The 238231-nt window shown below is 36.4% G+C and overlaps 15 protein-coding genes and 2 long non-coding RNA genes across 24 annotated transcripts in view; 8 read left to right on the plus strand and 9 right to left on the minus strand.

Moving 5' to 3' along the window:
• LOC117781521 (regulation of nuclear pre-mRNA domain-containing protein 2) overlaps positions 1-2572 on the minus strand; it is a 5609-nt gene extending 3037 nt beyond the window's left edge. Inside the window, exons 1-5 of the mRNA XM_034618290.1 lie at positions 2048-2572; positions 1861-1987; positions 813-1269; positions 568-732; positions 1-509 (exon numbers count right to left, since the gene is read on the minus strand). The exon at positions 1-509 is cut by the window's left edge and continues 316 nt beyond it. Of these exons, the coding sequence (XP_034474181.1) occupies positions 1-509; positions 568-732; positions 813-1269; positions 1861-1987; positions 2048-2210 (1421 nt within the window). The 5' untranslated portion in view covers positions 2211-2572. The remainder of the gene's footprint in view (positions 510-567; positions 733-812; positions 1270-1860; positions 1988-2047) is intronic.
• A 23630-nt stretch (positions 2573-26202) lies between these two features.
• On the plus strand, positions 26203-75908 carry LOC117782094 (dual 3',5'-cyclic-AMP and -GMP phosphodiesterase 11). 4 transcript variants are annotated; one of them, XM_034619042.1, is made up of 17 exons: positions 26203-26232; positions 34829-34917; positions 60889-61381; positions 62718-62864; positions 62932-63346; positions 64083-64222; positions 65388-65538; positions 67010-67165; positions 67449-67970; positions 68516-68692; positions 72331-72417; positions 72486-72653; positions 72717-72826; positions 72895-73083; positions 73146-73362; positions 73431-73514; positions 73602-74663. In XM_034619042.1, exons 2-17 carry the CDS (start codon positions 34857-34859, stop codon positions 74661-74663), a joined length of 4179 nt encoding a protein of 1392 aa, XP_034474933.1. In that variant the 5' UTR covers positions 26203-26232; positions 34829-34856. The 4 variants fall into 4 exon arrangements, with proteins under 4 accessions (XP_034474933.1, XP_034474934.1, XP_034474937.1 ...); XM_034619044.1 differs by lacking the exons at positions 26203-26232; positions 34829-34917 and adding an exon at positions 57498-57645 and having other exon boundaries at positions 73602-73829; positions 73901-74054; XM_034619043.1 differs by lacking the exons at positions 26203-26232; positions 34829-34917 and adding an exon at positions 39264-39288 and having other exon boundaries at positions 73602-75908.
• LOC117782095 (nuclear RNA export factor 1-like) lies at positions 69920-71997 on the plus strand. The gene has a single exon (XM_034619047.1). The coding sequence runs from the start codon at positions 70083-70085 to the stop codon at positions 71904-71906; it is 1824 nt and encodes a 607-aa protein (XP_034474938.1). The 5' UTR covers positions 69920-70082; the 3' UTR covers positions 71907-71997.
• Positions 75909-76078: 170 nt separating the features above from the next.
• On the minus strand, positions 76079-95419 carry LOC117780579. The gene is made up of 9 exons (XM_034617160.1): positions 94729-95419; positions 81698-82263; positions 80359-81094; positions 80023-80298; positions 79429-79646; positions 77824-79365; positions 77358-77766; positions 77145-77298; positions 76079-76748 (listed from the first exon to the last, which is right to left on the minus strand). The coding sequence occupies exons 1-9, from the start codon at positions 94764-94766 to the stop codon at positions 76509-76511; spliced, it is 4179 nt and encodes a 1392-aa protein (XP_034473051.1). The 5' UTR covers positions 94767-95419; the 3' UTR covers positions 76079-76508.
• On the minus strand, positions 86115-100457 carry LOC117780580 (glycoprotein-N-acetylgalactosamine 3-beta-galactosyltransferase 1-like). 2 transcript variants are annotated; one of them, XM_034617161.1, is made up of 2 exons: positions 100327-100457; positions 86115-87804 (listed from the first exon to the last, which is right to left on the minus strand). In XM_034617161.1, the coding sequence occupies exon 2, from the start codon at positions 87635-87637 to the stop codon at positions 86492-86494; it is 1146 nt and encodes a 381-aa protein (XP_034473052.1). In that variant the 5' UTR covers positions 87638-87804; positions 100327-100457; the 3' UTR covers positions 86115-86491. The 2 variants fall into 2 exon arrangements, with proteins under 2 accessions (XP_034473052.1, XP_034473053.1); XM_034617162.1 differs by lacking the exon at positions 100327-100457 and adding an exon at positions 99171-99400.
• An 802-nt stretch (positions 100458-101259) lies between these two features.
• On the minus strand, positions 101260-105422 carry LOC117779661 (UDP-glucuronosyltransferase 2B18). The gene is made up of 4 exons (XM_034615927.1): positions 105264-105422; positions 102801-103053; positions 102294-102740; positions 101260-102236 (listed from the first exon to the last, which is right to left on the minus strand). The coding sequence occupies exons 2-4, from the start codon at positions 103051-103053 to the stop codon at positions 101347-101349; spliced, it is 1590 nt and encodes a 529-aa protein (XP_034471818.1). The 5' UTR covers positions 105264-105422; the 3' UTR covers positions 101260-101346.
• Positions 105423-112625: 7203 nt separating this feature from the next.
• LOC117779664 lies at positions 112626-116292 on the plus strand. Its single transcript, XR_004617027.1, has 2 exons — positions 112626-112817; positions 115790-116292. It is a non-coding gene; the product is annotated as an uncharacterized LOC117779664 (long non-coding RNA).
• A 117-nt stretch (positions 116293-116409) lies between these two features.
• Positions 116410-131224, plus strand: LOC117779663 (chondroitin sulfate proteoglycan 4). The gene is given in 12 exon segments (XM_034615929.1): positions 116410-116488; positions 121496-121692; positions 121789-122019; positions 122084-122265; positions 123053-123641; positions 123698-124726; positions 125427-126835; positions 126899-127052; positions 127142-127805; positions 128026-128313; positions 128316-128928; positions 129159-131224. Coding segments are annotated over 12 exon segments (7170 nt in total). The 3' UTR covers positions 130894-131224.
• Positions 131225-131482: 258 nt separating this feature from the next.
• LOC117779662 (protein grindelwald) lies at positions 131483-133672 on the minus strand. The gene is made up of 3 exons (XM_034615928.1): positions 132843-133672; positions 131940-132233; positions 131483-131880 (listed from the first exon to the last, which is right to left on the minus strand). Exons 1-3 carry the CDS (start codon positions 133093-133095, stop codon positions 131696-131698), a joined length of 732 nt encoding a protein of 243 aa, XP_034471819.1. The 5' UTR covers positions 133096-133672; the 3' UTR covers positions 131483-131695.
• Positions 133673-135127: 1455 nt separating this feature from the next.
• Positions 135128-147718, plus strand: LOC117781143 (mediator of RNA polymerase II transcription subunit 15). 3 transcript variants are annotated; one of them, XM_034617876.1, is made up of 10 exons: positions 135128-135828; positions 144041-144103; positions 144174-144312; positions 144375-144489; positions 144968-145375; positions 145712-145918; positions 146433-146552; positions 146613-147094; positions 147154-147262; positions 147329-147718. In XM_034617876.1, exons 1-10 carry the CDS (start codon positions 135753-135755, stop codon positions 147458-147460), a joined length of 1851 nt encoding a protein of 616 aa, XP_034473767.1. In that variant the 5' UTR covers positions 135128-135752; the 3' UTR covers positions 147461-147718. The 3 variants fall into 3 exon arrangements, with proteins under 3 accessions (XP_034473767.1, XP_034473764.1, XP_034473766.1); XM_034617873.1 differs by having other exon boundaries at positions 144968-145918; XM_034617875.1 differs by having other exon boundaries at positions 144968-145918; positions 147154-147254.
• Positions 147719-149801: 2083 nt separating this feature from the next.
• Positions 149802-166036, minus strand: LOC117781528. Its single transcript, XM_034618296.1, has 3 exons — positions 165208-166036; positions 150162-150214; positions 149802-150099 (listed from the first exon to the last, which is right to left on the minus strand). Exons 1-3 carry the CDS (start codon positions 165374-165376, stop codon positions 149968-149970), a joined length of 354 nt encoding a protein of 117 aa, XP_034474187.1. The 5' UTR covers positions 165377-166036; the 3' UTR covers positions 149802-149967.
• Positions 166037-169813: 3777 nt separating this feature from the next.
• On the plus strand, positions 169814-174870 carry LOC117780096 (leucine-rich PPR motif-containing protein, mitochondrial). The gene is given in 6 exon segments (XM_034616498.1): positions 169814-170043; positions 170450-170978; positions 171039-172356; positions 172465-173868; positions 173871-174152; positions 174214-174870. Coding segments are annotated over 6 exon segments (4209 nt in total). The 5' UTR covers positions 169814-169903; the 3' UTR covers positions 174750-174870.
• LOC117780097 lies at positions 174849-175731 on the minus strand. The gene is made up of 2 exons (XR_004617061.1): positions 175619-175731; positions 174849-175553 (listed from the first exon to the last, which is right to left on the minus strand). It is a non-coding gene; the product is annotated as an uncharacterized LOC117780097 (long non-coding RNA).
• Positions 175732-176409: 678 nt separating this feature from the next.
• LOC117779474 (pre-mRNA-splicing factor CWC22 homolog) lies at positions 176410-181836 on the plus strand. Of its 2 annotated transcripts, none has more exons than XM_034615679.1 (3): positions 176410-177111; positions 177870-179187; positions 179786-181836. In XM_034615679.1, the coding sequence occupies exons 1-3, from the start codon at positions 176527-176529 to the stop codon at positions 181687-181689; spliced, it is 3807 nt and encodes a 1268-aa protein (XP_034471570.1). In that variant the 5' UTR covers positions 176410-176526; the 3' UTR covers positions 181690-181836. The 2 variants fall into 2 exon arrangements, with proteins under 2 accessions (XP_034471570.1, XP_034471569.1); XM_034615678.1 differs by having other exon boundaries at positions 176411-177111; positions 177867-179187.
• A 297-nt stretch (positions 181837-182133) lies between these two features.
• Positions 182134-184566, minus strand: LOC117779475 (spermatogenesis-associated protein 5-like protein 1). The gene has a single exon (XM_034615682.1). The coding sequence runs from the start codon at positions 184522-184524 to the stop codon at positions 182338-182340; it is 2187 nt and encodes a 728-aa protein (XP_034471573.1). The 5' UTR covers positions 184525-184566; the 3' UTR covers positions 182134-182337.
• A 452-nt stretch (positions 184567-185018) lies between these two features.
• Positions 185019-185720, plus strand: LOC117780747 (40S ribosomal protein S26). The gene is made up of 2 exons (XM_034617390.1): positions 185019-185146; positions 185219-185720. The coding sequence occupies exon 2, from the start codon at positions 185227-185229 to the stop codon at positions 185572-185574; it is 348 nt and encodes a 115-aa protein (XP_034473281.1). The 5' UTR covers positions 185019-185146; positions 185219-185226; the 3' UTR covers positions 185575-185720.
• A 1451-nt stretch (positions 185721-187171) lies between these two features.
• On the minus strand, positions 187172-188454 carry LOC117779975 (probable pyruvate dehydrogenase E1 component subunit alpha, mitochondrial). Its single transcript, XM_034616333.1, has 2 exons — positions 188436-188454; positions 187172-187964 (listed from the first exon to the last, which is right to left on the minus strand). Exons 1-2 carry the CDS (start codon positions 188452-188454, stop codon positions 187207-187209), a joined length of 777 nt encoding a protein of 258 aa, XP_034472224.1. The 3' UTR covers positions 187172-187206.
• Between the last annotated feature and the right edge of the window lie 49777 nt (positions 188455-238231).

Consider the following 238231-nt stretch of genomic DNA (forward strand, 5'->3'; position numbering starts at 1 on the left):
CTCATGTCCCAGGTGCTGTTGAAATCATCGACACTGTTTGTCGATGCCAATGGTGGTGGCATTGGTGGTGGTGGTGCCATCGAATTGCTGTTCAAAGGCGCGGGTGTATACTGACTCTCCGTCTGGCCATAACCATGATGTGGTGGCGGCGGCGGTGAATATTCCTGCGATGAATCACCAAAAATAGGCGGCGCTGGCGGTGGAAGCAAATTGCCATAACTTGTCTGCACCTGAGCAGGATTGTATTCATCACTGGCATTGTTGCCACCAAGTCCAGGAATGCCACTCGTGCTACTGCCATTAGCACTGCTGCGGCCATAAGGTTCCGGCTTGTAATAATTGGCGCTGGGCGTATAGCTCTCATCATCCGAACGTGAACCAATCACTTCAATAGCGCTGCCACGATCCTTGCCAACAGACTCGCGTTTAAAGTCATTAATGTCAAACGGCAGCTGTCCGGCATCCAGGTAACTGGCAAAACCATTCAGACCGCCACCGCTGAATAAGTTCTGTGGAAAAGAATATATAAATAAGATTGATCAGTCTTTAATTATAGCATAATCTTACCGATCCCAGCGGTGAATTGGTTTCATCCGGCAGCTGTAGGTCCGCATCGCGTTCCGGCGACGGCGCATTGATATCCGGTGAGGGTATAGGACTGGACAGAGTGGGTATTACCTCATCCAGCTTGCGTTTGACTATTTTAATGCGTGTGCCGAAGCTTTTATAGGCCTACGGAGAATTATAAGATTTAATAATACTCACTTGGAACAAGTTATCTGAAGTTATAGTCAGTTTTCATGGGTACTTACACTTGCAACTACTTTGACTTCGCGTCCCTGATGTTCGTAAAACTTTTTGGCCGCCTCAATAGTTTCCATCACCGCCTTCCGGCACTTGATCTCATTCTGCAGATTCTTGTTGTATGCATTGATGAAGGCCACGCAACGTTCCAGCTCCTTTTCAATGTCGCCCGAATGACTTTTATCCTTTAACTGCTGCTTGATGGCCTCTATTTCAAAATTTGGTGGCTTTGGTAGCTTTTTCATGCTTTTGTCCGTCGTCTCGGCCAATTCAACGCATTCCCTGACCTGTGCGATGAGCGTTGTATTCTGATACTCATTGCCAGGATCTGTGTTTGCTGGGGCTTTCTTTGGCGGCGCTATATTGAGCAGACCGCTCAGATCACTGAGAAATTCCTCATTGTAGATTTCACGTTGTTCCCAGATTTGAAAAATACGCAAGATTTTACCTTTGACACGTTCATCGCTGTGTGAAGAAAGTGAAATTAGTTAAGGCTTAGTATAGAATAAAAAGAACTCCCAAACGAGGTAAAGGTTGAGTGATTCTAATATTCAATTTTGTGACGAATGATATTATGTTTAACATATATTTTATTCTAAAATAAAAAAACAAAATAGTATGGCCGAAATTAGAGCGCTAACAGAATCAAATACTTTCAATTATACCGAAACCAAAAAACCGAATCGTGCGATTAGTAACCGATTTATGTGTAATATTTACATTCAGTTAAATAAATAATTAATTTTATGTATACCTAAACGTGTAATAATCGATTTTGAAACAAATATTTATTTTACATTTGAATATCAATCTTATTAGATTGATCTTTTTTGTAATCAAAGAATTTTTGTTTTTTTTACAACTAATTTTTTTTGTTTCTCGAAATCTTACCGGTTTTTCGAAACCGTGATATACAAAAAATCGGTAAACCCTAACTGAAACGGATATTCTTTTTTGTTTGATACCCTGGTTTATATATTAAGAACTGACTGTTTGCTTCGACGCTAGTGGAACTGGGATTTACAGAGTATATGGCTGTCGTTCTCTGCTACTTACCGCACCATTGTGGTCGCTCTCTGCAGCGCTGTCGCCCAGCACTCGACAAACTCGTAGCGTTTGCGTTTGCTGTACTGTATAACATCATTGGCCAGGTAAAAGAGAACCAAGCGATGATCCACGCGGACTGCAAAGAGATTTGGTTTTCAGCTGATCAGGTTTAAATGGGGAAACTGATAGAACGCACCTCGTTTGAAGACATTTAGCCAGCATTGTATGATCTTCTTGTGATTCAGGCGATGCTGCAGGCACCAGTTGGACATTTCCTGTATACACTCCTGCGTGTCCTTAAGCGCTTCCAGGCGCGTCTCGAACAGCTCCTCATCGAAGGCTTCACTTGTTTTGGACATTTTTCAAATGTGTCTCGCACTGCTCAGCACATTACAGCGGCAATTTTAATGTTTACAGTGTTGTTATTTTCCCAATAGATAGTTTTGTTTTTTTTTCGCCCAGTTTTTTCTACGACGGCGGCGGCGACTTTTTCTTCTTCACACACAAACACGCGCACTTTTTTCACCCACTATTAAACTGTACTATTTCGCAATTTATTTATGTGCATGTTGTTCCTATTCCTGCAGCTAAGTGGTGTTTTTGTTTTGTACATTTATTACACTAAAAATTGCACGCGGTTTTGCAAAAATTGTTGTTTTTCTCGCGAGTTGTATTTTTTTATAATAACGCACGAAAGAGTCACCGTTTCGTTCTGAAAAGATCAAATGAACGGCTCATTGAATTAAAAGAGTGAACTTATTCATGAGCTACGTCGGTAATTTTACAGAACAAAAATTACCGATAGTTTAAAAGTCTGGCAGACTTCCAATTCTATAAAAGTGCGAGCAACCTGGCAGCTCCAGGAGACGCGCGCAATATTTAAGATTTTAACGAACTATTTTTTTAAACAGCAAAGATGTAAATTTATTTATTCTGTTTAGTTGTGTATTCAGCTGCTTCTTATTTTAGTGCTTATATTAAATTAAACTTAGGGATTTTGCTATATTTGTTTTGTTGTTTAAATTGACCGCCTAGCTGAATAGTTGGCAGCTCTGTACAGGATATATATTTGGTTTTAATACAAGCATTTGGCATTACTACCAGAACATCTGGTAATTATTAAATACTGAATAAATTAGAACGCGTAATTGGTCGCGTGCGTCCACACTGATAAATGTAAATACAAGGGGAGAGAAGTTTCAAATTTAATTCTAAAAAATGTGTTAAGAATCGAAAAAATTCTAAGAAAACTCCTGCAAAAATTTAAAAAATTCTATCATCAATATTAGCAAAAATTCAAAATAAAATTAAAATTTGTTAGTTGCAACTGCTTTTGCAGTTTTAATAAAATGCTACATGCTGCCAGATCGGTAAATTCTGCAGGGTGTCAGCCTTTGGACCGGGTGGCAGTCTTCCTTACCAGTGCTGGCAAGTTTTGGAGGAGGAACAATAGCTGTTTCTGTTAAATTCTGTTAAATTTTTTATTGTGGGACTTTTGCACAGTTTCAAAAAAAATTTTAAAGGAAAAACTGCTGAAAATTTATTTAAATTTGTTTTTGTTGCACTGTTTTACCAAAAATGTTAATAGCGAAACTTATTTAAATTGCCACATTTCGAGATAACAGCAATTTTGAAATTTTTCTAGCAAACGAACTCTGAAAATAGCTAGAAAATAGCTAAGTTGGCAACAGTGCCTTGGAGCTCAGTGCATTGGAGCAGGTGGCGTCGCCATGGCGTCAGTTTCATTTCATAAACAGCTGCAGCATACTCGACTCGCGTTCTGCTCTCCGAACTTATCGCGCGTAAAATTGTCTCGCGTACATATTTAATATTATTGTCATTGCCGGCAGTGTTGGTGATAACGAGTAACGCATTGATAACGTTGCGCGTGGGTGTCTGTTGCTGCACTTGTCTTTCTCCCCATTGATTGATGTTGTTTCTCTTTTTCTCACACTCGTACGTGAGCTTGTTCTCCTTTGCCGGCATATGGCGTCTGTTTGCCTGTTGTTGTTGTTGTTCTCTGATTGTTTTGGTCTTTTCATTTGTGCCGTAGGCCAACTGAGTGAGAGTTTATTTTTTGGGATTAGTGCGAGAGCCGTTTGAATTAAAGCAGAATTCGAATACATAATTATGATTAAGTGGCTTAAAATGCGTATTATTAGATATTTTGCGTGTCTCTTTAATTTTTCTCACTCTCTTCCACTCTCTCTTTCTCTCTTGTCTTGCATTTGGAGCGTCGCGTCCTTCAGCCCATTAGGTGCTTGTAATTATTCTGATTACTTGGCACAGACCAGCCAAACAAAAAAAAAGACAAAACTCCCATGGTGCGCCACTGACCCAGTGCCAGGCAAGTTGTGCCAACTTGATGGGACAGACGTCCACCAAATGGCACAACGGGAAATGCGCCGCAGCTCGGAAAAATAATTACGCTTCAATTTGCTGTTTTCCCTTTAGGATTTTCTTTGATTGACCTGAACATTAAAAAATAGATCAATGTCCAAGTGATTTGTGCTTGAAGAGAAAGGCGCGAAAAAGAATTAACGTTTGATTTAAAAAAAACGACAGCTATTTAAATAGGTAAGTCTTTAAGCATTGAATGATAATTGATAGATAACTAACTAATTAAATTATTGTTATAGTTTTAAAATAAGAATAAAAAAATAATTCAATTTCTTATATAAAATAAAAAACTATAAATTTCCTTACTCTATTTATTATTAATAACTTTATGTATCACTTAATTACATAAACATGTAAAATATATGTAATATGTACAACATTTATTATATCCGTTACTTAAAAAATAAGTAAAAAGGTATATTATGTTCTTTGGAATGTATGTAACAGGGAGAAGGAGACATCTCCGACATTATAAAGTATATATATTCTTGATAAGAATTAGCCGAGTCGATATAGCCATATGTGTCTGTCCGTCTGTCTGTCTGTAGAGCAACCAAATTTGGCACACACATTACTATATACCCCACGCAGATCAAGTTTGTTTCAAATTTAAGCCACGCCCCCCTCCACCCCCGCAAATCGCGAAAAACCACCACACCCACAGTTTTTAAGATAATACAGTTTTTATGGTAAATAGCGTTATCTATTAATATTATCTTTAATCTCACTTGCTGACACTTGTCACAAATATAATCGCAATTTTTTCCCAAAAACAAGACAACACAATGAAATCTTATTGACACAATAATTCTGCGTGCTTCACCTCAAATTAAGTTGCCCGTGTGGGAGGCAGACGGAGAAAGAGAGAAAAAGATAGGTTATTTAAGGGTGTGGTTTATTTCATAATGGTAGACAATTAGACGACGCTATTCTAATGCATTTTGCTTTCAAATAATGCGCTGAAAAGTGTGCTAACTTTTTTTTATTGGCCAAACGACAAATCAAAGCCTGAATCACCAATTAAAGTGACATATACAAATTTTAAAGCAGGAAACAGAACAGAAAGGAATAATTATTTTCCAAATAATCCGATGTAAAGGAATGCAATGGAAGGAAAATAATAAACGGGTATAATTTTAATTGTAAATCTAATGAAAGTAACGGTCAAAATTATGTGGAAATGTGATTCGACCAAGTTTCTAAATACCATTTCCAGGAAGCGTAATTCCCAAGGATTCTGGGAATTTGCGACGCAGTGAAAAGAGAGTCGTATTTAGGACTGTAAAATGGGAATGAAAGTGGAAAAGGGAAAAGGGAAATGGAGGGGGAGCACCACAGAGAGCGCCCTGTCACTGATTGATTGAATTTAAAAAATTTGAGCATCCGACATTTTATCAAAATATTTAAATGTAACAAAATTTGCTAGCAAATAACTGATTTTATACCGATGCTGACACTTGCCAAAAATATAATCGTTAGCCATTTTCAGCTGCGCAATTTTTTCCCAAAAACAAGACAACACAATGAAATCTTATTGACACAATAATTCAAAATTTAGTTGCCCGTGTGGGAGGCAGACGGAGAAAGAGAGACAAAGATAGAGTATTTGAGGGTGTGGTTTATTTCATAAAGGTAGAAAATTAGACGACGCTATTCTAATGCATTTTGCATGCAAATAATGCGCTGAAAAGTGTGCTAACGTTTTTTTATTGTCCAAGAGGCAAATCAAAGCCTGAATCACTAATTAAAGTGACATATACAAGTTGTATAGCAGGAAACAGAACAGAAAGGAATAATAATTTTCCATATAATCCGATGTAAAAGAATGCAATAGAAAGAAAATAATTAACCGGTATGATTTTAAATGTAAATCTAATGAAAGTAACGGTCAAAATTATGTGGAAATGTGATTCGACCAAGTTTCTAAATACCATTTCCAGGAAGCGTAATTCCCAAGGATTCTGGGAATTTGCGACGCAGTGAAAAGAGAGTCGTATTTAGGACAGTGAAATGGGAATGAAAATGGAAAAGGAGGGGGAGCACCATAGAGAGCGCCCTGTCACTGCAAATGGATGGCTAATTGACAAATGTGCGTGGATGAGCAAAAGCAACTGGAAATCAGGTTACAAGAGAGAAATGCGAATATAGCCTGACGTGAGTCGTCACCAGAGATAACTGAATTACATCTTAATTAGACTTTATTATGTTGAGTTTTAGTTAAAGGTGTGGGCGTTAAGGATATGCAGGGGATGCGTGTGGGATGACTTCAAGCAATTGCCATAAATTCGAAAATCTGTGCGTGTTTAACTATAGCAATTGATGTAATAGCTAGCGAGTGTTAGCTTCCAACTTGATGTGAACTAAATTATAAGTTTTTTAATTCAAAATTATGTCAACAAAATATCAAAATATTTTGAATTTTACATTTTTGAAATCGATTAATAAATAATCAAAAAACAGAAGTAAATCGAATAATTAATATGTATTAATATTTGTAGTTAAAATTTAATTTCAATTATCAGGTAAAATATTATTTTTTATTTACATAGGTAAGTTTTTATTTATAAAAGCTTAAATGAATTTTAATTAAAACAAGAGATCATTAATTCTAGTTAAACTTCAACTTTAAGTATTGTATTGAATATTATAAAAAATTTAACTAAAGATTTTCATTAAAATTTTAAACATTTGTATTTTAATTGTAACAAATGCAATTCACATGTTAGAAGTCATGGAATTTTCTCTAGTTTAAAACACCAGGGACTTTATTTTGTATTTTAATTGGAATAAATGCATTTTAATTCTATCCGAAATTCATGCCAATAAATCCTATAAAATGTAATTTGAAAAATTTAAAATTATTGTAACTATAAGACATGATTCTAAATTCTAGTTAATAGTTAAGGAAGTCAATATATAATATTTGTCGAGGCATTTCCTCTAGTTCAAAATATCAGCATTATCCTGCCAATAATTTGTATAGCTCTTTATACAATAACAGCAGTTTTCCACGAAGATCCAGCTACATGCTAATCACACATTGAGCTTAGTTCTTTGCAGAACAGTTCAGAATATACATCACCGGTGCCCACGTGAAAGAGATAAACGGGTAAATGTCAAAGTCAGTTCAGTTTGTATTAGTTTTTGTTGTTGTTTTCTGCTTTGCACGTTGTCCTCTGGTTACGAGCGTCCCGCAGGCGCTTTGTGCGGGCTAATGAAAAATTGAATGCAGCTGTCTGTCAGAAGCAGTTTATAGAGTCACGGAAATCGTGAATCAAGATCTCCGGGGCACTTTTCATTTGCATATAAGACATAACTTGACAAAAGGATATGTCAATACGTCAACACACACACACACACTGAAAGCTTGCACTTAATAAGTCAACATGGCGGTGCCTTTTTACGATATACTCGTAAATTATCATATAGCATATACTAATGCACTGAGCACCCTACGCGTGAGTTATTAATTCCATTAAGCTGGCCCTCCTCTGCTCTGGCTTAAACTTTAGCCCATAATTCATTATGCAAGTCATTGTTGTTGCCTCGTTTGCATTATTCGCTAATTGAGCACTCGTCGCTAATGATTGCCACAGACTGTGGCCACAATTGAAATGTCGATTGGCAAAAGACGCTTAAAAGGGCATTTGCTGAAAAATATCTGCGGCAAATCCCGATGAAAAAGCTTATACTTATCTCAGTTAGCTCTTACTTTTATCAACTCTCTGGTGGCGTCTTTGCTTTCCTATCTTTTTGGTAGCTAATAAACGTTTTGTGTAGCTGTGTCCCATGCTGCGTATACGCAACTTGCAGCCAAATGTCTGCTACGTGATTTTCAGTTTACACTCGCTACACGTTTGGGCGTCGAATGCTTTTCGTTTTAATGCTCACTTTTTGCCAACATTTGTTGCTGTCGTTGTCATCGTTGTTTGCTTTAGTCTTTTCTGTTGTTTTTGCCACCATTTGTTCATTGTTGTTGCATCTGTGTGTGGCTTAAGCGTGTGAAGGGTATATTAACTAATGGGTTGGTATTCACATACAAATTCTCACGATAATTTTCAATCAGTTTGTAATATAAATTAGTGTCATCACTGAAAACTATTTGTTTCTATTTTCAGCTAAGAATGTATTTAGAATGAACGTATTCCTGTTTGTTAAGATTTTATTCTATTTATATTTATTTGATTTTATTTGTAATATTTAAAAAAAGTCTTTAAAGTATTTTATTTATGTATTTCTTAAGTTTCTTTGGTCTGCGAAAATGATTAAAAAAAATTAGGAAAGCATTGAGAATTCTTTGAATTTTAATTTATAACGCTTAAGGTTTTCTCTATTTTTTTATATTTTATTATAACATTAGTATAAATTTTGACAACATTTCAAATTTTTTTTTGGTTTTTTTTCTCAATTGTAAATTGTTAATAATAAAGTAAGTTATATTTTGTCTCACTTTATAAAACTTAACTACAGAGTATGTTTTGAGCTATTCTTCTTATGACTTTTGTATTTTTGTTGACATTGGAGTGCGTAGACTGAGTTTCTCTACTTCACTGTTTTCCGCTCCACCTCTCTCTCATTCCTGCATTCCGATTCAGAGGACACACGTCAGCACTTTGAGCACGTTTTATTTTAATGGCACTTTTGTGGCGCATTTCCTTTGGCGCTGACAGAAGGACTTGGCATCAGCTTAGAATGTGACTCCTATTCAGTACACACTTTGTTTGGAATACATGGGAGCCATAGAGCTGTCTTTTACATTACATTAGGTATTGCCAAAGTTAATTTTGAATTCACTTGTCGTTTTCGTGCAATTTTCATCTTTCATCTTTTTTGACTGTCACCTAAAGGAAAACAGTTTACTGTGGTGTTGGCGGAGCGTTCGCTGAACTGTAATGCATGTTTTCAAAAATTTAAATATACAATTTATCAGTAAAATTTTTTATTTTAAATAAATAATAAATAATGGAATAAAAAAATTATTTTATAATTTATTTTCTAAAACAGATTTTTAAATTTGTTTTATTTGAAAATGAGTTGTTTTCAAAAGCAGAGTGTTTGTTAATTTCTTCAATTGTTTCGTCAAGCTTCTGTTTTTGTTGGTTTAAAATATAATTAAATTGTAAACTTAAGTGTAATAAAATGAAATTAATATATTACATAATTATAATTCTGTGAAAATGTATTTAAATTTAATTTTTAATATAATTTTCAGTTTAGTTCTTTTCGTTTGGCTTATAAACATTTTTCCGAGCTTTTCCGTAATACTTTTCCGTCATTGCACAATTCCTCTTCAGCAGAATGTGACATCGTTTTCTACACATGAAATATGCGCAAACTGTTTTTATTTGCATGCAAATTCAAATCCATAGCGAATGCAACGACAAGTTGCCAGGCACAGACAGGAACAGTTACAGCCTGTGAGTATCCTGCATGCCCTGTCACACTCTGGAATGCAATTGAAAAAATTCCTTGCATATTTCACTGCTGTTGTCACTTTAGGTTTTTGTACGCCACAAACGTGTTCGATATGTAGAAGTGCATTATCTGTAGGTGCATTAATCAAGCTGTCATGTACTCTCTTCATATTTCATATTTGAATGTAACAAAATTCCAAACGCTTTCAATGAAAACAATGCCATGTTTGGGGGTCAACTATTGAACTGTTCCGAGCTGCATTAAGGTGCTGCAGTCAGTTGACCAATGCCCCAAGCTGTGGCAAGGACAATTGCAAGGTCTCTGGACACCGAACCTGATCCTTTTGTTCGTATCAATTTCAATTGCAATTGCTGCTACTACAATCTGCAATTTCAGGCGACATTTTGTTGACTTCGTTTTGAACAGCAATTGGCAGCTCACTTAACTATTCTCCTTCTCTTTCACTTACTATCTCTCTCTTCATGTCTGTTTTTGCTCAACCTTGTGCTACATTTATTTGCTGAGTTCCACCAAAATCACTTCAACCATTTAGATTCGCTAATCTTTTTTCGATTCTCGCTTGTTTATCGCGTTTATTTGTTTTGCTCTGTCGATAAACGCTCCATTAAACACATAAAAATGCTTAAGCGGAACGAGCTGACTTGAAGATACTCTGTGTTTATCTCTAAGATACACTTACATACTCAATAAAATTAATATGTATACTTTAAAGAGTATGAAAATGGGTGTAGGGTATTATTAGGGGGCGGGCTTGTGTGTGTTGGAGTGTTAGTGATTATATGTGTGCTTGTGTATTATCGCATTCACTTCCTGTGTTACTGCAGGGTGTGGGCTGCAAAAGGTGTAGTCTGAGTTATAATTAATCATTGCGAGAGACACGGAAAAAAACAACGACAGCTACAAAAAAGCAGTTGACGAGCTCAAGAAGTTACTGCTCATTTTGACGCATAATTTAACTTTATTTCTAAATGTGTTGCATACATTATGGAGCACTGTGGCATGGCTTTTACATTAGTGACATTCCCATTGAACCATTTATCTTTACGCTTCGGCCTCATTCTTACATTTCATGGCCAACAGAGCGTAGACTTTTATGTGTAAGAAAACAAAATGAGAGATATTTCTCAAGGAAGACCTTACAAATTGTTAGGTATTTTAGTTGCTTATACTCTGTAAAGTTTGGCATGTTTTTATTTGAAAATAAATTAAATTGCAATTAGATAAAATGTTGCATGCAGCTAACGCCTGTAGCATGTTAGCTACTCGTACTTTTTTGTTTGTGTCATGAGACAACTTTTTCACATTATCCCTGCGGCTTTTTGGCAACACACCAACTTGGGGGATGTAATTAGCCACAGCGTCAGCTTTCAAAATGCTAATGCTAATTGGCTTTTAATGCCACACGAGTGAAAGTTTTGTGGCAACAATTAAGTCCAACCAAGATCATTACACGCACGAGTACGCAAGCACAAATCGAATAAAAAAGACTAAGAAAAAGTTGAGGGTCCCTTAAGATTACTTGTAAATTTTGTAAGCAATCCTTTTAAGCTGTCACTTTTATTGTGAATAATTTTGCGTTACAATCAAAATTGCGCACACGCGCCGCGGGCTGACAACAATGAAACTCAGTGGACAAGAGGGAAGAGAGACAACCAGGCAAGTGGCATCTGAAATCGACAAGAAAAATGCTTGAGACAATTGCTTTTGCATTTATCCTGAATCTCGGGACCGAACCCTTTAATCCGCAAATGCCATTCACGAGATTTGCATGCGATATACGCACAATACATCCACACATACTCCCACACACACACAGCTACACACTCATACCCACTGTCATGTGCCCAAAAGAAAGCCAAAAGACAAAGTTTACTATACAGTACATGGTATTGCTATATAGGGTATATTCAATTTGGTATGAGCTATGCAACGGATTCATGAGATAAAATGTGTATTCATTAGATATATACTTTATTAAACATGCAGTTCTCCTATAGAATCAGAAACCTTAACTAATATGAATGATAATTAAGAAAACTGAATATCTTCTCTTATTATGTTAGAGATTGAAAAATTGAAATAGATGATAAATGAACATGAAAAACATACAAAATATATTTAATTCTATTTGTTCCCATTCTTGGGCACACATTCTTAATTTAAAGTTAAATACTTTTAAGACTCTAACTTATGAGTAAAATGAAAAGAGAAGATATTTCATCTTTGTTAACCAAAATTAATTCAATTTCGATTTAATATTATTATTTAAAACATTATTAATTAGTTTTTATATTCAATTATGATAATAAAAAATTAAAATTTAATTTGAATTACCATTTAAAAACTTTATATATTTTTGTTGATATGAATCAACAAATTATTTTTTTAATAATATCTACGTTCCCTAGCACAAGCATAGAAAAGGGTACATTAAATTTGTTGTGCTCTCAAGATATAGTTTATCAGTTGTTTCTTTCGAATATTTGCTGCCAGTAGCAGTTTTCAATTTCATTGATGCGTGTTTGTCCTTGCATGAGTAAGTGTGTGTGTGGAAAATCCTACCACAATGTTGTCACTAAGTCTGCCCATGCCGCTGCCCGTGGCCCATATTGAAATTGTTTTGCCTTTTGCCAAGTGTACACATACAAATATACATCTCTCCGAAGTAGATGAGTTTGTGTGTTAAATTGTCCTCATACTGTGTGTGTGTGTATTTATTTGTGTTTCATTTTGTGGCTGACATTTGCTTCCCTCTTTCTACTTCTCTCTATATCTTTAAGACCCCGTGCTTATTTTTCCTATTTTTCTCTGCTTTGCTTCATCTTTCCATCATTCTATTTGCCTCTCTTCAATTTTTCCTTCCTGCTTACAATTCAATTTATTTGGTTCTGGCCCTCAGTCAACTGTTGTATTTTAACGCGTTTTGAGTAAATTTAGCATTACAAATTTTTGCTCTGCTTAAAATGACGTGCGAAATTTGCCACCGCCTTCTTTTTTTGCTTGGAAGTGCTAAAAATGAACATCCACTGCTTTTTGGGTAGTTTCTGTATACCCTATAGACTTAAAATGGGTGCGAGGGACATCATTAAAGTTATGTAAAGTTTGAGAATAGCTTAAAAAGGGACGGGCTAAAAATTATTTATTGGATAGTTATATCAGACTGCCTTGTTGATGGTTTATTGCTAAGATAATAATAGTTCTGAGATGCATATATAAAGTTTTTTCTCAGTTTTACTAATACACTAAAGAGGAGTTTAGTTAATTCTTGTTATATTCTTTTTTGATTGTTTTAATATTTAACGCCATTATTTTTGTTTCATATTTCACAACGATTTTTTTTTCAATTCACTGAATTACATTAAAATTTAGCTCAATATGTTTGAGTAAACCAATATTTTTTTTTTGAAATTTTACGCTGCAATCTTTGCATTTATAATGATTTATTAATTTTATTTGGTATTTTCTTCTCGTTTTTTTGTGTGGCGCTGATGTTAGCACTTTAAAACTGCAGGCTCATTTGGTCATTTGAATCACAAAAAACAAAAAAAAAAAGAAACAATTAGAAATGAGGGAAAATGAAGTGAGTTTTTTTGCTCGTTTTTGTCAAATGTTTTTATGGTTAAGTGTATTTCCGGGAGCGGTAAAAAAATGTTAAAAAGAGTGGATTGAGGTTAATTAATTAGTTGTAAGTAAAAATAACTTTTTTAAGGAAACTAATACAAAAACAAATGGATTATTAAAAAAATCTTAAGTGGCGTGCCAATTGTTGCTTATAATTTCCAATGGTGAATGCGAAAATTTGCTTAAGTAATTTTAAAGCTATGGCCAAATTTTAAGAGTGCTACATGTTTCACTCTCTAGATTTTATATTAATTTAACATATGTTTTCAGTTATTTTCTGCTATTGTCTGTTTTGTGGCTCAATTTCCTATGACTATATAGTGCCATTTGTTGTTGTGCTTAGTTCCTGTGATTTATGCGCAGTTCATGACTTTATCAGCGTTGCATTTACATAAAAATGTTTATTCTATGCTGTTGTTGTCGGGCCTGTGACTGGCGATATGCTCTCAATATGCTTGCGATTAAGGTGCTTGGACATGGAAAAAATAGGCATTTTCATGGCCCAATGATGCCAAAATAATTCGGCCATGATATACCCCGAAATGTAGCACCCAAACCTCAACTCTGATGATGAAGATGATGATGATGATAATGATGATTTGTTGCGCCGAGAGAAGCTGAAGCTGGCTTTAATTTATGGGGCAGCGTGACAGGCTCGTTAACATTTGGAGGCTCGTATTTATGACCCTCTCAAGCGTTGTCAATATATTTCAGCAGGTGTAATAGAGGGCTCTAAGTGATTTTCCACGTCACAAAAAATAAAAATAAAATAAAGAAAAATGAGAAAGGTAACAAGAGCTGTAATTAGGCAGTTTTGAGTGTACAATAATAATTGTTAGCTGTCTCGTAACTTTTTTAACTCAAAATGTTATGAAACTGACCAAGTCGCAATCGATAAACCGCATCCATAAAATATACAATTCAATTTAAACATGAAAGGTTTTTCTTTAGCTTTTTTGCGTACTTCTTGCCCAGTATCAAATTTTCTAGACGCTTCGAGGAAAGCACAAAGCGTCAATTTGCCCGAATAAATTGAGTGAAAACGAGGCAAGAGCGAAGAGCAATGCAACAGGATAGGTTAGAATGAGGCTGGGAATGAAACGGAAATCCCTTTGGGCAAATTTATGATAGCCTTCGGCCTGTGGTCGCCTTTAACCAGTCTGACATTTTGTTTATTGGACTTTCAGCAACGACCGCCCGCTTCACCAATCAATTAATTTAAGCGCTTTTGTTATGCCTTCAACAAGGGAAATTAGAATGGGGTTAGAGGGGACCAAAGGTTATACAACTGCTGCAGTTAGGTAGTAGGGCATTGGGCCAAAGTGTGACCGAATCATTGGAGAATTGGGACCATGTTTTATTTGCCAAAGTGAACTCGAGCTAAAGGCTCTTTCTCTCTTGTCATTTGCATGCATCGTAAAAGTTTCGTGTTTTCAATTTACGATATTGGAAATGAACAATTATTGTAATTGAAATTGTCATAATATGACATCATTTTACACTTTATTTATTAACTCGATTAATTAATTAGTGGTGTTGTGCAATTGCCAAGCTTGGCATAAATATTTCATCCTCATATATAATTTATCAAACAAAATACAGGAAACTTGATATACCTAGATTAACTTAAATTAAGTCTGAGAATATAAAATTTAATGTTAGGTTAGGTCAAATACATAAGTAACTCTAGAGATTTTAATTCATAAAATTGTAGTAATAATTTTACCATCAATAATCATGTAAATGTTGATTTGATATGAAAATAGAGTCCAAATAATGATAAAATTGACATTCCGCAAGAAAATCGGTTCAGATTTGAAAAAGTGCAGGTTTTAAAAGTTATTCAGTTTGAAGTTTTGGAGCAAGGGGAACATATGGAAAAATGGACAATGATGGAAAAATATTGAACTTTCAAATTTTTATGCTGAATTAAATTAGAGATGAGCTATCGATTTTCAAAAAAATCAATTAATCATCTCGATTGATTGTCAAAAATATATTCGAGTTTAAGTAGTTAAAAATCACCGACGCGGTAATTTAGGTTTTGATTTTTCGATGTAATCAAGAAAATCAGTGAAATAATTACTTTACATTAATAAAGTAGATCCCATTAATTAGGCATAACATTTGATAGCGAAAGCGACAACCCCAACATCTTGTTCTAGACAATTTTGTCACGCACTAAAAACTTTATAAACCACTTAAAATTACCAACTCACAATGTCGTCATAATGATCATGGTGCGAAAAGAGAGACAGAGGGACAGAAAGTTGGCAAACAAGTTGGCAAAACAATTTTGATGACTCATTGATTTGATTTTCCATTTAACGGCCAATGAACTTGATGAGTTATTTATCATTGTTGTTTGTTATTGTGATTGTTGTTGTCAACTTGTTGTATGTTTATAGTCTTGCAGCAATTGGGTCTCATTAGATACACATCGATTTTGATGAAGGATTTGAACTAATCGCACATTTATTTAAATTGCCACAGAATACAAAGGACAACAGCATCTTGATCCTGACTGAGTGACTGTCCTCCATATGTTGCCCCATTAATGCTGCATGCAACACTCTCTTTTTCTGACTTTGTGATTTATGATTGTGGCTTCGCTTGGGAAATACTCGTATCTTGGAAGGGCTATCCAATGTCCGCCTGTCATTTGTCGATGTCTCTTGTTTTCCGTACACTGAATGAACCATGACCAAGTCCAAAGTCCAAACTGAAGTCTACATCCGCTTTTGGCTTTGGCTTTCTCGTCGATAGCCGTAAAAGTTTTCTGATGTCCTTGCTGTTGTCAGGCTGTGAACTTCCGAACAAATGCAATAACTTTTAATGGGAATTTATGCTTTTTATTTTATTTTATCAACTTGTTTTTATGAATTATTGATGTTCTTTGAACGTTTTTTTTTCTTTCATTTAAACAATAAGGCAGAGAAAATTTATCAACATATTCCATATTGTCATAAAAATTATAAATATTAATCAAAATAATTGCTATAATAATAAATTAACAAACTTTTACAATAGTTAAAATAAAAAGTTATTTTTTTTATAAGGTTAAATTGTTAATATAAACTAGTAAAACTATCATTACTTTCATTCATTTTTGAGAGTAAACAATATCGAAATATAAATAATAAAGTAACAAAAATTAAGCATAAAAAGTGTTGTATGTTATAAATTAACTAATAACTTTTGTATCATAAAGTTGCAGTAAAAACATAACTTTGAGTTTTGAATTTTTCATTAAAAAAGACAAATTCATTGTTTTCTTCCTTTTTGTGATATTTTAGTTGCACCGCAAATTTGTAAACGCATTTGCTTTAATCAAATTGTGAACTATATGAAAGTTCCGTTAGTGGCTTTTAGTGTTGGACATATTTTCGCTGTGGCCATAATACTTTTTACTTGCTTTTAAAATTGAATTAAATTGGCAAGCGTTGTGGTCAAATTCGTTGCTGTTTGCGGTTTGTTATTAGGGGAGCAAAGTCTGAAAGGCATTGAATTGAATTAGGTCCACACTAATTGGCTTGGCTAATTTGCAGCACAACAAATAACCACAATGGAACAAACCCGAGGGAACAATAACTAGAACAACAATAATAGACCGCAGCTTTGCACATTGAAATAAAGTTTGCTAATAGCACATTAAGCGTGTTCAGGCGCAAGTGAGCTGCACAGATAGCGATAGCGACAGCGATAGAGAAAGAGAGGGAGAGTAAGATAATATGGGTAATAGAATTCAAACCCAACCAATATGCTTTTATGGCAATAATACTTGCTCTGCGGCTGAAAGCCAAACAATGAAGGTCATGAGAGAATTCAATTTTCATAAAGTTGCTTTAATGTTCCGACTCAAGTGGTAACCAATGCCACTCTAAACAAGGTTAATGGATATAAACATTTTGATACATAATTTGGCTGCTTTTACTTTTCTTTCATTTTAGTCCTCATTTAATAAAATTAACTAAACATTTAGTTGTAAGCTGCAGCTTTATAAAACTGATTGTTTCACAGGCTCTTAACAAGGCCAACAAGTTTCTATAGCATACTTATGCGAGCTATGTAAGCATAATTTAATTGTCTACCAATCGAAATATAACAACAAAATCAACAGTTATTACTTGCTCTTGTGTTGAAGCATAATGAAGTTTTGGCTCAAAGCTGTTGTTAAAGGTTTCAGTCGCTTAATTAGCCACACGTCGATGTGAGACTTGCCAGGATTTCAACTTGGTCTAATTGAAATTATGTGTGTGCTTTCGTGCGTGTGTGCGAGTGTTGGTAACTAGCTGATAGCATTAATATTGTGCCACATGCACAGACAGGCCCGTTTAGAGTGTAGCATCTCCCTTCCCTATCTCTCTTCCTCTCTCTTTCTCTCTTTTTCTCTGTCCCTCTTCATCCTCTTCTGCGAAAGAGCTCTGCTAACCATTCAGTTGGAATATTCATGTGCGTCGGTCAGCGGCTTTATTGAATTTGCTGACGGAGGAGGCTGTTGCAGCTGTTGTGTTTTCTCTATAAGTATGTTTGTATGTTCATATATGCTAGCCAGCGTTTATTGTATTATGAGTGTGTGCGTAAGTGTGCGTGTGAGTGTGAGTGGGCACAAAAAGTTTTAGTAGCTGAAACAAAAAGCAGCTTAAAGTATTTTACTATTCTTGTTTTTTTTTTTACTACTTTGGCTTCTTCTTCTTCGGCCACTGACTGGCCACAGCTAAGTGCATAGACTAAGAGTTTAGCTTTCAAATAACCAAACTATGTACATGCCCTGTAACGTTTTTAAAAGTATAAAAAAAGCAACTTATGGAAGAACTTCAAGGAGATCTTATGTAAAAGAAAATTTAAAAATCATTAATCTCAAAAAGCTTTTATTTAATAAAATTATAAAGAAAAGAGAATTTCTTATAAGTATAAGAAAATCTAAAGATTTATAAAAAGTTTGCTAGTTCTGAAGACCAAAACCAAGTAACTAGTTGCATATACCCTACTCTTCTCCGTTAATATAAGCTTTGCACAATAGTTTCGCATTCACATTAATTTATGTGCATTTGGGCAGCAAAACACTGAAGGCAGCTGCTGGACCAAAGCCTTTCCAACTTTTAATGACAGCTAAAACATGGAACAAAATATATAAAATGCGAAAACTTTTGCCCGCACACAAATTAAAATGGAGTTTAAGTTTCGAAGCTTGTGAAATTTTAATTTCAAGTGCATTAAGCAAAGTGGCAGCAACAGAAGCTGTGCGGTGAATGCCACAGAATTAATTATGCTAATTACAAATTGCGAAAGTGCTTTTTCATTTTTATTAGCCGCACTTTTAAGATGCATATTAATTAATTGGCTGGAAGACTGGCACAAACCATGAGTGCAACAAGTAGCAAGAACGAGTGTCAGTTCATTGCCACCGTACCTTTTTTTCTTTTTCTTTTCTTTTCCTTTTTTTTATTGTTTGTGCTCTTGTCTACGCGGCGGGCTATTTAGGGCACTGTCCTTAGGCAGGTTGCTGCTACAGCTATTTGTTTGAGCCACCAAAATAATTGGCAATTGAGCAGCTTACAGCAACAATAACACATTGGTTTTTAAAATGGAATCTTAGACAACGAAAACTCTCTAAAAGGTGTTGAATTTTTATGCACATTCTTCTTTTTCACTTTCACCTTCTTTGGCATCATGTCCATTTTTATGGCCATCACCGGTGTTGCCACAGGTGGTTTTTGTTGCACGTTCCGTCTAGGTCTCATGAACAGGTCAATTTATAGTCACGTACGCAGCGCCCACGACTGAGACATAGAGTTGAATGACACATTGTGTGTCTAAAGCTCTGGACAGAACGACTTTTAGAGTAGTTTTGCATATGGTCTTTGGACATTAAAATGTCTCATAAATTGCATGTGTGCTTTTGTGCATAGAATTTGCTTAAGTAATGCTTTAAAAAGTAACTCAAATTTTAGTAAAATAAATGAAACCATTTTTTAATAAAGTTTACGTATTAAAAAAGCTCTCAGATATTTACGTGATTCGTTGGCTTGGGGTTTGTGTCTTGGCTAAACTTCAAAGCTTTTGCTTAACGTAAATATTTTGACGCAAGCTTCATTGAGTGAGTTTGCTGTTCACGTTGCGTATGAGTAATTTTGCGGGAATGTAATGTAAGTAAATTACAATTTACGAGTATAGATAACCAAATTGACTAAGCGATAAAACCCGTATATAAATTTGATAAATTTGTCATCTGTAAATATGCATGTAAATATTTATAAAAATGTGACTTTGAACTTGATGAATCTACACTTGATGCACATAGTCGAGTGTTGACTCAGATACAGTTAAAAAACAATTAAAGAAAAAGTTTTCGTAAACAATTTAATTTGTGAAATTATTAAGAAAATAAAAAAAAGATAGTATGTACTACAATATGTAGTTTTTCAAGAAACTCACAGTATTTATTAAACTAATTACTTACAACATTTTTCTCATTCCTTTAGAATTTTTTTAACCATCTATATTCAATATTCTAAAACATATGTATTCTTATATTTATATATTAACAAAAAACATACATAGTCAATTTCACTAATTTTAAACACATTTTTCTGACTTAATTTGGTAATCTGGTAATCATTTAAAACAACTTAAATTAAACTCATACGCTATCTTCTAATACAACTTAGTCTAAAGGCTAGGTGATGCTACCAAGGTAATCTGTTGTATTGAAATTAGACAAGCCTTCTTTACAACTTAATGAATAAATAAGTTTATAATATTTATAGTAAAGATTCCGAAAAGACTCACATAATTTATTCAGCTTAAATTTTTTTTCATTCCTTCATTTTCAATTGACAAGCCTCCTTTGCATTTAGAAATCAACAATTTGTCGTTAAGTTATTTTAATGAACAATTTTGTAGAGTTGTCAACATTTTTGTTACCTTTTACGCTAAATACTCGAACCTCGTACACATTCAGCGAATGCATTTGACATTAAACTTCCGTCATTTATTGCTCAATTAAATTGCAGCTTCGATTTTGCAGCTTACATTTGCAATTTGCATTTGCAATTTACATCTGTCGAGAGGCCGGGTTCAATCTGTTTAGTTAGTCAGAGGCAATCGGCCGTCGAGCGATCCGGTCATTCGCTGCAAATATCATATAGTATAGAGTATTTATCATAGTAAAGAATATATTGTAAAGAGTAGCACTTAGTCGCACTTGTAACGCCAGAGCTCTTATGTTTTATGCGGTTCTCAAGTGCAACTCACGACCCTGACGTCAAGTTGTCGCCTCGATGCGGTTCCCGTTGTCGTTGCTTATTTCTCTATACCTGCACTTGTCGCCTATCTATTGGGTATATCTGGGGTATAGTGATTTGAAAGATAAAACCCTTCTAAATTGCGTTTATTTGAAATGTATAAATAAATAAATGGATAAATAAATCTTACAAAGACAAGACAGCTTGTTTACACTATCAATCTTGAAAAACATCTATATCCTGTCCATAATCATAATGTAATTGTCTTTAGTTATACATAATTCAATGAAATTTATAGGCTAGATTATTTGTTTTAACAAAGTTTTTTTCTTGCTATTTAAGTGGTTGAACCGTGAGTCTCTTAATTATTTTTTTTGGTATGATAGATTTAAGTACATCTTAATCATTATCTTGCATGAAAGATTTGCACCAATTGGCAACTTGGTATATTTCAGAGTTGTATTTTTGGTAACTATAGCTTCAATTCTAGATTAGTATTTTGCTTTAGTCAATTCTTCAGTAGAAAAGAATTTGGTAGGGATATTTTAGAGTCGAACTTTTAGTAATTTCTACTTTATTTTAGCTCTTTAATTTGTTGCTTTTCTTTCCCTTTGCTCTTATATCCTCTGCTCTGCAGTACTTTGCCTATTCTCATATACTTTACTATATTGTTTCTCGTGTTTTTGTCGTGTCTCGCCCGGTGTGCATTCGATTAACACCTTGTTTCAGTTGCCTGTTTTGTATTTTTATCTTCCCTTTATTTTTGTATTTGTTTTTAGTTCGTTGTTGTCTGCTTCCATCCAGCTGATGATTTGCGTTGTTGTTCGCATCGCATTCTTTACAATTTTGCATTACAAATGTCCCGTTGCTATTGCTTTTGTTCTTACAAACATTGTTTTTGTTGCTTCTCTGATTATCTTGGCTTTAATTTGCTTGCCTGTTCTTTTGCTTTTGTTATTTTTTCTGTTTCAGTTAAAGTTTGTGTTGTCATTGTGACTTGGCCAATTGTTGGAGCTGTTGATATAACACTTAGATAGAAGGCGCTATTACAATGCATTTGTTTGGACCGCCAAAAAAACGTGACCGTTGTTAACTGTAATTTGTTTTTTATTTTACGGAAAGTACAGAACCCTAATTAGGTTAAAATGTAAATGTACTTCAGTTTTAGCACTACAGATTTGCAAATTAAGTATATGCGGTAAATAAACAATTTACTTCTAAATTGCATGCTTGCTTTTGGCTCATCTCTCTCATCTAAGCATTTAATTTCCAAACTCTTCTTTGTGTGATATTTTTAAACGATTAACAAGGACTTAACTACACCTTTAGATAAGCTTTCTTCCATGTGTGATATCCTTATTAGGGATTCCATAATCAATTAAAATTTTATTTATTGTGATATCTTTAAATGCCGAAATTAATCAGTTTTAAAATTGATGTGAATTATTAAAGAGTAAAAGACATTTGAGATGTATTAATTTAAGTAATTTATTTTTGACTTCTTTAATTTTGTTTAGCTTTAACGATAAAAATAAATTTAACAGCTCGAAATTTGAATGTATGTGTTTGTAGTCATTAGTTTCTGATTTTTTAAATTTTAAGTAAGCTTGTAAGCCCTACAAGATAAAAAAAATTTAAAAGATCAATCAATGAATTTGTAGATTCTATTTAAAAAACTTATAAAAAAAATTCAATAACTCGATAAGTCGAACTTTTTCCTTGGATAATGGTGATTCGAGCTAGGGAAGTTCGACTGTAATTCATATATTTTTATATGAATTTATCATTCCTTAAATTGTATTAAGTTACAACTACTAAATTGCAAATGCAACTCAAACTGCATCGACAGAATCAATTTAATTTGTTCTAGAGGGATTCCACAAAAAAACTGTTGCTTCCTCATTCTAGTTGTATGTGCAAAAAAAAAAAAAACGGGCAAACAAACTACTACCAATAACCTAATTGAATCAAATATGAGCGCCAATAAAGAGCACTAGATTTTCCCACACACAAACACACAACCACTCAAAACACACACACATCCACACACACAATTGAAGCTAACAATTGGCGCACGTTGCCTTTCAATGTGTGCTTTATTTTTAATGGACAAATATCATAATGATTATTACGATGATGATGATGAGAATGGATGGGAGTGAGATGCTGCCGATGAAATGGGAAAATGTTAACATGACGGCAACAGCTGCCGCTGCAATTGCAAAACAATTTGTAATGCAATTTTTTATTTAGAGAAATGCATTGAATGGCGGCACGAGCACAATTTAAGGGCGATAACTATACATAAGCAGATATTTGTATGTATAAACGTATTTGAAAATATAAACGTATTTGCTTAACTTACTTTTATAGAAACAGTACCGAAATTCTAGCCAAAAAACTTTCCCCTTCACAAGACAATTGCCATAATGCGCATTGTCTGTCTCAAGAATAAAAAGATCTGTTCTTTTGTTTTGTCTGGCTTCGTGTCTGGCCGCGAATATATATATATTTATGTATATATATATATTTGTTAGTATGTCGTCAGTATCTGCCATTATGTAGAACGGTCAATAGTCTGTGTGTTTTTGCGGCGCATGTGTTGCCTCAGCAACATGCCCCATCCACAACACAGCCTGGCAACGTATTTCGCGTGTCTGAATTATGCTCAACTGAACTAAGGTTGTATTTAAAATACTGTACAATTTGTTGACTGTTAAAGAAATATTAAAATTTTACATTAAAGAAATTCCAATTAAAAAAAGCTTTAATGGTTATTTTAACTTACCTAAAAATAATTTAATATTATATATAATACAATTTGTTTAAAAAGTATAATACAATAAAAAATTTTATTATATAATATTTTATTATATATATATTTTTTTGATAAATAATTGATAATTAATAATAATATTAGATATATAAAAAATAATATAAAACAAATTTTATATTAACAGCTAGCATTAGAATGCTATATTTTGCCGACAGCTATTTACAATTTGTATTTAAATTCATTAATATATTACTTCGATTTAAAAGCGCATTATAATAAATTAAAAACTCAACGATCTTTGTGTTTTTAAACATATATATAGTCTGTTTGATATTGTATACTCCATTTGTAATAATATAAGTTTAATGAAGTTTTAAGACAACTGCTTGTCAGGGCATCAAAATTTCGTTTTGATTTCAACTCGTTTTTTATATATCTCACTTTAAAGAATACAAATGAAAAGAAAGTTTAGGTTCTATTAAGTGTCAGTCTTTTAGTGTTAGACTTGGCATTATTGGCAGGCAATTGACAATTGTGTATGACTAATGCCCGAGATGCTTTGCCCCTGCCCGGCGACTGTGTGAAACTGTTAATTGTTTGAATCAATCGGATCGTCGAGACGAACCAGCCATAAGCAGAGACCATAGATACTACTAGATACAAAAGTTATACAAATACAACTACGATGGGTACTTCTTGCGGTAATACCTTGTATCTGCATCTGTATCTATAGCTGCTTGAATGGATGCCACGAGTGCCCTCAAAATATTGCCCCATTGCCAAACAACTTACAAAACTGTGCAATTGCATTTGTTTATTTTCCGATGGTTCACGGCATTTAACAACTGCAGTTTTTTCTTTTGTCGTTCTGTACAAATCTTTCGACATTGCCCACTGCCATTTTCATTTGCAATCTTTTCGTTTTATGGCCCAAAAAAGTATTGCAAGCAAAGCAAAAGAAAACTTAGTATAACTAAAAACTAAAACAAGCTGAACGCTGAATGCACTCACCATATCCGATCTGAATCACTGATCAAAGCAGAGAAATTACAATATTCAAGGAACTATTCAAATATTTCGATCAATCAATTTTATTGAGAAATTGTGTTTTCCTTGTTTTTCAGAAATTTCATTAAATTTCTCTATACCTAAGAAATTAAATAGAACATTTCATTTCCAAAAGCTTACACTTTCTGGAAGTGTGCAACTTGTTGCAGTAAAACAGTTATTTTTGAAATTTGCAGTGTTTCAGTCAGGGAAATGAAGGCGCAACTTGTCGGCCAGAATTTAAGTTGTAAAGTAATTAATAGGAGCTGTAAATGGAGGCGTGACAACTGCAACAAAGGCAACACTCGGCCAGATTAGCTTTATTTAGCACCTTTTGTCAAGTGTGAAGGCAAACAATAGCAATAACAACAAGATGCAACATATTTACAAGTAGCCCCAATGCGGCCTTTGGGTGTTGAGAAATTGAAAATCGTCAATGTTTGAAATTCGCTGCCCTCAATATGGACTTTGAACTCGTTAGCTGCCAAAAAGACAGCAAACAAATCCACCAAAGGGGACAGAGCGAGTAGGAGGCGGAGGGGTGTTGGGGAGAGTGGGGACCACAAAGAAAGAACACACATGGCATTACAAGATTTGAGCAAAGCTGGAAGCACACACTCAAAAACACACACACACACAGGCATTTACTCTCTCAAACTTAGTCTGTCTGTTTCGCTTGCTTGGCCTGTCTGACTGGGACTCTCACTGGGAATAGAGCGTCGACAGCTACAGCGACAGTGACAGCGACGACGACGGCGGCAGCAATGATCGTTTGGAGCTATACATACCGTACGTTGGCTGATCAGTTTACGCTCAGAGCTCGTCGCGTACAGTTCGTTTCCGCTCGCCCGCTTAGCCGAAAGTTAAACGAAAGCAAACGTCGCCCTCGCGCTGGAACATGATAATGATTGTTATAACTTGATAATGATGATGATGATCTGATCCGGCGGCTGAACGTGTCTCGTGTTAACTGCGGCAAAGTCAGCAAAACCCAACAACAAAGATATTAAAATTGTGAAACGAACTTTTTTGTGTACTGGGCAGACCAAAAGGTAATCCCAAAGAAAATGAAATAAAGTAAAAAAGCAAAGTTCAAAGAAGAAGCAGCAATAGCAACAGAATTTACCAATTGTAAAGCTTTGTTGTTTATCTGCCTACATGTGTTTGTGTTTAGTGTGTGTATGTGTATATTTTAGTGTTTATACTTAAATATTTCCTGTATATTGATTATTGTAGAAATGTTGTTCAAGTGATTCGCCGCTAAAACAAAACAAAAGTGCCAATCAGAAGAGGAAGAAGCAAAAGCTAAAGATCATGCTTATACTTGATGAATGCTTTGAAAATTTCCACTAAAATAAAGTGTGCTTTAAAAGAAGGAAAAATAAAAAAAAAGAGAACTTGGCAGCAGCAGCGTGATTAATATTAATAATTTCCTAAGGCATGCGAAAAGAGCAACAAAAAGAAAAGAAAATGTTTTTTTTTGTTGCCGTCTCTGTTTCATGCACGCTATAATTTATTATACAGCGACAGTTTTTTATACCCAAAAAATAAAAAAAAAATTAAAAAACAAAAAGTAATAAGAAGGCAAACGCACAAAACAAAGCGAAAGTCGCGACGAATTGAGTGGAGCAAAACACCAAAAATACTCGTATTAATCCAAGTCACTTGGTACTCGTTTTTGTATTTGTGTGCTTAAATGTAATTTCGATAAGCTAAAACAAAAATAAAAGATAAAATAAAATTTAAATATTGCAACTAATTAAATTCCATGTGTTAATGTTTTGATTGTGCAGTTAACTAAATAAACTTATATTTAATCAAAAATTACTCAAAACTTATAATCAACAAATTGTTGTAAGTACATTTGTCTAAATTTATTAATTCCTTTATATTTTTATGCAGTTGCTGGCATTCCTTAAAAATCAATAATAAGCTGAGCACTATAGTCAGATATTCTCTGCTTATTTCTATGTGTTTGTTTCTTTTATAATTTTGGGTAAGAAATTTGGGCATAAGAAATATCTCTATAATCAAAATTTCTGTTAAATTTCAAAATTTAATAAGTCAACTTCTTACAAATTCCTTGTTCTGTTGTTAAAATATCCCATTTTGGAAAAATCTTTGTTTTCACTGTATCTTCTAAAAATCATTGACATTTAATAGAGTTATTTCATTATTTCTTAATAAACAAATAATAATCGGACATGGAAAAATCTGAATCTGGTTTAATTGCTTTTACTTAACTTGTTCTACTTTATTTAAATTTTTTTTTCTATTTTGTTCCATTTTGTAATTTTTCTTAACTTTATTTTTATATATTTTATTCTTGCTAGTGAAATTCTTTCTTGCTTTCTTTACATTTGATCGCTTTACTTTGCTCCAATTTCTTTGTGTATTCGAGTGGTCACTTGAGACTGTCAAAAGTTTATTTAATTCTTCTTTTTGTTTTGTGTTTTGCCGGTTGTTTTTTTATTTTTAAGCAAGCATGCAAAGCTTGTTAGTCGTATAACGGAGCATGTATGTAGGTAGCTGAGAAATTTACCAGGTCTACTCAGTTGAATATGGGCTACATGTTATATGGTCATGAGATAAGACACTTCAGGCAGCACTTGAAGTTTATGGCTAGACCCCCCACCGCTCCACTGCACCCCCGCACCATTAAACTCGCACCACATTCGCTACGTGTCTCAGATAAATTGTAATATCCACTTTTATGGCCTGCTCTTTTTTTTTTATTTAAATTTTTTGACGCGCTGTTGGCGCATCAGCTGGGATTACAGTTAGTTAATTAACAGCATTGGCTCAGCAAGAAAAAAATGTAATATATATAAATTCCCAAAAAAAAACTTTATGTTTATGACAGCAGTTAAAATGCAGTGCAAACTGCAACAGTTGTTGCCATAAGTATGCACCCAAAAGTAAAGTCGGAGACAGCAAACAAAACGTGCATTGACTTCCCTATGTACGTTTAGTCTATGTATATATGTATACTAGACGCGAGACTATCTGGCGTTTATAGAATAAACGCACTTCCTGCTCGATATCAATCACCCAAAGGTTTCTAGTTGACATTTTGCTTTTCAACACTCGATCAAATTCAGGTGCAAGCTGAAAACGTGACTCGCATTCTGATTGTTAAATTAGCGTCGCCTTTTTGTTATTATCGTCATAATCAACAATGATTAAATTCTGTTGTCTTTACCTTTTTTGTTCATAGCATTTTTTTAATTATTATTATTATTGTCGCAGTGTGAAAGAGTTTCATCTAATTAGCTCAGATTTGGGGTGTTTTTTTTATGGGCCGAGTGCGAAAAGACAACATCTTAACTACCTGTCAGTCAGTCATTCTGTCTTTTGTCTGTCTGTCGGTCTTTATGTATGTTTCCATTTTTTGCCAGGTGGCATTCAAATAAACAAAAGACAGAGTTAAGCAAGAGTTTTTTCTTTTTATTTTTGAAATTTATTTTAATCGAGCTGTAGATGTAAAAATGTAAGGGAAACTTTTTCCTTTCTTGCATATATTTGTGAATATTTAAAAATTAAATTTAAAAAACTAAAAAAAATTATTGTAAGCAATAATGTAAGCTGAATTTGAAGCTTTCAACTTCTTAAGCTATTCAAAATAATCATATTATTAATTCAAATTGCAAAGTTTTCAGAACAAGTTTCTATTGCTCGCAATGGAATATTTAACTTTATAGAACTAAACCATGTCAAGGTTTGTGAAATTAATTTTACCGAATTTTGTGCATTTAGCTAGTTCATGGCCTTAATTAATTAACATGGATTTAATAGTAATTATATATATGACTTGACAGTATTAACTGACGATTTCGAGATATCATCAGATACAGATACATTAAATCATTCAACCTAGGAAAGGTGTGAATTACGCACAATTTCTTATTTGAATTTTGTACTTCCTGCACTCACTTAATGACTTATCGGGACATCTTTCGTTTAGTAAATTGCAGAAATTACCGGTACTAAATTTTTAAAACAAACTCAGACGTCAGTTAAGAGATGTTTAGACGTCAGACAAGGTCTGAGTCTGCGTCAAATGCTGCACGTCATCGATATATGAGTACATTAACATTTGCATGTCACTGTTAATCAAGCGTTTCCGATTGATTTGATCCAGAGATGTCGCTAAGTGGGTCCAACGTATTGGTCAACTGATCAGACAGCCGTTACACGTAATGGCCATGAATCATACGTGGTCGTTAACAGCAACGGTTGGTCCAATAGTTGACAACCTGTGACTGGCGGGGAGTCTTGGGAAACCACTTGAAAAAATGAGTGCAGGTTATCCCCAAATAATTGACACACTTAATCAGCACGTTTATGTTAATTCGTAATACGCGTGGCTTTTAAAATACTTGTGATCCAAACTCAACGCTTCCATTATAACAGTCATCCTCCTCTTTCTTTCTCTCTCCAGTGATATCAAGGGGTAGGCAAAAACACACACACACTCTTCGTTTATCAGTGACAGCAAATCTGCGCAAATAACAAATATGTACCAAGCTTATACATTGTACTATAATATATAAAGTATATAGTATCTGTACATGTCGAGTCATATATCTTATCTAGAGTGACATGCATGTCACTATTTAAACGTCGCACTAACCCACAAGGCAAAATGTCTGACTCCAAGAGTTTGCCTGTGACTTGTTTCAAGTTTAGTTTGTCCCCCATTCGCATTCATTGTGTCGCCCGATTCCCAAATACAAGATAATATATTTCACTTGGCATTCAGCGTATGACACCGTCAAACTCGATGGAGAAAATCACTCAAACCCCATATATAATTATAAATATATGCATACTTATTTTTGGGTGTACATGCATACTATAGCATACACAACTCTAAGCTTAATGTGCCAAATGAATCTCTAAAATAAACATTCACTGTTAATTCAAAATTTAGTTTGATAACTGACGGGCAAATGCTCTAAGATTTATGTTGATGATAACCAAATTAAATAATTTTGTCAAACCAATTTTTTAATTTTTTCTTATCTGTCCCTTTTCCAATTTTTAAATCAAAGCTTTTTATTTTTAGTTGTAATAATGAGTTTCTTTTTGTGAGAAATTGTCTAAAAATAAATAAATTTGTCTGGCTAGACTTTGACTTATCATAAATTTACTAATGCTAATTTATAAATTATACGTTCCACCATTCAAATATTTATTTTCATATTATACATTTCCTTCAAGTTTTTTTTTGTTTTTATTTCCAAGTAACATGGTTTTTTCTCTCAAAAACTTACTTCTTTCTTTAAAATATTTTTATTTCCAAACCACAAACATTCGGATCAAAAACACTTTAAATATTTTGTAGGGTATACTTATAATATTAAAATGCCGGTCGTGGGATTCGCATATTTTGGCTGATTGATTTGTTGCCAATCAGACTGTCGCTTCGTGGTGTTGCCGCCTTTGCCAATTCGCTTCTCTCTTCACTTCTCACCTCGTGTTGTCTCTTCTCTCTGCTCCGTTTCACTTCGGTCTTTTCGCCCACAACTTTAAGTCTCACCTAGATTTTTTTTGGATGTCAGTCTCAGTATTGTGTGTTTATTTGCCTGATTTTAGAGTGTCGATTTGTGTACGCCTCGATGTTTACTCATTGTCAGCTGCTGATGCTTGATTTTTGTGCGTTGGCCTATTGCAACAAATAATATTGTTGAAGATCTCGTGGTCTTTACGTATTGCGTGCTTAGCTATTGTTATTATTATTATTGTTGTGATTATTATTTCAATGATTACGCATTTTTATGGTGGTTTTTTTTTGGTGTTGGTCAACTTGGCCTGATACGCATTGCCTCCATTATAAATTATTAATTTCAAGTTGTTGTTGTGAAATTAAACTCGCAATAATGAGATATGGCTATTTCATACGTTGTGGCATTTCATCATAATTGGTCAAAACGTTGGCAAAACTTTTGGGGTTTGTTTTGTTAATATCAAATTGTTTGAAGGACAAACGTTTGTTGTATTGTAATTAAGCTAATTTGGAAAAAGAAAAGTTTGTAAAAAATTATAGCTGTAATGTCAGTCTTTGACATTTAAAAACAAGGGGGCTCCGCCCCCTGCTCGCTTCGCTCGCCTACCCCCGGCTCGCTTCGCTCGCGGTGAGGTGCGGCTACAGTCGAGCACGCTCGACAGTAGGATACCCTGAGCCCATGTACTCTTTTATAAAGTTGATTGTTGCCCATTTTCAATGGGCAGGTATCAAAATTACACACGAAACTATGAACAACTTTCGGTTTTCTGAAGTCACTGTGCTTATCACTGCAGACTACGTTATTAATGCCTCACTGAACTAATACATCACTCGATTACGATTACGACTTGCGATTTAATTTATCAATTTCTAATTAATTTTAAATAAGTTTAATATAATAAACTTTTTAATATAATAAATTAAATTAAAATCATCAATCGATCGTGTGTCAAGAGTACACAAACTACAACTTTGCTCAGCCTGCAATCTGGCAGCACCCATTTTCCTCTCTCACTCTCCACTTACAAATTCAAGCCTGCAAAGGCTGCTGCAGTGCGCGAAATTTGAAATAAAAGGCAATGTCTAATTTTATGAGATTCTTAAAGCGGAAAATGCTAAGTTTTTTTTACAACGATAATAAGCAGATACTTATTATATATGTGTAAGGAATCGAAAATATTAATAATTAAAATTATTATTTTGCAGCTTTCAGTGCTCGGCAAAGATGCAAGAGTAGTGCTGCAAAATGATCGCTATTTCTCTCATGCAATTTCATACATACATAGCTATCAGCTTCTGCTGATTTTGCCATGCAAAAATACATATTTATATATTAACACAATTATATTTTAATCAAATTGTATATTTGTATATACATAAATTATACATTAACATTTTCATTACATGATATCGATAATTTTTGCTTATCGCTTAATTCTTATTTGGTACCAAAAAAAAATGGGTACTTATTCGTTCTGTCTTTGTGCGCCTTGCATACAAACGTGAACATGCTGTCTCGCTCGCACGTTTGATTTGCCATCAAATGTAATTATTCAACTAAATCTAAATTCCGAAATAACTTCTTTATTTATGGGTCAATCCTTTGAAATTTTCAGGGTCGTTTAATACGCATACTTCTCAACTGATTGTTCAGTTAGGAGTGCTATGTCAAAAATTGCGCCTGTAAATCGTTATTTTTCAATTTGTGGGCGAAGGGGGCGTGGCATCAAAAATTGGAAACAAACTTGACCTGCGTATGGTATTCACAAACCTGCATTCCAAATTTGAAGTCTCTAGCACTTACAGTCTCTGAGATCGACGCGTTCAAACAGACGGACAGACAGACGGACAGACGGACAGACAGACGGACAGGGCTAGATCGACTCGGCTGTTGATCCTGATCAAGAATATATATACTTTTAGGGGTCTGCCACCCCTCCTTCTGCCTGTTACATACATTCTGCCAAACACATTATACCCTTTTTTGCCCATTTTCAATGGGCTCAGGGTATAATAATTAAATTTTTTAGAGTTTTTGATGAATTTTTAAAGTACAATACAACTGGAACTTAAAAATGCTTATACTTTACTTTTCTATCTACGTTGAAAGTTTCATTAATATCGGATACTAAAGTCATATAATGCAGTATTAGCGCCATCCAGCGGTCGTTGTATGTATGGTGTTTGTTTTTGTGAGTAAAGTTTTTAATAGGTTTATTTCAGAATATTCCAGAGTTTTCCAACATTATTCTTTGTTCTTTCCCCTGCTTATTTTGAACGAAAGTTTGGCACTAATTAAAGGAACACAGCAATTTTAGCAATTTTAACAGTTACAAAAGCGTTATTATTCATTTAGCTATTTGCAATTATCTAATGTTTGTGACTTGCGGTTTTTCTCCCTGTCTCTTTTCCTATTTCCTCCTCTGTCTTACCTTATACGATTTGTATATTTATTTGTTGTGGTTGTTTTCTCATCTGCCAATTGCAATTGATTTGTTATTGTCTTGGCGCTTTGTGCAACAAATAATTGTGGCGAGCACAAACAATGTGCGCAGTTGCAATAATGATAATAATAATAATAATAATCATAGGCTCCCACAGAAGTCAATCGGTTGACTTTCATATAACTAGCTTTAAGCTTACCGCATGTCTATGATAATCTCACCGTCAATTTGATGGACATATCGGCAATTGGGCGCCATATAAATTAATTCTGTATTTGAAAGCTAATCAAAATAAAAGAAAAAGCGCCAACAATGTGGGGCAATAACAAGGGGCAACAACAATACTAATTGCTGTCCAAATGCGACGCATGTCGCCGCTATTTGCAAAGTTTTTATTAACATTTATTTATTTGCTTGTTTTGTTTTGCAATTTTTTTTTTTTTTTGCATTGAACGTTATCAAGAAATTGCAATCAAAACGTGCAGCCAAAAGGGCAACTTACAGTTTCAGGTTTGTAGTTGTCTGTATATTTTGCTATTTTGTCGTTTTTGTTCTATTGGTTTGCTTTATTTGCTTCTAATTATTTTCTTTTAATTAAGTTTAATTGAATTCGACTGAGCGCATTTGTTGTAACTGTTTCTTATTGCTAAGACTTGCAATACCCTGTGGTAGTTGTAAAAGCTGACTAATACACAATTCAAAGGATATCTATTTAAACAGCATACGTAAGGATACCGTTTTTAAATTTTCTGTAATTACTTTAAAATGTGTTTGGCTTAAGTTCTGAAATTTTCATATTGATTGGGTAAAGAACAAGCAAGGTATGAAATAATAAAGTTGGTAAAAGTAACAGAAATTTGCACTGCTGGTAATATTATTACCAAAAATACACTGCTACACATGTTTTTATGCCATTTGGATAGGAATCGTTAGTGAATATTTGTATAAAAGGGTATTTCTAAGTCTTTCCTTCATTTTACAGCAATATTACTGCCTTTTTTTTTCAATTTTACAAAGCACCTCCGGCAGCAACAGCAACAAGATGAGAATCAAAGCACAATCAAAACGCGCCAATGTCGCTATAAAGTGGGGAACCTAAAACTCAAACTCGGGCCGCACAGTTCATTGACATCAGTCGCCCATTTGAGGAGCAACGTTTGAATCGGCACGGTAGTGGAGCATTGATTGAAATGCGCGCAACAATTGTCAGATAAAAAGTCAAGGTCGTTGGCGCTAGCTAGCTGATAACACAGAAGAAAAAGAGGAAGCAGCCGAGACGTGTGTGTGTTGATAACAGCAGCTAAGAATCGCAATAACGAATTCAGTTACTAATTCTCGCACTCACATTCTTTATGACAATTGCTCAACAGCCAAGATGTCGTTTTTTAGTTTTATAATAAACGTACTCAAATGCCAATTTATTTGATATTCATATACAAAATTCATTCATTCGTTAAAGCTACGCCGAAAAAATAATATTGTTAACAATTTATTGCGTTTCTTTATGAAGAATGAACGAAAGTTCACGTTTCTTAGAGATATTGCGCTAAAGATACTTTTATTTGTACACACCTGGATAGTTTTATTGACAACATATTAGATTAGGAGCTTCTTTCCGGGTTTCTATAGTTGATAAAAAACAATGTGTTTAGAAGTTCCTATGTATGAACCCAATTTTATTTTCCTTTATCGTGTGAGTCATTTTCCGCTACCATTAATAAAAATCCGCAAGATTAAGAATAATATTTTTGCTAGCTTAATTTTCAGTTTATTTTAGCAAATAAGTTAATTGATCGATGTGCTACCAACGAAAATGCAAACAAATATTTTTTGTTTCCTTGTCTCAATATTTTTAATACTTTCCCTTCTCTTTTTGATAAATTCTACAGTTCATATGATTTATTATTATATTTTGTTGTAATGCCCAAAATATTACAAAATGTCTGGTTAGAAGATTAATCTATATGTTTCCGCAAATAAATAGTTTTCAGATTTTAACTTTTGTTTTTCAAAACTGCTTAACAATTATAACTATGCGTTAATTTTCTTCACTCTTTCTGGCTTTATTAAAGTCAAAGAAACTCCTCCCTCTGCGCACCCGAAAATTTATGCTATAGATGAACTTTGTGTAGCTCTCCGCCTGGCCTAATGATGTTTTGTGTTTCGCTATTGAGTTCATTAATCAGCGCTGTCATTCATGACTTTGTTTTGGGGTTTTTTCTTCATTTTGGTGGCGGATGTGTTTTTTTGCCATTTTGCGGATACACTTACAAAAGATTGGTTCAATGCTATCGCTAAGTTTTGGATTTGCCCTGGAATTGCCCGCATTTCATGCACAATACTTTTTTTCGTCTTTCTATTTCTTAAGCTGGAAACTTAATCAATCAGCAAATTAAATTTTATTAAGAAACTTTTTTTTTAATGAATTATGACATCACTGAAGTAAAACACATGTCTAATGATTTGTCTACTTCTTCTACTTTTGCTTTAATTACAGAAATCTGGAATTAAGAAAACATATTGAAATGGCCACATCACCCAATCAAGCCGCACCGCCTGTTCTATGGCGCGCACGTCGCAAAATTGGTAAGTTTCTTTTTTAGTACAATCACACTTACAAAATGGTCAGAAATGAGCTATAATTTTTTTAAGTCTGTAATAATTTTGTTAATGAAAGTGATCTTATTAATTTTTATAAAAAAAAAAACGATTCAATTTGTATTTATATTTTGAGAGCTTAACTCTCTTTCTCGAAAATTTAATTACAATCGTTTTATAATTATAGATGATATTGAAGATGATAGAAATATATATTTTAAGTGGAGAGAATTGCAAGGTAAGGCGCACTTCTTAATTGTTAATGATATTGCAAGCAGTGCGTTGGCAAATTTGAGTATTAAAAGTTTAGCTAAAATTTGTCACATTTGAAACAATGCATTTTGCATTTTCATTAAGTATTAAATGCTCACTTCAAAGGATCATTCGCACTATCTCTTCTTCCCTTTTTTCGATGTCAGAGTTCAGTGGCATGTGAGCGCTTTATGCTTTGATTCAAAGCATGTTTAAGCGTTCATTATCCTGGCATTGTTTCAGTTCATCTCAGTTCTCAGTTCTCTGAATGTCGCTTAAATGAATGACAGTTGAGTTTTTCTTTTTTTTTCGCATTGGTGCCTGTTGCGCATATTCCTTGTTTTTATTGGGTTTGTTGTAATTGTCATTAGTGTTGGCAAATAAAATATTAATGAGCAGTCTCACACAAAGAGAGATAGGGAGCTGTTGGTTAAGGTTCGTACCACCATCAAAGTGCTTGTAACAAAAGCATCAAGGAGCGTAAAGTGAAGATAAAGTTGTCAACCTTTTGTTGACTTTTTGCCATTATTAACACCTGCTACGGATATAAATAAGTTCTTAGTCATTTTGCTTTTAAGTGGAAGTAAAATTCACTCAAGTTTATTGCCACTTTATGTGAGTTCAAACATCTTAAAGGGTTTTTAACTCTGCCAATTCTGAATATCCATTAACACAAGACTTGAAACTGCTTCAAAAGAATTTATATTGCAGTTCAGAATCTTCTCTTGGAAGTGTATAACATATAATGTTGAAGTTGTGTATATAAACTGAATTATGGCTTAATAATATATTTACTATTAAATTTAATTTGAAATCTTTACACTATGAGTTGGAAAAGGTTAATTGTAATGAAAAAATGTGGTAATCAGATCGCACACAAAAATAGATAGTTAATCATTTAAATCAATAGTAAATATTATAAATTAATAGCTATATAAAAAGATAATCTATAAATACAATCTGATTTTGTGTTTAGCAACTTACAAACTTGGGGGAGTTTTCATTTAGTTCTCTTTGAATGACTGATGACCTTTGACTGGCAAGAAGAAGCAAAAGAAACTTTACAATTACCGCCAGCTGACCAAATAAGTTGCAACAATGTTGGCACACTCAAAGTTTCGCTTACTTAAGACGCTTGACTGATTTCAATTTCCATTGCTCAACTTTTTTTGGGCCTAATTTGTTAGAGATTAGCGTGGAAATTTTCATAGGGCCAACTGAAAATTTACCAAATTGGAAAATTGTTTTTTCAATCGATAACAATTCGTGGTGCCAAAATAATAAAGCGAAAAGTGGCCACAAAGCGTCTGTAAACAAGTTGAATGATTTATTGACCCAAACTAAGTGTGTATGTATACATTTGAATGGGTAACAGGATGGAGGGGAGGGTGATAGGCAGGAGGGAGCACTCAAAACTTGTGCAGTGCAAAAAACAATCACATAAAGTTTTAATTAATTTCAAACAAGCTAACAAACAAACAAACCAAAGAGAGTCAACTGAATAGATTGAGAACTTTGCACAATTTATTTTCGGTAGTGTCGCGGTACAGTAAAGCGCGGCTAAGACAGCTTCGTTATTTCAAGTGGCATGCTCCGTTACACGCTTTGTCAACACAGCCACACACACACACACACACAGACACTTGTCGGCGAAAGTCGCAGGAAGTCAGCGACGCTGTCACGCTTGCTGCGGTCGCTTGTCATTTCCGTTTCCGACTCAACAAACACACAGACTCACACACAGAGACAAACACACACCTTCCGCTTTGTGGTGTGCTGCCGGTTACTTGGCATTGAGCCAAAAAAAGCAACTTACTTTCCACTCCACTCAACTCGTATATCGTAAGCTTGCAAAGCTTATTTTGCGTTTGCAAACACAAACTCAAAGCCATAAAGCTTTTTATCGAAAAGCTTCATCAGCTGTCGCGGCAAACCAATTTGAGTATTTTTGTTGTTGTTTTTGCATTTGCCTATGTTTTGACTCAAACTCAAAGCCGGTTCTTCTTGTCGCTTGCATATAAATTTCTTGGCGTTGGCGTTTTTTGTTTTTTTCCATGCCAAAAAAAAAATCAAATTTATGTTTGTTGTCGGAGCTTACTAACGGTGCATTCAGTTGCTTTGTTGGGTTTGAGTCATGCTTGAGAAACAGCAACAAAAACAACGACAACGACACCAACAACCAGAAAGTAACACAGCTGTTCTGCTTTTGCCTCTTGTTGTGTTTGATTAGCTGTTTTACTTTATTTCTTCCCCGTTTGATAACGATTTCTGGTATTTTTTAGTGCTTTCTTGAACAGCTTGTAATTGAAATTAAGATAAGTTGGCGGAATTATAAGGTGAAAAGACTGTGAAATGAGTAAAAAATTGTGTTTGTATTTCTATTTAATAATATCCGGGATTTACTTAGAATATTTATGAAAGTTTAATGTGTCATTACAGAAACTCCTTATAAATTATTATGATTAATTAAACTAATATCATTTCGCAAATTTATCAAAACAGAATTTGATATTGTATAAATTTTTTAGCAGTTTAGTAACTATATCAGTTTTAAATGAAAACAGTTAATACTTTTTTTTCAGAAGAGTCACGATAGTTTCAAAGAATATTTCTAAAAGTAGAATGTGTCATTGCAGAAAATCATTTTTTAATTATTGTGATTATTTAGGAGATATTTTCATATTGCAACTTGTTGCTCATTCTCAACTAAATTTTACAAGCACTCCAAAAAGCTTTTAACAGCTTCTCTGTCATTGCAAGCATGCAAAATATAAATGTGGCCAGACTTATTAGCCTCTCTATCTGTAGTCAGAGAGCGGCAATCAATTGCGGCCATGGTCACATTAACAGAAACAGTAATATCAACAGCAACAACAACACCAACATCACTTGCCCATTTCCCAGGTCACACATACACAAACAGAAACTTACAGATACTGAAATATTTTTGCGGCTGATAAGAAATCTGGCAACACCAAAACGAAACTTACGCTATCAACACAAGAGAATGATAGTGCGAATGAGAATGCAGTTGGAAAGGCGAGCAAAAAATTAAATAAATCTACAAAAGGCAACAAACTACATACATATATGTACATGTAGGTATCTACTACTGTTAGCACACTAACAAATAAAGCAAGCGATTAAGAATGAGAGAAAGAGCAAGCGATTGGCACGTCAAAGAGTGAGAGAGCAGCGACTGAGCGAGCGTCAGCTGAAGTTCATTAATCGCCGCTCGACAAATGTAAATAATACGCAAAGCCAAAACGCAGCCACACATAAGCGAAAAGTAAAAAAAAAAAGCTCAATGTTCTTTTGCCTTGCCGCACAGCGCATATTTGAGTGTTTTGCTTTGTTTATTTTAGGCGAATTCGCCGCGAGTTGTCGGCGTCGTCGTCGTCGTCATCATCGCGTCGTCGTCGTCTCTGCTGCGCCAGCCAGATATTTTTGAGCGCAACTCGTTTTTAGTATCTCTCAGATATTCGACGTGTTTGGTTGTCGCGACAGCAAAAGCGGCCCGAAAAATTGTTTGAAAATATATTTTAAAAAAAGAAAGGAAAAAAGCAACTGTTGAAAACGCAACAAAAAGAAATATTTTTTCGGGCAGAGTTTTGTAAGTGCGAGTGTTCGATTGTGTATGTGCGGCAAAGGAATGCTTTAAACAAAATAACAACAACAATATCAACTGCAAGATGTGCGCGTCGTTTTCATTATTTTTATCGGCGTTTTCGTTTCATTCTGTGCTTGTTGCGAATTAAAAGAAAATAAAAAAAGAATCAAAAACGTTCGCGATCAACGGTCGCGTGCTTATTCGTATTCTACTTCTTCATCCTCATTCTTCGTGTGAGTGTGTCTGGCTGTGTGTATCTGTGTGAAGAGGTGTTAAAATCTATCTAACGAGAGAGATATAAATTTCTGTGGATAATCAAATAATAGGCGCAAAATTATGCACAACGCCTTGCGAAAAGAGAAAGAATACAAATTTTCGGCAAACCGCTAAAAATAAATGTAAATAGCACAGCTAAAAAAAAATTAATCAATTACATTAAGAAGTGAATGAGTGAAAAAAAATATAGGAAAATGAGTGCCAACTATAAAACTGCAATTGTGAGTTGAAGTTGGAGTGCAACAGTTCATACACACACAAACATTGTAAGCTTTTGCTGAAGCACTTTATGAATTTTGTTCCACTCAAGCAAGTTGAAAGCTCGACTCTTTTACGCTATTCTTACTTCTTTTGCTCTATACACAGCTGATCAGCAGCTGCCGAGTTGCTTAGCCGTTGCTCCCTTCACTCCTTATCCTCGACGAATGCAGCGTTGCCAGCTAGTTTTTATTCTCTTCTGCCCGGCTGCGACTGCGGCTGATTTTTGACTTATCTCCCATTTTTATTTGTTATTATTATTTGTGTGTGCTTTGTGTATGCGGCGAGATTGCAAAAAAGTTAAAGAAAACAGAAAAATTCACAATACAATTATTAAATACAGTGTATGTGTTGGTGCCATAATTATTGTTGTTATTTATGATTATTTATTGTGCAGAGCATATCATAATTTTGAATTAAGTGCGCCGTTTGTTATTATGCTTTTGTTTTTTTTTCATTTTTGTGTGCATAGAGAGCGTAACGTTTAGTGAAGAGATGAGATGTGAGCATGAGTGAGTGAGAGAGCGGCAACGGAAGCTTGGCAGAAGGAGGTGGAAGAGTGCGCAATGTACCAACGATAAGCTGCCTGAGCAGCCGACAACGCATTACCCACAGCTCCACACTCTCGCCACCCCCTCCGCCCACAAAAGCTTGAAGACAGGTGTGCGGTCGCTCGGTGCGTTGCTCATTTTGCTTTGTTGTCGTTGCTCTTTTTCCAGAGAGCAGCTTTAGCAGCTCTTCTGTGCGTGTGTGTGTGTGTGCGTATGAGAGCAAGTTTTGTCATAAAGTCATATTACATGACATTTTTGTTGCTGTTGTGGCGGAAATGATTTTGTCGCATTTTGTTTGCTCTTTAGCTTCTTGTACTACTTGTGGTTTGTCTACCTCTCTCTCGCATTTGCCAAATTTAAAAATTTCAGTTTTAGGGTTTCCTTATTGTAAATGGTGAGAATATTACCTGAAATTCGGTTTGAGTATTCATGAAAGCACCTAAGTAAATAAGGAGATAAAAAAAAGCTTTATAAAGTTAATAATTGTTTTGGCAACTAGATTTCTTTGATAACAATTAAATTTCTTGTTATTACCAGAACTATTGCGTGTTAACCTTAATTAAACAGTTAATATAAATAATTATCAAGTAAGTCGATACTTTTTGCACCCACAACAGTCTGAACCGCATTCAACCCGGACGCACCCCCTCTAAGTTGGCTTCCCATACAATAATGATAAGGTCTATCTAACTCTTCTGGCTGTGCACACGACTTTATTGTTTATGATTGTCATTATCACGAGGAATTACCATTATTATCCAGCTAAATCTAGTCATTACTCACGCAACAGGAACAACTTATCAGCATATACACTTAATAATAATGAATAATATTTATTATTTATTAAATATTCATATATAGATGCTGATAAGGCGGGTGGACTACATTTCTTTTAACTTTTGGCATACGACATCCATTTTTATATCAGTCAGCACAAAATTTTAATGTCGTCAGCTGGCCAAAATAGTCATTGACCAGTCATTTTCCACCTTCGTTTCACCCCCCTAACATCTGTCTCTTTCTTTCTCTCTATTTAATTGTTGGCCTCAATTTCAACTTCATGGCCATAAGGAACTCGTCTTGCCCCGCTCGAACCATTCCAGATCCTACCATAAAAGTGCAGTTAAGAGGGAGACGGAGGTTTTATAAATATATTGCAAAAGATCTCAAGATGATTGCTTGACAACTTACATATATGGTTATTACAGCTAGATTATGATAGAGCACCTTATAGAGAAGGTGCCTTGTGGGGAGGTACATTAGAGATGGAATTGTGAATTCCGTCTTCCTGTTTTTTGGTCATTTGAGTGAGTCTCATTTAGACACAACTTGTTCTGCTTGTTTATGTGGGTTAACAGTTCTTGGGCAAATTCCAAAAAAGTTCAAATCGCTCCTCACTCTTTGTCTATTACCTTCCATCTCTTTCTTTTCAAGTCTATTTGCTATTTGCTGAGCTGTTGTTTAATTTATGCTCAATTTCTTTGACGTCAAACGTTTCGGAGCTTTAGCACTATTGTTCATAATGCGGGGGCTCTTTTATTTTGTTATTTTTATGATGATACCTAAGTATTCAGATTATATATTTCCCTATTATTTATTATTATTATTATTGGTATTGTTATTCTCTATACATCGTATCTATCTGTAAAAAAGTTTACACAAATCTAAGAATTTTACTTCATTTAATTACTTTAATTGTTATCATTGAAGGTGTTTCTTAAAAATTTATGGGTTCTTATTTGCACCTTTTGTTTTATTGTTTTTTTTTTCTTTCTTTCAGACAGCTGTGATTTTTTGAGGCTAAGTTAGTTGTATTCGCTTTACAATTGTCAATTCTTTTAATTTGCATCTCGTTAAGGGTTAAAGAACTGATAAAACAATAAATAGTTAATAAATAAATAGTAAGACAAAGAGAGAGATGAATTTCAGCATTCTCATTGCAAAACTCGTTTTTAAGTCATGTGACGCAACGATAACAACAAATTGTCAACTGCATTTAAAAATGTTGTATATATTAATATGCAAATAATTTAGAGAAATTTTGTTGTGTTTTGAAGAATTTAATTTTAAACAAAAATATTGTTTGCATTGTGATCAAAACACAAAACAAACTTGTTTTCTATCTACATATATCTCAGGATCTATGACAATTGCAGTTAGTAAATTTAATATATAGATAACATTTATATATATGTATTAACAATTATCATAAATGCTGGAAAAATATTTTAACAGAAATCTCAAGTTCTACCATCATTATAGATCTTAAATTTGGTCTATAGCTTAGGGACGTTAAGAAACAAGGGTTTAAATTCTGGGAACAGATAAGCGATCATCAGTAAATCTGGAAAAATCAATTAAAAAGTAAAACAGCTATAAAAACATTCTGATGTGTTGGGTTTTCGTGGTTTCTGGCAAAGATTCAACGTTGATTTTTATCTTACACAATAATGGGAATTGCCATAAAATGAATAAAATATTGCCCGACTTTTCGTTATTACATATACAAAGATATGTATCTATGTTTTCACATATAATCGCATTCAGACAGCTCGATGGTCCAAGGTTGCCCAGAAAAATAAACAATTAGTACAATAAAAACATATGTAAACATATGTAGAATTTATAAAAAAAAAAACAAATATATTTTATTCATAGTTTCTTTATTTTGCTCTTTGACATCGGATTAACATGACTCAGTTCTTTAATAGTTTTTTCTTTCGGTGGATTTTTATTAATTATTCTTTAAAATCGGAAGCTGATTTGCAGAGCTTTTGAACTCTGGGGGGAGAACGAGCGTGAATCATTTTGAAGGCATGTCTTGTTGGAGGCAGAGTGAAACTTGCGTCATAAATCGAACTACAACAAAATGTGTGCCAAATTAAACATAAAGTACAACAACACACAATAATTTGAATTTTATATTTGTAAGTAACTCGCGAGGGAAATGCCCTGTAAAGAAGGAAAATGCAACTTTTTGATAAGTAATTTTATGTTTCTATTTTTATTCTTTTTGTTTGGAATTTAAAGTAATGGTATTAAGTTTAAAGAAAATAAATGAATCTCAAGTACCTAATAGTGCTAAAGTTCAGCTTTTAAAACAACTTTCAGTCTACAAAACTCTAATTTGCTGTTATTTAACTCTGCTGAATTGCAAGCTTGAATATACTTTAATCTCTCGTCACTTTTACATATGAAGCAGAGCGATCGCCTTTGTGCATGCTTATAAATGCCAGCGTGACGCGAGCGCACGCTGCTCTTTTTGCGGCCTCTGTCGGTGTCGCTGTCGATGTCTCTGCCGCAGTCGCCGTCATCATACGCTGTCGTCATACCTGCGAGCGCTCTCTCGCTCTCTCAGTGTGTCGTTGAATTCGCCGCAAGTGACGCGCGCAGTTGGCTGCTGTGTTGTTGCTGCTTATCAAGCAGCGTGGGTTGCCCTCGCAGTCGCCTTCTCTCGCTTACACTCACACGCTTACACATGCCTGTACGCATGTTGCACTGCTCGCACATTTGGTTGGACTATGCCAAACAGCAAAAGTTCACATTAATAAATCTGCATTAATGAAACATAGCTGGCCATGCAATACATCTAAATTTTTGGCAGCCATGTAAACAAATTTCATTAATTATCTGTATATGTATATATATAGGTATACAAAATAGTACATATTACACATTCATTTGCAATTTCTGCTTTTTTTTGTTTTTTTTCTTTTTTTTTTTTCTTTTTTTATTATTATTTTTTTTTTTTTTTTTTTTATTTTTTTGTTTTTTTATTGGTGGTTTTCAGTTTTAATATATATTTTGATTTTCAGTTTGCTTTCCTCCTCTCCATCTTCTTTCCCATTCTCTCTCTTCTCTCTCCTTTTTTTTTCTGTTTTTCTAGGCAAAGTGCATTTTTATTGTATTAGCTAATTAGCCTGTGGCCCCTATCTGAAACGTGAGCTGAAACACAGGGAAATACTGGGAAAATTGGTACTATTACCTTAACGGACACGAACATGGACACGTTTATTACCAGTTGTAATGTATAAAACCGTTCAAATTAGTAATTATATGCAACATGCTTGAAATTAAAATTTGAAATAAATTTACATGTCTAATTTTGATTAGTTAATTGATCTTAAATTTCACATTTTAGACTTTGTATGTAAATCGAGGGCTCTTGCAGTTTTAAATACCCTAAGCGCCAATGCCTTCTACTCAATATGCACTAATTTAATATTAAATAATGCCATTGGGCATAAAAATTTTATTGGAGTATACAATTTATATATAAAAATATTATTAAAAATTTCTATTTCATTTTATAAGGAAATTATGATAATTTCCCACTAAATAATTTACTTAATTCTTTCTACATATTGTGTAAGCTTTTTTTTTTTTTGTGCTCTTTTCAATTTCCCAGAATCCGCAACTTTTATTGCTGTTAAGATTCGTTACAAAAAACCTTTTGCTCATTTTGCCAACTGCTTTTTTTTGTGAATTTCTTGTTCTCTTTCTTACAAATGTGCAACTTCGTGCAATATTTTGATTATTGTAAGCATTCTGAGACCGCCCTCAAGGCATCGTCTTACAATTTATGTTGGGCTCGACTTCAGAGCCCAGAATCAGACCCAGAACAAGAATGAGAATGAGACGTACGCCAAAAACCCGATCCGACGACTGAGTTCGGAGTGTGTCTGTCGTGCCTTTGAAAAATAAAATTAATATACAAAATAAACATTTGGTCCTCAATGTTTATTCTGCCGAAAAGGAGAAACGACGCATGCTATAAGCTGTAAGCCGAAAAAAGAAATGAAACAAGCTTTATGTAAAATTAAATTAAATATAAATTCGTTGGAAGTTTTTGCATATGTAGATTGAAAAGGTCTGAAGTGGATGAGAGAGTTAACAGGGATTATAAGCTTCATTATAGAACTATATTAATAAAAAAAAAATATTCGAAAAATGTTAATAGATTTGTAAATTATTTCCCAAGTTACTAAGTATTACGATTATCATAATCAATAAAAAATAACATTGAAGATTTTTTTAATAGCCGTCAGAGCTATCCCACTGTTTTCTTCTTTGTATTTCCTGATTACTACGTTTCCATTCTAATCCCTTTTTCATTCTCTAGTACAAAGTTCAAGAACCCGTATATGGTTTACCAGCTGACCCATTTCCTTATGGCCATTTATAATGTCCGTGGCGTGTGTTTTTCTTTTGAGTTCACAACGCTGCCAAATAAACAAACAGAGCAATTACAAGTGCCAAGTGAAAAGCAAATTTTTCCAATCTCAAAATTCTCCATAAAATACACTCATACAAGTAGCTTTCCTAACCTCCATACCTTCCCGTACGCCCCCTACTTAGCATATCTAAATATTATAAGTGTATGCCTAAATAAACAATTCTGAGATAGATATATTATTATTGTATACAATACATGTGAAGGTGTATTTGTTATTTGCGCACTTGGTTCCATGGTAATGCGCTCAAATAATAGATGATTCCAATTTCGATACCCAAACCGTATCCAATTCAAAAATTTCTTGTTATTTATTTATATAGATAATTCTCTTGATTATCTTCAATGACATTTGCGATTCATATGAAATTCGCATGTAAAAAAGTTTCCGTGCGGCTTTTTTGGTTGATGGTTATTGTTGTTTATATTTATATTTGCCTTATATTTATTTGTTATATTTATATAGAAGTCTGTCTACCTTATAGGTAGCGTGGAAATTTAAGATCATTTCCATATCAATGCCGATTGCTGCAGTCGTAAACAAAAATACTGTCGTAGACGCTACGTAATGTCTCCGTGAGTTCATCTCATCAGTAGCTAATTAACACTTGATTTATACGATACTCGTGAGATTAACATAAGAAAAAGAAAACTGGAGAGAATAACTGAGATTTTGGCAACATGGAAACAAAGTCAAAAACCGCATAGTATTCAGTTGGTATTCAGTCGATCATTTAGGCAAGCAAGGTTCTAATTGAGTTACTCATAGGGATAGGTAAGGGTTTTAAAGACATCCCTTGAATAGATATCAAATAGGAGTCAATTGATAACGTATGTTACGTTTATTAAGTCAGTTCTAAGAACTGTTTTGTTTTCATTTAAGTTACGATATGACCATGATTAGATAAGTTTGGTATGATAAATTAGCTTGTAGAGATAATGAGAATGAAGTCAATGATTAATTAAAATTTTATTTAAGTGCGTAAGTTTACAAGGGAAACAATAAAAAAATTCACATCAACTTTATATGAGCATCTCAGCAATGAGTTAACCGATTCCACTTTTCGCTATAAATTATAGTAAGTAAATTCAACTTATTGACTAAAAACTAGGATTGTAATGGAAATACAAGTAAAATAAATACTTTTAAGACAATTTCGTTGCTTATATTATAAATGCAATTTGTCAACAGCTTTGCTAATCTTTCTGTACTTTTTACTTTTCAAAATCTATTTTATTGCCTTTAAATATATATCAAAGTCCATAGCACTTACCTTTCCCACGCGATAATCTTTAGGCCTCAGCCAACTGGCAAGTGTTCAAATATTTATAAATGCGCCTAAGTAAATAACTGCCAAATTTTCATATGTTCAATTTAATTACCATGCAGATAATAAGATCAACAAAAAAAGTGAAAAAAAGACAAAGTTTTTTCAATTTATATTTGCTGCAATTTTTATATACCAAATTGCGACTTTCTGGTACTTTGAATGAGCATGAGCAGTGTGCGTGTGCGCGATTATGCGTATGTGTGTGTTTGTGTGAATGATATCATTTTGATTAGATTTTCACACATAAAAAAAATTGTTGAGAGCATTTTTACGTAGCGCTAATTATGAAATATAAACTTGAAGTTAAAGACGTCAAGATGAGAAATGGCAAAATGTTGGTTTAGGTTTGAAATGCTTTGACGGAAATTTTTGTTGATGATAACTACAAAAATATTGCCATGAACTAATCATCAGAAATGGAATTTTCCCATCCTTGAGTTCATACATTGCTTTGGTCTTCATAATATAGAATTTGAATTTATCATTTGTCAAGTAGCAGAAATTTCCCCACGTCGATGGCGGATGAGTAATTTGCTCAAACGTAGGTAGAGGTTGGCATTTTTTTTGTTTTTCTGACCAGTTTATTTGTATATTCGCATGTTCACATGTTTCGCACACTTTTTTTTTCGAACCAAACCATTTTTGACAGATTTTTATTTGACATTTTTCATTTTTCTTCAGGGTTTCTTATTTTTTCAAAGGGGTGTTTGGTGGATTCGATTGCCATTCCGGTTTTGCTTGAGTTGATTGCACGCTTGATGGCAAAGGACATGGTAAATGTCATGCAATTCGTCACGGTTCAGTTTTCTGTGTTGAAAATTCAATGAAAACTGTGATATTATCTAGAAAACAAAATAAAAGAGTGAAGGTCAATGCTCAGATGAAAATTGTAAAATGTAATTACGTTAATCTTAAATTTGAGCTTTTATTGTCCATACCATTTTCGATTACATGAGTTATCATATTGCGCATACATAGCATATTACGTTTTTAATGTCATGTCATAAAAAGGAATAATTCATTTTTTTATATAAAATTTATTTATTTGACAGCAGATTTTGCATATTTCATTAAATTGCGTTTTTTTTGTAATTTATTATATTGGTTTGTTAATTGGTTTATTTGGATTAAAATTGTGTTCAAATGTAAATGGCCGCTTGCATATTGCAAAGCTTGCAATTAACGTGACATATTAATTAAAATCATAGACTGTCAGCCAGTCAGTCGGTCGCTCAATATGGCAATGATTACCATCGTGGGTGTGTGAGAAGATGATGTCCCCAAGCATATTGGGCAGGGAGTGTGTGTGCGCAATCAGCCGGTTAATTGAACTGCACCCAGCGAAAACTCACACAGAAACAAATACATATAGAGACTTACTCAGACTTGCACTTCCTATTCACTACTCACTTATTCAATGCCGCTTAAATAATGATTTGAAAAGGCAACCACCAGATATGCTATCAAAGTATAACTGCAGTTAATTTTCAAATTAGAGCTAGATAGAGTGCTAGATTTAAATCGAATCTAATCATATTAGGGAGTCAGGTTTATAAAAAATTAAAAATTTTCAAAATAAAACATCCAGTAAGTTTTTATAATAAAGTTAGTTTCAAATTTAATCCATCAGATGATTTTAATTAACTTTTTGTCTTATGATACTCTAGGGCATAAAAACTTTCTGCATGCTATCGGGTACACATATTTTACAGGTAATTGCACTCCTTTTTTTATAACTATAAACTACGTATATATATAGATAAAATTCCTTATAACTATACATAATATTATTATGTGCGAATGGAAATATTGCATACCCAAGTTGTTTGGCTTTTTAAATTCTAGGGTATTTGAAGCTACCAAGTTGGCTCCTTGTTGTCGGACTAGGGTGGGCGTTATTGTGTTGTGCTGTTGATGCCACAAGGTGGGGCAAGCAGGCGGGGCAGAAAGGCAGCCATTCACAGAAATTGCTGCACTCGACGCTGCGTCACTTTTGCTGTTGTTGTTGTTGTTGTACTTAGCTGGACAATTACATGTTGGAGACGACTTGCAACTGCCACAACAACAACAGCATTTGAAAACTCGTATCATTTTCTCGTTATTGTCTTTAGAGTTAAAGCGCGCGCGCGCGAATAAACGATTAACTGACTGACTGACAGTCGAACTGAATGAATGAACAAATGAATAAATGAATGAATACGTAAAAGCAATGACACGATAATCAAACGGCAACAACAACAACAACAATTACTCTCGCACTCTGTTATTATATGAACTTGCGTCCAAGTCTTAACCTCTTTTTTTTTTGTTTTTCTTTATTTTTTGCTACGTTTAGTTTTATTTTATTTTCTCCCTTCTTCTTGTTGATCGGGGGTTCATTGACTGTTGTTGATTTTAATGGTTGACTTGACTGTGAATGTGAGTGTGAGTGTGAGTATGAGTGTAGATACTACAAACAAGCACGAAACATTACTCGCTTTTAATTGCTCAACTTTGCTCTCGGCTTAAAGCTGCTAGTTTTTCTTGCAACTCAAGTGCAGCACCTGAAGGCAGCTGTGTGTGTGTGCGTGTGTGTGTGTGTGTGTGTGTTGATTTTGTTTGCTGCAAAGTATGCAACGTATTTGCTTAAGTCAAAGTGGCTGCCACTTGTGCCTAGCTACAAGTAGCAGTCTTGAAAGCAAACCAACATCCATCAACCACCAAAACCACCTTTTGGTTTCTTGCAGCTAAATAAATAAGTACTTTATTTTTATTAGTGTGTGGAGCTGACTTTGACGTCATGGCCAAGTGTAATTCACTTGCGTTCACTGGTTCTTTCCATGTTTTTTTTTTTCTAAGCTAATTTTAGCACACAACAAACCAAGAAGGAAAAATGACCAAAAATAGCCAAAACAAGACAAAAGTAATTCTTTCTTTGTCAAATAATTGATATCGCTTGCGATTCGAGTTTTTGTGCTCTAAAAATAAACTATACAATTTAAATAACATATAATCCTTAGACAAATACAAATACGACAAACTCAATAGACCCCTGTATTTTTTTTAAGTACGGGGTCTAAATATAACCATCTATATACTCTATATTTTCTACTCCACTAACGTTGCTTGGACCTGAGCCATTTTCTAGGGGATTCCCGAGTCACAATCTTAAACGCCACTGCGCTAATTTATTAATAATTATTATTGTTATTTGGATTATTATTATTTTATTGTTGTGTGTAGGCTGATTTATCAAATGTTACGTTCCGCAGCTCACGTTTCGCATTCAATTTTTTACTGTCACATAATTTAATTAATGGTTTGGGTATTGAACTTTACAGTGGGCACACAATAAACTTTTTATGGCACATCAACAAATATTGTGTGCAAACTGTAGAGCAAATGTGACATTAATGGGAAATGGTAACAAAAGATCTTGCTTTGATTCGAGATTATTGGATTCAAAATGAATAAATACATTTTTGTATAACCGAAACTCCAAGCCAAGCAGACAAAACTTGTCCTACTCCAAGGGAATTTTATAAACATCTTTAAGTTGACATCGCCTGACAATAATTGCTATACACAAACCACAACATCAACAAACACTTTGAAAACGTAAGATTATGTGCCCAGTTTGTCCACATGGCGTATGCTTAATGTAATTTGCTATCATGACTTTTCGCAAGCTGTTGTGAATGCTGCTGGAATGCGTTTTGTGTTTGCCACATAAAATTATTTAATCAAAATCTTAAATGTGCCATTTAAATTCTTGGCAAGAGCCACAGAATGTTTCCTGGGCAACACGAGAAAGTGCTACGCCCATAGACCGATACCAAGTTCAACAGAATGGGAGACGTCGAGTCGTCGAGGCGATAGACAAACAAACTAATTTTGTTCGCTGCGGTTGCGGCAGACATGATGGCCAACTTGGCCCAAAACGTGGAGTTGAGCTGAGTTAAGGGCGCAATCAGTGCGGTATGCCACGCCCACACTTGAATGTTGACCTCAACACACATAGATAATAATATGAATATGTGTGTGTGTGCTTGAAAGTCAAAGCACGTCTGTCATTGGTAATTTTGAGCATGTCATAATGATAACTCAAACACAGGACACACACACATACAGTCTGTCAGGATATTCAGGACATTCAGGGCATGTGACTTAAGGTTCAACTTTTTGGTTTAGCCAGCAAAATAATGTTGCATGTACGCATTGATAAATGTGTTGCAGTTATTAAATTAGCCCAAAACCCAAAAAACATTTCCAAATAATTGTCAAGCTAAAAATAAACGTTAAAGTATTTGAATTTGAAATTTTTGCGAATTAAAGGAAAATTCTTTTAAAAAGTCTTTTGAAATGTTTGTCATCTTGAAAAAAACATTGTCTTATATTAATATATTGTTAGACTTTACCTACACTCTTTATTCTTTTGCTGCTCAACAAAGCGTGATAGGACAGCACTCGGAAATAGGAAACTGAGGCGGGAAATAAGTTTGCAACAAAAAGATTTATGATAAGAAACTAGCTGGCGACGCCTCAGTTACAGTCTGGGGCATACAATTTCAATATTTCTTCATCTAAGATGCCGAGGAAAAACGGCAACGCGTGTAAATTGAAAATCTTACTCAAGTAGCCTGACAACATTTTCACTCCCTCTCTCTCTCCCCTTTCTCTTCGTTCGCTCGGGTTGTCTATTAAATTGGAAATGTGATAGGAAAACAAAACTCTAGTGCGCTGTTAAAGTTTTGTTAAATGTTTCAAAATTTGCAACACGAACGAATGAGAAATGAATAATATTGCGCATACGGCGCGTGGTCCAGGCGGCAGTCATCTTCAACGCACGTCGTGGGGGCCCCCCATAAACATTTGCCATACAAGTCATTAAAATTAGCTATAATTAAAGTCGTTCGCATGAAAACAGCAATTAGATTTTGCTTTTTTATATGTATTTTTTCTTTTGAGAAATTACTCATACGCAGCGTGTGTTGATGCGGCACATGCGGGCACTGAAAAGGCAATCGAGTGTGTGCTGGAATTAAATGAGAAATGCGGGAGAGCAGCTATATGAATATTGTTTAATGTTAAGCTCTGCTTGATACTACATTCGTTTTTTTAGTATTTTTGTGGTAGTTTCTTGGTAAAGATAGAAGATTAAATTCTAAACATTTAACAATTTCATTATTAATAATTATAATCTTGTTATCTTGGTATCGTTAAGGTTCCTTATGGGTAGTTTAGGAAGTGAGAGATATATTATTACTTTTATTATTTTCATAGCAAAGTTAAAATGTTTTTAGAGGTTATATTTTTCTGGTATAATTATTTATTTATTTTATTTTTCTTATTATTACCATGCTAAGGTTAATTTATATTTACAGCACAATCCACAATAAAATATACTTTATAGGCATTTTAATAAGTAGATAAATAAATAAATTTTCACATTGAATGAAAGAAATAATAATTTTATAGTATTTACGCATCATATGTTGGGAATTTGTTAAATGTTCTTTTTGCATTGTCATTTATGGCTTTTATATTGCTAGACAAGTTACAGCACGTTTATGAGCTGCCATTTGGCTCCAACAATTTTGTGACCTTCACTTGTGCCCGGTGTATACATATAAAATATTTGAATTGCCAACGGCATAACAATAAAAAAAACTATCACATATGTATGTAAAGACTTTGTCAATATATTTATATACTTAAATACTCATAGAGCACATTTAAATATAAATATGTATATGTTTGTTATGTGTATAAACTTATTTAAGTTTTGATAGTTAAATGTCAAAGCTGCCGGCATTAGCTCCATTTAAAGTCAACGCCGTCGCCGACAGACACGCGCACATTTCTCGCTCTTCCTCTTTTTTCCTCTCTCTCTTTCTTTATCTGTAAGTAGTTTCTGCTGTGTCCGTCTATATAACGTTTAATGGCTACCATAAAGCTGTAGTTACCCACTTCCACTTCCAAGTGTGCAGCTCATTAAATTGCACATTTAAAGTTAACGAAAATGGTCAGCAAAATGTTTTTGTTAACTGAATTCGAATAGCTAACGCTTTTGACATGTTATAGAAGTGCAAAATATTACACCTATTGCAATACTAAAAGTAATAATAATAACACTTATAATAATTGATACATGCGTTGCAAACTTTTCACTGTCTAGCAAAAAATTATACGAAATCTTGAATAAAATCAAATTTGATATCACTATGATTGTCTGCCTTGCCCTTTGTTTAATCACGGCCTTAATAATATTATTTTTATTATTTTTATCAGGGTATAACATCGTAACCGGTATTGGTACCGTTAACCGAAACTAACCGTTTCATTTTAGTACCGAAAGTAAAACCGTTACAGAAATTAATTCTCTTACAAGAACCGAAAACCAATCACGTACCGGTACGGTTGTGGTAAAGTGGCTAGGTCAAAGAGTTGACCAACTTTCAACTGTCATAACTTAATCAAATCTGCCCCGATTTTCAAGCGGAATGTCATTTTGATCATGGTTTGGCTTCTAAAATTATTCTGCACTCAAATTATGTTCATTTAAAAAATTTAATTATTTTTGACCAAGACTCGACTTTGATGGAAAGATTCCCCCCTTTGAAATTTCGAAAATTCAATGTTTTAAATCTCAAGTTTTCACTTTTAATCAACTCCTTATATCGTAATTAGTATAAAACAACACTTTAAATTTGATTCTGAGACCGTTCATTTTCTTGTAAAAAGCGTGTCAAAATTAAGAAATATTTTGTCTTGTAAAGTTATTAGGTCAGAGGCTTGAGCAGCTTCGAACTGTCATAGCTTGAACAAAACTGGCCTGATTTTCAAACGGACTGTCATTTTAACCATGGTTTGGCATCTTAATTTATTCTGCATTCAAATTTAGTTAAATTCGTTCAAAAAATGTTATTCCTCTTGATTTAGATATTTACTTTGATTTCAAAATTATTATAAAACGACACCTAAACATTTTAAAATGTTTTAAAATTATTTTGTTGCTTGAACCGAAAGAAAAAAACTGAAATAGAACCTTTTACCGAAATAATTATTTCGAGACGTTTATTTGTTACGGTTTGATTCCTTGATTTCTATTCATATTTATATATTACATATATATATATGTGTATTATGTATACTGTCATAGTCAGACAGCGAATTTTTTTGTGCATGATTGTAAATCTGTTTTGCGGCTCGGCTTGTTTGCGATAATAATTGAATGCACGAGCTGGCATGTGATAATGAGATTTATTGTTTGTTTACTCAATTATTAAAGCCAGCTCAATTTGGCTTACTTGGGCTGTTTCTTAACTGGCAAATGCTCCACATGCCCCATATGCCGCTCTGTCTGCTATGCCAATTTCCACTTTGATTGGAATGTGTTACATGCGCACAAACATCAGCCACGCGTGCATCGTATCACCTTTTTTTACTTCTCTTATTATTTTTTTGTGTGATACGTTTGATATTCTTTTTGACCAACTCTTTTAATTTTATTGTATTTTAATAATGATAATTCACAAGTTGGCGCTAAAATCAACGAGTTGAATGCGTTGTATCACGCATACGCCGCGTTGTCTCACAGTCAACAAACAGACAAAACAGAAAGTAAAAGAATAAGTGAAACTTCATCGCGTAGTTTAAGTCAACTGTACAAAGCAGCAACAGGTTATTGATCCACAAAAGAAAAAAAATTAAATGAAATAAAATAAAAAAAACACTTAAAGCGTTTTAATGCAATCCTCCTGGTTGCCTTCTTCCACATTCTTCTTGCCACTTTCCACTTGCTACAAGCTACATGCTGTCCGTCCTTCACTAATCGATGCCAAAGTGACGCGTTTGCCGCCGTCGCCGCCTAATGACACTTACGCCCACTCACACCAATTTTTATTTGCCTCTCTCTTTATCTGTGTGTGTGTAGACATTGTTGTCTATTTGTATTGCCACAAAAAAAAAATACGAGAATGAATAAAGAAAATGAAAAGGTCGACTCAATGAATGGCATGCACAAGTTCTAGTTACTATCATATACACTGAGAGAATGTAGCGTTTTTCAATTAAATTGTTAAATAATATCTAAATTAAAACCATATGATAATGGGACAATCTTCAATGGTCCACAAAGGACTTAATCTACTAGGCAATAAATCATTCTAGCTACCTTCATAGACTACCGTCTATAGTGGTATGATTTGATTAAGTACAATTTGCTCTGCTATTTTTCTAAGTGTAGCATTTGTTATCTGTTATCTTAACTTGCTCGCAAAACTCTGGCGTGCGACATTAATGAACATCGTTTGCTTAGCCAGACATGGACAGCCGAACAATATACCTATCTTCTCTCTACGTCCTCTTCTCTCTGCTGGTTCTTTGTACTCTACCCACTATTACTTTTACCTATGCTATTGACATAATGTAAGCGACCGCTAACCATCAACCGTCAGTCTGAGTTTTTGTGAGTGTATGTGTGTGTGCGTCTAGGTGTGTGTGTGTGTGAGTGTGTAACTTTATGCATTTCTGTGTCTGTGTAATGTTTGCGGTTGTCGCCATTGGCATAAAAATAGTTTTGTGGCTGTTTTTTTTTGTATTCAGCTCTTTTTTGTTCGCTTTTGTCGTTGCTGTGGTTACACACCGGTTGCTAGGGGTAGATATGAATACGAGTACGAGTACCAAGAACAGATAGCGAAAATAGCTGTTCACAATTTTAATAGTTGCGACTACGGTGCGTATGAGCAATGCATGTAAGCAGCAACAACAAACAATGAATGACAAATCATTTAACTGAATTCACTAATTGAAACTTTTTCGACTGCCTTTTCATTAACTCAAGTAGGATTTGCTCTCCAACTTTGGGCAGCATTAAATTGTTTTTTTCTTTAATTATTATTGAGACATAAAAAGGTCTTTTGCAAAAGTTTCTTGACTTCCAAAGCGTTTTTTCAGTCTGTTTAACAGCGTAGTTATAGTCAGTTTGATAAATTTTTCAAAGTGTTATGATTTCTTTTGCGACCCTTCGAATTCTTGTTTGACACGATACCTCTTTTATTATATATTTTTTTTTTATTAGTAAACTTAAGACATTGATTCGAATTTTCTTTAAAGCGAATACATACTTGTGCTCTCTACACTCATATTCTTGCTCTTTAGAATATGATAGACTCGAAATATTGATGATGATGGTTGCATTTGAATTTTATTGATCGTCTAAATCTCCTTTAAATACTGGTAACTTGTACAGCTGCTATAAGAATATCTTGTATTAATTTAAGCTACCAAACCAATTACCATTGCTGATAATGCTAATAGATGTACATTTAAGTCAAGTTTGATTAAGTGTGCTTATATTTTCTTGTTCTGCTTTTGTCGGAAATTAAAACAAACATTTTCAATTCAAAGAATCACTTTAGCAATCAACTTCAATGAAAATTGCAGTCTTGCAATCAGCCAGTATCAACACATTTTGGCCCAGTCTATTCCATTAAGAGTGGTAAACGCAGTTGAAATCCTTTTGTCTGCCACATGCCACTTGCTACGTTGAAGATGACGATGATGATGATTTCTATTGTTGAATACCGCTGCACTTCGCTGAACGGAAATTAAATCATTTCCGCTGTCAACTGTTGCTGCCAAGAAGTGATGCAACAGCTGGCAACTGAAATTAAATCATTGAAGATCTCTCTCTTCACTTCAAGTGGCGGCCAATGGACGTCGTTAATTCAATACCCAATTGTCAATATAAGTACAAGTATTGACTGACTGCTAGACTGTCTGACTGAATGCATAAGTGCCACTGAGAATAAGATTAGCTACTGCGGTTTGCTGTCAGTCTATTTTTTTTCTTCTTTTATTTTGCATGGCGATTGTAAACTGAGTTCAGACAACAAACCAAACCAATCCAATGCAAACTCAACCCAACCCATTTTAACCAAACCAAACTGAATCCGACCTATAATAGATATATACTGGTAAGATTTTTAAAAGAGCTTATGTGTTTGAAAACAATAATCATAACCGATGAGTTCCTTTGCTGTAATCGATATTTGAGTATGATTACAAAGAATTATTTTGCTTATTTCAAGATGCTTTTTAAGTACTTTTCAACAGCTTTTCAATATAGGTAATTTGACTGATCCTTAATTTAATTTTAAGCCACATTTTGGTCTCTTTTTGATGACAAGTTTTTACAAACCAAATGTGAGCTTCAAATCAAGTGATATCTTCATAATTGAAAGTTTATACTTTCTATGGAGAACGTCATTAATTTTTAGAGGGTATTTGAACTGCGACTCCTTAGTTCTTGTTGTATTTGCTTTTGGCTTACAAGTAGTATTTGGTTGGTCTGTACGAGCTGTTTGTTGGCCATGTTGATTTTATTTAACTGACATTTCAGTGCTTGTCTGCCTACGTGTGCTGTTCTGTGTTGTGTGTGTTCTGCTGCATTGTCTGCTTGTCGTGTGGCCGCCCACACTTGCCACCAGACCGTGCCCCTGCCACGTTTTAAGGGACCTTTTCGGCCTTTGTTTGCTTATCAATTGGCGTCTGTCTGCAATTGCATTTGGGCTGCGGCTAAAGTGTTAATTGAATTGCCAGCATCAAAGTCGCTGGGCTTAAGGCTGAATAAAAAACCACAGAAAGTGTGCAGAAATTATGAAAAAAGAATTCTACTTGCCTGCAGAATTTTTATCAAATTCATTAATCTTAACAGGTCTTGAGAGTGCATTCGTAGCTCATTAAAATTAACAATCGTACAAATTGAATAAATAAACAATTGCTATTATGCAACTGCAACAACGTGCTGCAAAGCCAAACAATAATAAACAATACCAAAGTCAGCAACAACATATTAAAAAGTTTGTCAAATATTGCGGCCATTTGGCGGCAGCAAGGTCAACACAATTGAGTCCTCAGCTAAGAGAACAACAACAACAATATTCGCTGCTGAAAATAACAACAACAATAACAACAACAAATACAGTTTACGTTACGCGGCAGCGCTGCTTAAAGTTGACAAAATTAAATTCATTAAAACGGAGGGTTTAACATTCGCATTGCTGGCGGGCCCCATGGGCCAAGCGGCAAGTATGTGTCGATTTCGTGGTTGTCGCTACAAAAACAAGAACAAAAACAATAAACAACAGCAACAGCAGCAACATCAAACACCTACGCATAGTCCACAACAACAACAAGTGGATGAGACAACGGCAACAACAGGTGAGAAACAACAACTATCCAAAGATGAACACGGAAAAATCTTGCAAGTGTAAAAAATATACACAAAAATGTTGTCGCAAGAAACAACAGCAATAACAATATTTTCCCATCGATCTACTGCACTCATGTTGCAACTTAAAAGAATGAACAAACAGAAAAAGTGAATGATAGTACAAATTTGTTCTCATTTGCACATTTGCCAACTTTCAATTTGCATTTGGCTTTTACAACAAAATCAACACATAACATGTACGTAAAGCATATATATAAAGAGGTATTTGAATTATGCACTTATGTACACTTTACATAAAAAACATTCAACTTTATGAATCTTTTAATTAATTAAAGACGAAGTTTAGAAAAATTTTATTATCTTTAAGTTACTTAAAAATAATTTTTTTTAATAAATATTTTTTATAAATTTTACAATTTTTTAGTTGTTTTAGGATATAATAATATAAGTACGTTTGCAGTAAGTTAGTATCAGCAAATGCACTAGATTTATTTATTTATTTGTTTTGAATTTGAGCAGAGTGCTTGTAAAACATAATTGTTGTGCTTGTGCAGCTCTCTAATACATATATTAATGTTAAGGTTTGTTATTTAGAGAATAAACAGTAATAGTATTTTAATAATAAATGTAAAAAGTCAGATATCTTTTACTAAAATTTGCTTAAGCTTTTCACAATAATTTTAAAGATCCAGCATATCTGCTAGTCGTTTAACTCTTCTATTGTGCGAGCACTTTTAACTTTTATTTTTTTGCTGTTACTATAAGTAAAATTACATTGCAATGCTGTGGAAAAATTTGCCATAGCAGGCTAAGCCTGGGGCGGGATGTCTTATATAAAGCTGACGCATCATCAAACCGCAGTCGCAGCAGAGTGCCAATGCCGTTGGTGAAGGGGGCGTGGTCGCGCCCACTCATGCACGATACGCTGTCATTTGACTTTCGAGTGGGCAAGAGGAGGTACACATGTGTATCCCAGATGAGGTGTACGGGGAATGGGTAATACGTGAGGCATGAGAGGGATTGAGGAGTGCTGCCAAATGTTTTGCAGCAGCTTAAGCATGTTGCATGTTGCCTGTGCAAGGCAAATGCAGCTTAAAAGATTTAGTGTAGCACATATATGGTGGGAGACGGATTTAGAAGAGCAGAGGGAAGAGCAGAGGAGAAATGCATGTAAGTGCAGCACTCGTTTGTGTCACTCTTCTTCACCCGCTTCCTTTTGAGCTTGCTCATAAATTTCTCAACATTAAGTAGCCAACTTTAAACTTCCATTGGTAGCTTAAGCACCAAGACGAGCCAAAAACCTATACATAGTAATACCAGGGACCGAGAGAAATGTATTAATAAATAAAATGCACTATACGACATTCTTAAAAAAATGGCAAACCAAATATGTGATGAACTGAAATTTATGTTGTGAATATCCATTCCGAAAATTGAATTTCCACATGTGCACACATTTTTAATGTTTGTTGACAATGCGGAGAAAGAAAAATAAGAAAGAACACTTTTCAAATAACAAATGGCAGATTTTTCATAAAAATGAAAGCAAATAATAAATTGTATTGCAATGTAGCGAGAATTTTCGTAATAACTTTATTCAACTTGTTAAAGTCAACAACATTTCTGGTTAAAAGGAAAAAATTATAGAGACCACACAGGTCAAAAGAATTTTTTTTATGGAAATACAATAAAATATTTATGTATTTTCGCATATGTTTTCCTTTGAATGAACTGTTAGCGTTATAAAAAATGTATTCTCTCTATGTAAATCTTGGCTCTGCCTTGGAACTATCATTTATTGTAATGATTTTATTGTTAAAAAGCCAAACAATATATTATAACTTTTGTTGCTTTCGATAAATTTAATAAGTACTCAAAATTTCTTTAAGAAACTTGCATTAACTAGCTTATCAAATGCATGACCATTTTTGTGTTGCAATTCTTGGTAACTGCTTCAGTTAAACTCATGAATTGAACCCTAGCACACTAAACGCCATCAATTTGTAAATGCTTCAGCTCGTCAGCTTATTCCAGAGAGTCAAGTTGTCAGTGGTTGGGAGCAACTCGTTTCAGGAGTATATATTTGCTTGTTACCCTTTGAGTCCTGTGTGTCTGTGTGTGAGATGTTTGGCTTATTTTGTTATAAGCTGTACACCAAAAAGTTGATCATAAATCAAATTTATACACACACACCGACACACTCTAGTAATTTTAAATTGAATGACAAACTCTTGCTCTGATATCTTTAGATATCCATCACAATCACCATGGCAGGGATACAAGTATTTATTTCTATTTTTAGCACTTAATAAGTTGCTCAATGGGCGCCATTACAGAGACCAGATACGTTAGAGAGGGAGGAATAAGAGGGATAATGGGGTATTGGGGTTGAGTGACAATATTTCACGGAAATTGCCAATATTTCCGGTTAATGTTAAGTTGACTGAGTCGACACAGTTTGAGTGCGTTGCCTGTATCCCATTTTGGCTTATTTATGGCATTACGTATACGCCGCGTGAGACAATGCTTTAAATGCTCTTAATTGTCTCGCGAGAGTCTGTTGAGCCAGCCCCCAAATTGATGAGCTGGAAAAGCAATTTAGTTGAATTTATGTACACAGTTGCAGCAAAAATGAATTTGTTTTCCTTTTTTTTTTACACTTTTTTGTTCGCAAAGTGCTAAAATTAAAAATTTAAACAGACAGCAAGTAAGAGAGAGCGAGCAAGAGCGAGAGAGAGAGAGAGCTTGCGAGCGTGTGTCAGTTTTTATCCTATGATTATACAGCAATTTGCATATGGTCTTTAAAAGGGGTGAGGCCATGGTCGTGGCAGAGGGGGCTCCTCCCTCCGCACTCGCGCGTGACTTTGCAGCGCGCTTAAAGGATATGTCGGCCATTTGCAATGCAAATGTTGTCGTGCAATCGAATTGGGAACACACATAAAAATGTCAGCAGATGTGAAAATTCAATAAGTCAAATAACCGAAATAATGATTTCATATAAGAACTTTGTCATTGTCATTATTTTGGGTTTCTTGAAATAAAATACTCATTTTTGTGTCAATGTTTTTGTACTAATGAAATAATTTTAATTCCGACTTTGATATTTATAATCTCTGGTTTTAGTCGAAGGCGTAGATAATTTGATAATCCATCTCCCAATAAAATAATCTAATCTAATGTAATAAATACATCATATATTTATTATCATTTATTTTCTCTGTTTCTTGCAGGCCTGCACTTGCGGAGCATTGAGGAGCCAGCGTCGACGCCACTGCAGCTAGCGGCTAGAATGCCCGCGGAGCAGGGGGGCACAGGGTACGGAATGAGTGAGCATAGCTTGCTTCTTGCCACACGCACCGGTGTCCCCCTGCCGCTATCACAGCAACAGCAATCCCCCGCCCACTATCAGTACAACAACAGCAGCAACAGTAATTGCAACATTAGCGGCAACAACATTAACGGCAACAACATCAATGGCGGCAACAATCACATAACTGCCGGCTATGTTGCAACCACAGCAGCTGCCTACCAACAACATTCACAACAACAGCACCCACACCAACATGTGTTGTATCACCAACAGCAGCAACAATATCAGGGGTATTCCCATCATTATCATCAGACTTCATCACCACAGCATAGTCGACCTTATGATCCAGAGCATGCGCGGATGGAGGCGTGGATGGATGAGAATCAGGAGTTTGTACAGGATTATTTTATAAGGTGAGTTGACAACTCTGAAACAAACTTAAAGTGGAACAAAAAAAATCCACACATTATTAGGGCCAATTAAGACTTACTGATTTCTCAAGAATAAGTATTAAAGTTATGTAAATCCAAACTGTGAATCGAGTTTTGAGTTTGAAATGAAAAAAAAAAATCGAGTTGCCGAACAATCGGCAAATAATACATCAAGTTACAATACCAGTTACAAAAATGAACAGAATGGAAATAAATTAAATTTTCAAATTTTAATGCAGAATCCAATAAGATGCCAAATTATGATAAAATTTACATTCCTCATGAAAATAGTTTAAGATTTGACAAAGTAATGGCAGTTTGCAGTTCTTAATGAAGAAGAAAGGGAAAGGTATAGAAAATATGAACAGTGATGTAAATAAATTTAATTTTTCAATTTTAAAGCAGAATCAAAGTAGAGGTCAAATGATGGAAAATTTATTATTATTATTATGTTCTGATAAATCGATTAATAATAAATTCTTGTGTTAAGCGCTCATTTACTCTAAGAATATCTTAAGTTATGAGGCTTTACAAAGTTGTTTAAATTGCAATGTCATGCGCCAAAGGCTGGCTTTGATGCCACTGCCATAGTTTCGTCCGTATTTATGGGCAGCCAAGCGGCTGGCTGACCGTTTCCGCCGTTAACCGGAAATTGACACTGACACACACATACATAGAGATGGGTAAGGGGGTAGGGATAGATATAAATATGCGTATGTGTGTGTGTTAGGGACATTCGCTTGTGTCGGCCCTTGGCTATGACACATAATAAAAATCACTAACAACTAAAAACATAAATTGGGCTTTATTTTCATGGCCAACAGACGATGTCGGTCCTTTGGCTCCACAGTTTTGCTGTTGTCTCCTTTTGATTGTAGTTGCTGTTGTTGTGCTGTCGGTTTGCCGTTGGGCGTGTTGGGCACATTAAACGAGCCAGAAAAAAGGCTTAATTTTGTGTACTTTGCATAAGAATATGTCAGACATATGAAAAAGAGAGTCTGCTGTTTGAACAGTTTTTCGACTAGCTAACAGTTACTACCCCTTCTCTCACACTCTCTCTCTTCTCTGTGCTCTCAAAAGAGTTGGTCGCTGTGATTGCTAAATTTTTATGCCTCACGCGCGTGTTGCCATAGGGACACATGTGGGTTCTGTGGCATGCAGCATGACGCCAAATTATTCGCTTGCTGAATATTTATGAGCTGGCATTTTTATTAGACAATTTCATTTGGTGGCGCATGCATGTAAAGTCCACTGACCAAACATGCTTAATTTTTAATAGTAATTTAATACGTTTGGACTCTCTCTTTATCCGTTGCAGAAAGGCAACTCGTCAGACAGTGGATGCTTGGCTCGTGTCGCATGCCACAACCGCTGGCAACGATGTCATTAGCAGCACTTCACCCACACATCCAAATGGACAGACGAGTAGCTCACGAGGCGGCTCCGGAGCTACAACTCCCGTGCGGTAAGTTCGAATAAATACTTGATATTTCTCAAGTAAACTTAACTAATGATATCGTTTTCACTTTCAGCAAAATCTCGGCTCATGAGTTTGAGCGCGGCGGCCTCTTGAAGCCCATTGTCAATACTATCGATGGAACACCCACATTTTTGAGCATTGCCCCTCAGTTGGATAACTCGACTGGCAGTTGCAGCAATTTGCAAAATGTTGGCGGTGTCGTTGCTGGACAATATCAGTATCAGCCTCAGCATCATCATTATCATCACAATCACAATCATCAGCATTATCAGCATAGTCATTATCAGGCTGGCGGCGCCGTTGGCAGCAGCAGCAGCAACTGCAGTGCCCCCATTGGCCCCGGTGGCAATGCCACAAGTCCCAACAACTCTTATCCGTATCCCTATCATCATTGTCATCAACGGCCACAGCGTCTTTCCCGCATTGAGCTGAAGCAGCTGGATGAGAAGGAGCTGATCTTTGAACTGGTTCGTATATAGCATTTTAATTAACAGCTCTAACAAATTGAATAAAATATATAGAAAAAAATGATTTAATAATTGACAAGTTAAGAGATTTACGAAGTTAAGGCAGACGACACAAAAATTGATTATATAAATTGTAAAACTAAACCTATTTAAATAATTGAACTACTCGAAAAAGAAAGTAGATCTACTGCACATTCATTTGTCTAAAATGATTCAGAATTCGATGGAAAAAACCTCAATAAAAAAGCGCGCATTCGGACCAAATAATTGGCTTTATAGCCCATAACGCCTACGCTTCATGGAATTGCATACATTTTCAAATGAATTTCTATCGTCAGTTTATTTATAAGTTGTTACAACACGCTTGCTGCAATTGATTTTGCACATATGCAACATCATATTTGCCTACTACTTGGCCGGCTGACGTTATTATCAGCAAACAGTTAAGAGGCACGGCCCGGTCAAACATACAAACAACATTGAGCTATATTGTCACAGACGTCACTCAGTCACACACACTGAGCTAGTCAGTCGGTCTGTCTGTCCGTCAGTCAGTCAGTTTGTTCTACACTATTATATTTAGCTGATTGAGTTGTTTGTTTAACCAGAACACCCCACATTACGTGCATGTCGAATGTTCCCACTTATTGGGAACTGTAACATTTACGGCACCACTTAACTTAAAATTCTATTGAATAATCATAAATGTGGTTTCGCTTTTTCATTTCTTTTCCAGGTAAAGGACATTTGCAATGAGCTGGAAGTGCGCACGTTATGTCACAAGATTTTACAGAATGTTTCCATATTGCTGAATGCGGATCGGGGTTCATTGTTTCTGGTGCAGGGACGCTGCAATGGCGCCGATGGACTTAAAAAGTGAGTAGAACTATGAAATATGAACATTAGAAAGAATAGAGTTCAAATTAGAGATCAATATCAAAATCAGATCAAGATAAAGTGACTTGAATTGAATCAACATAATGAAAATATAATAATAAATAATTTTATAATCCGGCATGTCACAGAAATCCCTTTCAACCAAGTTTCCTTTGAAAACCAAATTGTTTTCAGAACTGAGGTAGTCATCGAGTTAAGTCAAAAAAAATCAGCTGACTCCTTTGCTTTTTCCGAGTCAATTTAATTAATAATTAAATCTGTACTTTATCTGTGTCCTGGGGTCTTTCCTGTGAATAGTTTTACTTTGACTTTTTAACTCTATCTCACTTTCTTTCCCTTTAATAGTTTTGTTTTAAGTATTATTTGTTAAAAGAAATCGAAATTCTTTCCTCTTGAGTCACACTTCAAGGTAAAAGTTTATCAACAGCTTTTCCGAGTTTATAAATGCAAAAGAGAATTCAAAATTAATTGCTTCCAAAAATAATGATGCTTTTCTTACATTATTTGAACTTATTTATGCAATCAATAATAACAAAGATTGTTTTGTAGCATTTCTATCTTTAGTTGATCGCTGACGCATATCGTTGTTCGACTTTCCATAGTTTCAAATATTCAAAGGAAAAACTTAATTTTCCACTACCTCAAGCACTTTCTAAGATGACGCTATAAAAAGTTGCGCTTCTTACCTCTTTACTGAGAGCAATTGTTCAGCTTATTGCATCCCACGTTGGGGTATACAGAATTTAACACTAATAACTGTGAAAATTGAATTTCGTAATCAGGCAAGTGCTTTGGCCCGTACTTTGGCTCTTGTGCATTGCCAAAGCGGCGATGACTTCATTGGCCCAAAGCCATTTTGTTGCCAACTTTTTGCGCAGCAGCAACAGTAGCTTCAACTTTGTCTGTGCAACATTTTTGATGGCATTTATTTTTGGCATTTTATGATTTCTCGAATGCAGTTTTTGGCATACAGATAGCGACAGAGAGAGATGTTTAGACAGACAGAGAAAAAAGTAGAGAGAAATGTGTCCTCAGGGGGCCACTTTGTAGGGAAAAACTAATTGTAGAATTGCGGCAAACTCGTTGAACTTATATACATACATTTTATCCAAGATAATACCTAACATTTCCGAACATTTTGCAGATGCCTCGTGTCGAAGCTCTTCGATGTTTGTCCACGCAGCACCGTCGAGGAAATGGAACAGCAGGAGGAAGTGCGCGTTGCATGGGGCACCGGCATTGCGGGGCATGTGGCAGAGAGCGGGGAGCCGGTCAACATACCAGATGCTTACCAGGTCAGTGGAAAGTTTTCAGCAACAATCAATTGACAAATTTGAATGCCATTTCCTATAGACGACCATAAATCAAATGACCCTAAAACGAACTCCAACTTGGACAGTGGCAAATTTGAGACTTGCAAAGATTTATGATGCAAACAGCCGGAGCATTCACATTCGCATTCATTCGACATTTCACATTTCCATCCACATTCACAGCATTCACCCAGCTAGATATATAGAAGTAAAAGTTCAAATTGCTCCAAATTGCTTTTTAAGTTTCAATATTGCTCACTGAATTTAACCTTCCCAAAAGAAAAATATGTATGTGTATTTTTTCTGTGCTGACCAGTAACTTGCTGCCAGGCCAATTGGGCCGTAATTAATCTTGTGGCCAACGAAAAGATACGCCAGTTATGCCCAAGGTTAAGACCATGTTAGGCCATGTTATGATACTTTTTGCTGATAGATCTGAGCCCCCAATTTAAAGGCTTTAAGTCTGTGGGCTATTTGGCGCGTGTCTTTATCTTGTTATTAAAGCCAATTTAAGACATGGCTAACAATTGTATACAATGCACAAGTGTGACGCATTTGAGTGCCCAAATGTGTGTTAGCTCTTTTATCACAACATTTTAGCACAATTAAGTGAATCTTAGACTGATAACTCTACACAATTTGCTCTGAATGTGATGAGGTGTGAGTTGAAGTCTTCAGTTCCCTTCTCTTTCCCTCTGCACAGATGATAGACTTAAGGAACGTTTAGCACGAGTTATTTATTATTGGACTTTGCCTGGCACAAATTGTACGAACAACTATATGAAAGACTGACAAAAAAAAAGTAAAACTGCAAGTCAGGCATGGCCGAAACATTATGACCTACACAAATAGCGGAATTAACAGCTTAAAATTGGTGTAAAAAAGATGAAGATGGATAAATATGCCGGAACATGTGAACATATATGTGGCTTGTTCTGCACAATAGCACAACTGTCTAGACTCTGGGCTTAGGAATACAAAACAAACTATATTTAGACATGCGACAAAGACATTTTTCTATGAACAGCGACAATGCTCTTTATATAAATAGAATCATAACAAGGCCATAACAGCACTTGTAATTATCTTAGTAAATGAAGGAATAAACTTAAATGTATTACAAAATAATATTTCTTTATCAACAAAAGGGAAGTTTATCTTCATTAAGGATGACAATGTTGAACAAAAAAAATATGCTTTCAGTATCTAAAAACATCTTAAAAAATTTGTAACAATTATATTTATGGAATTTCAGTTATAAATATCATAAACTGCCAGTTATTTAGTAAGGTCTTTAACAGAGTCCAAAAAAAGAGAAGAGCTGGAAGAAAATATTACAATAAATAATACAAAATCCGACTTTTTATATCCCACATCTTATTTTAAATAAGAAATCAATCCTTTATTTATTAGCCTATGAAAATTCCTTTAACCATCACTTGGCGTTTTTCAGGATGAGCGTTTCAATTGTGAAATTGATTCGCTGACCGGTTATCGGACAAAAGCCTTGCTCTGCATGCCCATCAAGGATTCTGGCGGGGATGTGATTGGCGTGGCGCAGGTCATCAACAAAATGAATGGCGAATGCTTCTCAGAAATCGATGAAAAGGTGAGTGTGTTCGATCTTAATCACCACATTTGCGGCTTTTGCCGCATGTGCCAGTTGCAGGCTCTTTGTTTGCAGCTACTCTCAAAGTGGCTGCCACATGCAAATTGCATTCATTATTTAACAAAAGAAAAAGCTTAACAAACTGTCAGAACATGGGATTACCCAGCTGTGAGAAAAAGGCTTTTCTTTATGAATTTTTTTCTTCCGCATAATCCGCTCGACAACCGACAGCAAAACTGATGAAATGCTTGAACAATAATCCCTAACTCCGTGTACTTTCTAGGTCTTTGCTTCGTATCTGCAGTTCTGCGGCATCGGATTACGTAATGCACAATTGTTTGAGAAATCTCAACTGGAAATTAAACGGAATCAGGTGCTACTCGACTTGGCCCGCATGATATTCGAGGAGCAGAGCACCATTGAGCATATGGTCTTCCGGATTCTCACCCACATGCAGAGTCTCATTCAATGTCAACGTGTCCAGATTTTGCTTGTCCATGAGGCGGATAAGGGAAGCTTTTCGCGTGTCTTTGACTTCGAGGCGAACGATCTGAGCGAGGAGGAGGCCAATTCAAGGACCAGCCCCTATGAGTCACGTTTCCCCATCAACATTGGCATCACCGGACATGTGGCCACCACCGGGGAGACGGTGAATGTGCCAAATGCCTATGAGGATGATCGCTTCGATGCGAGTGTTGATGAGAATTCCAGCTTCAAGCATCGCTCCATACTCTGCATGGCCATTAAGAATTCGTTGGGTCAGATCATTGGCGTTATACAGCTGATTAACAAGTTCAATGAGCTCGTAAGTTGCATTACATTAATTAATAAAGAAAACTATTTACAAATTTGAAAATCTTTAAAGATGCAAAAAATAAAAATTTAACTTTACAAATTAGAAATGTTTGAAAAATAACAAGAATTTCTAATTAGTTAAGTTTTTGCCTTTGCTACGATTTTTTCATTGGAATTACAACTTTTTACAAACAATTCGTGGAAAAACCAACCAATTAGTTTTTATAGTTGATTTGTTTTTCATATAAAAATGTTGGGGAAATAATAAATTTTTGACTAGTTTTAATTTGTGAGAGTCAACTCTAATTTATTCCTACAGTAAAGAAAGTTTTTTAATTAAATAAATGTAAAACTTTGTTCGCTCTAAATATTGTTAGATTGATTCAAAATGAACTTTGTTTTAAAAGCAAAAAAATTAATTGAATTAAATTTATTTAGAAAACATAAACATAAAAAACATATAAGCAAAAATACATCTTTTTGCAACTAATAAGATAATTTGAGTAGCAGCTATTTTTCTGAAAATCTGAAAATAATGTGAATAATTACTTGCAGGATTTTACCAAAAACGATGAGAACTTTGTGGAGGCGTTCGCCATCTTCTGCGGGATGGGCATCCATAATACGCACATGTACGAGAAGGCGATTGTGGCCATGGCCAAGCAGAGTGTCACCCTGGAGGTGCTCAGCTACCATGCATCAGCCACAATGGATGAGGCACATCGGTTGCGCGTAAGTTTCAAAATACGAAATGGCACCCCAGGGTGTCGTTTCTTATAGTGTGCACAAGAGGGGGAAGTAGGGAAGATGCGGAGTTAAGGGAGCAGCGACTGCATTGCATTTAAATGCTTAATTTGTATGTGAAAAAGGTCGCACAAATGACAGACTGGACTCTGTGTCATTTTGATGTCACTTCATAAAATTCTTGCACTGTTCCGTTTCAGCTTCCATGTTTTTTTTATAGCTCCCGTCCTTACATTTTTTTCTCGTCTAACTCAAGACTCTGTTGCCGGTCCCAACGTGTTGACAGTTGTAATTAGTTTGTTCGCACAAGTCTGACAAAAAGAAACTTTCGCACACTGGTTAAGAAGTGTTTGGGGCAAATTCCCCTCTTTTCTCTCCGTTCTTACATTTCTTGCACATTCCCTTGTTGCCTTAGGACCTGGGCTGGTTCAAGTTTTTCACATCTGTCTCTATATTTGTCTTTGTGTTGTTGTCCCTTGTCTCTCGTCTCTTGGCTTCTGGTTCGCCGTTGTCTCACGCGTTGGACACTTTTCGTAATTATGCTGGCTAAAATTATGACCGCCTCTCGCCTTGTCAGCTGTTCACGTTGCTGGGTTATTAATTTTAATTAAAATTATGCCATTCTATGCGCCGCTTTTGCGTTACTTTTACGAGAGCCCCTGCGATTATGCCATCACAAATAGAGGAAGGAAAAAGTATATGTAAAAAACCCTTTTCTGAAAATGGTTGCAAGTTCTCACTGTGCAACAGTAAGCTGTCAGGGTGTTCAGCTAAGAGAGTAGAAGTAGAAATGGGAGTAAGAGTGAGTATGGAAATAGTAGTAGCAGTAAGAGTGAGTATAGGAGTAAAAGTAGTAGTAGAAGTATAATATCACGATGAATTGCTGTGGCTCATGGGCATCAATTTGCATTCCCTGACAGCTGCTGGGTGGATGCTCTGCGTTATTTATATCCATTTTTGGGTAAATTTGGAAGTAACTTGTGTTTCTGCTGTAGATAAATGTCTGTGTAACAAAATTAAGCAGTAGAATCTGGTTATTTGAGATAAAAGAAACAGAGCTGCCAGATCTGGATAAGTTTTAAAAAATGGCAATGTATCGTACAATTAGTGAAGATTTCTCACGAACATTGAATAAAAGTTTTTCATGTAGTAGAACCTTTTTTTTAAATTTCATGTCAGTCAGCAGATACTGGTTACAATAATCGAAGTGATTACTGATTTTTGTTGTTTTGTCATCGGAATTACTTTGAAATACCCGTGACAAGTAATCGTGACCTAAATATCGACCATCTCTATTGTGTTTTGATTCACGTTCGTGGGCACGAGGCAAAATCGCAGCTGGCAATTATTTTGAGATCGTTGCAACATTATATGAGCAATGTCTAGGCGTGGCAACTATAGAGGTGGCGGTGGATCCCGTTACTCCGCGCTAAAAAGCTTTTCTAATGTCGAGGATCCTCAGCGTCACAAGGATCAAAGTAAACGTCGCGTCACCTTCAAGACGTCACAGTTAGCTCCGAAAACTAATGTCAAGCTGCGACTTGAGGATGTGCGTCGTTTGAATGAGGATGATGATATGATGATGACGATGCAGGATCGTCCCGTCTCAAAATTACGCCGTCGTGATTCCCCAATTCCACGTGCTAAATATGTTCAGCTTGTGTCCAATAAACTTGGCTGGTATCAAGTGACTATTCGTAATGGTCGGTTGTTTGAGAAGGAGACGCTGCTTCACTCCTTGCAAGAGGCAATATCGCCCCTTGTCATTATTCCACAATATTGGCGCTCGGAAGAAAGTCGTGTTATCTTCTTTACGGATAATTTTCAAGTGGCGGAGCGTATACAACAACTGGGAAGTCTTGCCAAGCTGCCGGATGGAGTTCCGCTGAGTCCGCTTGTGAGCTGTGGCTTTCCACCGGTTACTATCAATGAGGAGCTCAAGGCCAAGATGAAGATGGTGATGGCCAAGCGATATAATATTGAGACGAAGGCTCTGGACTTATCTCGATTTCATGCCGATCCGGATCTCCAGCCCATCTTTTGCCCGCTCTTCCTTTTAAGCGTAATGTGTGTGGCCCTCGACATTATATGCGAGAATATTCCCGATGTGGAAGCCATCAATCTCAATGATAATGAACTGCACACAATCGAGGCATTCAAGGGCGTGGAAAAGCGATTACCGCATTTAAAGATACTCTATCTGGGCGATAATAAGATACCCACTTTGATCAATCTCTTTATCTTTTGCCGTTTGCGACTTGTAGAGCTGGTGTTGCGCAATAATCCGTGCAGCTTGCGCTACAAGAATCCCGTGCAATTTGTCCGCCAATTGCGACGCAAGTTTCCCGCACTAATCAAGTTGGATGGAGAAGCATTAATGCCGCAGGAATCGGTAGTTTTGCCAACAACAAAGGCATCCTTTATGTGTAACATCGACGGCGCTGAAGTTTTACGACAATTCCTGGAACAGTATTTCAATATCTTTGATTCAGGTAATCGACAGCCATTGCTAGATGCATACCATGATCATGCCCTGCTCTCGATGTCAATGCCCTCGATGACTCAGGCGGGCAGACTGGACAGCTTCTGGAAATTCAATCGCAATCTGCGACGCACAAGGAACATTGAACGTGGAGAAGGGTACATGCGACTTTTGAAGATTGGTCGCTTGGCCTGCGTATCCACATTGGATGAATGGCCACGTACGTTGCACGAACGTTGCAGCTTCACCGTCGATCTGACCATGTGCAATCCCCAAATGATGGTTTTCACGGTAACGGGTTTGTTCAAGGAGCTCACAGGAGCTACAGATGCATTGCAATCCTATGAGCTGCGCTATTTTGTGCGCACATTTGTGGTGGTGCCCCAAAACGCTGGCTTCTGCATACGCAACGAAACTATATTTATAACAAGTGCAACGGTGGAGCAGACACATGAATTTGAACGTAGTCAAACCACTAATCCATCTCTTAATTCATTGCAATGTCAGTCAGCGGCAGTTGCAACAAATGTGAATATCTCCTCACTCAGTGATGAAACAAAAATGCAAATGGTGCAGAACTTGAGTACACAAAGCCAAATGAATCTAGACTGGAGTCACAAATGCCTGGAGGAAACCAATTGGGATTTCAATCAAGCTATTTATGTGTTTGAGAAACTATTCAAGGAAAATAAAATACCACCCGAGGCCTTCATTAAGTAGAGTAATAACAGCAACTGAAATCTGCAACAACACAAATGTAATACTAGTAATAATAAACAAAATAAAATATACCATTATATTTTTAAACTCACGGCTAATAACTGTTTTAAATCTCAGTTTCATGAATTGTACAATTTTAACTAAATATTTCTTTCTGGTAATGTTAAAAAGATCTTACAAATTTAAGTTATGTTTATCTCGATCAAATACATGCATATTGCCAAGTCAATGTGTTTGATCAACTTCAAACTTCTCAATCTGAAAACCGAAATAGAATCTTTAAATCGAAATAGTTGTTTTTTGGCGGTTTGATTCCCTGATTTTAAGTATTTCAAGTGGCAACCCTATTTATTGACATCAAGCTATAGATAATTGTTATCCCGTTATTAAATCGATTCCATTATCATTTTTTAATCTTTTACAGCGCCTGCGCGTTCCCTCAGCGGTACATTTTCGTCTTCATGATTTTAAATTTGACGACATACACTTCGAAGATGATGATACGTTAAAGGTTATTTCTCTAGATTAACTAAAATAATGTAAACCAATTTCTTAATATTTATTTTTACATTTTTTTAGGCCTGTTTGCGCATGTTTTTGGATCTCGATTTTGTGGAACGTTTTCACATTGATTACGAAGTGCTTTGCCGTTGGTTGTTGAGCGTCAAGAAGAATTATCGCAATGTGACGTATCACAACTGGCGACATGCCTTCAATGTGGCCCAAATGATGTTCGCCATTTTAACTGTCAGTTGAAAATTCAATTTTTACATCTATAAAATAATTAATTATTATTACTATATTCAATAGACCACACAATGGTGGAAGATCTTTGGTGAAATTGAATGCCTGGCACTCATCATTGGCTGCCTGTGCCATGATCTCGATCATCGGGGGACCAATAACTCCTTTCAGATAAAGTAGGCCCAATCAAACATAATTTAAGCTGAAAATAGTTTCTAATTTGATTTATTTTTATCAATTTCAGAGCATCCTCGCCGTTGGCTCAGCTGTATTCAACATCTACGATGGAGCATCATCATTTTGATCAATGCTTGATGATTCTCAACAGTCCTGGCAATCAAATATTAGCCAATCTATCATCAGATGATTATTGTCGCGTCATACGCGTCTTGGAGGATGCTATACTGTCCACGGATCTCGCTGTCTATTTTAAGTGAGTTAAAGTCGCATTTATAGAAAATGAATCTTTAAATAAATTTGTATTATGTAAACTAGAAAACGTGGCCCTTTCTTGGAGAGCGTGCAGGAACCATTGAGCTACTGGGTTTCCGAGGAGCCGCGTGCCTTGTTGCGTGCAATGAGCATGACTGTCTGTGATTTGTCGGCGATTACAAAGCCGTGGGAGATTGAGAAGCGTGTAGCCGATTTGGTGAGCTCCGAATTCTTTGAGCAGGGCGACATGGAGAAACAGGAACTAAATATAACACCAATTGTAAGTTTCTTGATGCCAAATAGACACAATTGATGGTGAGATTCTTTTTTGTTTTTTATCTCCAACAGGATATCATGAATCGTGAGAAGGAGGATGAACTGCCCATGATGCAGGTGAACTTTATTGATTCAATTTGCCTGCCCATCTATGAGGTGCGTACTTGCGCTTTATATTATTAATGTGATATTTTTGATTTTACTTACATAACTCTGATTAAATAATTATTTTTTATTTTATAGGCCTTTGCCACGCTCTCGGACAAGCTGGAGCCTCTCGTTGATGGCGTGCGTGATAATCGCGGTCATTGGATTGGTATGGCCGACGATGTGAAAACCAAAACTAGTCAGGATGAGCAGCAGCAAATTGTGATACCGAATGGTGACAGCAAACAGGCGACAACTGATGATACTGTGGCTGATGTTGATGCTGATGTTGGAGCTGAAGCTGTAACTGTAGCAGAAGCATGCGTAAATGGCTTGAATGTTGTCAAAAGCATCGCAACTACTAACAACATTGCCATCGCTTCTCGTCCCAGCAGCAACCAGCCCATTGATGATGATGATGATAATGATGGAGTTGGAGCTGGAGCTGGAGATGGCATTGAAACAGATGTGGCCCAGATGGAGAACGGGCATGTGGCCAGAAACAGCAGCAGCAACAGCAGCTGCATGTCCTCAACCAGTTCGTCCACCGTCTCGAGTCGTCTCTCAACACCACCGCCGACTGGCGAAGATGACAGCACACCTGTGTCGCCTTCCAAGACGTTGCAGGCAAAACTGGTGGCCGCTAATCTCAATGCACTCTCGCAGGGTAAAACGACGATTGTACAAAGGCAGCGCTGCAATTGCATGCAGGTGCGCAAGACGAGTTCCTTGAAGGGGGCACAGGAATTAAATGGTTGTGGCAACAAAAAGGATGTTGCTCTTTGTAAAAGCACGCCTGCCATTAACCATCATAATAACCATAGCCACAACCATAATCATCATCATCATCATCATCAACATCACTCGCATTCGCATCACAATCATCATCACAATTACAATCAGAACCACATTATTGGCGGCGGCATTGGCAGCGCCAGCATTGGCGGCAGTGGCCTCATTGCCCTCGGCACGGAAAGTGATAAAATACCAAAAATTGTCGGTAAACTTGGAAACCTCGATGGTCTAACCTTCACCAATGGTCACGGTCTGCCATTCAACTATCCACAGCAGCAACAGCATCATCATTTGCTGACACGTCGCCACTCGGAGACCAACAACAGCAATGGACCGCCAACCACAGTCGTGGTTGATAAGTGAGGGGCCGATAGTTAAGGCCAATCTTTTTTGACTGTCATTCAATAATTAAATATATTTTGTACATAGGCATATTTCTCACGCACATTTTGTATATACTTTGTATCAGTATCAATCGTATTGCAGTACAGTAAATATTACAATTAACAAGTAAAATAAAAATATATGAAAACATACCATAAGCAAATTGTGGCACAGCAATTTGATTACAAACTAAATAGAACGATTCCTATAAACTATATATCTAAAATATTGAAAATGAGTATGTAAACTTATATGTAGTTATATTATGACACTATATGCTGTGTGTTTAACTTCAATTTTAGTTTAGTTTCAAACATTTACTATGCTATCTAATAATATACTATAAATATATATAAATCCCAAAAAATATGAGCAAAGAAGTCAAATTCTCTAGAGACTTAGGCACAAAATGTACCAAAATCCAAAAATGAAACAAGAAAAAAACCCAGGCAAGTTTGTTAATTGTGGTGGCATTCTCAACTGCAACAACATCAACAACAACAAGAACACTGTAAAAGTATTGTATTCCTGCTACACTTGATGATACTACATAGTATATTTATAATATGCACTGCGGCAGTTAAGTTAAATTATCTATGGGTAGCACAAGTAGCACAACAGCTTAAATATGTTTATAACATTAAACAAAACAACAAGAAATAATTAATATATGCATATATATGTATACTAAGCGCTTTGTATTTTTATCTGCGGCGCTCTATTCGAATTTAAATAATTATAGTTATTATAAAAACTATTGTAAACATATGCGATAATAATATATATAATATATACCACAAATATATGTATGTATCTATGTTCTCTCTGTCTGTTTGCTGGGTTTGGCTTTTATGCAAAGACCCAGTTAAGTACAGAGAACCCAAAAAACAAGCTGTAGTTTAAATGCAAAAGTTAAATATCTTCAAAATTTTGCTTATTTCGCTTGTTCTAAAGTTTAAACACCTACGTTAAACTACGAGCACGTCTAACGGTCTGTGTCTAACGTTCGTGTATTTAATCAATTTACACACATACATACATGCATACACATAAATAATTATATGGATAGTAAAAACAACCCTCTTTAGATTAAATCGTACTTTGTGAGTTTTGTTATTTATTGTCGGCATTATAGAGATCTTATCTAATCTACACAAATTATTTGCTGTAATGGAACCATGTTCAAAAATCAAAACTAAATAAAGCAAACAATTATTCAAAACTTAAATGGTTATTTTTATATATTTAAATTAATCTAGATTTGTACAAAAACTTAATTCCTTCAATACTTTACATAAATCTTGACAGCGGTAAAGACATCAGAACTGCAACACCACTGACTTAATCGAAATTAAACCCATTCCCAAAGAGTATTCTATTTTCATTGTTTTATTTTTTATATTATTTATTTATTAGGTACATATAATTGCATGTATTTATTGTACATTCATAAGGTTTAAGTAAAAAAATACATTACAGACATATATATAGATAAAAATGCTAATTATGTAATTAGTTGTCGCTTAACTAAGGATAGAAATACATCATAAGTACTAATTTGAGTAGTGCTGAAACAAGAACAAGGACTTACAACTAGTAGCAGCTGGTAATTGATTGATTCAAGATGGAATCGTGTTTCGATTTATAAAACAGTTTGCATGGGTTTTATAAGATACATTTAAGGATGCATTGAAATAGTCTTCAGGTAAGCGAACAAAATAAGTAGAAAACTAATGTAAAGAACGCAAAAGTTATTTACAAAATGGTATTTACGATACGAAAGCCTGCTTTCTCTTTCTTTCTTTCTTTCTCTGGACACATCATTTACAATGATGCAATGAACGGTGTCAAGTCGGGGAACTTGAACAGGTTTTGATTGCGAGAACGGGTTACACGCGGTTGGGAATGACCCTGACGCTGTTGTGGACTGAATCCGGTTGCCTGTTGCCCGGTCAAGTAGATGCCACACTGCGAGTTGCAGACCTCATCACGGAGGATAGCTTCCTTGGGCCACTGGCGGATCAGCTGGCCACAGTCGGTGATGCGCAATGAAGCGCACTGGGCCTGCAACGGAGAAAGAAAAATAATTAGTTTATTTGGAATTTTTTCATAATTTACTTATTACTGAAGCCAAGTAAAGGCAGTCGACATGAGAGCATAATAAATACAAATTTAAACACAAAATTAACTGACAAAAACTTAAGTTATATACAAAATATTTAAAAATACAAGTAGGAAACACAATAAAATTTTTAATTGAGAATCAATTAAGTGGACAAGCAATGTTCAAAACGTTCAAAGTCTTAGAAATAATATTGAATATTAACCAAAAATGTAAGTTTCGTTTATGAACAACATTTATACAAAAAACAAAAACAAATGTTTAAGGAAAATAATCCAAAGTTGCTGAAAATTTAAGCCCTACGGTCTTAAAAAATTAATAGTCTTTGGACTACTTACGCCTTCAGCGGAGCAGACGCAGCTGGTGCATGGTGAGGGGAAGGCGGATTCGCCGACGCGCACATTGCGATTGCCAATCTGGCAACCCTGGACATTTTCGCGCCAAGCATTCAAATCGATCTGTGGCATGGACTGACAGGGCACGCGTGGATTACTGATGGAAAGGGAATTAAAATTAGGAAGAGCAAAAGGAAAACTACTTTTCTGCCTTACAGGAAATTGCTGGGTAAATCGAAGGCAGCACGCTGCATATCGCCAGGGAGTTCCAGATTCTCACAGACGATCTTGGCCAGGGTAACCTTGCGTATCTCAGCCAGCTGAGCTTCGGTAAATTTAACTTCGGGATTCTGATTCTCATACCAGAAACGATCGCATTTACGCAGTTGCCTGAATTGAATGCCAATAATACAGGCCAAAGTGGGGCCAACAAGGCCACCTTGAAGGGGACGCTCTGTCATGGCGCCGGGGAATAGATCAATGTCGTCAACGCTGGCATAGACCTTCTGGAAACGATTGATGACTTCGGTGGGTATTTCACGGCTCAGATCGCTCCAGGTCGTAGCACGTTTCAGATTGCAAAGGGCGCGATAATTGTTGTAGGAAGGAATGCCATGATCACGAGCTATGGATGAAAATCAATTAAAAAAGAACTCAAGCTGAGGAGAGACTGATAACTTACCACGCTGAATATTCAGAGCGATCAGATCGATGCCAGAGAAGGGAATTTTGCGATCCTCAAACAAATGATTCGTCACCTCGCCGGTGATAAACTGATCCAATGTTTCCATGGGAGTGGCAACCAAGCCACGCAGAATTTCATCGGTAATGCCAGGTTGCAGCATGGCGTCCATGCGGAAGAAGCCATCACGGAGCAGCAGGGGTGGATCCACAGGCTGATGCTGGACACTAAGACGAGGAATATGTGGACGGAGCAGCGAGTGTCCAATGCGGAAGGCAGCGGCAGCAAACTCATTGAACACAATGGGACTGCAGGATGGATTGTAATCCTTGTAGTAGCCCTGGGGCAACAGCTTCAGTCCATAAAGATTGACAGCATTCCAGCTGAGAATACGGGGCAGGAACTCATTGAACACCGTGTGCTGCACCTGGGCACTGACAATGCGACGAGCGTGATGGAACAATTGCTCACCATTCCAATGAGGATTCACACCACGCAGACCTTCAACGATGCGATTGTGTTCACGCAGGAAATTGGTGTGGATGGCGGTCAAACCTGGCTGCTCGGAGGCACGATCATCTCCAGCAATAAAGCAGAGTCCATTGCGGGATTTGCACTCGGGATGTGTGGCACTCTGTGGCAGCAGCTCCTTGCCACGGATGGGATGCACTGTGCTGTTCAGGCGACCAGAGAAGCCACGTAGTTTCGCTGACAGACATACATTCTCACCATAGATCATGGAAGCGTCGAGGAAGTGAGTATTCTGATTGACCTGATCACGTGGACCCAGCGACTGTTGACCAGGCAGGGATCTCATCGAGGGGAAGCACAAACGCTCGCCACTCGTCACATTCACCTCGGGATAAAAGAAATCACCGGTTGGCACGGGGAAGGGATTGCACTCGGGATGGACAGTCTGGCGGGAGTTGCAGGAACGACAGCTGGGAATGGACTCATGGAAACCCTTGTGAATAGGCGTCAATGTCAGATCGTGATCCACAAATTGGGCGAACTGCATGACCATCAAGGAGTAGCGAGTATGCAGATTGGAAATATCAGGATGGATTGTCGTTGAAATGGTACGAGGATTGGGTAAAGGAGTTCCAGTTACTCCCGTCACTCTGGGAGCAGAGATTCCATCCTCATATTGAGCAGGCAAAAGGCGGGAGAAGGTGGTCAAGGCCTTGCCCCAGTTGGGGTTCCTCAGATTGTTGCAACGTCCCGAGAGCGTACGGAATGGAGAGTTGACATCACACTGTTGACTTGGGTCAGGGCAATGATCCAGAGGCTGTTGGTTGCCGCCAATCAAAGCACTAATGTCTACAGTTTGTAGGGTATCAGTCAGTTCGTTGCGATTGAAGGCATTCTGGTTGGGATTGAAGATCTGTCGCTTGCGACGCGTGATAGTGTTCAACGACTTGACAATCTCATTTGACGCCAGCTCAAAGATCAGCGACGAGTTGGCCAGGCTCAAAGCAGCCGGATTGGCCTTGCTAAAGGAGGCAGCGGTACCATCAGGAGAACGGGCACTAATACCACCCTCTATGAAAGAGATTGAAGAATGTAAGATCATTTTCTTGAGCGGATTATGGGCAGTTTACTTACGTGCACGCCACACCTCGTATTCGAAACGTTTGCGTTCCTCCAATTCCTGCTTGGCGCGCTCAACGGCAGCCTCAATCAGCTCAGGACTCAGCTCGCTAATGGCGTCCTTGGTATCAGGTTCCACTTCAACATGCTCCAAGTGAATTTCCTCCTCGCCATTTACCTTCCACGGACGCAGATCGAATTTGGGTAGCTGGGCGCAGTCCAAAACTGAGTTGCTGCGGGAAAGACAGATATAGAAGAGAGAGATTAAGTTTGTGAGAAAGCATTTAAAGGTTCTCTGTTTAATTTTTTTTTTGTGTTAGAAATATTTTTAATTTTTTTTTAAATTAAAAAAGTATATTCTTTTTTGAATCCCAAATCATTTTTTGTGTTTTTACTCTTATTATTGTCATATTTTATCATATTTGATTATTAAAACATATTTTAATATATTTTATTTACATTTTTTACATTTTTAAGATATAAATGTAATTTATATCTGCTAGGCAATTTAGTTTAACTTGTATACTTTGTAAGTTGATATTAAAAATTGAATTGCTTTTAGATTGCTAAAAATAAATGAAGTTAAATGAAGTAAGGCTTGCAACTTACAGATAGTTATCCTCGCGAATGAAGGCCTTGGACTGGGCAGTCTCCACTTGATTGGAGCCACAAAGCAATCCCGACAGCGTCGTCTGGCGAATGCTCTTTAGCTGATCAAGGCTGAAGGATGAAGGTGGAATCTCATTCTCATACCAAAAGCGATCGGTTTGCTTGAGCAGCTCAAATTGTTGGGCCAACAGGCAGCTAATGGTGGGTCCAAACAAGGCACCCACCACGGGCTCCTCCATCAAGGCACCGACCAGCAAATCAATGTCCTCAGCGTTCCTAAAAATGGAGGAGAAAAATGGTCAGCCAGGTTTTGCAATCAAACAAAGAAAAACTCACTGATAGATGTCACGCAAAGTGGTCACGTGCTCTTCGGGAATCTTGGTCAGCTGACCCAGGTTGTCAAAGGTCACATTGAAGGCGCCGCTTTGACTGAAACGACGATCACAAATATCCAAAGCATGAACATAGGAGGCAATGCCATGATCACGACCACGATGCACAGCCAGAGCAAGCTCGGACCAGCCTTCATCATTCGTCTGGCTGGGCACAAGGGACTTCTGCAGGGCGGCAATCGAGAGGAGCTCATGGGCGGAACTCTTTTGGGAGAGCATCTCGGGGGGATACATGCTCCAGAAGGCAGGCATGGCGCTGGTGGCGAACTCATTGTAGATGCCAGCGCGAATGGAGCTAGAATAGTTGGTGGAATGCTTCTCGGCGGTTAGTCTTAGACCCTCCTTGGCTGTCGTCTCTTGGCCCAACACCAATGGCAAGAATTCGTTGTAGGTAATGTGCTGTATGGTGGCGGTAATGATGCGTCTAGCCTCCAGGAAGACATCCTCCTCGGACCATTCCGGATTGATGTGCGCCAGCTGTTCGCCAATGTTGTTGTGTTGCTGCAACAGCGCCCGATGCAGTGCACCCGTTGCCCCAGCCACCTGGCAATAGCGACAAGACTCCACTCTTACTCCTCCACTGAGGTAGGTGCGCAGTTGATCGAACTCGTGGCGGGTGCCGCCATACAAACCGGAGCCATCAATGTAGGCCGATCCAACGTTCATCTGCTCGCGAACATCTGTGGAGAACATGGAAAAGATAATAAGAAAATGAAGCAACGGTATATCCAGTATTTAAAATTTAAAGCAGAATTCCCTAGCAAAAAAAATTAGTTTTAAAAATCAAAGCAGTAAAATTCTTTTGCATCAGTAATAAAATCCCAAATATGCAAAACATTACAACTTAAATTCCTGGCGTAAAAAAAAAATGTATTAATTTTTAATTTGGATATTAAAAATTTAAATTAAGACCTTTTTATTCAAATAAAATTTGAAAGTGATATTTTTTGATTTTCTTTAATATAAAATTTAATTATTTGTTATACAAGATTAAATTAATTTTTAAAATAAAATGTTATATTGTACCATAATTAATTTAATTTTTTAATTATTTTCGATTCAGTTTCTTCCTTTGTGTCTTTTTCTTGTCCGCTCGTGATGGTTGAGAGGAAGAATAATAAACTCTATGTGTATGAAATTAAATTATTTTGAATTTCGATTTTTCTTAACATATTGAAAATTTTAGTTCTGCTTAACTATAATAAATGCCCCGTTTTTTCCAATTTCAGTATAAGTAGCAAAAGCTCCGACAGAAATCTAAGGTTATCCCGTAGTGCACTTACGTTTCTGGCAGACTTCGGTATCGAATCCGGGTGCGGAGCGCTTGTATTCCTTGCAGTCAGGACCAGCACGCACAAAGCATTGCTGCAGCTCGCTGGGATCTTTGACATTGGCCTCCCGTTGGCAGCACTTGCCACTGATGGGCAGCTGTCCGACCTCGTACAGATCGTTGGCCAGCAACTGTCCCCAGGCTGGCAACATGGCAGTGATATGATCGTGACGAAGTTCGCTCTCCACATGACGTTGCAGCTGTTCAATCACCAGCTCCGCATCGGGCAGGGCATGTGTGCCGCTCGAGCTGCGGGGTTGACTGACGCCATCGGCATAGTCCGCCTGCAACAATCGCTGGAAGACATCGCCACGTGCTCCCCATTTCCTATGCGACACATTGTTGCACTCAGCCGTTGGCTGACGGTATTTGCTCGGCGGGCAGACATCGTAGTCATCAACGGCACTCGCCTCGCCACAAGGCGTAACAGATCGAGCCCGTTCTGAGCTAAGCGCGTTGATGGCGCCATTCTCCAGGTCCTCGGGTATGCGTAGCGTGAAGCTGGGAGCGCTAAGGCACCTGAAAATGGCAGAGAAGAGAAGACGATAAGTTGAGTTGCTTCAATAAATTACAGAGCATGGCGAATTTTATATTGAAAATTCCAAAAAAAAATACCAAGATTTAAAGATACTCTCCAGTAAAATTGGCAATGCATTTTATTTTGTTAAGAATTTAAGTTTAAATTTATAAGGACTTCTTATTTAAAATATTCAGAAATGTGTGAATTTCAGCTTGGCATACACATTTTCTTAAATATTTTAAGGTAAAGAACTCCCAATTATTGATGCATTTTTTGAATATTTATTGTTTATTATTATTGTATATTATTTTACGTTTATCCTAACTAAGATTTATTTCACACGTGCTAGTAATTCATGAGTAGCCCCATTCATGATGGATTCATGTCGCTTCTCTAACATTTTCCAGCTTTTAATTGTGGGCGATTTTCACATTGCCAATTAGAGGCGCAGCATGCATGAAGCGAATAACTTAAAGCTTCAAATACTCGTATCTCAACCCAACCGGATATAAAACTGGCGTCTCCAAACTAATCAATTTCAAATTATGAACAATGACGACGTTCAATTTCAAACTGTTCGACTGCCCCCAAAAGGCAAACTGATTGACTGGCCAACTGACTGACTGACAGACTGCGTTATTATTGCTATTGTTGTTGTTATTAATGATATTGTTGTTGTTGTGTCTATCATTATGTTCTTCTCAATACTTTGGCTAGCTCACGTGATGAGATTTCTTTTGTTGTCTTTGACATTAATAATTTTTAAAGCTCTTGGAATTTTTATTTTATTTTTTTGTTGGTATTTTTTTTAATGACAAACTTCAATTTGGCCATTTGACATGCTTGAGCAAGCATTTATACGTTAAGTTGTGCAACAATTGCAGCTTATTGTGGGCGTCTGAGTCTAAATCGACAGAGAGAGACAGAGCTGTCAATTGATAAGTCTAATAAGGCCATTAATATGCTTAGCTTTGGTTTAATGACGCACTTCCTCGATTCGAAATCATATTAGAATAATATGTACACAGATCTATGAGTATTATGACGTTTGCCACTTCAATACTCGCCTCTATATAATTAGTTTTGTTATTATAATTATTATATACTCGTACTACATTTGTTGCCTGCTTTCTGGTTTTCCTCAAAACATTTCGTGCACTTTAATGAGACTTATATTTCATTCGCTTTTTTCTACAATTTTTTTATAATTTATTTTTTGTTATGGTATTTTTTCAAGGTTGGTTTCTTTAAGCTAAGCTCATTGTTGAGTCAAGTGCTCATACAGAGAGTCAGTTCGCTTCCTAAGTCTTTTGTTTTGTAGCACTCGAAGTAACTACAGAAATATTTCATATTTTGTATGTCCGAAGTGCAAAAATACTTGACTATTCTAATTATATACAATTTATCTACTTAAACTCTGAAATTCTAAACAAAATTTGAATATTTCTGAGAAATTTTCGTGACGAACTGGGTGTAAGCTAACAGCATTTCTGAGATTATTGATGCGCTTCTACGTTCCCATAGCCATTGCTGCTTGCAACTGGCATTTTAACTGTAATGTTAACGAAACAATTCTTGCTAAAAAAAATGCCTATTGAACAATTGTTACGATTATTTGCTTGGAGCAATTTGGAAGTGAGTTCGTTGCCTGTGCAATTCCATGCAATTGGCCAGTCGCGAATGCCACAAGTGTTGCACATACATACATAGCACGAGCAACATTTTATTTGTTTATTTAGTTATTTCATATATATATTTACTTGCCGCATTGGCGCAGAACATGAACAGGCAAATGGATAACAACGTTAAGGCAGTCACGTCGCATTACCTGAAAGCGAAAGCTACAGAGGGACAACCAAACAGACATCCAAATCGACAGTCAGACAGATAGATAGACAGAGAGTCATGTGAGTGAGCAGCAGTTGGCCAATTTACATTTGTTTGTTTATAGTTTTATTTCTTTTTTTTCTCGTTTTGCGGTTGCTGAGTTTGTGGCGGGAGGAGGAATCTGAAATTTAAGTATGTCGCACGCGGCATTCATTGTAAGGCGAATGCCAAAAACTGTGTCACACCTGACTTTGATGGCACCAATCAATTGCAACAACTATAATAACAACTTGAACAGCAACAGCAGCTGTGTGTTAATGCCACAAATAGAAATGCGCATCACACTCGGCGTATGCGTTATTTAACACAATTCGCTTTGAGCTTATGACATCGATCGAGTTGTATAAATTGTGAGCATAATTTGTTTGATAATTAAATAAATCGAGCACCGGCAATAAAAATGCTAAAAAACGAAAGTTTTTATTCAATACTTTCGCAACCGATACAAAACTGTCGATATTACTTATAAGAAATTTAAATATGATTAGGTTTATGGGCAGAGATTATAATTTTATCATTAAACTTCAACCGATGCTTGAACTTATTGAAGTCAAGTCAATGTTAACGTTATTATTATATGCATTTTAATACCTCCTAAGATCAATGTAAAAAATGGAAGAAAAAAAACATATGCATCATGTAACCGGATTCATGTCTTAATATTTTTAACTGAAGTGTGTGAAGGAGAAATGTGATACGCCATCAGATAAATGATGTTCTGATGATCACGTTGTCAACCGACTAAACTGAGTTCAATTTTGGTAATAAATGATGTAACAAATGCTATAAAAATACTGACTTATTATGGTTGTAAAAATAGTTCTAAAATTAATAAAAATTATAATTAAATTTAAATGGCTTTATCTTTAATAATATTAATTAACAGCAATATATTTATTCTGTTAACGCAAAGCCGGTCTAAGTATTTACATGTTGTTTTTTGCATTTATTACAACGTTATGTTATTGCCTCAGTTAGTTGGTCAGTCAGTCAGCTAGTCAGTGTGTCAGTTGCTTGGCAATTATAAAACACGTGAGAGCCTTAAATACCAAACGGCAAATGTAGAATTAAGCAAGTCAACTGGTTTTGCTTCTGCCACATTCATAGAAGATTACACCGTCAAATTCTTGAGCTCAGCTTTGTATATATATATTATACGAGTATGTATAGTAGGTAGTTGGGATCCATTAAACGCGTGCCGGGTTCCACTTTCCAAGTAATATAAATTGCTCACGGCTATCTGAACAATGAGAGTCAATTACAAAAACAACGGAGATAGCACAGTTAGCAGAATCATCATTTGTTTATATTGAGGTAATAATACAGCATGGCAAATTGTGTTATTAATAAATGTTGTGCAATCCGGCGATTGTCTGGTCAATTATGTTAGCAATTTGAATAAATTATTAATTAAATGATAAATAAAATAGCATCAAACAATTTATGCTTCATTTGCAAGTGTTGATTGTTCGGTAGCTGCTGCCGCTTCAATCATGAATCAATCACGATTTGCTGCCAGTTGTCAATTGATCACAAGCAATTTCATAGGGAACAACGGAACTTCCAACAGTTCTCCATTCGTTCCCTTCAGCCAGTAAAGCAAAGCTTTGTTGAACCTTTTGCGCAATGCAAACACAAAAGACTTAGGCAACAAACTTGGCGCCAGTTGGCAAATCATTAAAAAACAACAAAATGTGCAACGATAGCAATACATTTAAACAACAATCAACTATCGCAAAACAAATACATGAAACCCGTACAAATGATATATGGGCGTGGCAAAGGTTTTGCAAATGCGTAAATGGGTTAACGCTGCAACAACAAAGACAATAAAAACGAAATAAAAAACAATAGTGTTGAGATTGTCAGTTAAAGTAAAGTTAGTTTTGATATGCATAGGAAAATAGAGAGAGAAGATATGAATTATAGTTTGCATTTAATTGTAGAGAAAATGAAAAAGGAATTTTTGTTGTTCCAGATTTTAACAATGTTTATTTAGTGAAAACAAAGCAAATAAATTTTTGTACACTCATTACCAATAATGGTTATCGAAATCATTATGTCATTATATTTAATTTTCATTTAATTGCTTACTAAATAGGCTAGAATACGTATTTAATATTTATCTGCTGATACTTAAGATGTAGTATTACAAACTAAAGAAACAACACAAATATTTTATTGATTTAAGTTGGCAGTAAAAACACCTTAAACAAATTCCTGAGTGACTTGAACTAACAGATGAGACGTCGATAAATGTAAATTCTAAGCATGCAAAAATATGTCTGATCTATTTTAATTGATGTCTATATCGATATACAAGTATTTATGTACCTATAATCACTGTGACTCATTTTTCTTCTGTTGGACAATGCTTGATTCCTGTGTTTCCTTGGGCGCCGGCATTAATTCGCTCACCGCCAACTTATTTGGTAGGATGTCTGGCGTATTGATGATGCCATATGGCCTCAGATGATATATCAAATAGTCCAGCACATACATTTTATTGGGGGTGACATAATGGAATGATATGGCATTATCCGAGCAGCAATCCAGACCCTCGTTCGTCTTGTAGTAGATGTATCGCCAGTACCAAAACTTCTCGTCAGGACGTGATGGTATTAAATGATGCTCCGGTAAAAAGGGGAAGAATCGACCGCGACCTTTGGCATCCCTTGAATCGCCCGCCAGAACTTTAACATTTGCTAAGCACTTGCCAATTTCCACATCCTCAGCCCCAGAGTTGTCACTTTTGCACAGTTTTGGGTCGGGCAGAGCCTCCACCACAAAGCGACGCACTGCCTCCCGACTGAGCACATAACCAGCTCCTCCAGACATGTAACCTTGCTTTACTTCGGGCTTAAATTTGCAACCAAAGTAGACGGGCGTCTCGGGACTGTAGGGATATAGCATATAGCGCAAATTCTCAACAATCGTGTATGTGTCATCGTCTGCCTTGAGAAACCAATCCGCATCATTGATGTGGTGTTCGTAGATGTATTTGTATGCCTCCTTTGTCTTGCCCCACAAGTTGTCGCGTCCTTCCCCAATGGGTAACGCTATGGCATCCAGTTCCTCATCCTTGGCTGAGCTCATGAAGAGGAGTTTATTGCAACGCTTGCCCCAGGTGCGTTTCACATGCCGTGCCTTCTTCTGATGGTTACTCGGACTTGTCATGATCCAGCAGAGAACTCGAACATCACTGTATAGTTTATCCGAAACGCTGCTGTTGCCGTGAAAGTCCTTCTCTGGACCCGCTTGCTCAATCATGTTCTGACTGTGATAGGCATCGTTGACATCGCCAAAACGATGACCATTGTAAGGCATAAATTCTGCACATTCTGCACATTCTCGCATGGAAGAGTAGGCATAAATCTCTCCCAGATAGAAGCCAACCACAAGTCCAACGAGCAGAAAGACGAGGCTACGTTTATTGGAACGTCCTTCGTTGAGTATTGTTCGTCCTAACAGACTATTGGTAATCATTTGGCTAAAGTTGTGTTTCGTTCTAGCTGGCTATGGATATGGAGACTTAATGGGTTTAGGACCAAGGCAACCGCTTATCCTTGGAACTCTTTGAGCCTCTTTGGTTATGGTACGTACGCAGGTTGAGCTCCTATTGCCTATTTATATATTTATTTATTCAACGTCAGCTAGGGATGGGGGAAATAATGGAATTATTTACAGGTTTAATACCAATTAGGGAAGTCAAAACAATAAATTATTTTAAGGAAGTAACAGAATAGGTATTTTCTTCTAATTAATTGAGTTTCGTTCCCAAGAAAAAGTTTAATTTTTAATAATATAAATTTATAAAAATTAAATTAATAAAATATTTGAATATAATTTCTTTTTATTTTATCATTTCTATAATTCTATCTGTTTCATATAGAACTACAAACATAAAGTGATTTTGGAGTTCTTATCAAAATCTAACAGAAAACTTAACATCTCTCAAGTAGTTGCTCAACGATTTAAGATTATAATCCACAAGCAATTAAGAAACAGAATTTAGGGAAATTCTACTCATCATCGCAGTTAGCTTGTGCTTCCGTCTGTTGTTTTGGCGCCTTGGGGAAACCCTTTAGATTTTTATATTTGGGAAAATTTGTATTATGCGGCATTGGCGGAAGCAGCTCCCACGTCTGTCTGTGTCTATGTCTGTGTCTGGGTCTGTATGTGAGTTGTTTGGTATGCACATTAGTCATGCGAACTGTTTGCGTTGCAGTTGGTAAAGGAGAAGCATGCATGCCACTGTCTAACTAGCTAGCGTCAGTTTGTTGCTTTACTGCTTTGCTTTTTTTCATTATCAACTACGAATGCTGTCTGGCCAAATATACAGGCAAGCGCTTGCATCAGCCTGTAGCCTGTAGCCACATGACTGCCACAACAACAACAGCAACAACAACCAGATGCACACCCATTGCATACACTCTCTCATTGGCATCGTTGAGTCGCTGCAATTACTCAAAAGCACGTAGCCTCAACGTCATATGACTTTGCACATGATTTCCTACCACCAACACACACACACACACACACACACACACACACACATACACTCACTCACAACAACCACAAGACAAACATGTTTGCTTCAAAACATAAAACAACAAAATGAGAAACAGTTAAAGCGAGTCACAAGACTCTTTTCACGACGACTTGTTGCCTTATTGTTTTGTGTTACAACTAAGTTTCTTGGCTGCCATTACGCAACAACAACAACAAAAACAGCAACAATTGAGATGCAACAGCAAACTCTGTGCTTTGTAGCTGCCTCTGCTTATGGGCTTACAACTTGGCCAAGTTTCTTCTAAGGAAACTCAGTTTGGCCAGAAAGGAAAACTTAAGTTTCAAGTGCACTCGATAAGCACTGAAAACTATGACAGTGGCCTGCATGCTTGTTAACATCATTATTATCATAAGCAAACATCAAAATGATGCAATTTGAGTGCGAGTGTGGCTTCAAAATATTTGTTACATTGCCAAGACATTGCAAAGTTGTTGGCAGTTATTGATGTTGTTGCTGTTGAACGTTCATATGCAAAGCAAACCAACAGGCGTGAAGATCATAATTCTATATGTACAAGTATGCATGTGTGTGTCTGTATGTATACGGCCGAAAGTGTAAATGTTGGTAGAGTCACGCGCCTGACTTACACATACACACACATGCACACGTCTATATATAAACCCGTATTGTCTCATATGCGGGGCGTAACTTTCGTTTTCATTGCGAAAGTGCATACAACTTGATATTGGTAAGCAGCTCTCAACTTGGCCCGTCCACTTTGTTGGCCTGTTTCTGTTTCTTACCCAAACAATCAGTTGCATGCTAATGCCACGCATTTCTATGATATTTGTGATATGTACGAGGAATGCTTAATAAGCCTAAAGTTTGCCGTCTCGCTCGTTTGTCATTTTATGTGGCATCAAGGTCGCAGGCCTCTTCACCAATTTGATTGTGCAACTTTGTTGGGCTCCATCTTCGACACTCGAGTGGCCCAACAAGTGCCAAGTACAGCATTGAAATATTTTGTCTGCCCCAAAAGTTGCCATATTTCAAGTGACAGCCTTAAATACTTAATAATCGCTCAAAATAAACAACAACAATAACGACAATAAATGGTCTTAAAATCTTGACGCACCTTTTTGTGAAAACTTAAGCCTCAATCTGCAGCTGAAGCAAATTGGGCAACATTTTGGAGTGAAATGTGCAAAAGTGAAAAGAGATATGCGCATGGCAATTGAGAAATCATCTGATAATAGATTATAATTAAATGCAGCTTTCTACAAAATGTTTTTTAAAGTGTATATGCAAATATTAATTGCTTTAAAAATAACTTTGTCATAATCAATTGCTAGCAATTTAAAAAAAAAAAACAATTTAATAAAAATCGAGATATTCTGCTTTTTCTGATAAATGTTCATAAAAATATAATAAAATGTTACTTGTTTGCACTTGAATATTATAAAATTGTAAGAACAATACAAATTGATTGCTTAAAAATTGATTAAAAACAAGTGATATTTAAATAAAATTGAAAAGAGTTTAAGTCTCAGCTCGTTTGCCTCGAAAATATTGTAATTTTAAATTATACATGAAATTTGCGAATTTCATTTCATAAACAAAACAGTAAATTAAGACAATCAATATGACATTTTTAAATTGCAAATATAAATATTTATAGATATTAATGTCTGTTCATCTTCGTATTTGAAAACTCTTTAATTCACTCGCAAGGCAAACACTAGGCACATATGACTAAATTCCACTTAAAACAGTAAGCCGAAGCTATGCACTTCCCGCTACCAAGCATCTTGAGTCGACAGTTTTGTAAAAGACAGTCCAAGGTGGCTTAAAAAATGACGGAAGCCTCTCTGCATCGACTGCCAAAACTCACAAAGCACTACAAATCAACACATGCAACGAAATACAGAAATTAAAAATGAGACAAGCTTCGAAAAAAAATTCAACTCTCAAAGTATTTTTCATGAAGAGCTACGCAAATCTTTGCCACCATTCGGTGTCTGTTGTTTAACAACCACAAGCAGCAGCAGCAGCACTTCACACTCCACACGAGCCCAAAAACAAGAGGGGGAAAAAATGCCCAGTCAAGCCTGTTAGGGGGGCCACTTCATCCTGAAGTTGATTACGTCTTTGTCACTGCTGCCATATTTTGTATATAATTCGTTGTTGTTTTGTTTTACTAAACAGCAAAAAATTTCACTTTCGTCTTAACAGATGCCTGGTACCGTTATCTTTCTCTCTCTCTCCCTCTCTCTCTCTGGGCTGGCAGCTGTGCGGCAGCAAAGTCGCATCAGTTGTTTTTCAGCTGGCTGTTAAATTTCTTTTTAACCCAAATAAACCAGTTGCCAGTTGGGCGAAACAAGATTTTTGTGACTCGATAAAGTTTATTTTTTTTTCGGGTGGTTGATTGTGTCAGAGACCCAGTCCAAGTGCCATGCAAACACTCTAAACTGCATGTGGCGAGAGATCAGCTTCGAACACTGCACAACACAAAACAAAATACAAATTTTTGTTGGGCGACAACTCAGGACGGCCTGTTTCTGTTGTTTTTATTGTTATGGCTGTGTTTTGCCGTATGCATATATTGTGCTATTTGGGTTAACCCGTTGACTGAATAGTGGTCAGACAAGAGGTAGATCTATATGCACATTTATCAACGTATTTTTGTTGTTGTTGCATTGAACAGAGCGATAATAACATATATTCTGCGTACGATTTGCAAGAAAACTGGTTGGGGGCTTTTGAAACGAAAGACTTAGGCAAGGAACTTGTTGGCTTCTTGATTTATTTTCCATAAGCCACGACCTGGTCTAAGATCGCTCAGGGTCAGCTACTATATATCTCGCCTTTCACTTTGCACCAGGAAACGCATTCGGGACAAATTGGCTATGTCAATTTTCCAATTGGCAAGCATTTCAGTTTTTCCACCTACACAAAGTGCATTCAACTTTTTAGCGAACAATCGCAAATTCTCCAAAGGCAACAAAAAAATGAAACAAACGAAGATTAATTACTAAAGACATTAGAGAAGAAATACAATTCTCATCTATCTTAAAGCACATAACAAAAACGAGTCTTCAACGAAAAAAGATCACAAAAATGATAAATGGATGACGATTGAAAAACAAGCAAAAAATCACAAATTAAATTACCAAGTATAATTATAAAAAGTTTAAGGTACAGACTTGCTCTGCTCCTCCAGTTTTATTTCTCTTCGAGTCACTTTCAAAAGATAACCAAATCAACTTCTTTTCTAAAGAAAAAAATAAGGTATAGGTATTTAACCTTGAACTCGACACGACCTGTTCAGTTAATTACTTATTTATACACTGGCGAATTGATTTTTAAGCAGTTCTTGTTTTAATTTTATCTGCTGTTTCGGGTTTAATTTGCTCTTAGATTTTTTAAACAGACTGACGTCTATCGTCCATCGGAATTGAATTTATTTATTTTTTTTTGCTAATGAATGAATTCACTTGGAATTTAATTTAATTGTATTCAAGATAAAGAAATGACAGCCGAAGAGTCATGAAGTCGAGCCACAGATAACTTATAAATTTCAACAAGCGATTTTGCTGTACACAAGCTAAACTTTACATGTTACAAATAAATTATAAAAATACTATTAATATAATCTAAATATAAACCTAGTAAGATTCTATTTAAATAAACACAGTCTAATATGCAATTCTGTTGTAGATTTAGAAAAACTTAGTTCAATAAAAATTTGTCCTATAAATAATCTAGCAAACTTTTGCCATAATTTAAAACATGACGAAGCTAATTAAAAAATCTTTTTATGCTTCATTAACTTAAGCAATTTAATTCATTTAGGCCTATACCTTAGTTAAACTTTAATATCCACTTTATAAAGTTGGTTTTTATAGATTTAACTATCCGTTTTTATAACTGACCTTACACGCACATTTGTTAGGCCGTTTCAAGTGTAATTAAAAGATGCCTTAGACATTTCATATGGAATATAGAAAAATCAACTTTGGCCTGTCTTCGCATAGATCATCATTAATCATTTTCTTTTTGTTTAACTCCGCGGCATGTGCAGACTTTGTAGACGTGCCCACGGAAGCGTAGATCCGTAGCTCTGAAAGTTAAGCTTATCAGTTGAGTCAGCAACTTCCCTCTTTAAGACGGTCCTTGACAGAATGCATAATTATACAAAGCATACAAATTTGCATTATGACAAAGCACAGAGCACTCAAATCATATTCATATTGATTCGCTGGCTTCTGTTGTGCAGTGTTAATGGGTATGTTAATTTGTAGCTATTAAAGAGCAGCGATCATATAATCGAACTCAATTTGAATTTATTTCCTCGCATATGAAAAGTCTATTTTTGAGCATCTTCAAAGAAAAAAGTTTCACTTTCGTTTCTTGGCGTTCGCTTCACGCATTCACTGAAGATGGCCGACGAGAGGCTCCGAAAAAGAAAAAGTTGTTAACAACGAAAGACCTTTTATTTCTTTTGAGGTTGATGTTGATGTTGTGGTTGTTGTACTTGTGCTTATTGATGTTTGTGTGTCGTGCCAGGTGGTTTTTGGAACGATTACCTAATCATGACTTGATGTTTTGTTTCACTTTTGTTTTGTTTGTGTTTGCTTTTCGAGTTAATGTTAACAACAAAAAAACAAACCGCATTGACATAATTTCGTTGCCATGCTTTACATAATTTGCGCACAGACTACAGCTAATTTATAGATCTTCGGCCTACATTTTATTAACAGCTCCGTTTTTATTTGAGCTTTACCCGAAGCGAACTCAATTTACGAGCAGATGTCAAGTTTAGAAAGTTTTCTTTATCGCAATTCTTCGCTAATCAAAGTTAAATCTGTATGCAAATCAATGATCAACTGTGTGGTTATTATGCAATGTGTTACACCCCTCTGATATATGATATACGTAAGCAGATAGATAAATAGGTACACTACATGGCCGAATTGACATTATGGGGAGGGGTTGGCAGCCTTGGCCGGTCACTTGCCAGCTGTAACTTCTTTGGCTTAGTCATCCAATCGCTCTCAGAATGCAGCCAAGCAACTTTAATGCGCTGGCAAATTAAGCACAAGTAGCGCTGCCGACGTCTACGTCGACAGAGACTGCGAAGTCAGCATCGCTGCTAAGTCACTGACATTGTCTAGTTGACACACTTAAGTCACTTATTTCGACTTCACGATGTCGTAGAGTTCTTGGTAAATGTTTTGTCGAGTGCTTTACAACCAAAAATCTAACAAAAAAGTATACTAAAAATCCAACAACATTTAACATTTGTTTATTGACTTTGTCAAGGCTCAAGGCACAGATGTGCGTTAAATAGTTTGCATGAAAACTATTTGCAGTATGACCAAGTTAATTGGAGCATTTGCGTAGGAGCTAAACGAAAGACTTAGACAACGAACTTGACGATGACGACGACCAAGAGAGCAAGGCCAGAACGAGATTTACACCAGCATTTAGCATTTGTGGGCTTGTGCTCGTGCTGCTCATTGAATTGGTAAAGCCGAGGAATGCCACACAAGGTAAATCAGTCTACTTGCAGTTTCCATTGACGATAACATTATGTATCAAGGAATTTCAAAGCTGAAGCAAGATATTAACAAAGAATTGTATTCAAATTCAAATATAATCAATATAATCAGTCTGCTTATGTTTCAGTAAAATATTGGAAAATGTTTGAAAAAAAAAATATTTAAATATTGTGATATCAAATATTGCTATGGCTTTATTCTACCTTCCCTTAAAGTCTTCAATTATATAGCAGCTTTAATGTTTTGATTGTGTTTTAGAAGTGGATTAGATTTAATTAGGATTAGTTTTGTATTTTTTTTTTAGGATTTTTGCAGAGTTTTATGACATATAATTGAATTTATGCATTTTTCACGTCAATTGATATAGTATTTGTTTCAAATATTGGAAGATTTCAAAATATTAAATCAAAAATAAAATATATCATATGATAATGGCATCATGGCAAGTTTCACTTGAATTTCACTCATATTACTCAATCATTTTAAATAATAACTCGACTCACCATAAAATTAAACTAAGTAGAAGTCGTTGCTTATTCATTTTTAAGCAAACTTCTCTCCCTGTGTCTCTCTTTCTATTTGTTGTGATATATACGCGACGCGTTTGCTTTTGTTGTTTGTATTTAAAATTACGACTTAATAATTTATAGTTAAACTTATTAGCTCTTTGTTAATCAGAATAAATAGATTAGGATTATTAAATTATATTTGGCACGTTTGCAAATTGATAAAAATAAATATATATATTTTGTTGTGTGCGTTTGTGTGTGTGAGTGTATCAATTGATTAAAACACTTGTGCGTTGAGGATAATTTTGGATTGATTTAATTTGATTTTTAACAAACGTGAGATGTCGTCTTGCCAAAGAGATTGTAACCGATAATGTACGCAACGATTTGAATCCTTTCGGTAATTAGCATAACGCAGGCAATACAAAGCACAACATTGAAGCGAAACCCAAAGCGATAACGTGCCTATTTTGGCCACGAACGAAAGGCTTAACGGCAGTAATAACTGTAACTCGCAGTTGGCAAATGGCAACCACTTAACTCGTTCGAACGCGCCAATGACCGAAAACCGTATACCGTATACCGAACGATAGATAACTTAAAAGATTACAGGCAGAGCTTGTTATTGGGATTTGTATTAGCCCAAAAGAAACGTTGTCAGAGCCGGAGCCAACAACGAGCCAACGAGCGAACAATTGCACGCTGGCAAAGCAAAAACGTATCTGAAAGCTGGGAGCGATGGTGGTCGGGCTTAAAAGGCAAAGCACACCACAAAAACGGATCCGCTGTAAGCTTCCACATAAACCGGTAGACGCTATGACGATCGAAACAACAACAACAACAGCAACAATAATAAAAAAAAAACGAAATCCGAAGCTTTTTGCCGGCTCAGCGGCAGCTCTCACGCATACAGACAACACTGCACCCATGCAAGTGTGAGAATGTATATGTGTAGCTACATGTTTGTGTGTGTGTGCCTGTGTTGGTGTTGTGCTGCGGGAGAAAGTAAAAATGATGCGCCGTACACTCGACAACACAGCATGCAGGCCGAACGAAAGCAAAATCAGGCCAATTCACAAATTCACATGGCGAGAGCTTTTGCGGTCAGACAATTTCGGCCAATTTTAAGTTATTTAAGCCACATTATTGGCACATTTTCCAACAAATAACATTACATACATATATATATATATATATACATATTGTATACAATCTGATACATGTATATATTTTAACACCTTTTGTGTGCAGCATTTTTCGGCTGCTTTTGTGCCTTGTGAAAGGAGTCACGCGCTTTGTGTCGCTTATTATTATTTTTGTAATTTGCACAAGAAAAAAAGATACAGAAAACAAAAAAAAAATGCTGAGTGAAGAGGCAAATATTTATTGCTGTCGAAGCATCGTCGAGACGCGAGGCGACGCAGCAAACGAGTTTCTCGACTCGAGCTTAAGTTGAAGTTGGGTCTCTCCTCTCCAAAATTCAATTGGACTGGGTCTTGGGTCTGCCAACGGCTCCTGCTGTGTGATGTAAGTTTAAGCAAAGGTCTTGCTTCAGTTGAGCAATACATATTTGTATCTATTTTTTTCTTTTTTTTGTTCAGTTAATAGTGTCTACGGGGTTTGTTAGTGGGCGTTGCATGAATTTGAAATTTATGCGAGTTTTTTGAATAACATCTAAATCTTTTTGATGGGCAACCCCAAGGTGCAGACAGCTGGACTGCCGGACAGCTGGAAGAGTTGTTGAAAGTGCGCCCATAGACATTGTTAATGTGCAGCTCAAACAGTTCGTTTAGTATTAGATCGCTAATTTTTTGAACCAATATGGGCGGCAGGTGTCTCATCAATTGCATCTGCCATCGTAATAACGCCATAAAACATAATGTCCACTAATTAAAATCATCAGAGAGTTTAAAATTGGACGTCTTCTTGTAATTTTTAGAGACCTTACAACTCCATTGATTACAGCACAATCTTTATAGTCAAACAAAATAATATCATTTACGCTCACGTACAGAATTTGATTATTTAGTTAAGTTAACAAACGGATCGTGTATTAGCACATCAAAGTCAACTTAAAAGACACTAGATAAGTTCAAATTTAAATATCTTCTTAGATAAGCTGAGGCTGCCTTATAAATAAAGCAAAACAAATAATGATTATAATATAGCCGTATACCGCGCTAAAATAACATTGACACAGTTTGATCATGAATCAGGAAATTTGACAAAATTCCAAACTAAAAACAGAAAACAAATAATCATTAATCTTGAGAAAAATACAATTTAAATGCATTTTATTCCTGCTGTTGAAAATGCATTAAAAAGTGTTCAATTTTTCTAACGTTCTGTTTTTTTTTTTTTTTTTTTTTTGACAAAGAAGATTTTGCAGTTTCCTTTTATTATTAATGAAAGAAAAATAAGTTTAGATTCAGGTCTCACACCTGCTTAATGAATGAAGAGATATTATGATAAAATCATTAGCCAACGCTTAAAAAATTTGATTATACATTGCATTGCACTAGTGCTTCAGTGATGTTTCTCCACATCATATATAGGTGTTATTAATTTACAATCATATGCATTTGGTTAAAAAACAGAGTATTTTGTGTTAATACAGGTCAATGTATTTACGATTCACAGTGTGATTTTCATAACGGCACATTATGTTCACATTATGTTTTGCATCATTTGCAATAGTTGAAATCGGTAATCCACAGATCCACACGAAATCATCAAATACCAAAGTCTTTAACTTTCCAATCGAAGAGCAGGCAAATAAACTAACTGTTCAAAAGAGAAAAATGCCACAAGATTTACAATGAAAAGGCAGGCGTTTGCCTCTTGGCTTCATGGCTTATGGACGCCCCTCACATGACCTTGCCGGGGCTTTAATTTGTCACCTCAGCTGACCAAAAAACGAAAAAAATGATATTTCAAATTACATTTAAATGAGCATTTCTGCTTAATTACAAAGACGTACAGACTTACACGCGCGTAATAAAAAAAAACATATATATATATTTATGAACAAAAAATGTTGAAAAAATAAAACACCATGAGCTGCGGTTTCGCATCACGTGCTCTCAGCGCTCGTCTTCATTTTGTTTTTGACGATCTCTTTTTTTGTCTATTTTGCGGGTTGGTTTAAAGTCGCGACATTAGCCGCACCAGGAACTCAGCCAATAAAGTAGAAAAAGAGGCAGACTCTCAGAAGACACAAGTATATACAAAAGTTGTTTGTTGGGTTTGTTGTTGTTGCTGTTGATTTTGTGGTATTCGGTTTATTGTGTTTTTTTTAATTTTATTGGATTCATGTGACTTGTTTGATTTCAAATTCATCGGCGTAAATAAAATAAATACAATATGAAATGTCATAAATTACGAATATTTTGAGCACTTGTTAATTTTCAAGACGGATGTGAGGGCGTCTGTCTGTCGACATCGGCTTACAGTTGTCAACCCTCTGATCTTTCGCACTTCAAAAATCCTTCAAGCAACTTTTATTGCATTCCCATTTATGGTGAGTGCTAAAAGTTTTCATATCTCATCATCTAAGTCGTCGGCTTCGTCATCGTTGATGTCTTATGTGAATTTATTAGATTTATAAAGCCGGTTTCAAGTTTTTCTTGGTCTGGCGCCTATGATTAAATAATCTGAACTTGATGGCGGTTCTTTTTTGTTTATTCTTCTGGTTCTTCGTAACAGTGGAGTCGAAAATAAAGAATACTATTTCAATCTCGCGTACCAGGCACAGATTTCATCATTCATGGCACTCGGAACTGAGAAGTGTGTACATTAGGGTACAACGATTTTTTCGAAAAAAAAAAAAATTCTAAGGTTTTTTTTTACCAGGAAACTATAGTTCTAAAATCAATTCCTAGACCCTGCTTTTTGAGTCGAAAAATTTTCCTTTTTAATCTTTGCAAGGACGAATTTGTCTTTGCATTTAAAAGTCCTAGTTTTAACACGAATTTTGATACCAACCTTGTCAGGATCAGACTAAAAATACTAAAGATATGGTAATAATTCATGATAAAAATATAAAAGAAAACACGTTTTTCAACTCAAAATGCGGGGACTGGGAATTGATTTAAGAACTAATATCTTAGAATATTTGTTGGCCCATACAAATCGATGCACTCTAATGTACATACGTCTTCTTTGGGAAAGTACACAAAATTGTACATTTATGCATAGGTCCGGTTTCTAAATTACGTAAAATTTCAAATCTTATTTTAATGAGCTTTTAGAGACTAAAATGCACCACATTTACCATATAAATATAACAGGTGGTTAAGTTCCGTTAGCTAAACACAAAAATTAAATTAAACAAAGTCAAAATAAACACAAAAGAGTTGCCTCCGTAAGTCGGAACGATTTTGTTGGTAGTGTTTTACTTTCTTTGTTTTGGCGGCAGCTCGTTTCGAAATGCCTACCTCGTTTCGTCACTGTTGGTATGTCGTATTTTCGTTGTGGGAGAGTTGCCGCGGAAATCAATATCCACGTAGAACAGTTAGTTGGGTCACACCAATTGTCCCCGAATAACAAAATCGAACACACAGTGCAATGTTTGGCTTTGGGTTGCCTTTTATTTTAAGTGACTCTTAATGTTCTTGCACGTGACAAAACCGGCTTTATTGCGCTGCTCTAAAAGGAAAACAAAGAGAAAAAAGGAAGTTGCCATATCCCAGTTTGCAGAGTCGCTCCTGAATTTACCTTGTATGACCGCCAACAGCTGTTGAGCGAACTGTGATCTGTTTTAATCGATTTGGCAACTCGGGACAACGGTGGCAACCTTGGGTTGCTATGGAAATGCTTACATTTTCGGTACAACAATATGTGTATCATTAAAATTTCAAATTATCGAACAACCTAAGAGGCATAAAATTAAAACAAAAACAACAATAAGACGCAAAAAAAAAACTGAAGATGCGCCAAATATGCGTACAGTCTCTTTTCCACTTAATTCAACCGGTACGGCCGGTACAGGGCACCAGACTTATGACAGATCGTAACAGCGTGAATATCAACAATGGGATCGCACTTGAACCTTCACAAGGTGACCGCACAGTGAAAGTATGAGATGCATGTGACATAAACCATGCGGCAGTGCGACTTTGTGAATGGTCCATCGAAATCGAATGGATGGAAGGGTGCGAAAAAAAAGAGTCAGAATTCGCTTCCAACTTGTAGAATTCAGCTACACATGTTACAAAAATAGTTGAAAACTATTTTTTAGCAACAAATTACAATACGCGAGAGCTCTTCGAATAATCTGAATAAAAAAAGCAACTATTGAAATGATTGATAGACTGTCGAATGAAAATGTATGAAGCAGAGAAAGTCTCGTACCAGCCAAAAGACTGACACTTAGAGAATGACAAAGATCGAGAGGAAGAGACAGGGAGCATGCAGATATTTAAAGATAACATAATACGACAATTAACCCCCAAAACTTTCCACTTCATGCGCTTTCAAGGACATTTTTTCAGAGCAAAACTTTGAGTGATGCCAAAAGATGAGCAAATGAAAGTGTTTCTGTCAGGTTAAATAAAATATCATATAAATATTATTATAATTCCGTTGACTCACGTGTACTTGGCTTTCCAATCCAATAACATTCGTTGTGTTTTCGTCTTTTTAATCAGCCCTTTTATTCAGTAAGTTGTCTCGACGGTCGACAGCCGGCTACTTTGTTGTACCATTCATAGTCAGCAATAACATGTACATATTATGATATCTAAAGATTTTCTATATGCTACAGTTCGACAGTTCTCTACACAGACTTTGGTTAAAAAAAGAACGTGCTGCGTGGGGGCGTTTTATGATCTTTGCATTGTCTGGCAGTTCGTGATTGTTGCCAGCAACAGGCTGGCAACAGCAAAAACCACTCAACACAAAATATGCCATGTGTTTTCGATATTTATTTTGTATATATTTTTTCGCTCTTTAAGTTTTTCGATTTAATTAATTGGGAAATAAATTATTCATTGAAATTAAAATTATAGATAAAATGGGCAACCACCAACTATAAATCAGTTGGTTATTGTGGTAACAATGGAGAGAATGCTGAATACGGTAAATGACGCGACTTAATATTAGTTTAAGCCATAATAATATTGCATTAATATAGTCATTAATTAAATAAATTATTACACAACTCTCCCCCTGAGGCACAACAAAAGTTCAGCCTTCATATTTCGAACTAAAAAAAATTTAGATTAATTCTTTTTGTTAATTTTGCGACAACAAATTGATAAAAAAGAAAAGATTAAATTGCGCGCATTTAACTGTAGCTCACATAAGTATGCAACACTATTTAACATTTTGCTTTCTATTCAAAATGACTTCTGGTGCTGGCTAAAAGTAGGCAATTATATTTAAAAGCTTAGTCATAAATCCATTGCATACTTTTAATGCGACTGTTCTAAATTTCTGTGTACTACATTATTTTAAATAATATTTGTTGAACAGAAGAAAGTTAATATTTTATCAGTTGTAACAAATGTATATTCTCTTGATAACTTGAATTTATAAAATTATATCACTTTTTATTTGTTGTGACTGTTACACACTTAAGAACTAGGAAAACATTTAAACAAGGAAGCCTATTTACAATTGTTTCTTGGTCTCCTGGGCCTGAACTACGTCTGCAGTTGTGGCCCATCTTTTGTAAAGCTTTCTCAGCATGCGCCAAGGCAGCCAAACAGTCAACCACAGGGCGAGGAGAACACAGCCAATCACATCGAGCAGCAGATACTCATAGAGAGGAATGAAGGCGCCCTGTGATTTGAGATGCCTGGCACCACGATGCCTTATGATGTATTCGATCCAGAAACTGGCCTCTTCCAGGGGATGCATGGCATTATCACGGAAACGCTGTGACACCTCCAAAGCACTTCTTTTGTATTGTGGCTCATAGATTAACGTCTCGATATTCCGCACCAGATCATCGACTGTGAACTTTGAGAAAACCAAGGAACGAGCATAACCCTCACGCACTGATTTGATGGTATTCCTATGCTGATCTCCATACAGGGGAATACACAGCATCGGAACTCCCCAGTAGATGCCCTCCTGGGTGCCAAAAATGCCGCCGTGTGTAATGAATAATTTCACATTCGGATGTGCCAAGATATCATTCTGTGGCATCCACTTGCTGATCATAACATTGGGAGGTAACTGACCAATGGATGCATTTTCATATTTCCAGAGCACCTGCTGCTTGAGTTGGCCAAAGGCTTGAAGTATTTGCAACGTCTTCTCTGGCGGCATATCTGTGCTTTTCATATAGGAACCCAAGCTGAAATAGACCACACCATGTGTGGCATTATCCAGAAAGTTTTGCATATCCATAGGTAACTTCTTGGCTGGCTGAATATGTGCTCCGCCCACATTGATGAGACCTGGCATGCTGGGACGAGGCAGATCTACACTGCGATGGCTGTTGATCAACATCAGCGATATGTTGCGCTCCAAGTCATGGACATGCGGCAGAGCACCTGAAAGAGTATTATAAGTTAGCAATTTAAATCCATAAGAAATCTTTTAATATCAACCTTTAATAGCTGCTCCAAAATACGTCTCCGCCAGTTGCTGCATTTTGGGTAAATAATACCAACGTCTCATTAGAGCATCATATAAGGACAGGTATGTGTTGTAGGCACGCTGGGAGAAGGTCATATGATCCGTATGTGGCAGCAGCAGATGTGGTATAACCGACCAGGGTGTTATCAAGCCCATAGCATGATCCATATTGTCAGCATAGCCCATAGTGCCAATGGTCACTACAGGGCAATTAAATTTCCTGCCAAACATGAGGAATGCCTCATGAAAGAACTGCTCCAAAATAACCAGATCAAAGTGTTCATTCTGACTGTCAATCAGTCGCTTCAGCTGCGCATCCTGCAAAGCATGTTCCGTCGTCATCAATCCAATTTGCCACCACATTTGTAGATTCTGAAAATCACTGGCAAATTGCATGCTGAAGATATTCTTCTTAGGAACTGTCAAAGAAAAACAATGCATGAATAAATGGTATAGAAACAATGCTGTTTCATACACACAGTGCTTGGGTATATCAAAAGTTGGATTAAGTATAATCTCAGTTAGATTCTCATGCGGTGTTTTCGTCGGATGATTGTTGACGCTGGTCACGTGGTGTCCACGTTGCAGCAGATCTCGCTGAAAGTGTTCCAGCCACATCCAATGACTTGGCGCTGGAAATGGGCCCATAAACAGAATGCGAGAGGCATTGCTGCCTAGTTCAGTCATCGCCAGTAAACAGATCCATATTAAAGATGTCAACTGCAACATCATCTATAATTAAAATGTCAGTGTCGCAATCAGTTTCAGATTATTATATAAACTTTGTCTATTTTGCAATAGTTTATTTCGGTATTTGCATAAACGAGTTAAATAGCCAAATGGAATTAACGATGGAATTAAATTATCAACACGCTCAAATATACTTCCTTACTATCTATTTGTTTTTAAATGCACTGCATATCTTTGCTTTGGCTTTACATATAAGTTATGTGCAACTGTGCACAGCTGTGGGTAGTAAAGTAATATCAGGAAATATTTAAAGCAGTAATGGATCGATCTTTTATACTATTGCGATGAGAGCGACAAGTTGCAATAGTTGCTTATTAATAATAATAATTCAGTTCTGCTTTTAAGATAAGCTTCTCCATCAGGCTATCAACAATGTAGTATGATCAACATAAAAATCGTTCTTTAATCTAGTTTCTCTTAATAAAATTGTATCATAGTAGAGCAAACCTATTACGAGAGAGATACAATCCTATTTATATAATCGTTATCAGCTTCAACCATCAAACCGATTAAAGAGTCTTTAGAAATTAGAAAGGAACTAGGTTACATAGTATTTGTGGATTAATTATTTTATATTACATTTTTATTTTATGTTCGTTATCAGCATTAACTTTTGGAATAAACAGACTTACACGAAACTAAAAACTATTGACCGAGTATTTAATAAACGAGTACACTCAACTATAGAACTTTTATATGCTGCGATAACCTAAATTAAATTGCAAAATCAGATTATAGAACATAGAACATAATATAGAACGATTCTTGGTCAAATATTTCTTTAAATTTAAGGGTATTTAAAGTTCAGCAAATCAGATATATATGTCATTTCTTGATTTCGTTTTCTAACAGCAATTCTTGAGCGATTGAGTTTGAACGAAATGCAACAAGTAAATAAAATTTCATCATAAATAAACTAATTAATTATTCTTTTAATTTATGAATTACACATAAAAAGTGGGTTGGACTGCATTTTTAGCGGCATTCGAGTTATACATTTCCCTTAATTGGTTGCGATTATCTTAATTACTGGGATGAATAAACTGATTTACTTTTGGAATAAATATACCCACTTTGTTGCACTTATTCAAGTCGTAACTATTTACGCCTAATATTTTAGTTGCTTAGTTTACAGAAAGTGTCAATTTCTTTGCTTCAAAAACTTCAACTTTTATGTATTTTCTCCGTATTGTCGCACATATAATTATTTAAATTTACAACTCGCAGCTGTATGTTTAGCTGTCGCTCTACAAAAAAAAACACAAACTAAATAAACGCTGTTCGGCATTGAGTATCCTACATGTACAATGTACATTGTACATACTATACATATATACATAAATGTTACGTATATATACTTATTTTTATTGCACTGCACTTTTCTTTACATATCGCGTGTATTTTCTTTCTAACGCAAACATTTCACTTCTCGTTTTACAGTTATATTTAATAGATGCATTTTGTTTCAATTTGTTTTTGCTTCAATGCACCTGCTCAATTTAGCGTGTACCAAGGTCATTATTCTTACGATTATTAAGATTGGAGCTATTAACATAATTGCCTGTAATATTAATTTCTGCTTCTAATTGGCAAATCACTGAAGATTCTATTTTGTTGGACTTTAAAATATGTCTAAAGCTTAAAGCAAAAATTTAAACAAAGGCCAATTTATATACAATGAATGAGAATTTGATTATTTTTTTGTGAGAAATGGACATACATGCATATTATATAAATAATATATATTATATAAATAAAACGTATATTATAAAAATAAAATGTCTCTGAATTTAAACGATAATGTTTTATTTTAATATAACTTTTTGCAAATTTGAACAAAAACTTAATATTTGAAAAATGTATTCTATCAATGCGGACGGAAGCTGGCGCTAGTGACAAAAGCAGCACGAAGGGTTAAAGACGAGTTCTCACAACAATTAATTTGGAGTCTTGGTTTTTAACTCTAAAAGTTCACAATTTTAAAAATATTTTTTAGTTTGTTAAACTAAACGTGCTTATTTTCATAATTTTATAATCTTCTATATTATTAGCACTTGAAAAGAAAATGTACTAAGTAAGTTCTACAGGTATTTTGATTTTATTATATTTATCTTGCCACTTTAAATATTTTATTTATGTTATTCCTTGTAATTTCATGTTATTTTTACATTTCATTAGGTTCATTTATTTACTTTGTGTCTGTCCTTTTAAATTTTGCGTCGAAATTGAACTTTATTTTAATTAAGTTAATTTTATTTTTAAATTCCCGAGTCTCTTAAGTTCGCAAAGCACGTCCGATGTGCAGCAAGATTCAGTTATCACTAACTGTTCCAAACTCAACGCGAGCACCTTAACTTTCCTACTTAATCACAATCCGACTGAGACGCCGGCGTCGACGTCAGTTGCAACGACTTTAACGATTGCAAGCAAAGACAAATTAAGACGCAAAGTCAACAACAACAAATAGAATGATAAAGTGTATACATACGTGTAAATATGTATTTGCTTTTGCTTGTGTTTTCGTCGATCAACAAGAATCAGAATTCAGCCCTGGCAAGCAAATCGAAATTGTTGTGTATCGAAAGTCGATTAGTGTAATACTCTGTTATTTTAAGATGAATTTATATAGAATTTTAAAACATTGAACAATTTTGAGACTTCAATTTCATTTATTTTCCATTTATTATTTTAATAATATTGATAAATTGTTGGCAAGCTGCAACGGCATGGCACAAAATTAACATTTTTGCAAGGTGACATTATCAGCAATATCAGCAATAAGACAATGAAAACTTGATCCCCAACTCACTTTTGCAAGCATTAATAACTGAGGTATATATATTTTTTTTTATTACTTTTCTTATCGTCCGTTGTCGAATTTGTAATTATATGTGCGGGTAAGAATTGTTTACTTTTATTTTTGCAAATGATTGGCACACACTCGAGAAATCATTGTATATAATATGTTGCCAAAATAATTGCAGCCGAACACAGATCTAATTGATCAATGTGATGTGATTCACATATGTTTCTTACATGTGACTGATGCACGTGTTATAGATGGGATCTATATTCTATTGTACATTTTTAATTCAAAAGTTCAATACTCAGTTGAACTTAACTACATATAGTATGTTCATTTGAACAGATATGCACAATTGATTAATAACATTTTGTTTTGGTAACCAGTTTGTTGTCATGTCATTGAACTTTTTCACAAAACCCAAGCGACTTATTCCGGTTTTCAATTTATTTGGCGATTTAAAATTTTATGAATAATTCGATGAAGCAGAGTGCAGCGGGTCTATAATTACATAATAATTACTACAAGTACTATAATTAATATTAGAAAGCCTATATTAGTATGGGCATAATTAATAGCATGTATTTCTGAAATAATAGAAATCCAAAAAAATTACATATAAATTAAGAGTTTATATACATTTTATATTTAAATATATTGCTACAATTTGAAATAACATTTATTTATTCCAGTGACTAAGAATAACATTTGCAAAATAAATAATCATAATATACATATTTATATATGAAAAAAATAAAAACAAAATAGGTCTACATATCAAACAAAACATTCATCTCAAGAAGTGAGAAAAAAAACTGTCAAACTGGCGTCCAAATTCTGAATGAGACTACAAACTAAGACTATAGACAGATTCACCGAGATTCATAAGCCTCATTCATAAAATATACTAGTGAAGACGTATTTAAACTTAACGGAATTGGAAATTTCCAACAGAAAGACGTCAAGCATTTCCTTTTCAGTGGAAATCGCTAATAAAATTCGTTTGATCCAAACAATCGAATCAATTTAATGATAGTTAAGAAAGTCGTGCACAAACAACGAACGTCAATTCAATTATATAGTTTTTTAATACAAATATAAAAAAGTTGCGACTTGTTAACCGGTTTTAGCAGGCGACATTTTTGTGCAATCTGAAAATTCTTTCGCTAGTGTGATCGACTGATAAGAGAAAGGTCTAAGCGCTTATCAATATGAGCTTGAGTAAATACAGACAGAAAGACTTAAAAATCACAAAGATGTGATAAACAAAATTGCAGACAAATAAAAGCGACAAAAACATGGCCAAAGGTTGCCATAAATGTCACCAAAAAAGCATATAAAACATGCAAACAAATAACAAAAAAAATATGTAGAGGAAATGTAAAACAAAACCCGAAAAAGCACTACTGAAGAAACCGAAACATTTCAATGACAATTGGCACGCTTCAATGAAGCGAGCCACAAGGAAACTGCAGCAAGTCGGGGCAAGTTGAGCTGAGGCAGAGGGTGTGGGCGATGATGGACTGCCCAACCCAGCACAGTCGGGACCAGCCCAGTCCAAAGTTACCCTGAAGTTGTCCAGACTTTGCCTGGCCAAGAAACGGCACTTTTGATGCATGCGTCGAGTTCATTCACAAGCTGCAAAGGCACAAAATGTGGCCACGGTGCAATGAAATTGAATTGCGTGTAGCGAAATGTGTCGAATGAGTCGAAAGAATGAGAATGAGAGACAGAGAGAGAGAGAGAGAATGATTGCAGAACGCAGAGGCAGCACTTCAACGGTGGCATAAAGATACTTTGTAGCTAAGATAAATTGGCCTGTAGATGCCACAGCGACGATGCGTAAAGTGAGCATCAAGTCAAGCTCATTTCAAACTCAAACAGTTTATTACTCTATTCAGAATGGTCGCCCGAAGCATTACGATGCCATAACCATAATCAGCATCTAAATTATCCTTTTGAAGCTAAGTTTTGTTAAAAATTACAAAAAAAAAAGCTCTACTTGGTATATTTAATAAGATGGATTGACGTATAGTTGTAAATGAATTTTAAAGGTAAACATAAAAATTAATTTACTCAAAATGTTTTCGTTATTTAAACAAATCTGTATGTCTTATCTCTATTAAACAAACGAATTGCAATCGCATCCAATCCTAAAAAATATTCTCCTATACCTTTCTTCCGTTTTTCATAATATTTTAAAATTAAAGAATTAATCACAGCCATCGACAAACTACTTGTTTGCTTATACTTTAACCTTTATTTAAATTATTGACAGCTTACATTAAGTATTTCTAATTTATTAATTTGGCTCAATCTTTTACGAGGTGTAAACTACAAATTTTCCAAAACAGATGACATCAATTGATGCTCAATTTGAGTCTACGCACAGTGATCATCATTACATCCCGTTGAGCCCAACCCAAATTTAATGATGGCCACCTAACAAAGGCAAACAATTTGTTAGTTTGCGCCAATTTAATGTTTACTTTGCACTTCAAGCCCATCAACCAATTTGGGCAAATCAAATACAGATAGAGCTATTGAAAATGGAAAAACCTTTGTCTGATAGTTATTGCGACCAAATGCCATTTGTATCTATTTGTACTTTTCTATCAATCAATTAAGCCAGCTCGCGTTTTCCCAGGCGCGTTTTAGATAAAGAGGGAGCACACCACGCACAAAAACACACACACACACCCCAACAGAGTTCAAGCCCAAGTCCAAATGGATGACACTGCCGATTTCCACGGAATCTATTTTGTTCCATGGCGTTTCAAGCGGCAATTAAAAATTTCACCAAAATCGAACGTTGCGCATGATTAGCGCACGAATTCGAGAATTTGAAGCGAATATTTTCGAATACCCTGTAAGTTAATAAAGAGTGGTAGTGTAAATGTATAATAAAGATGAAAGCAGAAACCGGAATTGTTAAACACAGGAGATGTGTGAAAACACTGGAGTAAAGCTATTTGAATCTGTAGACTTATAGAGCTGTACTGAAATTATTTGGGAAACCAATATCTTTAATATCATATTGAGGGAACGGAATGGAGTTTTTGGAGAGCTATTTATACTATTCTTATAATATACATTTTTTTTTGTAAATATCAAGGCTGCAATCCGGTTCTAAACCGAACCTCGCAGAACCGGTTCGGTTCGGGTTTTAAAGCAGCGTGAACAAGATTATAAACCGAACCCTTGAAATTATTTACCCAGCGAACCCGAGCCTGAACAAAACTACTTTCCTTAATAAAAGGTTCGGTTCGAAAAAAAGAAATTACAATCATTTTATTATTTTCTAATATTACTCAAGTATTTAAGACTTCGGATAGTGAAAAGTAATATTAAAATCTTTAATTAAATTTAGATTGTTATGAAAATTATAGTTTTTTTTAATTCAAAATTTAAAAAGTCAAGAAAAAGTTCCAGTAATAAAAATTTTTTTCTGCATTATATTGAACCGAGGTTCGAGCGCAAACCGTGGGTTCAGGGGGTACATAAACCGTTTCGCGAGCCAAACCTAAGTCTTGCTCTATGGTTCGAACCGGCGGCTTGCAGTCTTGGTTATTATATATACTAATATATTTCCGAGTACATTACTTGTTTATAGGGTATTTCCTAGTTAATCAGCCTACGCTTTTTATCTTGATCGGGGCCCGCATGGGCGGATCAGAGCACTGAGCGCAGTTAGCAGCGGGTGGTCGACTGTGTTAGACTCAGACAGAGGCTGAGAGAGACTTGACAAGAATGTTGATAGTTTTGTAATGGGTTGTTAGAGGCCAGAGAGAGAGAGAGAGAGAAGCAGGGTTTGTTTTGGCAGGCCGTCAGCCAATATGATGAACAAGTCGGCAGGCTGTCAATGTGTCAATATTAATTTAATATGTCAAAAATAAAATTATACTCGTAGACAATTTAAAATTGAGCTATAATGGGACACATGAGACGCCCCTCACAATAAAATTGTTACACGGGGTGGGAAACTCAAGTGGTTCCGCAACAGAATGAAAAAGGACATGATTCTGTGTTCAATTTAGCTCGAGATAAGATAGTACAAGCGGGAAATATTAAGCGTGACAATGACCTCTGAACAATTTCCCTGCTCTATGTTTTCTAAGCCTAGCCTATAACAATTTGTTAATGAGCAAATTACATGGTATTTGCGTATAAATTCCAAGTTCCAATTTCACATAAATTACAGAGTTACCACGCCTTAAAAGTGATTCACGGCAAACACGCAGGAGTACACGCCCCCTATTTATAATTTCGAAGAAACAACTATGAAAACTGTTGATGCGTAAAAGGATGCACCCTAAGCGTATACCTTTAGTTGAGTACAAGTACTTACCCATTTCCTTTAGAGATGTGTGTGAGGTATGCTAGGGTTGTCTGACTTGCGTAATGTTGAGGTTAAATTTAAATGGATGCAGACATGTTTTTGTCTTAATAAATGTTATCTTATTTATGAGCATTATTCAATGTCATTGCCCAAAGTCACAGATAAGCCTGGAAACCCTCATTGTGCAGCTCGACAACTCTGCTGCAATTGCAACTACATACTATATGTACATTTGTAGTGGATAACGCACGTGTCCATTTGTTAGTTCTCCCCTGACTTTAACTATATTCATGTGGCTTTATCGCCGATTTCTTATCGAATACTGCGTGTTGCATTGGGCGGGAGGCGGAGGCGGAGGCGTCTCCCTCGAGCAATTAGGAAAAGTGCAGTTTTATGTGTTTATTTTATGCTGCATATGTATGCCTCAAGCGGTGGCAAGAGACAAGAGGCACACAGCTGTGTGGCCTAACCTATATACATATTGATATGCATTTGGATATGTATGCATATTCAAGTGGTCGCCCTCTGGGGGCAGCCTAGAACTGGGCCTGCCACTCCTGCTCCTGTGACGAACTGCAGCTCAAATTGTGCGTGCCACAAAGTCGTTGTCGTTGTCAATGTTGTTGTTGTTGTTGCTGACACGTTATCACACCGGAGACCTCTAAGGGTTGCACAGCTGAGCCTTTAAAAAGGGCGGGGGGCGTGTAAACGACACCAAAGACTGCAAACATAGAGATGAATAGAAAGAGAAAGAGAGAGAGAGAGAGTGAGAGAGGGAAGGTGTCGTCCTATTTTCCCCATCTTTCACTCCATTCTAGGCTGTCTTTTCTATGTGTATTTCAGATTTTCTGCATTTAATTTATTAATGAGCCGCCATTCGGCCACTGATTTATGGGGCATGTCAGTGGCATTTTTTGATGCATGTGCCGTGAGTTGTGGCAAGACTGTTGGGTAAGTCTGCTTGGTGTCAAAGGGTTCATAAACACGCCAAAAGGATATTCACACGATGCGCGCTTCGTGTGACTTATGTAACTTAATAGGCTGCTGAAAAATAGCCGCTAGATTTTTATCACTCAATATGCCCACACTACACACACACTCCACACACTCACACAGTGCTAGCAAAGGAGTTGACGTCGCGACGCGTCGCAAAGGCAAACAACATGTGGCAATGGCCCAGCCAAATTGTATCCACATGTGTGCGTCGCACTCGCCCCACAATGTTGATCATCATTATCATCAACAGATGCAACAACAGCAGCAACAACAGCAGCAACAACAACGGCAGCCAGCGGTGTCAGCAGCAGGGGCAACAACTGAGGCAGGCACCGCTAAACAAATTGAAAAATTTCAAGTCCTCAGCCTCTTGGCGCTCACAATTGCTCAATCGCGCATTTTCGCATTGCCCAAGGAAGGGTGTGGAGGAAAGGGAAGGATGGGCAACAACATCAGCATCAAAAGCAGCTGATGATGAAGATCAAGATAATGATGATGACGATGTTGCACAGAGCAAAAGTACAGGGGCTAAACTCTACTCAGCTCTCATCTTTGACAGAGATGCGCGAGAAACTTAGTTAAAAGATATTAAGATATCTTATATATTAAGATATGCATTCATCTAAAAATATAGAATATTTTCTATCAATTTTTTTTTTAATTTTCAAGCTGATCGCTGTTACAATTCCTTTTTAAGCAATCAAATCAATTGATCTTCTATTATTAATTTACAAGCCAACTAAGAAGATCAAGAGAGATCTTCGATGCGTTCCTTTTATAGATTATATGTTTGAGTTAACTAATCAAAATGAGTCAAAGATCACTTTATATTTTTGATCGCATTATCACATCGCAGGGAATTAGCATATAAAAAAAAGGTAAAAGATCGTTATCCTTTGTGTAGAAAAGTAAGTGAATGAAAAAGTATCATAGTATAACTATAGTCGTACAATCTTCTATTGTTCATATTTTAAATCCAGTAAAAGATCAAAATTTTTGGGATATCATAAATATTTTTGACAGATAAGAAATGGTAGAACGCAATAATATTTAGAGATTAGAGATTTTTTAATTATTTAAGTAACAGGTATAATGATTCACAAATTGCAAGAATACACACATAGTATAGTTTTCGGAAAAGTGTTTTGTGGCTCATCACTGGCAGTGCGAGAGTATCTAGATACATTCATACTTATTGGACTGCTCGCCTTCGGTTGAGTTCGCTGTGTGGAGCGGAGTGAACCGCGTAAAAGTGACTCGCGGGTGCGCCATGGCCCGGCGACCGACCAATCGACTAGCAGACAGACCGACAGACAGACAGACCGGGGTCTCTGTCTCAGTCTCACTGCGCATTGCGCACTGCGTGCGGAATTTTCTTTTTCGACTTCGGTTCGGTTTTTCGGTGCCGTCAGTCTGTGAGAAAACGTCGGGCTGTTTGGTTGTCTTCATATTTCGGCTGTTCGGTTGTTTGGTTGTTTAGTTGGACGGTTGTTCGGTTGTTCGGTTGTTCACTTGGTTGTGCCTGGGCGGCCTTTTGGCTTATCGAACGAATATTCGGTTTGTTGCGGGTGGCGGCAATCGTCGCGGAAAACTCTGCGCACCCTCAATGTGAGTCAATCTACGTATGAGTTCACGTATGTGTGTGTGTGTGTGTGTTCCTGTGCAGTAAGTGGAAAAGCGCGCTGAGCCATCCACCGCACATTTCAAAAATTTAATTTATTTTTAAGTTACTTATTTTCCTTATTGCGGTTCTGTGCGGTCGGCCTTTTTTTAGTCGTTTTTATCGGGAATTCTGGATAAAAGAAATTCTGAATGGAAGCGTTTGTTGTTGTCAAGAGTAATACATGTGAATGTGTAGAATTAAGCATAAGATACACACACACACACACATACAACATTATAGTGCAAATTGACCATGAATTTGGATGCTATTTGTTGTTCTAAGGGGCTTTCAGAAGATATATATCTTTCTGCCACACATGTGAAATGCGAAAGAAAATGTTTTGTAAAACACCAGAGAACGGAAATAAATTGTGAAGAAAGAAAGTGCTTAAAAAGAAACCAAAGAATATTGTGTGGAAATATGAAACAAAAAAATGAAATTAAAATAACTTATAAAAGAATAAAGTAAACAAAAAAAATAAAGAATATATTTAACAAAAATGAGAAAAAATGTGAGCCAATATTAAAATGTGCACAACAATGTAAACAGTATAATAAAATCATATAAAATGTTTTCAATATATAAAATAGCATAATTTAATCAAAATATCAATAAATCTGTTTTAAAAGTTTTTAATTAGATAGCAAGCTTTGAGAAAATTTACACAAAAAAAAAATCATATAAAAATGCTTAAATAAATCACAATAATATTATAAGGAATTTAAGACATATTATGCTAAATAAATGATCTACATGTCAAATATGAAAAGAGTAATGCAACTTTAAGAGGTTTCATTAACATAACTATTAACTAAAGCTTCCTCAACAAATGGAGATATTTCCGGATTTATACAAACGTCCCCCACAAAATTGAATACTCATAAAAGAGAAATATATTCATCTTGCATTTTTCAATCATAAATCTAAAATCAATTCAGCTCAGCTTGAACTTAAAAAGCATTTAGGAAAGTGTCGAAAATCGATGTGGGCAGGCGACTATCTAACGCCTACCAAAAATCCAAGACTTTAAAATAGCCGCAGCTCAAAACATTTTGGCTTATCAATTGGGATATTGGACTACCAAATGAGATGGCGTTTTGTCTGGGTGCCACTAATTTTAATTACCATAAAATATATTGTATCTGTCTTAAATATCTTAGAAATTGTAGAACTTTCTCAAATATGCAGCTGCACATGTTGGTTATATAGGTGATGTGCCGATGTATCTGACAGATACATTTATGCTTATGAATTTTTATGGAAATGCTCGCGGCATGTTGAGAACACGCGCCTGTCATAAAAATCCAGCAACGATTGTCACTATTGGGTGCACTACGCTGTCGTCTGGACAGGCATTTCTCAAATTGTATTTTGACTGCCCCAACGGGCTATAAAACTAATGACAAACAACTTGCCGCGCGGCTCATATAAAAATTAACAAGCAAAATTAGATAGAGAAGCGTTAACAAGCCAAAGACGAAGATGAAAATGAAGTCGAAGACGAAGACGAAGACGTAGACTGCAATTGACCCCCTCAGGATGTCGAACCTGGCGTTGCATTCGCATACTCTTTCTCCCTCTCCCTCTCCCTCTCTGCATATTCCCCTCAAACTCATATGCATACTCCTCATAATAATGCCGTCGTCCCGTTTGTATTTTTAGATGCCCGAGAGCGTAAATAATTCATTTTCCAGTCACAGTTGTTGACGTTCGTCGCCGCCGCCGAAAGAGGCCCAAAGTGACGCCAAATCGTTTTGGGCATAGGGAAAAACGGGAAATGGGGAAATGCTTCCTCTTCATCTCGCATCTCATCTCATTCCCAAAGGGGATCTTTATTCGGATTTGCGTCCCAAGGGATTTGCGTGTTCGCCTCGCTGTTGATTTGCATCTAAACTTGAAAGTGTTTTTGCGCCCTATTTGGCCTTTTGATATTTTCATTTTTTTCTTCTTTTTTTTTTTGGATTTGTATTTTGTATTTTATTTTTAATTTGCCTGGCAGCGGTTGCATTGAACTTTGACTGCAATTGTAATACATTGCAAAATCATGAACTAGAAATTCCACTTTGGCAATTTGGCTGATCAAAAAATGAATCTACTTGCAACACATACTCGTACTCGTACAATGTTAAGCTGCGTGGCATGCCACTTAAGCTGCTTTTTATGGGCGTCTCTCAGTTGGCCCAAAATATAATAAATTTTACTCAGCGCCATCGTCGCTGCTTTTGCTGCTGCTGCTGCTGCTGCCGCTGCGCAGTTTCAACTGAAGTGGTTGCAACTCAGTTCAAAAAGGGGAAGCGGCAACAGCGGGGGCAGCAACTCAATTAAGTGTCCATAAAATATCCAGATACGCTAATCAATGATATATATGTCTTTCTGTATGTCTGCTTATAAGGGGACTCTGCATGTTAATGGCATAGCTACAAATTGCTTTCGGGATGTGCCAAGCAAATACTTGAACCAACGCCGTTTTTCTTACTCAAATTTAAAAAAAATGTTTACGAAAAACATAAAAAGTTTGATTTTTTTTTTAAAAAAGTACAAGAAGAAATACAAATAATTATAAGAGCTATCACACAGATGCTCAAATCTCAAATTCATTAAAATCAATTGATACTGTGAAACTAGAACAGCAACAGCGTCAAGCATTTAATAGTTTTTAAATATCAAAATTAGCTGATAAAATCAAAAAAAATTTTCTTCTCTCATAAACGCATAAAACAACTTACAGTGGAACTCTATTAAAAGCTTTCTTATTAAATTATTAAATTGTGCATTTAAAAGTGATAATAAAAATCTGATTAAGTGGCTTCAAAAACTAAATGAGCCCCACGAGTGTCATAAAATTTTAAATAAATCATAACAATAAATAAGCTTTTTGTTGTTCAAAATAATAATACAAATGTTGGTTTTCTTACAGTGCGCAGAGAAAGATAAACAAAAATTGGAAAATCATCGAAAGAAAAATACAGAAATAAAGTGTTTCAAAGTGTGAAAGATGCGGCAAAGTCAAATTGAAACGTAATCAAGCAAAAGATTGCGATATTGAAAGGCAACGAGAGCAGATCTTATATAGACAGCAACACCAGGAGCTTCAAAGGCAGTCTGTCTGCTCCTCTGTCCGACTGTCTATAAGTGTGGCTGACTGTCTGTCGGTCTGTCTGTCTGTCGGTCTGTCTGTCTGTCGGTCTGTCTGACTGTCTACGGCTACTGGCCCCCTAGTGCAAACGCATGAGTTCTGTCAACGAAATGACATGCAGCATCTGTCTATGTAGCCATAGACCAGGACGTGATGCTGTGTCTCAGTTGTTGCTATTTTTATGAGCACACACACTCACACACACCCATACACATACACACATACGAGGACGGATGCGTGGCCCCATGAAAAATCAATTAACACGCAGAATTATTAAAAACGACGAAAAAGTAAAACAAGGAAAAACGAATCAACAACTCGCAAAGGCAACTCGTTGCTTCCACGCACAGCGATCTTCACTGTACTTGTAATCTGTATAACTTCAAAGCAGCTGAAGCGCAATGTCGCGCCTCTGTGGATTTGGATATGGATTTCTGCTAGCCATGCTGCAGTTGCTCCAAACGGCATCGTCCATGAAAGGTAAGTCGACTGCTTGGCCAGTTAATTAAATGTTACGCTCTTGAAATCAGAGTCACAGTAGCTGCTGTTGGTGCTGCTGCGACACAGAACTTAATACCGAGCAGCAATTGCATGGCATAAACATGCGATTTATCATGGCAAATGATCAACGCACGATTTATGCTCATTACAAATATGGCCAACCACGAATTGGCCACAAATCCAACACTCGAGCAGAAGCTGCCGAGTTTTCGAGCTGTCGACTTGCTGTTGCTTTGCCAGCAACGTGGGCAATGTCCAAATTGCATTTACTTAGCTGCCAACAAATAAATAAAAGTCAAAATAAAGAGTTGCAAATGGTGCAGTCACAGTGGGTAGCAAAATGCCAAAAAAAAAAAAAGAAGCTGCACAGTGTGCAACAAATAAAACCAAAGAAAGCCTTTATTTTAGCTTTCACACAGACACAGCTTACACATACACATAGCTTTGAAAGCTCACCAATACCAACAGTAATATAAATTAAATAGTAGTTATCTTAAAAGTTAATGATAATTAGGATAGCTAGATATTTATTTTCATATTTAATAATCTTGTGCTATAAAAGATAAGTGGTTTCATTAATCTAGCAATATCTGAAGTGATATACAACTAATAGACAATTAGATACCAATTATACAGCTTTAAATAATATACTGATTTCATATATTCGTTTGAAAACTTTTTAATAATGTCAAATTGTAATCAATTCTTTTTATAGCCCCAATATAAATTTAAAAATTCGTTTTAGCTTTGATTTTTTGGTCAATTTTTCGCTTAGTTTTATGCAATTTCCTGGCCAAGCCCGTGTCCAAATTGTGCAACTGTTTTGCTGTGGCTGGTCTTGTGCCAGATTTAAGCATTTTGTTAGTTAGGGCGCAACTTTCTCAAGCTCTGTGCGATCCATGGTAACTGCCTGGCCATAAAACCCAACTACTTAACTACAATGCGCCGTCGCATTGCACTTAACGCATTTTTCACGCTTGGCATTTAACTTGAGGCGCACTTTTGTCGTCGTTGTCGTCGATGTCTCCACTTTGTTTTCATCTTGCCTTTGCGGCACACCACAAAACGTTGCAAGCCACAACAGATACAAACTTACACAAAAACAGACACACACACGTACAGAATGCTGCCATGCTCTTAATTCTCAACACTATATATAAGTATAATTATATATGCACACATACAAATATGTAGAATGGATATATATTTTTGGTTGTTTGGTCTTGGGGCGCAAATGTATTTTTAATGATATTTTTAGTTGGCACGTGACGTCACTTTGGAAGACACTACACAACGTTGCATGATTCATACGAGATCGCACACTAGATGCGAATTTTCACTTTTTATTTGTGTTTGGTTCATTTGAATTTTCACAGAACTTTTATTTATACAGCATAAAATGTAAATCATTTACACGCGCAACGCATTGTGCCAATTTGAACACTTTTAACACACACAGGCGCAGATACAAATGTATCTGTATATGTAGCTGACTACTGCGAGTATCTGGTGCGCCATATGCTGCTGTTCTCTTGATTATTCATTATTTGTATACCCTGTAAGCTGAAAATGACTAAAAGGTAAAGCAAAACACATGTATAGGCATATTTTTGATCAGTTTAAATAAGCGTAGTAATATAGTTGTTTTCAAGTCTTGAAGGACTTTTAAACTATCTACATTACAATATCTAAATTACAATTAATGTTTGAATAGTGTCTTATAACAATCGGTAAGTATTATTCTCATCAGAAAGAATTTACTTTTCCTATTTTAAGGTTAGGCCCATTAGGTATCTATTAATTAAGCATTCCCTCTTAATTTCTTTTCTTTAAACAAATAACACCACATGTTAACTGACAGCTCGCAAAAGTCGTGCAGACTTGCATTGAAACTTCTTAAAATTATTTTGGCGACATCCGTTGTCCATTGTCAACCTCATTGCATGGATTGTCATCGCAACCGGATTCGAGTCATGTGAGAATTTGTCTTTTTGTCGATTGCCATTGCTCTATTATCATTTCTCGCTGAAAGGCAAAAAACAAGACACAAATTAGAAAAAAATATCGAAAGCATACTAATAATTGAATTTTATGTGACCCCGGGGTCTAATTAGGGTGCGATGCGACTTTCCATGCACATTCCACATGTTTATCTGTCCGCGGCCTGGCATGCCATAAAATTGAATGCTAAGGCAAATGGGTTCTTAAATATGTTTGCTATATCGTAATGTCGGTTTTATTTGATTTAAATTGATCTCTAAAGCCGTAGAATGAAGCTATAAAAAATGTTTTGAATAAAACACTCCCCAGGGGAAAATCGTATTGCTTGTGAAAATGCTTCAACTCTCGCTTAGTCTTTCAACTGTCTATAAAGATCAAGTTGGATCCGAAATATGTTAAAAAGTAAGAGTGAAAGATGAATTTTACAGTCTTAATAGCATCTACTAATAATGATAATTAACACAGTTATACAGCTGAGTTTAACATCTGCTGCATTCCATCTTAAACATAAAGGAGTAATCAGGGAAACAAATTTCTACAGAATTTTCTGAAACTGTAATAATGATATTTTATTGATCTGAAATCAGTAATTATTAGGCCTGGTATAGTATTATTTTTGCTACATTACTACTTAATCGAGCTATGAAATTTGTATAAATTCTAAGGCTCTTTCAATAGGAAAATCCAACAGAAAGTTTAAAATTTAATACTATGAAAAATTAATGTGTCTTAGACTAAACTCCCAATTAGTTCGAGTCCATTAAAACTGAGACAAACTCCATAAATTTGGACTGCAACTCGTGCAATTCGCTGAACATCACGAAGTTGGCTCACAAATCACATAAACTGTGACATTATTAGGCAAATTAGCTTAAAGAAAATGCAAGAAAAATTATAAATTGTCAATGTCAGACGAAATGTTGTAATAAATGCCATGAAACATGAAATACAAGCAAAATTCCAATACCTTGTAGGCCACCGAAGAAGCATTAATTAAAAGCCAAAAAGAAAATGAAGATGCAGATGCAGATGGAAAATAAAAGAAATTCCGCTGTGTGGCCATCAAAGAAAATGCATCAAATGTTGGAAGTTGAATACTAAATGCGACATATAACTCAAATAAAATAAACATTGGCCATAACATAAATATGCGGTACCTTATCCAAGCGGCAGAGTTGCATGTTGCACGTTGCAACGGCAAAGATGAACATAAATTTGACATTAGATAGATAGAGAGTGGAGGGGGGGAGGAGTTGTGTAGTGTGGACCATGTCACATGGCACCGCCATGGCAACTTGCAACTTGCAACGCATCTGTTGCCATAATTCTTGCAACGCGCTGCTTGGGCAACTTAACAGATGAGCTGAGGGGATGCGTTGGTGTTGCCTGATGATGTCTCATTTGTTGCTGCCGCTGACTGTTGAATGCAAATTGCTTTTGTTGCTGCAGTTTTGTTTATTCAAAAGCGCAACGCCTGCGCATCTTTTTTTTTATCACTTTCAATTTTTGATTCAATAATAAACCGTAACGATATCTTAATCTGGGTCAACTCAATGTGTTGGGAAAGTGTTTTTTAGGATTTTCCGCCAGTTTTTGACGCCTGATTGCCGCTAATTGGCGTCAAAACGACTCTGCCAACGCAGACAACGCTGACATCAACTTCGGCGTCGCGACGACTCCGATCACAACAACAATAAACGAAATTATTTGTTTCTCATTTTGCTTTGTTTATCTTGTTGACGGTTGTCAGTCGCGATTGTCTGTGTGTGTGTGTGTGTGTGTGTGTGTGTGTGAGCCTGCAACATTTGTGTGCAACTGTTTGAACTGTTTGTTCAAGCAGCTCAAAAATACATCTAAATACATTTATTTGGGTTAGGTCAATACGAGAGCGTATGTCCAAGAGAGGTTGGGAACCAATGTTTGTCCAACAAATTGCTGTCAAAGTTGATGCCGCCATGCATATAAATATATGTATTATTGAAAAATTACCAAAATAACTCAAATTTTAAATGCAGCTTTAGTAAATACGCCCCCAAAAGTGACAAATTTATTTTCTATATAATTTATTTCACAAGCGTTGGATATTATGCTCGAATACAGAACAAAAATCATGTCTTTGCCTTGAAAAGAAGACGTTGTAAAAAAAAGAATACAAATAGGCTAAATTTAGCTGAAGAGAGTAGGTTTTTTCTTTAGGAAGAAGTTGAAGCAAAAGGAAGAAAGCATCTCCAAAAAAACTTAACTTGGGCCAAGCAAATAATTTCAGAAATTTTATTAATCTAATCGACACAGGGAAAATAGAAAAAAGTTTTTTTTGCCTAAACAAAAAAAATGTTTAGTTACTGAAACAAAGTATACATTTTAAAAAATAAATAGCTCAACGATTAGTAAAAATTTCGAATAGAAAACAAAGAAAAATACATATAATAAATAGAAATATCTAAAATTAACAATATATACTTAAATAGCTACGAATAAAATCTTAAATAAATTATATTAAGACTATTACTATTAAATAAAATTTAATCTTGAAAATTCACGATTTTTTGTATATAAATATCCTAAATATATGTTCGCATATATCTTAGTTTATATGCCAAAGCCGATCATAAAATAGTAATTCCTAAGATACACTAGCAAGAGCAGACCCTGTAGAATGAGGGCAAAAGATATTAGCAATGAGATCAATGCAAACAAGGCGCACAGCTAATTAAGCAAATCAAGTACAAGATGGATCTGTAGATAGATAAATAAGAGATAGATTGTCTGACTGACAGAGTGCATAGACATTGACTGACAAGCTGACAGACAAGCTGGCCAAAGAGCTGGACAAATTTGTTATGCACGTACCATGAGTACGTCTAATGTGTAGCTAGATTGCCAATCAACTGGTTGCAACATGCCACATATAATATGGGAGGAGTACGAGTATATCTGATGTTATGTCCATTTCAATTTGAATTTAAATTTGTGATATTGTTACAGTTTCACTATTCGGCGATGGTTACGTGTCGATGCCGCTGCAGGAGGCCAAAATGTCAACGAACATACGCGTCAAGTTTCGCACCAAGCAGGAGGATGCATTCCTCTTTTTGGCCGCCGGTCGTACCGATTATTGCCTGCTGCGTCTTGAGAATGGCCTCATCAGTTTTAGCTATAAAATTGAACGGGATGTGGTCCAGGTAAGCAATTTTCGTACATACCATTCCCATTTCCATTCAACCTGTTGCATATTTCAACTGGCAACAACTCGATACTTATTCCGGTTGCTTTTGCAGCTGCGTTCGCCGAAGAAGCAAAAGCTTAACGACTTGGAGTGGCACGATGTGGCCGTGCAACGTTTCGAGAATAATGTTACCCTGCAGGTGGATGGTCACATTATGCGCAAACAGCTGCCAAACGATTTGGCCGCACTCAACGTACATTTTGGCACCTTCCTTGGCGGCGTTGGCGATTTTACGGCCGAGTTTCTCAATGATGTCATTGGCTTTCGTGGTTGCATCTCCGATGTGAGTGGCATTAACAAGCGTCCATAAACTGACATAAGCTAATCCATTTGGCTTATTTATATAGGTATTTTATAACAACATCAACATTATAAAGCGTGCCAAAGATCGCACGGGACACACGACGAGCACGGGAGTCTCTTGGACTTGCAGCAATGAATTTGATGGCGGAGTTCAGGATAGCATCAGTTTCTTGAGCAATGATTCCTTTGCTCTGATGCTCAAGGAGTCGCATGCCGAGGGAGAAACGTGAGTTTACAATACCTCCGAGTGGGTTAATATTGAGTTTATGCTTTAGGCGAAGAAGCTTAGCTATGATTATTTGAATATTCGAATTTTAAAAAATTTTGGTGAAATACTTCATCACTTTTGGTTACTTTTAAATTTAAAAAGTCTTTCAAAGCTCTACTTAGAGATACGTACACTGAAAAAATACTAATTCTACACTAATACTAAGAATATTAATCTAATAAATCAAAGTTCTAAAAATGTTAAATTATAAGGAAAGTATAAGTAGAAAAACCGCTTCAGTTGTGAAGCGGTAGGCGCCGGTTCGAATACCACTCGTAACAAATTAAAATAACACTTATAAAATTACCAAGAAAAAATAAAATGTCGTAAAAAAAAATAAAAGTCAAAATTAATAAAAAAAAATTAGAAACTTAAAAAATCATTTTTAAATATTTTTTTTTTAGTTTTAAGAACATTTGTTCTAAAAAAAAAACTTAGTCTTATTTAAAATGTTCTTAAAGCATTTTTAGATCAAAATTCTTAGTTTTGAGACCAAAATTTTGACTTTAGAACACTTTTTTTTATCAGTGTAGATACTGTAGAAAATGTTTGTGAGTTCGAATAAATATTATGATAAAGTATAGAATATACAAGAATTTAAGGAAAAAGTCTCTGAGCGACAATGAACTGAACGTTCTGTACAAACTTTAATTTTCTTTCCATGAATGGCTTTCATTGATTGTTTATGGAAATAGATATGAAGAATTAGATAGGACTAATCTCATGTAATCCATTGACATTGCAGACTCTCATTTCAATTTCGAACGATGACGGAGTCGGGAACGGTGTTCTTCAATGGCGGCTATGATTTTATGCTGCTGGAAATTGAGGATCAGAAACTAAAGCTGACATTCAACAAGGCCGGCAGCCTGGTGCAGTTCATGACAAATGAGACCATTTCGGATGGCAAATGGCATCGTGTGTTGTTGAGATATAATGCTGTCATGGCTGAGCTGGTGCTGGACGATGGACAGTTGACTTATCGTGGAGATCATGCTAATGACACCAAGACGAGCATAAATCTCGAGAAGAGCGTCTTCTTTGGCGGCGTGCAGGAGGAGATGCGTCGTCGTCTAATCAACAAAGGACTGCGCATCAATGAGATCAGTTTCAAGGGATGCATGAGGAACATCCATGTGAATAACTTGGCATTGGGTTTCGGGGAGATGACAATCTCAAGGCAATTGGCATTGAACTGTGTGTGGAAGTATCCATGTGTGGAGCACAGTCCTTGTTTGAAGAGCGGCATTTGCAGTCAACATGGCGTGGATGAGTTTATATGTTATTGTGATCAATCCTACTGCATTAAGGCGGACTTTCAGGGGCCTTTCAAGGTAAATTATCTCCAGACCAACTAGGAAAAGCATCTGCTAATCTTTATTCTTTTCAGATCTTTACGGAAACGAGTCCCGAGCTGGAACTGCTTTATGTTTCACCCATACAGCTGCTGGAAGGCGGCACGGTCTTTCTCACAACTCATATTATAAACGTACTCCTCGACATGCGTCGTTATCCCAGCCTCAGTGAGCAATCCATTTCATTTCATGTGGTGCAGCAGCCTAAATATGGACAGCTCCTTCAATATTCGCAAGAGGGGTCAAACTTTGTGCCCTGTCGTACCTTTAAGCACGTGGATCTGGCGACGGATAGGATAAAGTATGTGCACAATGGATTGGAGAACTTTAATGATCACGCCACGCTGGATATGCAGATTCATGGCGATGTCCATAAGATACCCGGGAATATTCTCGGAAAGCATCGGTTTCTAATCCATGCGAATATAACAGCAGTGAATGATCCTCCCCAGCTGCAGTTGCATTCTCACAAGATTCTGCGTGTTATTGAGGGCATCGAGCGTATACTTGATGTGGACCTGTTCAACATTGTAGATCCCGATAGCGATCCCAGTGATCTGATCTACACAATTATGCCTTCAACGGTTTCCCAAGAGGCTTTTGGTCGTTTCATGGTGGGTGGCATTAACACGATGACCTTTTCCCAGGCGAATGTCAATCTGGGTCAGGTCTCCTATTTGTACAATTCCACGACAACTGAATCTTTTAGTTATCAACTGCTGCTTCATGTCTCCGATGGCATAGAGACCAGTGATACAGTCTATTTACCCGTCTCAGTGCATCCTTTAGAGCTGCGAGTTGTTAACAACACAGGACTCATCATGATCCACAAGAATTCTGTTCTTTTAACACCCGCCAATCTCTCCATTGGCACGAATGCCGTCGATGAACATATTGATATACGCTACGATATTGTAAAGCCTCCCCAACATGGTGTGCTCCAGCGTCTCCGACAGATTGACGGCACCTGGGTGAACGTGGAATGGTTCACCGATAGCCAGTTGCTGCTGGGACAAATTCGATATCTGCACAACAGCGATTTCCCTTGGCAAGATGAATTCAAGGTGCGTATTTGTCAAACGGGCAGCCAACACTGTTAGCAATTGCCTAATCAATGTAAAATAGTTTTATAATGGGCGAAAAGTGTGACCATAAACGTTATTAAAGGAAAAATGTGCAGGGAAAAGTGTAGATAAAATTGACAGTGATGGAAAAAAATTGTACTTTACAATTTTGTAAAATCAAATAGGTAAAATAATAATATTATTGACTTTTCTCAAGGGAATCGGTTAAGGTTTGACAAGGCTATGACAGCTTAAAGTTTTTGAAGAAAGCATGCAACAAAATGGACAGTGATGGAAGAAATTTAATTAAGTTATCCAATTTTAAAAATAAATTCAATTAATGGCTTCCGCAAAGATTAAATTTTCGATTACCAGCCAGAAATAATCTACAAATCACAGGAACCTACGCAAAGTTTTCTCAATTGTCACTACAAGATTTTCTCTAAATATTTTTCTATAAGAACACCAATAAATGGATTAAAAATCTCATTTACACCTAAGAAAATGCATTAATTATATAACGAAGCTATCTCTTAAATTGGTAAAATATTTGTTACTAATTAAAAACACATTAGAAATTCTGTTATCACTATTGAGGGGCTCTCTCCTCAACACCCTTACAATTCCTTAAATTCCTTACTTCAAATATAAATGTACACCTTACATCATACTAATTATGTCACTTCCTAAACTCTCACAGTTTATTGCCTCGTTTGGCTTTGTGACGACACAAACCTTTGACTTTCGGATAACATTTACTCGACTGAAGATCGCCTGCAATTCACCTCCGATCATAGCGATCAATGGAACTCGGGAGTTTCTGTTGACCAACAAACTGTTGAGCTATGAGACGGTACCAATTGGCAGCTTTCCCCGAAATATCATCTATAAGATCAGTAAGCCGACGAAATATGGCGGCATCTATGTGGAGGGATCACGTAAGGCGGCCAAGCAGATGGACTCCTTTACGCAGCAGGACATTGACAAGCGTCGCATTCATTACAAGACTCATCACAGTTGTTACTCGAGTTTTACGGATCATCTGGAATTCGTAGTGTCCGTGGCGGAGTGCGATGATGTGGTGGGCAAACTGCAGATCATCTTTAATCCGCTGGAGGAGCTTATACATAAGCTGCACTTTCAGAAGTTCGATGTCATGCAGGTGCAGGAAGGTGAAAGGGCATTGATCACTAAAAACCACTTCCAGATACGATTCAACATCTATGAGAGTCTACAGTTCCAAGTGTCGGTGCCGCCATCTCATGGATTGGTCTGTAAATATGATGAACACACGGGATTGACAACTCCTGTGGAATTGTTTACACTGGAGCAACTTTTCCGCAACGATATCTATTATTGTCACGATGATACGGAGTCCACGTTGGATGGGTTCGAGCTGTTGATACTCTCTAGCGATGAGACAGATCTCCAGTTTGTGGCTAATATGGAGGTGCACATCAAGCTGGTCAATGATAATGAACCCTATCGCAGTGCTGTGGAACGTGTCTTCCATGTAGTCCGCAATGGCATTCGCACCCTTAATCCAACTGTGCTGCAATATCTCGATGCGGATGTGAACACAAATCACACGGATATCCATTTCACCCATGTGTCGAGTACAAATGGCGCCTTCTACAAGTCGGGACACTTTATAGACACTTTCAGTCAGGATGACATTGCCAATCGCAGGATAATGTTCCAGCACAGCGGACCAGATGTGGGCACCGCCTCTTTCATAGTCACTGATCGTGAACATGAGGTGAATGGTCAGCTGGAGATTCGTGCCTCCGATCCCTTTGTCTCCATGTTGCCAGCGAATGCTTCTATTGTGCAAGAGGGCAAGTTTGTTATCCTTAAGAATAAGGACTTTGTGCTGGAAACCAATTTGGATATGAAACTAGATGAGATCTACTACGAGGTGATTAAGCCGCCTTCCTATGGCATTCTCATGTACCTCAGTGGACAACCAGGAGCGGCAGAGAGGGAGAATGGGACAATAATGCATAAGGCGACCAATTTTACATCCTTGGGCAACTTTACCCACATGGATATAGAGCGAGAACGTCTGGTCTATTGGAATACAGAGATAGCATCGATGGATAAAGTGAGGTGAGTAAATAATAAAAAAGTAAACCATCCAGAAGAGATATTAATCTTTTTCCTACGTTTCAGATATCGCGTGCATATTAAGAATATTACAGCCGAAGGCGAGGTCATATTTCGGATATATCCCTCGGCCTATTGGGAACCCCTGCAGGTGAAACAGAATCACACACTCTACGTGGAGGAATCAACGAGTGTGTTGATCTCAAGGGATATTTTAGAGGTATTTAGGAAGGAAATTAGGGAAACTTCTATTTTCTATTTTATATTTTCTATCAAGCATGAAATAATCCGACTTTATCTCTTCCTCAGGTCGTTCATCCAAACATCTCACCAGGTGATATAACCTTCTTGGTTACATCTTCACCGATGCATGGTTATCTTGAAATGCAGTCCATGTCTTTTGACGATGAATACAACTGCAAGGTCTTTGATCAATCCTCCGTCAACACGGAAAAGATGTTCTATATCCAAGCAGGAGTTAATCAATCCTCGGATTACTTTGTATTCGATGTGACCAATGGCATTACGTGGTTGCGTCAACTGATGCTGAAGATTATCATTATTCCAGAGAAGCTTTACATGCACACGAATATCATCTCGGTTGTGGAGGGAAAAATGGTGCAATTGAGCGCTACAGATATTCAACCCTATTCGGAGTACTATCGGGGCAAGATATTGGAGTATATAGTCACTATAACACCTAATTCGGGGCATATACTTGCGGGCAGTTCAAAGGTCAAGCGATTTACGCAAAAGCAACTGGAACAGGGAAGCATTCAATATGTGCACAATGGCAGTGAGAATGCAACGGATACTCTAACAATGATCGCCATGGCCAGGAACAAGGAGAGCGTGCCCTTTGAACTGGAGTTTGCTGTAGTTCCTGTCAATGATGAGGAGCCCATGATGGTGACCAATACAGGTCTTCAGGTTTGGAATGGTGGGCGTTATGTCATCAGGAATACAGATCTACGTAAGTTTAATCATTGTCTATTTCTTCTCCCTGTCTATTTTTCTACCTCTCTAACTTTTTCCGCCGTTCCCTTGTTTTGTCCAAATTTCCTAATTATTATGTTCGAATATTCCCTCTCTTTCTCCCGTTTGTATATTTTTCCTTTATATCTAATTCTGTCTATCAATTTATCAATGTCTCATCTTACCAATTTTTTCTTGTTTATTTCTCTACCCATTAGTTGTCCAGGATTATGATACTCCCCCAGAGAATTTAACATACATTGTGAATTACGTTTATGGAGGTTACTTGGCCGAAAAGTCTGCAACCCTGCACAAGATCGAGCACTTCACCCAATCCCAAATCAATTCCGAGAAGATCTACTTTATACACAACGCCAACTCAAGAAAAAACGAACTCTCCTTCCTGGTCACCGATGGACTCTTTAATACCAGCACTCAATTGCTTAATATTGAGATCAAACCCATTGAAATCCTAGTCGAGCACAATGAGAATTTGCATGTCTTTCCCTCACTAAGAAGCAAATTCTACGCGATCATTTGCACTTCAAGTGCTCGGATGAGGAACGTGAGATACGCTATAATATTACAGTGCCTCCCAATTTGGGGCGCATTGTCAACGAGTATTTGGGCAATGGATATGCCAAGGAAATCAGCGAATTTACCCAGAACGATGTGGACAACGGACACATCTTCTATGAGCACACGGCAGTCATTATGGAATTCCGCATCAATGATTCCTTCTTCTTTGACGTGGTGGCCGAGCGCAGTGATCGCCTTTTGGATCAGAAGTTTAATATAGAAATCTCAGTATCTTCTGGAGGATTACTACGATTTTTGCCTGTTTCAAAGTTAAATGTGGATGAAGGAGGTTCTGTGCCAATTAAGCTGGATTTCTCCAAAATTTTGGAGTACTTAAAAACGCGAGCTGGCATTAACAATCCGGAATTGTTTATCGAAGCGGCACAGAAGCCCACACATGGCAGCATTGGGCTGGGACATGAGTTTAAGCCCATGCAACGTTATCATCCAAGTGATTTCTTTACCAAAAAAGTATATTACATACACGATCATACGGATACCTTAGAGGATACTATACTTATGGGAGTGTACTTGACACAGGGGTAAGTTGACCTAAGACTGATTAAAAAATTCTATTCTTTTTATTAACCTACTTTTTTGGCTTAAAAATTCAAGCTAAAATGAAAACAGTTAAGAAAATAAATTATTTGTTATTAAATTAAGCCAAGTTTAAAACCAAACCATTTAACCGAACCTTTTTCATAGATTTGGAGGCTTGCAACCTGGTTTAGATAATGAAATCTATATGCTTATCTAATTTCTCTCCTTTCAGCAATATTTTTCTGTGTAATCTAACCATTCCGGTTTCCATCAATCCCATCAATGATCAACCCTTTCAACTGATTACCCATCTTCCCCAAATGGTTGTGGTTGAAGGAGAGAATCGCACCATAACGCGAGATGCTTTACTCACAGAGGATAAGGACACGCCTCCAGAGGAAATAATATATGATGTGATGAGCGGCCCTACGTTGGGAGTACTCAAAAAGCTGAATAACAATGGGCAGCCCGAGGACCTGTTGGTCTTCTCCAATCAGTTTACACAGGCGGATGTCAACAATGATCGCATTATTTATGTGCACTTTGGACAACCGCAGTCGACCACCTTTTGTTTTACAGTCACGGATGGTCAGTTTAATCCGGCTTATGAGATCTTTACAATTAAAGTGGCTCCGATAAGTCTGCTGCCAGCTGTTTCACAGACTCCAGTGAGTCTGCAGCAGGGCTCGGACAAGGCATACATGAATTTGGAGCATATTGGGCTGAGCACCAATGTGAAAGTGGATCGACTGGCTTATAACATCTCCAATTCCCCGCTTTATGGCATCTTATTGTACAAGAATCAGCCAACATTGAGATTCAGTCAGCAGCTGCTGGAAACATCACAGATTACGTACATGCTAACGGATTCTCTGCGATCCAATGACACGTTTCAGATCAGTGCCTATGTGCCAGGAACTAACTATGCTGCCCAGGTGGATGTTGTGGTGATGGTGGAGCCGGTCATAAAGATCAATGACATTGATATGCGTGAGGCAGAGTCCAGTTCCAGTGCGGCTGGTGGCAAGATCAGATTGAGCAGCTCCCTGGTCAATGACAATCCACTCTCGCTCAAGCTCAACAAGTTCAATCCCAAATTTGTCATCACTCGCATGCCAGCCACGGGTCAGCTGAGGAAGATCATACGGAGCAGCAGCAATGGAGCAACATTACTTACTGGAACCGATGCGCAGAACGAACGCTCCACCAACATCTTCTCGTACAAGGAACTTCGCAGTGGTGTCGTCTACTTTGTGCCACATGCTTCCGTGGATGAAACGGAGGCGGAAAGCGACAGTTTTGATTATCAGCTCATTATCAAAACAGTGCAGCCGGCACAGGCCACAGTTTCCATTGAGTATCGCGCCCAGGCTCTCGAAACGGAGACTGTGCATTTGGGAAATGCGGATATATCCATTAACTATCTGGCTGTGGGTTGTGCTCTCTTTATCCTACTCATTTGTCTGCTCATTGTGTTGCTGCTGCTGAAGATGAGGAGTATGCGGAAGCGCAAGGCAGATATATCCAAGGATCAACCGCCAGCGTTGCCCTGTCCACCGGATTTGACTTCAGTCAGTCCACAGCATCATCACCATCATCTTCACTATGCCAGCTCCGAGGCGGACTCTGTGCCGGCAACAGGAAACTCCACTCCGCTGCCGGGATTCAGTAATATCCCTCACTGCAAAATAATACCCGTGGAATCGTTTAAGCACGAATATCCCGATTACGATCCGGATGAGGATGAAACGGACGATCAATGCGATCCACAGCAAATGATGCTGCCCCAACGCTATAATCCCTACCATGTGGATCACGACGCCTGGAGTTCATCCTGCGACATGGCCAACGATTTTGCTGGCTATGCTTCCGTTCCCCAAAGCATCTCCATATCCGGTTCCGTCAGTTCGCCGCCTTCAGCGCCGCCCACAAATCCGTTGCTGCGCCGAAATCAGTATTGGGTCTGAAAAAAGAATGAGATTGCGGCAAATTAGTCTTAGCTTATTTATTTACGTTTAGACTTATGTAAGTTTAAGGCTGATTTATGAGATTCGCACGATTTAGTTGTAAGCAAATGGACTTTGTTAGTTTTTATTAAGCATTTTATAACATATCGAAAAGCTATTTAATTTAGTTGCTTTTACAAATTTTGCCATATATAGATATATTTATATGTAGGAGTTTCACTCGTTAGCTATAACATTTGCCAACTTTCAATATAAGTCTTAAGCTTTTATGTTAGAAAACAATTTGAATTGCGAATTATACATTTAAAATAAATGACAATATTTTTAAGCTTATATAGTAGTATTGTTTTATTTTCTTTCAGATTGTAAGTTGAGAATAGTATTCTAAATAAAAATTGAGTTCAGTGGTAAGAATTATTTACTAAATTTAAATTACAGCGCGCATTTTGCAAACACTGATTTTATATGTATTGGCCGACCGCCACAACTTATCGAAAATGTCAAGCTGGCTTATCGATTACATTACTATTGTATTTTTTTTCGATAAGAAACTTAAAAAATACTAAAATGATTTATCGATCGGCAACTGTTGGATTTAAATGTTTACTTTATATTAGGCAATGCTTATTTATATTTAAGGACATTGTATTCATAAATTAACTTAAGGTATGTATTTTTTCAGCTGTATTCATTATATCAATTGCTTATATGTATACAAAATATAAAATATCACTAGTTTCAATGTGATGCACACTGTTTAATTTGCTTTTGCAGCTGTGTGAATTTTTTAAGATGATAAAACTTAGAAAGCAGCCGGTGTACTCGGTGCAGGCTTATCAGCGACCGGCGTTACAACCATAGCCTGATTATCGTAGCCATATCCATAGCCAATTTCAGTGACGACAGTTGTTGGTGTTGTGCTATTTTCGGCCGGATAACGGGTGCTCACCGGAGTCGCCATGGTCATCACAGAGCCTTCAGCAGCGCCTGGTTGTAAAAGTAAAAATTAGGCTGGTTTCTCAGGTAGTCACATAATTGCCACTTACCTGCCACACTGTAGATATTTGAGGGCGCCCGCTCAATGTCATGGTGTATGGCACTGAGATTCTGTATTGTCGTGGCATTTAGATCCTTGCCATTGGCATTGCTCTGATATGGCTTGGACAGCAGTCTGGCCAGCATCTTCTGAATACACCGCTTGTGTCGCAGCCAACTCAGGAACTTGACCAGATAACGTATGACAATCAGTATTAAAAGTATGCTCAACAGCAACAGTATGAGATGCTGTGTGTTCTTTATACTGTTGATCTCGGCTTTAAGTGGCTCATATTGGTTGTAGGCTGTGAGGGAAATATAACAAGATTTTTTTGATTAAAAACTACGTGTACACAAAACAAGACAATTTAGACTCTTCTCATAATGTTTATAACAACTCGATTCACACAGCAGTCGAAATTCAAGCAAATATAGCCTAATGTTTTCCTTATGTTAGACTCTACGTATTAGAAAAAACTTTAGTATTAGAAAAAACTCTAGCTACGTGACCACGATAAATAATATTAATAATATTGATAATAACTACTTGAGTGTAAATAGCTTTTGTACAGAGTTCAAACAAAAACAGAACAGAATCCCAATTCAAATGCAAAACAAATTTATTTTGCAATACGGAAATTTCAATTTCACTTTTGCTTAAACTTTTCAGGTCCAGACATTTTTTTATCAAATTAAACAGAAAAGTGCAAGATTTGCGTATGTATTTTTTAATGGAATCTTATAAACAGCTAGTTATCACCCTTGTCAGAGTTCTGTTATTTGCATAGTCAACAAAACAATGAGCTAATCATTTGTTAAAACAATCAACGATTAATTGCTGTGAACCTTAGCCACAACTCGAATGGAAAACCAATTGTGATGTAATCGATGGGGAATGTAATTGATGTACTCACCTGAGCATTCCTTGGCACACATATCCGCATGATAGTTATGCGATTTGGCATCACAAATGGTGCTACAATGCGCACAGCTCTCGGAAAAAGGGGAGCAAAACTCATCCACGGCATTACAGATCTTGCCATGACAATCTCGACTTAAAGTCGATCCTTGGATATTCTGACCTGCAGCTGAAGTCACCAGTGAGAAACTTGGCAGCAATGAGGCTCCAATGGACAGAGACAATGGACGCATTTCCTTGGCTGACATCAATGATAACTTTTCTCGAAGATTTCCAATTGCTTGATTTGATTTATAATTATTTAGACTTTGTTTATGTCAATTGTTGTTGTTGCTGATGTTTACATAACGTTAACGAGCACTGATGTATCTTCAATATATTTGTGGCTCTTCTGAAGCTGTTTCTTTGTAGCCACTTGGCTATGATTCATAACTTGCCCCTCCCCGTTCCCCGCTCGTTGAACTTCTTTCTTTAATTGTTGACTTCGTCTCGTTTTGGCAGCAACAAACGTTGAGTTCCCTCTTTGAGTTGAGTGTATTTGGCAGACTGTCCTTGTATGTGTGTGTGTCTGTGTGAGCCGCTTTTAAAACGAGTTTAGCTTTTACAAATTCTTCGAGTTTTATTTGTATTTGGCAAACTTCCAATTGTTGTTCCAACTGTGCACTTGAATTTCTATACATTTATTAATAGTTTGTAATATTTTGTACACTTTTTTATTGCTATTATTGTAAAAAAAAATTGACGTAAGATATTTTTCCTTCAGCCGCCAGCGACTCGCTTTGAGCCACACTCAATTCGATACTGGCAACAGCAACGATCGCGCATCGGAGTGTTACCAACCAGAGCTCGAACTGCACACAGATACACACATACCACACACACACAATTGTGGCTAGAAGGTACTCACACATACTATGACAAATCATTCGCAAAATGTGCTCAAACAGTTGACTTGACTTTTGTTTATTTTTGTTTACTCGAAAGTATCTGGTATCTGTATGCATATGTATGTATCGGTATCTATGTCTATAGCTGAGGCTCACAGGTAACAGGTAGAGGCATAGCTGGAGTTTTGATGTATTGGTAACTGAGATTTTATTTCTATTTTATTTCGTCTATTGAGCGCATACTTTGAACCCGGCTTTTAGCTTGCATATCTTGGAAATTTGCACTAATAATACGATACAATTATCGAGCTGAGCTGCAAAAAATGATAAAAATTTAACAACTTTTTATTTACGTTGCCAAAAAAAAAAATTAAGCGTGATAATACCCCAGACTGGAAGTGTTTATTGACTCATATACAGAAGCTGTTAAACAGCAAGTTGAGTTTATTTATTTTTATGAATGAATCTACGTTGAAAGTGTATATAATTATAAACAAAATACGCAATATCAATGAGTTGGCTTTTATGACAAGTGGATGTGACTTATAAGGAAGTTACAACCGGAGAGCATTAAAAATAGATAAGATACAGTTTTATATACTTGAGGGTATATTATTATTGTTATTTAAATATAAATTATTTCCTAGAAAATTCCAGATTCTAGTTTTATTAAGTTTTATATAATTTACAAAACAAGATGGCTTATAAAACTATATCTACTATAGGGTCATCCTTAAAGGGTATTACGTCTTCAATATGGAAAATATAGTTGGTTGGATTTTTTTTAAGTGTTTTGATACTCGTACTTACATATTTAAATACACTTGACTCTCATGAGTCAACAATATAAAAAAAACTTACAAAACTTTATTAATTGAATTATTTTTTATATTTAAACAGACAGTTTGGTGCATACTGAATACAGTTTTAAATATGGTGTGAAACTTGACTAAGTCGTAGTGGACTTAACTGCAAATAAGCCTAATCAAATGCATACAAAATTATAAAAAAAAAAATATTTTTGGAACTAATAAGAAATTAAATTAGTTTTTCTTTTGTTTTAATCATTTAATTTAATTTAGATTCGATTAAAGGATTTTTTAAAAAACTCACCATTTTGTGACAGAACTTGGCAGCACTTTTTTGGACCAGTGCGCGCCATAATCATCACTTGTCTCTTTAAATTTCAATCGATATTACGAAATATATATAAACTAGTACTTATAGTAATTTTACTAATAAAACTTTGAATAGTTCACAACTGTAAGGTGCACTTTAAAATGCATTAACATGTGCAGTATTTTTAGTGAGAATTGTTTTTTCGATAGACAGCCTTATCGATATATCGATATATACATTGCCAAGCCAGCCATACTCTTTTGCCCGCATTCGTTGAGCGGCTTTCGCTTGTTGCAGGGCTGCGAACGCGACGACGGAGTGAACGACGGTTCTGCCAATTAAAAGTAGCGACTGACGAGGCGACGCGACGTTCTTTGGCCAGATACAAAATTGCAGCTGCCCGACGCGCGCGTTGTTTGTGTTGTGTTTTGTGTTTTGAGTTGGTATTAGTGTTGTTGGTGTGAAATTTATAAATAAATCGCGTGGCGTGAAAGTGAAATGCGTTGCAAGCAACATAACTAAGTGCGAGTGGATGCCACAAATAATAAACGAGCGCAAAGCTGAAGCGACGCAATTAAGTGAAAAAGTTCTAAAAAATCAAGTCAAGTTTTTTTTATCTGCCTTCATTATTGTTTATCTATTGAAATCGACGTCGCTCTCTTTCAACAAGTTTAAACAACTACAACGCTTCGTTCAACTGGAAGGCGCGGCAGCATCAAACTCAACCTCTAACTGAAACGCTTAGCATAAAAACAACAACAACATTGCGTCCTTGAGTTCATAATTTAAACACCTGTTCAAGCGAAACAACAACAACATCAACTGACAACGGGAAGAGGATTTGGTGTCTCTCTCTCTCTCTCTCTCTCTCTCTCTCGCTCTCAGCTTACAGCTTCAAAATGAATAATTTCACAACAACAACGGCCGCTGTGCCCAAAAAGGAATCACTGCCACGATCAGGACATGTTAATGAGGGTAAGAATTTCACCAATCACAACAGCAACATCACTACCAACAACAAAGATTCATTGAGTTCCTTTTGCCTGAGCGCACAAATTATATTCGTATCATTTCAAATTGCTTCAGTTAAGAGTGAGAATGAGAATGAATATGAGCAAGGAAATATTTCTCATTTAGTTAGGGTGAGTTTTAAAATTGTAAACTCTTTGTTGTTATTGTGTTTTAGACTCATTAATTATGGTGTGCAGAAAGTGGCACATTTCAAATATAATTATCATGTTTTTGTCAGAAAAATACTTAGAGCAATTAGACGTAAGACATAATAGATGATATTCGGAATAAAATTTAAAAAGTCTTTAAAAGAATCAACAATGAGAGTTTAAGATACATTTGCACAAATTTATAATACATTAATGATTTTAATTCATATTAATGTTATTCTTCATCTTCACTATTTAAGAATTCTACACGATAAACTTTTTGTCGGGTTAATGAAAGCACTTCTTTATTCATCAGTATAATTGATAAAAAAAAGTAAATGAATTAAAAACCCATTACTTAAATAATAAAGTATTATATATGCTAATCACAGCTGATATATTTCCTAGAAACCGCAAATATTTATGGAAAGGTTCCAATTCAAGCGCAATATTTCTTAACTTAGCAGCAAAATGAATCATTTAAAGTCCTAAGGCGGCACGTTTTCCGTTTTATTATTATAAACATTTGTAAACGAAATAAAGTTATTTAACAAATAGAAAATATTTACATAAATTTGAATAGCCAAGACATAGAAGTCAAAATAAACAAAGGCATCAAAAATTATTACTTCATTTCTGAGACGTAAGATTATAGTATTTGTAATTAAGCTCAATAAAGAAATGTGGCCGTAGAAAGACTGTTTTCAACCTCAAGCCTCAAATCAATTAAAAAAGTTAGCCTAACGAATATCTGAGACAAAAGTTGATGTCAAAAACCTTTTAGTCATCATTTTTGTTATGCTAATCCAAAGAAAGATGAATAGAAACTTTCTCAAACTGTCCCAAAGGGGTTGCTAGCAATTTGTAGTATTATTTTTTTTTTTGAAAGTTTTTCATGAAACGATAAACAAAAACAATGACCTGCCAGTCAGAAGAGCCCAAAAGACGGACAACATCCAAAAACATAATACCAAACAGGCTGTAAAGTAGAAATTTCAACTGAAAATAAACAAATGCAAACTGTTTTAGTTTAAGTTTGCGTTTGCTTTTGCTTTTGAAAGCGAAAATGAGGTGCAAAAATGTGCGGCGAGCACTTTCCATTTGATGAGTAGACATGCGAAAAAGAAAAAAATATATTCAAAGAGCTTGCCACTCATTGTATCTTGTATCTTAAAGATACAACAGCTGACTCCTTCGGGCAGCCGCTTCATTTGCACCCAAGCACGCATAACTAAAGACAAAAGATCCCCATTCCCAGTTGAAGTCATCCAGCCTGGCACTCAACTCAACCGCTGGCCTCTTTTTTTCCTTCTTGCCGCGCTGACTGACAAACTGCTCGAGAGGGGGGAGGAGGGGTGCAAGGAAATGGAATGAAACAGTCGACAGTTGCATGACGAGATGCCTGAACTGCCTTGCCTCACTGAATGCAGTTTATGTGGCATTTTTCTCCTCCTGCCTCTGCTGCATGCCTCGCATGATTCACTTGTCGGCGACAGGATGTGCAAGTGCCACAAAGAGGTCTCTACTTGGTTTTCAGCTTAGAGATGTCCACCTAAAAGCCAGCCAACTCACAACTATTCGCACTCGTACCTACATAATTGTTTTCGCATACAAAAGATTTTAAAAGTTTCTTTCATTTCAAAAATGGACTTTGAAGTCTTACTTGTCCTGAATTGAGCTCAGTATTTATGAAAAATTTTTTAAAAATATTACGAATTCTTTTAAAATGAAGTTAAAGTAAAAGTACCTAATTTCGTACTAGTAACATTACTTTTAATGATGAGAAACTCCACATTTAAATTAAAAAACGATTTAGGTACTTTACTTAAGAGTTCATAGATCTAAAATTTTCTAAAACATAAATGCCAGAGACTAAAAAGTAGTCCTTAATATATATAATTATTTCAAAACAAAATATTTCATAAAAATTTCAGCTTAAAATAAAAGAAAAATTATGTATATATTAAAAGCCATGACTTGATTCAAGCTAAAATGTATCTACATTCAAAATAAAAATGAGATTTATGGCAGATGCTGTGTTCTTGATTGAATATCAAGCAGTATTAGTTTAAAATCAATTCTAGCTTAATTCTATATTGCATGGATTATATAGTAAGTCATGGATTATACATGATTGATAAACTTGATTCAAGCAATTTGATATCAGCGTATTTTTAAGACCAGTTTTAATTAAAGTAGGTACACAATTTTGCAGTTAATATTGTTAGATAATCATGACACTTCTTATAGACAGCGTTGGAAATTAGAAAACTGGTTTAAGATATTAAAGCCGACTTAAGAATCACTCATCACAATATATTTCTTAATTTTATAGTCTCATGCAGGAAATACTGCATTTGAGATAGATTAAAGCGATAGAGGTCTTAAACTGCAAGTAAAACTACGAAAACTGATCTCAAATTTAGATATTAGTAGAAATTATTATTATAATAAATAAGAAACTAAAAGAATCAGGTCTTTGTCAAGCTGTCTAGGCAGACTCTTTGCCTGGTTGCACAACAAATGAGAATGAAATGTGTTTGAGTTTCTCGAAATTAAACTAGTTAGTCGTCGTTGCACTCGTTAGTAGCGTTGATTAACCTGCAACACAATTGCTGTTTGGCAAATGAAAAAGCATATTTGCCTCCATTTGGAGAGAGAAAGCTCGCAGCTGTATAATGAGTTTTGTAAACGCTTCAGATGATGCCATAAAAATTAAATTACGCTAATTTGAAATGGGCAAAAGTCAACACAACTGGGAATGCATAGTTATGGCCAATTCTCTTTGCTTATGGCCAAATCGATTTTGCTGTTAAAGGTTTGGCTGCTAAAACCTGGCCAATCAATCAGTCAATCGTCTAATCGGCATTTTATTGAAATTCAAATTGAAATTGCTCAAGTTGAATTCTTCCCACAGCTGTGGTAGCTTCTTATCGTCATCATCATCAGCGTCATCATCATTATCATCATGACCATGGCTAAGGTCAATGGTTGTGCACACACACACACACACACACACACACACATAGGTATTCATATGTGCTGTGAGTGCTGCATCTTCTGTTGCTTTCTGTGTGTATCCATCAGCTGCAACATTCAAATAGTTAACGTTGCGTCGCGTCGGCGTCGTCGTCGTCGTCGGCGTCGCTGTTGCAGCCACATATTTGTTTGGGTCTCGTCGCCGTTTCTTGGCTCCGGTGGCATGTTCAACAACCTTGAGTCAGGTTTTTCCACTTTCAGCCGCTAATCAATGCAATGCAGACGTTGTCGACAGCCATTTTTCCTGCTTTTTGGTGGCTCTCATAAATTTTCACGTTGAGCAGCCTCCACAAACGACTTTCCAATTTGGTTTTCCGCTCTGCTTTATAATTGTTTTTCCTCATATGTCTTGCATATGCATACAATTTTGTTTAGTTTTACATATTCCAATTTCATACGTTGTGTAACTTTTCACGCGATCTCCTTTTCCTTCTTCGAACCATTCATGCTTGAGCCACAATTTGAACTTGCTCGTACTGTGGGCGGAGAGACAGAGAAAGAGAGACACAGAGAGAGACAAAGAAATACCATGACAAGTGGGAAACAGGTAAAAGTCATTGATGGAAGCCCCACAATCGTGTCTAAGAGTACTGCAACAGCAACCAAAGTGTTGGCGGTTGGAAAAAATGCTGTGAACTGTAATCGTAATTGTAATTGAATGCACTGCGAAGGTTAATTGAGGTCTCTGCCTCAAATGTGACTAACAAAGGTTGCACTGGAGAAAGGCAATTGAAAATCACTTCAGCTTGTGGCCTTCAAATTGCCCTGCAAGAGAATTGGTAACACTTAAATGTGGGTTAACTACAAACACTTTCTCGAAATATTTAATTTAAATGATTGCACTGAAAATCATGTTATATATTTATAAAAATTCAATTTAAATTCCTCCACACATAATTAAATAAAACTAATATTCCAAATCAAATTTCAAATTTGAAAGTAAGTAAAATGCAGGTTAAATATTATACTTAAGTACTAAGAAATATTTAAAAGAATTATTGCTCGATATCACGTTCCAACTTTTGGCTTAAAGCGATGGAAAATTGTATATTATATTACGGTTTGTTTCAAAACAAGTTTGAAGTTTTCTTTAAAAAATTTTATTTATATTTTCAAACATTTAAAGAAGTTCTTTCAGTTATTCCAACTCATATTTCGTGTAACAATCTGTTAAAGTACAGATCACTCTTTATAAAGACAAATTGTTGCAACAAAGTTTTAATTCCTACTGCGATCTACTTAGAACTATAACCACTTAATTTTTTACAGTTCGCTTATAATATTCACAAATTATTTTTATTTTAATTATACTATAGCAATTATGGAACTGTTACCCGTTAACAAATTTGTTTACTAGACGCATAAATAAGAAAACTCCGTTTCTGCTGTGTCAGCTGCAGAATTCAAACAATTAACACATAAAAAATGTAAACCAACAACTTTTGCGATCAGCTGACTTGGCCAAAAAAGCAAGAATTCCTCTGAATTGACAGCATGACGCATTTTGTCTCGAATATAACCCCGTTGACTTACTAACCCGTTCCCTGCCACTTTGTTCTTTTTGGTCAAGTCAATAAACTGGCGACCCACATTGCACCACAGTACACCACACATTACACACACACACTGTGAAATGAGTGTCACTTGTTGGTGTTGTGGTTGTTGTTGTGTTGTTGCCTTTAGAGGAGATCAACTGTTTTTTGGCGCAAAAAGAAACCCGTTCCAGGGCAAGGTAAATACTGAACAAAACAATTTCCCTGAAAGAAAAGAACTTTGACTTCGACTCAAGGAACGCATAATAAATCAGCTGTCATTATGTTTTTAATTTTTTCCATTTTATTTATTATTTTAAGTTTCTACCTTGCTTACCAATGAGTTTTTGTGTATCTGTTTGTGTGCGTAGGTGTATCTCTGTGTGTATTGCACAGCAGAAATTTAAAATAATTTCAAATTTCGTGTGACAAGTGCATTTTGATTTCCAGCCGTCAGTTGAAATCTTTTCCATCAACATAAACAAATTTTGGTAGACATAGTTATTTGCAATACTTTTTACTGCCTCGCCCATTTCCTGTGACTGTTAAATAATAAAGAACACAAAAAGAAAAAAACAAAAATAATGAAAAATTATTTAACGGCCGGGTGTAAAATGTACAGTAACTTAACGTCAATATTTGCTGACCAGTCAGGCAAAGCTTAACTTATTTTTACCATTTTTATTCGCCGTACGTAGTGCATAATAATGAGTTAATATTCAATAGCTAAGCATGCATGACCTTTTAAATACGCTGTAAAATAATTAATGAAAACATTTGTGATATGAGGATTAAAGATAGAAACTGCAGCATTATTATTGCAATAATTACAATAATCATTATTATTATCATAATAGTCGAAAGCCTTTGCAGCTAGCGCTTTATACCTTCTTGTAAGTTTTAGTTTTTATAAACTTAACTATCAATGTTAATAAATGAAATATTATCATCATCACTATTATCATTAGCTTTAGTATTGTCAATATTATAAAAAGTTCGACCACAATAATTTATCTTTCTGTCTGTACCAAACACACTCTTTCGCAAATCTCAGCTTACAGGGTATGCAATGCTGCGTTTTTGCGGTGCATTATTAAGCAAAAGCAAAGCAAGCAGACGAAAGAACAACTCAAGACACAAGAGACTTAGTAAGTAATATGTATGCTGAAAGCACAATAAACACATGCCACATGTCTGGAAGAGAGGGCAGGGTACAGGGTATAGCGGGTAATACGTATGCTGAAGTCAGCGCAAAATATTGAACCAATGTGTAAGACGAGAGGGCCAACCGGAGCAATCACGCCAAACGGGTACAAATAACAACAAAAAAAAAACTAAAGAAAAAAGATACTTTGGTTGTTGTTTATGCAGAGCAGCAGATACAATTTTGCTGAAATCATATGCAGTGGCACAAACACAAACACAAACACACACACTTATATACACGAACTCAGATTCTTTGTATGCTTAGTCCACTTAGGTAGGGGATTGTTGCTTTGGTCAGTCAAAAATCAAATGGAAAAGCAAACAGCTAAATTGATTATGTTTGCAAGTCTTGCTTTCTACTATTCTCTTACCACAGGCACATCATCTTGTTGCAATTTTGTTGCACTTTCAGTTCCGCAAATTGCAGTTAATTAAGCAACAGCAATGGGGAAGGGTCATGCCACATAATTCAACTAGGCTAGTTGCTCTAATTGCATGCAACAACCGGGAAACTAATTCCCTCCACCATCAGGCACACTCAGATCTTTGGTCAGAGTTCAACTAATTGCTGAACTGACAGTTTAAAGTCAAAGAACCTTTAAATTATAGCGATTGCCACAAAGTGTCGCGTAGATTACGTACTTATGAGGGACACTTGAATGTCAAAATTGAGTAACTAATGAGCGCGCTGACATATGAGTATAAAAACGAATACACTCAGTGAATACTATATGAGTCTATCGCATGATCGGACGATAAACTATTAAAACAATTGCGTGTGACGTTTGTTTTTATTATGAAAAGTAGTTTAAAAAGATCTTCATATAGATAAATAGTTTATTAAAAAGAAAGAATTGAAAGTAGAGCATTGACTTTTATTTTAAAGATACATTTAGGTTATTCACAAGCTGTTATTTCATGGAAAAATACGCTTCAAGAAAATATCTTTAACACGTTCTTTAAATAGACAACAGCGTTATACTCTATATACGCCTTATAAGGATAGCATGGAATTAAGCATAAAATATTGGTAAAGACTTTTACAGTGTTTTCAATTGGTTAAGTGTGAAAATTAAAGAGACAGATAATTGCCTTATGAATGGTCTAGTAACAGTATAATCTATGTATGGTATTTAAAGCAGATCATAGATTTGCATCTTAGTGCTACATTAAGTATAAGATAAATGTTGAATTTATTGTCATTTCTTAAAAGGCAAAAAAGAAAATATAAACCGAATGCAATATAAAGGGAATATAATAGATAAAAGTGGCTATGAAAATAATTATTGCATTTCAAATGAAACTAGTATCATAAAAGAAATTTGAAAAAATTTGAAGTTCCTGCTCAAGGGGTTAAAGAAGTTCGTGGCTCAATAAACAGCTCAATAAATGAGAATGATTTTGATTGCTTTTGCTTCATTTATTATCGCTAGAAGCAACAGATGCTTCACACACACTCACTTGGAGTATCACTTGAGACTTGCTGCCACTTTCGTCTGGCACTTTCCATTTTGTAAAGCAACATACAACAATTTTAGTATTTTAGTTGATGGCGACCCCTAAAGGCAACCAATTACCAACTGCTTCGCGACTAATGATAAATGACAGCGAGGCATAAACAGAGACTGCAGACTGCCCCAGAACCCCTCGACATCAGAGCAACTATAGCAACAACCTCAACCACATTTGGCCCCTCTTTATAAGCTGACAATCAACAAAATTCTGTACAAACCAAACACACAACCACACACAATTAAAAGTAAATTTTTGTTCCACGCTTTCGCTTATCAACAAACAAAGATCTTGCTGCCCGGCAAATCGATCAAAAGCTGACATCCGTTGTTATCCCTCCCCATTTTCTTCTTCTCCTCCTACTGCTTTGTATCTGTATCTGGAGCCACATCAAATGCATTTCCGTGAAATGAAACGAAACATGTGCATCTTCAATGGAATTTCTTTGTTTAAACTGCCCCCAATATTTGAGAGTCGAACATGAACGTGACTCATCGGACTTCCAATCCTTAAGTGGAGTCTTCTTATGTGTCTTAGGTTTAAGTGTGTGGGGCTTCATTAGATTCGGCTTGTAATTTGATAGGCTCCGTTGTCGTTAAGTATCTTTATGAATTGTAATCAAGTTGGCCAGAGCTGACAGTTTATTGGCAATCAAAAGGTGATTAGAGGCAACCTTAATAACTTAAGTACTTTTCTCACTCACACATTTCTCTTCTCTTCTTCTATTTCTCATTTTAGTTTGCAAGGAATGGCTCGTGCGTGAGGACGGCGCTCTGGCCTACAAGCTGCAGTCCCAGGAGAGTAAGTTCCAACAAAACTGCAAATAACTCCAAGATTGCATTCATTTCGTTTTTATTTCATCTCATTGCAGTTAACGACTTTTATAAGGGCAATCGGTATAGGAATGCGGTGGTGCGCGAAGATTTCCCCACGGCTCTGCATGAACAAATTAAGGAAACAGAGCAGGCCCAACGTCAGGTGGAGGCCTACCGAAGACGCCTCACCGAACAGTAATATATACATAAAATATCTTAGATTTCTCTAGCATTAATCTGTTGTTGTCTTTGACCAGGGAGGAGCACGATAAACGCGTTGCCAAAGAAATCGCTGACAAGCTGGAACGTGATCTGCAGGAACAGCAGCAAAAGGAGCTGCAACAGAGCGAGCTTATTGCGCAGAAAATGCAGGTGGGTCCATAAAATATCCGATATCCGATAAGATATAACATTCACTAATAATATGGTGAAGATTTCTTTGCTACTGATGTTATCGGACAATTTCAAAAAAGTTTTTAAAGTTATAGAAACTAAAATACATCAGAAAATTTAAATTTCGACTCTCGCGGAAACGATTTTTAAACAACTTTAACTTGATATTTTTTTATGATTAATTAAATCGATTTTCATGAAAAACGACAACTCAACTCTTATTTGAATCTGCAACAAAATTGGAAAATTATTTTTCATACTTTTTCTTTTGACACTTTTTCAAAACTACAAAGTGAAATAACTTTGTCATATCTTCACCGATTTTCTATAATAAATAATAACAATAGTAACACCTCTTATAGCAATAATAATATCATTCACATTAATCTTTATTACATTGCAAATATTATTAATTGAAATAATCATTTCTTAATTAATATATGTTCGTTATCTGCAGGAAATCTATGTGAATCTGCCGCCCGTGCCGCCGCCAGCAACACGCGATAAAAGTCGTCCACCGCCACGACCAGCCAAAGCAAGTATACATCAGCAACAGTTGCAGCAGCAACAACAACAACACCAACAATCCAATGGCAGCCTTGAGCCCAGCACCTCACAGCAAGCTAGATATCTCAGTCAGCAGCAGCAACAACCATTGCAGCTGCAGCAGCAACACTTTTCACAAACAGACAACTATGTAGGACTATCGCTTATACCAAATATATTAGATATGCAAACAGCAGCACCAGCAGAAGTAGCAGTAGCAGCAACAACAACAATTGTATCAGCAACAGCAGCAATTAGCACACCCAGTAGACAAGCACCTAAAGAACACACACAGACACAGTCGCACAATCAGCTGTTGGTGAGTGATGCTGAGCACGCGCCACAGCAACAGACACATCAGCAACAGTCACGCATTCATTATGCACAACAACAATCACATCAATCAGCAAGTCGCATCAGCACCGCATCCATATTCCAGCACACCACACCTACTACAACTGCAACACACAACATCAATCATGCAACTGACATCGATGAGCTTGTGGATTATGCCGATGTTGCTGACAGCATACGCGGCATGTCAGCAGCAACAGCAGCAACCACAGCTGCTGCGACAGCAATCAATGTCGGTGCAGCATTGCCACAACGCTCAGCATCCAATGAGAACTTACTTCGAACCGAACCCAAATTTCAGAAACTCTCACCGGAAAAATATGATCAAATGGTGGGCAACTTTGGACTGGGCAATGCCAAAGCCGTCGAGCGACACATGCAACAACATGCCGATGACATTGAGCTTTATGTGGATCCCTGCGATTATGCGAGTCTACGCGACATTGGACTTCCGCCAGAGGAGATACACGAGATGAGCAAGAAGCTCAAGCAGGAGCAAAAGGATGAGGTAAATTCACTACTAGATTAGACTCACAAAATGTGATTAATTTATGTAACTTCAAGAAACTTATAGTAATTTGTGTATTTGATTCAAAACAACTTTAATTAATTATTTTATTTATTGATATAATTATTTATTTATTTAATGTCAGCAGGACATTTCTTAAACGACAAAATTTCAAACAAACAGTCAACGTGTTTATTGATTTAACTAAAAGTACTAAATATAAAGATATGGTTTTATTGATATGTTTATTGTCAATTAAGATAAAAACGACTGTACAAATGAACTTCTAAGAATCTCTTATCGCGTTTATTGATTTTACCGTTTATTAATTTACCGATAAACATATTTTTTGATAAAATTGTAAATATTTATTTAGTATCTTACAATCCAAAAATTCTTTTTATGATAAACCGTCAACTTATTTATTAAATAAAATTAAAAATATATTTATGTACTCATATATAAAATGTTAAATATAAAACTAATCATTTGTTGTCTTCAAATCTCTTTGCAGTTGCTGGCGCGTCGTCTGCAGGCAATTGAGAGCAAGGACAATATGCGGCAGGAGCATCGGGATCGCATGATGGCCATCGAGGCGCAGGACAAAGAGCTGGCAAAAATGCTGCAGGAGCGTGTAAGTACAAATCATTTAAGAGAGATTTAACTGTATTTAATTAAAACAAATTGGTAACAGGAGAAAGCGAAAGTGAAGCGGGCCAAGGAGAAGGCGCGCCTGCGCAAGTCTCAACAGAAGGAGGCAGCTGCTGGAGGAAGTGGCAACAATAACTTGTGTGGCACCAATGGCTCCCACTGTGGTCCGCTGTTGTCGCTGCCACAGGACTGCATGTCGTCATCTCAAACACCAGTAGATATTGATGTGGAAGCCTATTCGAATCCGATTGATGTGCTCAATAATAGTCGGGAGCAACGTCAGCCAAATGGTACGCTCACTAATGGCAGTCTGACACGGGAGAGCTCGTCGGCACATGGTTCCATGCAACGGCAACAGCGACAGGCAGCTGCAGCGGCACATAGTCTCAGTCGTGGTGAGGATGACATCTATACGCTGCCCGTGGACAGCTGTCGGCCTGGACAGGGACCGGGTCAACGGCCTATCTCATTGCACATGGCCGCGGAGACAGTGCAGCAACTGCAGGCACATAACTCGATGACGCGGTAGTGAAAATAGCTGACCCCTTAATCACTTCAATTTAAATTCCTTTTCTTTTTTGCAGCTCGGAGCAATATGGCTCGGAGGCGGGCTCTCATGACAGCACACTCTCAAGTGGTCACGATATTTCGCCCCACATGAAATACTCCAAATCCGGCAACTTTGGTATATATGTATTTAAAGGATTAACTCGGAAGTCATAAGCTTTATATATTCATATATTTTCATCCAATCTTTAGATCAGAGCGCCAGCCCCACGCCGCCTTACATGCCAATTCAGGGTACACGCCGATCGAATTCAAGTGAAGATCGTAAGAAGAAATCCAAGGACAACAAGTGCACGCATCAATGAAGCGTCTTCTTTTTCATAGAATAAATCAAAAAAACACATACACATTTATATTATACATTTAACTATATTTTTTTTGTATGCTCTCAACTATTGTATCAAAAAAATGACAATGAAATTGTTCTTCAGCTCCCATCCATCATCTTTCGTATTCACATCTTCAATTAGTGCTTAAATATAGTACGTGTATACACTAGATATATTGTAATTTTGTTGTGTATGGTATCAGATGACAGACAGTCCCACTTCGGGTTAACAATAAACGTTTTTTGATAAGTCACATTATTTTGTTTTACTATTTTGCAAGGAATTTTGGCGCTTAATCTACGCATAATACAAATAAATTGTTTTGATTAGCAATATTTCAAAATACTTCACTTAAAAGATTTTAATGCATTGATGATTAGTACTATTTTTTCTTATTCATTTATATAATTAAATGATCTTGATAATTCTGGGTAATTAATTTAATTTATTTAAATATTAAATCAACAGTTATACAAATAGAATGTGTTTCATATTCAGAATCAGATTAAAAGAGAATTATAATTTTTGAAAATAATTTGAAACTTGAGCTAAGGCTTAGTACAAATTAAAGATTAAATTACTTATTAGACATCCGTCTCAAATCACATTTCAGATAATATTGTTAGTTTCGATTAAGAATCATTACCACTCCACAGAAGATTTGCCTATACTTTCAAATGCAATCCAAAGTTGATTTCCTGAGAATAATCAAAAGAAATTTAGTCTTATTTCTGAGATATAATTACACTTACATGGTTAATAGGGGTTCAGTGAAGATCAGCAAATACTTCTTCAGTTTCTATGTCAGAAAATAACAATAATTTATCCCAAAGTTACCAATTATAAATTTTACCATGATCATGAATCGGTTTGCCTCTTCAATCCTTTAAGAGTTGGTCGTCTTCATGTATTTTTTGTTACTAACATCAGCAAGTTTGCGTCCAATACCGGAGATCAAAACTTGTGAAACTGGTATTAAAAGTCACAAGTTAGGGTCTCAGGGAATCAGCCATACAAACATTTGCACATGTCACTAATACCAATGTGGAATATGCAGAAAAAATCTTAGATCTCAGATTGATTCGCCATTATGCAAATATTTTCAAATTTAAGCACTTCACACACACTATTTTCACACATTGTATGGCTGGTTTAAGTGTGTGTTCAAGAGAGTGTGTAGTGTGTGTAGGGGATTTGGTTGTCTTTGTGGCTTATAGTCAAGCAAAGAAAGCTAGCACGCTGTATAGTATGATCTATAGTTACTACTATACAACCTACTACCTCAATTTGCCAGAGAGAAAAAGGTCCTTGGTGTAGTCCTTTTTGCTTGCTGGTTGTATTTTGGTTTGTTTTGGTTTAGGCTTAGGTTTGGGATCAACGGTTTAAACTTTTGGCAAATAATGTAAAAGCAAAGAAAGCACAACAAATTAAAAGACGAATAATAAATTTTATGTTTCTATTAAGATATAAATAAAATTTAGTTATTATTTTTATTTATGCTTAACTAACAAAATATAACTATTTAATGGAATATATTTTATTTTGTAAGAGTTTAGAAGAAAATATATTAGAAATCGTAGTCATTTAAATAAAATATAATTTATTGAAATAATAACTTTATTCAAAATGTTTATTTATAGTAATATGATAAAAGAACCATTACTGTTATTATTAAATATTCTGACTTTATTTATTTTTGTTATATATAAAAATTGGTGTAATATTATGTTTTTTATTTTTATATTTTATAAATAATTTTTTTAATCATTTACTTTCTGTTAAAAAATTTGTATTGTTGTATGATTTAAATTATTATTCGTTTACGTATTTTGCATTATACAAATTATATTTATGTTTTCTTGCTTTAAACAATTTTACGTTTATGTAATTTATAAAATGCTTGTATCACTTAAATTTATTTTATTGTCATTTAATGTTAACAATTATATTTTGCTATACTTTCAGTTGAGATTTATGTACGTTCATGTTAATATTATTCATTAACATATTTCATTATTAGAACACATTTTTAAATTTCTTTTGATTTATTATTTTACTTTTAATTTATATTTTTGGATAAAGTATTTACACTACTTTAACATTGAATTTATGGATGTATTCCTTTTTTTATAATAATCATATTTTCCATTATATGCATTTAAAATATTTATATTATATTGTCATTTAATTTTGCATATGCATTTAGTTTATTATTATACATTATTTAATATTTTATGAGATTTATATTTGCTTTTGTTTTGATTAATTTTTGCTGGTTAATTTTTTTTATGTGTTTTGCTTTAAACTTTTACAGCTATTTTAATTCATTTAATTTTTTTAGTTTAGAACTCTTTTTGTTGTTGCCAAAAACCAGTTGTTTGCATTGACAGACTCCCATAATGCCGGTCTTGTAACAGATATAAAACAGCACAAGTTCGGATTTACGGGTTTCTGTTAATGGTCCATATGTAAGTATGCACCATTTCTCATTGGATTGAAATTTCATATTGATTTATATCCTCGCTTGTCGCGTTGACTTTTGGCTGTACTTTTTTTTTGCCCTCTTTGTGACACGCAAACATTTTGCATTGTTGTGAAATTCCTTAGCTTCGTCCTTCTCTTCTTTTCACAAATCTGCAAGAATAAAGAACATTTATTAACTTGGATGTTATAATAAATTTAATTGAAATAATAACAAATCCTTTTATTAAGATAGTTGCATGTTTCCTCTGTTGACGCTGTGTTCCAACTGTAAAGAAATAAAGCAGAATTCTATTAAAATAATTTTATTTATTTAGCTGGTTACCTATGGCTAATTGGAAATACTTGAAGCTGTTTAATGCTCTGCTGAGATTCGTTTTGCTTTCCCTAATCCTCAATAGATTTGTCTCCTGGCAACGTAAGCCGCTGCTGTTGCCACTGTTGCAAGTTCCAATTCAATTTGCAACAAAGGCGCAGCAAAAAAAGTGCATTATATATTCATAGCCCATAAAAAACACAAACAAATAAGCAAAAACATGGTAAAATCTGCTACAACAGACAGACAAACTGAGCAAAAACTAATGGCCATAGACATAGTTATAGCCATTGTTATATATATGTATATGTATGTGTGTGCACCTATGTATGTTTATATATATTTAGCCTTTAGTTTTGCTTCTTTGGGCAACTTGGCGTTGCGCTTCCTGAACGGCAAATGCTCGAAACAACAAAACTGAAACTGAAATGCCACTGAGCGCCCTCAGCAGCGCAGTCGCTGCCGGCAGAGACGCTGTCAACGCTGCTGCAGCTGAGCGTACGTATGTATGTTTTGACTATATGTTGCTCATGTTTGTTGTGCCTGCTGTTCGATGTTGCTGTTGTTACTGTTGTTGCATGCAACATACATATGTACAACATACACACAGAGACACTGCCAAAATGCTGCTACGTCTTCACCCATTGGCCTGCCACTTCCACATGTTTCTTTGGTGGCAGCACCACACACACACATACACACACACATACACACACACATACACACACACATACACGTACACCGCGACGTCTGTCTGAGCGCAGTTCGTTGGCTGTACCTATTTTGGCCAGGACCTGCCTCAACAAATTCACACAGACAACAAACGAGCAGCGAAGTCGCACACACACACATACACAAACACATGTGCGCTTTCTGGTTTCCTTCCTACTTATGCTCTGACGCTGACGTTGCGTCGCGCAAAAAAAACCGGTAACAGCTCAGTCAGCAGCGACAGCGGCAGCAACAGCGAGAGCTTTGCATTACCATTGCCCCTGCATGCCAAAGTTCTCTAAAGTTCTGCTCTCTCTCTCTCTCTCCCTCTCTCTCTCTCCCTCTCTCTCTCCCTCTCTCTCTCTCTGTCTCTCTTTGCATGCTTCTTGCGCTCTTTTGTTCTAGCCGCGCTCTTAGCTTTTATTTGTTTACTTTTTGTTTGTGTTCTGCTTTTGATTGTTGCCCGCATTGTATTTTATTTTTCTAGTTTCAACTTTGTTCTCCTACAAATCGCTGCCAGCTTAAAAAACTTTTGCATTTGTAAACTGCAATTATATTTGGATTTTGGTCGAGTACTTCTCATAGTTTTGTATTCATAAGAAAACAAATAAATACTAACAAAATGAAATGTAATAAACATAAGCATATTTAGCATACGCCACGTAAGCCTGGTACATTTCTACCTTCTACTACATCATTTTTATATTCCGTCTAGTTAACTTCATTTTCTGGGGAAACCTTAAACAAAAATGCAATTATTACTTATACGCAACGTTGCGAAAATAATATTGGTATTCATTTAACTGCACATTAATCAACAATTTTCATCCGACTGCGCGCAATGATGTGTAAATGTTTGAATGAATAATGAACTCTCTGCTATTAATTTTCATATTGACTGAATGAGCTTGCATCTGTGCAAATGTGTGTGTATGTGGGTGTGTATTGTATGTGGTCATTTTAATATGTAAGTTGTTTGCTTAATTTGTGTAGTTACAGCTGCTTTTTGTGTACTGCATAATTCAGGCCATTCCATTTTAAAGCAGCCAATGGACTTTTAAAGAAAAATTCAAATATAATGGTTGGTGAACGGGAGCTGTTGAAATTTTAACTAGAAAATATTCAATTATCAACCTTTATTAGGCAGTTATTCAATTTAACATTACCGAAATAAAACAAGGCAGATTGGGAACCCTGAAACTTTAAAATTTATCAAATTTAAGCCAAATCTGTCACTTTTTAAAACGGCATTAATTTTTCAGAAATTCAGAAACTTTTTAGTTTTGAAAATTTAAAACGTATTTTTAGAAAATGTAAAAGAAATCCAATTCAAAATAAAATTTAGTTTTATGAATGCCTGAGCTAAATCCACTTCAGAGTCTTGTATGCATGTTTTCAAGCTGAATTAACAACTATAAGATCTAATTTATAATTTGCATATACCTATTTATTATAAAACATATTTTATTTATATCATAATTTTTTTTGCTTTATTAATTCAATTACTCTAATGATTACTCTAAATGTATTAAAATAATAATTCCAATATTTAAAAGACCCAATCTATTTATAATTATTATCAAATTTTATAACATTTGTTTCATACATTTTCATCCTTTGTTTCATAAAGCAAATCAAAGTCCTTTTTATGCCTCTGGCTTTTAGGTGCCAACGTATTTAATCCCTCTTGAAATACACATTCCCTTTTCGACAGCAAATATTAAATAAAAAAAAAAAAGCCAAGGCCAAAAGCGCCTCCGCATAAAAAGCCAATGCCACACACACAAATATGCATATATACACACATATACACACACAGGGAACTGCGGCACCTACACGAGTTCCAGCTGCACAAAATTATGCAATACGCCATTTGCAATTGCGCGCTCTTAAGCCAACTGCAACTGGCTCTCAAACTAAAGTGTGCGCTCTCAATTTCTTACTCTCTTGCTTGCATTCTCTTGTGTCTAAGTTGTGTGTTTGCTTGTGCGCTGCTCTTTCAATGCCATTGTCATGGGAGCTGCACACACACACACACACACACATAGATGGATGCAGTGAGATAAACGTCGCATGCAAGCAATTCAATTAGATGCCGCTTGTTGTTGTTGTTGTTGTTGTTGCTGCTGCTGATTGTTGTTAGTGCGCGCTGCCTACTCCTTTGGTTGCTTGTGGTGCCACAGACAACAACATGGCAGCATTGGCGCTGCACGGCGGAGAGAGGAACTGAGTTGGAGACGTCAACGTCGGAGGCGACTCTTCTGCCATTTGAAAAAGCATCGAGTGGCGAGTTGGGAAGTTTGTTGGCAAAGCCAAATGCAGAGTTGATTAACCTTTGCGCGTTCCGCTTTGCAACTTCATTCGTGGAGCAGCATTGGAGCTGCTGCTGCTGCTGTTGCTCCGATTTAAATGCTGGAGTTATATGCAAGTGTGTGTGTGTGTGTGTGCGAATGTGTTTCGTCTCTGTCTGTTGCGTTGCCTTCGTGTTCGCAGCCATGTTAGCAGCCATTTTTAATAGCCATACGTATAAGTACATATACACGTATGTGCATACAGACAAACGTACATACAGCTAGTCAAGAAAGTGTTTTGACAAAATAAAATTGCATATAATTGTTTTCTTATTTTTAAAAATAGTTCAATTCGACGAAAATTATTTTTCCTTTTTTTAAATTGATTTAAAAACTATACACCAGAATAATAATATAAGAAACAAAATAAAAGTGCATCAAAAAAAGTGCATCAAAAATATATTTTATTTGCATGTGAAAATGTCAACATTTTTGATTTAATCAAAACATTTAGTTGACTATGCTTTTTTTTGGCTTCATTTACTGTGGAGTATATGGAGTAGTTTATGCTTCATTCACACTATTCCTGCTCTCTTTATAAATTTAATGTACAAATTTTGGTCCGTTGTCTACGTCACATGATTCGCTATTTTTCGGCACTCTTGTCGTCGGACCGTGTTGGTAATTGTAATTGAAATTTGGCGTTGAAGCGAGTAAACGTCACGCTCCACCTCACACTGTATCCCTCCATGTTACTCTCTCTCTCTCTGTTCGTCAGTCGCTCTCTTGCTCTGCTGTTGATATGCATGTATTTTTATTACAGTTGCTGCTTTTTTGGCAAAGTTGTTTTGGCGTTTGCCGTTTCGCTTCCTGTTTGTTGGTGTGGGTCATGGTTGTTGTCGCGTCATGGCTACGCTACCGCTCTCTCCTTTTGTTCGAAAATTCGTTTGTATTTCACTGCTCCTTTTAATGCTCCCCTCTTCCTCTCACACTCCCTCTCTTCCTGCTTGTCGTCTGTGGGTCTGTGTACGAGTCTGACCATTCACTTGCCTCTTGTTATGACTGCTCTTTTGTTGCTCACAAATTACACAATCTTGACGCCCCGACCTTTTGTGCAATTAAATCATAATGTGAAGGCAACTCTGATATCACTGTTGTGTTGTGTAGTGTAGGGTAAGTAGTAGTAGTAGTAGTATATGTACTATTCGTTTTATATTCTTAATATTCTTCTCTGACGACCTAAACATTCTAAGCATGTCGCTTAATTTCTAATGACTACTTTAAGTCGATTATTTTTTTGAGGATCAACAGAGTACATAAATCCGTTGTTATGAAAGATCGACAACTTATCTATAATTTGACTCAGCATCATATTTGAAAAATTAAATTTGTCTTTTGATCACTTTTCATTTATTTCATTCTTCAAGTATAGACAAAAACTTAAATCTGTCGTAACTTTGTCAGTTGTTAATCGATTTCCTTGCCGAATTTAAATTTTATTATTATTTTGATTTTGCATCAAAATTGGAAAATTAAATTTTCTTTCCCCATCGCTGTCCATTTTTCCCGCACCTTGTACATCACTACATTGAAGATTGACATGTAAATCGTTTTTTCTTAATTTTCCTACCAACTGTTTTATGAAACCGGAATTAAAATTATTAACAACAGAAACAAATGAAACATTTAACAGACAGACCTCTTTCTGAACATGTTTTCATTTTAATCTTAACTGAATTCTTCTTGATTCGTTTCATATTTAATTGCTTTTGGACACCTGCTATTACTTATGATCGATCGATTCAGTTTTATGGCCCATCAACAGCTCTGTTAATCATGCAGAATATCAGTAAATGTATCTGCAAGTGTAAGTAAGTGTATCTGTGTGATATGTGTGCATATGCATGTGTGTGTGGTATGCACAACTGCTAGGCCCTCTTTTGTGCCTCCTTTTGTTTCTGTCTTTCTGTCTGTTTCTCTTTTTGTGTGTTTCTGTTTCTGCTGCGTCTTGCGTTGGTTCTCTGCATCTTTTGCCCGATTGCGATTTGTATCTGTTCATTCGTTTTCTTATTGGCTGATGTTTATTTGCGCTGTGCGTTCGTTTATTGAGTTTGCTTTATGTCTGCGGGGCGTTCAATGAACTTCTGCGCCGGCGGCTCTTGCTGATTTTGTTGTTATTGTTGTTGTTTTTGTTGCTTTGGCGGCAGGGCGTGCACTCAGACAATGAGACTTTTGTGAATCTCTGGCCGAGAGCTGTCGCCCGTTCACGTAATTGCCATACGGCTTCTGAGTAGGAAAAGTTTTCCTATCGAGCGATTAGCAAAGACGTTAAATTAAATCGCAAGGGCCAAACAAATAAAAACAACAACAACAGCAAAAGCAAAAGCAGCGAAGAAAAGCGCAAGATATTGAAAGCGCAGCGAAGAAGATATTAAAATAACTTGCAAGATACAAAAGAGAAGCAGCCGCCGAAGTCGCAGTCGCAGCAGCCGTTGACGCAAGCTGAGCGCAGAGTGGGAGCAGGGAGGAAGGCGGCAGATAAGCAGCGCTGGTTTTTTGTACTTTAGCTGCCTTAATATAATTTTATGTTATGGCAAGCACACAAACAACAGACACGTGCATCTCTGTGTGTGTGTGTGTGTGTGTGTGTGAAGAAGAGCTTGATGACGAAGTCACTGCAAAAAAGGACGGCAGACACAGACGCAGACAGTCGGCAGAAATAACGTAGAATGACGTAGCAAAAGCAAAGCAGCGACAGCGGCAGCGGCAGAGGCAGAGGCAACACATAAGCGAAGCCACATGCAATGCAATTTCAAAGGTCAATGACACGCAACGTGCAGCGCCGTTAGCAGAGAGACCCACAAGATGCAGAGAGACAACGTTTGAGAGAGCGCGAGAGAGCGAACGCGCGTAAAAGCTTTCCCCTGCATTTGCTAAGCTTGCGCTCTCTTTGGGCAAACTTTATGCTCTCTTTGTATTTTGCATTTGCAGAATATTCACAAATTGAATTTTGCACTCGTTTTTTGTTGTTGTTGCTGCTATTCATTCACACACAGGAAATACGCAAGCTCCTTAGTTATTGTTGTTGTCTTTTCGTTTCATTGTTGTGGATTGCATTTTACGCTGCTTTTGCAACGAATGAGGCTGACTGACACTCACATGTGCCACAAATTATTTGGCATACTCTGGCACGCACAACACATTGGCCAGAAAGAGAGGGAAGCGTATTTTGCAAGGCTCTTTTAAGCCTCTTCTTCCAGAGTGAGTTATGACTGCATATGTGGGTGTTACTCATGTGTGCTTGTGCGTGTGTGTGCAGTAATAAATTATGCAAAAATATGCTATTATTTCCATTAAGAGAATACCACACTCAAAAAACGAAGATGACAGCGAAAAACCTTGTCAACTGAGCGAAAACTTAACTAATAAAAAGCTGAGTTTGTTAGTAAAACTTTAAGCTACAGTCAACCAAAAAATAGTAAATACTTTGCACAAAGTAAATGACAACAAAGGTGTTGATGCTTATTATCTAGCTAATTTATAGCTTCCTTTCGAACAGTATAGTTTACTTGCTTGCACTTACGCTTAAGCTGACTAATACAGAAAATATAATACAGCCATCTCACTCAGACTAATTTAAATCTTAAATTTTTTTGGAAATTCCATAAAATTCTTTGTTTATTTTGATTGAAAACAATTTTAAAACTTTCCTAAAAATTCAAGTGAATTGTGAAAAATTTAATTTTTACTTTGTAATGTTGTCAAGTCTTTCATAAACAATAAGGTTAATTGATCTATTATTCATTCACCCGCTTACAATGCAGGTTAATTTAACAATTAACACTCACTAAGTTTGCAAGTAAAACAAAACCGTAAACAACAATAATAATTTGTATTATCTTTAGTGAAAAACAAAAGCTCATGGATATAGTAAACAAATGAACAACGGGTTAGAGTATTAAACGTTTAGCAACAAAGGAACACAAATCCCAGAAAATAAACAAAGAGTGAAACAACAAGGGGAAGCAAAAAAAAATTAAAAAAAAAAACAGCTAACAAAGCATTTGCCGCACGCTATTTCATCTCCGGCTTTGAGGCTATAAAAAAGTTAGGTTAGGTTATGGACGCGCCACATGGAGTGCAACTGTTAACGAGAGTGGCAAGAGGTGAGGCAAGGCGAGGAGGTTGCACGGGGGGTGACATGACGACAAAACGAGTTCAAAATCCTATGCAACATGGCAACGCTAAAGCTACATAAATAAAGGAAAGAAAAAAAGAGTGAAACACACACACACACACAGAAGGTAGACGAACCAAAGTCGAAACCAAACTCAATACCCGCCACCCTGCAATCACTCCCCTCCATCCACGACTCCAATAGAGCGTGGCTTGGCCAGTTCGCATGGCTTGAGGCGGCGCAGGGACAGGCCTCAAAACTCGTTTATTGACGTTGCAAACAGCAACAACAACAGCAACAACAACAGCAACATCAGCAAAACTGCAACGTCATCGTACATCGCATCGAACACTCTGTGGCACCCCAGCAAGGCACAACAACACGAATGGCGGACAGACAATGTCATTTGAGGATCACTGAACGTTATTAAACCAGAATTCCATCATTATCGACTCGACGTCAACATCGAGTCGACTCCCTGTCCCTGTCCATGGACAAATGTTTCGGTATTGCCTCAACTTGCGGTTCCTATGGTTCACATTGATTATTTGTACCCTGTAATAAGGGTCAACTCCGGTATTATCTTGATAAGCATTTACTAATTTGACAAACTGTTGAATCAGTTTAAATATCCTCAATAAAACTTGTCTAAATTCAATTGATTGTTAAAAAGAGTAGGGAGAAATTACTTTATCTTAGATTTTTTTTCGAAAATTGTTTGAAATCGAATATAATGTATTAAAATACCATGTACTCTCGAAGCTACATCTGACCAAGCTACAAAAAAATGGCAGTTATACTCTAATGATTGCAAAATACTTATTTTACATAATGAGAAATTAATGTTTAACGATGTATGATTTTACAATATATTTTATTATTATTAAACAGGTAGCTTAGGACTACAAAAGTGCATGAAAAACTGAAATAAAAATCCTAAATTTAAGAATTCGTTTTCTTAAATCGCGTTATACAATCGATAATTTTGACAGCAACGAATGTTAATGTTTTAAGCAACGAATGAAAATTACAAATACCATTAATATTTCGATTACAAAAGTGACTACATCTAAATAATGGTTATCTCTCAGTGTATCAGTTTCGACGACAGCTGTAGCTCTAACTCCACTTCAGCTTTGCCCTGCAGCGAATGCAATGCGCTGAAGCTTTAGTCCAATTAGTGAGCACTGAAAGCAAACGTAAATCTAATTACGAATACGCCGCGTGGTACCCCAAAAAACAGAAAAAAAATTAACAATGCACAAACCGGTTATCCCCATTGATATCGTTGAGCTTTGCGCTTCAGACTTGGCGAATTGCAGGTGGCCTTTGCCTTTAAACTCTTTAATGCTGACCAACAAGTGCAGACCAAAAATTGGACAAAGCCAACGGTTGTTCATCCACATGCCCCTTTCACCGGCTATCAACAATAAGAATCCACACAAAACTTGCAAGCTGCAGCCTGTAAACTGCAACTTGCAACCTGCCACTTGTTCAACACTCGCTTATTGTTGCTGTTGCTGTTATTGCATTCAATTGGCTTCTTTGGACAGCAGCAACTTCCGCCTTGCGCTTTAGAACAAAATTCCCCATTCCACAATTTTTAACATAAATTAGCCTTACCGTTATGCAGGTAGCCGAAGCAAAGATAGAAGAAAGACAGTTTAAAACGGAGCAAAAAGATGTAACCTCAAGCATATAATTTCTGTGCAATTTAAAGACAAAAATCTCTTGATTTTTATGGGGATTTGCTGGTGTGACAAGATTACAGCTTATGCATGATTATTATAAGAAATTGTTCAGACTGCGTGATGAGAAATTTTAATGAAATTCTGGTAAATGATATGCTGATATCTGATAACTATATTGTATATGAAATGCACTTTAAATGTTACTTTCAAAACAATCTAAAAAATCGCATTCCAATTACGATTATACAATTTTTGTATATAATTTAAGGACACATGAAATAAGTTATGATATGGAAACCACTGTTTATCTTATTGATATCTACATTTAATTTGCGCCTATTATTTGTTGCATTTTAATTGCAAGCTTGGTATTACAGTTTTTATTTGAAGCGCTTAGGAACTATTAATTATAAATGGTAACTATCTAATGACTGGACAAAACTTCAATATATAAAAAAAATTCACTTTTAAATGCTGAAACGAGAGAACGAAAAATGGAAATTGACAAAATGACAAACTGGCAAATGGCAAGTATGAAAGCAGACGAGACGACAATAAAATGGCGCACAATATGCGACTAACTATTTAAACAGCAAATTGAAATTAATGAGAAAAAAATAAAAGAACAACAACGACAATATCTGCTGCGACGCCTTAGCAACAAAATATATTTAACAATGCGACAAACCGATGCGAATAGCGGACGGCCATTTTGCATAATTCAAAAGAAGAGAATAGTAAAGTGAGAGATAGTAAGAGAACAAAGAAAGAGAGAGAGCGCATAATAGAGCGAGAGATATACATGAGCAACTTGTTAATGCGGTTTTTGTCTAGCTCTACTTGAACTTTTTTTCAGTAACAATCTTAGAATGAATTAATTTAATTTATGATAAAATGTCGCACGTTAAATACAATAAGCGTTCTCCATGAAAAACTAACAGGAATATCATTATCAAAAATTTCTATACATAATTTAATTAAAATGAATACACACCTACCTAAATTAATTATTTTTGCATATAAAAACAAATAAAACATTTTAAGAAATGCCGTATAAATCTATTGGTAAAACAAAAAAGTATCCAGAAGCTATAGAATAAATAAATTCTATGGTAAAAGATCATCAGGCAATGCCCAGATTGGGGTGCTGAAAGCCAAATAATAATAAAAATAATTGTAAAATATAAAAAATATTACATTGATTTATTAAAAAGTATGGGGACTTTAATGTTTTTTTTTTCAAATTAACCTCATATTGAGAGTGTACAGAATAGCGAAATAGCATTAAATATATATATATAAGAGTGCATCGATTTCTTCGAAAAAAAAAGGTGCCCCATATTCGTAATCTACGGTCAATTTTAAGATGTTTTTACCAAGAAACTATAGTTCGAAAATCAATTCGTAGTCCCCGCTTTTTGAGTTGAACAATTTTGCGTGTTTAGTCCTTGCCAGGACGAAAATTATGTTTTAAGGACAATTTGTCTTTGTATTTGAAAGTCCTGGCCGATTTTTGATACCAATGTTGTCAAGATTGGACAAAAAATACTAAAGATTAGGTAATAATTCATGATAAAAATAGCAAAAAAAACCACGTTTTTCAACTCAAAAAGCGTTGAATTGGAATTGATTTTAGAACTATAGTTTCTTGGTGAAAACATCTTAGAATTGACCGTACAATACGAATATGGGGTATCATTTGTGAATATTTTTTGGGCCATACAATTCGATGCATTCTAATATATATAAACAATTTTTAACAACTCAACTTTGTTTTAATATTCTCTATTAGATTTAAAATGTTTCCTTGTGGGACAATTATTAAATTTAATGAGTGTAACTTGGCTGATTAAACATTTTTATTTATAACTTTGCATTAAGTATAAAATAAGCATCGGAACATTTAAAAGATCCGTTTGTAAGGAATTAATGTACATAACTATGAATATCGAGTCTTCGTCCAACACATTATTAAATTTAAGGTAAACCAAATTTTATAAAGATAATGATATTATTATAATATTATTAAATTGTATCCACTTTTAAAGGAAGGAAAATATTTCTATCAATATCATCTATCAAATATGCCCAACTATTTTTGGCTATAACACGAGAAATAGCTATAAAAAGCAACAACTATTCAAGCAGAACGTCTCTCAGTTTTTATTGGTCAGTCAAGAGTTAGCATTGTGCGGGTGTAAAGAGAGGAGATGGGGCCAGCCAGTAGGCAGGGGGAGGGGAATTTATTGTAGGGTGTCGCATTGAATAGAACGGAAACAAAGCGTGTATTGGCTAGAGGGTTATGCGCGGGAAGGTAGAGGGGGTCAGTTTGCTATTACTAATGAGGCGCAGTTGTTAGTTGGGCTTTCTAGATATCTCTCTGTGTGAGAGAGTGTATATGTATCTCTGTGAGAGTTTGTGTCTGTGTGTGTATGTATGGCATGAGTCGACTGTGCAAATGTGTGTCAGAATATATACTCGGCATGTCTGAATGACATAATTTAAATGAACGGATGACATTCATTACAACGCATTTGCAGTTGCAAATTTATGGGCAAAATGCAGTATCTTCCCCTCTCTTTCTCTCTCTTTCTATTTATTTCACACACTTTTCCTCCTCCCTCTCCATATGTTAATAAATTCGCATATATAAGCTTAGTCATGACCCAACAGAGTCAAACATTAAGACAACGTCCCGTTTTGGTTACGCTCTAAAAATTCAGCTTTTATCTTTTTTTCTCCCTTTTTGCAATTCTCAAGAACAGTTAACTGTGTGTCTCAGGTGAAAAGATAATAGAGAGCTACCATATTCCTGCTCAACTATGTCCAGAAGTCACTCAAGCGACTCACGTGAGCATTGAGCCATAATTTAGGGGTAAATCGACGACCGAAATTGCAAAGACCTGGCTCAAATAAATGCAAGCAGGTGGCGCTGAGAGAGAACTTCAGCTAATAGTCATTGAGTGCACAGAGTTTGGGATTATGATAGTTGGTTTATTGATGACAATCCGGAAATGTGGAAATGTGCAGTTTGCCTTCAATCTCTGTGTGCACACACGGCGTGTACACAATTTGCAAAAGTGCTTGTGGTTTGAATTATCAAATTTATGGCCAACTAGCTGAGAGGGCAACTTGTGTTACATTTCTATGTTTGCTGTTATTATTGTGGCTATTTTTAACTGCGGCTGTAATGTTGCCCCTGGTTATTGACATGGAATTAATCAAGGAATGCGGATTTGAATGTGTTTATGATATGAAAGTTAATATAAATTACGTGGATAAATATAAATATATAAACATAAGAAACGTTAAGTAAAATTCTATTTTTCATATTGATTCTAAACTTACGATCTCTAAATTTTCTAGCATTTCTTTCAATGAACAAATTAATTTTTATATATTATATTTCACAAATTTCCATCTTTGAATATATCATAAACAACAAGTATGTTTAGTTTTATGGTTTTAAATCCATTCTTCATCTATTGCCCTCGACAACGTGGCGTATGAGTAATTTGTATGATGAGAAAAACATGTTCTGATTGAAATACTTTGCTAGATTCCATTGAAAAGTGCCTGATGGCGCTTTAATTGTGCGCTTAGATGCTTGAATGAGGCGAAACCAGAAGTAGTGGCAAAGGAATAGAAATAAAAGTATCTGTGAGATACACAACAAAGCGCACAAGTCACCGACTTGACTCACTGTTCATGCAACAACTACTGCATTGTTGTTGCTGCAAGTTTTCTTTCTTTTCTTTTAAGATTTTCGCTTATGAGAGAGCCGCCATTGCTGCCTCTTTTCTCTGTTGTTGTTGGTGCCTCTGCTTCACGATATTCTCCAGCAAAGGCGATGACGTCGTTGCCATGGCGGCAGCAACTGATGAGGCTGTTGCTGATGTTGCTCTCGGAGTACAGTCATAGAGACAGAGACAGAGACAGAGACTGGGACTGGGACAGCGACAGAGGCAGTGACAGAGGCACTTTTTATCGCCTCTCGCTGCATCCATAAACTACAAAATTCCTTTTAAAGCGTAAAATGCTTTCGATAGATACACACAGAGAGACAGACGGACAGAATAGAACGAACCGAATGAAACAAAACTGAGCGGATACAGACAGACAAGATACAAGATACAGATAAAGAGCTCTATAGAGCTATAGCTATTGCTAGCATACATCTACAGATTGTCAGATATTTTTTTTGTATCTGCATCTGCATTTTAGTGTAAGTCGTAGTCGCTGTGCATTGGCATTCCTCACATTTTACTTGCATTTCAATATCGCCATGTTTTTTTTTTTACTTTTATATCAATTGTTGCTACTATTATTACAGCCTTTAATGTCACCCTGTTACAATTTACAATTAATTTGCTTTTGTATCGTATCAGTTTTGACAGCAGCTGAATTCAAATCAATTTTATTATAATTTTAATGATTATAATCTACCAACTAACAAATCTTACTATACACAGGCAACATATTCATGTTCCCGGATTATAAATGACTTTTCAAACAAAGAAGTGCATTGTAAAAAGCCTTAGCATTGTTTGAAAACTTAACATTATTAATTCATTCAAAATTTAATAACATCCTATCTTAACCGTAATTTAAATTATCTTTGCTCAGGTACCAAAAATATATTCATTAGATAATGAGTTATAATCGGCAAACACCCATTTACATACTTTCAAAATATTCTCTAAAAAAATTAATCAGAAATGTATTCTACAATAGGCTGCATTGTAAATTAATAAAATTATACATTTTAAGCAAGATTGCATACTATACTATTGTGTCCAATAAAAGAATTTCCTTTTAATTATGTCTGCATATTCTAAGCTTGAAAGATTATATTTTCTTGGAGTCTTGGAATGATTTCATATAATCAAGTGGATTTAAGTCAAACTTAAATAAGTCTAAAAAGACTTTAAATGAATTTTCCATATTTTAGATATTTACATTAGTAAGTATCTTACCTCATGGCGTTATGTTTTTCCCGTCGGCCAACTTAGAATAAAACTTAGGTCAAAAATCGAAAATATATTAAAACATCTTCGATGTTAACCATCAGCATAATACATTATTAATTCAATTAATTTTATATTATAAAGAAATCAAACTTACAAAACTTTTAGATATAACCTCTTAGAAGTACCTCTACTAGAAATCTGAACATTATTTATACTTAAATTATTCAGCAGTTATACAAATTTCGTATAACATTTAAATTTCCGCAGCATTTTTCGTAAGAAATAAGTCAAAGACACTTGAGACAGAACTCTTCCAATTTACATCAATTTGAATGTTACTTGATAAACGTAATTCAATGCGGTTTATGTACTGAAAATTACTGTAAACAATTTAGTTAGCGGCATCCCTTGTTGGCTTTTAACTGGCAACTAAACAGAGAAAAAACCGAGCAAAGTCAAATTGCATGACATAAGAGCAAATGCAGCTGACAGCTGAGGCGACGCTGCAATTGGAAACCACAAAACAATCGCAACACACACATAGATACACTTATATAGATACACCCACATGCTAGTAAAATCAATGTCAAAATATGTAGAGTTCACTAAGCAGGGACATTTGGACATTGGGATTTAAGGGCAAGCTGTCGAGCATGAGAATGGAATCAATGCATGACTGGCCTGACATATCCAGCTAACCAACAACTGGTTTCCAGCTGTGTCTGTCTGGGTTTGAGGCAAGCGTTTAGATCTCTTGGCTAAATATGTTGTGTGGGTTGTTGCACCACGGAATGCGTTGGTTCAAGGGCGATGGAGTCGATTCTGGAGCCTCCCTTTTAGACTAAAAATAGTTTGCTGCACGACTGCAAGCGACGCTTTAAGTCGGTTTTCTGAATTCACCACACGGCGTATACGCATTACAGTGTGGGCTCAATAAAATGAAATGCATTCTATAGCAAATGTTGACGTATGTAAATTTCATAAACAATTACAATTTCATAAACAATTACAATTACAATTACAATTATGAAATTGTGAAGTTTGATTTGTTGTACTTTCTAGCGACTGTTCACTGTATATGTACTTATATGTATATAATACTCACCACACAGGGCAAAATACGTCCTTGTTCCTGTGTGTTGCACTCCGTTCGGTGTCCTGCATCCTCCTTGCACTTGAACCCTTGTCCTTAGCGGCTCCAAACCGACGCCGCGGCCGCAGCCGGCTGGCAAACAGCTGCTATCCCTTTCTACCCTTACAATTTTAGCGAACATTGCGCTTCGGCTTTTGCTTCTTGGCAAAGTAAGCTTGTTGTTTTTTTGTTTTTGTGTTGTTTCATGTGTTTTTTGATTTTTGTGTTTTTACTATGAAATTTTGTTTTTATTTTTTTTGTTGTTGCTGTGAGTTTTTTTGCTCTTGAAAAATTGCAACGCGTGCGCACTTTTAGATTTCTCAAACGGTTTATAATTTTTAATTGCATTTGTTTAATTGCTTTCTATATTTTATGTAGTTGTTGTTGTTTGTGTGTTTTTGTTTATAGATGTTCGGTGCAGTTCGGTTTTGATATCCTGATAAAATGCTGATGAATAATTTGCGGCTATGAAATAAATATGCAGCTCGTATGTATCCCATGTTAGTTTGTACATATGTACATAAGTGCAATTCAAGGTCATTTGCAAGCGAGGAATTTTGAAAATTTAATAAATGACTCATGACTCAAAGAAATGATTTGAATTTGCATTAGAAGAAAATAACTTGAAAGGAATTTTTATATACGTATGTATTTATAAATAAATGTTGATAAATGTATTTTGATTGAGAACACGGAAAATGAGCTACCAGTATATTAAAATAATCTTTTTCCACAATTTATAATTTAACTCTCTTTCATTATCAGCAGTTGCGAGTGCATTCAACTGTCGTTTGAGCATGACGCGCATTTTAAATAAATTTAAATTACCAACAACAAAGATTTATTAAATATATACACACAAATTTTTACATGAATATATATAATATGAATAAATTATTAAATATACAAATAAAATACAATGGAATTAGGCAATGAAAAGCACTCGCTGTCTCGCTCACACACACTAACACTTGAGCTTTAAGTTAGTTTTAAAATATATAATATGCATCCCTATTTTTTTTTATTGCATATCTTAACTGATTGTTTTTATTTATATGTATATATTTTAAGAATTATTCATAGTTTTTCCTTTTTTCTTTTGCTTTTTTTTTGCACCCAACGAAACGAACAAAGCACACCAACACCAATGCAAAATACACGCTGCATTTGAATGCTTATTGCATTTGTATGCGTGTGTGCATGTGCATGCGCACTGCAAGAAAGCACGATGGTGATGTCGGCGTTGACGTCGACGTCGACTTCAGCGTCAGCGTTGTTGTTGTTCTCGCTTTTTCTTTGCTTACGCTGTCTTGTTGGTAGGGCGGCCAAGACTTATTTTACTTATTCGCTTGCCTAGAGCTGCACTTGAAAGTGTGAGTGTGTGTTTGTGAGTGTGTGTTTGTGAGTGTGTGTTTGCAAGTGTGTGTGTGCTGCGTTTTATACTGTCTGTGTGTTGGTATGACTTCATTTCCTTTGTCGTAGGTCATCGTCAATGCGCAAAAATGCGTTTTATTGCCATGAATTTTGTCGGTTTTGAGATTTTTTTTCCGAACTTCCATTTTAGTTAATATGTAATTTGAAATTTTTAATTAAGTGTTTATAAATTAGCAAATTATTTTTTAATTTAAATTTCGTTTTGTATTTATCACTTAAATTTTGAAATTTATGTAGAGTTTTATTTGAATTTAATTTCAAGTCACTTGAAAAATGCATTTTTAGACGATACGTTGCGATTGCCGTTGTCGTTGCCGTGCATTTCAAAGTCGCGCTCCACACTGACAAAAGGGTAGAGAACTTTTTCTCCAACGTTTCGCCAGAGTTGCCATTTTTTGCACAAAAAAGCCGATGACGATGCCGATCAAAGTCAGCGCGACGCGACGCATTCGGCTGTTCGTGCAATTGCAAAAGCACAGACCCCAAAACGAGGAGACGCCAACGCAGGCAGCAGCCACCAAAAATGGTAATAAAAGCAAATGAATCGCACCAAGTGGATCCAAAACACACTTACACACACATGCAGTTGGTGAAGTAAATGTTTTCACAAAATTTAAAATGCACTTTTAATTTTTTTTTTAAATAGTTAAATCTCATTATATTCTTTGTCAAAAAAGTTACTGATCTAACCTAATGTTTTTCATTTTATCTTTTTTTAATTAGTTTAGTAGTTTTTAATTGTTCTAAGATCCATAAGCAACTATACAAATATTTGAAAAATATCAAAAGCCAGAAAGTTTATGTTTCTATGCAAAATAAAATGTGCATATTTTTTTATTGTTCAAATAATTACTTTACATACTGTATGTACACGGAACAATCAGACAATTACACACACTCACACATGCACATAGGCAGAAACGGCGCAGGGGAAGCTTCCAAGTGCCGGCCGCCTTTGCGTGGCAAATTTTGTTTGTGTGTATTGCAATTTTCATCTCTGCGCTCACTCATGCCCCAGCTCTCACTGACTGTCTCTCTATCTCTCTCTCCCTTAGTCACTTGCAATTGTTGTAATACAGCCGCGCACTTGCTGTCAACTTTTTTTTTGCGTGCCTTTACATGTGCGCCCGTGTGTGTGTGTGTGTGAGTGTGTGTGTTATAATCGAAGGCAATGAATTTAATCTACTTCTGGAAGTGAGGGCAGAGGAGTAGGGGATGCTTACCAGTGTTGGAAAATGTGCCGCCCTCACGCAGCGATCGTAAAAGTACAACGCACCTGCAATGCAAATTGACGATGAAGAAGAAGAAGAGAAGAGAGTACACCGACAAACAAAGGCAACGCCAACAGCAGCAACAACAACAATAAAAACAACAACGACGGGCAATGGCCCAACGGCTATGTAACGGACGACGGCGATGACGACGCGAAAAAACCGCAGAAAACCGTGAAACAAGAAATTATGCGCGTACACTTCTTCAACAAGAGAGCAACAAATACAAATACAAATGCAAATTGCAAGTACAGAAAGAAGTAAACTTGTGCAAAGTCAATGCGACGACGAATGCGAAGGAAGAACAAGCAGAGAGACAAAAGCGCAAGCGACCGCGATGTGCAACGAATCTTTAGCAAATGAATGCAACCAGCGCTGCTGGCGACTAAAGAAAGCTGCACAGTGGGCAACCACACGCCAACTTAAGCCAAAATATCAGAGATCATATTAATGTGGTTTCTTGTACTCCTGACACTTTTTATTCCGATTTAAAAACAATTATTTAATTTTCCCATTGTTAAACTCTAAATACGCATTTAACATATTTAGTTTACAGGTTTTATAGGCCATTATTGAGCCACTGAGTCTACAGTGCGTTGCAGTGATGGAATGACGCGGCATGCAAAAAAAATAAATAAAATAACTGGCAAAAGCAACCAACCTGCTCTTTATTTGCGACGCTGCAAACGCAAAGAGAGTGACGCATTCAGTTTCTCTTCTAAAGAGAGTGCCACAGTATTTGTATGTGTGTGGGTGTGCAGCTGCATTGGCATTGCCCCTTTAAAGCCCAAATGAGCTTCATTTAAAAACCGCAATCAGTTTGCAAAAAAAAAAACTAAAATTAGTATTCCGGGCAACAGCACCATTTTAAAAATTACAAAACTCAATTTGTTTTGCCGATAAATACGAATTACATATTTATTTGAAGAATAATTATAAGCTTCAGTTGCTTACTTAGTTGTTTAGTTTCCTTCAAGAAAAAATAATTTAACACTTACTCTAGAGTAGGCCTGACTATTTGAGCAAAGTATAAAATAATCCCATAAAGAAGGGGGTTTTTTGCTAAAATTCACTGTTGCCAACTTAGCTATTTTATAGCTTGCTTTGACTTTTTTTTAAAACTCGTATGCTAAAATATTTAAAAATTAGCTGGAAATCTGGCTATTTTAAATATATTTTCAGCTAAGTTTTGCTATTTATATTTTTGGTAAAACTATGCAAAAGTAACCATTTCGACTTTTGCTCTGACATCAAGAATTTTTATGCTGAGCGCACTAATGGATATTTTATTTATAACAATCAGAGTAAATTAAATTTACGCAGAAAAAAGCGTCCGTCTTGTCTTACCACTGTTGTCAACTTCGCTATTTTATGCCCAAACACTGCCACCTGGCCCAAATTATGCCACCAATGTAAATTTTTCGATCTGGCAGCATGTACCATTTTGGGTCAAATGACAAAATTGGTAACTTAAAAAATGTTCACCCTTTTTTTTTTTTTATAAATTTCGTATTTAAGCTATTTTTCATCGCAATTCCAGCAATTTTTCGAATGCTTTCCCTTAAAAAGTTGGCAACAGTGCTTAATTTAACGCGTACTTCTGTATGAATATTCTGTTAACTGTGAAGGCTCTACTGTGCATTAACATCACGCAACTTGTTCTAAAGGTATGGCGCGCATTTTAAATTAGCTAACAGGTTTTAAATTTATTAAATTAGAATAATCATTAGCTATACAGTTTCATTTATAAATTAGATTTTGCAAAAGGATCTCAACATTTTAAAGAATCTATCACGAATTTCAAGGGGTGACAACTTTCAAATAATCGTCAATTTTTTTGAGCCAGGTGGCAACGTGACAAGTGCGGCAACTCTATTCTAGTGTGCTGCTGGCCCTGCGATTTAGCTGGTTGTTGAATTAATAATATTGTTTTCATTAATTACAATAAATAAAAAAAGTTAACAATGGCTTCCATACTGCGCACGGGTAAACTGTTGCGTTACTTTGCCGGCTTCACACGCAATGTGGTCGTCAACTCGGTGAGGGACTGCGAGAGCAACAATCTGCTGCAGTCGGCGCCTTGCATGTGCGGACAGTTTCAGAAGTAAGTATTGAGCCCGGCATTACGCAATGCATGTATTTATTCATGTAAATAATGTCTGTAAAATGACAGCAATTTAATGAACATTTACAAGCCTGCATTGAGTCAGTCAGTCACATGTAATTGCCTGATGATTTCATTTAAAAAATTGTGTAAAGTCTTACAGCGCTTACATAACCTCAACTATACACTCGTAATTTGTAAAATTTGAAATCATTTGCCTGAGTTAAAAAAACAAAGTGATATTTCCTATGATTTTATTGCATTTAGCAGCTGCAAAAAGAATATTAATTTTACTGTTAAAATGTGACGTACAAGAACTGAGTGTACGAATCTTAGACTGAATGTAGCTGCTGGAATTATTTTAAATTGTTCTACATCTTTAATATTTTGTTTTATTTGTTGACAGTGGCTTTGCCAGCAATGCAGCAGCTACCAAAGCAGAGGTGAGTTTGGACAGACAGATCAGACGCCTGGATCAGGATGCACGTCGCATGGGACGCATTTCCCGGCGGGATCTCGAGGAAGTTCTCGACGAGATTCGCACACATCGCACTGCAACGAGCTCGCAATCATTGCTGGTCATCAGGTGCTGTGGCAACCTGGTGCCCGAGGAACTGCCCGAGGTGCGAACAGCGCTGGTTCAGGAAATATGGAAAACGCTGAATGCTTTGAATGTGCCCATGGATATATCGCATTATAATGCCTTGTTACGGGTCTATTTGGAGAACGAGCATCAGTTCACGCCCACCGATTTCCTGGCCGAGATCGAGGCCAAAGGCATTGAGCCCAATCGAGTCACGTATCAGCGTTTAATTGCCCGTTATTGCCAGCAAGGAGACATCGAAGGCGCCACACGAATCCTGGAGTTTATGCGGGGCAAATCTCTGCCTGTGAATGAGAATGTCTTCAACTCCTTGATACTCGGACACTCGCAGGTAAAAGAAATCTTCAAGTTCTGACTTGTCAAAGTTATCTTATTTATTTGGTGCTTCTAGGCCAACGATATGGAGTCGGCCAAGGGCGTGCTCGGCGTGATGAAGCAGGCGGGCTTGGAGCCCAGTGCGGATACCTACACGACGCTGTTGTGCGCCTTTGCGCGCCACGGCGATATCGACGCGTTGAACACAACACTCGCCGAGTGCGAGCCCAAGGAGATTATATTGCTGGACAAGGATCTGCTGGACATTGTGTACACGCTGACAATTAATGGTCATGGCGATCATGTGGATGCCGTGCTCGCCAAGCTGCGCATTTCACCCGGTTTCAATCAGGATGCTGTTAATATTATATTGCGTTTGGTCAACAAAGGCTATGAGGATGTGGCTCTAAAGCTGCTCCGTCTGATGCCACGTGGAACACGCGTTAATGGCGAGGCCGTGGATGTGGGTGCCTTCTTTATTCGCCAGCTGGTGAAGGCAAATCGACCGGTGGAAAAGATATTGACCATTTGCCGCACACTCCAAGCTGAGGGACTCAATCCCAAGGCATTGACAATTGCCACGGAAGCGGGATTGACACATGGAGCCATGAACAATGCGTTGCCGCTGCTCCAGGAGATGAAAAACCTGGGATTGCCCATACGTCAGCATTACTTCTGGCCATTGTTCTGCTCTGTGAAAACCAACCAAGTGCTGGATATTGTGCGTCGCATGCAGCAGGAATTCTCAGTGAATCCCAATTCAGAGACAATCAGAGATTATGTCATACCCAATCTGAAGGAGAAGAACTGGGATAAGGTTGTTACTGTTCTGCGGGATGCTGGCGTGCCAAATTCCACAGCAGTTACCTCCGCTGTCTATGCCGCATTGACCACACATCAAATGGCAGAAGCTGCTAAAATTATGGAGAAGAACAGAGCTTACTATGTGCCCATGATCTTCCGTCAACCTCTTATTTTGGCTTTAAGTAATACCAATGATTACTCATCGTTCATTCGCTGCATTCGTCAAATTCACGAGGGAATGCAGTTCCGTGCTCCGAAGGAGACAACAGAGGAGCCCGAGGTGGGCAGCGATGTGGACGCGGCCACGATGACGGAGCGTACAACACCCGATGTGGTGGGCAGCATTGTCCATGATGCGGCCATTTACTTCCGACGCGAACGTGTCATCATGTTGGAGAAGGTACTAATGGGTCTGGTCAAGCAAGGACTTTCCATAGGCAGCGCCAAGGCAACAGCGATCTCTGAGCTGCTGGGCGCCGAGATGACACCAAAGATCTCGGAGTTGCTGGGCAAGCTCAGCTCTGGCGAACTGGAGCCCATTGCCTTGCCCAACAGCGGCAAACGTTCCCTCGACTCCCTAAGCATTGATGGTGAGTTTGTAGATAGTAAAGCTTAAAACAAGGTGTGACAGACCCCTTAAATGCCCACTAGCCTCTCAGTTTTCTTTCTTTTATTTAATCATAATTCTTCTCTTTTAGAGCTGGAACGCTTCATCAAAAATGTGGAGGCCAAGGGCGAGAATGCGAATAACATAAAGCGACAATTAATTTCGGCCTGTTTCCGTTCCATGAATCTGGAGAAGACAAATGAGGTCATCGAACGTCTCGATCAGGAGAAGTTCCAGATACCCATTGGCGTGTATGCCCAGCTCGTGGATCTCTATACACATCACAAGCGCAGCTCGGATGCACTTGCTCAATACAAAAAACTGCGCACAGCCGATGCCAACTTCAAGCTGGACAATCTGAAGACGGTGCGTCTGGCGGAGCTCTTGCTGCAGGAGGAGCGAGAGACGGAGGCGGTGCAGCTGCTCAAGGAGAATCAGAAGGAATCGCTTTATAATGAGGGCGAAGGTAGCTTCAGTTATGTGAGCAACGTTTGGCGTATTCTCAATGCGATTGCGGAATCGGGAGATGCGGAGAAATTGAAGCGCATCTTTGACACACTCATTGGTGGCAACTATGTGGCGCCCACGAATGTGGTGTTGGGACCATTGATCAAGGTCTATGTGATGAAGGATGATCTAACGAATGCGATCAATACTTTCGAGCAGATCTGTCAACAGTACAAGGCAACTCCCTGGAAGAATGAGCTCGCCTGTCGCCTCATCCAGAAGGAGGATGCAGCCAATTTGCAGAGATTAACCGATCTGAGCACAAGTATCCATGGTGAGGTCAACAGTCTGTACGACTTGGTCTTCTCCTTTGTCGAGTGCGGACGTGTGCGTCAAGCGCGTAAGATTCTGGAGACACCTGGACTTCGCACCAGACCACAACGCATTAGCTCCGCCTGTGATCGTTATAAGAATGAGGGCATGTTGCAGCCACTGGAGGGTTTGATCGAGGCTACCAAGGATCTGGGACACATTGATCGCAATAAGATCTACTACACACTCTTGCTCAGTTACGACAAGGCTGATGAGGCTGAAAAGGCGCTGGGCTTGTGGACCAAGATGCAAGAGGAGGCGGTGGCGCCCACCGACGCATTCCTTCTCAAGCTGGCGGAGATGTTGCAGCGCAAGAACATCGATGTGCCTTTTGTGGTGCCGGAGGCAGCGCAGCCCAGATCGAAACGCAACAAGACGGTTGTTAAAACAGAACAACAGCCCAAGATGGAGCAGGCAAAGGAAGAGCGGCCGAATGCTGATCCTCCTAAGAACGTACAACCTAAGATGCCTTCCAGCACCTCCAGCTTCCGTCGTGCGATTCAGGCCAACGATGCAGATGCTGCCATCGCTTGCAGAGAGCGTATCATCAGTGGCGATAAGTTTAGCATTCTAGATACCTCGCGTCTTATTGAGCTTCTGGTTCGTTCGGATCGCTTAGCGGAGGCCACCAAATACGTGGATGAGTTGCTTGCCGACAAGCAGCATCCGCAGCCAAAATTTTCAAATATTTCTTGAATAAAATTGCCGCCTCTGGTGATTTGGGCACTTTGGAGCGCATTGGCAAGCAGCTGAATGATGAACAGAAGCGTCTGGTTTCCTTTGACAATCGCTATTGCCATGCCTACATTGTCGCGGGCAAAGCCGAGCAGTTCCTAAAGCAACTGAGCAATGACATTGAAGCGGCCAAGACGCCTGAGGATGCGGCCAAGTTGGCCGAAAAGTTTCCACGTGGCGGCGCTGTGGGCATCCTGGACAAACATCCCGAGCTGGTGGCACAATGTAAATGCAGCAACTTAAATCTTCAGTCAATCAAACAATAAAATATTTTCTTTTTTTTTAGATGAAGCCTTGGCTGAGAAATATGCTGCCCTCAATCAACTGGGACCCATGAATGTGCTGTGGATGCATTTGATTTCCAATGGTCAGGAGGTGGCCTCCAAACAAATCTGGGATAAGCACTTGTCCAGTGCGCCACGTTTAATGTTCCAGCGTGTGTTGCAAACGGCACGGGACCAGCAGGATGAGAAACTTGCCTCGACGGTGATTGCACAGCTGAAGAATAGCAAAATATCCGAGGGAGCCATTGGTAATGCCTACTCCTGTCTCTTGGATATACAGACAAACAAGGGGAATACGGACAAGGCTATGGAGGTGCTGGCGAATGCCATCAAAGATGTTTCCCTAGAAAATATCAATCGCACTGCACTGTTGCGTTTGAAGCAGGCAGTTGAGGAGAAATCACAAAAGTTCCCATACACGGTGCCAGAGAAACGCACCAAGGCGGAGGATTCCAGCTCCTCGTCGAGCAGCAGCAGCAGCGATGATGATGTCTCGCCTAAGAAGCCCGAATCGGTGCCACAGAAATCGGAAAAGTAAACATGTTTTCCTTTATTTAGTTTAATTCGTAAGATAATTATGCTATAACTATCTAGTATTTACTTTGCTGTTGTCATGAAATTGTAAACTAAAATATAATTAGTTGTTTTTATTGCAAATTTAATTTCATATTGCATGCATCATCTGCATCAATTTGTCTATAATTGGCGAATCCATTTATAATTTGATATTGTTAATACTTGAATGTTGATATTTCCGAGCAAGGCTTTTCATTGTTTTTATTTTACCCGCCACGATTTGAAGCTGGAACTCTGGACAATGTCTGTTGTGTAGCGCTTCGCATTCTTGGCAACCTTTGATTCTTAATAGTTGCGGCTGTGCGACTTCGTTTTAATTTTGGAACTGTACCAACGATAAAGGGTTGATTAAATCGCTTTTGTTCCACATCATAGCCCTCTGGGATTTTTCTAAAGTTGGCATTATAAAACAGACGAAACCATATGATAAAATCATAGTTATCTTGAAATTTGCCTTTTACGAGTTTTTCAATCGGTATAAGTTTATCGACGTTATGTTTTTTGAAGCCTTGCTGCAAAATTTGAAAATTATTTACGAAATCTTTCTCTTGATTGGTTATAAACTTGACTCGTCGCAAATTAACAGAATCGGGAAATAATATATCCATAAGACAACAATAGGCGGCGCCAGTGCATAGATGATCAACCTTAGTAATATTGCTCTTTAGGCATTGATTGATCCAGAATAAAACCGATTGGCGCGACCAAAGTCTTCGGCTGGTGTAGCACGAAACTACATTTATTGCTTTATCACCGTCCGACATTTCTAAAAAGTTTACAATAAGTTAAAGCCGAATTTATTGATTATCAGTGAACTTATCAGTAGCTTACCAAATGCGTTAAAAAATTGCAAGTCCACTTCCTTTTTTTTCAAGATTGGATAGCGCAAACAAGGATTTAATAAATAGAATTGGAATAGCTTTCTACAAATTTACACATAATAATACACGAAAAAGTTGTTTAAAATATATTAAAAAAAATGTCAAAATGTAAAAATTGAGTCTCTATTTGATATAGACTGTGTGATATAAAAAAATAAAATGAAATAAATGCTAACAATCTAACTACTAACTCATAGCCAACATTGTTTTATAAAAATGGTTTTTTATTAAAAATGCAAACCTTACTTTAAATTGAGTCGCCAAATAGTGGTGCTATTTTTATCGGCAAACAAACACATGATTTCGAAAAAAATATGAAACACAACACGGGAAGAGCTCGGCGCACAATTCAAATGTGAACTTGTTCTTAACCCATTTTAAATAATCTAGATAATTTTCTTAGGTTGCCAGACACTCAAATAAATTGTTTTTATTTATCCTGAGATTTAAGGTTGCCACCTAATACTAATTAGTAATTCATCCCTGTATGTATTAGAGTTGGCATTTCTAGTTCAGTTTCTTAAACAAGCTAACTCGCTCATATAGGAATATGTAAATTATGAAGAAATCATAGTTTCATGTAAAATTATTCTAACTGTGTTTGTGTAAAACTTAAAAGTAATGTGAAGAAAATTACATTTAAACTGATAAACTGCAAAATGAACGGTATAACATTTGAATATATGAATAAGTTCACTCGTTCATTTCAACGACCCGGTCATTTGAACTTTTTCAGAACGAAACGACACAACTCTACCGCTGACCAAGCGGCCGCGTTTGCCAACGTTTTAGCTGTAGAAATTTTCACCAAGTATTTTTAGCCAAGTTGTGGTTTGGTTTTGAATCAGTGCATCAAGGATGCCGGACAGCGAACCTGATAGCGACTCGAGCAACAGCTCCAGAAGTAGCAACAGCAGCAGCAGCGATTCCACAAGCAGCGGCTCCGGCAGCGCCAGCGACGCAGGCAGCAGCAGTCGGCCAAGTGAGAAAGAAGAAGCGACTTTGGAGCGGAAGTCGGATGAGAGTGAAGCAACTGTTAAAGAAGCGACAAGTAACGATACAGATGAGAAGAAACCAAGTGATGCAGATGCGAAAGATGAGCAGCAAAAGCAGCTGCAAAAACCAGTTGACAACAACAAAAAAACCGCAAGCAGCGCTGCTGACACGTCTGAGCTGAAAGAAGAAGCAGCCAATGCGGAAAAATCGGTTGAAAGGGAAAAGGAGGAGGTGAAGAAGGTTGAAGAGAGCAATTCGGTTGAAAACAAAACACAAGCAGAGCTGGCAGAACAGGAACAGCCTAAGAAGCAACAGAAAGATGAACAGGAGCAAGAGCAGGAGTCAACGCCAGTGACCACAAATGGCAATGTAGCCCCAGATGCGACAGATGCGCCAGTTCTTGCTGTCAACTCACCAAGTAACGTGGAGGAAGGCGAAATTACCGATGTAAGTATGAAGCAATCAAAAGAAAAAACAGTGGGAAACCCCTTTTAAATAATGATTAGATATTTATTCAAGTCAGGCAAGCGAAACATCCTTTCCAGCTGCACCTCAGCAAGATATTCCCAGCAAAGTATTAGCAAAACTAGTGTTAATAAATAATTACGATATAAATAAAACATGAAAGAAATATTCAATCATTTAATTCCGTATTTCTAATTGATGAAAAGGAAAATAAAACTAACTAATTCTAGTAAATGTTCAATATGTTGGTTTTTTTTAAATAAAATATTTTAATTTATTTCAAATTTATGCGTTTCCAAGTCGATCTGTTCTCCTTAGTTAAATTTTCTAATAATATGTTATTTAGTCATGTTTTTTTTTTTTTTAAATTTATGTATACTTAATGTTCCTAGATTGCATTTTTCTTAGTACCCGGTTTTTGAGTTGAAAAATTTATTTTTTTGAAACTTTTAGCATGTTTTTATTAGCATATCTTTATTTTTTTTAGTCCGATCTTGACAAGATTGGTATTGGTATTGGTATCAAAACTCTTGTTAGGAACACGATTTTCAAAATTTAAAAAAGTCAAAAAAAGAAAAACATCAGTTTTTTTTCGGATTATTTGTTGAAAAATTCCATTCAAAAAGTATTATTTTTTTAAAATTAACAAATCGGTAATATTATCATTAGTATTAATTGTTATAATTTTTGTAGAGAATTAGGTAAGCTATAAATTCATTCCACTCTTGTTTTTGTAGAAGGAAGACGATGCTGCAGAGGAATCAGCAGCAGCAACAGGAGAAGAAACTGCCGCTAACAAGGACAGCAAGAAGGAGAAGGAGGTCAAGTCGCCGACTGAGGAATTAACCACTAAACCACCGAAAATTGCCAGCGAGGTGCGACGACGCAGTCACAGTCGCGATGAGGAGAAGTCACGACAACGACGTCGTCATTCCAGCCGCAGTCGGAGTCGCAGTCGTTCACCGCGCAATCGGCGACGTCGACGGACGCACACACGTAGTCCACGTAGCCGTAGTGTGAGTCCAATACGAAGGCGTTCCAGTTCACTGGAGCGAAGACGCGTGGAGCGTGAGAAGCGGCATGAAGAGCGTGCCAAGCAGGATGAGGAGAGACAACGGGAGCGGGAAAAGCGTCATCAGCACCGGCGACGTGATGAGCCCCCAAGGAAGGATCGAGAGGCGAGTCCAAAGACCACTTCGCCCGCCGCTGAGAACGCTGACAACGCCACAGTCAGCGAGCCGACGGCAAAGATCAGCGAACGACAGCGGCGCACTGTGGATTTGCTCACATCTCGCACTGGCGGTGCCTACATACCTCCAGCCAAGCTGCGGATGATGCAGGCCGAGATCACGGACAAGGCATCGGCGGCGTATCAGCGCATCGCTTGGGAGGCACTCAAAAAGTCTATACATGGTTACATCAACAAGGTGAACGTGACGAATATTGCGATCATCACCAGAGAACTGCTCCGGGAGAACATTGTGCGTGGTCGTGGTTTACTTTGTCGCAGCATCATCCAAGCCCAGGCAGCTTCTCCCACATTCACACATGTCTACGCCGCCCTCGTGGCCATCATCAACTCCAAGTTTCCCAATATTGGTGAGCTGCTGCTCAAGCGTTTGGTCGTCCAATTTAGACGCGCTTTTCGACGAAATGACAAGATGGTCTGCATGTCGGCAACTCGCTTCATTGGCCACTTGGTTAATCAGCGAGTGGCACATGAAATATTGGCACTGGAGATGCTCACGCTGCTCGTTGAGATGCCCACCGATGATTCCGTTGAGGTGGCCATTTCATTTTTAAAAGAATGCGGCATGAAGCTCACGGAGGTCTCCTCCAAGGGCATTGGTGCCATCTTTGAGATGCTGCGCAATATTCTGCATGAGGGAAAACTGGACAGACGCGTGCAGTACATGATTGAGGTGCTGTTCCAGGTGCGCAAGGATGGATTTAAGGATCATCCGGCCATTGTCGATGATCTGGAGCTCGTTGAGGAAGATGATCAATTTACGCATCTCATGATGCTGGACGAGGCCACCGAAACTGAGGACATACTAAGTAAGTCAATCGAATAATAACACAATGATAGCAAAATTGTTAAATCCACGTCTTCTGATAAGTATTTTTAAACTTTTTGTATCCGAGAATTTTTCTTAAACCTTTTTAAAATCTAACATTTCAATTAGCTTATTTGTTAGAAGTGATTGTATTGCAAAAATATTGCTATTACTCCAAAATATCAAAACCAATTCTTTCAAGATTAATTGCTATACTAATTAATCATTAATTCGCAGTTTAAAATTTAAATTAATAGTTTTAGAGATATAAATTTTGAAAACCGAAAAAGAAAATGAAAATGAATACTTGTTTTATATTTTTTGAGCTATTTTCAATTGAACTGCAACTTTCTAATCTTAACTGCATTTATTAAGCGTCGTTAACAATATTAAGATATATCACTAAAACCATTGACTCTTAAAATATTAAAAATAGATTTACAAGTTTTGTTTTAAGTTCTATCACATAAACATGTTTTAATTGGCTTTTTCTCAGCTGAAGCATCATATTAATTAGAAATTGGGGTATTTGGTAAAGATTACAATCTGCATGGTATATAGTGATTTTCTTATCCTTTTCCTAATTTTAAACCTTTCAGATGCCTTTAAATTTGATGAGGACTTTGCGGAGAATGAAGATAAATACAAGGCGCTGAGCTGTGAGATTTTGGGCAGCGATGCCAGTGGTTCCGGCAGTGGCTCCTCTGGCTCTGGTTCGGATTCAGGCAGCGATTCAGATGGCGAATCTGGCTCGGGAGCAGAGGCGGATGCTGAGAAGACAACGGCTGGAGATATTATAGACAACACGGAGACGAATCTGATTGCACTGCGTCGCACCATTTATCTGACCATAAATTCAAGTTTGGACTATGAGGAGTGTGCCCACAAGCTGATGAAGATGCAACTGAAGCCGGGCCAGGAGGTGGAACTCTGTCACATGTTCCTCGACTGCTGTGCCGAGCAGCGTACCTATGAGAAGTTCTATGGCCTGTTGGCGCAACGTTTCTGTAGCATTAATAAGATCTATATTCCGCCGTTTGAGGAGATATTTAAGGACACGTATCAGACGACGCATCGCCTGGACACGAATCGCTTGCGTAATGTGAGCAAATTCTTTGCTCACTTGCTTTTTACGGATGCGATCAGCTGGGATGTGTTGGAGTGCATTCAACTGAATGAGGATGATACGACGTCATCCAGTCGCATATTCATCAAGATATTGTTCCAGGAGTTGGCTGAATATATGGGATTGGGCAAGCTGAATGCCAAGCTCAAGGAGGATGTGCTGCTGGACAGTCTGGCCGGGTTGTTTCCCAAGGATAATCCTAGAAATACACGCTTCTCCATTAACTTTTTCACCTCCATCGGCTTGGGTGGCCTGACGGATGATTTGAGACGCTTCTTGAAGAATGCGCCCAAAGCGGTGCCAGCCATTAATGCTGAGATCCTGGCCAGTGGCAATCCCTTCAAGGATCCCTCAGCCGCGGACGCAGCACCCGACGCGAAATCATCTTCCTCATCCAGCAGCAGCAGCTCCAGCAGCGAAGAGGACAACAGCAGCGATGAGGATAGCGACAGTGAGTCGAGTTCCAGCTCCGAGTCCAGCGAACCGGCGCGTAAAAAGCACAGCAAGAAAAAGAAGAAGCCCAAAAAGCAGCGCAAGGCCAAAAAGTCCAAGGACAAGAAGAAGGAAAAGAAGTCCGACAAGGAGAAAAAGAAGTCCGATAAGGAGAAGGAAAAGGAGAAGAAAAAGGCAGCTGAAAAGAAATCGAAACACAAGCGTAAACGTGAGGAGAGCAGCAGCTCCAGCAGCAGCAGCAGCGATGAGGACAGCGACGGCACCTGCTCCTCCTCCGGCTCATCCTCCAGCAACAGCAGCGACAGCGATGTTCCCGAGCCACAGGCCAAAATCCAACGCAAGGAGAACAACAACAACAGCAACACCCACAAAACAAAATCGAGAAGCAAACGTCTAGAGAGCGATGAGTTTAATCTGGAAGGTCCCATTGGATCACCACCTAAGCGTCAGCAGCATAATGGACATGGCGGCCAGGGAGAAAATGAGCGCAGACGGGAGGCAACTCCTGATGAAAGGCAGCTGGACCGGGAGCGAGAGCGGGAGAAGGAGAGGGGACGTGAGCGAGAGCGAGAACGTCGTGGACGACGTGCCGAGCATGATGACGGACGCAGCAAACGTGGGCGGGAAAGTGAACGTGAGAATGTACGGGAAAATGAACGTGACAAAGGCAGAGAAAATCAACGTGACAAAGGAAGGGACAGAGATCGCGACGGAGAAAGGGAGAAAGAGCGCGATCGGGATAGGGAAAGGGTACGCAACAGAGATAGGGAAAGGGAGCGGGAAAAGGAACGTGAACGAGAGCGTGACCGGGAGAGGAATCGTGAACGCGACTCACGAAATAACGCGCGAAGGGAGCGAGAACGACGCGATTCTCCACGTCGTCATCATCATCATAGGCGCAGCGTGTCCAAGGAGCGAGGTTGACTCCACAAATAAATGAAAATCCCCATTGCATTTCTCGTTTAATCCGTCAACTGTGTACAAAGCAACGATCTAAAAGCTAGAGCAACAATTGTAAATGTACAAACAAAAAAATATATAAAAGCATCAACAAAATACAAAAACTTTCATTAAGAAATTATTCTTTTATTTAAATAACAAGTAAGAATAATCTAGTCGAAAATACATAATGACATTCATAACTATGTCAAAACTTAAACGTTATAGTAAGTATGGATTTGATCTCGAAATCTCTCTTTCTCTCTTCGAAGTATCTTTCATTTACAAAACTTAAATTTTCCCAAAATGGTTCGGTGTTTTTCATACCCGTTGAATATTTTCAAAAAGTTTGAGCTCTCGTTACTTAATTAAAACATAACCGATTTCAATGAAGAAGTATTTTTATTTTAATTTATAAATTGACTCCACATCCCAATTTTGTTAATTTACAAAAATTTCCAATCCATTTTAGAAAAAATTTTTTAGAAACCTTTTTCCCATGTTTCCTCGGAAAAACAGAGTAAAATTTTGATGAGGTAATTTATAAAAATATACCAAGAACTTAAATACTTTATAGGGTCGGAGATGCCTCCTTCTGTCTGTTTCAATGTGTCTAAAGACTAACATTAAGTCTTACAAATATCTTGAGGCAAATTTATAGTAGCTGTCAATTTGGTTTTGGCTTAAAGATGACTTTAGTCTGGCCAGGACCGTGTCAAAGTCCTGCAACTCAATCTGGCTAGCATTGAAGTCACGTTGGAAAGCCTCAATGGCTGCTTCGTTGCACAAGTTGCAGAGATCGGCGCCAGAGAAGCGTTCAGTGCGTTCGGCGATCTTCTCCAGCTGCAGATTGACATCGAAGGGCATCCGAGTGCCATGAAGTTGCAACAGTGCCAGGCGGGATTTCAAGTCCGGTACAGGCACATGTATAAGTTTATCAAAGCGACCAGGACGTAGGAGAGCATCATCAATCATATCTGGACGATTGGTGGCCGCCACGACGAGTATGTGTTGTTGTTGTCCTCCAGCACTGACAATGCCATCCATCTCGGTGAGCAAAGTGGAGAGTATACGCAGCTGGACACTGCTACCGCCTCCGGTGCCATTGCCAACTGTACGACGACCCACAAGCGAGTCAATCTCGTCCAGAAATATCAGACAAGGTGCGTTCTTCCGCGCTGTATTGAAGATCTGTGTTATAAAGCGCTCGGCACAGCCGACGTAAGGGGAATAAACCTCAGCTGCGGATGTGGCAATGAATGTCATGTGTGCCTCCTTGGCCAGGCACTTGGCAATGGTCGTCTTGGCACAGCCAGGTGGTCCATAAAGCAGCACACCTCGGGGCAGACTCAAGCCGAAACGTGCATGCGCCTCACTATGCTGCAGTGCAGCCAAAACGGCCACTTGCAACGTGCGCTTCAGTGACTCCATGCCACCAATCATCTCAAATCCTGTTGTCATCTTCAGGACGCGCACATCGGTGGAGCGGGAGGCGCTTGGTTGGCACTGCAGCAGCGTCTGGCGGAGAAGGGACTCGAAATCATCAGAGGATGAACTGCGACTCAGCATCTTCTGTTGCAGCTGGCGTAAAAGCAACGTGAGATCGCCCACAACATAGCCCTGCGTGTGTTGGGCGACGTAGTCCAACAATGTCGGCGTCAGATGCTCTGACTGCGGTTGCTCATCCCTCCAGAGTGCAGCAAAGAATTGGCGACGTTGTTCCTCCGTGGACATCTCTATGCTCACTTCATGACCAAAGCGTCCAGCACGACGGGCTTGACTATCAACGGCATCGGGGGAACTGCTGCTGGCCAGGCACAGGATTCCTCTGCTGCGTTGAGGCAGCTCATCAATGAGCCTGTAGAGCTGTGCCGAGATGCGCAATGCATTGCCAGAGTTCTTGGTGTCGGTAGAAGACGATGACGCTGGACAGAAGAGTTCCAGATCCTCCAGCAATATAACAATTGGTAACTTTGGACGCAGTCGCTCTTTAAATGTGTGCGCCGATTGAAATATCGTTCTCAGCTGCTGCTCCGTTTCGCCGGGATAGGAGCGCAACACATGGGAGGCTGTGATGTAGAAGCAATTGCAACTGTGCAGACGCAGGAACTCGGCCAGAAGAGAACTCTTGCCGGATCCCACAGCGCCCACAAGGAGAGCATTCAAAGGCAAGCCACGTAGCTGTTCCTTATTGACGCTACTCAGTAGATTCTCCAGTGCCTGCAGAGGTGCCTCAAAGCCATGTGAATGGTAGTGCTTAAGCCTGGGTAATGCTGTGGGTGTCGCCAGACGCACATCCTCAATGTGCAGCTTCGTCTCGGGTTTCAGCTCAAAGCAATTGGTTTCTCTCAATCCAGGTACCTGACCACATATTTCGATGCTGGATATGCCCAGTGCCAGGAGGCGAGCATGCTGCACCTGACAGCCCTGGACCAGCTTCAGGTACCTCAGAAAGATGCGCACATCCTCGCGCAGATCCTCCAAAGAGAGTTGTGGACGCTGGAGCAGCTGCTCAGTGATGGTTACAATGCAAGAAACTTTCTCAATGTCAGCGCTCAATGTGAGGCATTCAAAGCGACTTAAACGCTGATTGTTGGCTGTAAATCCCGGCGAGGTCACAAGATTGTCCAGGAAGCAACAGGTTTCACTTCCCGCGCGTTGTGAAACACGACAAATGGAGTAGCTGCCATCCTCCAAGACACACCTGCACCACCCTTTCTTGACTTTCTCCTCATGATTGTCGGGGATATAACAACGTTGGGTTTCAAGCTCACTCTTATCCAGCAGGCTGAGCGGCAATATCAACAAATTGGAGCACATGCCGCAATAACATAAGAAACCTACAGTCGGTCAAGAAAAAGTGTTGACCAGCTAAAATAATGTTAATTTCATATTGCGAAAAAAAAAAAATTTTGGAATTATGTTATAGTTGATTTTGGTTCTTAGAAAAAGTAAAATCAAAATATACTTTGGGTTGAACTATTTTCTTATAATATATAAAAATCTTCGTCAAAACAATTACTTGACTAGCTGTATGATAATCGACAAAATCTCAACATTGGCGCAATTTTTAAAAATATAACAAATAAACAACAAAGACGCAGCACAGTAAAAAAATTAATAATTATATTATTAATATATTTTGCACTTAATAATTCTTTGACTATTTGCCATAATTTAATTCAAACTATAGAATTTAATTAAAACAGCTGTTTTCAGACAGCCGCTGCACAACAGTTGTGTTGGCTGAACGCAGCGCTGCTTATTTCTTTTCGATACACAATAAGCAACTCTAAGACTGTATTCTTGACTGTTGGCAACGCCATGCGCACAGAGTTGCTGCTGTAAACAAATTTGCAGCTGGTAACACCCTTTTCGCATAAGTGTCGCCTGGCGTGAACACGCGGATTTCACTTCGTGGATTTTTTAATAATTAAATAAGGTAAATATAAATGCCATCCAAGCAAAAGCAAGTGCCACAATGGCTAATCACTGCTTATTCATCATTATGCAGCTGCCAAAATGACGAAGAAGCGCCGTAACGGAGGACGCAACAAGCACAATCGCGGCCATGTGAAACCCGTGCGTTGCACCAACTGCGCCCGCTGCGTCCCCAAGGACAAGGCGATCAAGAAGTTCGTCATCCGCAACATCGTCGAGGCGGCTGCCGTGCGCGACATCAGCGAGGCCAGCATCTGGGACACGTATGTGCTGCCCAAACTGTACGCCAAACTCCACTACTGCGTCTCCTGCGCAATCCACTCCAAGGTGGTGCGCAATCGTTCCCGCGAGGCGCGTCGCATCCGCACCCCTCCATTGCGCTCCTTCCCCAAGGACATGGCACGCAACAACAACCAGAACAGGAAGTAAACCGTAAATGTGCGAACTAAAGGCGGCTTGCTTATATTGAAGGAAACCAATCCACACACACACACTATTGTCAAACACATTGATTCGATTCGATTACGATTTGATTCATTGGATGAAATATAAGCATTCGGTTTTTTAAAACAAATCAAACAGGTGACCACATCATTTTTTGGGATTGATTTCAGCATGGAAAAACCGAAAGGGTACCACTGTAAACCCGCATTTCACACAGTTCCGGCGGAGCGACTTCAGCCGGATGCGTTGTGCATTTAGTCGTGTGTGATATCTCATTTCCGGATTAAGCATGATTTTTCCAGCTGCCAGGTTTTTGCTCACCTTCCAGTTAACCGGTGTAACCTGCACAGTGGGACAACACCTCAAAAATCCCACACGCTTGACAGGCCGTTTTTGTGTTTGAGGTTAAATAAGTTTTCAAAATTTACACATTTCACTTGACTGAGCCAATTAAAGCAAGCGAAATTCAATATCAATAGAAAGAGAAAATAACCATAAATGTGATGGAAAAACACATAAGAAAATACAATAAGCGGACGTGGAAACCATTTTGTGTGATTTGTAATCTGTGTTTAAAAAGCGCCACCCAGCGGCGGACGACTTAAGCAACTCAGAAGCAGTCACAACTTTAGCATACTTTTGGGCGGCACAAGAAAAACAAAAACAAACAAAACAAAAAAATGAATTGCATGCTGCTTTTTGGCATAAATTTGCAGAAAACGTGAGTGCAAAGGCAAATGAGTTTTGCTTCTTGTAGTCAAAACTGTATGTGTGCAAGTGTTTGTGAGTGGCCTCATGTGTGTGTGTGTGAGAGCGTACTTCCGTTTCCTGTTTACCCCTTTTTCGCCACTTGATGATATTTTTGTGCTTGTGCAGCAGTTTGTTCTTCAGCAAACCCCACGCTAAATTATTGTTTTCGTTTTGCTTGGCAAATAAAACGTAGACATAAGCAGATGCCGTTGATCATTTAGCATAAATTAGAGAGGAACAGCAAACGAATCCTAATGGAAGTTATGACAAGTGTTCCTTTTTCCCGCCTCTTCTGACAGCATGCATATATACACATACATACATACATACATACATTTGTTTAAGTAGTCGCCTCTTGAAGTGAGAACATAATAATATTTTACTTAGTTTACTTCAGCATTGTGATTTCTGATAAGCTAAAGATTTGCTGACCAGCTTTCCATTAAGTAAACTTAAACCAGTCTGTATATTGAATATCTCCAACTAAAAATAGCTTTAAAAAACTTTTCGTTTCTATATATTGTTCATTCTACATTCTGTTGTTCTGCTTGATCGAATTTCAATGCTAAAGGAATCCCAAGCTATAAATTAATTTAATAAATTAATTAATTTAATTATAAAGTATGAAACAAAACTAATATTTTACAACCGTAATAGTAAACCTTCTATTATCCCTACCTGGTTTATATAATATTATTTTATCACACTTTCAAAAACTTATACCCGTTACTTAATTTTTAATTGTGAATTTAATTCTAAAAACCATATTATTATGATTACTTTGACTTTCGGCATTTAATTAAAAACTATTTAAATGACAATTTGTTCTTGAAATTTAAAAAAAAATATATATTTCAATTTAGATATCTATTGAGCTGCATAATTTGTTGCCCTATCATAAGCTGATGATTTATGCTCCTGACGCCTGCCTTTAGTTGTTCTCACGTGAGACAGATCCTGGCCAAGAACACCTCGCAGCTTACCTAGGATTTCTTTCTCGGCATAGACATCGCTCCATAGATGCGACAAAGGCAATTCAGCATCGCCTTTAGCTGCCTTCACGGCGAGTACCATTTCACGGCGGACATCCAGCTCAATCGCGAGGAGTTCCTTTTCCGGGAGCAGTTTCTGTTCGAGGCAGAGCTTGCGGAAACGCTGAATGGCGTCCTGACGACGACGCACCTCCTGCACTTCCTCGCGACTGCGATAGTTGGTGCCAGGATCAGACATTGAGTGCCCCGCATAACGATACGTGCAGAGTTCGAGAACCAATGGACCACACTGTTGGGCATATCCGATGGCAAACTCTGTGGCGCTGCGTACGGCAAGCACATCCTGGCCATCAACCCAAATGCCAGGCAGGTAATCACCCCTCGTGTAGTTCTTGGTATTGCTGGATGAACGCCAGGTGCTTGTGCCCATGCCATAGTTGTTGTTCTCGCAGACAAAAACCACGGGCAACTTCCACAGCTGGGCCATGTTGAAGGACTCAAATATCTCTCCTTGTAGAGCTGCGAGGACGCTGCCTCCAGTCTCCTGATGGCCACTAGTTGACGGTAATAAAGCGATGCTTCCTTCTGTTTCAGGGACACCAGTGTGTCGGGTCCAAATTCCAGGCGATGCAACTTGAAATCAAGTGGCAGCTGCACCAAACACGACTCCTCCACTTGCCCAACTGTTGCTTCATCATTAGACGTTTGGGGGCGTGGCAGCTGGGCAGTTGTAGAGTGCACAGGGCGATGCATTAGCTTTGGAAAGAAATCGGTTATCGCTGCGATTGCTGATCGTTGCATTCTGAGAATCGTTCTATATCTTCTTAAAATTGGATTTTAATCGAAATTTAATTTTAATTATTAACTCATTTTATTGACAAACTAAGCCAGGGTAAAAGAGCCTGGAAGTAACCATCCACTGTTATTGTATGGAGTAGAAATGTAGAGTAGAAACCTCTTCGCATATTATCAGGGGTGTTCCAGAACAACAACCCCCTCTTTCTCTTTATAGAAATGCAATAGAAATATATTTAAAAAATCCTCTTTCAAATATTTACATTTCATTATTATAGTTTCTTTTTGTTATTACTTTTTTTCGATTACTTATATTTTCTACAAACATTGTAAGTGTATTTCATATTTAACTTTATTTTCCGCTCGTTCCAACATTTTCGATATGTATATCTTTTGATTTTTTATTTATATTTTTTCAGCTATTGATTTTGTATCTATGCCATGGCCGGGAACAAGCACTTTCACTGTTGTTCCCCCTCTTCCCCTTTCCCATTCGACCACGTACGAAGGCTTTTTTCCCATTTTTAGCGTAAATAAAAACGTTAAATGTTTTTTTAACGTGCGCCACTTAACACTCGGGACAATTTAAAGGCAATTGAGTACAACAACAACAAAAAACAAAAGCATCAACAACAATGGCCACAAAAAAGCCAAAAGCGATACAGAAACATACATGTATGTATATATGTTTATATATATGTACTATGTATTTATTTGGGCATATAAATAAATGGACATACTCCTTATGTGTTTGGTTGTATGTCATAGATTTCGTAATTTCCTTTTATTTTATACCGTATACCCGTTAAATAATGGAGGAAGATAAAGGTGGAAATTATCCTGTATTATTATAATGTATAACTTTATATTATCGTAGACTCTGGATACCACCGGGAAATTAGATTTTGTTTGTTGCTATCGACTATTAATCCATACAATCGATAGTTCTTAAAATTATTTTAAATCAACCCCGAAAGTGTGCTATATTAAAATAGTATTTCCAAAAAATGCAAAACTCACAAAAAGGTGATGGAAATCTAAATTATTTTATTTAAATAAGTATTTTATATAGATATTTACAGAGCTAAAGGGTCTGTAAATTTATTAAATGTAATTTATAGCCGAACAGAATCTCTCTTCAAGCAAGTTTTGATTCAATATTGACGTAAGTTTTTTTTTAATTCTTAAAATATTCTACACAGAATTAGGATATCTCCTAGTCGATTACATATAACTAGAAATTGTTTGCTTGTATTTTATGATTATTATTTGACCATTTTGTAAGCTGGCTCGTAATTTAATATAGATTTTTGGTCGTGCCAAGAACCATTCTCATTCTCAGACTCTTGGGCTCATTTTTTATGCTTCAAACAATAAATTGTCAATTGATTTTTGTGCTCATTTATTGTGCTTATGTTGCCAGCAATATATTTACTTACATTTTTATTTTCTTTTGTATGCTTTTTGTCAACGCCATTTTACGTCATGAAAAAATGGCAAAAGATGGGAAATTTTCTTTGGACTCCGGTTGCGACAAGAGGGAGACTTTTTGGGTTCTTGTTCTTGTCAAACAAATCATAAAAATAGAATGTTCGTTGTTGTATTTATTTATTTTTATAGACTGAAATCGTGAAATGGCGTTGCTTTTATTTCAATTATGTTGAATACTTTGCAGATTAAAATACGAATTCACTTCATTCACCTACGAACATTCCAGTTTTTATTTTCCTTTGACATTGAAGCACTGCAAAACTGTGGAGGGGGAATGTTATGGTAGAGGAAGCGGGGAAAGACACATGTAATGCCTGTGGCTATAATATTGTAATAAAAAATTGTTTGCATTGAAAGCAGAAGTGTAAAATATGCCAGCATTGTGAAACGCCCACATGCCACACCCACCTGCCACAAAAAGTCGAGTTGAATGTTTATTTTGTGATTGATAAAAAATAAATGTTTGATTGTCGTTGCTGCTGCGGCCGTTGTTAAAGGTGCATGCCTCATATCATTATTTTTTCCTACTTACACGTATTTCATTTTTTTTTTTCTTTTATTAATTTTTTGTATGGGCAATGACAGCTGCCGGTCTATGCTGTGTGTGTACATCTGTGTGTTTACTGTTGTGGAATTGTTGTTGCCCTCAGTTATGTGCTCGTCCATTGACTATGGGAATTCAACATATGCGAAAAAATGTAGAAAAGCCGAAAGAAATAGTAAGACAATATTAAAAAATGCATGAACCGATTTTTAAATCGATTTTGAATCACTTTCAAACTAATGTGCTGTGATACCCATACAGAAAATAGAAATATAATTCGAAAATTTAAGTTTACAATTTTTGATTCAAGCATGCATTTCTTATGTATGCAGTCAGGATATTATTAGTATTATAAGACAATATTGGATCTAACTAAAAGAAATCTGACACAGCCCCGAGAATCAAAATATTGCTGGGAATGATGAAGTATTTGGTACTTGGTTTAAGAAAATCCGGGATTATCGTATTAGCTAGGTAAATTTCAGAATCCCGGGATAATTTTGTGTTTAAGAATGTTTTTCTGTTTTGTTATTCTCCAAATTGGAGACAATTTTAAGCGAACTATTTCAGCACTGTCATTAGACTGAAATCGCTTCAAAAAACGTGACTTTTTGTAGATAGATCTCAGAAAAGCGTATAAAAATAAATATTGGAATTTTCTAATCAAATATTGCAACGAAATTTGTTGATTTTGCTTGGAATTTTCAAGCTTAAAATTGATTTCAATTTGCATTGAAATTCCTCTGGAATCATGTTAATAGCAGTGCTCCACTAACCTGCTCGTTCAACTGTTAACTGGGCTAGTAGTCCCTATGATAATCTAGGACTGCATGTGACCCTCTGAAGATGAAATTGTTTCCATCGATCCTTGTGTCGCATTGCAATTATTCAGCGATTGCATATTGCTTTCGTTTTAAGGCATTTTGTTTGCATTCAGTGTCTGTCACCTGGTAGAAAACTCATTTATCGCCCCAATGCAATTGTAAACCATTCGTTATCATCTTCATGGCGTGGGCGGGGCACGTACCATTCTTGAGGGCGGGCCGGGGAGAATTGCCGCGACCCGTTTACGGTATTGCCATCAATACAATTAAATTTCCATGCTGCTTGATTTTGAACGTTCGACGCATTTTAATTATTTTCATTGAGAATGCTTTATGAAATTCGAGTGCGTCCCAATTGCGATTGAAGGTCCTGCAATGTCCTCCATGTTAACTGTTTTTTTCGCCTCCCATTCCCACCACTTGCCATACTTCCCTCGCTTGCCTTACTTGCGGACTATGGCTCTTATCTGGCACCTTCATCCGTTGTGGCAAACGGAAGTGCAACCAAAGGCAAAGACAGAACCAACGCATGAAAATGAATGCCATTCATTCATTCAGTCATGCACTCGTTTGTTCATTTGTTCATTTTGCTGGATAGCCCGTGTCCTGTGCCTGCTCATTTTGTGCATGCAATTAAGCCAGGACTCCAGCTCAGACTTCGACTGGAGCTCGGACTCAGTCCACCTGTGCGAGAAATGGTCAGGTTAATTACAATCTACATTGTTTATCGGCCCATCCTACGGGTCCTTACCTACTTGCTTTATCCCTTTGCCCAGCAAATTAATTTCATGCTCTTTAAAAGCATTTTTAAATATTTCACAAGTCCCCAGTTAACAGTTCCAGTTACCAGTTTTTCAGTTTCATCTCTCCCAGTTCTCAGTTCAAAAACTCTGCATGTAATTATGTGAAATTTTTTTTTAAACATTTTACTTTTAATTGTTTGAGGTTAATTAATAATTCAGCACACTCATTGCAGAAGTTGCTGCAGTTCCTTCAAAGTCCCTCAGTTCCTCCCAAAGTATACTCTACACACATATAATAGAGTGTGTATGTGTATCTGAGTTTTCCAGCACTTTTAATGGACTGCAAAAGGAGCGGCGGCTTGTTTGAAGTCCGCTTTGGTGATGCTAATGGTCCAACACTTTTATAGGCGCCACTTTTATTATTGAAGTCTATAGTCTGTGTTGGCTGAAACCATCTGCATAACTTTTCATTAGCACCTCGGTAATGCGTTTATGGTCTACACAGACTGTCCGGTGATAATGATGTTTCATAATTTAATTATCATTGGCATTGCGCCATAAAAACGGTCAGAAAATGAAACAGTTTTATAGAGAATGCTGAATAGAATTTTTATATTTAATTGGGATCGTACAGTTGCAAGAGAATTTATTAAACTATTTGTTATGAACTTATTTTCTAGTAATCAATACATACAGCATTTATTAAATTTACTTTTTTCCTAACATATCCTTTCATATAAAATTTTTATATTTGAAAAATTATATTCACTTTAAATAAGCGTGCACCATTTAGTGCTTAATTGGTGGTCATAATAAGCCACAAACCCTTTTCTCTTTATTACCTTGCACATTTTAGAATTTTTGGGTATCTCCAATGACTTTCACAAGGGAAATTCCCGCAACAAGATAGCAATTTGAGTTTCTTTTTTCCCGCATTTCACGCCAAGGAAATGGATACCACACACACACACACACACAGTCTGAAACACCTCGCAGGGCGGCAAACCCTTTTTTTTGTATTGCCAAAGATCTCAAATTAAAGCAAACATAAACCGGGCTGAATGACTGAGAGTGCGTATAAAACATTTTGTTTTTAATAAAAATAAAATAAAAATCAGAAAACCAAAGGCAAACAAACAATCTGCACGCTCGGCAAATTGATCAAAGTGAAAATTCTACGAAAAATCATAATAAACATGTGAAACTGTGTGGGTGTGTATGTGTGTGTGTGTGTGTGTGTGCGAAAGGATGTGTGAGTGTTTGTGTGTGGACTCCAAATTATCAACAGCTTGAGGCGAAGCACTGACTTTCACTTGCTTAACAATAATGCGTATCCGCCATGTGGCGCGCTTTAAAAAAAAGAAAGAGATGGAGAAAGAGAAAGAAAGAGTGAGAGAGAGATGCAGCCGTTGGGCCAAATAATTTGTTGTTGTCCAGTGGCTTTTTGGGTTCATTTTTATTATCTCATGAATGCTAAATGCCCCGGCCATAATAAGGCCCCACTCGGTGCCTTTCGAATATACTCGCAATACTCGCACTCGTATGTAAAAATCTACAGCAATATCTTATACAATTTATCATACAACACAACTGTCGCACGCGTGTCTCTGTGTGCGTGTGTGTGTGTGTGTGTGCGCTGCGTGAGGGTTTCCGTTTCCGTAATGTGAACGTAAGAGAGGGGAAATAACAGCTACTTGGATGCTTGTGGCTTAGCCTGACCCATTATCCCACTTATTCACGATGAAGGCATTCACTCAGTGAGACAGTCAGACAGTCAGTAAGTCGAGTCAGTAGTCGTCATGCTGGGATTGCGACTACGTCCCATCAGTATTACTGTAAGTTCTCTGAGAAAAAGAGTTTACTGAAGTTGGTGGTGCTGTTTGTAGCCATTAAAAGACTGGCGATCTCTCTATAATGTAATATATACCGGTGTTTTATCTAAAGGAAGCTTAATCAAGTTTATTTTTATATTTATTGATTATTTTATATGCTCCGGGCTTAGCTTAGACAAATTTCAACAACATTTTTAAGTATTAGTGCATTTTATTCAAAATAGAAATTTATTTGCCATTTGTATTTAGTGTTGACATGAATGTCATTTTTTCAATAAAGTTTTTAAGTTGTTAGAGACTTGTACAAATTGTTTATCTGTTTAATCTGAGTCTCAATAATTTTGATACAGATTAAATGATATTTATGTGGAATTAAAAGAAAAGTGGAAAAAAACTACGATAAGTCTGGCAATTCACGAGCAACTCGTAATTCTAAAATTATGTTTTTGTGTTCTTTTTATAGAGCAAGTGCAATTCGATGTACTTAAAAGGCACTCCATTTCCAACCAGTTTAAATTTGCGCACGGTTGATGTTGAATCTTAAAACTGAGTTGAAATAGAGGCAAGTGTAGCCTTTCCGTGTCAGTGTAATGGTGGTACATCCGTTGCAAGTAAATGCCATTTGTCGAAATAAATTTCCGTTTTATTTAAATCCACACACGCACACTCACACACACAGATATTACACATGGATATACCACACATGTGAGCGAGAGAGCGGACGTACACACAAAACGAGGCTTAAGTGTATATTTTATTATTATTTGGACTGCTTGATGACATTTGTCGTCGCTAGTGGCAAGACCGGATGTCCTTCTCTCTATGCGTGCCATGTCCTTCTCTCTATATACGTATCCTGTGTTGACTTTTGTTTGCCGCATTGCGTATGCTCAGCTCATTTGAATTACAGTCCGTTCCCCCCACTCTCTCTATCTCTCTCTCTCTCACTTACACTCGCTATACGCATCTCTGTCACAGGTTGTTTAGCTTTTCATCAGCTGCAAATCATTTAGCTGCGATAATGTTTGCCTTAACTCAACGCTCATCAATCTATAACCGACTACGACTATTGATTATTAAGCTTATCCGGCATTGCCCGTGGTTTGTTGAAGAATACAAAATTTGCTGGAAATAATTGCTTTGTTAAAAAGTTTTTTTAGACCCCGTACTTAAAAAAAGTACAGGGGTCTATTGGGTTTGTTTTAACGAATATGTGCGTAACAGGCAGAAGGAGGCGTGGCAGACCCTATAAAGTATATATATTCTTGATCAGCATCAATAGCGAAGTCGATATAGCAATGTCCGTCCGTCCGCCTGTCTGTCTGTCTGTCCGTCCGTCTGTATGAACACCTAGATCTCAGAGACTATAAGAGCTAGGCATACAAAACTTGGTATGTAGATTCCTCTATATTGCAGGCAGATCAAGTTTGTTTCTTTTTTGAATCGGACCACTATATCATATAGCGCCCATAAAACAATCGGTTGAAATTCAAGTTTTAGTATGAACAATTTTTTTGTTTAAGCTAAAGTTGGTTCAAATCGGAGCACTATATCATATAGCTGTCATAGGACCGATCGGGTTAAAATCAAGTCTTAGTATGAACACCTTTTTGTTTTGTGATATCGTAACCAAACTGATAGAATATACATAAAACTTGGTTTTTTTTAAGTTTTTTTCATTATTATTATAGCCTGTCATAGGACCGATGGGGCGATCAGTCAAAATATGATGAGACATCGTAACCAACCTGATAGTAATACTTAATGCGATGGAAATTATTAATTTTTCTTCATATTAAGCTGCGCTAAAAAGTATTCATGTCATGTCATGTCGTTGCATTTTAATAAAATACTTCTTTAAGCTACTCTTAAATTTTGTTGGCATTCAATAACTTTTAACTAATCACTTTAAGTTTAAATCGAGCATATCTTTTGCTTATAAAATAATGCGCATCCCTGTCCTGGCGCTTTATTGTTTACTCCGGGTTGTGGTTGTCTGTCTGATTTTCCGGCTTTCAGCATACTCATTTGCATATATGGAAATGCCAAAAACATGGCCCAAAAATTGAATTGAACTTGTGCCATGTTCGTGTCAGTCTGTCAGCCCTACAGTCAGCCTGTTAGTCAGACAGTTAAGTCTGTCTCTGTCGCACTTCTTTCGTTTCGCTTACGAGTATGTTGGCTTTTGTTTTACAGATACCTCAACTGTCCCGCCCGCTGCTGTCATGGTTGTGAGTGACCAAACACTTTGGCTTTATCAGCAGCCGTTGGCCGACAGATCGACCGTTGATGAAAACCCTTTTTGACATTTAACGTAAATGCTTCATTATTATTGTTATATGACGCAAACGCAGCGGCAATTTGGGATACGGAATAAATGTTCAGCCTTTGAGCTGTTGGGTGTGAGCTGTGTGGCATGCAACATTTGCGGCGTAGCACTATGGTCCGGATGAAGATTTTTAAGGAATAAATTAATAACTCGAGAACATAAAGTTTTTTGGTAGTCTTTTGCATTGGGCTATGATATAAATGCAAATGGCCAAAAAGTGGGCGTGTGCCGCCTTTATTTTGATTCTGCGATATTTAAATTTTTTGTTTTCAAGCAATCAGGACCAAACACAGGTTAGGCGTGTTACTATGCCCGTAACGTGTTGGCAAAATTTCATCAAATCGGACAACTATATCATATAGAAATAATAAATTATCAGTCGAAAAGTCATTTTTTTTATAAAAAGCTCAATTTTCAAAATATTTTAACTGATCGTATATATGATATATGCTCCTCACATTCGGTAACATATATCAAGATCGAAATACTATAATTTATAATATCATATTGTTCAAATTATTAAAATCGGTCGTGAACTGATTTTATATGAAACAAAAATTTCTATTTTTTTGTCGATTGTATAGAATTTAACATTTATTTCATATGTAAATACAAGTTTTTGTAATATTCAATGCGAAAAAAAAGGCCAAAAATCATAATTTTGGTCATTTTGTCTCATGAGTTGTCATACAGTTTAAGCAAATACGCATTTTATAACGTGAGGTTAGCTGAAATAAAGTGAAATTGTGAAAAATGCGCAAAATGCAACTTAAGCTTAATAGTACAATTTTAATTGATCAATCTTCAAATGCATATAGTCACATTGCTGACAAGTGCTGACAAAATTAGTTGTATCTTATTAAAGATAAAATTTAATTGAACAAATTTTTTTCGAGGTTAGTTTTAAATTACAGATGGCAACATATAGCATTTTGATTTTAAGCAACACAGATATATAAACACAAAATATAAAGCACAATGAATATAATCCATGATAAATTTTGTTAATAAAGCTTTTAAATACGTGTTGTTAGACAATTCAAATTAACCTTATAAATGAGAATATCCGTTTCATGTACTCTTTGTTTCAGAATCAACTCTGTTCACAGCTGTTTGCTGAACAGTGTTGGAATATGTTAAAATTTTAGTTATGCAACATTTGAGCTTGATGTGTTTTGAATACATCGCCATCAAAATATCGGTACTTTGAACATGTTTATAAAATGACTTTATTCCTAAAAAATCTTCATCCGGACCATAGTGCGTAGCATGTTTTTGTTGCCTGTGTGTGTTTTGCACATGTTTTTATTTTTAATGAGCAGCACATTTAATTTTAATGTTTTGTGAACATGTGTTCATTAATGTCCCTTGCCCAAGGGCCGAAACTTAAGTTTCTCAGCGATTTGGCTTTAACTTTGCAACTTGTGAACTGACGTTGACACACCTATTAGATACAATTGCTTTATTTTCCGTTTTATCTATGCCTGCCTGAGTGTGTGTGTGTGTGTGCTGCACACACTTAAAATAATGAGCGCTTAATTTAACACATTTTCTAGGCGCAACCTGAAAAAAGAACAGAGTGTAAAAGAAAATGTACACGTAATACAAAAGCTTGGACCACAGATAAGCGCAATCATTACGCTCGATTAAACGCTCGATTCGTTGTTTTTGAGGGGAGAGAGAGAGAGAGAGAGAGAGAGAGAGAGAGAGAGAGAGAGAGAGAGAGAACCAAAGAGTCAGATTATAAACTTGTGCTAGCAACGGTTTCGTGATTGATTTGAAATTGGTTAGCGCTGATTTCACACAATCTATTCGGGAATGAGCTTGAAACTTTTCCGTTTCACTTTCTGCTTGCAAAAATAATTACGAAATAAAAATATAGGAACAAAGTGAAAGAACCCGTCGACGGCCTTTAAAATGAGCGCTGTTTAATTGGGCGTATTTGATTTGCGGTTCCGTCTGCCATAAAATGGCAACAGTCATGCATGATGGGGCGATAACAGTTGATTAGATAATGGCATGATTACTAATGGAACCTCCACACGCACGTACCTATGTGTGTGCATGTGAATTGCAAAAAGTGACTTTAAAATGACTTCAAAATAGCGCACACAATACTGTTTCTTCAACTGAATACATATTTGATTATACTGTCAGTTACTTATTATACTGCAATATAAGCGAGTTGTCGAATTAATATTTCTTATATTTTAACAAGTTTCGTTGTAGTCTTCATTTTTATGTTGATCTTATTGTACCAGAATTTATTTTAAAAAATGTAAAAAAGACGTATTACATTTAATTGTATTATATTAGATTTTATATTTTAAATTCATTAATTAAAAAAAAAAAAAATAATAATAATTTTGGTTACCTTATTTTAACATTTAAATATTTATCATATTAACATTATTTTGGTTAAATATTTATTTATATTTTGTATATTTAAATAGTATATACAAGTGCATTTGTATGGTTAAATCTAACAATTCGTCTGGGAAAATTTACCAATTCATTTAACTATATGTTAAATACCTACAATATGTGTCTGCCTTTTTGTTCCCCTACTAACTTGTTGCTGAAGAGCAGATAACTTAACTCTATAAAGAAATCAAATTTGCACCTTTATTTGTTTAATATGACTAGAGTTGAAAATGAGAAGAAGATGCTGGAAATTTTAAAGAGAATTTTTTCAGAGAGCAAAGTAAACAGTTAGGCACAAAATACACTCATTAAACATTAGAGCCGCTTGGGAATTGTGTATGAAAAATGTTTGGTATGCTTTTGGGAATCACCTGGCATGTTGAAACTGCAAAACGTGTTTTAGAATTCTTTTGCCAGAATTTCTGAGTAGGAGCTTAAACTAAATGCATTAGTATTAAGTTAGCTGTTCCGTTCCTAATTCTTGTCATCTTTCAAATTGTTAAGCGCTAAGAGCTAAGAGATAACGCCAAAACTAAAAGCTGGCAATGATAACTCGTGCAGATTGTCTTGGCCAGGCCAAGAAAATAAAAGCGAGAGTCATTGCCATAAAGAGGTGCATACATATGTGTATAACTCTTCCATATTCTGTGAGGTGGTTTGTGTCACTCAAATATGCAAATTAGCTTCTAAAACTTAATCGTGGACGTTGAGCCTAAACTACCCCCAAACACCCCTTCGGCACGTACTCGTATTTAGGTTAATGAATAGACAAACTTTCGACAACCTCAATGTGCAAAGTTTTCGAAGCATAACCAGCTGAAAGGACAAGAACGATGACATTTTTAAACAGCCGCCAAGGCAGCGCAAAGGTAAATGCAATTCAAGACGACAAAAGGTAAGCCAAGTAAAGATGTGTCTGCAACTGTAGGGATTGCGACCTGTAAGGACTTAGGACGAGTACGGTAGCTAAGGGCATTATCAAGTGAAATATGTAAAAATGTGAAACTTGTGTTTGACTTGCAGCTTTCTTAGCTAGCGAGAGCCAAGACTTGAGAATCTGGCAAAAACTTGGCCAAGCGCCCAACTTTTGAATATTTCAGAATACTTTTTGCTAAGTAAGATAGGGTAGAAAATAGTAGAAAAGAGACAGAGAGAGAGGAAAAGAGAGAGAGAGAGAGTAAGCATAAGAGCGTCTCTAAGCCTATTAAGGACATCAAACAAACATTTTGCAAAATTAAATGGCATGCAAGGCAAGCACATGTGGCTGCTCCTGTGGCTCCCATTTCAGCTCCTGCTCCTCCAGCCTTTGCTTTTCCGCCTTTTGTGTAGAACTTTGCACAAAATATTTAAGATATTATGTCACACTTAAGGGATGTCCTCGCCATTTATGACCGCACACCGCACACAGCACTGAGAGCAATGGAATGGCTTTTGCCAGGGATTTGAAGACAACATCTTCTCGAAAATGCTAAACATTTTCAAATATTTATGAGCTATTAACACTTGTGCAATCCCTTTTAGCTTTCAAGTCTCCATCTTCACTGTCTCTGTCTCTGTCTCGGACTGCTGACTTGAACGGAAAACTGCGCCAGAATGAATCGCCACGAAAAATCTATGGAAATGCTTCTCTAATATATAAACTGTTGCGGTCATTTCAAAGTTATTTATTACTTGCTCCGGTTGCAAGATAAACGATTTCGCCATCCCATCGTTTTGTGGCATTGCCATTGTGGTAACTGGCATCGGCCTGGCTAAGCCAAGAACTTTTCCTTACCATTTGCAGTTTATTAATGCGCCGTAAAGTCTTGAGAGAAACTGCCATTAGATTGAGTAAATCTATTAAAATATTTTCAATTTGCAGAATTCGCCAAAAATATTATTATGTAATAAAAATGTTGTATCAATTTATTAAGTAGTTTGTTTAATCTATCTTTATTTATCTACTGCCATTGCAAAAAATACTGCAACAAACTATATAAATATTTATTTTTATTATACCCGTTACTTAAAAAATAAGTTAAAGGGTATACTGTGTTTGTTGGAATGTATGTAACAGGGAGAAGGAGGCATCTCTGACCTTATAAAGTATATATATTCTTGATCAGCATCAACAGCCGAGTCTATATAGCCATGTCTGTCTGTCTGTATGAACACCTAGATCTCATAGACTTTAAGAGCTAGAGACACCAAACTGGGTATGTAGATTCCTCTATATTGCAGGCAGATCAAACTTGTTTATTCTTCGGATCGGACCACTATATCATATATATACAAGTCTTAGTATGAAAAATTTTTTTGTTTTATAAGATATAAGATAACCAAATTAATACAATGTGTATCTAACTTGGTTTTATATATCCTGACCAAAGTTGGTGGAAATGCTTACCAGTTCAAATCGGTTTACTATATCATGTAGCTTCCATTGAAACAAGTAGTCGAAAATGTAATACAGCGCTCTGCAAGGGCGTCAAGTGAGCAGAATATTTTTGAATTTTTAGCAGTTTTAGCTTTTTCCAAAGTAAGTACGGGGTCTCCCACAGTCGAGAATGCTCGACTGTAGCTCAGTCCATCTAATTTTTAATATATATGAATGAATGATTTATTTTAGTTATTATGAATCAATATAATCAATTTAAATCTATTAATATGTAACCTTATGACCGAGGCGTTAATACACAAGATTATCTTCTTTTTACACACCCAAAATTAGATTAAACTACTTGTATTTTAAGCTGTCAAACATCCGGCTGTTCAACAAACTCATTGAACTAAATGTAAACTATAATCAATGTAAAACTATCCATACTTTCAATGCATTTTTATGCTTCACCAAATAGCTAAAGATAAAAATTATAAAAAAAGAAAAACCCATGAAAACGAGTGAAAATTTTCTTGCACAAGAGTTAAACTGCGGTCAATGAACAATTACTCGTATACGGAAAAGGCCGCAGTTACATACATACATACACGTATATGCGAAATGGGAATGAAAAAGAAAATGAGAAGACGAAGAGTCGCGATAAAGGTAAATGCATAAGCAATAGGCGAATTTTTGGATAGTCGTAGAGTCGTCTAGTAGAAGTTACCAACCACACACAAACATGCCGAACATGCCTAAAATACTGTTTATCTTGTCGGTTTAATCGAGAGGAGTAGAGAGCAAAAGAGACAGAAGGAGAGAAATGGTCTGGACAGTGCCAAAAAAAGTGGGCTGTTTTGTGGGTTTCATTTTGCAGCAGCTGCCAGGCCTGAAAACTGCAAAATATAAAGCAAAAATGAAGTAGCCACGGCCTGGCTTGCATTTTTAGCCCGGTTTGTTTTTTTTCTTTTTTTTGGGAACTAACAAAGACAACATGCAAACGTCCTGACAGGACAGAATGCGAAGAAAACTCGCCAAGAAGGAAAGTTCTGGCGATGGCGAAATTTTTGTGGTCGTGCAAATTTCTGGGCTTCGATGAAATTGCTGCCAAATAGGTTACAAGCAATTTTTACTTGGGTCGCCTGTTTATGGAGTTGTATTTTTGGCCGTCATCAGTTTTGTTGTTGTTCTCATTCTCGTTGTTGTTTGCTATTTTTGGCCTGCGTTTTTCACTTATTTTTCTTCTCTACCACTAATATTTTTTTTCGTGTGCTGTTCTACTCTTCTTTTTGGCCAGTAAATGAAACGGAAATATGTTTTGTGGCCTCACTGCACAGACAATAACAACAAAGACGTAGAAACTTAAGTAGGTTGGCCAAGGGGCAGATTCGTTAGTTGTGTAGCATGTGGTTGCCAAGTGACTGGAAAGGATCTTAAAGTAACTATCAGATTAAATAGTAGCAATGGGCACAGACAGACAGTTAGAACTTATAGCCAACTATTTAACAGTCCACAGCTCACTGGCATCCAATTGAAAAGGGGCTGTCAGATAAACCAAATAAGTTGCAGTTGCTGCAAAAGATAATATTTAATATATTTTTATCATTTTTTCCACGATACGGAAAGATGGGCTTGTGCAAACATAAGTAAGAAATTTGAAATAATTAAAAGAGCAATATTTAAAAAAATATAATTTCTATCGGATTTAAGTATTGTTAAATTTTTATACTTCTCAAATTATATTTTCAATGAGAAGGCATAACTATTAATTTCCTTAAAAAAATATCACAGTTTTCCAGGACAGTTATTTAAAATTCTGTATAACTTTGTCATGACTGGACCGATTTTCAAGCGGCAAATCATTTTGTTTATGGTTTTGCCTCCAAATTCATGCGGCATTCAAGTTTTTATTAATCTCCTTTAAAAAAGTTCGCCTCTGGATCCAGAAAAGTTTTCGCTGGGACAGTTTTGCTAGGACAGTTTTCTAGGACAGTTTTTAAATTTTGTATAACTTTTTCAAGACGGAACCGATTTTTAAGCTGATTGTCATTTTGGTTTTGGTTTTGCCTCTTAATTCATCCTGCATTCAAGTTTTTATTAATTTCCTTAAAAAAAATTTCGCTACATTCTACTATATTCTTCTATATGAACATGAAAACCACTAATGCAAACATATTATACAGGTGGGTTCTTGCAAAGAAAATTTCCGACTCAAGATTTACGATCGCAGAGCAGTTGAAGCAAGCTGAGCTCCTTAAAAAAATAGCAAAAGGACTTGTTTCCTTCTAGGAAATGTCTGATATTAGATAAAGATATGATAATGCAAAGCATTTTCCAATTCGGTTGGATAAAACGGAAAAAGATGCACAACGAAAAATTATGAAATTGAAAACATAAGCTTATTTAACCTATATCTACTTATAAAATAAATATCAACTTGATTGAATGTCTATTTCGATTTTGCCTGTTAGAGGGTTAAGTCATATGTTAAAATTAAATCAATATGTAAACAGCATATTTTACATACTTTTTTTTAATGAACGTATATTTTATTCTATCATTTGAGTTTCTATAAGTTAAAGTGCTCCTACGATATCATAATATCTTTTGCAAAAATTTATATATTCTATTAGCGAAAAGTTTGGTTGCTAAAAGCCGCCACTTCGGTGACGTTGACTGCACTTAGGCTAATTTAACCACTAAACCAGTGAACACACATTAACACACACTCTCTAGCTGACATGTCAGTCATTTGGCAGCTTTCTCTATTGTCACAATGTTTGAATTGTTGTTAGTGTTGTTGCTTTATTTCCTGTTGTTTGTTGTTGGCATTTAAAGTCAGGCTGCCAAAGAGCAAAAACCACAAAATGTTTAACATATAAACATAATTTTAGTTGACAAGAAGCAGAAGTAAGAGTAAGCTGTAGTAGGTCGGAAAATAAATACTCTATAATAATTTCGTGGTTATAAAAACTTAACAGAATTTAAAGTTCATAAAGAAGCAATTCGTAAAGAAATTAACTTATAATTAACGTAACATATGTTGCATTAAAATATTCTTCAATGCATTGCGAAAATCCTTACACAATCATCATACCCTATGCATTTATTGACAGCTACTACATTCGAAATGTTTTGCGATTATTTTGCAGGAAATTAAAAACCACAAATCTAAAATGTTTGAAATATCCGGTGGAACAATTAATTCATTAATACATAGTGCTAACGGTGTACACGGGAATTCCCAAAGCGGATGTGTAATCAGCGTCGCGGCAAAAATAAAATGGCGGCTGCATTGCATGGCAAGGTTTAATTGTATTGGTTTTAACCGGTTTATTTTTTCATATCTTTCGCTGTTGCCGATAATGTGCGCATTATTAATTTAAATATGTGAATATTGATGGAGTTTTAAACACAATCCCAACATGGAATCGCTGCATATTTTCCTTTGCCTCCCCCACCTTTTTATTGTTCATTGACATTTGATTAACGTAATTTAATGCAATTTTGTAGGGAAGGCTTTTTTCGACGGTATATTCATTTTTCCACAATTATTTAATGAGTTTTGTGCATCGGACGCGTGTATTGTTTATTAACAATTTGTAGCCATCGAACACATCGAAAGCCATTGAAATGTTTACGCTTCAATTAGTTGAACCATCTCACAATCCATTATAAAAGACTATTATATATCAAGGGTGACAAATTGAAATAAAAGAAAAAAAAAAAATAAAAACGAAAAAATAACAATTAAATGCTCATTAATATACTGAGTCATTTTAAAAACAACATACATATTATTCAAATGCTTAACAGCTTTGTATATGCAAAATATACAATGGGAATTCTCGAATGCGGTAACAAATACCTCCATTGTGCTAATAATGTAAATTTGTGTTAATTGCTCGCTCGTTGTTCAATATGTTATTCATTATTCATTCATTCACTTAATATTATTGTTTCGTACGGCTCGGAGTTTATATTTATCTTATTTAAAATCAATTAAACATTATTAAGCTTGACCAACGTTGTCAACATAAGAGATGCGCGCTGTGTACTCAAAAAATGAATGTGAATTAATCTTTTTCCAAATAAGCGTGAATAATCCAAATTCTGAAAAAACTAACTAGCTAAACTTTTCGATATAGCAGCAATTATTTATAATTAAAAGTCAATCACATTTATAATGTAAATAGTATATTTTTATTTTCGTAAGAATTTTCTGAAGATTTCACATCAATCGGAATCAAATTGAATTGAAAGTGGTAATTTTTGGCAGCTAAGAAAATATGTGTAAAAAGGAAAGAAAGAAAAAATCAAACAAAACAATGAATTTTCAACAAACAAACAAGAATACTTCTTATATTACGTATACGCCTTCGTTCCTCAGTGACCTGATTTTGCTTATCAATGCAATGCAGTTTTTGTTGTTGTTGTTGCTGAGGCAGCCACAGTATAAGGCTGCCTGCTGCCGTCGCTGCTGATGTTGCTGCTACTGCTGTTGCTGCTGTTGCTGTTGCATCCAATCTGCAATCTGCAACACAATCTCAGCTCAACAACGAAAAAATGAAGTTATTGGAAAATGACTGTCAAACGGCAAAGAGGCGTCCACAGCTTGGTCTTCAGTGGCTGCCACTATCTTCTGCCTCTGCCTCTGCCCCTGCCCCAGTCGCAATCTCAATCTCAGCCTCAGTAGCTTGCCACATATTTTAGCAGCACAAAATGTTTGGCATCATCAGGCTGTGTTTATGTGGCAGACATTTGTTTGGCTTTCCTTTTGTTCTGTTTTTGTTGCTGTTGCCTTGTTGCTGCCACATGGCAGCACTCTTGACTTTTTACTGAGAGTTGGTCCATGGGAGCTAAAATCTAAAAACGCAGAAAAGCGTGTCGATAATCAAGCGTCAGCATATAAAACTCAATGCTTACTTCTTTGGCATACAACTAAGCTGGACACAATTGTATGGCATGGAACTTCTCTAAGCAATGCCAGAGATTTTACTGCTGTCCGGATTTCGGATTTCGATTTGTGAACAATTGGATGGCAGGCCATATCTTAAGTTACGAATTTAATTAACTTCAAATGCAAAGTTAGGACTTGCCTAAAGAAATTGAATTGAGTTCGATTTGAAAAGGAGAGAAGAAAAAATAAAAATTGTTTTGATTATATTAAAATATTTAGTATTATGCTAAATTATTTGAAACTACAATATTGCTTCTTAGGTATTTCTTGCACATGCTCTTAAAAATAATTTGCTATATTCTTTGCTACTTAGGAATCAAAAGCAAAATACAGAAAATTATAGAATAATAAGTCGGAAAGGCTATAGTCGAGATGCCGATCATAAAATACCCATTACTTATTACTTTTTAGAAATTACTATGTAGTAAGAACTACTGCAAACTTATGGGTGCTTGTATTAAATTAATTATGTTGATGCTGATCAAGAATATATATTCTTTATAGGGTCGAAGATACCTCCTTCTCCCTGTTACATACATTTCAACAAACAAAATATACCATTTAGATTATTTAAACTATTTATACAAGTATGACTATTCATGCATTTTCTTTCAATTATATAATAATACATCAGTTTAAATTACAATCGAATAAATGATTTAAATTTTAAAATTACCTATTCTCGCTTTTATTCTTGATCTAACTTCCATCCTCTTTTACACACTTTTCATCCGCGGGGGTTGAGCTTTGTTAAGTGGAAAACAACATGGCAAATGACAAATGCATTGGACTGTGACTGCCATACCACGCACCTTTCAAATGCGTTGTAATAACATTTGGCAGATAAACAAAGCTACCATTTTCTCTCTCTCTCTCTCAGTACATCTCACTCTAGCTATCTCTTTCTCTGCGAGTTGCTGTGGTTGCCACATACAAAATTCATTTTTGCTGCATGTTTGCATATCTCACTCTAGATATTTTCATTGACATGCATTTTGGCTTACACACAAAGCTGCGTATGCTCCCCCTCTAGGTCCTCCTTCTCCTTTCCCCCTCAAATTTTTACTGTAGTCAACCATGGCCATAACCCAATAGCTATAGCATCCTATTTCGGCATGGCTTCAGGCTCCAAATAATATTCTGACATTCAATTCGACATTTGTTTTCTAGCTTTTGGCGTTGTTGCAATTCTAAGCGCAGCCGCCACCGGATGTTGCATGCCAATTTTTGTTGAAGTTGTTGCTGGCTGCGGAATACCAATACAGGGAGCGAACAGAAGGGTAACTGTGTATGTGTAGCGTGGGAGTCCAACAACGTTTCAGATAATTTATTTTGACGTCAGCGTCTACTGCCTGTATTTATGCGATTTGTGTACGAAGTTTTCGGTTTTCCGTTGCACAACTGTAAATTTATATGGAAAATGGAAAACACTGTGCAACCATTTTTGGAGTCCAGTTTAAACACGAATCCGTTTTGTCGGTTATTGTTTTCAAGGTTAAAAATTCTAGGCAGTTTCAGAGCAAACATCCTTTTGTTTTTTTTAAGTGGCACGTAATCCTCGAATCTTGTTATGTGTTTGGGTCAAAAAGGGAGAATCCACTTCTAGAGTGGACATAAAAGTTTTCCTAGTGAAAATTTAATTGTTAAAGTTGACTTGTTATCTCATTGATAGTGGTTGAAACAATTTAAAAGTAGAAAATTTGTTTGAATTTATTTCTTTTACTTAATTTTCTGTTATATTTTTGTCCACCAATGTCACTTTATGGAATTTAAATTATTTTTTCATTAACAAAAGATTTTGTCGCTTACTATAATGAAATTTAGTATTTAAATAGAATATATTATCTCTACTATATGTTCATAGTACATCCTCGCCTCTGATTATTACTCTTCTGTATGCTCACTTGAGATAACATAAGAAATATTAAATTGACTAGCACTTTATTTTAAAAAAGGTTGAACTACAAATACTCACATTACTTAAATTCCATATTCATGATGCATTTGTTTATGGCACAAACTCAAATATGTTATTCTCTGTGGTTTCTTTAATATGCATTGCTTTTACAACTTCAGTATTTCTGCCGGTTGTCATTTGTTTCTAAAGCTCTTATATCTAAGCATTTGTCCTGCTTCTTCGGTTTCTCTTTCTCTGTCTCATATTTTCTAAGAGTTCGCTCCATTTGTTCAAAGAACAAAATGTCTCATTATTATCTTTATGTCCCTTGACTGACCTAGTGGCTAAGCTCCTATCAGTCATCTTGAAAACTTTTCAGTTAACCCATGGTCGTCCCCGACTTTTTTTTCGTTTTTCTGTTGACTTGTCCCCAGCTAAGCACTGTTGCTTTACTTTCATGTTGCACTCTTATTCAATTGCAAATCACGCAACATTGTAAACATTTGTAAAACGGCTTTAAAAAGAAAAAAAAGAATTCTATGCTTTCAGCTGAATGATGAGACATCAATCACCAGCCGGCACGTTTGTCATGCGTCCAACGCACTGTCAAATTCGTTGAATACAGTGTACAGTGTACACACACACACACATACACACACAGGACACGCCTCCCCATACGATAATCCAAACACGCCCCCAAATGCTTAAGAAATCGCAGCGTTAAAGTTTAAACGTTTCGATTTTTCTTTCGTTTCATTTTTTAGACATTTTTTTTGTGTGCGGTATTTTTGTTGTTTTCCACATCTCCCCAAAGAGCAACTGACAAAAGTTTTTTTCTTGAAGTGAAAATGGATCGTTCGCATTCCATTCACCTGCAACATTTTCTAATGACATCAAACACAGCAACAACAACATTCCACAAGAACAGCAAAAATTTGTTGCTCGTTGTGACATTAAGATTGATTAGTTTTTCTCTCTTTCTTTCTCTTTCACCCTCCGTCACATTCTAGCCAAATACGAACTTTTGGCAAATTTATGCGCTTCTGCTTGATGGTTAAGTGAAGTTTTTACAATGTCGAGTAATTTCGTTCCTGTTTTTATACCCTTTTATAGGGGTCCATTGGCAGAGTTGTATATACATTTCCAATTATTTAAATGCTTTAATTTGGTATATGTGTGAAATATTAAGTCAAGCATAACACAACGGCAATTGTTAACTTCCAGTTTTGTGAAACGTAAAAAATACTTTTATGAATTTCTGATTGGGTTCTGATGCATAAGTTTTTTAATACTCACTAAGAGTATTTAATCTTCATCTTCTAAAAAATATATTTTTTTGTCATTTTTTTTTTTTTCGTGTAAGCAGCAAATATTTTGTTGCTTATCGTTTACATAAATTTGTGTCAGTGTGCATAACAAAAGAGGACGAACAATAAGTAAAAGAGGAAAATAAATATATGCACAATGTTTAGCTGTATAATTTCTTTTTAATAAGCGTAAATAGTTGTGAACAGTCAAAGAAACGCTTCATCATTCGTGGCATAATTACTGAGGGGAAGCTTTCGAGTTAACGACGCATTTGTTTAGTTGCTACAAACATAATTGTTACTTTCTGTCCGTTAAATGTGTTGCAAGAGTTACCCTACTATAGACGTTGCGAATATTTAATAAACATCAGCCCGCAATTGAGACAATTTTGCAACTTTTACTATTGCTACATTTGTGCCAAAGTTATTAACTTGTTGTAGAAAGTATATTCAAGTAGCTATAAACACGATGGGGAAAATAACAACTAGAAATATGCATAAGTGTGTTCTTACATGTTTTAATTCCGAGTATTTTTAGTTACACTTGTGAACGCTTAGAATCTCAGACTCCAAGAGAAACTTTGTTGTTTCTGCTTGTAAGCTTAAACAGTTTTATGATCCTGGTTGCAACATGATAAACAGCAGCTGCTTGTAAAGTGTTATCGAGCTAAAGAAGTTGAAAATCGGTTTCGCAATAATTGATTTTTCGATGTACTTTTAATATATTTTAACAGCTTAATTATTTAATGAGAAACTGATCCATCTTAAATCCTCGCGTAAAATAAATTTCTTTTGCTTTTTCAACAACAGCTGCCAATTCATTTGCTTTGTAATGTATCTCTTGTTCTCAAAATTCTTTATTTTATAATAATGAAAGATTACGAGTTTGCTTTTTTCGTTTTTTGGTGAGCATTATAAGGACCACTAGTAATTCAATATAAATTAAATTTTATATTTATGTAAAGCTGCAAATGGTATTTAATTTGGCTTCGTCAAAGTTTTCATTTGGAAACTGTGTTGCACATGAAATTAATTAATAAATCTAACATAATGTCGAAACAAATTGAACACATCGATTGCATTTTTAAGCAACCAGATTGCAAATTGACTACGGGGCAAAATGTAGCTAAAAGGGTAGAGAAAAACAATGAAAATGGGTAGCAAATGAAGTTTCACGCTAAAATGAATTACAAGCAAATACAAAAGCAAACAGTGAACGATGTGCTAGAGGGTGAATAACAGTGAAAGGGAAGAGCTTAGTGGCGAGAGGGGTTGGGGACTTGAACGCAACCAAATTAAAATTCGCGCGAAAACATTTTATAGTCAGATATAAAAAAAAGACGGAGTAAAAACTATAGAGCAGCTAATTTGAACGTTGCTGGCAAATCAAAGAAACATTTTCCCGCAGCGAGCTTTGTGTTTTATTGGGTCATTTGGGCAAAATGAAGGAACCCAGGAGGAGCCAAAGATGCGGCCGAAGAAGAAGGGAGGTAGGGCGGTAAGAGCTGCAGACGGCATACGAAATCAATTTCCTGTTGGCTGCTCCTAAATCGATTTGAGTTTGGTTAACCTGCCAAAGTTGCAGCCATAAAAACCGAAAACAACCAAACACAACTTCTGCACGATGGAAACAAACAAAATTTTAACAGGATTATTGTAGGTGTTTCGGGGGAAACGAGGGGGCGACGGGCAGGGCATGGCATGGCCTACAATTGTTGCGAAAACTTTGTGGCGCTTCTGTTTTTCCTTCTTGGATTTCCTGTGTGTCCTTTATACGCTCAAATAAATCAAAAATTTATATATACTATACATTTCTATTGTTTGCAATACATACAACTTATTTGTTGTTGCTATTGTTGTTTGGTGAGCCACTTGTGTGGCTTATTTGTTACATAATCAAATCGAGAGCCACTGAGACCGCACAACACAAATAATATTACGCATACGCCGCATTTGCTCGTTGACTGAACTCATTTGTTGTTTCGTGAGAAAAAAAAGGGTTTGTCTTTACTTTTGTTTGCCATTGTTTGGCTTTCTGTGGCACTGTGTCAGGGCTGGCCAACAATTAGGCATTGGCCAACAGCAACAACGACAACTACAACAAGAGCAACCACAGTGGGAACATTATGAATACGAAGATAGCAAATTAGTAACTTTTTCTTGTATTCTTTTTGAATTTTTTTTGGTTTGTTCCTTGCTTGTCATCATTTTCATCATCGCATTGTTGTCTTCATTTGCCTTTTGGCCAGCCTCTGTTCAGCTCTCTTTGGCAACTTTATTATGGGTTTCTCTTTCATTCGGAAGAAAGAAAGAAGAAGGGAAAATCGGGTCATGCTTATAATGTCATACTTGTATGTTTTTCTGTTCTTTGTCCGATTGTCAATCATAATTTGCTACATTGAGCTTTAATTGACCCATTTGCCAGAATTGTAATTAAATGAAATACAAGTGGTGGAGATGAATAGTGTTGCAAATAAGTACATTTCTCAATTAATTATATGAAACAGCAAGACCTTTGCCATCAGACAAAACTCTTTATTGTCGTCTTATATTTCCTCCACAAAATGAGAACCTTTTCTAAGAATTTTATATATAGACGCAGCAGAAGTCTAATATTCTTGCTAAACGCTTTATTTATGACAAATGGAAATCTAATCTAATTTTGCAACCTCAACTTTACTTTAATATTATTTTAGCTTTCAACTTCAATTTCTAAGCTGAACGTCAAATTTTTGTTACATAAATAATTCAATATTTAATTTAAATGCTCTTCAAATTTCATTAAAATCGAATTATTATTGCTTTGAAACTGTGATCTGCTTATTATTGTCACTTCATTGAATAACAATTATTGTAAATTTATTAAAACTAACATAGGTTTAGCCCAAATATTTGAGTAGCATTTAGAAAGTACTTGAAATTCAAACTTTCAATTAAACTTAAAATAAACTAATCCATTCAAGTGCAATAATTGTGGCTTAAATATCCTTTAAGGCTTATCACAGTCTGTATTTAATCATATTAAATCGCATTTATTAGTTTAAAGTCAATTCGAATCCTTTGTTAAATATGCCGGAACAAGTTTGGCTTTGCTGCCTTTTTGCCGGAACAGAGCCCTCATGAATATTAAAATATGTTTGACCTTTTGTCCATAAAGAAGAACGAGGCTGGAGATAGGACAACAGCAGACAGACGAGCCTTTGTACAATTGAGAAGTTGGCATAGAAAACTACAACTTAGTTTCCAGAATGCAATTAAAATTTTCGTACCAAAACCTCGAGCCAATGAACTTGCCCCATCGCCACTTGGCACACCCACACAGAGAGTGGTTATGTTAAGCAGACTAAGGGAGAATAGAGTGGGGGAAGGGGGTGGGGGTAATGCCTGTGTTTGATTTATGAGAGCATTTTTCGCCAGAACATTTTACAACAAGCGGCGCACAAAATTAAGCAAAAGCGTAATACAATATACACAAAATATGCTGCGAAAAATTTCATAAAACACATAAAACTGACAGTCGCTGAAGCTGAAGGCAGGCGATGGGGGGGGAGTAAGGAGTAAAACGATAAAATAGTGCAGCATGCACGTCTTATAAAGAGCAAAAAATTATGAAAAGTCGGACGGATGGACGAATAGACGCCTATTTGGGGAAGGCAAGCGAAGCGAAGGCTGTTTATGAAAAATGACGGCGCACTTAGACAGTGACTGCAAACTGTATACTTACAGTACAACATTTTCTTCATGAATATTAGATGACTGAATGCCACCAAGCAGACGTTCGCGTCCAAGCCAAAGGACAGTCGTCCTGTCCTGTGAAAGGCTTAAGTTGCTCAACGCTGAAATGAGTTCGCTGACGAGATCTCGGCGAGGGCCAGGGTGTGTAAGGGGAAGGGGAGTAGGTAGCTGGCTTGAGGCCATGCGGTCGGCATAATAAATAATGACCGGCATTCCTTTGTTGTAATTGAAAATGTTGGTCATTCCGACGGGCAACCAGTCGCGACGCCTTGGCTTAAAGCAAAAATGATTGCCATACTTTGGTGCAGTTATGTCCGGATACGGACACGGATAAGGATACAGCTATGGCTATGGCTCCGACAACCGTGTTGCACTGCAGCAGTTGGGTTAGTTAGGGATTGAAAGGTGGTGGGTATCACTTAGTTCGCTTCACGTACTTTTTCAAAATTCAAAACAGGCGCCATCGTGTTGGCATTAGCCAACTCTCCCCCGTCCGATTCTGGCTCTGACGCTGATTGGTGGCTTAAATGCCGCCGCGAGCGAACTTTCGATTGGAACTTGTTGGTCCCAACTGAGAGTTGGCGGGGATCATGCATAATTATGCAGACGCTCGCGATGTCGTCGCGCATTAAAAATGAGCCAACAGGCGCCTGAAATTGATATCCTGCGGGAGGGCAGCAAAAGCGACTGCCATCGCCGATTTTCTATTTGCAGTGATAAATTGCAGTTGCTTCAAATCCAGAGGATGTCGCTTTTCTTTTATTTTCTTTTTATTTATTTTTGTTTGTATTTGTATTTGGCACTTTTCAGACTCGTTTATTGATTGACAATTGCACTGCATTTGATTGATTTGTATGAGGCAGAAAAACAGAAACTTTTGCTGCTTCTTGAGTATGGCTCTACAAATGATTGTCAAGGCCACAACAAAGCAAATCAGGAGCATTGAAGTCCCTTTTTCAAACTGACATGCTCTGAGGCAATCTTTTATTTTTGGAAATAATAAAAAAAATAAATAAATTTACAGCACACAGAACTTGTTTTTTGTTCGGTTTTCAGGGCATAAATGTATCCTTGATTATTATCATTTTAAAAACATTTTATTTTGCTAAAATATTTGATTTATAAAAAAAGAAGTTAGATATTAAAATCGTTGGTCATATTTCCCATTCCAAACAGAACAAGCAGGTTTTGTAACATTTACAGTTTTATTAAAACTATTTAATATTATTGTAACTTTGTGTTTAAAAATTGTCTTTTTATCTCTCGTTTTCCATCTTTAAGTAACTCAATTTGTATTAGACTTTTAAGCAAATGCATTAACTCAACGGCAATTACAATAAATTATAAATTGTTGAGTTCTGCTGCGATTTGAAATGTATTCAATCTAATCTAAGTCATCGTCTGGCTTGACGATTTGAAAATCAAATAAACCGTAGCTAATTGTGTTTGTAATCAACTAAATGGCCAACACTTGGCTTTTACAATGAGTGAGACAGAGGCTCAAAGTGAGAGAGAGAGACAAGTTTGAGATTCTCCAAAACTGCGTCATTGAGCCAAATACAAATACCATTACAAATACAGCGAGTTAGCTGGCTGTGTGTACATGACCTCACTTAACCTGGCCCAAGTCTGTCGGGGTAAGTGTCATGATAGTCCTCCCGCTGCTTCTGCACATCCTGATCGTTTTCCGCCCTCACACTCCGAGCGTGTAATTAATGACGGTGGCAAAAATATAAGAAGAAGGAAAAAAATTAACATCCTCCGCCAAAGAAAACAAACAAAAGTTTTGGTCCACGACTAGACTAGCGGTCGTCCTGCGTCCTTGATATTGTTGTTGTTGGCTATCAACGTTCCCTGAACGCTTTGTCATCATTTCATTACCTTGCAGAAAGTTCATCCTCGTCCCGCGTTTCGATAATTTGTCTTTCAGGTGCGCCTTGAAATTTGTCAACAATTTGGGCCAGCACAACTTGTGATTCTTTCTTTGGCCTCTGGGCCAAGGCAACAAAGTGGCATCTATTAGTGATAAAAATAGTCCCAAATAGAAGCAGAAGGAGGAGCTGGACAAATGAGCCAGCAGCTGTCTGATGAGTCAGCATCTGTGCTGTTGTTTTTGACCCGCCTAATGGACCAAGACAGCAGATCGTCTTGCCATTGAAAAATTATTGGCATTTTAAATCAGAGTTTGGGAAGATATTTAATTTGATTGGCCATTAGTTGGCGCTCTCACCAGCACTTGGTCAACCACTTGATGTAAACAAAATGTCGTGTCTTTAATAACGTCAATTTATGGCGTATATTCGCACATTAAGCCAAAGTCAACGGCGTCAACTGGCCAGGTTATCATGGTCGTTGGTCAAGGACAATGTTCCTTCTTTGCGGGGCACAATATTAAATTATGCTGGGCAGGGGAAGGGAGCATTATATTATGACTTCAGTCACTTGGTGGCCATAAATGACAATGGTTTGTTATGAGGAAATGATAGCTGGTAAAGCGTTTGGCATAGTTTATGCAGTAGATCTCCAGGAATAAAGACAAAGCTGTTGGACTGTTAAAGTTACTGCAACTGCTGCCATTACGCTATGCTGATAAGCTCTTTTAATGACGACCTGTAAAATTATTATTTTAAGTACCAACTGTAAGGGTAAATGTGCCTTAAAGCTATTAAAAACTTTGACAAGGCATGATTTTTATCAGATAGAAAGCTCACGTCAAAATTTAAGTATAATTTTATTATATTTATTGAATATTTTATATATAATACATATATTTAAGTTATGTTTATAATAAAGTTAAATAAACACTATTGCATAACTTTTATATGGTGAAAGCTATGCTTCACCTTTCCGGATCTTTAATATTCCAATTTGGTTTAATTACAGGATTAACTAACACTTTATTCATTTATTGATTAGCCGCTCTCCTATCCTTTCTCCAACTTGTTTATGCTACCAACTCTTCTTTCCTATTCCCTTTTCCACCTTCCCCTCTCTCTCCATCTGTCACTGCTTTCCTTGATACATGTAGTGAGCTCATTAACATACTGCCAATTAGAATCACTTTTGCTTAAGTACTAAACCACTGAAAGTTAGTTAAGCAAACACACTTTAATTGCTTTAATTATAAAGTAAATAAATATGTAGAGTTCACTTAATCGAATGTTTGTTGTGTACATTTGTTTTGAATTTATTTCATGTAATATAATTATTTTTATTGCTTGATGACCAAATTTAGCGTATTCCTAACACTATAAAAATTAGTTATTTTTTGCATACCCTATTAGTATTAAAAGCTTAAGCAGGGTGTACTACATAAGAGAAACAGATAGTTTCTATTTGAATAATCTGGCCAAGTCAGATCATTTATCCATTACATTTTTATACAATCCGTTCCCATTATTTTTGCAACTTTGTATAGGGCTCATTTTCATAAATCACAATCTACGGTATAAATATTTATAAACGCTTTTGTTCAAAATTTGTTTTTTACGCTTATCAGTTGATGCATTGTATTTAATTAATTACAAATATTAATTTTTCTATTCTGTGCAACAATTTGTAAGCTTTTTGCATTGTCAAATGTACAGCAAATTATGTATTTAAAAGAATATTTATTACAAACATTTTAGTGCATTAATTAATTTACAATATTTGTTTGGCACACATAATTTATTAGATATTTATAAATAAATGTAGGGCTTTATTTTTAACAATTGTGATATCTAACTGCGTTGAAATTAAATTAATAAATAATTATAAATGTTTTTCTACCTATTGAGTGAGTTTTTTTAATGAATATTAGTTGTCATTGAAATAGTTAACATATTCAATATATTTTCCACCTTCATTATCGTTTCTCTCTAATTTGAACAATCGATTTTGCGGTTGGCCTTACTATGGTTAAATGCTTGATATTTGTTGAACCTGCCTTTAATTGGGATCCAAAGCTTCACTGCGGGTAATAGGTATAGACGTTTGATATCGACTTGGCGATTTCCTTGAAGACCGTAGGCTATAAAATACCCTGCAAGATTGTTTGCATTAAAATAGAATACATTTTTAAAAACGAGTTGAAATTTATGCGAATATATTTATATTTATTTTATTTATTATACTTAAATTATAGGTCTATTGCTTAAATAACCTTTGGCTATTGCGCATACACTGTCTTCATGGTATTTGTAGAGCATTTAGAGTTCTTGTCCTTTTGAAGTATTGAAGTAAATTGAAGTATTTCTACGAAACAAAACCAAATGACACAGACACACACACACACACACACACACTTTCTTAGACACCAAGTTCAGCTGAAAACAGATTTCATCATTTTCAGCTTTGAAACACACACATACACACACACACGAATAGATAGCTACAAAGAAGAAAGAGGGAAAGACAGCGGGAAAAGCAATATTTGCAGCTGATGTAGATAAATGAGTAGACTTCGTGTTTCAATTAAAGTGATTGAAGTGCGAAGTTTAGGTGTGTGTGTGTGTGCGTCTATGTAGGTGTGGGTGTTTGTGTAAGTGTTCATGTTAGCTCTGTGGCGCTGTCTCTGACTCTGGGAAAGGTGCTAAACGTTTTAGCGATCCAAAAACTTGTTCATGGTCGTTGTTAACTTTGAGAGGCAAAGGAGAGTCCTTGTCGTCCTTGTTGTCCTTGTCGTCTTCGTCATCGCGACGCGTCGCGTCAAGCTCACTGAACTGTCATGGCAGAACGCAAATTAATAAGGCAGCTTCAGTTGCTCAGCCAGAGATCAATCTAAATTTGCCTTGGCAACGTTGCTCAAACTTCTTCTTCTAAATATTTCTTCAACTACAAGTTGGTCTTAAAAGTTGAATATGTCAAATAGTTTTGGCGTCGCGACGCGTCGCATTCATTTGCCAGCTAAATGGTTTTGCATTCATCAATGGCATGCGTAATCCCCGTCAACTTTGTTAGCCAACTTTGTGGATCACTTTTGCCACACACACACACACACACACACATACATACATATATATACATTAATATATATTTTCAACTAAATATAAAAGCAAAGGTGCAGCTGCTTCATCATCTTCTGCGGTGCTCTGTGGCTACCTGCAGCTTATTGCATTCTTGCTCCATTTTATCGCACGTTGCAAGCATTTGCATGCGAAATGGTGCAAATGAGACAACACTTGGCGTTGTGGCAGGACTCCTAGACGCGACTCTATGAGCTCCTGCATTCGTTGTCATTACTTCCCTGCTGCCATCATGCATCAAGTGTCGTTGTCATTCTTGTTCTTCTTATAAATGTGCAGCTTTCAACTCTCTCTCTCTCTCTCTCTGTGTCTCTCTTCCTCACTCTGTTTGCTCGTTTTCTTCTTCAGGCATTTTTCACTTTTCGCTGAATTTGTTTTTATTATTTTTCACGTATTTTTTCTCGCGCTGTGAGAAAAAGAACTTTACACATAATAATAAAATGGCTGCGAGAATTTTTGAGTCGCGCGCCTTGGCTTATGCAATAGAAATTTTCACACAGACTCTATGTGTGCTGTGTTAGTTTGGGTGAGTGTGTGTGTTGGTGTTTCAGCTGTTTTCACTGTGATAAGCGAGCCGCGTGTTTAGGTCGCCACATTGCTGTTGTTGTTGTCACTTTCTCTGTATTTGTTGTTTTCGTCTGTCAGCGCAGTGCTTAAAATTTCACTTTTTTCTTGTTTTTCCATTTTGGTTTTGGCCTTAAATTTTGTAATAGCGTTTTGCGTCAGGTGGCCAATGTGAGCTTATAATACTTATATGCAATCTGACTAATAGAAGAAAGTAGCTTTAAGACGATTACATTAAATATGTATCTGAGAGTTTATGAGTTTGAATAAATTGGATGAGTTCGTTGTGAGATTTCGAATGTAGACTTGTTTCATTCCAAAATATAACATCAAATAATATGCAATAAGTTTATAATTTATCATAGAGTATGTTTAAGAGTGAACATCTCAATGTGTTAACTTTTTAAAGAGTTAGCACATCGAATTACATTTAATTTATCACTTTTCATTTTAGTACACAACAGAAAATTAGGATATTAATAAATATTAATTAATTGTAAATAAAGGTATTTCATTTGCGAAATTAAAATTTTTTTATTGATTATGTTCATTTATTTAAAGCGTTAAAGCGAATAGTTTACCCTATTGACTGATCTCTCTATCAATACGACTTTAGTTTAATTATAAAAGTTGTTTGAGCTAACAAAATATTTCTGACCAAATCATTTTAGGTAATTAAATTAATTGTGTATAAAACGATACAATTTTTAAAGGATAAACATTTGTTTAGTGACTATGACTATTTATTTATTTACTTTGCAATTGTTTAATCTAAGCTCTTTTAATTTTTAGAAAACGTTTAATGCTTAAACTATAATTTATGGTTCTGATTTTCAAGATCTTATCTGTAACAAAAGCATCTCAACCACACTTAGAATGCAACTATGTGTGCATCTTAAAACGTTACCAAATGTTTGTATCTTTTAGCCAAGGCATATCAGGTAATTGCAAATGCACTTTGGGTATTTTTGTCTAACTACAGAAGTAAAATTCTTCCCTTCGAGTTTGGCAGTTGAATTGTGCTGGAATTTTAATTTTTGTTAGCTCAAGCACTGATGCACAGCAGCAATTTGTTCAGGCCGAGAGAACACGCTCACCTGATACACTTGAGGCGGCCATTTGCTGTAAGCCTTAACTTTTGCACAACCAACATTTGCTTTGTGTCATTTTTGCCTGTTCTGAAATCGAAAATAAAAATAATGGTATGGCTGTTGTTGTTGTAGCCAACATTGTGCGTTGTTAAATAGTTTGCTGCGGGGCAATTGCTTGTCTGCCACGCCCCCCCCCGCCCCACTCCATTCAAAGCTCCCTCACGGCCTGGAACATTTACCTTTTTAAATTGAAAATAAATTAGAATTTGGTTACGTATTTCGCACCGATTTGTGCTGTTAAGTGATAACATATACACTTCTGTATGTGTGTTTGTATAGACCTGGTTGACAACACACACAGGATGCGAGCTGGAGGGTGCGAAGGATAGGGAAGGGGATGAGGTGGGGAAATTTGACTGCAGGGCAGCAAAATGTGTTGTGTGTTACATTTCTATTTATGATGGAAGGCTCTTCATCTGCTTCTTCTACTTCTACTCTCATTGAGACCTGGACTCTTTGCTGCATGTGAAAAGAAAATGGGCGATGAAAAGCATGACAACATAGGCTACAACATCGGCAACAACAAGAGCAGCAACAATTCTGAGATGAAAATATGAAATGTTCATTACAGTTGACAAATATTTGCGCTTGCATTAAATTTTTTTTTCTCTCTCGAATCATTTTTCTTGTTTTAATTTTTTGCATTTTACGCCCAGCTCTTAGCAACTAGGTTGCCATGCCCCTTTTTGCCTTTGATGACAGGTCCCATGTCCCATGTCCCATGCCCCATGTTGCATGTTTGATTAAACGCATTTGTTGCTTTTTGATGCGCTGCTTTGTTGGGCTGTTTGTTTGTTTGTTTGTTGGGTTGTTTGTTGATGGTGCATGCGACTATTTTTTAGCTTAGTCGAAGCGATTCTATGATGTTGCATTTAATTGAAAGTGCCGCCTCGCATACGCTCCATTTCCATTTCCTGTTGGATTAGTTCTATTTCAGGCGATTTGTTTTTTTCAGTATTTTAGTTGACTGTAAAGTTGCTCAAACGCTTTTTTATTGTGTGTGTTTACTGTTGCAGTTCCAAAAAGTTGTCAAAGTTATTTATTGTTCCATTTGTAATAGGTCAAATTTACTTATATTATTGATTTCTACGTGAGCTTCGATAGGGGCTCTGGGGATAAACATCTATCAATATGTGAGAAGTCAAAGCTAATAAAATATATGAGAATTTTGCATTTGGAAAAATTTATGATGTTTTGTAGTTATTCTTTGAGAATTGAAAATATATCGATGGTAACTTGATTGCATTTTTAATAATTTTAAACATACATCTCAAGAGGAAAAAAATATAAATACAAAAAATAATTTTTATTTATTTTTATTTTTTGATTTTAATGTTAACAACATTTTTTTTTTAAATAAGAGCTTGGACTGATTTGAAATGTTCTTAAAACAAAGATATGTTTTCTCAATTTAAGATATCATGTTCTTAACGCATAGTTTAGATCAAAAATCTTTGTTCTGAGACCAAAAACATGATTTTAAAACATTTTTTTTATCAGTGTACAGTTGGTTTTTTTTCTCACCTTGCATTGCTTGACCTCCGAACAAGCTGCCCCGAAAATATTTGCTTAACATTTGCAGTTGCGCCAAAAAATAACATACATATTTACATAGACACAGACACGCATATTCACATGTAACACACATATGAAGTTTTGCTTTTCAATTGCCAAGAAAAGTTTTCGCCTTAAGTTTCTCTTTTGTTGACGTACTTTTTTTGTTTGGCAAAAATACATATATGTATATACTATATATATATTTTATTTTTTGCTGGCGAGAATTAACAAACATTGCAAGTCTTGTAGAATAAAATTGAAATACGAGAAGTTTATAAAGCGAGAAGGCAACTGAAATAGCAAAAGGGAATTTGAATATTTATAAACATTTTTGCATTTTGGCAGCATTTTCACAATGCTGGAAAAATGTTTTTCAATGAAAATTTGTTTATTTGGCCAAGTTAAGGCCAAGTGCCAGAAGTCTTCAGGGCCTCTCTGCATTGACTCTAGGACTTTAAGGTATGGTGGAAAGGGTAGTCGGGGCCGATGAGGCAATAACAAAAACTTTTGCCTAAGTCTGGCAAAATACAACTTTCAAGTTGTATAATATTCTGTTGTTGGTCCAAGCAGAAGTTGCTTTGCGTTATGCGTCCCAAGTGTTGCAAGTCTATTAAAAATTACTTTTAAATGTGTGCAATGCACTCACTGGCCAACAGCAAAATGTTTGTTCAAATTGACCCAAAAGCAATTCAAGCGAAATGCAAAAATCCAGTTTAGTACCTCACCTGCAGTTTGACAGCTACAGTAAATGTACAGTAAAAATCTCTCTCTGTAAGTAAATGGCGCTTAGCTGCATTAAATATATCCCTTTTGTTGTTAAATTAATTCATGTCGGTATAAGTTTTGTGTAAAAGTATTAGTGCCGTTTTTGCAGCGCAACTTTTGTTCATGCTCTTGTAGCTGGAGCTTAAAATGGCTTCACTGTACGTGAGCAAAAAATAAAGGAATTAATGAAATTACAGACTGAATGCCCTGAAAGTTTATTAACTATACAAAGTTAAAATATGTATTTTGTTACATATAAAAATTAATTAATCATATATTTATTTGTAACGATTCTTTTAATTATTATTATTTTTAGCCTTTTTAAATCGGCTTTAAATTCTATTCAAAATGTTCTTTTTTTTGTTATTTTTCTTTAATAATTGGTATGTTAAACAACATTTTGAAATAAAGGCAAATCTATGCCACACCAGAGCCTACTAATGAGATTACCACACACACTCACTGGCACGTGTGGCAACCACCTGTCGCGATTTGGTTGCGTTGCGTAGCGACGCGCCGACAGTAAATAACCGTCAGATATGCTGAAGGCTGGCGCATTTTAATAACTTTTGTGAGGCATGCCACACCCACTTGAGCTAAGACCCGCGTCGCGTTATTGAAGTCATAAATAAAAAGGCGAAGTTGAACTCAGACGGCCTTATGTCGTATGGGACGCCTATGTGTATGCTACATTAAATTGTGGTTAGACGTGTAAATAAGATTTTGTGGTTAGTTTTTGCCAGCAGCTGCAGGAATTTAATTAAAAATGCCTTTGATTTTGTAGAGTAAGCTAGTTTTTGGATTTGACACTTTAAGTGGTTTTTATTGTGTAAAGTTTCTAATAGATTTAAAAGATTTTCTGATTGCAGCCTTGATAGCATTTTGACTCGTCTAATATAATAAACACCTACAAATGCGCCATAGAAACATTTAAGTTTTAAAATCAACTTTCATTTATTAACTAGAAAAAACTTTTGCTTTTTGTATTACAAAAAAATGTAATTAAATGGAAAAATAGTTTATGCAAAAGCGAAGGATAAAGTTAAGCAAAGCATATGATACCCTGTAGACTAGTTGAGGCTAGCTTAAAACTATGTAAAAGCGCAATAAAGCTGTTGTAAGAAGAACCGAGTTATAATATTAGAGAAATTTAATATTTAAACTAGTAAATACAAATATTCGTTATTTTCGGTATTCTGTGTACCAATGCTTTAATAATTTAGAAATGACAAAATATTCGATTTTAATCGGTGTTTTCTTGAATTGAAGTGTTTAAGAGTATCTACTAGCTGAGCACTTTTGCCTGCAGCACTTAGTTCTGTTTGTTGTTTTTTCGAAGTGTAAACTGTGATTCCATTAATTTATAAAGCTCTGGGCGCAAGGACAGTGTCGAGTGAGGCTCGCAATTGGCTTAAATTGTTCATGAAATGCAATGAAATGAACTAAGAAAAGCCGTTTTAATTTTGCGGCGTTGCGGCGCGTCAACAAAACGGGTCAAGGATATGCGCCACATCGAGGACAACCTACAACTGCAGGCTGACAAGGCTGAGGCTCCTGTTTCAGCTACACCCCACACAGTCTCTCTTTCGGTCGGTTGGCGCTGCGGATTTGCAATTAATGTTGCCTTCAACTTTTGTCCCTTAGCCGGCGAACTGTAACAATTCCTGTCCTGCCGCTGCCTGCCACGCCCCCTGCCAAGCGACGCCTTGCTGTAAATTTGCTTAAGCGAAAGTGTGAGCATGAATTTAATTAGAATCGCCGGCTATCTGTTGGCCAGAATCAGATTCTCTATCCTGCTTCAGTATTGCCTGCTTGCTCCAACTTTTTTCCAATTATCCGACGACATTTTCTAGTGCAACACGTGAAGTGTTGGGTTCATCCTCTTCTAGTTGTTGTTGTTGTTGATATCGTTAAAGTTGTTCCTGTTGTTGGGCTTCTTAAAATGTCAGACTCTTAAGCAAATTAGTTAAATCAACTCTTGCTTTTAAGTCTTGGCTAAGATTTAGATTAAGTCTTAGATTTTGCCCTGTTTATCTTTTTTTCTTTGTAATGCTTTCTTCTCAATTTTTCAATGATGATGCAATTACTTAGCGACTTTGCTTTACAGATGAAAAAGTTTCAGATAATTCTTAAATAATTAAAATAGTTGATAGTTTAGTTATTATTCATAGCAGAACTTGCTCAAAGTATTTAACTTGATAAAATACAAAAATATACTTAGCAATTTTTTTTAAGCAATTTAAATATGCATAAAACAAAATAAAAAATAACATAATTATTTCTTCTTAGAAATATTCGTTTTAGAACTCTAATATAGTGCAAGTAGATCCGAATGCATATAACTAAAAAATAATTTAAAAAAAATCATATTTAAATATTTGAACTCAAATATTCTGAGTCTTCAGCAATATATTTATTTTCATTTTTTAAGTTTAAAGAACTAAATATAATTAAAACAATTTCATTCCATGCACAGTTATTGTTAGCGAGTGCTTCAAATTTGCACGGGATTAGTTACACTTTCGGACAAATCCAATTTAAATTCTCCAAATATTTAACGGTTATACAAACCAGACAAAACAGGTAACATCAACAAAGATTGAAAGAGTGACATGTTGTTAGAGAGAGAGAGAAAGGGAGGTAACGGTAAAATGCATGCGAAAACAAAATGCAATTGAATAATGTATTGTATAGTAATAAAACGTAGCATCAGAAATAAAAGAGGGTAAAAGCAAACGAAACGAGTAAGAAAAATGATTGTCTGTGCGTGTGTGCGTGTATGTGTGTGGCTGGAAAAGAAAAGTAGAAATAACATGAACATAAAAAATATATCCAATGTTTATTGTTGTGCTTCGCAGAGCGCAAATACATTTCGTATGCAAATATGAAATGTGATTTTCTATGCAGTTGAATGTGTGTGTGTGTGTGTTTGTTACCTCTCTCTCATACGCTATATTTCTTACTCTCTCTCACTGTGTCGACCACACATAAAGCATGCATGGCTAGGCGTTAGCCTGGTTAGTTGCCACAGTTATTGTTGTTGTTGCTGATGTTGTTGTTGCTGTGGGTGGGTCAACAGTGGCTGGCAATCAGTGTTACAAGCAGCGAATTTAAGTTTTGCCTGCCTGCCTTGTAAAACTTGCAACTTGCAACACAATTTATCAACAGCTCTGACCTGTGGTAGGGTTACCAGCAGAATGGGGCAAGGTTTGACAACTTTGCTGCCTGCCTTTTGCTAATTGCTGCCATTCAACAGTTTCGTCATCATCTTCTCGTTTCAGTGTTAATTCTGTGCACGTGCTAGAACTTTCCTCAATTTCCCTACCTTCACCGTCTACCCCACTTTCTCCTTCTCCTGTATCCGACGAGTCACAAGTTGTTAAAAACTAATCAATCTTTCAACTTGACTAACGGTTTTGCCTGTGCTTTGACTGCCATTGACGGCCACACTTCACATATGTGTGTGTGTGTTGTTTTTCATTTTTTCACGCTTGTCGCGTTTTTCCAATGTCTCGCTAGCTACAGGCAAACTAAGCCAAGGCATGACTGTGCAGCTTGGCCTTAAATCAAATTTCGATGCACCGCAACTACACACACACATACACATACACTGTGTGTCAGTTGTGCTTTGTGCAACACTGCACTCTGCCTTTTGCCAATGACACTTGACAACAACCGACACACACACAGAGATACACAGATACAAATACAGTCGCCTATTAGCCATCGATTTTCAGCGACAATTTGTGGTTGCCACTTTGAAGGTTATACAACCAGTGAGTGTGAAAGCAAGTGGATTAGGGTGGGTCATGGGTTATGTGGAGGGGCTGATTGTGGCTTTTTGATTGATATCTCGCTTCGGCTTGGTTATTAAGCGACTGCCACAGCCCACCTGTCAATGCAAGCTGGCATCAAATCGAGTCCGGTGCTTCAATCGATATGTGGAATTAGCGTGTTTTTATACTTTTTCCAAAGAGGATCATTTTCTATATAAAGTATTTAAAATATCACTTTTTTTTAATTAGAGATGTAATTCCAAACTGTTAATCGAATTTAAAATCAAAACAAAATGAACAGAGATTCAGAATCAAATTTAAGACCAAATAATAACAAGATAAAATTTTTATAATTGACATTCCGCATGGAAATCGGTAAGATTTGGAAAAGTTATGACAGTTTGAGTATTTTTAATCGGTCTAGGATTCAGGATTCAGGCCATATATAGCAATATCAAATAAGCATAACATCAAATGTAGTGATGTAAATCCAAACTATATATTGAGTTTTATATCGAAATAGAAAATCGACAAAAATAAGCATCGAGTTGTCGATATATCGGAAAATAGTACATCTAATTGCACATATCGAATTTTTTCAAAAAAAATTTTTAATTTGTGGCAAAATACACTCGTACATTTTTTAGAAATCTTATTTTTCTTGCATCGTTTTCATGCCTAATTCAAACTTTGAAAATTTTGTAGTTTATTTTTTACGGGCGCTCGTCAAAAAATGATTGACTAAACTTAATTCTGCAAATTAACTACGATGAAAAAGCCCCCGTGAGATGTCGATTTTTCATGGAAATCGATTTAATCAACTCGACAGATCGTCCAAAAAATCATCGAGGTATATTACTCAATAATCGCTTCCGCGAAAATCGAGTTGTCGATATTTCGATATATTTTCACATCACTAATCAAATGCCAACTCATTTATATGTATTTTAAAGTTTAATTTAACGACTAAACTGATATACTTTCAGGAGAAATATCATTAGTCGTTTGTTTTGCTTTCTTTTCCTCTTTTTATTCCATCCACTTATAAATGCTTCTTACCAAATTAAGAGGCAATTATTGCATTTGCAATGCGACTCCAGCGGCGTTCCCATTGTGAACTTAAGTGTCTGCTATATTCATGAAATTTTATGGCCCAAAGGCTACGGCTGTTAAGTGTTAAGTCCACGTTCAGTAAGTGCATAATTAATTAAAGATATCAACTTAACGAATGCATTTAATTAAGAACGAGCTTCCACACTTTCTTCTACGTTTCCACTGCAGAAAATTGTTCAGTGAGCTGCTAAACATGCCAAACCATTCGAATTTGAAAATTGAATAGATTTCGTTTATACATGAGATGCGAGTATGCAGTTTTTCTCTTTTTGGTTTTTGTTTTCCCTGCTTATGAGAGATAAAGAAATCTGGCAACAACAAGTGAAATTGTTGCCAAGGCCGCGACTGTTTTACGCCGTTTCCCTCGCTCTCCTCCCCACCCTATTCGATCTTTGGCAAGAGTGCGAATTGTTCGCGGATATGCTCGAAATAACAAGTTTAAAGGCATGTGAAAATCGCGTTGGCTCGAGTTGCTATTGGTGTTGATTGAGGGATTGAGCGCAAGCAATCGAACACAGCTACAATCGAGCATAAATTCAACACACACATACACCCATACACACACACACACACACACAGCAACAGCAATTTTCACGTATTTTCACGCATGTCACTTTTGCTTTTCGTTTTGACAATTTGCTGGATTTGCCCGGACTTATTGTGAATATATGGGTATTTTATGTTGTTATAGCGACAAAAGTGAAAAAATAAATGTTACTTTTTTGTTTTAAAGATATACAGTTCTTTAAGCGAATCCTTTATTCCGTTGAATTTGGTAAATTATACAAGATTTAGAATATTAAAAGTTTGATTTTTATAAGATCAATAAAATTGATTTCATATTTTTTCTAGCAAATAGTAAATTGTATTTATTTACCGCAAAATAACAAAATTACATACTTAAAAACCATTTGATACTGGTGTTTATTATTTTATAATATAAAATATGAATTTTTTTAAAATAAATTTTCTTAAATATAATTGCATTAATGCAGGAGAGAACTAAGAGATTTTTCAAAATACAAAAGAAAAAACGTTTTTCGAGAACTATCCCAATATTAATTTACAACCAGAATGAAAAATAAATCTTTTATAGATCGGTATAAAGTTTTCAAAACCATTTCACTATAATTTGGTGTAGGTATCTTGAAGCCGTGATATTGTCAGCGTTATGAATTTTACTTATTATTTTTTCGTGTTGCGATACAAAAATTACATTTTTGTACCGTTTTTATCGTAGCATTTCCCTTTTTTCGATTGAGCATGAGGGGGGACTGTATTGCGAGACAATATTTTTGTAGGACTCCAAAAGCGTAGCACATTTTTCGGCGCTCGATGGTAAAATTGAAGGCAACGCATGGCGCATGGAATCAATTTGATGAACGCTGCTTGGTAAAGCGTTTTCAATGCAATTTTTATTGGCAACTGTTTCGCTGACTGCCAGTGCTTTCAGCCCTTACAGCCCCTCTCCCATTATTCCAGCGCTTGCTGCATTGCCGATATCCTTGGTTGGAAAGCATTCGTCGCCTGCAAATGAAATAAAATCAAAGTATCGTTGCAATTGCATCAATTGTGTTTGCCCGTCTGGCAATCCCCCCATTTCGTTGCTGTTGCCACCATTCGTTGGACGACTTGCAGCGACTTAATTTCAAAAGTTGTTATGGCAATCACAGCAGCTGGGCTCACAGCAAGTGAGAATGAAAGTATCAGCGTTCAGAAAGGAGTTCAGACTAAAGCCTGTTGCACTTAGCCTTTCAATTGATGAGTTTGAACATTAAGCAGCTGAAATGAAAATATCCTAAGCTTAGTGGATATAAAAAAAATACTATAAGGAACGCTTCACAAATCTTTAACCATCCAAAAGCTACGCAAAATCAACTATCGCTATTTCAGAAATCATTTTATAAAAGTGTATTTTATTAAATTTAAATCGTAAGAAAAAATTTTATATGATTTTATTTATTGTATAAAATTATAAAACAACTAATAGTATGGGTGTCTTACATTTCGTTTGTTTGTTCTTAAAGTAACGTGTCAACAATACCTCTAAGAATAGATTTCACTTAAATGTCTGCATTCCATGAAGTTTTGTATTCTTGGATTTTTCTGTGCACTCAGCTAACTTAATGCAATCTATGTCCTGAATGGAGCATCAATCACATAGCTGCAATGTTATATTATACCTTCACCAACTCTCTCACTCTTTTTCCCCCTCCCTACCCGTCTCACTCTCTCTCTCTCTCTCTCTTTCTCTCTTTAACTCACGTGTCGTTCATCTATTGCTCTTTCACATCAGTCACTCAAAATGAAAAGCCATCACAGCCAATTTTCAAATCAAGCAATTGCGCTTTTCAGTAAAATATATAACGTAGCACTATGTAACCATTACTTTACACCTCCCATCGTCTCTCCACACACCTTCACACACACACACACACACGCATACAGTCGACAAACCATAGCCACCATGATCCCTCAGATTCAATGCTCATCCTGACTGCTTGCTAAGGTCAAATGACAGTTGTAGTTTCTGTCGCTCAGCAAGGTGTAAATTATAACGCGCATTGTGGAGCTGCCAGTTGCAAGTTGCTGCCTTCCATCCACCCACCAGTCAGTTGTTTATGTTCCTTTTTGGCCAGGTAAAAAGCCATCCCGACGTCACAAAAAATGGCACTTAGCGCACCGTGATGCTGATTTATGGCTTAGGCAATGAGAATTTATTGACTTGGCAGCGGGGTCAAACTCAACTTCCGGCTTTCAGACCGAAAACCACAAAGCCAACATCCGCCAAACAACCGCAACAATATTCTATATTCACTATACTCGCTATCAGCTTTAATTTTTGGCCTTGCTTTGCCTTTAACTGATGAAAGCCATAAAACTACAATAGATTTCAGCAGAAACTTTCATTTTCCCCAAATACTTTTATGCTCGAAATGCCAAATTTTGCTATTTATTTCATTTTGTTTTATTTATGTTCCATTCCCAACATAATGTATATTCCCCTCTCTCTCTATCCCTCTCTCTTTCTCCTTACGGCTCTCCTTTTAACTTACTCTTCCTCCCCCATTCAGGTATTCCCTCAGTTTCTCCGTTCGAAGCGTGACAGAATTAATGCAATAAGGACAGGTAGAAAAGTTGTAGCTAAGAGTGTTTAACTAGCAGATACCCTGTATGAGTTTTATTGTAGTTAAATGCTCGCACTCTTGGGCTGACGTAGTTACGTAATTATTTCTGTTTTTAAGGTATCACACCCGTTTTTCAGACAACTTAATTATCTCTCTTTAAATTTTTGAAAGAATTTTTATTAATTATATTGACTTTATAAATAAACATAGCTTAAGTTCTCAGAATTTCAGTTCACATCCATCTGTCAGACTCTGAACTTCGCTTAACTTTCTTAATTAATTATTAAATATATTTCATAATTGTAAGTATAATTTAAAAATTTTTTTAATTTAATATTACGTCTTAAGAGAAAAGTTTTGGCTGTTGGGCTTGTGTTCAATGATGGAGGGATGATGTAGAGGTAGACACAATTTGAATGGATAAAACTCTTATTGTCGTTGATGTTTTTTTTTTCTATTTTAATTTTTTATTCAATTGCCCGTTTTTGCAGCAGCAATCAAAGTAGTTAATATATATTAAGTTATTAAATTAAATTAAAAAAAAATAATAATAAATAATTAAAAAAGTTATGTTTTAAACCTTAAGTAAAATTTATAGGTGTGAGTATTTGAGAAAGTTATCAAGTGCTTCGCGAGGTTGTTGTCCTGTTAAGTAAGTTGTTTCTTAAGCAAATCAGCAGAAAAAATTGGTTGCATTATTTTGTGTGTGTCTGGTTTACCTTTCACTTTTTTTTGAATGGGATGGGGGGCGTTTAGAGGGATGGGGAGAGGAATGTGAGCAGCCTTCGCCTTGGCACACATTTCATGTTGGCCCATTGTTTGCCAGTGCGACTGTGTGTATGCTGTGGAAATTAAATACTTTGCTTGAAATGGTACACTGACGCCTTGACGAGGACAGCTGACAGCACGCGAGAGAAGTAGGCATGTGGCATGTGGCAGGAGGCATGTGGCTTGTGGCAGTGAGGCAGGCACGCAGCGAGTCAGTCAGTACTGTCAGTGAGGCAACAACTTGTTAGTAATGCTGCTGATGCTGACGCTATTGTTCTTCTTCCTTTTCTTGTTCTTTTTGTTGTTGTTGGTGTTAAACTGGGCAACATTTCACTTTTCGTGCGACTCTTTGCGCCTCTGCAACAGTTACAATGAGAATTCCGGTGCATTCTCTTGCCGCCAACACTTTGAGTAATTAAAGAACAAACACAATTTGAGTCTAATAATAATATTAAATGCATTAAATTTCTCGATTGCATTTTAAAAAGTTCCACACATTTCAATGTCGTTGCTGTTGGATTTTTTGTGTATTGTGACATTTTCAATTTCCGCATCACAGCCACAAAACATTTCAGTTGAAAATTGAATGTCACTGTTTAAAAAATGAAATTGCAAGCCCATTCCCCTCCTCCTTATCCCCTTTTGGAGTGGGGTACAAGTGAGGGGAGCTACTTTTACTTGGGCACTCGACATAAAATGCACTGTGCTAGATTTGTGTTTTTGTGGGTCGCATATTATTTTTAGCTACATGGGGACAGCTCATAAACTTGCAACAGGATGGGGCAGAGCAACTGCTGTTGCTGCACCTGCAGTTGCAGCTGCTCTTCATTATAAATATCTGTGCTCTCATAATGGCGTCTGGCTCTGAATGCAATCGTGTGCACTTGAAACCTGAAACATGCTCTCCACTTATTTTAAAATATATTTACATACATAATATAAACCAGCATATATTTTCTGACATGTAATTTACAAAAACACGCCCTTAGCCAAAATTCTATTTGGGTGAAAATGCTGAAAATAACTAGAATTCCACCAAAAATTGTTACAGCATTTTAGACTGAATATTTAATATTGTGTGAAATGAGCGATTTAGGTTTGCGCACAAGAGTAGGCAACACATTTGGTTAGCGAAGATGCAAATTACAGCCGAAAAGTATGCAAAGATGATTGATGCAATGCACTATGGTCCGGATGAAGATTTTTTAGGAATAAAGTCATTTTATAAACATGTTCAAGGCACCGATATTTTGATGGCGATGTATTCAAAACACATCAAGCTCAAATGTTGCATAACTAAAATTTTAACATTTCTCAACACTGTTCAGCAATCAGCTGTTAAACAGAGTTGATTTGAACAAAGAGCACATGAAACGCATATTTTTATTTTTAAGGTTAATTTTAATTGTCTTACAACACGTATTTAAAAGCTTTATTAACAAAATTTATCATGGATTATATTCATTGTGGTTTGTATTTTGTGTTTATATATCTGTGTTGCTTAAAATCAAAATGCTATATGTTGCCATCTGTAATTTAAAAACTTGCCTCGAAAAAAAATTTTTTCAATTAAATTTTATCTTTTATAAGATATAACTAATTTTGTCAGCACTTGTCAGCAATGTGACTATATGCATTTGAAGATTGATCAATTCTAAAATTGTACTATTAAGCTCAAGTTGCGCATTTTGCGCATTTTTCTAATTTCACTTTATTTCAGCTTACCTCACGTTATAAAATGCGTATTTGCTTAAAGTGTGGCGACAACACATGAGACAAAATGACCAAAATTTTGATTTTTTGGCTTATTTTAATGGGTGCATTGGCGAAAATTACAAAAACTTGTGTTTACGTATTGAATAAATGTAAAATCTTTACAATCGACAAAAAATAGAAATTTCTTGTTTCATACAAAAGGTCAGTTCACGACCAATTTTAATAATTTGAACAATATGACATTATAAATGATAGTATTCCGATCTTGATATATGTTAGCCCGAATGTGAGGAGCATAAAATCACTTATATACGATCAGTTTGGTCAGATATTTTGGAAAAAAATAGCGTTTTTAGAAAAAAAATGACTTTTCGACTGATAATTCCTATTATTTCTATATGATAAAGTTGTCCGATTTGGATGAAATTTTGCCAACACGTTACGGGCATAGTAACACGCCTAATCTGTAAGTTTGGTCATGATAGCTTGAAAAACAAAAAATTTAAATATCGCAGAATCGAAAATAAAGGCGGCACCACGCCCACTTTTCTAGGCCATTTGCGAATTTATATCACAGGCCCAATGCAAAAGACTAGACCAAAAAAACTTTATTCGTTCTCGAGTTATTAATTTATTCCTAAAAAATCTTCATCCGGACCATAGTGCAATGTATCCAGTTGCATGCTGAATTTTTAGGGGAATTTTTGCTAAAATTGCAATTAGGACTGAATTCAAAATAAAAATAAATTTATGTAGAGAAAATTAATTTATGAAGATAATATGAATAGTTTTCAAACTCATGTTGTACCAAACTAATCGTAATTTACAGTTCAAGGGAAGTATTTCCCCTTACTACGGCCAATTCAATGAAAATTTAACACGCAATACACGAAATGCCGTAACCCTTCAATTCCATTTTACGTGCCTCAAGAAAATTTCTTTAAAAATGTTATTCGTTTTTATTTACATATCAATTTTCATGGAGCTAACCGGTACACAAAAGTTGAACTTGTTGCACAGTTTGCTCTTTATTTTGAGTAATTAATTGTGTCCCTTTTACGGTTTTGGCTTTGGCATATTCTGCCAATCTCTGCGGTTATTAAAACCACAAATTTTTTAAAAGAAATTTGCTTGGGAGATGACTACCAAAGTGGCAACATCAACAACGACAGCAACTACAACAACGTTGAGAAATATAAACAACGGAAATATAATTAAGTATGCGCACTGTTGAATTTTACTCTGCTGCCCAGTCAGCTACCAACCAACTCCCTCAACGCAGAAACTTTTTGGTTACTTTTACTTCTTCATATTTTTTTTGTTTTGGTTCCTGTGTTATTTTCTTTATATTTGGCATTTCATTTCAAGTTTTAATTTACGCATTTTCGTGGCAATCAAGCGTAATTGCGACCTGGTCCAGTTGAGTATTCTTTTTGCAGCTCATCGAAAAACAACAACAATTGACACAAATACCTAAAGAAAAAAATACAGCAACTGTTTAAATGTATATATATATATAAATAAATACAAATAATATACAGGCCTGTTCCGGTTTTCACTTCTTATTTCTTTGGATTTAAAAAAAAATGTTATTTTTCACGTTGCATTTGGAATAAACATTTTAAAGTTATATTTTATCACTTTATTGGACTTAAATTCATTACTCCAAAGTGAATTTAATGCCCAAAATATTTCCAGATTGAAATAAGAACAAGCTAAATATTTCCAGTTCCGACAAATCTTGCCGAAAGTGAAAACCGGAACAGGCCTGATAAAAAGTATATACATTAGAAACTGAACGTAATGAGGCAGTTTTTAAGTCCAGACCTGTTGCTACTTCAAATGCTAGCGAATAAGTGGCACACACACACACAAACACACACACAAGACCAAGCACAGAGAATACAAGTTATGAAGGACACAAGCAAAAGCTTGTTGACTGCTCAAGTGGCATAGTTCCTTTATGAATTACCATTGTCTATATCTATAGCTATATCTATCGCTATGCTTAATAGTACGCTTGTTTTTGTATGTGTGTGTGGGAGAGAGCGTCTCAATGACTTACTCTTAAAAAATGCCGTTTCCACATTTAAGAGTTTATCAATTAGCCAGTCAGGCACTGTCTGGATAGTTGAAATAGTTTAAAAATTATAGCTAGAACTTATCCTCTAGCTTAAATGCTCTGTCTAAGCAATAGACCGTTAGATTGAAAGCGCACTCTCTTAAAAGCTTACGGTCTGAATAGAACGCAGTTAAGAGCAATAGAGTAAGCTTTGAGCTTACGAGCCACACGAGAATCGTGCGCTCTCTTGCTCTCTCTGTTTAAGCTTTGTATTCAGCGAGAGAGAGAGAGAGAGGGACAAAGTGAATTGTGTGGATTCTATGTGTGTTGATAAAAATTACCGTAACAGCTGTTTGGCCTGAGCTTTTGAATTTTGTTTCTTTGTAAACAATTTGTAGGCGCGCTTATCGAGTTTCTTGTAAGCGTCAAAGTTTTGACTGGCATATGATGCTGATGCTGTTGTTGATCACGACAGGATGTAAGTTTGGGTTATTCTCGAAAAGCCAAAACTTTAAACAACCCAAAGTGTGCAACAGTGTGTGAGCTTCCAAAGGATTCAGGAATAAGATTTTCCATGTTGTCGTCGGTTATGCAGAAGTTTTCTATGTTTCAATGTAACCCCTACTTAATCTATTAAATTGTAATATTTTTTTAAAGTGAAAAAATAATAAATAATAATAAAATATATTTTAAGATTTAATTAAGAAAATGAATAATACAGATATATCCTATAAATGTAATCAATAAATTCAGCGCACTCTACAAATTACTAATTGTATTAATTAGACAAGACATGAATTCTTTTGTGTGCCAGCTATTCAGTTGTGTAACTGATATTCGGGCCTCATCAGAGTGACATTGGTTGATTGTATAATCAGCTTTAGAATGCATGTGGCATTAATTTCACCCAATTAATTTGCAGAACGTGTATGCAAGGACGTACGCAAAATGAAAATTACGGGGGGACATAACAATATTTTAGTATGAATTTTAATGATTTTAAGTTGGAATGTAGCCTCCCTATAATTTCAGGCGGATGTAATGAATATTAAAATTTTTCACGCCTACTGTGGGGGGCGTAGATTGCAAGAAACCGACACTATTAATAAAAATTGGTGTCTGCCTATATCCTATAAGTCCAAAACTAATTTTATTCAAATCGGCTCACTATCTCATAAAGCTGCAATGCTGAGCAGGGGACGGAGTTCCCTACTGGATAAAAAAACTTCCCGTATTTTCATTCTATAACAGTATTATTTAACTGGCAAAATCTAATTTTTTTTCCAAGTGAAGACTTGTTTTTAAATCACTTTAAATAAAATTCACAAAACTTCACTCAAACTGCAGTGGTTTTACTATCGAAATATCGAAATATTTTTGAATTTTAAGTGAAGCCTTATTATAATAATTACAAACAAACTTCTCAATTCACGTTGGGCAGGCTTGCAAATTTGCCCAGCCGATTCTCCACCATTGATTTAAATGTCTTATATCTTTCCGGAAGCTTAATTAATCCAATTATGTAAACACAGGCATTTCATTTGAAATGGTATTCCAGCCATTTCCAATTAATAAACAATGTGAAGGGACCATTGATTCAATTACCACAACAGGGACAACTTTAATGTTCGCCAACAAACTGACTAACTGATTGGGTGTGTGAGAAAAACTTTCGTACGTTTACTTCACCAAATTGCACTTACATATCTACATATCTACATTTGTCACCAGTATAACAACAAAAACAACAACAAGAATGGCAACAAGAAAAGCATCAACTATTACAATGTTGTACAAGATTCATTAAATAAACTGCTGGAAGACAGTTGCAGACCAGCTGAGCGACAAAATTCAAATGCAATCAAACAAAAATCAAAAATCAAGAGTCATGTAAACTGAAACAACTAAAGGTAAACTACAGAAACAGGCAACGAGTCAAAAGAGTGGGAAACAAACAAAGAGCTAAAACAAGAAACAAACTTTTTCAGCTTTCTACTTTTCTTGTAGTTTCGTTCCATCATTTGTTGTTCTCTTTGTTGTCGTGCAGGTGTTTTTCCAGCGTTTCCCATGGGAAACTGCAAGCAAAGCAATTGCAAAAAACTTGTCGCACATATGTTATAAAGGCTTAAAGTCAATTATGGAGAATTACTATAAGCAAGAATTTCAATCAAATTGGTCTATTTACATGAAATTTTCAAATGGATTAAATGGCTTTGGATACATTTAAATTTACTTTTATTCTACTAATAACCTGAAAGAGTCAAAAGATTCTACAGCTGCAAATGGTGTACTAAATTTCTTTATTCAAAAGACTTGAATGTATGCTAATTTAGCTATAATTTATGCAAGCTATATTTACGATCATACTTATACGTAGATGAAAGTTAACCGGAATTATTTGGTAAATATAATACGAATATACCAAGTAAAGCTAAATTGAGCCTTTCACAAAAATATAACAGAAATTAAACTGACTTCCAATAAATTTGTTTTGATTATATGATTATAACTTCCATCATCATCAGAAGTACTGATGGAAATTACATAAAATGACATGCAGCAAAGTCACTTATTTTTATTAAAATGCGATAAATGCACAACAGGATGCCTCATTTAAAATGCAGGAGGTTGTGTAATGTCAACCCGAAACGCTTCCATTTGCCACAAGTGCATGGAGAGTGCAGGCTCAGACTCAAACCTGAAGGCTGTCTTAGATTGAAGGAGAAGTTTCTTCAAGTCAAATTCAATGTACAGCCGTCGGCATAAAAATGCAAAAATTGTATTTTACGTTTAGCCTGTCGCAGCAGACAGATGCAAAAAGGCAAGAAAATGTAAGAGGAGTGGGAAAAGAATGTTTTTTGGTTTCTCTTGTTTTTTGGTCTAATGTAAAGCTCGCGATGCTTCGGGTAATGCGCAGATTTTGAGCTTTATAAATTGAAATGTCAGAAAAAGTTGAGTGCGCCCAGCGCATGACTGACATGGTGGCAACCAAATCCAGAGCCAACAGACAGTTCCAGATTCCGAGCTCCTTTGGCCAAATCAACGGCAAAAGTTGATGTTTCCTTTGAGCAGGAGCATTTAATAAAAAAAAATACTTACGACATTGTGGCCATGAATAATGGGGCGTTACTTATGGCCTTCATATGCGAGTGAGAAGCTCATAAGTATGCTACAGTTTTGGGTAATTGCGATTGTCATGGGGATTTGCATTTTGTCAAACTCAAATTAAAACTCAAACTCAAACTGAAATACAAACTCAAATTCAAATTTCAAAAGTGGTTTTATACAATTACGTGACTAGTGCAGACACTCCGGTTGTCATGTTTGTGCCGTAAACTCGATTACCATTTAAATTTACTTCTACCCAGAATTGGCATTTGTCATGCCTAAGTCAAATAATATTGTACTTCATGTTATAGATTTTGTAGATGTAGTACCTTCAACTATTGTTGCCGTATAAAATATTTAGTTTTAATTAAACAAATAAAAAGTTCTTTGACTGCAGATTAACCTGAATAGATTGTCATGACAGCATGTATTTACAATGTTTATATGTTTTTTTTTATACCCGTTACTTAAAAAATAAGTAAAAGGGTATATTGTGTTCATTGGAATGTATGTAACAGGGGGAAGGAGGCATCTCCGACCCCATAAAGTATATATCTTTGATCAGCATCAACAGCCGAGTCGATATAGCCATGTCCGTTTGTCCGTCCGTCCGTCCGTGTAAACGCCTATATCCCAGAGACTTTAATAGATAGAGATACCAAATATGGCACACAGATTTCCATAGACCCCACGCAGGTCAAGTTTGTTTTAAATTTTTTTTATGGTTATTAACGTTATCTATTAAAATTATCTATAATCTCACTTTACCGCAGCAAGATCGGACAAGTAGAACGGGAGTAATAGCTAACCAAAGCTATTATTTCAATGCAATCACCTAAGTATACAGTAGTTTTTTAAAGGTAGTAATTTCTTTAAAGTACTTTTATGTATATTGAAATAAGTAACGGGTGTCCTATGGTCGGGAACTCGACTATAGTTTTTCCCA

The sequence above is a fragment of the Drosophila innubila genome (assembly GCF_004354385.1).
Source record: "Drosophila innubila isolate TH190305 chromosome 2L unlocalized genomic scaffold, UK_Dinn_1.0 4_B_2L, whole genome shotgun sequence".
In the NCBI taxonomy this organism is placed as follows: domain Eukaryota; kingdom Metazoa; phylum Arthropoda; class Insecta; order Diptera; family Drosophilidae; genus Drosophila; species Drosophila innubila.

Excerpts from the sequence above, each read along its gene's own strand:
- LOC117779474 (XM_034615678.1), top strand. The coding sequence starts at position 176,527 with ATGCCGGACAGCGAACCTGATAGCGACTCGAGCAACAGCTCCAGAAGT. Across the intron at positions 177,112-177,866 it reads AGGAAGGCGAAATTACCGAT|AAGGAAGACGATGCTGCAGA; the intron begins GTAAGTATGAAG and ends TTGTTTTTGTAG. Across the intron at positions 179,188-179,785 it reads CGAAACTGAGGACATACTAA|ATGCCTTTAAATTTGATGAG; the intron begins GTAAGTCAATCG and ends TAAACCTTTCAG.
- LOC117779475 (XM_034615682.1), bottom strand. The coding sequence starts at position 184,524 with ATGTGCTCCAATTTGTTGATATTGCCGCTCAGCCTGCTGGATAAGAGT.
- LOC117781143 (XM_034617873.1), top strand. The coding sequence starts at position 135,753 with ATGAATAATTTCACAACAACAACGGCCGCTGTGCCCAAAAAGGAATCA. Across the intron at positions 144,313-144,374 it reads CGAAGACGCCTCACCGAACA|GGAGGAGCACGATAAACGCG; the intron begins GTAATATATACA and ends GTCTTTGACCAG. Across the intron at positions 147,263-147,328 it reads CCGGCAACTTTGGTATATAT|ATCAGAGCGCCAGCCCCACG; the intron begins GTATTTAAAGGA and ends TCCAATCTTTAG.
- LOC117782094 (XM_034619046.1), top strand. The coding sequence starts at position 57,498 with ATGGGCCAAGCGGCAAGTATGTGTCGATTTCGTGGTTGTCGCTACAAA. Across the intron at positions 68,693-72,330 it reads ATGAGGCACATCGGTTGCGC|CGCCTGCGCGTTCCCTCAGC; the intron begins GTAAGTTTCAAA and ends AATCTTTTACAG. Across the intron at positions 73,084-73,145 it reads GATCTCGCTGTCTATTTTAA|AAAACGTGGCCCTTTCTTGG; the intron begins GTGAGTTAAAGT and ends TATGTAAACTAG.
- LOC117780579 (XM_034617160.1), bottom strand. The coding sequence starts at position 94,766 with ATGAATAAGCAACGACTTCTACTTAGTTTAATTTTATG. Across the intron at positions 82,264-94,728 it reads CTACTTAGTTTAATTTTATG|GTGCCTTAGCGCTCCCAGCT; the intron begins GTGAGTCGAGTT and ends TGCCATTTTCAG. Across the intron at positions 76,749-77,144 it reads GCGTCTGCTCCGCTGAAGGC|GCCCAGTGCGCTTCATTGCG; the intron begins GTAAGTAGTCCA and ends TCTCCGTTGCAG.
- LOC117780747 (XM_034617390.1), top strand. The coding sequence starts at position 185,227 with ATGACGAAGAAGCGCCGTAACGGAGGACGCAACAAGCACAATCGCGGC.
- LOC117780580 (XM_034617161.1), bottom strand. The coding sequence starts at position 87,637 with ATGATTACCAATAGTCTGTTAGGACGAACAATACTCAACGAAGGACGT.
- LOC117781528 (XM_034618296.1), bottom strand. The coding sequence starts at position 165,376 with ATGTTCGCTAAAATTGTAAGGGTAGAAAGGGATAGCAGCTGTTTGCCA. Across the intron at positions 150,215-165,207 it reads GACGTATTTTGCCCTGTGTG|TTGGAACACAGCGTCAACAG; the intron begins GTGAGTATTATA and ends ATTTCTTTACAG. Across the intron at positions 150,100-150,161 it reads CTATCTTAATAAAAGGATTT|ATTTGTGAAAAGAAGAGAAG; the intron begins GTTATTATTTCA and ends TTATTCTTGCAG.
- LOC117779662 (XM_034615928.1), bottom strand. The coding sequence starts at position 133,095 with ATGTCAGCCAAGGAAATGCGTCCATTGTCTCTGTCCATTGGAGCCTCA. Across the intron at positions 132,234-132,842 it reads GTGTGCCAAGGAATGCTCAG|CCTACAACCAATATGAGCCA; the intron begins GTGAGTACATCA and ends TTTCCCTCACAG. Across the intron at positions 131,881-131,939 it reads AAATATCTACAGTGTGGCAG|GCGCTGCTGAAGGCTCTGTG; the intron begins GTAAGTGGCAAT and ends TTTTACAACCAG.
- LOC117782095 (XM_034619047.1), top strand. The coding sequence starts at position 70,083 with ATGTCTAGGCGTGGCAACTATAGAGGTGGCGGTGGATCCCGTTACTCC.
- LOC117779661 (XM_034615927.1), bottom strand. The coding sequence starts at position 103,053 with ATGATGTTGCAGTTGACATCTTTAATATGGATCTGTTTACTGGCGATG. Across the intron at positions 102,741-102,800 it reads TTTTGATATACCCAAGCACT|TTCCTAAGAAGAATATCTTC; the intron begins GTGTGTATGAAA and ends TTTCTTTGACAG. Across the intron at positions 102,237-102,293 it reads TTTTGGAGCAGCTATTAAAG|GTGCTCTGCCGCATGTCCAT; the intron begins GTTGATATTAAA and ends ATACTCTTTCAG.